At 38.4% G+C, this 239930-nt stretch overlaps 11 protein-coding genes and 2 long non-coding RNA genes across 30 annotated transcripts; 4 read left to right on the top strand and 9 right to left on the bottom strand.

The window, feature by feature from the left end:
* Nucleotides 1–2507: 2507 nt before the first annotated feature.
* Nucleotides 2508–43173, bottom strand: LOC123877349. Its single transcript, XM_045924016.1, has 31 exons — nt 43090–43173; nt 39701–39907; nt 38564–38719; nt 31720–31944; nt 30704–30798; nt 30282–30456; nt 29758–29916; nt 29171–29368; nt 28449–28586; nt 27793–27940; nt 18930–19107; nt 18552–18630; nt 18313–18447; nt 17653–17830; nt 16756–16920; nt 16450–16659; nt 15868–16017; nt 15398–15503; nt 15113–15174; nt 14895–15023; nt 13732–13885; nt 12853–13115; nt 12184–12312; nt 11497–11814; nt 11174–11281; nt 10487–10609; nt 9631–9813; nt 8835–8983; nt 3555–3769; nt 3159–3310; nt 2508–2641 (listed from the first exon to the last, which is right to left on the bottom strand). Exons 2-31 carry the CDS (start codon nt 39890–39892, stop codon nt 2508–2510), a joined length of 4806 nt encoding a protein of 1601 aa, XP_045779972.1. The 5' UTR covers nt 39893–39907; nt 43090–43173.
* Nucleotides 4224–8763, top strand: LOC123877346. Of its 3 annotated transcripts, none has more exons than XM_045924011.1 (2): nt 4224–5014; nt 8381–8763. In XM_045924011.1, the coding sequence occupies exons 1-2, from the start codon at nt 4626–4628 to the stop codon at nt 8562–8564; spliced, it is 573 nt and encodes a 190-aa protein (XP_045779967.1). In that variant the 5' UTR covers nt 4224–4625; the 3' UTR covers nt 8565–8763. The 3 variants fall into 3 exon arrangements, with proteins under 3 accessions (XP_045779967.1, XP_045779965.1, XP_045779966.1); XM_045924009.1 differs by having other exon boundaries at nt 4224–5018; nt 8385–8763; XM_045924010.1 differs by having other exon boundaries at nt 4224–5023; nt 8390–8763.
* Nucleotides 43174–45304: 2131 nt separating the features above from the next.
* On the bottom strand, nt 45305–46309 carry LOC123877347 (protein lethal(2)essential for life-like). The gene has a single exon (XM_045924012.1). The coding sequence runs from the start codon at nt 46049–46051 to the stop codon at nt 45635–45637; it is 417 nt and encodes a 138-aa protein (XP_045779968.1). The 5' UTR covers nt 46052–46309; the 3' UTR covers nt 45305–45634.
* Nucleotides 46310–46517: 208 nt separating this feature from the next.
* Nucleotides 46518–49026, top strand: LOC123877342 (carbonyl reductase [NADPH] 3-like). The gene is made up of 2 exons (XM_045924003.1): nt 46518–47783; nt 48601–49026. Exons 1-2 carry the CDS (start codon nt 47141–47143, stop codon nt 48807–48809), a joined length of 852 nt encoding a protein of 283 aa, XP_045779959.1. The 5' UTR covers nt 46518–47140; the 3' UTR covers nt 48810–49026.
* A 762-nt stretch (nt 49027–49788) lies between these two features.
* LOC123877333 lies at nt 49789–74554 on the bottom strand. Of its 2 annotated transcripts, XM_045923989.1 has the most exons (18): nt 73800–73930; nt 70260–70359; nt 69847–69921; nt 69312–69425; nt 68564–68713; nt 68055–68141; nt 65303–65492; nt 64614–64742; nt 63701–63742; nt 63549–63618; nt 58381–58538; nt 56250–57017; nt 54923–55342; nt 54717–54826; nt 54218–54387; nt 53303–53455; nt 52591–52700; nt 49789–52041 (listed from the first exon to the last, which is right to left on the bottom strand). In XM_045923989.1, the coding sequence occupies exons 1-18, from the start codon at nt 73814–73816 to the stop codon at nt 51785–51787; spliced, it is 3120 nt and encodes a 1039-aa protein (XP_045779945.1). In that variant the 5' UTR covers nt 73817–73930; the 3' UTR covers nt 49789–51784. The 2 variants fall into 2 exon arrangements, with proteins under 2 accessions (XP_045779945.1, XP_045779943.1); XM_045923987.1 differs by lacking the exon at nt 73800–73930 and adding an exon at nt 74287–74554 and having other exon boundaries at nt 54717–55342.
* A 4696-nt stretch (nt 74555–79250) lies between these two features.
* Nucleotides 79251–103053, bottom strand: LOC123877330 (collagen alpha-2(I) chain-like). 11 transcript variants are annotated; one of them, XM_045923974.1, is made up of 20 exons: nt 102987–103053; nt 96859–96954; nt 95917–96096; nt 95133–95263; nt 94303–94467; nt 92503–92628; nt 91867–92256; nt 91181–91301; nt 90090–90709; nt 89669–89789; nt 88736–88866; nt 87954–88110; nt 87503–87601; nt 87036–87152; nt 85846–86004; nt 84749–84863; nt 84241–84383; nt 83059–83261; nt 82382–82715; nt 79251–82087 (listed from the first exon to the last, which is right to left on the bottom strand). In XM_045923974.1, exons 2-20 carry the CDS (start codon nt 96926–96928, stop codon nt 81315–81317), a joined length of 4155 nt encoding a protein of 1384 aa, XP_045779930.1. In that variant the 5' UTR covers nt 96929–96954; nt 102987–103053; the 3' UTR covers nt 79251–81314. The 11 variants fall into 11 exon arrangements, with proteins under 11 accessions (XP_045779930.1, XP_045779926.1, XP_045779933.1 ...); XM_045923970.1 differs by lacking the exon at nt 102987–103053 and adding an exon at nt 102704–102980; XM_045923977.1 differs by lacking the exon at nt 102987–103053 and adding an exon at nt 102704–102980 and having other exon boundaries at nt 87972–88110.
* Nucleotides 103054–104324: 1271 nt separating this feature from the next.
* LOC123877334 (catenin delta-2) lies at nt 104325–185617 on the top strand. Of its 4 annotated transcripts, none has more exons than XM_045923991.1 (20): nt 104325–104517; nt 112066–112237; nt 171240–171360; nt 171787–171909; nt 172485–172640; nt 173135–173223; nt 173947–174085; nt 174558–174654; nt 175123–175314; nt 175898–176079; nt 177213–177372; nt 178018–178207; nt 178716–178807; nt 179465–179640; nt 180162–180303; nt 181445–181638; nt 181968–182133; nt 182471–182599; nt 184134–184261; nt 184724–185617. In XM_045923991.1, the coding sequence occupies exons 2-20, from the start codon at nt 112197–112199 to the stop codon at nt 184844–184846; spliced, it is 2640 nt and encodes an 879-aa protein (XP_045779947.1). In that variant the 5' UTR covers nt 104325–104517; nt 112066–112196; the 3' UTR covers nt 184847–185617. The 4 variants fall into 4 exon arrangements, with proteins under 4 accessions (XP_045779947.1, XP_045779948.1, XP_045779946.1 ...); XM_045923992.1 differs by having other exon boundaries at nt 104325–104776; nt 181466–181638; XM_045923990.1 differs by having other exon boundaries at nt 104325–104776.
* LOC123877344 lies at nt 163965–166170 on the bottom strand. The gene is made up of 4 exons (XM_045924007.1): nt 165542–166170; nt 165257–165354; nt 164734–164901; nt 163965–164464 (listed from the first exon to the last, which is right to left on the bottom strand). The coding sequence occupies exons 1-4, from the start codon at nt 165654–165656 to the stop codon at nt 164066–164068; spliced, it is 780 nt and encodes a 259-aa protein (XP_045779963.1). The 5' UTR covers nt 165657–166170; the 3' UTR covers nt 163965–164065.
* On the bottom strand, nt 181331–201180 carry LOC123877353. Its single transcript, XR_006798567.1, has 3 exons — nt 201171–201180; nt 191829–191839; nt 181331–181376 (listed from the first exon to the last, which is right to left on the bottom strand). It is a non-coding gene; the product is annotated as an uncharacterized LOC123877353 (long non-coding RNA).
* Nucleotides 185648–190888, top strand: LOC123877352. Its single transcript, XR_006798566.1, has 2 exons — nt 185648–187273; nt 190842–190888. It is a non-coding gene; the product is annotated as an uncharacterized LOC123877352 (long non-coding RNA).
* Nucleotides 201181–219644: 18464 nt separating the features above from the next.
* Nucleotides 219645–222741, bottom strand: LOC123877341 (acyl-CoA Delta(11) desaturase-like). 2 transcript variants are annotated; one of them, XM_045924001.1, is made up of 5 exons: nt 222702–222741; nt 221597–221800; nt 221158–221332; nt 220590–220751; nt 219645–220107 (listed from the first exon to the last, which is right to left on the bottom strand). In XM_045924001.1, exons 2-5 carry the CDS (start codon nt 221793–221795, stop codon nt 219645–219647), a joined length of 999 nt encoding a protein of 332 aa, XP_045779957.1. In that variant the 5' UTR covers nt 221796–221800; nt 222702–222741. The 2 variants fall into 2 exon arrangements, with proteins under 2 accessions (XP_045779957.1, XP_045779958.1); XM_045924002.1 differs by lacking the exon at nt 222702–222741 and adding an exon at nt 222425–222433.
* A 3651-nt stretch (nt 222742–226392) lies between these two features.
* LOC123877339 (acyl-CoA Delta(11) desaturase-like) lies at nt 226393–230218 on the bottom strand. The gene is made up of 4 exons (XM_045923999.1): nt 230020–230218; nt 228686–228860; nt 227612–227773; nt 226393–226978 (listed from the first exon to the last, which is right to left on the bottom strand). The coding sequence occupies exons 1-4, from the start codon at nt 230216–230218 to the stop codon at nt 226513–226515; spliced, it is 1002 nt and encodes a 333-aa protein (XP_045779955.1). The 3' UTR covers nt 226393–226512.
* A 6443-nt stretch (nt 230219–236661) lies between these two features.
* Nucleotides 236662–239362, bottom strand: LOC123877338 (acyl-CoA Delta(11) desaturase-like). The gene is made up of 4 exons (XM_045923998.1): nt 239164–239362; nt 238685–238862; nt 237845–238006; nt 236662–237137 (listed from the first exon to the last, which is right to left on the bottom strand). The coding sequence occupies exons 1-4, from the start codon at nt 239360–239362 to the stop codon at nt 236666–236668; spliced, it is 1011 nt and encodes a 336-aa protein (XP_045779954.1). The 3' UTR covers nt 236662–236665.
* Between the last annotated feature and the right edge of the window lie 568 nt (nt 239363–239930).

Below are 239930 nucleotides of genomic sequence, written 5' to 3'. Positions count from 1 at the left end.
AACATTTTAGAAGTACTTAAGGTTTTAAAATAGGTACGCTTTAGTATACGGCCGATAACATTGTGATGTAACAAAACGCTTGTGCTTAATAAAAATTATAAGAAACTATATTGCGATTATTTCAATTGTTTCATTTTGGAGCTCTGCAAGGTAATACCTCTGATCCCAATGTATTCCTCATTCATATTAATGAATAATGACAAAAACAATGAGTATAAGTAAAAATTTATTTCAACTTCACAATAAATATTATATTACATTTGATATAAAGGAATTCTTAAACAACAAGTAACGTAACAATGTTTAAGTTAATTTATACTTAATTAAGTGCATTCACTTAAAATATATCTTAAGAAAGTACTTTGTACATGATTTTCTCTGGTATGGGTAGCTCTCCCATAGCAAATGATAGTTGCTTTGATATACCTAATTTATATTACTTACTACCAAAGTGGATCATTCTACTGCAGAAGTGTTTTGGTCTGGTCTAAAAGCACCTTAATTTTTTGGCATAGTGTTTATTATTTTAGTTCTGATTTTTAGAAATAGCCAACTGTATACTACTAACTACTTTAAGCATACCTTTATTGACATGGTTTCTATTGTCTAGGTCTTTCTTTACAACTATGAGGGTGCCTGTATACTAAAGCGCAGCAGAGCAATGTGGTGCTTAGTTGTCCAATCTGAATTTTGACACGTGCCGTGATAATTATTTTATCAAGACCTAATTTTAGTAATCTGCATGGTCTGCTGGAGCCATTTCTGCTTTAGTGGACAGACAGCATAAAGACATACCTTTGCAGTAGAAACCATGCTAGTTCTGTAGCGACTAACTTGCATTCTTGTATAAAGATATCTATTTTTCGCAAGAATGGAATCTCAAGATGGATTTAGACTAAGAGAGCGAATGCACGCTTTAAATTCGCTCGCTCTGTTAAATTATCTTTGGATAAACATAAACCGAGCGTTGCTCTGTCTCTGATTATCCAAAGAGAATTTTACGAGAGTGGGATAGAGCGAGTGGAGTAGATCTGAGGGTAGATCACTTAAAACTCGTATTCCGACACAATGACCACGAGCCTGGCGACGGCGCTTCCAGCGAACTGCGTGCGCTGGTACAGCGACATGGTTAGCTCCAACTCTGCAACTTGTGGCCCTTCCAGCGAACACTGCAGGGAAACCACGCAGATGTGGCCCGTGGGACGCATGCTGAAAATATAATTATCTCTTACATTCTTATTTGTGCCTACTGTCGGAATTACCTTACACACTGCAAGAAGGCAATTTTGTTATTTTAAGTAGTGATCTAAATCCTACTTATCGTTATGCGTAGTGTGCAGAACAAATTATAATTTTAAAGACATTAAAAAAGTCTTAATTCCCGATGGAACATCGATCAAATAATCAAATTACTTTCAAAACACGAGGCTGTTTCATATTAAAACCTATCTAAAGATTCAACGACGTTGTAAAACTTGCTCAAGTCCTACTCAAGACTATGATGGGCCATTTAGCATTCTTAATATGGGTGTGTGCATCATATTATTACAAAGGCATATTCTAAGCCAAGCTCTAAACCTACCCTACCTACCTACTAAATTAGGGGAAATTAGGGTAGGGTAGGATTTAAGTAAGTAATTAGTAACTACCCAAAGCAGCTGACGTCAGCAGGCTGTACACCGGGTGAGGCCTTCACGCTGAGCATCCTCATCTCGAAGTGCACCACCGAGTCGCGCCACGCCGGCCCTTGCATGGAGAACAGATCCACCTACATTAGACAGCAATGACAGTTATAGATAGTGTAGTTTCTTTTGCAATTCTAGAATTCAGCATCGTTAACATTTTACACCACAGTTGAATACGTTTCACCTGGTCAATAGATTCGTTTCTCGTCATCTCTTGCTCGCTCTCGAGGTCACCTGACCTTTCATAAAGGTCAGGTGCAGAGTTGGCGGAATTAGAGGTGCATTTGAGCAAGTCAGGCAGTAGGTGTTCGCTCTTGTGTGTTCTTGTCATCATATAGGTTCTCGAGCTTCCCATAATTGTGCAAACGGTGAAAATTATGTATAAGAGTATATAATTCGATCTCTCCCCAAGAAGCTGCTATTTATGCCCATATCGTGCTGTTGATTTAACAGAGGCGATCGCAGAAATTTCGCTTGTCGCTCATGTTATAGAAATGGTAGGCACGAATGTCTTCGGTAAGTTCAACGCTCAAAAAATAATATAGACACACATGAATCGCACAAGAATCCGAAATCTAATAAGAATATTACGTAAGTGTAAAAAAAAAATATACTCACACTTCCCGTGGGCAGGAACAGATGTGAGACGAAGGTGATGAAGTTATAGCTATAGGCGCTGGGCTGATGCAGGCACGACCAGTCCGACACCGGGCAGGAGCGCTGGATACGCGTGCACTTGCTACAAAGATCAAAAATATGTTAAGAACTTAGAAAATAGAAATAAGTTTGGTAATATCTACTTAGTACTAAGTATGCCTTAACTTACTGTCTTCCTTCAAGGCGATACCCGATGGGGCAGTCAATTTTGTGGCAGTGGTACCCGCCCTGTGTGTTCTGGCAAACCTGACCCTCTTCTTGGCCGCACTTTGCTTCACCGTTTTCACACTCGTCAATATCTGAAGCAACATTTATTGAATTTAGATTTCTACAGTAAATAAAATATTCTTGACTTTGAGCGCATCGGAATTCATGGAGCTTTCTCTGTAGTTATGGCCTATATGCTGCCAGAGCTAAGTTACAGTGCCCGGCAAAAAAATTGAGCAAAGCGCAGTGTCAATTTTTATGTCAGTGATGGACTGACGAGTGCGCCAGGGATTTATTGCGCAGGAGTATATTGGTTGATCAGTTCCCCCTTTTTCCCGTGATGTGTCCGTTTTCCCTCACTATGTAGCTTTTTGATCCAGTTGTTTGTCGGGTACTGTACCCAAATATCAGCGAGAACCCCACCAATCTATGTTTGGACTTAGCAACTATTCCAACAGTATGTATATCACGCGCTTTTTGGTGAAAAACAAAAAAACGTGAGGTTTCTTCTTGAGAAAAATCAAGCGTAAGTGGGAAAGTCAATCCGCGGACACACAGTAGGGCACGGTGTGTAACGGGGGTGAGTTCATGGGATTTGGGATATCTCACCTATACAAGTCCGCTTATCATCTGCAAGACGATATCCAGAGGGGCACGAACAGCGGTAGGAACCAGCCACGTTTACACACCGACCACCGCACAGCCGGCCGCGGGATCTCGACCGACTGAACTCCTCACATTCGTCGATGTCTACACATGTCCTGTAAACAATGTTAGGTTCACTTTAAAAAGCTGTCTACGTCGTTTATGCAAAGTTCTATACAAGCTTTACTCTTAATTGGAGGGGAAAGGGGAGTATTTGTCATAATTAGGCATGGCTAGTATTCTTTTTTTTAAACAGGTTCTTAACTAGGCATAGCATATTTTAATACAGTGGGGCCACTTAAAATTGTAAAATTAAAAAAAAAAAGCGACCGACGATGAGTTCGGGAGTAAAATACTTGCCTGTTATCCTTGTGTAGTCTGTATCCCTTGTCACAGTAGCACCGGTAGCCGCCCCAGGCGTTGGCGCATTTATGTTCACACAGAGTGGGCGTCTCCGCACATTCGTCCACGTCGACACACACCTTGTCGTTCGAAGGTGCGTTACGGAAACCTTCCGAACATTCGCATTTGAACGACCCAACCGTGTTCACACATCGCGCGTTATATGAGCATGTCTGTAACGATATAAAAAACCTTTTTATGCTGAATTTTGACAGCGTGCCGCCAAGCGATTTAGCGTTCCGGTACGATGCCGTGTAGAAACCAAAAGGATACCTATGATTTTAATGAAAACTGACATACCCCTTCCAAGTTAGCCCGCTTTCATCTTAGACTATACCATCACTTACCACCAAGTGAGATTGCAATCAAGGGCTAATTTGATGAAAAATTACGAGTGATTCCCAAATCCTAACCCAGGTTTCAGATGGTATTGATAAATCTATTTTAAAACAGATTCTATGAAGCAGATTTTCATAACCTTTATCTGTTATTCTAAGCTTTATCTTGTCTATTTCTCGAGATCCAGTCTATAACTCCATAAGTCCATAATTTCTTCATAATATTGTTCAAATCATCGATTTTGGAAGCGTCACCTATTTATATGATTCAAACCTGTGAACAGGACAATATAAATACAAATTGTACAATGGCAACCCAGTGTCTATGGTCTAGTCTATGGTTAAGTCTGTCAAGATGTCCGACCTTGTTATATAATAGTTGTGTGAGGCTACAAGTAATGTTTCTAATAGTCGACAATGTTAGCTCCGTACCTAATTAAACAGTTCAAGCTTCCAGCAGACTTTCATTTGTCCTAACAGGTTATGGGCCCAGCAGGCTCATAATTCTGTTTTAGGTGAAGATCGGAGCTAATAATATTGCGTGACGATGTTACACTAGAGTTAGTGTTGACGGCGAAAAACGGCGGTGTGTTTTGTCGAAAGTGGCGTCTGAAGGAGGTCGTGCGGAGAATAGTACGACATCAGGCACACACGAGGGTTTCGACGAGTGAGCGCGTTGGAGTTTCGCAAAATGGATGTTCACACAATGGCGATGGCGTCGACTTCAAACGTTATAAAACTAGAAGGCCAGAAAAATTGGAATGTGTGGAAATTCCAAGTGGCGGTTACCCTGAGAGGGGCGGATGTGTTCCTTGTAGTGAATGGAACGGAAAAGTCTGATGAAAAAAATATGACAGAGTGGGCGAAGAAGGACGTCAAGGCCCAAACGATAATAGTTTCTAGGCTGAGCGAGGCGGCCATGGTTCATGTCTTAACGTGTGAGACGGCGGCAGAAATGTGGCAAAAATTACATAGTGTTTTTGAAGCAAAATCAGCAACAAGTACCATGATGTTGCAACAACGTTTTCTTCAATGCAAGTTTGAAGATGGAGAGCTGTCAGTGTTCTTAGCTAAAGTTCAAGAGATGGCTTGTCAATTAAAACAGGCAGGTGAAGAGGTGTCAGAGAAATTTTTAATGACTAAAGTTTTATTGTCATTACCTGCCACATATAGTCACTTTATCTCTGCGTGGGAGTCAGTTGAAACTTCTAAGCAAAAGTATGATGATTTGGTGGCACGCCTGCTTGTAGAAGAGGAAAGATTGAAAGCCAGAGACAAAGATAAAGAAGAGAATAACATGGCATTGTTTGCGAAGAAGCGAGGTGGATTTGTCAAAAAGTGCTACAAATGTGGGAATCCAAAGCATTTTGCTAAAGATTGTAAGAGTGAGAAGGAAAATCGCAAATGTTTCCTGTGCGGGTCACTAAATCATCTGAAAGTTAACTGTCCTAAGCGTGAAAATACAGAAAAACACAGTGGAAATTCATCGAAGAAAGGAAACTCAGGAAATGCGTTCACGGTGGCTATGACAACAGAGTTGGAGAGTGAGTTTCTGAATTACATAGACAATAGAGCATACAATCAATGCTGGGTGATTGACAGTGGTGCGAGCAGCCATATGACAGGAGATCGTTCACTGTTTACAAACTATAATTCAGTGTCTATGCCAAATCAATTTGTTGTTGTTGGAGATGGAAGGTGTTTGCCTATTGTTGGGGTTGGTGATGTAAAACTAAATGTGTATAATGGAGAAATGTATGTTGAGTCAACATTGAACAGTGTACTGCATGTTCCGGACATTAAAATTAATCTATTTTCTATACCAAGTGCGACTAAAAGAGGTTATACTGTCACAATGTTGAACGAACAGTGTTTATTTTACAAAGACAAGTTACTGTGTGCTTTAGGAAGTCGTGAGGGAAATTATTATGTACTGAAAGTGTCAAACTATGTTTACGAAGGTGCTGCAGCTGTTGCTTCATTAACCGAGTGGCATGAGAGGCTGTGTCACCAGAGTATGGAGTATGTAAAACAAGTACTCAATAATAATAACATTACATATACAGGAGAAAGTTTTAAATGTGAGTCATGCTTAGAAGGTAAGATGCATAGATTACCTTTTCCTAGAAGGGAGCAGCATACCAAAGAATGCTTAGAGTTGGTCCATGCCGATGTGTGTGGCCCAATGGAGGTAGATAGCATAGGAGGCTCTAGATATTTCTTATTGATAAAGGATGATTATTCGAATTACCGTGTAGTATATTTTCTGAAGAAGAAAAGTGATGTATTTGTTCAGATGAAACTTTTTGTTACATGGGCAGAAAGACAGACAGGGCTCAAAGTCAAAGTGATCCGAACGGACAATGGAGGCGAGTTTATTAATAGGGATATGCAAAAGTTCTTAGAAGAGAGAGGTATACAACATCAGACAACTGTGGCCCACACTCCTCAACAAAATGGTAAAGCGGAGAGAGATATGAGAACAATTGTAGAAGCTGCCAGGTCTATGCTCAAAAGTAGGAGCTTGCCAAAGGATCTATGGGCAGAAGCAGTGAACACCACAGTATACGTATTGAATAGAACGTCAAAGAGTAGAGTAGAAGGACAGACACCCTATGAGACATTTTGTAAGCGTGATTTTGACATTCAGAGCTTATGTGGAGTATTTGGTGATCATGTGTACGTCCACATTCCTAAGGCAAACAGACGAAAGTTGGATGTAAAGGGAGAGAAAGCTATTTTTGTTGGTTATGATGATAGCAAAGGTTATAGGGTATATTATGAAGACAAAAAGGAAGTGCATACTAAGAGGGATGTAGTATTTATTAATCAAGAAAGGCAAAAAGAACAAATACAGACTAAAGAAAAAATAGTTTTACTTGACGTTCCTGTAGAGAATAGTTATGAGGACTCTTCCTCATTAACTAATGAAAGTGAAGAAGAATTCTGTGATCCTCATCTAGGAGAGAATCAAGGAGAAGGAGAACCGGATGTGACACCTGATATAATACCTGAAATAACTCAAGAAGAGAGACGTGAAAATGTAGAAACAGAAGAAAATCCAATACAAGAAAGTAGACTGCGAAGAAGGGTAGAAAAGCCAAAGTATTTAGATGATTATCATTTGTATGTTGCTGAACCCAGAAATTACAAAGAAGCCATTATGTCAGCGGAGGCTGAAAATTGGAAAACGGCTATGAGAAAAGAGCTTGCGCAGCTAAAAGAAAATAATACATGGACAGAAGTAGATCAGATACCAGAAGGAAAGGAAGCGATAAGCTCGAAATGGGTTTTAAAGAAAAAGGCAGATTGCTATAAGGCTAGATTAGTGGCCAGAGGCTTTCAACAAGAATGTGATGAGAACTTGTATGCCCCTGTGGCAAAGTTAAATACATTTAGGATTTTTGTGTCTGTAGCTACTAAGCTAAATTTAGAAATTAATCAAATGGATGTTTGTGGAGCTTTTTTAAATGCAAAACTTGACGAGGAATTGTATTTAATTCTACCAGAGGGAACTGATACTAAATATGTAAAACTTAATAAGTCAATTTATGGTTTAAAAAGGTCTCCTAAGTATTGGAATGAAACATTCAACAATGTAATGATATCTTTAGGGTATAAACGATGTGATAAGGATTTTTGTTTGTATTCAAAATGTGAAGGGGAACAAAAAACATTTTTGCTATTATATGTGGATGATATTTTGTACTTTGGAAGTAATGAGGAATCTTTGTGTGAACTAAGAGATGTATTGTGTAAAACCTTTAAGATGAAAGTTATGGGAGGAATTGGTAAATTTTTAGGGATAGATGTAAAACAGGATATTAAAAAGGGAACCACTATTATTTCACAGAAAGATTATTTAATAAAACTGTTGTCTCAGTATAACATGTTGGATTGTAAAACATTGCAGTTACCTATTGATAAAAATTATAATTTTCATATTTTAAAGCGAGAAGGGTCAGAGAGTGTTGAAGTCGAGAATAAATGTAGAAGGTTAGTGGGAAGCCTGATGTATGCAGCCATGGGCACACGGCCAGATATTTGTGCAGTGGTTAATATTTTAAGCCGCTATCAAAGCTGTGCATCAGAGCTTTTATATAAATTATTATTAAATGTTTTAAGATATGTGAGAGGGACTATAGACTTGTGTTTGACATATAATAGAGACTGTAATAATGATGTTGTAAGCTATGTTGATAGTGACTGGGGTGGTTGTAATGATTGTAAATCAACATCGGGGTGTATTTTTAAAGTATTTGGTTGTTCAGTAATTTGGTTTTCAAAAAAACAGCAGACTGTAGCATTGTCCTCAACAGAAGCAGAGTATATTGCTCTATGTTTAGCAACTAGTGAGGCTTGTTGGCTAAAACATATTATGATGACATTTGGGTTTGATGTGAACATAACTGTTTATGAAGACAATCAGTCCACTATCAAAATGGCACAGATGGCAACTGGTAATTCTAGAGTTAAACATTTGGAAATAAAGCAAGCATTTGTTAAAGAAAAGCTTGAGAATAAAATAATTGAGTTAAGATATATAAATACAAGTGAACAGCTTGCTGACATACTTACAAAAGCGTTAGGGGGTATAGCATTTAAGAGATTAAGGGGAAAATTGTTTTGATATTGAGGGGAGATGTGAACAGGACAATATAAATACAAATTGTACAATGGCAACCCAGTGTCTATGGTCTAGTCTATGGTTAAGTCTGTCAAGATGTCCGACCTTGTTATATAATAGTTGTGTGAGGCTTCAGGCTACAAGTAATGTTTCTAATAGTCGACAATGTTAGCTCCGTACCTAATTAAACAGTTCAAGCTTCCAGCAGACTTTCATTTGTCCTAACAAAACCTAACTACCTCTAAAAACTAAAACCATATTAACTTTCCTTACATTGCCATAGCTACATTCGTCGATGTCTTCACAGTTCTTGCCGATGTTCCTGTGGCCGGGCGGGCACTGGCATGAGAAGCCGCCGTAGAAGTTCTCACAGCGCTGCTGTGGCCCACATTCCGATACGTTGCGTTCGCATTCATCGATATCTGACCCAACCAAAAACAAAAAACGGTGAATAAAGTTGGATTTTATTTACTTCCTATGGGTGAATAATAATATCGTATGTTTCGTGTTATTATTCCTAAGTATTTTTTAAAAGTAAATAACATGGAGCTGCAACCCTTTAGAATAGTGTATTGTAAAATCACCTATCACCTGCTACGTCAGGAACCGTCTCATTACTTAAACGATACCCCCCAAGTACCTAATCAATGAGGTCAAAAATGACGATCTGTCTGGCGCGGTGGTAAGCGCTGCGGTCTTATTAGTGGGAGTCCCGGGTTCGATTCCCGGCATGGGTTTGGAATTTTATTTTCTAAATTTCTGGTCTGGTCTGGTGGGAGGCGTCGGCCGTGGCATACCCTCTCCAGGTTAGCCCGCTTCCATCTTTGACTGCATGAAAACTTTCACTCAAGTCTTGTTAAGGAGCCTATAACATTGGTAGAAAATGTAAATAATTACAGTAGTTCTAATAAGGGCTTATGCGAAAGGATCTGGGGACCCATACCAATTATTATATACGTGACGTACTACTGACTACCATGGTATGAGATCTCGACTATCTGAAATGAGAAATACGGCGCAGAGAAACCTCAAGGCTTACCGCTTTTCTTTCTTTTATCTATGGGCTTACCTAAGCAAATCCTGTCAGGAGTTAGCTTATACCCCCACGGACACGTGGTGACGATCGCTCCGGAGTCGTGAAGTCGTGTGTAAGTGGGTCTCAAGTATCGGGGGCCATTTTGACCGTACTGTGCACCCACCGTGATCACTGTTGAATCTGGGCTTAGCGACGGTGATGAAGGTTCCCGATAAGCTAGAAGGAAACGAGAAAAATGTGTTTGTATCAGTATTTTTCATATTTAAATACCCTGTCGTCTCTTACTTTGGTATTATATATCTTTATGGTTTTGCCAAAGTACAAAAAAAAAAATACTATTGGTCCCTTGTAAAAGTCTGGATTTGTAATCATTTTTAGGAAGGTTCAGAGTCAGAGTTGGATTGAGAGAATTCCTATTATTGTTTTTGGGTATCGGACAAAAAGCAGAAATTGGTTTTCTGCTATTTTTGTCAGAACTATATTTTCTTATTAGTTAGTTATATCTTCTTATATCCAAAGTTGCTCAGCGAGCTATGGAGAGGGCTATGTTAGGAGGTTCCCTGAGGTATAAGATCCGAAATGAGGAGATCCGCAGGAGAACCAAGGTCACTGACATAGCCCAAACTATTAGCAAGCTAGAAGTGGCAGTGGGCCGGCCATGCCTGTCATAGAACTAATGGCCGTTGGAGCCAGAAAGTTCTTGAGTGGAGACTGCGTATAAGCAAGCGTAGTGTGGGACGCCCTCCAGCACGAAGGACTGACGATTTAAAGCGGCTGGCGGGAAGTGGCTGGATGAGGACCGGGTGTGGTGGCGCTCTTTAGGGAACAAGGGCGTCTAACAGTCGACGTCCACAGCCTGATGATGATGATGATGATGATATTTTCTTACTATGCGTAGGCGTAGAAGCTTCACGACACCTCTGGCTACACACACAGCGGTATCCTCCTTCCGTATTGACGCAGTCTTCTGTGGCCGCGCAATTTGCTCTCATTGTAGCGCACTCGTCGATATCTGAAAATATTTCAGTCGATTAGAATTGTATGCATAATAGAATTCTGTCACGCGGAGTTCCGATAAATTCGCAAGTAGCCTTTTAGCTTTTAGTAAAGTAGCTCGATAGCTCAACGGTTGAGGAGCGGACTGACTTCCGAAAGGTCGGCGGTTCAAACCCCACCCGTTGCACTATTGTCGTACCCACTCCTGGCACAAGCTTTACGCTTAATTGGAGGTGAAAGGGGAGTATTAGTCATGATTAGCATGGCTAATATTATTTTTAATAAACAAAGTGTTATAACTGGGAGACACACTCAAGTATACAGTATAATGATAGCAGCTTATCGCTGTCTGCACTGATCTAGAACTTAAGACTAAATTACTAGTATAATTCGTATTCCCACGATTTTTAGCGGTGCAGCGAGTGGAAATCAAATGTATGGGTGAGTACTACTAGTGAGTAGTGAGTACAGTAATGATTAATGAGTAATAGAGCCGACTTGTCTCTGGAGCCAACTGGGGCAACTGGCACTTTGGCTTTTATTTAGGTACCTACACGTGCAAATAAATTTTACTACTCACCGATACACTTTCTGCGGCTGTGGCTGTAAATGTATCCAAGCTCGCAGTTTGGCGGAGGATTGTAGTGGCCACGACTTGGCTGATGCCACCATTCCGGCGTGGTTGACGCTATAAAAGAACATTTTTATTAGACAGAACTTAGATTTAGATAATATTAACCCGTCACACACACAGACACGTCAATCCGTTGCTCCGTTGGAAACAAACCAACAAATAAATATAAATACCTATCTAAACTCTTCTAGAGATTTGATAGAAAGGGATTTTAGAGATTGATTTTGTTTACAATGCAGATAAATGCAAAAAACATTCATGAGACTGACCTGGAGTTGTAACTTCCGTAGAAGTAACTCGTGGAGTGGTAGTTACAGCTGTTGTAATTCTGGGTGTAGTAGACCTAGGTGTTGTAAGCGTCGGAGTTGTAAGCCTGGGTGTAGTGAGTCTAGTTGTAGGCCTAGGCGTTGTAGGCCTAGGCGTTGTGGGCCTAGGTCTCGGAGTAGTAGAGGTAGTGACCACCACGCACCAACCAGACGGGTCCCTGGTAAAGCCGGGCATACAGTCGCATTCGTAACCCGCAACCCTGTTTATACACACTTCTAGTGGACCACAAATGTGCCTGTTCTCATTGCACTCGTTTACATCTGAAAGGAAATTAACACTATATCATAATCATGTGGTGCCAATTGCCATTTTATAAAGATAGTGTATCCACAGTGAGAAGTTAATATAGGGCTCTCTCTGTTACGTGATACCATACAAATGACAAAAAGTGCCTACCAGCAGTCTCAACGAACCTGTTTTTGAATTTCGAATGTTTTTTGAAAACATAAGTTCTCTAAAGTAGTACGGAAAATATAAGTGCGTTTGTAATTGTTTGGTCACTCAAAATGTGCGCTCACTTTGAAAGCCCACTTTTTGATCTGTTTATTTGGAACTACTACTTGGTACATAGTTATTTCCATCAATGTCGTTTTTGTTTACTAAAATTTAAAAATAGTATGAAATCTTACCAACGCACTCCCCGCGTTCATTTCTCTCGTATCCATTCAGACAGTGAAGCTCGTTTGGATTAAAATCAATATCAGTACCGGGTTTCCGTTCTCTATCCACAGTATTTGAATCCGTTGATGTCGTTACTTCTGTAAAAATAAAGTAAAAGGAGTATATTATTGTTATGGCCGGAGGGCCGATCGCAGATGGACTTATTGGAAACGAAAAAAAAAAAATTATTATGGTCGGAAGTGATGGAACAGCTGTGCTATTGCATTTATTTATGCATACCCAGTAATTTGATATCGACTAATACCTACTCTGTAATTATACAAATATTTAACTGATGCCTAGGACAGTAGAACCCAAAGGAGTATGGGTGTAATAAAAACTGCCATACCCCTACCAGGTTAGCGCGTTCCCATCTTAGACTGCATCACCACTTACCACCAGGTAAGATTGCACTTGCAGTCAAGGGCTAATTTGTATTCGAATAAAAAAAATAAAAAACTTTACTCGCGTCGTTTCAAGTTTTTTTTTTAATTTCTTCTTTCCTTTTGTAAAATTTTAAAGTTAATAGGATGAAGATATTTAATTGCCTTTCACAAAAGTTAGTTCAGTGGTTAAACTGTATACGGCAACAGACAGACGGATTCGCATTTATGATATAAGTGTATGGATGAAAGTACCCGTTACTGGTCTTCTTGGATAATATTCTGGAAGTGGTCTTCTAGAAGGCACTGGCGTCGTGGTGGTGGTTGAAGATGGTGGTCTTGCTTGGAAGGTAGGTCTGAAGTAAGGGTATCTTCTAGGAGGCTGGATAGGTCTAGGAGTTGTGCTTGTGCTGGTGGTCGTTGGCCGCGGTGTAGTAGTTGAAGTTGTTGTAGTAGAAGTCGTAGTTGTAGAGGTTGATGTTGTTTGTGGCTCTGGAATGACTGTGTTCTCCTCCTCGCTGATTAAAAAATCTTGGTTTTAAAATGCTATAAGCTTAACTTTAATTCAAAACTGCTTTATATTATACTAATTTAAAACCAAGCAAGTGTCAGTAGTGAGTAGATAGATATTCATAAGTGTTTAGTACCGAATCAACATTAAGAGTAAATTAAACTAACAATATTAAACAGAGAAAAACAAGGAAGAAAGGAAGAGTGATACAAGTATTTACAATAACATCCATATTGTTGTAAACAATTGAGCCTTACAATGAGGATGAGAATGTTTCTCCAATTAGAAGGATAAAAGAGGAAGAAGTGCAAAAAGTAACTTCAATTGTTTTACAGTTAACGTAAGGAGAAACTGTGATCCGAAAAGACATAAGCTTGAATCCCAGTTATTGGACCTAACAAAAGCTTTACACGTTATAGGGCAATGCTATTAATATTTTTAAGGACTCTTATATTCAACGCAAATAATATTCAAATTCTTAAAGACATGGCATGCCACATTCCGTTAACTGCCGTAAGAAGTATAAATAATGTTAATAATATAACGAAATTGTAAGTGAAGTAAGCAGGAAGCGCAAAACTGCATCGCTAAGTATTTGAATAGGGCTGGTGGAATAGGGTTACCCAGAATCATAGTATTCGTATTCATAAGCTGGTATCACAGTTGAGGTAGAAGTGGAAGTAGCTGAGCGTCGAGTGCAGGTGAATGAGCCCAACACGTTGAGACACTGCAGTCCAGCCTGGCAGTTGTCCAGCTTCAAGGCGCATTCATCCACATCTGGAATCAAAACAAAATGATGAAATATGATAATGTAAATACGTTAGCCGCAATAGAAATGGCTGAAACCGCTAAGCGGTGCAAATACGCCTCTTTTATCGAGAGTTACATTTTTGTTCCGTTTGCCATGGAGATTCTGGGGCCATGGAGACTTAGTACTAAACATTTTTTACAAGATGGTTAATAGCCTGATCAGCTGACTTATTTTTTGCGCAGAAGATCAGCTGGCTGTCCAGCGCGGAATGCAGATACTATTCTTTCTGAAATCAGGTGTAAGAACAACATTAAGAGGGCTCTCTCCGTCACTCGTTTCCACTCGTTTCATACAATCGTAGTTCCAGTTTCATTTGAATACTAAGCAATCTAAGTCCATGAAATTTTGCAGACATATTCTAGAAACTAATCCAGATTTCTGTTAAAATATTCGGTTTCAAAGTTACGCGGTCTTAAAATTTTCATACAAATCTTGGAGCCACTGTAATTTTAAAACTACATGTTTTTAGAAAAATCTAAAACACCACAGACACAGATATTAGTTTCTAGAATATGTCTGCAAAATTTCATGGACTTTGGTTGCTTAATATTCAAATGAAATTGGAACTACGATTGTATGAAACGAGTGGAAACGAGTGACGGAGAGAGCCCTGTTAAGCTTTACGCATTCTCTGAGGCGCGGAGTTGTAACACGACTAATTCCCCAACTCCAGGTGGCTTGGGAATTTTTTGAGCGAAAACCCAAAAATCCTCACGGACCCATCCGTGGTCCGATCCATGATCAGCAACTGAATAAGATACCGAGACTTATAGGTACTATACAAATCAGGTGGTAAATTACAATACTTATAATTATAATAATTATAATTTATTTATTAACCGGACAACAAAAATCCATATAGTGTTAGCAACAAAAAACTTAAAAACTATGTAAGTACTTAAACACTAAGTAGTTAGTAACAATAAAAAACTTAAAAACTATGTTAGTACTTATGAGTTTCTAGGAAATACTGACCTACGCAAGATCCCGATGTGGAGTCTAGTTCGAATCCAGTTTTACACCGGCACTCGTGTCCGCCGTATGTGTTGATACAGTTTTGAAACTGATCGCATAAGTGACTACCTTCACGACACTCGTCGATATCTGAAAGATAGGTCGTTGATTTTTACTCCCAAAAATTTTCAGGTTACAGGGATTGTTAATTTTAAGCCTTGCCCAATTTTTTATTTTACCTTCACAAATTGTTCCTCCTGGTCGAACTCTTGTACCTTCTTGACACTTCTTTGTTGGTAATCTACAACATATGAAACATATTGCAGCAATTTTTTGTATCACCTTTTCTGATTCAAAATCCTGCTTGACAAATCTTTTTAGTACATTATACTCAGTTAACCTTACAATATTTGCAGATAATCTTATAGAGGAGTAAGTAAATATTAGCTTACAATTTCCTTACATACGGTAAAAAACTAAGCATTCAAACTAATTAATAAATACAATTAATATTGATACATTACTTTGGTAAAATGCTTATCTTGGATTTGCAATTGTACGCCCCTGGTAAATTGATGCACACCTCGTTCCGTTTGCACACCTCTGAACTTTCTTCACATTCATCGATATCTGGATATACAACAGTTTGCTTAGGTAAAAGTTGCTGAATCGGTAAACATGCATCTATTCCTCTCTCCTCTAGGAGTCTAGAGTTCTATTGGTATCGTTTGACGTGGAGACTCAGGAGACCGCAGGGGTTATGGCACAGAATGCTACTATAAACCTATTTGGAGTTTTATTATTTTGCCTCATATGGTGACAGAAGATCTGGTATATTGCGCAAAAAAATTGCCTGGAAATGTAGCCAGTATTCTTCGCACCATTTAACGCGAGCAGGATTTGTACATTAATTAGATGACGGGTAGCTTAGTTTTATTGTAACAATTTCAGATAAAATCAATGGGGTTGAAAAAATAAGATTTTGATTGAATACCTTCGCAAATTCCAGTAGCAATATTGACCTTGAAGCCAGGAGCGCATCGCTTGGAGACGTGATCCTGGCAAAAATAGTTGCCGTGCGTGTTGATACAGTACTGTGAGAGTCGCTGGCAGTCGTCCAACCGTTCCTCGCACTCGTCGATGTCTGTGGAGGAGATTCAGCGATGATTGATTGTGTCATCGAGAACCTAATTGCCTAATTTGTTAAGTTTTTTTTAATAATACCTATTGGTTCTGTTGATGGCAAAAATAAGCAACTTACAATAAATCTAACTAAATTCCCATGCTTTATCCAGGTCAGCGTAGATTTTCCAATGGAGAATGCATCGACATTTACGATAAGTATTGTTTTGGAGACTCTTGAGATTTTTTAAATCCCACTTTTGCGTGCATGTTTTGAGGTTTTTTGTACTACAGTACTAAATTCACACACCTTTGAAGGCCTTACAAATGATTTTATTCCTTGTAGTCAATTTCAGAGTGGTAGATTTGGATAGCAGTAGCATTGTACTTAAAAGTTTAAAAATGAAAAGTTTCAACAGGTTAATTTGTAAAACTAAAGGTATCTTAAGCTTACCAAGGCATTCATCATCTGGACCAGCTCGGAATCCCGGTGGACAAATATCATTCTTCATAGTAGGTATAGTAACACCAGCCTCCGTGGTAGTTGCTCCAGTGTCTTCAGTATAAGGCTTGCCGGGCTTGCCACCGCATTTATAACCACCTATAGTGTTCTCGCAAAGATATTTTGGACATGGAGGTCTTGATGAACGGCATTCGTTGATATCTGAAAAAAATATAGTCAAAATTAGTTACCTAGTATGTGAACTCCTAGTTATGTTGAATTAATTTTTGGGTAAGTAATTATAGTAAATCTCCTTACCATCACAGACTTGATTGATCACGTTTCGTTTAAATCCAGGTGGGCAGCTCAGACTAACGTCCCTCTTTTTGAGTGGAACACATTTGAATGAACCCTCTGTGTTATGACAAACTGTGTCTTCCTTCGTACAGAGATCATCTAAGGCCTCAGCACATTCATTGATATCTGGAAAAAGTAATTAAACTCTTTAATAATCTCATTCAGACCAATATGGTCTTTACATCACATGCGAACATAAAAAACGGTTTATTAGACTTCGATGGCAATGACGATTTGTGGCGATTAAAACAGATTGTCTTGATTGATAATGGGATTCTGAATAATTCTGATAATCTATTATTTATTGATGTAATCTCGATCAATCCCAAACAATCGATTAATGTTCCCAAACAATCGAATTTCTCCCGATTAATTTTACATTATTGTAAGTATGAGTTTATTCATTACGATAGTGAATGAATGGTTTGTTCAACAGCAGCTCTAAAACCCAGTTGTTAGTACCCAACTTACCTTCATTGTTTCAATTTTTAGCGACAACAAACAACCATCCATAATATTAGTATTATAAATGTGAAAGTGTGTTTGTGCGTCTGTCTGTCTGCTACCTTTTCACGGCCCTACAGTTTAACCGATTCTGACGAAATTTAGTACAGTGTTAGCTTATATCCCGGGGACGGACACATACTTTTTATCCCGGAAAATCAAAGAGTTCCCACGGGATTCCTAAAGACCCATATGCTCAACCGATTTGTATGGGTACCGAGGTTGCTTGCGTCCATGTTATTGACATAGACTACTTTTTATCCCGGAAAACGAAACAGTTCCCACGGGATCTTCAACAACCTAGATCCACGCGTAGAAGGCGCGGGCATCCTCTAGTTGTAATATAAAAGATACCTTTACAAGACTTTCTATCTGCCTGCAGTCTAAAACCTTCCCGGCACTGACATTGCACCTTGCCATCGTCGTCGGTACAAATGTGGTCACAAGAATTAGCCTTACATTTCTCTTTCGGCTTTTCTGTCGTTGTTGTTTCAACTTTCTTTTTTGTAGTCGTCTCTACTTCTACAGCATCCTGAAAAATATAATGAACACATTCATACCGGGTATCTTTACATTTTGGAGTAAGTTTTTTTCTATTTTTAAGGCTATTTTTTCACAACTAGAGCAAGGATTATTTTTTTTATTTTTATCTACTTCAAGTAGCTACGTTTAAACTCGTAATTATTATAAAATTAACAATTTTTTTCTCCTTTCAAGTATGTTTCACAATATTATTTACATAAAAGGACAGTTAGTTTCCTGTGAGTTTATCATTTAGGCCTCATTCGTAAGAGAGCTTTTTTAACGTCCGTTAAAAAAGCCTTCAAATAGAACAAATGCATTCCCAGGTCTGTTCACACGTCAACGTTTTTTTTTCGGGCACTGTTGTATTTCCAGCGCCACGCCGGGTTTTAATGCAACGCTTTTTTAACGCTCGTGTGAATTCGGCCTTAGTGGTCAAGGAAGTTGGTCAGATTATTTCTAAAAAGTGAATTGTACAAATTATCGTCATACCATGCAGCATTTGTAAAAAGCGTTTTGCCTCAACGCACTGGTGGGACTGTAGTAGTCTTCTGATAAGCTTCCACAGCCACCTGCACCTTCAGATTCACCTGTTATTCTTCCGAACGTGCATTCATCGCAACACATCTGCAAATCATACAAAATTATGAAGCACCATTGCTTATTATATAATTTCTTACTAAAAACTAATAGTACAGTAAATACAGTATCTCTCTCTAATGAGACTTTACCTTTCCAATGTCGCTGTTTGGTGACATACATCGTTTGAGGAGTGCCAACTTCATACCCGTAGCGCATTCTTCTTTCTGCCTCAAAAATAAAAACAAGCTTATTGAGATATTTAAGTATAACAAAGAAGAAGAAGAGAAAATTCTGAGTTCACGAATAATAAACGTATTACAACATTAAAATATATCAAGCAACAGAAAAACTATTTTACTCTAATATTATATTTCAGTGTTTACTAAGACGATCGCAGTCGGGTTTTAGTTTTCAACTGTATCTTGTTAAACCATGTGCCCTGACCACTGTTACTTCAACCGCAACATATGCTATGTCGGTTACTCTGGTTCGCCTAAGTTACTTCATAAAGATAAGTAAATACTTACTCCATCTGTTTCTTGCAGCAACTCTTCCCAGCTGACAGACACATTTCAGTCTGTTCTGGCTCGATGTCATCCGGCACATCCATGCTTGCACAGGATGTGGTGGTGGAAATGACTGCGAAACTTTCCCCGTGGCTGCAGCATGACTCTGTTAGATCTGCTACTTCGTCTGACGATAAACCTACGTGAGTAAGGTAAAATTTAAGTGAATGTGATTTCATGGGATTCTTAGCTAGTGATGGGCTGGGCATATTTCGTGAAAGGAGTAGGGAAACGCTGTTCAAATGGCGTTTCAATGGCAGCCTATCGGTCGAAGGAGTCCTGGTCGACCCGCCACCCAGTCCATTGAGACAGATGTTGGGACTTTCGTGCACACCACATCAAAGCAGAACCAAAGATACTGCAGCTCTAAGTTCCACGGGGATATAAAAATACTCAATCATCATCACAGAATTCAAGTGATTAAATTAGTTTGTTCTGAACGACTCGTGGACATCATGCAAGACGTTAGTATTGTAGTACATGTTCACATCCTGGTCAGGAATGTCTAAGTCTTCTGATTTTTATGAACCTGTTTGAAGGAAGACACGGAGAAGGGTTTTTCGGAGGAAAATTCGGAGACAGCATCCGGCACTCAAGCAGCCTGCTGGAATTAATATGTTGTGTTTCTATCTCTTCTATGCCTCGAGGCATTTAAATAAGGTACCTATTGCCTATTCGGTATACCTACCTACCTACTTCGATGATGGAAAACAGCTGTAACCACACTTTGGACATAGTTTTGGATGTTTACAGAAACCATAATATTATTATTGTCGTAAGTAGGTCATGTCATTTACTTATATATAGGTAGATAAGTTAGAACATTGCTATTAATTTTTGTTAAAAGGTCCCATCTTTCCTATACATTCCTACATTCTTGTTACTAAGTGTATGCGGAAAATGTGGATGTAGGAGGGAAGTGACACTCAAGAGTTTAGATCATTATCAGCTGTTCCTCATATAAAGTGTATTCTCGGCACCGTAGGTGAGCCAAGATTATCCAATATACTTTAATGATTCTAGATTCCTAAGTACCTAGTACCTACCTATTACAAACTGTATTTATACGAAAACCGTTATTTAAAAATCAAACGAACTTACCAAGTGAAGTTCGATTGTAATTATGTGAGCAGCTTCTTTCGACGCGATTTGGTTTGAATGTTGTAGTTGCGTCCTACGCTTTAGCCTAGCACACGGATTTTTAGATCTTTTTTATTAACTTTGAAAACTGTTATTACAGAGTTAGGATGCTTTGAGATGTTATGCTGGAGGCGAATGCTGAATATCACGACTGAGCACAGAACCAACGTCTCCATAATGAATTCACTAGGCGTCAGTAAAAACGTCGTTTACTTTACCATCTAATATGGCAGCTTATTGTGGCACAAGGTGCCATTCATGATAACGAGGTATGAGACAGAATATCAGCTGCAATTTTCTCTGGGACGAGTTCAACGGGCGTTGCGCAAGGGGGGCAATGAGGATGTGTTCGTAAGAGATCTCAGTGCCTCCCAAAATTTTGAATAGAATTTTTTGAATTTTAAAATTCTTACATTTTTAGGGTTCCGTAGGTAAGTCAAAAGGAAAAACGGAACTCTTATGGATCACATTGCTGTCTGTCTGTCTGTCATGTCTGTCAAGAAAACCTATAAGTAGCTTCCCGTTGACCTAGAATCATGAAATTTGCCAGGTAGGTAGGTCTTCTAGCACAAGTAAAGGAAACATCCGAAAACGGTGAATTTGTGGTTACATCACAAAAAAAATTAAAGTGTGTGTTAAAATTCAAGGTAAGATAACTATACCAAGTGGGGTATCATATGAAAGGGCTTGAACTGTAAGTTTAAAACAGATTTTTATTTATTTTTATGCGTAATATTTTGATTTATAGTGCAAAATGTCGGAAAAACACCCGAGTACGGAATCCTCGGCGCGCGAGTCTGACTCGCACTTGGCCGGTTTTTTCTTCTACATGCTACATGAGATAAAATATTTCTTATGGACCCAATTAATTAGCAATGTGTTAATAGCTCGTTACTCATTAGAAAACAATCTGTAGGTAAGATATTTATCCCGGTATCGACTCGAGTGCATCATTCCTCATTACCTACTTACATGAAAGGTCATCCAGACTATCTGCTCGCGTAAACAAATTGATAGCTTGGCCTCTATTGGTGAATACCTATCTACCGTCTATTCCGTTTTCCGTTCTGTCAGACTGTTAGTTCGATTGATTATTTAAGATTGAACAATCCGGAAAAATGTCCGTCGACTGCTCGGGCGATATTTTTCCTATGTTTGAATAATATATTATGAGCTTTGAATGAGCCCTTTTGAAAATTCACTAAGTAGATAAGTTTTTCTTGCGACGTCTGCGTGATATAATTTTAATTTATTAGTGAAAGAATTTGCAGAACCGAATTATTAGATCCAGAGATTACCTTTCTACATCCAGACTTACACACTTTACTTATTCATAATACCAAATTAACTAAGTAGTACAAATTCCCAAACATGAACTGGGTGAGCTGAAGCCACCCAGCTTTGCAGTTTCACGTTTTGCGATATAAGATACATGTCACTGTCCGAATCCTTGCTCGTCAACGTAATTCGACACCCAGCTAAACAGAATGTGACTAATGTACTTACTTATTATTGTCTAGGAAATTCAATACACTTCTTGGCGATCACGTGAACCCATACTAAGGTTCGCGGTCGAACCATCGAACAATAGGTACCTATATATCCCGGAAAAATTATTTCCAAGAATGATATTTCAGTTAGTCATAGAGACGAACGAGAGTTGAGTTATTAATTACAAGAAAAGTCAAAAAATGTTCAAGAGAAAGAGAAAAAAATCTCACCGACGGATGAAATTAAGAAAAAATTCATTTCTCCTTAACTACCAAAAACCGCTGAACTTACATGGGGGTGATTTGGATACCCCTTGATATAAGGTATTTAAATTTTTCTTTTAGACGTCACATCCCCGGCCACCCTGTATTATGTGGGTACACAAGAGTTAACGTAGTTCTATAGTAAGATTCTTTGGAGCCGGCGCCAATTAGCCGCATGAACCGTCTACTGTGGGTCTACTCCCATGTCGTTTGTGACTCCACATTGGCAGTTGGCACTTTATTGGCACCGACTCCAAAAAACAAAATACGCCAAAATAGTAAGCTGATTGAGTCTAAGTAGGATACAGACTCTATACATACGGTGTACCTACTTAGACAGGAAATGCACAAGTAGGTAGTAGGTACATTATTACCGCAGACTCCCACATAATTAGATCGCGACATCGTGTTGTTTGAAGGAGGAACTCTTGTTTTTATTTACATTGACGGAAACTAGGGCTTTTTCCTCAGGGTTTACATAATGAGAGAAAGTCAAGAGATCACGATGAATAGGTATGGAAGAATTATCTACTTAGGTAGGTATGTAGGTATTTGCATGAGAATGTGCTAGATGTCGTAGATAAATGTGTAAGTTTGTATGTCCCTAAATCCGGATTATTCTTCAGCTCTGGAGTTGTGGTTTGATGCTCAGTGTTCCAATTCCGGAGTTCCGGGGTTTCGAAGTTTCGAAAAAGTATAGCCCGTGATTGATTACATACGAGTAATGTGTTTGATTTGAATAATTCTTCCACCTATCTTCTCTACTATAGTACCTACTATATCATTATACACTCTGTACTTTACTAATAAATAAAATTGAACAGTCTGTCTGTAATTTCGAAATAACTACCTCATATTATTCTCATATGGTTATTCGAATTATACCTACCATGACAGAATTACACGTTTTTAAAATTTTTGTCTGTCTGTCTCTTTTAACGGGCTAATCTTCGGTACGGCTGGACCTATTTTGATAGGGCTTTCAAAGACAAGTAGACGATTAACCAAGGAGTAACATAGGCTACTTTTTTAACCGACTTTAAAAAATCGAGAAGTTGTGTTTTTCTACCTATGTACACCGATATCTCCGAGATTTCTGAACCGATTTGCGTAAATTTTTGTTAAATCGATAGAAAAATTTGGCAGCGAGGGGCTATTACGGACAGGCTAGTGTTGTCCTGGAAAATCAAAAGTTCCCACGGAATTTTTAAATACCTAAATCCACGCGGGCGAAGCTGCGCGCATCATTTAAGTAGTTCATTTATTAAATTAAATAAAATCTTGAACTTATTTGTTTAGTTGGTCGCGATAATTTCGAAATCATTACTTACCGTTGACGAAATTCCTCATAACAAGACACAACACTAATTTCGTCACAATTAAAAACTTCATTTTTATTTTCTCAATTTAATTTGTTCTCTACTAAAAATGTCCTACAAAGTTAGCACTAGCACAAAATTCCAAGGGTTGTGAAAAAGTACGAAAGTATCGGAACCATTTTACTTAAACTTTGAAACTAAGTTGGTTCAAGACGCGTTGTCTTCTTGGAACCTAAGTCGGTAGTGATGATAGTCGGGTCAAGTCATGTAGTGATAACGTTCTGCGCATGTCATCTAAGTGCGGCTTGGGTCACACTATGGCACTATTCGGTATTTTTAAACTACCTAAGTAATAATAACTACTAAGTATGTACTTGAGACAGCGCGTATTGTGAGGAGGCTCCTCACTCTGGAGGCTGGAGTCATGAAACCTAACCAATGGCAGCTTCAGTCTTACTCTTAGTCCATTTGTAGTGAAATGGGCTAAGATTTCTAAAAATACAAAGGGTGGACGCCTTTGTATTTTTAAAAATCTGCTCCATCCATACAGAACATTATCTTACTTTTCAGAACATAAATTATAACATAGGTTGTTATCTTTTACGTGGTCGATGGTGCACAGAGATCTAATTAGATCCTGGAGATGGTCATTGACCGAGGATTTAGGTTTTTAAAATCCTGAGGGAACTCTGCCTCAGGATTTTAAAAAACCTAAATCCTTGGAGATAAAGTCGAGGGTGTCATAGACTTTAAACTAGCTGATGCCCATTACTTCCTCCGCGTGGATTGGGAACTGTTTCATATGTAGGATAAAATGTAGCCTCCAGGTCTCTGACTAACTAAATTCTTTCAATAAATCTCACCGATCCGTTGCTCCGTGATTGAAGGACAAAACAACAAACAAACACACTTTCGCATAGGTATTTTATAATATGGGTAGTGTAAGTGTGTCTGTCTGTCTGTTAACTTTTACGGTTCAACCGCTGAACCAATATTGACGGGTACAGTGATCATTACACACCGCTATTAGAATGAACACTGTTTAATTTTTTTTTTATTTTTATGGCGGTCATCTTGAAATTTTTATTATTTCTTATTACAGCGGCAATAGAAATACACATTCTGTGAAAATTTCAATTCTATTCTTCTGTTACAGTTTACGAGATACAGCTCGCTGACAGACGGACGGACGGACGGATAGCGGAGGCTTAGTAATAGGGTTCCTTCGCATTAGTTTAGATACATAATATATCTACAGCTTTTCTACCATTTTAATACAGCTATTAAATATAGCTGTATTATTTTCATAACAATCAAAATATTATACCTTTTTACAATAAAACGTGAACATTTACGACGCGTTTGGCATTTCCATGGTAATGCCCATGGGCATTTCCCACTCCAAAGAGACGACATTTGGTATGGAAATGGTATGGAAATACTACCACACTGGATGGTCATTACCATTCTATTGCGATGGTAATGAAGCGTCAGACATACTTCTAGGTTTTTCCGAGGCAAACTGCATCGTATAAGGGTTGATAATGACAATAATAGAACTGATGATATAATTGAAACATGATAATCATATTAATTAAGAATCAGTACCGAATAGAGAAGAATAATTAAAGCAGTTGCCTGTTACTTAAATGGCTACACTTTAAATGTAATGTTTAGATTAAAGTTACTTAAGGGGATGCGTATACTTACCTATATACCACCAAAACCAACCAAAGAAAGCCAGCGCTGAGCATTGCCATCAATGCTCGGCCATGCTGAGTTTGCGGCTTATTGCTAATTGTTAGTTTTTTTTTAATTATTTTTATAGATTTAATGTACTTATTGTTATAAGTACATTACATGTACTTATAACAATAAGTACATTAAATCTATAAAAATTATTATATAGTAAGTACATTACATGTTTGTCACTAGCAATAAGAAAGCAGTAAAGCCTATTTATTATTATTATTTATTATTATTATATTTTGAAGACCTTTCTGACGCCTCGTATGAGCCCCAGCGGAAATTACCTAGATTTTCTTAAAATGGTTCAGATCTACTGGAAACTTCAGTTTAGCATGCCAACACATTGAAAAAGCAATACCTACCTATACTAATCTAAGACGTTTAATCTTCCGATAAGATGCCGCGTAGAAACCAAGGTGTCCCACACTAGGAGGTAGGTCCTCTACCTCAAGACCCTTTAACACTACCTCAGGAATACGACTACGTACGTAGGTACGATGCCTAAACACGTCCTTACCGACCCCCAAATCATGACTAGCAATGAAATTCAAACTCTTTACAGCATCTTCACTGGCAAGGTCCCCAATTTCTAATGTCACCCGGACTAGACTTACGCCATACCCTCGGGGGTGTACGGACTAATCAAGTCCAACCAATCCATTGTCCCAACGTCATTCTAACCGTCGTCCGAGCCTCGTAGTAGATGATTTTAGGAGGATGTTGCCCCCGATCTCCCCAATTAGTACTTGAAGCCCTAGGGCTCTCTCTCAGACAGAGCTCCACGTTCGCCACCCCACTAGGTGACGCTGTAGCAGCAGAAGGGCCTATATAGCATATTCAATCCGAAACTAAATTAGAGCTTCTCGTCATAGCAACTTACTAGACAACTATCATCTAGATCTCATCTAGATGAGATGGCAGAGCTAAATTGTCAAATACAATTTTGGCAAAACAATAAAATCATATTAAATTAATTGGAGATATTCGCGCGGCTCGCTCGAGCAGTTATCAGCGCACTTGACCCACTGGCCTCTCCTACTAGCTACTAGCTAGTGTCTCTACAATATTTCAACACTATTATTAGATTGCTTGAACACTATGATCCGATTTGGCTGGTATCGTGTGGATGATATCTCCATTTCTTGATGTAACTATCGAAAGTAGTTGAAAGGAAACCAAGGAAACAAACAGATTTCAGGTGGATAAACTTTTTATTTTGTATAATAAATATTTTTCGATATGCCCTCCAAGGTCCAACTATCGTACCTACCGAATAGATTGCGCATAGAGTAGGTAATGACAATCGTGCAATATGGTGCATTACATAAGATTGTGATTAACAAATCACAATCACATTGTGATGTGATGTGATGTGATGTGATACATAAAGTGTATGTGATGTATGTGTGGTGCATGATTTCAGTACGGCCTCAATGCAGGACCTCCTTCGCGAGCTTCTCGATTTACAAAAACCGATTACTCGATCGAGAAAACTCGACTTAGTGGTGCTCCGATTTCGTTCTGCGCCATAATATTCGACTTAATCTTGAGTAGGTAGGAAAATTACAGTTTTGATTTGGCCAAACGTTGTTGCACAAATCGACAAACGTTGACAATTAAGCTTACAGGGTCAGTATCTACCTACTACTTAATTGACCATAATATCATGAAATGACACTGCTTAATGAAATAGTTAGGCGCTTTATGAAACAGGCAATTCTACGATATGTTCACGAAATTATCATAAAAATAACATTCCTAAAAATACTTACTTCATACAAAAGTTTAAGAATTTAATAGGATGCATTAAGAAAATACTATTTTATGGCTAGAAATAACTAACTAAGGAATTATTTTACTATTCTAACTTTCTAAGCTAAATTATTATTTCCGAACATAATACTTATTAAAATGTTGTGCCTAGTAGATTCACTTCGATTCGAAAGCACTTTGTAAAAGTTTATCTCAATAAAAAAAAATATCCTACCTATTCTATTCTACTCTTAATATCTCATTCTCAGGAAAGGCATTCTTATAATGTACCTAATCAGCGTGTCCTAAGATAAATTGCAAGTCACACCGCGAGCAAAAATGTGGCTCGCATAAGCTACGCTACGTACGAGCTTAGCTTAGCATATGCGAACTATGAGCCATCTTTTAAATAAATGTGAAGATTCAAAATGAAAGCTAATAAAATGACTTACGTACATAGATATGCTTACGTATAGTGACGAGCTGCTAATTGACTCCTGTCTTTTATATACGAAGCACCAATGCAATTATTCCAATTACAGATATGATCACTTAGATAATTCAAATGATTTTATCAACATGTTAAAAAAGATGTTATCATTAAATCTCAAAAAAAGAGATGGTTAGATTTTGAATTAGATTAGATTAAATTAGATCTAATTACAATTTATAACGATAAAATTTTACTTGTGTATCTAAAATAATGTCAAACGCACTCATAACGCATTCGAATTATTGTGTGCCTTCATTAAAAATTAAACAACTCAACACACATTTGCTACGCACGTTTTATCTGTGATATACTCGGTCGGATCTCTTAGCAAGTAGAAATATTTCTTTTAGGGATATTTCGAGAGTAAAATTCTTGACCCTACATCTGCCTGGTTTTTAGTTTAGATCCTTATTAAATTTTTTATTGTCACCAATTTTTTTTATAATAACTATGCTCTACGTCGTACCTAATGTCTAGCAAACTCACGTGCGAAAAACAATGTTCAATTCTTGTAACTTGCTATTAAGCTATAGATACATTGGTATATAAAAATCTAAATATTTATTTTCTAACATATCTATTAACTTTCCCGTATATCTCCGGGAAAGCTTCCTTGCAGTAAGGCAGCGTGTCCCTCAGTTTATCATAAAGCGTGTGGTCGAACATCTGTCGGAACTCCTCCCTAGTTGTGTAAGTATCCGCGTACAGCATTTGGAAGCCGTGCTTTTCTGTTACGAACTTCTCTATTCTTCGTGTTGAGGATTCCTGAAAATACAAACGAAAATTGAATAGGCAAGTACCTACAGTATAAATTTATAATCCATACTAATTTTATTAAGGCGAATGGTGTTGTCCGTTCGTCTGTTCATCCGTCTGTCCGTCCACTATCAAGACATCCGAAACAGACGTCGGCAACTTTTTATCCCGAAAAATCTAAGAGTTTCCATGGGTTTAAAAAACCCAAAATCCACGCTGACTAAGCCACGGGCATCATCTCACTAAACTTAAAAAAATTAAGTACTTTCATCGATTCCACTTCCAGGGACAACGGCAGGGGTAACATTTTCAATTCGGCAGCATTGTATTTCTCGGAAGGACCACGGGTAAAAAAATAACCGTGGTACCTTCTAGGGACCTCGGGAAGGACTACGGGTAGCAAACTATTCCACCCAAGATGCTGTATTGATCAAGCTAATTCTTTGACGAAAGTAGATCTTAGGAAGATCTCAGGTGGACTAAATCTATCGTTTTTACAAAGACATAATATTCTTACAGTTTCAAATCCTTTAGCTTTAGGAACACCATAAACGCCAATGTCTACAAACATCTGCCATTTTTTGGTCGTGTCAGAAATCTTGAGCTGGCCCGGATTGTTGAATACTTTGAAAGGACATAACCAAATGGGATACACCTGTAAATAAATGGAATACTCATAGAATGAATACGTCAAGAGCAAAGTTTTGCCCACAGACGTTTGCAAACCAACAAAGATTTGCCACATTTTTGGCGTAATACCTGACGCGAAAGTTAGAATATTGAATTAGTATCTTTGCCAGAACACAAAAGTGACGTTTAGGGGTTGGAGTTATGCTTACTCATATTTATTTTATATGTGTAGGTATTATTTGAGGTAATTAGAATTTGTACAAAAATCAATCAGCCTATTTCGTCCACTGCTGGACATAGGCCTTCCCGAGAGCGCGCCTCCACACACGATCCTCCGCCTTCCTCATCCACCCACTTCCCGCTATCCTTTTAAGGTCGTCAGTCCAGAGGGTCGGAGGTCGTCCCACACTGCGCTTGCTGATACGCGCTCTCCACTCCAGAACACGTCTGCCCCAGCGGATTAGTACAGAACTTTGCTAAAATTACATGTCATGGGTCCCTAGGGATATTGTATAGAACTAGTTCTTTAGGATCTAACATCGCAATTACCATCAGGTGACCTAGCTTGCACGTTTGCTCGCGGTTCAAACAAAAATACATCTCACGCACCTCGAACTCTTTATGGAAGGTCTGGATAGCTTCCTCCAAGGTTTCAATCGGCACCAACATGTCCTGTATGACGTGCGCCTTGTTGTACAGATTGGTGACAGCCTGAGGCTGTGTCAGCTTCAGCAGAGAGATCTCGGGCGGCATCAGCCAACCGAACAGGTAACGAAATACTGGATGGTTGCCGAAGGGAATTATATCCTGAAAAGTTTTAAATACTACATGTAATACAGATTCAATCTAACACAGAGTTGTAGACTGGTATGGTCAGCGTGCACAACAAATACATGGGACTTCAATGCAAATTGCCAAAAGGAAAAATTACCAAGAGAATAGGTCCGCTTTTAGCAACCATTCTCATATCGCACTCGATCAGAGGTACCTATCAATTTTTTTTATAATTTAAAAATCGATGTTGTCTAAGAGGAAAGTGCATGATCTTGGATGAGATACTTAGGACAGATTTTGATATCTAAAAACTGCACCTGATTGTTTAATTCATGACATCGCATCAGAACACATGGAAGTAAAAATAGTAACAGTTTTGCTAAAGCCTTCCACCAGCTATGCACGTGAAAAAATTGGTTTACCTGGAGTTCCCAAAAGAAGCTACGCGTGTGTCTGTGGTAGTAATGCCTCAGTGGTATATATTCAACACAAGTCTTCTTGGCTCCATTTTTATATCTGATGAGGTACTTCTCTACTTGTTTGAAAAACCACTCCGAATACCATTTGCCGATAGGATTGAACTAAAAATTCAAAGCTCATCTGTAAATGTTACATAACGATTGGCTAAAATTGCGAAACTAGGTAGGTATATCAACAATTTTTTTGCTGTAAGACATCGTTTTTTGCAATCGACTGTAAAGTATCATCATTCATAGTTATTTTAAGGTCTGAAATGTGTCATGTACCATGGTGCTATGGAATCAATTTATTACTTGAAACTAGCTGATCCAGGATTGCTCGTTTTGGAATTACTTAAAGTTTCCAGACCCAGCAGTTTGAGCTATATACATTGACTTATATATTACTTTAATAATGACTATTATACATACGTTGATATTATGTCAATTATGTAGTCAGATTCTCATTTAATTAATTTAAGACTCACCTTGCCATCATCTCCCTTTTCATCCACCATATCACCAGTCATCACAACCCCGCTGTCTTTAGTGAATAACAACGCTTCGACGAATTGATGTGGTTCTGCCTTTAGTGACTCCTCTCTGAACCGATTGCTTAGGTCTGGTAAACTTGTATAGGGGTGGTATTCCAAACGCACATACCTGAAAAATGCGTAGGTAAACACTTATGTTTATATCAGTCAAACCTAGGCTTGGTTCTGAATATATTTGGAGATATTCAGAGAAGATAGAGACAAATATCACCATTGTGAAATCGGTGACTTCATAAGACTGTATATTGTGAAATAGTTTCAAAGATATTAAAGAATTTAAAGTGTGTTAAATGATGTAAAGAGCTGATTGCTTATGAATTCCTTTTTCAAAATTTACTCAAAATACTCAAACTTACTTTTTCGCAGGCACGACTTTTATCAACACAGATGTCAGGAATCCTAATGTACCATAGGACCACGGTATCGCATAGAATAGACCAGGGTTGAGAATCTGCAAAATAATTACTATTGGAATTTAGCTTATGATATCGTTCCAGGATCTTAATTAGAGCCTCGTATCATTTCCACGATCCAATGTTGTGCCACTTCGGTCAATTCAAAATAATTGCTGTGGTCAAATATCAATCAGGACCGATTGATGTCACGCATAAAAACCAATTTGGGAGCATTAAACTGCGAACTCTAAGATGGAAATGTGGTATATTATATTATGCGATTTATAGTGGGGAGTGCTCTGAAGAGCTGTTTGACCTCATTCCACCCTCCTTGTTCTACAACCACACCGCACGCCATCGCAAGCAATAACCCTCACCACCTGGGTGCCTGGTGCACTTCAACCGCCCGTTGTGCTAGATCCTTTTTTCCACGCACATGCAAACTGTGGAAGCAACTCCCATCGGCGGTGTTCCCACTAGATTACAACGTGGGGTTATTCAAGGGGCGGATCAACAAATTCCTGAAAGGCCGGCAACGCTGCGGTGGTACCTTCGGTTCTGCAAATGTTCATGGGCGGCGTTAATCACTTAACACCAGGTGACCCGCCTGCTCGTTTGCTCGCTATTTTTATTAAAAAAAAGGCTTAAGGTAACTACCCTTCAAGTACTTCTAGGCAATATTACTATCTTATTATTTACCGGCGTCTCCAGTGAAATCATGGTGAAATGAACGCTAACTAAAAATTTACATAGACCTCCGAAGAATTATCCGACAAGCTTTTGGACCTTTTTATACCCTTCTGGGATACCCCCAGGCGGCAGGCAGATTATACGCATACCTCAGAAATTACTTCAGAGATATGGTTCATAATGTTTTTCTGCTCCACGATCATTGGTTCACTTCTCGCAAGATGTTTTAGGTAAAACCGATGGCTATCTTGGTGCGCATAATAATTATGAGGTAGGGTTATGCTTACGTCATTGCAAGTGACAATAGATCCGTCAGCCAGCAGGAGTTCATACTGCAGGCATATGTGCTGGAAGAGACCATGAATGTGCGAGGAGGTTTCCACGCCCGTGCCCATCACCAGCCCGCCCACCGTCAGCTGGTCCAGCTCGGGCACCACTGCTGGCGCCAAGCCGAAAGCTGCCAGGGTTCTGGATAGCTGGCCCATGGTGACTAATGGCTCGCAACGAACTGTCTGAAAGGAATTTTAGGCTAAATATTTTTTAAATACATATCAAAAATTTCGAAACCGGCAGGATTCGAACCTGCGTCTTCTGGGTTTGCACCCGACGCTATGACCGCTAAGCCACGGCTTTATCTACTGCCAGTGACAAAATTTGCTGCTGAAGCGACCGTTTATGCCATCTAAAAGCGACACTTCCAAATTTTATGCTGGTATGAATTTTAGGCTGTCGAAATGCTCCAGAATTTTTAAATAACTACCTACTTGAACCCAGGTTACTCACTGAATACTAAATTAAACGTAACGTATGACGAATGCCCGCAGCGAGACCTCTACCCCCAATTTAGAGTGTGAATGCGTTCATACAGCTCCTTATAGATAAATAAAACTTCTAAGAGTTGGATTGGAGTTGTACACTTTGCTAATGGCCCTTAAGTTTTAGCTTATTGTACAGCATAATTTTTACCAAATAGACTAAGCTAATAAACTTAATAATGGAAGAAGAGGCGTTAAACCCGATTTGCTCGTTTTCATCGCGTCATGCTACCGTTGCATCGTGTACCTGCCTACTTGAATATTACCGTGAATATAAAAACAATGTTAAATTACAGATACATGGGTATTACTAAGTATGTAGTATAGTATGTATTAATAACTATTTTGTTGGTACATATATCGAAATATAGTTTAGGTATAATTAAATAGATAAGATGCATATTTTGTAATTTTCCTGATATGAATAAATTAACTGCAGTGCATTCTGTTGGTATTTTAGTTGACAGGTGTTTATCATTAACTCAAGATTATAATCTCTAGATTATTATCTAACACAATAATAATAATAATTATAGTAGAAGCTGATTGACGCAACGAAAAATACGCCTGTTTATAAGTCTTTATTATGATGAAGCTCGGAGCTAAATTTTGTAAGCAGTGCAGTGCCAGATGAGCTTGGCGATCAATTTGACAGAGATTAAGCTGTTCCAATGATCTTCCATGCTTTCACGGCTGGTTCCACTAAATATGCCAGGAGCGTCCATATTTAGATCTCATTCTCACCTCATCCTATAACTAGTCTCGAGCCAGCACTGCGGGATTTGGCGTTGTTGGAACAACTGAAATGCAAGAAGTTCATGAATTCCGATATCGGTAACAGGTGTGTCAAGATTTCCTGGAGATCTAAATCTCGAGGCTTTCATGAGAGCGCTGGCTAGACGTTGCGTCATGAATGCTGACCTGAGAGGCCTGCTTAAGATTGGGCAAAGTGGTTGAGAAAATTTAGGAAGGCGGAACAACACTAAGTCGAAGAAGAATGAATTGTAACACCGTAAAATGTCACCGAATATTTTGGACTGAATCTCAATTCCCAACGGTTTCCTTCGTGCAGTAGGTAAATTAAAGGATGCCTTCATAATCACATGTGCGTGTTTTCGTTAACTCGGAGGCGTGGTGGCGGGCTCGCTAGCGATATTATCAAAGTGTTTTATAGATATAAATAATTATGATGAGCTGGGGAATAAAACGGTGTAATTCACTTTTAATTTTTGATCTTTCCTGATGTTTTGGACTGGTGAAATCGAGACCAAATGTTCATTATTTCGATCAAAGCCTTCGTGATCAAAACGGTAAGTACTTAAAATAAAGTTTCAACAGCTTTCGTTGAGCTTTTTTTTTCTTTCTGTAAAATATTATTTCGTGCAATTACACCGTTTTGTTCGCTGGTTTTTCTGAATTTTATAATGTACCTACTTATGTAAATATTAGGTATACCTATTCTATATGTGACCACGTACCACTAATACAATTCGTGTTGGAAAGTCTATATACGGCTTTATATCCATGTTAATATTATCATTGAATGTTGTCTATACTGAACTTGTTCTCTTTGGTTTCGCCCTCCAAACATGACGGACGCTCTCTGTATCTTTTTAATTAATATTTAATATAATTTGAGACTGGTCAATAAAAGTGTTTATTTCGAATAACCCGTGCATCCATCACAAGCTCAGTTCCACGCTCTGCTCATCAAATCAACAGGTTATGTGTACCAGAAAAAGAAGTGTAACCGAACGGAAGACATTTTGTTTTGAGCATTGAGATTGTATGCCGGGTCAATGGATTCGTCGGAGTCATGTACGGGTGATTTAACCCGCATGAACAACTTTGAAAAACTCGACGGTTCTTCGAATTTTCACACTTGGAAATTTTGTATTAAAAATGTTCTCATACTGGAAGGATTGTGGGACGCAGTTGAGGGACGAGACGATGACGCGGTGCGTCAAGCACGTGCTCTTGCACGAATATGTTTATCCATCAAAAAGGACTTATATCAATATGTAAGGAATGAGACTTCGGCTGCTGCAGCTTGGAAAAAACTTTCTGAAGTGTTTGAGGATCGAGGCCTATATAGACGTGTCCTATTGCTGAGGAAGTTGCATCGGATTGAGTTTGCTGATTTTAGTTCGATGAGTTTATATATACAAAATGTCACCACATTAGTTCAGCAGCTCCAAGACATTGGAAGGACTATTGAGGATGCTGAGGTGGCGGAGATACTTCTCAGCGGACTTCCGTCTGACTATGATACTCTTGTTTCAAGTTTATCAACAGTTACTGTCACAAATCAGATTTCCAGTGAACTCGTCAAGGCTCGACTACTTCAAGAATACTCAAGAAAAACTTCTGTTAATACCACTGCTTATATAAGCAACAAAAATGGAACTGTCTTTTGTGATTTCTGCCACAGTACTAAACACAGAAAATCCAGATGCTTTAAGCTAAAGCGTATGAAGAAGAATCCGAAAGCTGCTAGTGCCGCGACTAATAACCTAGTGTCTGCATTCATAGCTCAGTTACCATCACAGGACTTTTATTTGGACAGTGGTGCTAGTAATCATATGGTTAATAACCAATGTTATTTTAAAAAATTTATACCATGTAAACTTAGCGTCAAAGTAGCCAATAATACTGAAATTACTTGTGAAGGTCAAGGGCATATTGATTTAGAAGTTAAACAGCAGGTGAGTCCGTTATCATTGTCCAATGTAATGTATGTTCCCCAACTTTCTTGTAATCTAATTTCCGTATCAAAATTAGTTGAGAGTGGCCATGAAGTTATATTTGATAGGAGAGGCTGTCTAATTTATAACCATAAGAGCAAAACCACTGGTGTTGGCAACCTAATTGCATGTGCTGTACGTTGTAATGGTTTATATAAACTAAACGTTTGTGTTAATGTGAAAACTAACAATTTCTCGCCCATGGATCACTCCTTGTTCCTGGAAGGTAGCCAGGAATCACCGAGGGCCATAGTCGCAGCAGGTTCTCCAGCGGAGTTGTGGCACAGACGTCTAGGACACCTTAGTCTCCGAGGTATGAAATGTTTACGGGATGGTGCATGTGGTGTGATGTTTCAGGATGAAGACTTAAACAACTGTGTGGCATGTCTTGAAGGGAAGATGTCGGCCGCATCTTATCCGCAGGGACAGGCGACGCGTGCTAATCGACCACTGGAACTCATACATAGTGACGTCTGCGGCCCGATGCAGGAACCGAGCTGGGGTGGAGCGAGATACCTAGTGACCTTTACAGATGACTACACTAGGAAGACTTTTGGATATCTCATGAAGCACAAATCTGAGGTAATGTCACATTTTATCACTTTTAAAGCACATTCTGAGAAACAGTTAGGGTTGTCAATTAAAGTTCTAAGGTCCGATAGAGGTGGTGAATATTTTAATAAAAACTTCTCTGATTATCTGAAAAGGGAAGGTATTGTACATCAGAGTACTGTCCCTTACTGTCCGCAACAAAACGGGGTCAGCGAGCGCCTTAATCGTGTGCTGCTAGACAGAGTTAGATGTATGCTTAGTGAGTCAGGTCTCTGCAAGCGTTATTGGGGAGAGGCAGTTATGACTGCTATTTACTTAAAAAATAGGGCTCCCACAGTAGCTTTAGAGGGACGTTTACCTGAGGAGGTTTGGAGTGGATCTAAGGTAGATCTCAGTCACCTTCGGGTGTTTGGCTGTGTTGCATACTGTCTAAATCCATCACAGAAACGCCAGAAATTAGATGCTAAGGCAAAATTAGCTATTTTCGTTGGTTATAGTGAGAGTACAAAAGGCTATCGTTTATGCGAGCCATCTAGTCCTAATACTGTGATATTATCCCGTAGTGTAGCTTTTATAGAGAATAAGTTTTATTATGATAATGGACCGAAAATTTCTGATGATAATTATTATTATTCTATTTTAAATGACAATAATTTAATGAATAATAATGTTGAGGCAATTGAACGTCATGATACTATTGTGGAAATTAACAATGAAACTAACAATAATTTAACAAATGTTTCAGATGGAGTCCATGACGATGACCACCAGACATTAAGTGAGAGCGAGCCCATCTCAAGTGGCGAGTCTGCTGATGATGGACGTGATGAGCGTCTGACATCATCTAGCCAGGTGTCATGTGGAGGGGAAGCTGTGCAGCCGAGTAGTGAAGCTACAATTGGTTTGTCCGGTCGTCCTATTCGTGAAAGACGTCCACCACGAAGGTATGAAGACTATTCAATGCTAACTCAGCATACCTTATTAGAGGAACCACAGTCTTATGCGGATGCTATCGCTTCACCACATTGTAACAATTGGATTGATGCGATGCACACTGAGCATGACTCCCTGGTGTCAAATCAGGTATGGAAGTTGGTGAGTAGACCTACTAACGCGAATGTTGTCAAGTGTAAGTGGGTGTATAAACTAAAGCATGATGCTGATGGAAAGTTTGATAGATTTAAGGCGCGGCTTGTAGCCAGAGGTTTTACTCAAAAGCAGGGAATAGATTATAACGAAACTTTTTCTCCTGTAGTTCGCCATTCATCTATGAGAATTTTGTTTTCATTGGCTAATGAAATGGACTTAGAAATAGATCATCTTGATGTAGAAACTGCATTTTTGAATGGTAACTTAAATGAGGTTATATACATGGAACAACCTGAGGGTTTTCGTAGTAAGAATGATAATCGTGTCTGTCTTTTACAAAAGAGCATATATGGTTTAAAACAAGCTAGCAAGATGTGGAATGTAAAAGTAAACAGTGTACTTGTAGATAACGGTTTCAAACAGTCTCTATGTGAACCATGTATTTACACAAAAAGATCTCACAATGACTTTGTTATCATAGCTTTATATGTAGATGATTTCTATGTTTTTTATTCTAAGAACAGCTCAGTTAAGATTGAATTGCTGAATGTTTTAGAGAAAGAGTTTAATGTCAAGAACTTAGGTCCGTTGAAAAATTGCTTAGGCATGAGAGTCACTAGAGATAGGTCAAAGGGAACTTTGTGTTTAGATCAAACTGAGTATATTAAGAAACTGTTAAGGCGATTTAATATGCAAGATTGTAAACCTATTGCGACACCTATGGCTTTAAACTCAAAGTTGACTCTACCTAAAGATGAAAGTGCTTGTATACTTGATGAGACCTATAACTACAGGCAGCTGATAGGTAGTCTTATGTATTTATCTGTATGTACTAGACCTGATATCACTTTTGCATGTAGTCAGTTAAGCCAGTTTAACAACAGCTTTGATAGCTCCCACTGGATTGCGGCGAAGCGTATTCTTAGGTATTTAGCTGGTACAATTAACTACTCTTTATGTTATGTAAAAAAGTGTTAATTTGGATATAAGAGCATATACCGATGCCGACTGGGGTAATGACGAAAATGACAGAAAATCGTTTACTGGTTTCGTCATTAAGCTGGGTAATAATACTATTAACTGGGAATCACGTAAACAACGCTGTATTGCACTTTCGAGTACAGAAGCAGAATACCTAGCTATAGGTGATGTTTGTAAAGATGTTTGTTTTATAAAAACCTTGCTTTCAGAAATAGTACATAAGGAAGTTCCTTGCACTGTATTCAATGACAATCAAAGCGCACATAAGCTTTTAGAATGTAAGGAATTTTGTCATAAAAGAACGAAACATATTGATATCAGATATCATTTTGTTAAAGACTTAATTAAGAATGACTCTATTTCAGTAAAGTACCTTTCTACAGACAAGATGATAGCTGATGTATTGACTAAACCTCTGTGTGTACAGAAACATTGTAGCTTCATTGAGAATATGAGTTTGAAAATGACTGTCTCTACATAGTAGAATGTTGTTTTATATGCATATTTGACATACATTTTTTTCTTAATGTAGAAGTGACAACTACTACCTTTACATAGTAGAATATTGTTTTTGTATACATTTTTTTGGACTTACATTTATTTGTATCAATGATTATTTGTATAGTATTGGACATAATATGTAAGCCGTAAGGGGAAGTGTTGGAAAGTCTATATACGGCTTTATATCCATGTTAATATTATCATTGAATGTTGTCTATACTGAACTTGTTCTCTTTGGTTTCGCCCTCCAAACATGACGGACGCTCTCTGTATCTTTTTAATTAATATTTAATATAATTTGAGACTGGTCAATAAAAGTGTTTATTTCGAATAACCCGTGCATCCATCACAAGCTCAGTTCCACGCTCTGCTCATCAAATCAACAATTCGTACGGTTTTTGAATTGAAAATACACTAAGCAGTCACAAATGACATATTTATAATATTACCATATTCTCTTTATCGATCTCCAGCACATCGACCAAGTTGATGTGGATGTTAGTGAAGTTCTTCTTGTAGATGCCCTGGCGGAACGACATGGTCTGCCACGCGGGGCGGGCGGTGCACAGCTGGGTGCTGCGGTCGCCTGCCAACCATTCCTTTATCTGAAAATGATATCAAGGGAAGATCAGATCCGTAGGGAAATCAGAGTAACTGACACAGATATACGGGTTGCGATTTGCGACGCTGAAGTGGTAATGGGCAGGGCACATAGTTCGAAAAACCGATGGATGTTGGGGTCCCAAGGTGCTAAAGTGGCGACCTCACAACGGAAAGCGGTTAGTTGGTAGACCCCCACTAGATGGATAAATGACATCAAACGAATCGTAGGGAGAGGGAGGGGAATAAGATCGTGGTATGTGGAAGTCCCTACAAGAGACCTATGATATCACGCAATGGACGTCTGTCGGTTGATAATGATAATGATATCAAGTGCAGTGATAAACTCAATCTCTATCTCAAATCTATGATAATCTCAATCTCAAAGTGAAATCTCAATATTTATCACGGCAGGTCGAAATGCAAGAAAATGCTATGGGCCTATGGTGAAACATTAAAGCGAGGCTAGATTTACGCCGAGAACACCCGTTCTAGTTCTCGTTTCTCGACCACCTTCTGTCTCGGACACAAAAGCCGCTTCTACAGTTAACCAGACTTCGAGGCCGCCCCGAACCGAAAATAAGCGAGAATAAGCAAGAATCCCATACATTAACGTTTTTGTCTTCTTGGGTGTTTTGTGTATGGGGCCCTAATTGGAGAGCAGTTGGTGATTTACAAGGAAAAATCAGCAAATTTTGCGGGTATCAACCATCGTCCAGGCTCTACTTGATCATGTGATAATCACAACTTTCATGCCCGTTAGCATGAAAGTTGTGATTATCACATTACGAAAATCTTGAGATAGATACATATTATCTCAACGTTGCATTTGGCTGAGTTTATGGTTAGGTATGCATGTCTGATAATGTTCCAAAACGTGTGTGGCCAATCCACACTTGGCCAGTGTGACCAAACCCTTCTCATTCTGAGAAGAGACCCGCACCAATCATATCAATCTTCTGTCCCCTCATAAAAACGGAACATACCTGTCTCTGGATTTCTTGAACTTTCCTCTCATGGGCCTTGGGAGCGCTGTTCAGCCGGAACACGACATAGTTCCTGAGGGTTGACCAGATCTTCCAGACGAAGGAGAGCGGCATGAGCGTGGTGATCACCACCAGCCACCGGTACTCTATCAGGATGTACTCCACGAGAGATTCTGGCTGAGCCGCGTCCATGGTGAATATGGAAATCTGATAAATAATCAATAAAGCTTATTTATATTATTGCAGCGTATAAATACATACAGAGTTATTGGTTTATTTTATTTTACTTCATTTGGAAAACCTCTCTTCTTAAAATTAAATAACTTAAAGCTAATTTAACAGGTTTTCATTGATAGGTAGGTAAGTACTTACAGAATTAGTAAGTAAACAAGAATATTTGATAAAACACAGTCAGAAGTAAACATGAAGCAAACTATAACTAGATATATTTACGTTTCGCTAGCAAATAATTAAATTTCGGCGTACCTCACACCATCCATATTGCCATAAAATCAGTCTATGCTAGATTCGTCATAAATATTTTATTAATATTGTTACATACTTTACCTATATCTAGTTTTTTTAGTCTTACGCCGGTCCATTTTTACTAAGATTTGGTGGTCTTGAAAATTTGAAAAAATGGTAGGATATATGAAAAATGATAGTGAACTCTTGGTAAGACCTAGTGGCAACAAAGAAAATCAGTTCATCGCGCTTGTTGCCACATTGCAGACTGATCATCAAACTTTTCGCTAAGATCTGATGGTAAGGCCTAAGATATGATGGTGTTAGTAAGGCCCTCTTAGTGGAAACAGAGTAAATCAGTCGATTGCGCTTCTTGCCACATTGCAGATCGGTCACCAAACTTGGGTTAAATCTATACCGAGTACCTAAACACTTTGTCGTTGACCTCGAAGACCCAACTCCGAAATCCTGATGCTGTAACGAATTGTATTCCTAAATCCTGGTGATCCCTCGGGATTTTTAAATTATCATCCGTTAAAATGTTTTACGTGGTACAGAAACAAGTTGCATACCAGGGATGGGCTATTACGGAGTGGCTACTTTTATCCTGGGAAATAAAAAGTTCCCACGGGATTTTTATAAATCTAAATCCACGAGGGCGAAGCTGCGGGCATCAGCTAGTCTGATAAATAAAACTATCATTCTGCGGGTTGCGGATTGTGGATGGCAAATGGCAACCGCCAATTTAAACTTGCAAATAACAAGAATGGAATTTTCCAAAAATTTTAAAATTCAAATTCAAATAAAAAACCGATCTTCGAATATGCTTACGGCGAACGTTTTGAATTATTTATATGTATAAATCTTAAGAGATACCTAGGTACTGCCTAGAGTATATTTTGTTTGCAATGAAAACAGGAGTTTTCGAGATACGTAGATACCTACGTAGTTATAGAATCTAATCTAGCCTAGACAGTCCATGACCATAACCATACTTTGTTTCTAATATTGGACCTGATAGTACTTATATGCATATTGCAATCATATGTGTAGGTTCATGATACTCGTATGCACCCTAAGTATACGTATATAACCCTAAGTATAAGTATTCTGAGTCTAAAGGTGCCCACGCACTTGAACTGCACTGCAGCGGAACTGCGCGTCGCGTCAGCGCCCCGCACGATATTCTCTCCAGCCATTCGTTCTGTGTTCAAGTCGTCCAGTTCAAGTGCGTAGGCACCTTTAAGGGTAAAGTGCTTGATAAAAGGTGACGAGACGCGACGAGACGGTCTGTAGTTGCAACTATAATATAGCTACGCAACTGGATTTTATTGCTTTTTGATTTATCTAAATTATAGGTACAAGATTCTGAGCTACATAAAATCTGTGTGGTCGAGATCTTGAAACTAAGATTTATGTTTCTGTTTGACCTGTTTTTTATTGGGCTCAATAAGGAATGTACAAATTGCAAATTATTCACTCCTTTTTAGGTAGGCAGCTACTTACTAAGCTACACACTAGTTACACTGATTGCCACAATTACCTAAGTAGGTAGAATAAGTACTCTGTTACTTTCCTCCAGTTTCGAAATAAAATTCATCAGATTTTCACTAAAACAAGAATGTACTTGACAGAATCTAGGTACACTGTACAACCTTTGTAAAGAGAAAAGAATAGTTAAAATCGGTTAAGATTTGACGGAGTTATGCAGTAACTTCGACAAAAATAATCACTCCCCATCCCATTATTTCTCAGGATACAACCTATCACACTAATATTATAAAGGCGAAAGTTTGTATGTGTGTGTGTGTGTGTGTGTGTGTGTGTGTGCGTGTGTGTGTGTGTATGTTTGTTACTCCTTCACGCAAAAACTACTGAACGGATTTGGCTGAAATTTAGAATGGAGATAGATAATATCCTGGATTAGCACATAGGCTACTTTTTATCCCGGAAAATCAACGAGTTCCCACGGGATTTCGAAAAACCTAAATCCACGCGGACGAAGTCGCGGGCATCGGCTAGTTCAATATATAACTTGGAGTAACTATTAGCTATAAGTATATAAGCTGCGTTCAAATCCCTTCAGTATAGTTTCAGTATAAATATAATATAAATCAGTATAGTTTCAGCGTGAAGCGTGCGCAGGCAGACAGACAAAAAAATTAAAATTTCTGGTTTGGGCTCTAAATAGGTAAGTATTTCGACCGAAAGCTTCCTCCGACTAAAATTATCAAGAAAATATATTTAATGTACCTTACTCAATGGTCTAATTACAGTTTAATATAAGAATGTAGGTACTATACCTACTTATAGATTATTTCTAAGGTAAGTGCAGTTACTTTTGGCGCAAAAATACCTATCTACTACTTACGGCGAATAGTTAAGCCTGCCTATTAAGTAGTTAGTACTATTAGATAGGCAAACAACGATAACGGTAACGGTGAAGGAAAACATCGTGAAGAAACTGCATGACCGAGAGCCTCAAATAATGTTCTCAAACTGTGTGAAATCTGCCAATCTGCAATGGGCCAGCGTGGTAGACTACGGCCTACACCTTTTTCATTGTGACCCGTGCCCACTAATGGGCTGGCGATGGGTTGATCTTAATAAAGATAATTATACGATAGCTAGGTATTTACGTATTCTGTGCTTGAAAGCAGGACAGAAACGATAGAACGATAGCACGACCGATAGAACTTATACCTAGTTGTTAACTTTTGTTTTGAATCAAAGGACGTTATAGGGCGGGCGGTTCTTGGCCTAGGTTAAGGGAAAAATATTTTTATTTTCATTTACAGCTGTTATCTCTAAATTCTAAGATAAGTTCAATGTACTTTTTCTTTATTCACAATTTTTTTTTAATAAAGGTTAATTGCAAAGCTTGAATGTAGTTATTTTAGCACGCATACAGGGAGCTCGCTTACCTATAAGCTGTTGACGTCCTGGTCCGTCGGCCGCCGGCCAACAACTGCTGCTTAGCAATTTTATCGAGCTCGACTCCACGGCCACTTATCAATTCGTTATGATAATTCGAATATGAACAAAGGTTTCGTGCCTTTGGAATTGATTTTTATCGGCTATACTACTTCTTACCCCTTTTTTTAGAAAAAAATTTGAAAATCATTTTAAATTGAAAATGTGTTGCAATAAAACTTAAAGCCTTATCTCATTACTGTGCCTACAAGTCATGCTCGGCTGGAACGGTGCCAAGAATATCAGCTGCATTTCCGCGCTGGACAGCCAGTCTGGTTGGTCCTTTGCGCAAAAAATGAGCTAGCCTTTCTGTAACTAGATGAAGCCACTAAAATAGCGGTGAAAATATGAGCCTCCATTTCCAAGATATTATTATACCAACCTACCTTACATATGAGATTTAATGTGAAAGTGTCCGTTGCATTTCAAGTCTTAATATACCGATTTTGATGAAATTAGGCACTATAGATATGGCTGCAGCCTGCAACCTGGTCTTGATATCCCGGAATATCAAAGAGAACAACCATGGCATTTTTAACAAGTGTACCTAAATTAAAAATTTATAACACCCCCGACAAGTGACGGTTACAGTAACTAGAAAAGAGCTGATAACTTTCAAACGGCTGAACCGATTTTCTTGGATTATAGCTAAGAACACTCTCGATCCAGCTACTTTTCAGACAAAAAAAAACTAAATTAAAATCGGTTCATTAATTTAGGAGCTCCGATGCCACAGATAGATACACAGATACACACGTCAAACTTATAACACCCCTCTTTTGGGTCGGGGGTTGAAAACGTATATTCATGCGACTGAATTCGCGGGCATGAACTAGTAACATAGGTTAGGTTAGATTAATGGCTGCCTGAATTTCAGTCTTATCTGAAAGTTCGAAAATCAAAGCGTAGGGAAATAAACAACGCGGCAGCAGCTTTACAGCTGCAGCGCTTCGCCATGTATTTAAAATCTTATAAGAACTTTTGTTTTGCCGGAAAACTATTTAACTGCACTATCTTTCCATGCGTGTCTGTTACCTGCCCGGCAAAACAGTTTGAAAGATTAGCCCACACAAACCGACAGATAAAATCAAAATATAAATCAGACACTTAAATTTTTATTAATTACATAATTCGCCAATACAGATGATAGGTATAGATAACTAGCCGAAGCCCGCGACTTCGCCCGCGTGGATTAAGGTTTTTTGAAATCCCGTGGGAACTCCTCGATTTTCCGGGATATAAAGGCGAAAGTTTGTATGTGTGTGTGTGTGTATGTTTACTCTTTCACGCAATAACTACTGAATGGATTTAGCTGAAATTTGGAATGGAGATAGATAATATCCTGGATTAGCACATAGGCTACTTCTTATCCCGGAAAATCAACGAGTTCCCACGGGATTTAAAAAACCGAAATCCACGCGGGCGAAGCCGCGGGCATCTTCTAGTATTGTAATATTATCTCCTCCTTGCTGGATAAAGGATAGAACCTACTCGTACCCTCTTAGGGCTTAGATTTCTCTTTTCTAAGGAAAAGAGTTTAGGTTCACGGTTATAATCAGTAGGTAGGTAACTACTTGTGTAAATAACAATAAAAAAGCCGACCAAGTGCGAGTTAGACTCGCGCACCGAGGGTTCCGTACTCGGGTATTTTTCTCGACATTTTGCACGATAAATCAAAAACTATTATGCTTAAAAATACATGTACATACAAATCTGTTTAAGAAAGTACAGGTATTAAGCTCTTTCATTATGATACTCCACTTGTTATAGTTTTCTTACTTTGAAAATACTAATTATGTATTCATGAACACATTTTTTTTTGTGATGTAACTAACAACAAATTCACGATTTTCGGATTTTTTTCTTGGCTTGTGGTACAAGACCTACCTACCTGTCAAATTTCATGATTTGAAGTCAACGGGAAGTACCTACCCTATAGGTTTTTTTGGCAGACACGACAGGCGGACAGAGAACGAAGTGATCCTTTTCCCTTTTAAAGTACGGAACCCTAAAAAGCTTTCTTTGTTTTATTTTTCGTTTAACATAGACATCATAGATTTTATAATCATAGACAAAATTATTTTAAGCACTGATATCCTCATCCTCACTGGTATAGCATCTATGAAGCATGCTAAACTCAAAGGGAAAAAAGAAAAACTAAGCAGGTAGATAAGTAACATTTTATTCTCAAAATCTTATTTTTAACCCCTGTAGTACATTAACTATTACCTAATGTATACCTAACCGTACCTACAAGGTTGTAGCTACCCAATTACACATCTAATTATAAAAAAAATAGCAGAGGGATATCCATAACCGATAAGTTCTGCGTTTTACATAGAAAGCATTTAATTATTAAAATAATATACCTATCCTACCTAACTGTTTGTTTATTGTTATACAAAATCATTCGAATTTTTTAAAGTTTACTTATAAGTGTAGGTATAAAAATAGAAACAGGCTAAACTGATGAACTAGGTACCGAAATTAGTAATTTTACAATTTGGATTTAGCATTAGACTCATGTGAAACAGGTATGACGGTGTCCCGACGGGAGACCGGTTTTCTAGGGGCCGTTATAGAAAGAATCCCATCCGACGACAGTCTGGATTCCACCGACTCCGGTCGACAACCCTCCGGCAAAGCGTACCTCCTCACAAAATGCCGAGAAATATACCCATCCTCATCCTTTTTCTCCTCATGTTTCCCCTCCACTATAATAAACCCATCCACAGTTTTCACAGTAATCTCTTCCGGCGAGAAATCTTTCGCTTGCAAACATATCCGGTATTTATCCTTTTCTTTTTTTATTATTGTTTCGTTCCTCCAAGGAAAATTTTCCAGCCAATCGATAGAACGTAAAACAACTTCGTCTCCGAACAGGGGTTTTGTGGTTGGCCACAACGACGTCATTTTTGTTTGTATTTTACACTTAGTTGCTAGAGGCCTAGGTTAGGTAGGCAAGTAATAATTAACAGCACTACGTGATTAGAAAAAATAAAGTTCGTAATAGTTAGTAGCAATATGTGAATAAGACAATATTAAATTCGTTCCGTGCAATTTCCGTGTTTCGATTTTATGGTCAGAACTTAGAAATCTATTCGTCTAGAAAGTTCTCGCAATGTAAATAAACAAACTACAGACCACACTCAACATACACTCAGCTGATAAAATTGATATGAAACTGAATGAATCATGAAGCGGAATGAATGAATTTTACTGACCAGCTGCTAGTTCTAGCTGTTTACAAATGGTAACCATATTATAACCAATAGTGTGCCTTCGGCCTTAATCAAACCAGAGATAATGTAGACTGTTATCAACGTGATCAACTAGAGCTCACGTAAACCTTACTTGGGTAGTTCGTCTGTGGTAATTTTTTTTTTATTGTTAGTTTTTTTAAATTATTAATTTATATTTTATAAAATAGTAGGTATTCAAGTTATTAATTTGGTAGGTACAATTCCTATCTACATGGGTATAATAAAGTGTTTTGGTCAAATGTATATAAATTGCAGTAGGTCATCATGCAGGAAGCCATCTGTGCCTCAGAACTATATACTATCTGTGCAAACTTGTAAAACAGCCAATAGACCACGACTTCCGCGCGAAGATTGTTAGCCCCGTGGAACGAGTATTTCTCGGGATCAAGAGCATATAGATCACTCATAGTCCTCTCTATCTATCTGCCTGTAAAAATCTATTAGATATTTAAAGTCATCGAACATCGATCACTTAGCGGTTTCGGAGATAAGCTCGGCAAACAGACAGACAAAAATTAAAAAGTGTAAATTATCGAATTCGAAGCCTACGTATGCAGACAAGAACGCATTTATTATACCTAGTCCGCACAGAACACCAACCAATAAAAGATACTGTCTTGTAGTACCTACAGAGTAGGTAGCTGTGTGCATAAGATAAACGTTGACCTCGTCGTCTGCTACTGTACAATATTAGTTTTAAGTACCTATACTTAACTAAGTACAACGAGATAACTTTGAAATGATTGAAACTGAGAGAGTAGCAGTGGTTACTGGAGCTAATAAAGGTCTCGGTTTTGCCATAGTCAAAGGCTTATGTGAAAAATTCCAAGGGACAGTGTATTTGACATCTCGAGACGAAAAACGGGGCAAGGCAGCTTGTGAAGAACTACAGAAATTAGGTTACAATCCTGAATACTACCAGCTTGATGTAACTGATGATAGCAGCATCTCAGTATTCTGTTCTTATTTTCGTTCACAAAACAAAAAGATAGACTTGTTGATAAACAATGCAGGTATATTATTCCTAAAAGATTCAAAGGAACCGAAGACCTATCAAGCTGAACAAACTTTACACGTAAACTTTTTAGCTTTAGTTAATTTTACTGAAGCGATTCTACCTTTGATAAATAACAACGGGACTATTCTCAATATAACGAGTTCTTCAGGACATCTATCGAGAATACCTTCAGAGGAATTGAGAAAAAAAATCAGTGATCCTAATTTGAATTTGGAAGAATTGAGGGTATTCATGAAAAGTTACATAGAGGCGGTAAAATTGAATAGAGAAGTCGATGACGGTTGGGGGGATTCCCCGTACGTGGTGTCGAAAGTTGGAGTGAATGCATACACCTTCATATTAAATCGAAGATTAGCTGATAAGGGTTAGTATGTATAAAATAAGTAAAAAGTATTGGATAAGAGGAACGACTAAACTACTCAGTTGGTTCATGGTCTGAGTTTCTAAGGTTGAAATCTATAGAGCGCACTTTGACTTTGCTTAGACTTAAGTTTCAGGTAAAATGAGATAGATTTATGCCAGCAGCATAACGCGGTCTCCTTTTATTAGTGTCTTAGTCTGAGCAAAGTCGAAGTGTGCTCTAGAGATCTCAGCCTAACTCTAGCCCCTCATGCCGCGAAATAATTATTGTGTGGATGATGTCGCAGTTCAAGTTCGCACTCTGGGACGTCCAGCATCCAGTTTGTAGAATATCGACCAAGGGATTGTCGCGGTACCCTCGTATATATATTACATTGCTTTGCGAGTGAAGAGCGGGCGTCTTGAATTATAATTCGATATAATTTTCGAATCCCGGCAGATTGATTTAGTTACAATGTTCAAAAAGCCATCTCTGAGTTATCTTTTTTTAGGGTTCCGTAGCCAAATGGCAAAAAACGGAATCCTTATGGATTCGTCATGTCTGTTTGTCCGTCCGTATGTCACAGCCACTTTTTTCCGAAACTATAAGAAATTTACTGTTGAAACTTGGTAAATATAGATGTATTCTGTGAACCGCATTAACATTTTAACATCTCCCAGGCGTTAGCTATACCTATCACTAAGGGAGTAATTCTAACTCCCGGCTTATGGCATTTCGCTGCGATATACTTTACTGCATCACAAATGACAGGTTACAGAAAAGAAAACTTAAAATTATATAAGTATGGCCAGCGTTACGTAACTTGAGTAATATTTTCCAGGTGTTCTCGTAAACTGCTTCCATCCCGGTTACGTGATGTCCGACATGACTCGCGGCGCTGGCTCCGTGACTCCTGAGCAGGCTGCTCGAGTGGCTCTCAAGGTCGCTCTGCAGCCGGCGGGCGGAGGGCTGTATGTCTGGCATAATGGTGCAGCTGTACCATGGGATGGACCGGATCCGAGAGGATATATCGATGGAAAGAGTGGTTAAATGCTGGTCAACTTTGGTCAGATGTTATGTCGGGCTGAGATCTATAGCACACTTCACGACAGTTAACTTTAAAAAAAAACGCCGAGGCTTTACTTTACAGGTATCAACTAAAAATGACAAATACTACATATGCTGCGAGAGAATGAGAAAGAATACATTATACAGCGTTTCCTATTATTTCATACTTTAGTTACCTCTTGTCTCATTTGTTGAAATTGAAAACTTTTTAACAATATATGATAATAAACTGGCTGATGCCCGCGACTTCGTCCGCGTGGATTTAAATTTTCAAAAATCCCGTGGGAACTCCATGATTTTCCGGAATAAAAAGTTGCCTATGTCACTCGCCAGGTCTTCAATTAAATCCGACCTCCTCCGTCCTTGAAGACTTTCCCGGCGCAGTGGTAAGCGCTCTGGGCTTATTAGTGAGAAGTCCCGGGTTCGATTTCCAGAGTTTGGTATAATTTCTAAATCACAGATCTGGTCTAGTGGGAAGCTTCGGCCGTGGCTAGTTACCACCCTACCGACAAAGGCGTGCCATTAAGCGCTTTAGCATTCCGGTATGATGCCCTGTAGAAACCAAAGGGGTATGGGTTTAATAAAAACTGCCATCCCTTCCAGGTTAGCCCGCTTCCATCTTAGGCTGCATCATCACTTATTAACAGGTGAGATTGCAGTCAAGGGCTGACTTGTACCTGAGTAAGAAAAATAGATCCATGGAAAGGTCACTCCATTGCTTCGTTGCGAAGGACTAACCAACAAACACTTTCGCATATTTATAATATGGGTAGTGTTAGACTTCATTCTCTACTTCGCCTCATTCTCTCGAAGTTTAGTTTTCTGAAAGTTTTATTTCTACCTCGTGTGAACTGCACACATGTTGTTTTGTATGTTTTTATTAAAGTGTAAATAATTTAAAATGTTTCTTTTAATTTAGATTAGCAGCTATAATTGTAGGTGTGTGTATTAAAAGAATCAATAATAATACTTCAATTTAATTCTCTCATCAATGGATAGCTCAATGAGGTACAAAACTTAATCGTGGAATTGGCATCTTGTTTTAATAATATAGAAAAAATAATTCGATGTAAGCGCCCTAACACACTGGGACGCCGTGGCGACGTCGCTGGCTACGTAGCCATGGCTACCACCTACCGTAACCAAATGAGGTTGCCAAATAAGTAACCACAATAACACAAAGAATAGCAAACAAACACGCAGACGTCCGTCCTCCAACGATCAGTTCGCCACTGAGTGAGGAGGCGTAGCTTGTATAAAAAAAAATACTGGAAACTTGACTACACGTCGCCAAAGTATCCACTCTCCACGTAGGGGCCGATTAGTCGTGGCTACGATTCCAAATTGGCGACGTCGCCAGACCGTAGCCAAGTGAGTTAGCTGTCGAACATTTTAATAAGAATTGTTCCCATACGTAGCCAACGACGTCGCCATGGCGTCCCAGTGTGTTAGCGCTCATATAGAAAAAAATAGTTTGATTTAACAGTTTTACGACTCTAAGTATATAAATATATAACGAATATACATATATCTTCAGTCGAGAAAACAAATAATAGAAACGAAATTATTGTGAAATATGATACAGTGAGTGACTGTGAACCAAATATGAAAATAATGAAATCAATGAGAAATAAGGCGCCTACAGTGTAACTGCTAGCTTGGTAAGACTGCATGAACATTTTGTGCGAGCATGCTTGAACTAGAAATATTATCATCATCATCATGCTCAACCCATTGCCGGCCCACTACTGAGCACTAACTTCCTCTCCGAAGAAGAACTCAGGGCATAATCTGGCAAGCTGGCCGAGTGCAGATTGGCAGACTTCAAACATCTTTGAAAACATTATGAACAACTCTCAGGCATGCTTCACGATGTTTTCCTTCACCGTTATAGCGAGTGATACTTAATTCCTTAAAACTCACAAATCACCGAAAAGTTCGAGGTGCATGCCCAGGATCGAACCTCAGACCTCCCGAAAGGCACACGTCCTAACCACTAGGCTATCATCGCTAAAAATATGTTTGTGAGAAAACTTGATACAAACATGCAGCATGTATGCGAAAGTACTATGTATAGTTTTTTGAAACAAAAAAAGTTTTCTTTTGGCCATGCAGGCTTGTCAAGTTTGCAGTTACCTATGTAGCCAGCTAAATATAATTATAATAATAAAGCTTCATTTACGCCAGAGCAACATAGTGCGACAATGCGGCATGCCACAGGGCCGCATGGTTCAATAATTTTAAATGTAGCAAGAATCGTCGTACTGTAATATTTCAATTCTACAGACAGATAATATACATTAAATATTTAGGATTATATAGACGCTTTAGGGCGTAAAATTAATGTATCTATTTATATAAGTATACCTTTCACTGACGGCTCGTCAGATAGGGCGCGGGTTGCAGAAGGGTGACGTATGCGTCAACTCGTTAGTGAAAAATCATGGAAATTGATTCATTACTTTTTGAGATAATCGCGAACAAACATACATTCGGGTCCAACCTCACCAAAATCGGTCCAAAATCCACAACCTCCAGCGTCAGTTTTCCCCTCCAATTTCAATATCCTTTCAGCCATGTTAGGCTGCGTCATCATTTGTGCTAATCTATAAATTAAAACCAAATCCATAAAATTTAAGTTGTTGAAAAATCAAGCAATTTCTCTAGCTGTCTCTCTCTCTTGCAATCCACACCATATCCTAAGCCGTCTTAGTGAAGCGATACACCTACAGCATGCTGCATTGTCGCATGTTGCCCCGGCGTAAAACGGCCTTTACTAAACTTTTTCTTTTAAATAAAACAAATAGGTTAATTTATTTTACAAATCCTTTGTTATCATATTTCTCTCGTTAAAATATGCTCTCTTAATACAAAGATTTTTCGATCACATCACCAACGGAAAGAGACAATAATAGAAAATATAGTATCCGCTGAGTTTGGGGATTGCACGAGTTTGTTTACTTGGCGTCGATGCACTCGGCCGGGTTGTTGGCGGGGGAGAAGCCGGGCGGGAGCGGGATGGCGTTGTAGGCGGCGTTGTGCTGCAGGGGCCACTGCAGCTGCCACTGGGGCATCTTGACGCCGTTGGGAGCCACCTGCAGCTGGTTGAAGCGCGCGAACAGCTCCTGCTGCTGGGCGCTGAGCTCGGGGCGCGGCGGGCTCTTGGTCGCGTTCACCGACGTGGACATGATGGCGGGGTCCATCTGGGTCCAATCTGAGAACATTGCGGTGTTGTTGTAGCCTGAAATGTTGCCGCGCCTGTGTTAGTCGGACGACATTACGCTTCTATGTTAGTGCAATAGGGACATCACATTCCATAATATACAAGTGAAGAGAGAAAGAGGGAGGATGATGAAAAAGATTTGTTGAATGAGAATGCCAATGACTGATTGTGACTCAATGACTGATGACATGATGAATGACTCTTTTAAGGTTCCGTACATAATTATGAACATAATATTTTGGGTGTATGACATCTTTTCCGAGCTAGAACATCACAATAAACCGTGAAAGGAAAACCCAAAAAATGTTCCTTTGTTGTTTTGATCACAGCTTACAAACTATTTTATAAATCGTTTTTTCACAATTTGTTACTTAAATACAGTAAATTATATACCGAAAGTCAATATTCCTAACTAGTTTAGTTTTTTAAATAGCCCTCGTCACGAAACGTCACAAGACAGACAGACAGATAACAGAGTGGCATTAATAGGGCTCCGTTTTTACCCTTTGGGAACAGAACCCTAAAAATGAGTGTCAGTACCTTGGTGGTGTGGCTGGAGACGCGCTTGCGGTGCGCCCATCCCGAATGTGTTCATGGGGCTGAAGCCGGGCGGGGGCAGCCGCGACCTACGCAGGCGCTCCATGTTGTCGCTGTTGACCGAAACAACACTGTTAAGAGTGCTGTCAGTATTGCCAGTCACGGACTGACAGATATCATACCGTCTATAGTCAATTTTTTAATCCTAGAGACCAAAATGACAGCTAGAAATGTCAAATTTAAAATACTTAATGGTTCTGGGTCAGATCAATAAATCGTTAATAAAATAACATTTCATTCATAATGAGTAAAATAAAGCTACGAAATAACCTCTTTTGAGCTCTCTGGCGCAGTAGTAAGCGCTGTGGTCCTATTAGTGGGAGGTTCCGGGTTCGTCTCGGCATGGGTTTGGCATTTTATAATTTCTAAATTTCTGGTCTAGGCTTCGGCCGTGCCTAGTTACCACCCTACCAGCAAGGCCGTGCCGCCAAGCGATTTAGCGTTCCAGTACGATGCCGTATAGAAACCAAAGGATTGTGGGTTTAAAGAAAACTGCCATACTCCTTCCAGGTTAGCCCGCTTCCATTTTAGACTGCATCATCAGTTACCACCAGGTGAGATTGCAGTCAAGGGCTAACTTGTATCTGAATTTAGAAAAAAATTTAGACAATGTGTTTGATCCATGGATGGATTCTCTATTCTATAATCGTCTTACCCGCTAGAGATGTTGTGAACGTTGAGCATGACTTCGGACTCCATCATCTCAGCCAGAGCTTTCTGTGTTTCGCTGAAGGGGTCAAAGTCGAGGTCATCGTCCGCGTCACCGGCCGCGCGACCCCCGACCTCTGCAGCTCGTAAGTTGCTCATTCTGTCAAAAAAAAACGAAAATGATAAAATTTTTCTTTGTGACAGAAGATTTGGGTGGTAAATCCACCGATTTTAGGTCATCATCAAAAATCAAATAGGCTTTTTTTTCATGGTACAAAAATTATTTGAATTTTGTCGTGATTCCCATGACCCACAACAACGCGACCTACATCAGTGTAGAATACGATCAGAGTCGTATTGGAATACATACTGTTATCGCTTGCGTCCGCCGCCGCGGGTATGGTTTCCATATGAAAGTGACCGTTTACCTTTTTATTAAACTGGTTTAATAAAAAGGTATCTTGTTCGATGCGACAGTCGCATCTGTTGCGCCTTGTGGAAGTCTGTGAAGAACTTGTCCATATTCTCCGTCTCGCGATAGCAGTGTGGCATCACCTCACCTCTGTTTGTGCTCCATTTCGAGCCGCTCCGCGCTCAGCATGCTGTGTGTGTGCGGCATGTGCTCCAGTCGCCGCTCCTCGCCGCGCGACAGCAGCAATCGCATCTGTTGCGCCTTGTGGAAGTCTGTGAAGAACTTGTCCATATTCTCCGTCTCGCGATAGCAGTGTGGCATCACCTCACCTCTGTTTGTGCTCCATTTCGAGCCGCTCCGCGCTCAGCATGCTGTGTGTGTGCGGCATGTGCTCCAGTCGCCGCTCCTCGCCGCGCGACAGCAGCAGTCGCATCTGTTGCGCCTTGTGGAAGTCTGTGAAGAACTTGTCCATATTCTCCGTCTCGCGATAGCAGTGTGGCATCACCTCACCTCTGTTTGTGCTCCATTTCGAGCCGCTCCGCGCTCAGCATGCTGTGTGTGTGCGGCATGTGCTCCAGTCGCCGCTCCTCGCCGCGCGACAGCAGCAGTCGCATCTGTTGCGCCTTGTGGAAGTCTGTGAAGAACTTGTCCATATTCTCCGCCTGGTAGCGACCTTCGTTCTATACAAAAAGTGTCTTCCAATAAAAACTGTTAACTTAAAAAAACTTAGCGCTATTATTATTTCACCTAAACACAATTCAATACCAATAACTAAATTACCAGAAATGAAACATATGTGATTACGTTATATTACTTTGGGTCTCTACATCTAGAAAAAAATATTTTTAAAAATCATCAGTTTTTGAAAAATTTACTAAGAATTTTTTTACAACAAGATAAAGTTGAAAACTAAAAAGGCTACTACTTATTTCAAACATATCCCAAAGATTTTAAAAACCTAAAACCACGCGGACGAAGTTGAAGGCATTTCACCAAAAATTAAACTTACAGCAGATTGTGTGTCGTAGCCATTGACGAGCCCGCTGTGCATCTGTGCTTGATTCCGCATCGCCATTTGCTGGTTGTGCATCAAGTATCCCATCGCATTTGCCATAGAACTTCCCATCGCATTTGCCATAGAACTTCCCATTGAGTTTGCCATAGAACTTCCCACTGAGTTTGCCATAGAATTCCCCATTGAGTTTGCCATAGAATTTCCCATTGAGTTTGCCATAGAATTTCCCATTGAATTTGCCATAGAACTTCCCATCGAGTTTGCCATTGCACTTCCCATAGAATTTGCCATTGAACTGCCCATGGAATTTGCTATTGAACTGCCCATGGAATTTGCCATTGGACCACCCATAGAATTTACCATCGAATTGCCCATGGAATTTGCCATCGACGGTCCCATTGAATTTGACATTGGATTTCCCATAGAGTTACCCATGGAATTGGCCGATAAACTGTTGGAACCCATGGGATTTGCCATTGTGTTTGCGGAAAGGGAGTTTGCGGTCATATTGGACATTGAATTTGCTGACATTGTGTTGCCTAAAGAGCTTGCGCCCATTGAATTGTCTACCCTCATACCGAACGGTGGAAGCATATTGTGATTTGGATGATAATTAGCACCTGAAAACACACAGGTAACATGTACTATTGCCTTCAACAAGATATAACTTGAGCCACTATGAACGTGCGCAATGAGTCATAAATTATTACGATGATAGGGTTGTAAGAACGCCACAAAAGTCGTTGCCGTAGCTAATTTTGTATTGTGACCTTCGATCTTTATAACCTGTTCTTCTTCTCTCTGGGCTGGTTTCCGCACTTAAACGTTTCCGTCTGTTGTGCGTTTTATAACCTGTTATCGACTATCAATAAATCCTTTTTAAACAACACCAGAGCATCATGGTACAGTTCCAAAGACCTGTGCGAGCGACAGGGCTGATAAAAACGATTTATGACCCAGTTCGGACGTTCGTAATGGCTCAACTATAAAATTATTCCCCAATAGCTCACTAAGGAATAAAAGTGTTGTCAAAAGCTGCCGATTTATAGGAAGATGATTTAGATTGTCCAAATCAGTAATCAAAATATTCTCAAAATCGGGGATTATTCACATTGATGGAAAACAGAACTAACACCAAACTGGTGTATGTTGCCAATTCGTTCTGATGAGGCTCCAGTCTGTTAAGTTTTAACTGAAGAGATTTTTTTTTGAAATATCGTTTTCATTAAAATTGAGACAATTTTAAAGATTTTGAAGGATGTATGTGTTTTTCATTTGTTTCTGCAAGAACAAAACACTCAAATAATCTCCCGATTTCTGCTGATTTTAAGACGCCAATTCTTTTGCAATACTGAGGATAAATAAAATATTTCCTTAACCCCAATTTGGTCAGTTTTAATAGTAATTATCACATAGCTAGTAGCATATAGAATGTAAAAGTAAAGAAAACAAAGACAGTCGCTATGAAAATAGGTGTTCTAAAGGCTTTTAGGTTAAATAGCAAGCGATTCTGGTAAAGTCCCTTACCTAATAATTCACTAGCAGCTTCAAGTCCTATACTAGAGGTGGGCATATTGTAGTGTTTGGGCTCCACCATGGCGTTGTGTTGGCGGGCCAGCATTTCGTTCTGTCGGAGCAGCATGTTGCTTCGGCTGCGTTCTCGGAGTAACATTTCCTTCTGCTCCATGAGATTGTGGTTAATTTGACTAATCTGCCTATCGTTACCTAGATACATTGAATCCCTGTCTAACAACCCGTATCCGTTAACCAGTGGGCTCTTCATTTGAGGCATGAGATGGTTGTTATCCACGAGCCCTGCCAGCATTTCTCTATGCCTCTGCATCATCATTACTTCGTTATTTGCATCGTTCAATAGATTGTGAGTGTTGTCGTCTTCGAGTAAACTGTGATCACTGTTGTCTAACAAATCGTGGTTTTCTAACAAACTGTGTCTATCTGATTCTAATTCGTCCAGTTCGTTGGATAGGTAGTTCTGTGTGTCGTTTTCGAAAACTGAGTTTTGTGATTTATTAATGTTGCTTTGTTCCTGTTGTGTTTTGCTTTCGTATGTCTGTGATTCCCTGATTTCATTTGTGATGCTATTGCTATTCTTCTGTTTGGATTTGCTGTCTGATTTGCTTTTCTTGCTGGTCTGTCCGTTTGTGTTGCTAGTGTCCTTATTACTTTTGCTGGGTTTGCTGTCCATGTGATTCTCTTTGCTGTTTTTCGTTTGAGACTGTGATCGGAGCTGTGTTGGACTGGATGATTCTGATGTTCCGTTTTCTTGTGACTTAACTGGAAGGATATTTTATTAATACTTTATCACTGCGATTCAATAGAGTACAGAGCATTGGGAATGCTCTGTTCTGAAGTTAATTGACGTCTATAAACACAGGTAAATAAATAATTTCAAAGTACGTTTGTGTAACAGAATTATAATAGTATATCTCGACGGTCCCTACGTACATAAAGACATGTCAAAAACCGAGGTTTACAGGAGAGCGTTATTTATGTTCAAACCGCTCTAGAAATAATTCTATGTACAATTATAATTATTATTTTTCTATAATGTTTTATTAGCTTTAGGAACTTTATAATGGTATTTCTACATATTTTCTTTTTTTATATTTTCTTGGAAAAACTGATAGATGACTGTTTCTACGCTGATATTAAAATAAAAGCATGTCAGACATGTCTATGATACCTTTTTATACGCAGGAGAGAAGAAAACAGTTAATAAAATGTACAAACATGTAGGACATGACTTCATATACTTCGATAACAATAAAATCTTTGTTTTCTTTGTAATAATTATTTAGGAAATCATATTTTAAACAAGCATGTAACATTATAATTATTTGTGAAATAATTATATTTTCATGACTATATCATAGTATAAGCGGATATGTCTGATATGACCGCTTTTACACTGATATTCTACTGGTCTAGGTTAGAAAAACAATAAAAATTTTGATTTATATCGGTTTTGTATTTCATTGAGCTAGTAATGGGGACCCGTCTTATTGGGGAACTCCCGCCGTGAATGACGTTATGTCAGACAAGGCCGCGTCCGCACCGAGTGGCGCGCATTTTAAAACACCGTACAAAACGATACGTATAGATATCCGCATCTACGGCACTTATTCGTTGTAAATATAATACTTGTTCTCATATACGATTTGTAAATGACGTTAAATACGTAATATTAAAAAAAAAAAATATATACAGGTATGTGCATAAGGAAAATCTAAAGCCAATTGTGCAATAAAAAAAAAATGCCATTTTCGACATGTCTTTATGTACGTAGGGACCGTCGATCTATCAAAAACGTATAAAAACCTTCATCAAAATATAGCCTATTTTTTATATTTTCTTTGGAATAGTATTAGAAATCACATCATGCATTGCCAGTCGTTTGGTACCGTGGCAACCCCCTGCCAGCCACCCAAGACATATTAAAGTTTATAAAATAGCGAAGGTTTGGCCCTCACAGGCTCTTTTCTATTAATAATGGTAACTACCCCTGCTTGCAGATAATAAGTAATTAAGAACAATAAAATTGTTGAATAGTTTATTGGACAGATTTTTATATGATTTAGAATAGTTATTATTTTCATATGACCTAGGGTTTTTTCTAACTGGGCTGGTCTATACTCACCCAACTGCTGTGGCTTGGGGCTGGACTGTTTTCTGGCGGGGCTGTCTGAGGGGGGTGAGGAGCCAAGGCTGGGCCACGCCTCCTTTCCATTGCTATTGCTGACTCCGTTACTACTGTTACCATTACTATTGCTGCCATTGCCCGAATCTTTCTTTGATCTGCAAAAATTTTTTGAGACAAGGCTCATTTTCATTGGTCTTTCATGGACTACTTTACTAATGAAATAAGCCCATCTAAAACATGTGTTTCACGTGTTTGTTCGGTGTGTGTGTTTGACAACAAGTCATTTGTATGGCATAGGTAGATTTTTTTTTGTGTTTTGTTTGGGACTCCAATCCTAACACAAAAAAAATCTACCTATGCCCGTTAGACTTTGAAACCCATCCAACCTATGTGCTCCAAACCAGTTTCATTAGAAAGGTAATAATACAAAAATGGGTTTAGACCAATAAAAAAATACATTAGGCAATTTTTTCCGTAGAAGCACACGTCCACCTAGTTGTGAATTAAAATTTAGACACCCGGCGGCGTATCAGCCAAGTTCTATATTTTCTCTTTCTTTTATTCCTTGTCAGTCAGTGCCTAGTTTTCATTCGAACCGACCGTGTTTTACCGCAATAACAGCGAAAACTGCTGACGCCGCGATCCGACCGCGCCCGCGCCGCCCGCGCCGGTCGTACGTGAGGCACAATGACCTAGTTCCGCGTTTCGTCGCGTCAGGTTTATTGTAATAGCAAATAATATAATCAACGCTATACTACTCGGTTCCTCCAACTATGGCCGATACAAAAATAGAATTAAGAACGGAAACTGAGCATTTGCTTTTTAAAGCATTTTCAGAAAAAAAAAGCAGAAAATGAGAAACTTCAAATTACAATTAAAAAAATGGAGCAGCAAATTTTGGAGCTTCAAAAACAAATAAAGCTTTTATCTAATAAGAATAACGACCCGATGGATACTACCGAAAACAAGGAAAGTTCTGATCCATCCGTTCAATATCATACGGACGAAGAAGAACTTGCGCAAGAAACAGAATGGATAAGAGTAAAGAGTAGGAAAAAGAGGAAACTAAGCACGTCACCCATTCTGTCGCAGAGTAGAGAATTCGAAACATCAAATACAGAAACGCGTAAAAATGAAAAGAAGAAAACTAAGAAAGTACCACTACCCCCACCTATAATGGTGTCCGGCGTGGAAAACTATCAAACCTTTTTTGATTTACTCTCTGGAAATCTTCCCGAAGCCTCATCAGATTTTACATTAAAAATGATGAACGCAAAGAATGTCAAAATAAACGCTAAAAATGAGGATGCCTACCGAAACTTGACAAAAGTTTTATCTCAAAATCAGTTTTTGTGGCATTCCTATGAGAATAAACAAGAAAGACCTATTCGTGTCATGGCTAAAAAATTGCCTGCCTCATGCCAGCCCAAAAGAATAATTGAAGACCTCCAAAGCAAAGGGTACAAAATAGAAAATGCAGTTAACAAACTAAGATGGCAGAATAAAGAGCCGCTTAATATGTTTACTCTAACATTTAATAATGTAGAAGATATAAATAAAATTTACGACATCAAATACATCCTAGGGTGTAAAGTTGAAATTCATCCTATAAAAACATCAAAACTGGTACCACAGTGCAAAAAATGTCAAGCCTATGGCCACACGCAGAAATACTGCGCCAGGGAGGCTAGGTGTGTAAAATGTACAGGAAAACATCTGACACGAGACTGCTCCAAGCCAGCAGAAGAAAAACCAAAATGCTTACACTGCGGTGAAGCGCACCCCGCTAACTATCGAGGTTGTATGGTTGCCAAAGAAATGCAGATTCTAAAAAATAAGAATCTTAAAAAATCATCTACATCTTATCCTCAGCGTTCATCGAAACCTGAGAAATCTACTGATACTCATGTAAATAAGACTAAGGAAGACACGAACAAAAGTGAACACCAAACTTATGCCCAAAAAGTTTCTAAAAATTTGCCAAGCAATCAACTGCCCCAAATAAAAGTTGAAAGCAAACTGGATGAAATTCTTAAATACATGTCCTCATTCGACGAGCGATTGAAAAAACTTGAGGGTGGTGCTAATAAGGCTACCAATAAGCTGAAAAAATGAATAATATGCTTAAAATATTTGCATGGAACTCAAACGGACTACTACAACATCAACAAGAGCTACAAGTAGTCCTAGATACACAAAAGATTGATATCTGTCTAATATCTGAGACACATTTTACCAAGCAATCATTTATTAAATTTAACGGTTATAAAGTGTACCATGCCATACACCCAAATAACACAGCAAGAGGCGGCAGTGCCGTCATAATTAAAGAAAATTTGTTTCATTATCAAGAATACAAATTTGAGGAGCAAGAAATTCAGGCAGTAACTGTAAAGGTCAAAACTGCAAGATACGAATTTTCTGTAGTAGCCATATATAGCCCTCCAAGGCATTCAATATCAAAAGAATATTATGTCAGCTTCCTCGAGAAAATTGGAAATAGATTTATTATTGGAGGCGACTTTAATGCGAAAAATACTTATTGGGGTTCTAGATTGACTACTACAAAAGGTAGAGAACTCTTAAGTGCTATTAAAGATCAAAAATGCGATGTAATAAGTACAGGTAAGCCTACTTACTGGCCAACAGATGCGATGAAAATTCCAGACCTAATTGATTTCTTTATTTATAAAAACATATCATCAAAATACCTAGACATTGATGAAATGTTCGACATGAATTCAGACCATTCTCCTATCCTCTTAACGCTAAGTGATATAATCATATATAAAGAACCTTATCCTGTACTTGTAAACAAAAATACAGACTGGGACAGCCTCAAAATAGATCTGACTAATAATATTAACTTAAATGTGCCGCTCGGCAACTCGGAACAACTAAACGAAGAAGTAAGAAAGTTTGTGTTAGATATTCAGCTGGCTGCCTGGAATAATACACCAAAGCTTAGAAAAAAGCCCCAAGGACTGGTTGCTTATCCCAAAAATATCCTTGAACTCATCATTGAAAAGAGAAAACAGAGAAAAAAGTGGCACCATTCGAGATCTCCACTTGATAAAAGGGTGTTGAATAACTTGACTAAGGCTCTAAAGAAACAAATAAAAAACTTTAACAATTCGTCAACCTACAGTTATCTTCAAAGCCTTACAAGCGAACGGAGCACTGACTATTCACTTTGGAAAGCCACTAGGAATTTAAAAAGACCATGTTTGCATATTCCTCCAATCAAGGAAGAAAATGGAATGTGGGCAAGAAATAGTGAGCAAAAAGCTAAAAGATTTGCAGAATATCTAGAAAAAATATTTCAACCAAACGAAGGAGAACACACTGACTTTACTACAATCGAAACAAGTCAAGAAAACACTCCCATTAAACTAGTCACACCTAAAGAAATACTTAATATAATTAATAAACTGAACCTGAAAAAAGCTCCAGGATATGATCTAATTACTACAGAAATCTTGCGAAACCTTCCAAAAAAAGGAATCGTTAAATTAACGACGCTGATTAATGCAGCGTTTAGAATGAAGCACGTCCCTGACTTGTGGAAAGTTGCAGAAATAATTATGATCGCCAAACCAGGAAAACCACCAAATGAGGTTACATCATACAGACCAATTTCTCTGCTACCAATTATCTCTAAACTTTTTGAAAAGCTACTACTCAGCAGATTAAAACCTATATTAGATGAAAAAAATCTGATTCCCGACCACCAGTTCGGATTCAGGGAAAAGCACTCGACAATCGATCAAGTTCACAGAATAACGAATATAATTGAAAGAACACTAGAAGAAAAGAAAGTTTGTTCATCCGTATTTCTCGATGTAGCACAAGCCTTTGATAAAGTCTGGCATGAAGGTCTTGTTCACAAACTTAAAGTATTACTCCCTCAACCATTCGCAAACATACTTGAATCTTATATATCTGATAGAGTATTTAGAGTGAGGCAAGAGGAAGCCTACTCCAAACTCAAGGAGATCAAAGCTGGAGTACCTCAAGGAAGCGTTCTAGGACCTGTCCTGTATCTCCTGTATACCTGTGATCTTCCACAACCTGATCATAATACCATCGCTACTTTTGCCGATGACACTGCCATCATAGCTGTGGGTAATACTCACCAGGAGGCGGCGGGAAAAGTACAATCAGCATTAAATGAACTCCACAAATGGACGAAAAAATGGCGAATAAAATTGAACGATTCCAAGTCTACCCATATTGATTTTACAAATAAAAAATCGAACTATCACCCTATCTATATTGACCAACAAAAGATACCTTATGCTAATACGGCAAAATATCTTGGAATGACTCTTGACAGCAAGCTACGCTGGAAAGCTCATGTCAAGAAGAAAAAAGAAGACCTAGAGATAAGGTACAAAAAATTGTACTGGCTCATAGGTAGAAACTCTTCACTATCAACACAAAATAAGAAACTCTTGTATAAACAGGTCCTAATGCCAGTGTGGACTTATGGTATCCAGTTGTGGGGTTGTACCAGAAAAAGCAACATTCAAATAATACAGCGATTCCAAAATAAAGTACTCAGGGGTATCATCAATGCACCCTGGTACGTCAGAAATGAAGACATTCATCGCGATCTTCAAATGGACCTCGTGGACTCGGTTATTAGCAAACATGCTAAATCGCACGAACGCAGGCTCCATCAACATGTGAACGTCGAGGCTATCCAGCTCCTCGACAACACAGGCCTAAAGCGTAGACTTAAAAGGACTAAGCCTTTTGAGCTAGTGCAGTTACAGTGTTAGTGCAGTGTAAAGAACACAAGAAAGAACAAAGTGAAAATTTAGTGCTAGTGCAATATAATGAACACAAGAACAAAGTGTCATAAAATAATAACTAACGATAAACTAAGAAATATGTCAATGGACTGACTCTTAGATATAAGTACTTTTATAAGTTTAGGTTAACATAATATTACTTATTAGCTTTACTCGTAGGCTAGATTGTAATTCTAATAAAGTACTGCTGTCAGTACTTTATGGTTATATAAAAAAAAAAAAAAAAAATTCCTTGTTACGCGAACCAAAATATCTTTCAATTGTGTGACAGTGAGAATTCATGACGCTTTTTAAGATAACCTTTTGTAAAAAAAAAAAAATTCCTAGGCAGAACTTTTGAATACTAACTTAGATGTGCTGACTACATTTCCTTGAGACGATGTGACCACTGTTGTCGGTATAAAGTTCGACTGATTACCTGAAATAGACAGAAAGCAAGTTATTACAGATATTAACATAATTTAGTTGAATAGTAGAAGAGAATCAAAATATTTACTTACCATCTTTAGAACTACCCTTTTCTGCATTCGTACTAGAATTACCTGCAAAACAAAAATGCCACCTTAAATCACTTCACATTGTCTGGTTTGACAGTATTTTTTGAACTTTAGGATGCGTTTCCACAGAAACGAAGAGGAGCGGCGGAAAGCGCAGAGCAATCTGATTTGATGTAGGTATGCCGTGATCTTACAGATGCCCTTAAAAACCTTTCAATTGAAACGAACTAAATGCACAATTTAAGAAATCAACGTTTTTCTTTTTCTTTCTTCCGTAGGGTATAGTGTAGCATAGCGTTCTTTCTATTATGTAATTACATAGAAAGAGCGTTATATATTCAAATTCTAAATATTTAAGACTTTTACAAGTACTTTTGAATCGTCAAAAGCATCTAACATTGCTTCGTAATGCCTTTCCTACCAAGAAGAACCAGCAAGAAAATTGGCAGTATACTACCCTCTATACCCTACCCTATACCCTGCGCTCTCTCCCTGTTTGTTTCTTCCATAGGGTATAGAGTGAAGTATATAGCGCTCATTTGATAGATTTGTATGGATGGATTACGTAATAGAAAGAGCGCTATATACTACACTCTAGGACTTCGTCTGTGTTGGTGTTAGCTGGCGGGCGTGCTCTGCCTTTTTGGAGTGTTTTTTTGTTAAAACTGACTGGAAAGCGCTTTAAGAGGGTGCCGTGCGTATGTCGGCGAGCACCGGCACAGACAGGGTCCATACTTGTATAGTTTAACTAACTTGTTACTAATAACTACAAACTTGACATTGGCCAATCTTTGTAAAGCCAGACGAGAGAGAAAAAAAAACTACACTCTATGGACTCTATACTTTATGGGGGAAACAAACAGAGAGAGCGCTATACTAAGTTCATTCCGCGGATAGGGTATAGCGTGTGACGTACCGTCGGTGGCGTGCTTGTCGTCGGGGCGGTCGCGCTGCGCCTGCAGCAGCTGCTGGTGCAGGCGACGTTCGTACACTTGGTGCAGCCCGGCATGCATTTCTTCCTTAGTGAACGACGCCTTCGGATCACCTGCAAAACATTTTTTGGCTGAATTTCAACCTTTATATAATATTTATGTGTTATGTTTATGTTAATATGTATTTGGAGAAGTTGAATATTTGATTAAGGCAAAATTAAGGTAAATATTTGGCAGATTTGGATCGAATATTTAGTAGAATTAAGACAAATATTTAGCTAATTTTGACCCAAATATGTGCCTCAATTGAACCAGAATATTTGGCTAATTTAAAAATACTTAGCTGAATTTAAGTAGAATATTTGGCTGCACTTGAGCCGAATATTCGACAGGATTTGAGACGATTATTTAGCGCAATAAAACCTGAATGATATGAGTCAGTTATTTAGCTGAATTTGACTGAAATTAAACCAAATATTCTGGTAAATATACGCCAATGTTTGATCGAATTTGAACCAATTTTTAATTGAATTTTAGTTGAATATTTAACTAAACTTGAGCTGAATATTCAACTGAACTTGGAAACAATATTTAATTGAAATTGAGTTGATAATTTAACTGAATTTAAGACGAATATTTAGACACAACTGAGCCAAATGTTGGTCTGAATTACCTAGCTCGTGCAGGTACATGCAGTCGGGCTTGGGGCAGGGCTGGTTCTTCATGAAGTTGGCGCAGTACTTGGTGGTGCCCAACGAGCCCTTGAGCACGCGGCCATCCAGCGTCACGTTGTTGACGCCCTGTATGGCGCGCAGGGCGTCCGCTGGCGACACGTACGTTACGTACGCTGATGCTGACGGACCCTGGCCGATCACAACCAATATCACCAATCAAAATCACTCATTATAACCAATCTAAGGCTGATTTTAGTCTCACGCTGACCGCACGCGCACCGTCGGCGCTGATGGCCGAGATATTTACTTCTAGGAAGCGTTTTTGAAAGACGCGTAGCTATCAGCGCGCACGGTGGTCAGCGCTGATAGCTACGCGGCCGCACGCGACGCGCGTCGGCGCCGCGTAGCTGTCGGCGCTGACCATTGCACGAGCGCCTCTGCCTTCAGTGAGCGTTCTAGTGTCGAGCGGAGCGGATGTAGTCAGCGAGTACAGTCATGGCGAATCGCCGGTTTCATTTCTTTGGGATAGGTAGTACAAAGCAGCAATAATTAATACACTCGGCATTTTGGTAGTCGTCTGTACATTAAGGCGGTCAGTACGATACTGAAACGAGCCACGCTGAGCCTCAGCGCAGACGAACTACGCGCTGAGCTATGAGCGCTGATGGTGAGCGTGAAACTAAAATCAGCCTAAAGGAGAAACTGATTAACTGACATGTTAACGTACAGCTCAATGCTTTGGGTTTTGAGATATTGAGGGATTCCCCTCAATAGACTACAGGCCCATGTTCAAAATGGATGGGTCATATGAACCACCAGGTGACGTATACAGGACGATATAAGAGCATAAAATAATAAGATTCAGCACTATGCCGTCACTTGTAAGCTGTCCAACAGAGTGCTGGTGAGAATTCAAAAGTGCAGGTAGAGTGAGTACATTTTGGTCATATATTTTTGTACGGCATTTTTACCATCGATAGATCCATGAAAAATAATAAGAAAGCGCGCAGTGCCGTAAAAAAATGGTGCGCCACAAAGTCAGTAAATTTTTTGATTTTCTGACAATTTCCAGGATAAATTTGGTCATTTAACTCTGTACGGCATTAGTTTCATACTGTTTCAATGCAGCCTCTAATCCATTATTCCGCAACGCCGTACAAAAATCATGCGACAAGGGGAAAAAATTGAGGGTAGCAACCCCCTCTCTTTCCGTGGTCCGGGGGGTGATTTGAAAAAGTACGGCTTTGGTTCCAAAACATTATCTAGCACTCAAAAGTACTATTAAAAATAATGCCGTCAAAAAATTAGTGTTCATTTGAATGTGTATCAATAATTATCTTAATTTCATGGTATACTTGATTTTTAAAGCTGTAAAATCATTTGACTCTGTACGGCACCTTTTTTTTTAACATAATAGTGTAAAATACTATTGTTATATAGTATTGCCGTTCAAAAGAAACTGTTCTAAAAAAAATTATAGAGAAATACAAAAACTGAAATTTTTCAAATTATTGCAAAAGTTTAAATATTCATAGATTAATAAAATATAGCAATTATCTACGCTTTTTCCTTGTTTTAAATAGTATTAAGATACATAAATTAGGAAAAAATTATGCCGTACATTTTAATGCAGACCATATCTTTTAGGCTGATGAAAATGACGCTACCATTTTAAGGGTGTAGTACTTTATGGCCATCTGATACTGTACGGCATTAACATATTTTTGAAGAGAACAATTGGTAATATGATAAAATCACTATGCCGTCTAACTGAAGTGAACGGGTGTGTATATAATATCCACATCCCCTACAAACCTTTGGACCAACGAAAATGTACGGCATGTAAAAAAATATTATCTATGCATAAAACACTTTCAAAATAAATTAATTTTATGTTGTTTCAAATCATCCCCCGGACCACGGAAAGAGAGGGGGTTGCTACCCTCAATTTTTTCCCCTTGTCGCATGATTTTTGTACGGCGTTGCGGAATAATGGATTAGAGGCTGTATTGAAACAGTATGAAACTAATGCCGTACAGAATTAAATGACCAAATTTATCCTGAAAATTGTCAGAAAATCAAAAAATTTACTGACTTTGTGGCGCACCATTTTTTTACGGCACTGCGCGCTTTCTTATTATTTTTCATGGATCTATCGATGGTAAAAACGCCGTACAAAAATATATGACCAAAATGTACTCACTCTACCTGCACTTTTGAATTCTCACCAGCACTCTGTTGGACAGCTTACAAGTGACGGCATAGTGCTGAATCTTATTATTTTATGCTCTTATATCGTCCTGTATACGTCACCTGGTGGTTCATATGACCCATCCATTTTTGAACATGGGCCTGTAGTCTACAAGTGAAGGTGGAGTGGGTTAGTCTATCAATATATTCAAAATATATCAATATATTCACATTATATTCAATTAAAACTAACTATTTAAAAACTTCAAAAGTGCAACAGTTTAGGAGATGGACTAATAGTCAAAACTTCGTTCAAATCTCAACAGTTGTGCGGTTGTCGTTGGCACTTTTAGCACAAGTTTTAGGCCCTCTATTGGAGTGAAGATTACTGAAAGACGATGTGATACAAATATTATCACGTCATCTGTCAAAAATATTGGTTTGGTGTGCTGGTCGCTCCACCCCACTTTAGTGGGCAAGCGCCTTTACATTTAGTTGGAGGGAATAAGGGATATTAGACATGTTTAACATGGTTAGAATTTATATAAATGATTGTCTTACCTGTGTTCCTGCATATGACGTACTTTGGTTTATAACTACTTTGTGAATTTTGCCATATTTCCCAAAGTACTCTTGCCGTTTTAGGATCTGTAAAACAAACACAAAATGAGAATTTAATCTTGAAAGTATTTTAATTAATTACTTACTAAAACTGGAATGTAATACAAACTCAATATCATATATTTTTGGACCCAGTGGTCCAGTACTATGACAGAGTAAAATATTGATGCTGTTTGATGCCCAAGACTTCGTCCCTGTGGATTTACGTTTTTAAAAATCTTTCATTTCCCAAGACCAAAAGGAACCTATGTTTTTTCCCCGGCATGCAAGCTAACTCTGTACCTTTCAACAAAAGCAGTTAAGATGGTCCGAGAAAACCCAGCTGACAGACAACATTTGCATTTATAATATTATTTTAGTATGGATAACATATCCCATTTTGCGTAGCGTCTTGTAATACTTGTTAAATACAAAGAGCAACGCGTAGGGAGAGCCGACATAGGACTTACCTCTGGGTCGGCTAGACGAACAGGCAGCCCTACGACGAACACAAGGTTGTTTTGCACGACACGAACGTTCGCGAGCGCTCGCCGCGACTCTAAGGTCTTGTTGCGACGCTTCTGCTCGCGTGCCTTCTTCTCCGTCTTTATTGCAGCAACCTACGAAAAAGTAAAAACATCTATCGACTGCAGTGCTGTTTTTCAGGCATGACCCCTATTGGAAAATATCGGGTCGGTGCAAAAGATCGGGTGCAAATATAAGTGATGTTGCGAAGAATAGCCCGTTTACTTCGCTTGAGGGGCACCTCTCGTGAATTCGCTCGGTTAACGAGTAAAAAGTAGTTTTAGAAAGGGTTTATTAGAATAAAAAAACACAACTTTGTCGTAAATACAAAAATATTTAATTTAAAAAGTGAGCGCAGTGAGTGACGCATGCCCTGTGGAGGCGTTTGACGCGCCCTAACTTTGAAATCTATAGAGCGCACTTTGACTTTGCTTAGACTTAGGTACCAGTTAAAACGAGACAGATTTATGCCAACGGTATAACGCTGTCTCGTTTTAACAGTCTTAAGTCTATGAAAAGTCAAAGTGTGTTCTATAGATCTCAGCCTAAAACCCTGTGTGCTCTGCACCGTGCACATACTGCACCATGGTGAAGCCGGTACTGCCTAAGAATGCCTCAAAGGTCTAAGAATATCTCAAAGGCCGCACTATACTGAAAGGTGATGGGTTCTTTGTAAAATTCAATGTAAATTACCTGCTCTTGACTGAGAGGAGTGAAGTCTGCCGGGTTCTCGGGGTAGGCCTTCCGACACGCTGGGCAAAGCCCATTCTCGCCCTCCCGAATACGATTCCAGCAAAACCTGCATATCTGGACAACGGATTTACTGATCAAAAAAGATAACATACATACTATATTCAATCATACTATATTAATATTATTGAATATCATCATTATAATCATCATCTGCAGTAGCAAAAACGAAATTTTAGCTTATCTATGGACATCTCATTAAACAGCTGTTCATAAAACAGCTGTTTTTATTTATTTTTTTATAAACTAGCGCTTGGCTGCCATCAGACCTAGTGGTATGTGGTTATGCAGCCTTAAATGGAGCACGCTTACTTGCCTTTGACCTTAATCTAAGGATAAACTGTACTTTTGACATAACAGCTGACACCAAGCAAATATTGCAAGTTTTCAAAATTTATACATTATATTCTCACAAATTGATGTTGATATGAAACAGTACAAAAACATGGAATTTACATGATAGTATCTAATATCTCACTTGATAGCCACATGTGCACGGGTAGAAATGGAGATCGTCCACTTCCAAGGGTTCCATACACAGGGGACATTCCACCTGAAACCAATCACCACATGTTATCCAGCTACTTCAGTCTTAAAGGTGTTAAATTGTTTGCGATCCATACTAATCTACGCTATTTACACTTCTACACTAATATCATAAAGAGGTTTGTAAGTTTGTTAGTAGAAAATAATCTCTGGAACTACTGAACCAATTTCAAATTCTTTCAGCAATAGAAAAATGCAAGGCTGGTAAAGATTTTTTTTTAATTTGTAGACTAGCGCTTGGACTCAGACCTACTAGCAAGTGATGATGCAGCCTAAGCTAATTTTATGATCAGCTAGAAATTTATATTATGTTCTATTCTAAAAAGAAGTTAGAAGCTTGTTCACCTGCTCTTCTCCACTCTGGTTCAGCACTGACATCCTAGCCCCTAGAGCTATTTGTTCTGTACCTTTCAGGGAAACCGAACAAGTACCTCCACACCCTGCAAACAAATAAGCATAAAGCTGCTTTAAAACTCTTATCACATTTCACACTAATATTATAAAGGCGAAAGTCTGTATGCGTGTACTGGACAGATTTGGCTGAACTTTGGAACGGCTATAGCTTATAATCTTGACTTACACATAGGCTACTTTTTATCCCAAAATATCAAAGAACTCCCGCGGGATTAAAAACTTATATACGAGGACGAGGTCACAGGTAGGTCATATAATCTTTTGTACAAGTAGTATACTGATTTTGAATAAGGGGTTTTGGGCAGGATTAGTAACTTCGAAAATATGTGTTAGTAAATTAAATATCATCATTTCTTTTAAAGGTGAAAGAAAACGTCGCAAGAAAACTTTTTTTGTCCATGATATTCTCAACCGTGTGTGAAGTCTGCCAATATGCACTAAATCAGCATGCAGACTATGCTAGACTAAACCCTTATCATTCTGAGAGGAGACCCGTGCTCAGTAGTAGGCCAGCGATGGTTAAACATGCTGATGATGATGTTCACAGAATTTGACAGTTTTGTACTCGGACCTCAGGCCTCAGTATAAGGCGTAACGCATACCAGCAGAGCCGAGCTGCTGCGTTTTAATATTAACGGCGGAGTCCTATGGCAAGTCCAGTATACCAATTTGGCAAAAGATGTCAAAATAAGGCCAGAGTTCAGTTTTTTAAGAACTTAAATCTACTGGACAAAGTCACGACATTAACTAGTGTTTTAAATCCTTAACATATTAAGTACAATAAACGAAAAATTATAAATAGGTCGTTAACATTATATAGCATACTATTGAAACCCAAACATAAGCAATAGAACCTTCCTAACAAGCTTGTAGTATTAGGTATTTGATAAGATGAGCGCAATCATCTCCAGGAATTATGTAATGTGATATTAGAAAGGCATCTGCAACATAGTAGGGGTCAACACTTGCCATTTTTAACTCATATTACTATGTTTGATCAAGCATGTGTTATAAAACTAGCTGATTTATGCAACTTTGCTTGTAAATCAATATTATATTTCTCTCCTGTTTATATATCCTGGTTATAAATAAATAAATAAATAAATAAATAAATAAATATCTGCCACTGATTGCTACCTAGCTTACATCTATACAAATATTATATAGAAGAAAGATTTGTCTGTTTGTAATTGTTAAACTCTGAAATTACTGCACCAATTTTAATAATTCTTTAATGATTCAACAGCTTTATCGAGAAGTAACATAGGCTATAAATTTACATATGTATAATGTACATGTACCGCGGAAGAAGTCGCGTGCAAACGCTAGTTAATTATATACAAAACTCAAGTTCTTTATTTCTGTGTTAAACAGTGCTTGTGTTCAAACTTCAACCAAATAATAATTAATCAAAAAATCTAATAAGATAATTGGGTAATAACAAAAAGTATACTGAGTTTGTTGTTAACTTTTCAGACCAGGGCAAGTCTAGAACCCTCATGGCTTTAGTTTTAAATTAAAAAATTATAAATATACATACCCTGGTCCAGGGAGGGAATAAATTATAATATAAAAACAAAACTGGTTATAAGTTACAATAACACATAGATGTAGATCATCATAGTCAAAATGTTAATTTCTCTTAATCGAGTTGTATAAAGAAAGAATCTTGACACCCACCAAATGATTTACCCAAGAACATTCCTACTATTATGTGATTAATAGAAAGGGGTCAGCAATGAAGCATATCACACAAAGAGAGAGATGTAGTCATAATAACTTAAAATTTAAAAAACCCTGACACAAAAATCTCTATAAGAAAACTAGAAAAGAGCTGATAACTTTCAAACGGCTGAACCGATTTTCTTCAATTATAGCTAAGAACACTCTCAATCAAGCCACCTTTCAAACAAAAAAAAAAACTAAATTCAAATCTGTCCATTCGTTTAGGAGCTACGATGACACAGACAGATACATACATCAAACTTATAACACCCCTCTTTTTGGGTCAGGGGTTAAAAAGACACGGTCATACTTGACAGCTAGTATTATTTTTTGTCATCATATTCAGCTGGTCAATAAAATCAATATGTTATTGTAATTTTAATTTTTTTGATGTCGGTTTAAGTGTAAGCATTTAGTAATATTAAGAAAGAAAAATTAAGTTTAGTACTGGTTTCAGTGAAATGAGAAAAACGTGAATTTATATTCAATCATCTTGACAGGAAATAAACAAAATATGAGGGGTGAGTTAATGAAAAGCTAAGATGGAGTTAATTTTGAATTATACTTATAGCTGCAGTCTGCTAGAAGACACAAGACCACATGGAAGATCACATGATCTTGAGATGGACAGACCTACAGGCCATGATGAATATTCCCTTACTTGAGTATCAAGGAAGGCAACTGTTAGGGAGGAGTGGAAAGGTATAGTCAAGTATACCATAACACTTAAGTGATGACCACAATCAAACTACTGAGAAGTTACTAGTTTTGGGTATATAATATTAAGTCAAAAGTGCATGATAAGATTAAAAGAAAAGAGATTGTAACACAATCAAGACAATATAAATAAAGTAAAACAATTGATTTTTTATTTGGAAAGGCTAGGTAAAGGTAGTTGAAAATTACTTACATAACATAATTAATAATTATTTATATTTTTATTGTATCATGTATGTAAGGATTAGCCAGTTACTTTTTGCCTCATTTGAGAACATTTAAATGATTGCATATGCATGTATTTCATTTCACTTACTTTTATGTTAAACTCATTCATTAACATAAAAGTGATTATCCTAATCATGTCTATAATGATATATGGTTTGCATAACTTGTTGTAATTTGTTATTAGTGAGCAAGTTGTTAAGGATAGAAAAATTGCCTTTACTAGTGTTTATTAAATTTATTTTTAGTATTCAAATGAGTCTTTTTTTTGTTTGACAATTCATGAAAAACTTTATTTATCTCTTACTAAGTTAGTATTTTAATGTGTCAAAATATTGGGTAAATAATCATATTAGAATTTTTACAACAATAACTGTGACTGATGTTTTTAGTCATCAAAACATTTTTCTTTAAATTAAATTGCTTTAGTTAAATGTTTCTGAGAAAAATGTTCTAATATTTGCTAACATTTTAAACAAGTTAAAAGTTGTTTTTAGTTTAATTACACAGTCATATTACGTTTTGGTACAATGTTTATATTATTTTAATCATTAATCAATCTTAATTAGTTTAGTTTATGTGAAAGTTATAAGTTGTGAGTCTTATTTTTATTGTTTCTAGTTTGAATGATAATGGTTTTAGAAGAAAATCATGCAAACATTAGGATAATAATTTTATGGCATTCCTTTTGTTTGTTCATGAATCACTAGTTTCTTTAGACAATAACTTTTACCACACAGTAGGTACATAGGACAATAACTATATCAAGTAAGTAGGTATTGAACAAACATAAGATACACAATACCTTTCAAAAATTGCATACAATAAAGAATTTATTCAGAAACCTGCCTGGAGCTCTGTACAAAGTAAACAAGAGTTTATACGATTCAACTTAAAACTTAGAGATAAAGTGATTGCAACAGTGACTCAACCAAGGTTTGACAAGTTCACAATTTGACATTTTATTGTGGAAAAAACAAGTCAATCCACCTATTCTATGAGGGTCTGCAAATAATCTAAAAACATTCAATCACTCATAGAAACATCAAAATAACAAAGTAGAACACTCGTACACCGTTTACGTAGCGTTTTACATACCTACTATTACGCTAAAGGTACGTCGGCCAGCTGCCATCCAAAGAATATGTGGCATTAGTCAAACTTTCATTTCGTACAAGGATGCACTAAAAATAATTATAAACACTCGAGGCATAACATATTACATCTAGAAACCTTTACGTTACTATAACGTTGACCGATTCCATTTTTGGAGAAAATAAATCGATGTTTACCTTACGTCTTCTCTCAATGGAAATCTTTTTTCTTGCAGAATCAAGACTGCTAACCCTTCCGCTAGAGATGACGATGAATCCTCTAGAATGGGCCTACAATGCGGATCACGATTCAATTTAAATTAAAATGCAAAGCTGAAATAAATACAACTGTCCCGAAGATATTTTCTGCGAGTTACTATACATTTGTTTTATGAAATGGCCTAATCTTTTTACAAGATTCCGTTCTGTGATGCCATAGACAAGTCCACTTTACTTTTTAATTTCGAAAAGTGAATGATTTTGTTTTCCGTTATGATTTTGAGACAAGAAGAAGTAAATAATTAGACCTTAAAATTAGGCATAATTTTTCAATTTTATTACATTACTATCAGGTACATTTCATTTTATTTAATTTTTTATCCAATATTGGAAAAAATCTATCATCTGTAGAAAATATTAGAATTTTTATAATGGCAGCACTGGCAAACGATAGACAAGTTATGAAATAAAGCTTAAAATGCACTAGCAATTTTCTGACGGTCAACAAACAAACCTACTATAACCAATAGAGACCAATGTCGATACAGAGTATAAATTTGCTTTTATGATGACGTCACGAATGTATGATGACGTAAATGTATGTAGAGTGACAACGATTTTTCAATTTGTACAAAGGACATTCCATTTCATATTCATTTCGTTAGAATATTCAATATACTGTGATTATTGTAATTTGAATACGGATCTTACTAAGTATGTATATAACTAGTTACATTAATAGGCCGATGGCATAAGAAAATAATTTAGTTCAAAAATTTTGCGTAGGTACCTACTTATCCGAATTTGACGAAACCAGGATGAAACACATATTATATTATAACAATGTGGATTCGGATACTAAATTACAACTTTCTATTAGTTACTAATTACGAAATAAAAAAAAATAAATTGATAAAATTACCCATTCATCTGCTCCTTGATCATGTCATCGTAGTTTTGATATTTCCATAATAGGCATGAGTTAGGTATAGTTAGATCGCTAGTTAAATTAGGACGTCATTCGTAGGTTTAATTTTGGTAAAATAAAACATGAGTTTACAAGCATATTATATATTTTTTTTATAATAATTAAGAATAAATTCTTACATCACGAGTTATAAAATAAATACATTTATTGCCTTAAATTAAGTCCAAAAGTACTCTGTACAATTATTGTTAGCGATGTACAAACGAGAACGACAAGTAAAAAAAAACGTCCAAAAAAATAAAAATAAAAAAGGGCCTTATCATGAAGTAAGTTAAGTTCCCACATGTGACAAATCTACGAACAACTTAACAAATTGTGTCAGAATCACAACCAATAGTTTGCATCTTAATTTCATCTCTTATTTTATTATTAATATTACACAAACTATTTTATATCATTGCTCTTCACTTAATCCTAAAACAAGAACCATTCTTTACCTTACAATTATTATAATTACAATTAAATTAAGACTATCTAATTTCTAGCGGGTGTTTTTACTGGACTGTTGTGCTGTTTCACAAGATTGCCACGCCATTATTTCTTAAGGTGAATTCTCACAGTAGTTGTATTTTCATACAAAAATTCCCAGCGTTTGCAGCATGTTAGGAATTTTTACTTTACCCAAACCTTTCTTTTATTTAAGCCAAGTAGTCCCAGTTATCCATATAAATAAATATTTAGTAGTAAAATTAATATTCTTTGTAGGCCTACTTATCCCTCAATAATAACAATAAGCTCCCTTGGCTTCCCTTTATTAGAATAGAATATATATATTTTTATTCAAATACCTATTTCATTTATTCAAATATTATTAGCTAAGACTCTCAAGAAATGTGAAATTTTCTGATTTAATAAGTTTTTATAACTTTGAAAACAAAATATCTTTACTTCATAAAACAACCACCAGCGTTAACTTTTTGAAATGAAAATAAGTACTCAGTAGCATAAAATGTTATCGAAACTCACGAAAACCAACGAAGTCTTCGATAAGTGCAAATTTTTTCTAGGGGTAGGCAATAATCTGGTGATGAAATTATGAAGTAACTAACGACTATGTATGTAAGTATTCACCTTAAGTCAAAACAATATAATAGACACACCATACCATCCTGCTATGTGCGTTCGGTGTTAAAAAAAGTTCTGTTGTATTTTCAAGTCAAATTGCAAATCCAGGTAGCTAGTCCTCGAGCAGAGCAGAGCCGAGCTTCACGCGGCAAATTTTTAATACTGACTTCGAAATATGCGGATTTCCAAAAAATGCGGATGCGGAAAGTGCGTTACTTGTCGCTCATTTCGCATTCGCTCAATTTAGCGGAATTCCGCTGCAATGTGACACTTTTAAACGTTTAGGTTATTGGAATATTTGCGCGGACCAAACGCCTAGGGATTTTCCGCGCGCGATTTTAATTCTTGATTTGACCCTAGCCTTAAGCAAAAAGGGAGTCCATAAATTATAGTAAGATATCGCAGGACAGGGAGGGGAAATGTTGATTACAGAACATTTTATATTACAAAAATGAATGAAGGAAGTAGGGTCGGGTCACACGTATCTGGAAATGTATAACTAACTAGTTTATCATTGGGCTTTTCGAAATAGTTATCTAGCTAGTTCTTATAAAGCTCAAACCGATGGGGCTATAAACTTAAGATATTACATTTTAGGTTTTCTCTGTAAAGGTACCCTACTCGATCTTAACGGGCCGCCATTTTTTTTGAAACACGCTCGAAGATGTCAAATGGTGCATTTTGCGGCAATATCTAAATAGTCAGTGTCGCTTCGTGTAGGTATGTTACACACAGCGGTTTTTTCGCTTTTGTTATTGCTACCTGCACTAAGCTGTATGCATTGTGATCGTTGCCTATTCCGAAAGGGGAAACTTCTTGACACACAAACGCAGAAAGTCTTCACTTTTTAAAATACAATTGAATGAGGATTCAAAATGATTTTGAATTTTTTTACCTGAAAAAAGCAGTTGTCATATCAGGACGACTCTTATGTCTGTCTATATTTATGCTAAAAAGTCGCTATATACTTCGGGAGCGAAATACTTGTCAGTATGGCCGTGTCAGAGCAAGATAATTTTTATGCTGAAATTGACCCAATCATAAACTTGCAGTCTGAAATAAATATTTGTTGTAATATTTTAACTAGAAACATTATTTTTCTGCGACAGTATTCAATGCCAATGTCGTGGTATTGAAATTGACATTTTAAAAGCATGGTGTGTCTATAATATAATGTTCTTTACATTTTAATCTCATAAGGATTTCAGATTCGGTGAGCAAACTATACGCGTGTGCCCGGGGTTCTTCGCTTCGTAAAAAAAGGCATTAAAAAGGCCACTGTGACAAACACAATGTGCTAACTAGCCTAGCGTTATTTATCATATTCTGCTGTCCTATATCGAAAAAGCCGTTAGTTGCATAATATAGTTTTTGAATTATCGCCCAAAAACGTGATGATTTATTAAATTAAAATAATTAAAAACACGACTCCAAATCTGTCCAGACATTTGGAAGTTATGGTGGAATAAAGAAGCTTACATACCACACACCCCGAAAACATCACACTCTTTCTTTGGGCAATCGTGTAAACAGAATACTACATAGACTAAAGATTTTAAGTCACGAAGCGAACATTTTTAGAAACAGCGGTTTTTTATTTTAAATTTCCCTATTCATTGGCGATAGCTCAATTATATTTTGCAGTTAACGGTTTTTTAGATTTAGTATGGCAGTATTGCCTTACCTACTATAAAAAGATGTAGCGTTAAAAAATAATTGGCATTGTTCAGAGACATAAATAATAAATTAAATAAGACAGTTCAAAATATCACGAAAACTAAATTCATGTGGCAAATAATATGGCATCAGATTTTAAGTACTTTCGTCTAAAAGGCTAACTCGAATACATTGCCCTCGTTCGCACGGACGCTTTTCTACCGCGCATTTAAAAGAAACAAAAGAGTTTACAATAGATGTTTTTTTTCTCTCTCGTCTGGCTTTACAAAGATTAGCCAATGTCAAGTTTGTAGTTATTTGTAACAAGTTAGGGAAACTATACAAGTATGGACCCCGCCTGTGCCGGCGCTCGCCAACATACGCACGGCACCCCCTTAGAGCGCTTTCCAGTCAGTTTTAACAAAAAAAAACACTCCAAAAAGGCAGAGCACGCCCGCCAGCTAACACCAACACAGACGAAGTCCACAATAGATGTTATAATATAACTTATTAGACCAGAATGCCAGATCATAGTATATAGAATCCTACGAACGAAAGGTACGAAAAACGTAAAAAGGTCTTACATTAAAAAAAAAACAACGATTTTGTGAGGTGTCAAAAAATGTAACAAATAATATAGTCCTAATTAAGTCTCTTTGAAAAAGGTACGAAAATAGACTGACGATTAGACGATACGAACATGATCACGATTAAAAAAGTACGAATTTGGTAAATTTTTTTTCGACCCTGCTGGCAGCACTGATGCTAAGTTTTCATTTTTTTTTTTAAATAAAAATAGCTGGCAAACGACCGGGCGGGTCACCAGATGTTAAGTGATCAGTGATTACCGCCGCCCATGAACATTTGCAGAAAGTCTTTCTGTATCGTTTTTCAACTCGTTAAATAGAATTCGGTTTGTGTGTTCCATTCGACGCTCTTTTACAGCGCGGTTTATAAGCATTCATGCGTAAGAGGGTCAGCCATTTTCAGTTTTGTGTCATGCTTTGTATTAGACCTGTGACTCTTATATTACACTTGAGTTTAAAGGTATGGAAGACAGAAAAACATTGCTATATCAGATCAAAACGAATAAAATATTCATTGCAATTTACAATACAGTACTACTACAGTACAGTAATTCCAGGATCTATACTGGCCATGGAGCCAACATAATTAAATTAAACCAATTTCCCTAAAAAAAAGAATAATTAATCTAAACCTAAGATGGACAAAAATAGTTTAAGATCGTTTGCGCACATGTCCGATCCTAATCTGAGAAAATACTGACCGAGAGAATTTTTATTAAGTCGTTAGTCTTGTAGCCAATTCTAATGTACATAATCTGTAAATTGACAGGTACTAACTATCCTTGTAGCTAGTGCTATCCTTGTCCATAGGAACCCATATGAAAGTGATAGCAATATATTTAGACTTAGAGAGTGTGTAGAACAGAATGATAATAATACCTAATTATGTAATTATTCCATCGTACACACTGACAGGTCTAAATCTAGTGATGTCCCTTTCCAAAGAGAGTATTATTAAAAGGATAGCAATCTATCATTTTAGTTTACAACACAGCGATATTGTAAAAAAAAAACTTGATTCGTATTCTCTCAAATTCTGATTGGACTAGTTCACAAGACGCCATACACATAAGATATTATGTACTTCTGTTGCATTCCTGGTACCAAACTGTGGACACAAAATAGAAAGTTCACAGAAGGTCCTCTCAATGCAACGAACGATAACAGGCGCACTCACACCTGACCCGTGTGACGACGAGGTCAACCTAAACACTGACCTGTGCTTAGTATGAGATTTTACATCTCACCCAACGTTGGTAGAATTCGAGATCAAAACGCAACAACGTCAGAGTAAAATAAACCTAAAGCTTCTTGGTTTCAAATCAAAAATTCAGTAACACCGATTTTAATTTCGCAACGTGTACGCTTGGAGAACCTTCTGTTATTTTCTACTCTGTGCTGTTGATTCGACTGTTTCACTCGCTCTAACACAGGATCGGATATTAATTTCAAAATTGACTAGATATCTGTGTGCATAGGAATCATATATAAAAAAAACCATAGCTAAGTAAAGGAACCGATACGCTGAAACCTGACATGTTTGCATTAAAAAAAAAGATAAAAACTACATTTATTGCCATAGCAAAAATACGCTTACGACTGTACTTTTAAATTATGTAGACTACACGATAACACATCTAAATTTGTACAATTTGTACAAACTCACGCATTCGCTAAAATATAATAAAGTTCCGCCCAGCCAGAGAGCAGTCTAACTGAGCGATATAATCGGCGCGTACGACCTAACGCAAAACTGTTAATTGTAAGGCCAAACGAACGTAAAGGAGGATCCACATCTGCGTATGTGCACGAACCATGCACATAACAAGCGTCGAAGACATATGGACGCGTCAATGTCTCTGTGCGCATGTATGTCGCGAGCGCATCTATCACGTTTGTACTTGCTCCTAAACTCACGAACATGTGCACGCCGTGACTTGTACAATATGCACGCAAACCACTCGTAAACACATCCAGTCCACATCATGTTCTTATTGTGTGCATGGTTCGTGCACGTGCGCAAATGCGGATCCACCTTAATAGCTTCATTCTGTTTCATATTAAGGCCGGTTTGGAGCATATGCCACAAAGAGTTTTTGCTTTTTTTGTTAATATTACGCGATTTAGAACTCACAAAGTTACGCTCGTCTGGCCTTTAAGTCACGTCCACAACAAAAAATTGCGTCGTGTCAAGAAAGCTGTATTCGTCGGAAATTCAATTTTTTTTTCTCGTAGACATAATAATATAAATCATTGACGATTTGTAATAAATATTTGAAACGCGACGCAAATTTTTGTTGATATGGACGCCGCTTTACGCAAAACTCGACGCCGCCGGTCGACAGAATCTCATTTAATACAAACGGGCTAACTAAAAACATTAACAAAAATATTTTGATCTCTCGATTCTTTTTTCACTGGTGTATAATTAATACATTAAGTACGTTCGCGAATACGCTTCCAGTCCCGGGGTTTTATAAAAGCCTCGAGTCGAGCGGCCGGTGTGAGAGGAACGCGGGTGTAACTCGTTCTAATAAACAAACTAATCGAAACGCAACCGCGCTAATCATGCCATCCCACTCACACAGTATACCCAAGCGTACTGTTTAAGTGAGAGGAAAAGATTAAAGTCATAATTTTCGATTCTTTTTTTTATTGGCATGAGTTATATAGACGTGGAGAGTCCGCAAGCCACGGCAGCGTGCTGTCATCACTTGGACGGCTGATAGGGAGGGTAACCTGCGTGAGGTTGCGCCCCACGGCTTCCCGTTGCGTACAATTGTTGTTGGAAATTGTGAAACTGCGCCGCGTAGTTGGGATCAGCAGTCGAAGGCATAGCGAAACCCTGCCCTTTGAAACCCGGTCCTGGGCCTCCCATAGATGGCGGTAGAGGCTGCGCCGCGCCCATTCTGACTCCTCCAGGCCCCATACCACCTTTGACTCCTCGGAAGTTAGGCCCGCACATCGGATTAGGCCCGGGTCCACCGAATGGGTCACCCGCCATTTTAGGTGGGGAGTTAAACCCTGCGGGGTAATGTGGCATTCTCAACATCCCTCCAGGCGCTCTCATAACACCTCGCATGCTTCCTTCCATATCCATCCCTCTCGCGCCAGGGAAGTATTGAACACCTTTACTGCTGTCCATTTGCATTGGATTCGTGACTCGTTGTAAGAAGTCCAAACTGGGGGGGCCTCTGGGGCCTGTGTTACAGGGCATTTGAGGCCTCGTGGGTAAATACTGTATCGTGTTAGGCGCGCTTGCTTTGACTTGAACGTTCGCTCCGTTGAATGGGGGCATTTTTCCAGGTCCGCCCATTCTTGGGCCCATCATAGATGCGTCGGGTCCCATAGGCCCCATGGGCCCGCCCATAGGGCCGCCGCTCATTTTGGGACTGAGGTTCATGTCTGGTGGAAAGTCGCCTCCGCTCATCATTCCTTCCATAGGTCCGCCCATGCCAGGTCCCATATTGTCCATGTGGCAACCTGTGTAGTTCAAAACATTAAATAAACAAAAGTATAATTTGATTTTAAACCTACCCGTTCTTAAAATGCGATTTCAAAAGTGTTTCTGTATGTTTTCTTCCTTTTTCCTGCAGAGTTACTTCATCATGGTTAAATCGGTAAACCATTTTAAGAGAACAGAGAGAGAGAGAAGAGAGAGAGGAAGTACCATGATTTGTGAATGGCAAAATTGAAATTGTTCAATACAAGAACAATCAAACAAAACAAACATTAACGAAACGCTTGATTAATCAACAGAAAAAACCTACGACCTACCTAAGTCATTCATCATCATGTGCGGATGTCCGTGCGGGTGCATGGAGTGGTGGTGCTGCATGTGGTGGGGCCCCGAGCCGAAGGGCCCCATGCCACCGCCGTTGGGCCCCATGGGACCGCCCGGGCCGGGGCCCCCGCCGCCCACTGTGTTGGTGAGCTGCTGCGACATCTGCGCTAGCGAGGAGATGGGGTCGAAGGAGGAAGTGGAAGGGCCCATGGGGCCATTGGGGCCCTGGTTGGGGTTGATGGGGATGTTGTCCGGCCGGCTCATACTGCACGGCCCGGGGAAGGGGCCCGGCAAGCTCGTGCTGTTCGGACCGCCCGATAACGTCGTCTGAAAATGGAATCAAATATTATAACAGTCCTGACTCACTGACTCATCAATGCCCAGCCCAAACCCTTGGACATAGAAAGCTGTAATTTTGCACAGGTTAAATAGGGCCTTTGAAAATCCTGAGGAAACTCTTTGATTTTCCAGGACAAACAGTAGTCTATGCCCATCCCCAGGATGCCTAACTTTGTACCCATCAAGATACTAAGCTATAGAAATTTTCATCGCTTTTACCTAACTTTTCAGTTTCTAAATCCTTTATCAAGTTTTACTGAACTTTTTGTTGCCTATTAAATCGAGGGGGTTTTTTACTAATTGTGACTCCTTTTGTGGTGTACCAACTTACCTCAGTGTTAGATGCCATGGTGTCGTCAGGGTGGGATGGGGTGGACACGACACTGCAGCTGCTTTTGGCCGTGGAGGAGGGTGCGTAGGGCCCTTGGCTGAGTGAGGGTCCTTCTCGCCCCTCTCTACCCTCTCGTTGTGGTGTTTTTGATGCACTGTCTTGACTCGATCTGTTTGATGAAGGACTCGGCCGGGATTTCTCGTCTGTAATTCAATTTGGAATGCAATATTTGAGAATTAAAATCAAAACTATTCATGGCTCATATGACAGGCCAAAACTGTATCATTGGTTCGTAATACATATATGGAAAGGATCCATATATGTATTACGGCAAAAACTTAAACATATGTTAAAAAAAAGTACAGACGCAATGGCGTATCTGGCATCATGCTGGTAACGTTTGCCTGATGTCTAACAAGTGTAAATTAAAAATTTATAACACCCCCGACGATCCAAAGTATTTGAGTTTTCCAAACCATCATTTTCAAATAAATAATTATGTATTTAGGCAACGTCCATCTTGACAGCTTGACATTTGTCTATTGACATAATATTATGAACCTAACGGTTATCTAACCTACTTTTTTACAAGAAAACTAGAAAAGAGCTGATAACTCTTAAACGGCTGAACCGATTTTTTTAGATTATAGCTAAGAACACTCTCGATCAAGCCACCTTTCAAACAAAAAAAACTAAATTAAAATTGGTTCATTCGTTTAGGCGCTACGATGCCACAGACAGATACACAGATACACAGATACAAAGACACAGATACACAGATACACACGTCAAACTTATAACACCCCTCTTTTTGGGTCGGGGGTTAAAAACTGGTGACTCTCCTTGGTTAGAACTGGAGGTGTTGGTAGCGGAGGTGGGTGTCTGTGGGTTGTTGAAGCCAGGGTCGGGACTCTACTCCATGGAGAACCGCCCCGACCGCTGCCTTGACAGCAACGAGTGCGGCTCTGGCGTTTCTGGCATCATGCTGGTAATACTTGCCTGAAGACTGATGACTCACTTGGAACTGGAGGTATTGGCAGCAGAGGTGGGTGTCTGTTGGTTGTTGAAGCCAGGGCCGGGACTCTGCTTCCGACCCCTGCCCCGATAGCCACGAGTGCGGCTCTGGCGTTCCTGGCATCAGGCTGGCAACACTTGCCTGGTGTCTAAAGGCTGGTGACTGACCTTGCTTGGAACTGGAGGTGTTTGCAGCGGAGGTGGGTGTCTGTGGGTTGTTGAAGCCAGGGCCGGGACTCTGCTCCATGGAGAACCGCCCCGACCTCTGCTCCGACAGCGACGAGTGTGGCTCTGGCGTTCCTGGCATCATGCTGGCACAAAAAAAAATACTTAGAGACAAGAGAGAACAAATTCTTAGAGACTATTTATATTCCAAAGAAGACTAATTTCTGTGTGATATTAAAGACTCCAAAAAGCTGTTTATATGTAAAGGACGACTAAATTCCGTATTGTTACTTTAGCTTGAAATTAAAATACTTTCAAGTTAAAAATTCTTTCGAGAACTCCAAGTTTTTTAAAATGACCCAGATTTAATAGGAAGATTTTGTTAAAAATTTAAAACTTTCGGGAAAACATGTGATGTATATAAAAGAATTAACTGCTAATCTGCAGTTTAGGGAGCATTGAAAAAACATATTTTAACATTTCTACAATTATAATATGATAGGCTTCTTACCCTGCAGGTGATTTCTGATTAGAACTAGATTGTGGCGTCTGTCCTCCACTGTTTGAAGGCGGTCCGTTGTCCTTTAACGATGTGTTTGGTTGTTTTTGTATCGTTAATTCTTGACCTGATTAAACAAAACAAGTGTCAATGAAATATAGACCTTACCACGTCGTCACAACGTTGAAATTCCAATGGATATTTATAGCGTTGATAGAGGGTGTACGTACAAACAGAGAGAACAAATTAGCCATAGAGTATGAAAGTATGTTAGCACATTTTCACCAACCACCACCAAAATGAAACGAAAGTTACGAATACAATGCATAAAAAAACAAAACAGAATATTGTAAGAAGCGACCTCTTAAACGTCTAGTTCTTAAAAATCTTAGTTTGAGAAGTCGAATAACAAAATCTTGAATTTAAAAGATGGCCAAAGATAATTTTGAAAGCATCACATTTTTTTTAAAGTTTGTGTTTTTCCAAACATGTTCTATAAATTTTTTCATTATCTATGAATTGGGCGGATGGTATAGTTCAAAATACCATATTTGACCATCTTTCTTTATAAACACACACACACGCACATACACACAAAAAAGCGTTTTTACATCGCACAAATTTTTTGTCCTGAACGGAAATAATTCTTCAAAAATATGTTCCAAAACATGTTTCTTAGGATTCTGTGCTGAAAGAATCCGTATAATTAATGTTTCGTTGTTGAAAAATACATACTTTTATATTGCTAATTTAGGCCCAGCCACTGACATCTACTGATACAAGTACGCTGGACTTGCGATTGCAGACCTGTCTTTGAAGCTTGAGTTTAGCCATTTTGGCGCTAATAGCAGCAGTGAGCGTCATGTAAGCGTACTCGAAACTAAATGTTGGTGATGGGACATCTTCAACATAGTGTCGACACGAAGATCGTTTGATATATAGTGCGATTTTAACTCTCTGTACGCTCGGTGGGGCGCTTCGAAACGGCACAAAAAGTAACTGTCATTTTGTATGGCACACCTTTCCAGCGTACTTGTATTTGTCCATTTCAGTGTTCTCAGTCAACCGATATTAAAAATTATTTCCGTCATCGACAAAAGCTAGATTACCTTCGAACTGGTTGAGATACGATATTTGTTGCGGGGACGGCACGGGCATCAAACTAGGTTCCTTTGAGTGATTCCCGCCTTGTTGGTTCTTCTGTTGCTGCGCCGCCAAGCATTGGAGCGTGCGGACAAACACGCCATCGTCCAACTTCTCTAGTATCTCTTTATTTGGCCAACGTTTGATCCAACATTTCCATCAAAGCCATTTATATTGGCGTGTTTGATTCCAATTTGAATGTTTTTAATGATTTGTCGTTGTTATTTCATCACGCGGTGGGATTTCAAGCGGTCAAGCGTTTTGCGAGGGAGGGGGGAAAACAAAAAAATACGCATTACAACTACAGAAAAAAATTAAAGAAAATCAAGTGTGCAAACTTCAAACCAAACTAAATAAAATTAATCCAGTCAAATTTAGAAATAAAAATTAAATTGTTCATAAAAATTGTGGTTGGGAAAATGTCTAACACAGATAAAATAACAACATGCATTTCTACTTCTATGGCTTCTACGTTTTTGTTTATTAGACCGAGCGCACATTAAGATAAGTCACATCGCTACGTCAATTTGTTTCGTACTCATCAATGAATTAAAACGAGACAGCACTAAATCATACGACTTAATGCTGTCTCGTTTTGTTTTTTTCTCGTTTACGAATTAATATTGCATTTTGCGATGCGTTAATTCGTTTCGATGCAACTTAGCTAAATATGCACTAGCATTTTTAGTGTGTGTTTGGATTGTGGGCCACATAATACATGTACAAACATTATTATATTATTTCGTCGACTACCTTATGTATTAATGTGAGTAATGTGACAGATCAATTTTTAAGCAAAGATTTTGTTTACAATTTTAAATTCATCTTATTATCATTAACAAAAAGCTCGATTGACAGTTCATGTCTCTAAATTCGATAACTTAGCTCAATGATCTATTTGACTCTTATAATTATATCACACAGCCTAAAATGATTGAACAATGGCGTTAATAAATAAACATAATTTGAGTAGCAAAGTGTACACGCTGGTGCGTGTTTGCGTGCGTGCGCTCGTGCGTATACGTCCGTATGTGTCCGCACATTTGTGCATTTATGTGTACGACTGATTTTCGTACATGTGTATTTACACTGTATGTCTAAATGAACGAGTGTTCTGTATATGTCTGAGATATAAATAATATAATGATATACAGACCTGGAGGGTCGGATTTCTGTTTGCAGTGCGCGGGGCTACTGAGCGCGGAGCCCGCTCTTGAAGCCTCCGCTGACATGGGCATTTGTACACCGCTGCCTTGTGAGGGCGATTGTGTCGCTGTGAAGATTTAAAATGTTAGGGGCAATTCTAATTAACAGATAATAGGGGCAATTCTAATTAACAGAGAGTAGGGGCAATTCTAATTAACAGAGAATAGGGGCAATTCTAATTAACAGAGAGTAGGGGCAATTGTAATTAACAGAGAATAGGGGAATTCTTTCACCATTAGAAAACGACTTTATAGACAAGTAACATACACTATACATATAATATTATGTATAAAATTTCATCCAAGCGTAGCCACTTTTAGCTAGTCTCAACACGTAAAAATACTAGTTTTAGAGGAATGAAAAAGTAAACCAAAAACAGAAAATTGGTTTTTTTTTTGCTTTAGAAAGCAATTTTACCGATAGGCACGGAGGCGGATCTGTGTAGTGGCGAAGCTCCGTAGGGCGGCGGCGGCAGGCACCCGCCCCGCTCCGAACAAGGGGACTTTACTTGCGTACCTGGGACAACAAAATTAACGAATTACTGTGCATAAAAATAAATAGAAATCTGTTTTAAAATGTACACGTGATATAGTTATCTTACTTTGTGATTTCAAACCTCCTATTTCCCACCTTTGTTAATCACACAATAAACGTTTTTCGGTTTTTTTTATTTCAATGATGTTGGGCCACTATTGTTTCCGCCTATTCTAAATTTAATGTTGATATCTTTAATAGTTACTGAGATAATCGACTGTGACAGACAGACGGACGGAAGGACGGACGGGGAAAGTAGCACCATATTAAGGGTTCCATTTTTTCCGTTTTGGGACGGAACCCTAAAAACTAGCAAGTTTAAAAAAGTTCTTACTCAGATCAGTGTCCATACTTTTGCTCTCGTCAAAGAAGTGGTGGTGCAACTTCTGCCAGTCGATGTCTGAGGGTGGTGATTTTGGGCTACGAGATGACTTGTGGCCCATACCGGGCCCAAGCCCTGGACCTAACCCGCCTGGGTCACCCGGCCCCATCTGCAAGAACAGAAAAATTTAGGATACTGTCCTTCTTTGTGATTTTACTAGTCAAAAAGCAACGCAGCTTCTCCCTGCAAGATTTTTTGAAGGTACGTTTGGGCTAAAGTAAATACGGTCTTGAAACCTCAAAAAAAACGGTGTACATACTATCTCTTAAAACGTCGCTTATATTTTTTTATTTGGAACAAGAGCCAGTCCCCACTACCGAAGGTTAACTGGAAGAGAATACCTCTAGGTGTTATGTTCGCTTTTGTACATTTTATTTTTTATGTGCAATAAAGAGTTTAAACCAAAAACAAAACAAAGCAGATAAAAGAGCACTTTTTAACCGACTTCCAAAAAAGGAGGAGGTTCTCAATTCGTCGGTTTTTTTTTACTAAACATATGATCAAAATTGCTGAAAAAGTGAGTTACGATATTTTTCCTTTCAAAATATAACGATTGGACTAGCTGGGCCCCTAACGGACCAGCTGGGCTCCGGGCGGACCAGCTGGGCCCCGAGCATGAGACTCGCTCGAAGGAAGATCTTTCTATTGTTACAGTCGACACACAACACACTGCTTCCGTACAATGTTATGATAAATTCAATATAGCGGAGGTTTTGACATAAAAAAATACTTACGCTCCTCCCGCGCCCGTATTCATCGCACATGGGTCCGTTCATGGGCATTCCATGGTGCTGATGCTGATGCTCCGGCCCACAGTCTCCGTGAACCATGGCGCCCATCATACCACCCTCCATCATTATACCACCTGTATAGAATACATAAGTGTTTGCAATTTTTTGATAATGACTAAAAATATAAGGCGAATTAGTTCAAAGCTAATCACTACTAATATTATAAATGCGAAAATGTAATGTTATAAACCAAGGAAACTCTTTGATTTTCTGGTATAAAAAATACCCATATCACTCTCCAGGTCTTTAAATATATCCGTGCAAAAAAATCAGGTCAATCCTTTGCTCCGTTGCGACCACGATTGAAGGACCAACCAACAAAGCAATAAAGAAACACACTTTAGCATTTATAATATGGGTAGTGATGGGTGGTGATGTGAAAGTTTGAATATTTGTTACTCCTTTATGCCCAATGGTTGAACCGATTTCACTGAAAGGAATGGAGATAGCTTATACCCTGAATTAACACACAGACTATATTTTCTCGCAGAAAATCTAAGAGTTTCGACGGGATTTTTAATAATCTAAATCCATCGGGTACAAAGTTACAGGTGAGTGTCCGGGCGTCAATCCCGGACACACCTGTAACTTACACCTGTAAGTTGTATGTATTAAGCAATTATATCACTTGCTTTGCTGAAGCTTTAACGGAAAACATCGTGAGGATGGCTGAAAGTTCTAGAAAGAAATAATGTTCAAGACACTCATTCATGCTCAAAGTTGTGTGAAGTAGTGTGGTGGACTATAGTCAAACTCTTATCATTTTGAGAGGAGATCTGTACTCAGTAGTGAGCCAAGTGGCGTGGTGGACTATAGCGCTCAGCAGTGAGCCGGCAATGGATTGATGATGATGATGATGAATATTTCAGGACTCACCATTCATTGCATTGAGATTTGGTCCTGGCATCATCCTTGGTCCCATCCCGTGTGGACCCATCATACAAGGTTTAGGCCCTCCCATACCACCCATTGGATTGGGCATGCGCTGAAAATATTTCTAATGTTTAATTTAGTAAATAGTTTTAAAAATATTATTCAACATTTCATTGTAAAGGTACTTATAGATTGATTCACATTCGCAGGAAATTGAGAAGAATTTCTATAACTTTATATAGCATATTGACCTCGATCTCCACCACATAAAGTACATTTCTACGCGCGAGAAATTCGTGCTTGATATAGTACAGAGCGAGGTAAATATGTAATGTAAAACTTTAGAAACCCGCTTTAAACCACTGCCAATGCGAATCGACCTTAAGATTTTCATTTCTATGTACATAAAAAATATTATACTCACTCCCATAGGTCCACCGCATCCTCTACCCATATGCATATCTGTACACATTCCTGACTTCATATCCGGCCCTCCGCACGGCCCTCTGATCCCCTTCATTCCACACGGCCCCATTGGCCCCATGGGTCCATTAGGTCCCATTCCCGACATCATTGGCCCATTCGGCCCCATCATTCCATTAGGCCCCATAGATCCGTGCCCTCCCATGCCCATGCCTGGTCCCATATTACCCATCGGACCGCCCATGGGGCCATTTGGTCCCATCGGGCCGCCTGGACCCATCGGTCCCCCCATTGGTCCGTTCGGGCCCATTGGACCAGACATAGTACAACTTGGTCCACTGCTCATGCTGCTTGGCATTGAAACCATAGGTCCATTTGGTCCAGGTCCCATCGGTCCGTGCGCTGACATAGGAGGGTACGACATATTCATGTTCGCGCTTGATATAGGGGGGTTGATGTCTGAGGGGGGTTGCGACCCATCTCCGGGTTGGTTAGGGTTGGACCCACTCTCGGGAAAGAGGATTTGTTGCATTTTCCGTATAGTGGCCAGTTGTTCTTCCCTGTGAGCCCTTTGTTGCGGCGTTAGGTTCTCGTCGGGTATTTTGACACCTGCGGAGGAGACTGAAGCCAAACATGATAAAATCATTCTCTAACACCAAGATCGATTGAAGCCCAACCCTGATTCAGGGCTGTCAAAAATCTATCTAAATTTCGCAGTCTACAAGTTTTTCATATCAAGAGATGTTTGATTGAAGTTATTTTCAATTCATGAGATGGGCAGACCAAGTGAGGGCAGCAATGGACGTCCCCTTACATGAGTGCACAAGGAAGGCAAGCATCAGAGAAGAATGGAGACGTTTCATTGCTACTAAGTTAATTTCAGTCAAGTGCAAAATAGGACTAAAAATAATTGTTTAAAAAGCTACTTTTTCCAACCAATGGTCTTGAATATAGGATAGATATTTGGGTAAAATACACAATCAATAGGCATATTAATTAATTAACCACCCCTTCAAATATGTTGAAGTTTGCTGCTGAAAAAATAAATATTTCACATTATAAGGAGGTTAAACAAGTAAAACTGATAGTCACCTTTAGGTCCAGGCTGGCAGGGCATATTGTTGTCGCCAGAGTTATTATCTCCCGCTTCAGAACAGGGCGGCATTTGAGAAGGACCGTTTGCCATGCCGTTAGACATTACGGAGGAGTTTTTCTGTGGTCAAATTACAGTTTTATGAATCATGATCTAGATTTCTAGATAGTGGTACTATTTGATTGTACGCAAATCCTAAACTAAACTATTGCTAGCCTTTTAAACAGGAAATTTGTCAAAAAGTTTGTCAAACTAAGAGACGGGCATGTCCGTAAGCCGCGGCTAACAGCTGTGACAGTGCACAGTCGTTTGGGACGCGGGTTGCGACATATCTCTCGGAGGTCCGAGCGCTCAAGGTTACGTCCGCAACTTACGTTACGTTGCACAGTTCAGTGTACTATGTATTTTCCAAATACCTATAAGTCGCGACTGTGAGCCGCGTACGTCAACCACGTCCGATAGTTTGTTTCCCTATAGATGTCATGTTACTTTAATTTGGTTGAGGATTTTTGCACAACTGAATTTAAAATAAATATATGTTACATAAATCAAGATCAAATATTTTCTATCTGCGATGCAATGAATTGATTCCAATTAATTATAGATTCAGTACAAAAAAACTTTGTTAAAATACATAATCTAATATTCAAGTATAAAATCGAAAAGCCTATGCATATGTACTCACGGTGTCCCAGGGCATTTCACCATCAGCACCGAGGCCGTCCATGACACCACAGGACGGGGTGCCCCCTGGAAACCCATCCATCGGACCCATGCCGGGACCCATCTGACCCATCTGCCCCGGCCCGCCTTTCATCATCATCATCTGATTCCCCGGCCCGCCCATGCGGCTGTGACCCATCATGCTGGGTCCCATATGACCCATGGGGCCGCCGTGACCCATCGGCCCCATGTTGGGTCCCATCGGCCCCCCCATCATGTGCCCCATCTGGTTAGGACCACCCATCATGTTAGGCCCGCCGCGCATTCCTGCTCGGCTTTTTGCCATGGCTAAGTTGTTGAGCCATTGGGCGGGGTTTTGTTTATTAAACTGGCCTATTTTTAAGGGATGTTTCTGCAAGAAAATTGTTTAAGATTTAACACAAATATCATCATATCTAATATTGTCCTATTCTACAAATTAAACATCTGTCTTATAATGTATTGATTAAAATGAACTCTTACACTATATTGAGGCTATTATTTTATACTGCGCTGTTTGGCTGACCAAATCATAAAGGCATGGATGGAACTCATATCTGTTCTAGGAATAACAAAGACAATATTTTTTTATATAATAGTGTTTAGGATAAAATCTTACCTCAAGATACTTTTTAGTAGCAGGCTGAGCGCAGTGATAGGCGATGATGGAGTGGTGCTGTCCAGAGATCACAGACTCTGCGCCTTTGTTAGCCAGCATTGTGGAAAACACGAAGATCTGACTCTGCTGTAGGAACAAAAACGGGAAAGTCTATTAAAAACATCAATGAAACATTATTCTAGATTCACACAAACACAATTAAGTGTTAATAAAAAAACAAAAGAGAAAGAAGAAAACAAAACACACAAGAGTAGAAGAGATAGCAATCTGCGAGTTTCAGTCAAATCCAGTTATTCCGGTCTTCATTTTAGACGCGTATGTAACATAACTATTTTTTTTAAAATATGTATATACAAATTTTTTTTACTTTCTTATCCTTTGACTTCAATCAAAAAATATTTTACCTCTTCAGTATGATTATTCAGCATTTTCGTCACATTATTTAAAAAAAATCCAAAACAAAACCGAAAACTTGTACACCACTGGATAAAACTTAAACAAGAGAAAATAATGAAGCTTTTGTTTCAAGAAATCATTGCCTACGCGCTTACGAGTGATCTCATTTACTCAACAGAACAATTGAAACATGTGTTTATTACCACAGTTCGATTATACGACTTTATATGTAGAATCGGGGGTGGTAAAGGGCCATTTGCAGCTTATTCATCGTGAAATTGTACTTAATTGCAACATTGTGGCTAAGTCTGTTTATACACAATCTCTAAATCAAACTATTTACATTATCTTCCTTCCCTGATGACAGGTCTAAATGTATTTAGACCTGTCATTTTAGTTTAGAGTTTGCGTATAACAGAATTAGGCACAATATCCTCAAAAGGTAACTTGAACAATTTGATATTTCAGATTTCAGGCTGATTTTTTTTACCGAAATTAATATAATGCAGAGAATATATCAGAGAAGATATGCAATAACTTCTTGTTAATATTTTTTTTTTAATCAAAGAATATTAGCTATGCTAATCATGACTAATACTCCCCCTTTCACCTCCAATCAAGCGTAAAGCTTGTGCCAGGAGTGGTTAGTGGTGTGAGGGTGGACAGAGTGGTTGGATAGTGCAACGGATGGGGTCTGAACCGCCGACCTTTCGGAATTCAGTCTGCTCCTCAACCGTTGAGCTATCGAGGCTCAGTTTGTACTATAGTTACACTCAAATTGATATGATACATTCTTTCGCATATAATAAGAGTAGCATGAAACAAACAGCTTAATTAATTTTTATAAAATATACTCTAATTCCATGTTAAAAAAAATAGATATGCGAATGATACATGTAACGCGAAACGGAATGTCGTTGCGTCACTTCACCGCTCTCGTTCTGACAGGTCGATGACCGTCAACGACTATCTATGGCTAAGTTAACACTCAACGTAAATTGTTTTTCCTAATTTTTGTGTATCAGTCTCTCTGTGTGTCTGTGCGTTCTTTACAAAGGTGTTTGAAAGGCGCATTTGGAACCCTAATATCTTTAAGTTTACGAAATCAACTTACACACATCGTTTGCATCTCATTGGATATTAGACCCAAAATCCTACCGGGTCAAATATGACTCAACAACATGCTGTCTTCTATATTAGCCATACAGCTTGCTAAATTCAGAGCAGGATTTGCGCTTTGCCGGACATACTGCCCATACTCACACTGGGATCAATTGAACCCATGTTGCAAAATGCCTGCACATCCCCAGATTGTGTGCTGATCGACCCAAGCTGCCTATACAACATGAATTAAGAAGGTTCGTTAATTAAATATTTTCATCAATTTAACTAAGTATACTTTACCTCCATGCTCCCAGATTGCTTGCTGATAACATTGGAAGGCAAGGTTTGCGCTTCGCTGGACATGGGTCCCATAGAAACGCCGGGTCCCATCGGACCCGAATTGCCCATACGACACGAACCCATGTTCTCTGGTCCATTCGGGTTACGGCAGTTTGGATTACCATCCTATGGACAAAAAGTGGAATCGTAAAATTAAGATATAAAGCGAAATTAATACCTCTAAATGTTTACATTTATAAATAAATGTAAATGAATAAACTGTTTATTTTACTGAGGACCCCTCGCCACTTTGATCGACCTCTCGCGGCGAAAATATAAATCCTATTTATCCCCAATATCCTTGTAATTTCAAAAAAATCTGGCCTTATTCTTTTTCTACTTTATAAAGAGTATCACTGTGCATCAACTATATTAAGTCCAAGGGTTCTGCACCATCATAAGCAAAAAAATTTGTTTTTGTTATGTAACCACAAATTCATGGTTTTCATTCCCTTTATTTATGCTATGAGAAATTGCTAACTGCCAAATTTCATGATTCTAGGTCAACGGGAAGTATCCTATACGTTTTGAATCACATGACAGGTCTTGACAGAGACGAAAGACAGACAGACAATGAAGCCATATTAAGGGTTCCTTTTCTTCTCTGGAGATACAGAACATTAAAAAAGCAAATGATTTTTTTTAAATAATAAAATAGCCAGCAAACGGACAGGCGGGTCACCTGATGTTAAGTGATTACCGTCGCCCATGAACATTTGCAGCACCAGAGGTACCGCCGATGCGTTTCCGGCCTTTCAGGAACACATCCGATAGGAGTTGCTTGGCATTACCTGGAGATTTCCAGTAGAGCCTCTAAGTCCAGTTTGCGGGTCTATAATGTCGTTGGAGTCTGAGGAAAGTCGCTCTGACTTCAGAGACCCAGGCCCGCCAAGTTCGCACTGGGGAGATTTAGTAGGGTCACCTGAAACAAAACAAATGCATACATTTTTCAAAAGCAGCGATAGTATATTGTATAGTGTTTAAGAATTTGGGGTCTGAGGTTTTTGACGACCTTCCTGGTGCAGTGGCGTTGCAGTCTTATTAGTGGGAGATAATGGGTTCGATTTCCGGTAGGGAGAAATTTCCTCCTCTGGTCTGGTCTGGTGGGAGGCTTCGGTTGTGGCTAGTTACCACCCTACTGGAAAAGTCGTGCCAAAAAGCGTGGAGTATTGAAATTGTGCGTGGCGGGTTCAGCCGCATCGGGCGAATCGAAGACATGCTGATGAAGTCAACAGACATCTTAAGCTCTCTACTCATTAGCACAGGATCTAAGCAAAACAAAGCGTCTTTTCTAATGAATGGGATGAGGTAAGGGAGAAGCGTTATTGTCAATTTGCTACAAGACACAAAATAGAAGGTTTCATAGCGTCACTGTCCATGAGGCTATCAATTTCAGTCTTAATGCCGTCGACGCTAAGGTCGGCGTTGAAGTCCTCGCTCCCTTGGTTTTCGGGCTCCATCTTGACTCTGTGCGTCGGCTGGTCTGATTCATTCTTTAACGCCGCCAGGGTCGGAAAAGAAGCCGATGGTGGACGTGACCGGCCATGTTACACCACGAAATAGATGTGTTCTTACCGTCGCTGTCCATGAGGCCGTCAATTTCAGTCTTAATCCCGTCGACGCCGAGGTCGGCGTTGGAGTCCTCGCCCCCTTGGCTGTGGGGCTCCATCTTGACTCTGTGCGCCGGCTCGTCTGGTTCCTTCTTTAACGCCGCCGGGGTCGGTAAAGAGGCCGATGGTGGACGTGAACCATGCCCTGTAGAGTATCAATAGTGTTACATCACTAAATACTTGAAGGAACATGTGAACAAAGCGTCTTTTTAATCAAGAAAGACTAAGATGCGTGAATGGACAACTTCTTAGTATCTAAATAAGGAAAAGTTGAATGACTGATTGATCTATCAAGGCACAGCTCAAACTATGGGCATGTAGAAGCTATATGACATAGACTTTTTGAAAATGAAATCCTTAGGAAAAAAATAGAAGTTTGAAATTTGTGTAGTCCATGCGGACGAAGTTACGGTTATAAGCTAGTATAAGATAAAAACAAGTTTAGGCTAAAGTAAAATAACTAATTAGTAGCTCTTAGGCACTCAAGGAGATATTACAAAGTACTTTGAGGTGTAATATTCTAGACTTTTTGATAGAAAGGAGGACAAGAAAATAGTTACATTTATTTTATAGCTCGTTCACACAGGCTGCGTAAGCGTAGACGTAGCGCGTACCATTCTCTCTGGGCTGGTTGTGCGCGTACCATTGTGTCGTAATGTATAAAACTGTATGAAACATGGCACACCGCTTGCGTAAAGCGTGGACGTATGCGTAACCCGGTGTGTTAGAGTTTTCACGCGGCACCACGCACGTGTCACGTGTACGTGCTTGGTGTGAATCGGCCTTAAGACTGTTAATTCAATAGGCAATGGGGAGTACATTAAGACCATTTAATGATACTAAATGACAAACAGCAGGTTTACAATAGACTTGTTTTTAGTGTAAATAAGTAGAATAATAATGTTACCTGGTTCAGCGGGGTCATTGGGTTCATCTTTGAGCCGGGCACCCCCGCCCTTCTCCTTCTCCTTGATCATTCCCCTACGTGCCTTCGCCAACTTGACTGTGCACATCAAAACATATATCTATAATACTAACATCAAAAAGAGTAAAGATTTGTTAAGAAGAATAAGAAGAGACAATTTGCTTATTATATGTACAATCAAAACAACATTGAAGGGATCATGATTTTTTGGTCACAAAAGCCGCTACTTGTAATAAACAGTGTTAAATCTTTATAAATTATGTCATTTCAAGTGGTTTTGACTGTATTTCTAAAAAACCAGCCAAGTGTGAGTCAGAATCACAGACAGACGGTTCCATACTCTGCTATTTTTTCAGACATTTTGCACGATAACTCATAAACTGCTGTGCATAAAAGTCTGTTTTAAAATGTACAGGTAAAGCCCTTTCATATGATAGTTATCTTACTTTAAAAATTAAAAATACTAATTATTTGTTCATGAACACATTTTAATTTTTTTTGTGTGATTTAACCACAAATTCACGGTTTTCGGATTTATTCCTTCACTTGTGCTATAAGATCTACCTGATTGCCAAATTTATGATTCTAGGTCAACGGGAAGTACCCTATAGGTTTTCTTGACTAACACAACAGACGGACAGACAAACAACAAAGTGAGGGTATATCCTATAAGGGTTCCTATTTTCCTTTTGAGCTCCTTAGTTCATGAAGACAGACATGTTCGACATTGATACTTGACTGACATCATCCAGAGATGTTGGATGAATAACAACTAACAATACAACTAAGAAGTTACATGAGAAAGAGAATTTATAAAATGTTTATCTAAGGAAACTCTATTTGGTTTTGTTCTCTTTACTATGATTTCTGAACCAGTAGTAGTCTATACTAATATTATAAAGAGGAAACCTTTGTATTTTTGTATGTTTGTATTGAATAGGCTCAAAAACTACTGGACCGATTTCAAAATTTCTTTTACCATTACTTAGAGGGATTCTTCCGAATCCGTATAGGCTATATTTTATCCCGGAAAATAGAAAAAATAAATGTCCACCCGTGTGAAGCCGGGGCGGGTCGCTAGTCTTGACATAAGGAGCCATAAACTGACTTATACCTTTGTAATTGATAAACTCTAAAACTACTGAACCGATTTTAATAATTCTTTCAACATTAGAAAACTACTTTATCCAGAACTAACATACTGTACATATTATGAATATAGAACATCAAATTCCACCCAAGCAGCCAGGCGGATCATCAAGTTTGTGACATATCTATACTAATATTATAAAGAGAAAAGTTAGATTGTGGGTTTGTATATAGGGGGTAATCTTGAGAGAAATGATCCAATTCTGATTTTTTTTTCATTCTACAAGATACCTATGTCCAGCCAGGTCATCCATTGGTTGAGACAATGATGATATAATTTCATCGCATATTTTTCACTCATTTGAAAGAAGTTTTAAATACTTAGATAAATTTAACTTTATTTTTTGCATAACTTTAAATAAATTAGTAGTAAAAACTTATTACGACAAATAGATATTGAACAGTACTGGGATGGATTGATTGTTGAATTTTCATATAACAACATTTGTTTGTATTTTTTTTTTAAAAAGGTTGGGAACCATTACATTAAATTCAGTGTTATAATCTGTAGTTATATTATGAAGAGGAAAGACTTGTTTTTTTGTCTATAATCGATAAACTCTGAAACTATGGAATCTTCTAACATTAGGAAGTTCCTTCATCCAAAAGTAACATAACATAGGCTATCAATTATTGTATATATTGCAGATGAATTTGCAGGCAAAAGCTATTAATTAACTAATTAAGTGTTTATGAACTATATTAACATAATTTTTGTTTGGATAAACAGTTTGTTACAATTAATTTACTGACAACTGTTTATTGCTATGCACTTTATAGTCAGAATAACAACAGAATATTGCAAAGTTAAATGTAAAGATAAGATGTTACAATGGTAGTTTACTTACATTTTTCAGACTAAAGTCTCAGTCAATTTTTATAAGCTGTTTTAACCTTGCCTGTTCCTGAGTGAATATATAATAAGTGATTGGCAATATGTGCAATCTAGATCCGATGTAGTTCATACTTTTGTTGATATTACACTATGCAGTCAGTCTCAGTTCATGCAACTTAGGTTAAATAACAACCAGTGCTCAGTTCTAAGCACAAGTAAACACTGTATTTTGTATACATACAAATACGTAATGATTCTATTCTTTCGTCACGGGCGCAATAATTGGCACCTGTCCCATGAATTCACTGCACGGCACTTTATTACGAAAATGTCACTATGCTGCAGTAAACTATCGGAATTCGTATAAATAGAGATCCAAAAGAACCTTGGCGCCCGAAGACGCGCCACCTTCTTCTACACACCGGCCCTCGCCTACGATTCTAGCCAGATATACAATTAAAACTAAATTCCACCGCGAAACGCTATAAAAATTCCAGGTTCAGTCTCCATACATAAACAATAAGATAGATCTGTGGGTCGATCGCGTAAAACATATATCAATCATTAAAGAACAGCATCAATGTCAAAACATGGTTTTGGCTCCACGTATCATTGAGACTGTCCGTAATGGACCGTCGAGGACTAAAAAATTTCTGACATTGATGCAGTACACTATCGATAAAAATTTTGTATGAACACGACTGAAAATTGGTTCCACGTAAGACTTTTGAAGTAAGATATCCGTAAAGGACTGCGACAAATGTTACGTCAAACTAGGCTTTCATTGAAACAAGGCATGAGGTGTTATTTACGGTGACATATGTGGTATCCAAAGTCGTTTTACTACTCATATTTTTGTAAAAATATTTTAAAAAGCTTTTTTAAAATAATTTATCAAATAACAAAGCAATTAGGATTATTATATGAAGTAAGATAATGTTAAAATCATTGAAGAATAATTTTTAGATTTAAAGTTACCTTTTGACACTTTCGTATGTTTGCACTTTGCCGCCAAAGGTTTGGTGTATTCAAGTTCAACTGCGAATTTTGTAGTAAAAACGTGGTAAAAACACCAAACTATTGTAGTTTTTGGATTAATTAGCCGCATAGGGTATGTATTACATAAGATTTGTGTACCTACCTACTCAATAATAATTTGCGCCTGGGTAAATTCTGTTTATGATAATGGCGATAAGCATGTGGGAACATAGTACATAATTATCTACTATTTTAGGTAGTTTAGTTTTCATAACTAAGTTTTGTGTGTTTATGTGTAAGAAGTACCTACATACATTTTATTTTATTTATTGTATTTACATTATTCTTACAACTATTTACATTGTATTCTTAGCGCCCTGAAGTATATAACATAAATATTGCCTATACCAATTATTTGCAGATATTATAATTATGGCATCAAGGGCAATTATGTACGCTGAACTCAAGAGAAAAAAGCGTGCCCTTATACAGATCAGAAGATAAAATAGAGAAAACTTATATAGAGGATGCCCGCGACTTGGTCCGCGTGGATTTGGGTATTTAAATATCCTGTAGGAACTGTACCGGGATAAAAAGTTGCCTGTGTCAATTTTATAGGGACGCAAGCTACCTCAGTACCAAATTTCATACAAATCGGTTAAGCGGATGGGTCTTTAGGAATTCCGTGGGAACGTTTTGATTTTCCGGGTCAAAAAGTATCCATCATCCATCCCCCAGATATAAGCTAACTGTACCAAATTTCGTCAAAATTGGTTAAACTTTTGGGTCGTGAAAAGGTAGCAGACGGACAGTCTGACCCTTTCGCATTTATAATATTATAGTATGTAAGTATGGATTATTTACTCTGTATTACTAAATAAGTTTTTTTTAGATCCTAGCAGAAAAAAGGAAAACAAATAAAACACCAGTCAAAAACTAAAATATTATTTATTTATTTGAAATATATTATGTACATAGCATTAATGTAATTCAATTCAGTTAATAAAGGCTTATCTTAATATCTTGTTATTAATGGAATTTAAAAAAAATGTTAGTTGTTAGGTGAACAATGGCTATGAAAAGGTTTCAAATATATTTGGATAAGTTTATTACTTCTTAAAGGCTGATGGTGTTGTGTGCTGGTTGGTGTGCTAACTTCTGGTATCTCAGTATCAACATGATAGACAGACTGAGAAACTTCTAATGCTAGTGAAATATGTAGCGGTTATGTGTAGCTTCTATTTGTGAAGGCTCCTCTGTTTGTTGTATAGTTGTCACTAAGCTGCTCATCAATAATGATTTCTCATATTGGTGATGTACAGTAGATGTACTTGGTTGAGTAGGCAGGTCAGGAATCTACAAATAAAATAAAAGTATTTTATACATAAATTCATAATACCTAATATTAAATATTTCTTTGAAAATTTAATATGCCTTTGTGTAACAGTAACCACTTAAAAACAGCTCTTGCAGTATAATTATAAAACTTACAGTGGAATTTTAAAATAACTGTGATATACAGACTCAGACTGAACAAAAGTAAGTGTAATTGCCATAATACCTATGATTCATTTATTGGAATCTGGATTTTGGGTTCTCCCTCTACTGCCACGTTCCCAATTATACTTATATTGTTCTTCGATAGGGGTCAAAGAAGTGTTGAAATTTGGTTCACCTCCAGTGCCAGTGGCTGCTCGTCGCAAGTCTCCAGCCTTGCCTTTTGTGGGGCTCTTAAGCAGTATTCGATACTTCAAAAAGTAATAAACATACTTATTTTCTTAATGGTTATAATACAATATATGACAATAGAATAGAACCTACTGCTATTATTCATAGTCTTATAGTGGCAGTTTATACTTTAAATTATTATCATAATTGCAGCATACGTTCTTTGAATCAAAATTAGACGGTTAACATGCAGCTAAAACTAAAAAATCTGCCACAAAGCGCAATAGAGCTTGTGGCCGATATGTTTTGAATACTTACTCGCTTCCACTCCACGAAGGTTTAATACACCCTGCCCCCACAGAATTGAGCTTTCTGGAAAGCTCTTCCCATTATTAAGAGCTACCTGGCGGCCGAGAGGTCCTCCACCGAGCCCACCGAGTGCAATATTTGAGTTGCTTTCAGCAACTTCTAACAGAATCTCAAGCTGCCTCACAGAGGCGGCCCTGTAGGGTGCCAGTTTCCTTTTTAGTTTCGACTTTTAAATTACTTTATTAGGTTTCGTCACAAAGTCAACTCAACGTAAAAGTGTAAATAAACAATACTCTATGAACCTAGAAGAACCACAAATTCACATATTCCGCGGCACGGGGCACAGACTCGTAATACTTTATTTCAATAGCTACAACGCAGTCAAGTTTGGAAGACTACTATGGCCGTATAGATTGCTAGGTTACCATAGATATTCAAATTAGTCGGATTATAAGTATGACCCACCACTAAAGTATCGATAGTCACGTGATTGCGACCTATTGCTACATGATTGCGACCGATTGCTACAATCCTGAAAAAGCTTACGCGGTACCGGTTATAAGGACTGTAACGATAACGATCCTTAAGGATATTTTTGGATGTGAGATTGAGACAATTTTTACGCGATCGACCTGCGGGTGTAGACAGGCGCGAAGCACACTGAACGCACGTTTATTATGGCCGATTTATTACCAAACGCACGCCGTTTCACCTAAACGACACCTCCAGAGAAAGCGTCTATCATTAATTGATATCATTCGTGTGATCTAATTAAGGTATAACGAGGAGTATGCAGTGAGAAACAAAAAAATCGGGATCGCTGACATTTTTGTTTATGGTACATCGACGAGACGAGATCCAGAATCCACAAATAGCGAATAAACGTACATGATTACCGCCTCCTGACGGATTCTAGCACTTGATAACACAAAACACAGTGATTCTTCACATTTAGGTAAACATCATCAGATTGTACACATTTAATTAATTTCTTTCTATCAGCTTGGATCACAAATCACCACGCACACACAACATACATAATATATATGTATGTACATACACCAATACACATGGGATGGATACTTCTCACTCACAAAATTTCCTTTTCTACACAAAAACAACAAAAGTCCAACGAGGAATGGTGGTAAGATATACGTTTGGTAACACGCACCATAATATATTTAGATTGTCGATGTTTTGAATCGATTATTTTTGTATTCGATAGTTGACTTTCTTTGTCTGTCTGGCGGCTGGCTCTCATTCGATCTGAGACATATCTATGGATCTGAGTGTACAGAGTGCATTTAAAAAGGTTGTCCGTTCATCATTCATCGTAACTTGACGCGTGAGTAGTAAGTTGGCATCATTGCTTTGTTGCTTTATTCTTTACTAATTAGGGTTTATTATTGCGTGATTTGCAACGGTACCAACTTTCACTCACGCGTCAAGTTACGATGATACGATGAACGGACAATACAAGCTAGGTTAGACCCTCTCGTATTGAGTTTGGTTTGGTTTGGTTTGGTTTCGATTGGCAAGGACGAAGGCAAAGTGAATGACGAAGGTAAACCCTTTGATTAGGGGTAAACCATGGGTAAACCTCAGTTGAACCTAGGTAAACCATGCGTAAACTATTAATTCAATTTTGTTTTGACACGCTGAGTGAACCATGGGTGAACTTTGACAAAAGATAGTTCATTTCACTAAGGAATGTTCTTTTTTTACTTTCAAAGCTAGTGTAAAAAAAATCATAAGTATAGTGTTTTCTTACAATCTTTTCCTTATTAAAATAGTTATAAGGAAAAGATTTGAATAATGATTTCTAAATTCTAACAAACACTTACTAATTCTAGGTACTAATTTTAAATCAGATAATGTGATATTTTTTGTTATATTATAAAATAATAGAATTCGAATATTTTTTACATTTTTATACATATTGCATTGTGACGTGGCAATATTATCAATATTATCAATAGCCCAAAACAACTGACAATACCATCAATCCTGAATAGTTTTCGAGGTCAACTATCGATATTCAAACTATCGATAGTTTTGCAACTCTAGCCTGTGGTCTACGTTATGGTTTTACTAAAATATTAGGCAATGATTTGTGCTGAGAAAGGAACATAGAGATATAAGTATAATATGTCAATGGAAAGGAAAGACTGAAATACTTGGATGCTGAAATAAAAACCAAAAAAAAAATGAAATGTATGCTGAAAAAAGCTTTTGAAATACTGTGTTTTTTAATAATGGTAAATCTGCACTATCAACTTAAGTTATAAACATTTTTTATGATATACAAATGAATTATTAGGTAGAATATTGCTCTTATTTTAATGCACTTTATCTGAGATAACCTTTTAAACATGTTTTAAACGTACAGTAATCTACTGATTTATTATGAAGAATTCTAAGCATAATGATTTTAGTAGGCTAGAGTAGGCTTTCCCAAAATGTCAGACGCCATCACAGAAAAAGAATATTGTCTATGATTAACTCGGTGAAGGGAGGAGGGGCAACGATAGATAGATTTCGCTTCGTTGTCGTGTAATAAATTTTTAAAGTGAATTGTGATAAAATCTTCATAAATGGATTGAATCAAGTGACATTGTTGTACGCTATATGAGTGCATTGGACGGTTCAATAGCTGTTTGTGAAGACCAGTGATCGCATTCCGACCGCTCCCTGTGCGTAGAGTACGTACGTCAGTCGCTAAGTATTTTTCATGCCGTTTGTACTACTTGCGTATAGTAGGGGCCGTGTGATAGTAAAAGCTGTTGGAAAGTGCATTCATACGGGAAACTGTTGCCGTAAAAACTAATCCCACGTTCCGTTCAATTTAGAGCGCAAAGTGTTGTGTGGTGGAGTCTGTGGGAATTCGATGTTTGAAGCCATTTTTGGTCGGTTCTAATCAGTGTTATTTACGTGCAAAGTATCGTTTATATCGTGTCCTACGTGAGTATTGACCCCTATAGATTAACTAAGCTTATCACACATAGACGTCCTTATGATACTCTGCCCTTTGTAACATGTTATTCTTATGTTCATTTAGTATTATCTACCTACTTACTAGTTGTTTTAGTGGAAATGACTTGTCTTACGTCTTTTGTGTGTTAAAAAATGTAAGATAAACAATGAATGCTAACACCTTAAATGCAATTTCTATGTGCTGAATTGGAAGGTATTGCAATATGCATCATGCTGGTGTCTCAGTAGCCCTTCCTCTTAACCACCCAGAAGTATTTGGAAACCAAATGTCTCGAAAAGTTCTACTTAACATCAGTTATCTAATGATAGACATTAGTTAGTAGAATAGTCACTTTGTTGCACACTGGATTGGTCGATAACAGTCTCTACAGTCAACAGCTGAACTACATAAGTTAAGAATATGCAACTATTTTATAAATGTTTCATTTATAACATTAGGTAGTATAGATAGTAAATATACTATATGTTGATACATAACTAAAATACCTACAACAGGCATAAGTCATTAGAGATAGATTAGCACAAAATAGGTCGATTGACTAAAAAGTATGATACTATTTCCTTGAACATCACATAAACAGCATTCTGAACCATTAGTATATTATATTGATGATTCAAAGCACTTTTTAAAGTTTATCATTCTTTTTTATGTATCTGTTTGTTGTTGTTTGCGTATTGTTTACGTGATTGTGTTGAATTTTGTACAGTTCTTAACACTTATGGGGAGGTTTCTGATATAGTGCCATCAATGTACAATAGGTGGCATACAAGTCACTTTGCAATGCAAGCCTGGCAGTAGCTTAGTAATAAATGTATACAGTTTTTTTCTTTTAATCACCTGTCTCTAAAAGATATACTTTGGAGAGTATGCTCAGGAACTTCACAATCTTGTTCCACCCCCACCATTAAACCACACAGAGCAAAACCATAAGGATTGGATCCTTATGTGGTCATCATCCAATCTACTTACACAAAACATTTTTGTTCAATGTTTCAGAAACAACCTAAGATTTGGAATGCCCTTTGGGTCATGTTTAAGTATGTACTTTCAAGACATAAATTTTAAACTCGCACTTACCCAAAGTCTGATTATGGCTAGAAAGCCAATGGCAGATAGATAGTAGATGTAGAGAACAAAAAAAAATGACATGACGGACGGACAGACAGATAGACAGACAGACAAACTGACAGACAAACAGACAGACAACAAAGTGATCCTATAAGTCCCTTATTCCTTTTGAGGTACGGAACTCTAAAAACCTATAAATTACACATTGTGTATCATTAAGTACTATCAGAGTGGCATACTTTACAATGTATTATGTTGCCCTTGTTGTTACAAAAACTGGCAACAAAATCATAATAATTATTCATCAAAATGTGCTTTATCTATTTTTCTGCCTTGCCTCTGTGGAGTTCAGGACTAATAAACAAAGATGAATTTATATAATAAATGTATGATAACTACTTAACTGACTACTGCATATAATAAGTCTCAAAGCTCAGTGGTGTAGAAAGTGGACAGAAGGGTAGGATAAGTCTTGTTTGTTAGACTATTGTGGTATTTGTCACAATCATCGTAGTCGTCGTAGTCGTTAAAGGTCCACTGCTGGACATCTCTTGTAGGGACTTCCACATGCCATGGTCTTATGTTGCCTGAATTTACTGTCTCCCTATGACTCATTTGATGTCTATCCACCTAGTGGGGAGTCTACAAATGCTAGAATGGAGACCTCACACCGGAAAGTTCAGCATTGGGAGACCCTCCAATAGGTGGATGGACCAACATCAAAGCGAGTCAAAGGGAGCCTGGATTCAGGCGGCGCAAGACCGTGGCGTGCGGAAGTCCCTACAAGAGACCTATGTCCAGCTGTGGACGGATATTGGTTGATGATGATGATGAACTTCATTTGGCCGCACCACGCTACGCACGGCGCAACGCCCTGCGTCTTCCTTAAGGTGCCCACGCACTCGAACTGAACTGCAGCGGAACTGCGCGTCGCGGCAGCGCCTTGCACTATATTCTCTCCAGCCGCGACGCGCGTACGTCACTGCCGCGAGTAAGACACACCTTTAACGAGTCCTATCTCTAATTCGCGCTTTCATACGTTCTGTTAAATTTAGGGCTTAAAAATAGCCTTTCCTACCTATTTCTAAAAATATTGCCCTCTAACTCTTGTGGCATTCACCAGTTTCTTTTTTTCCGCCCAGCGCGCATCCGTCCAATCATTTTTGCAGTGTGATTCATAATTTAGGCATTCACGTCTTTTTCGTTTTATTAATTTTATTTCTTTTACCTGTGCCCTGAGTGTGTTTTCATGTTAAAAATCGTATCCGAGTTACTTAGGTTACTATATGGAGGTATCAAAATTCAAATCACATCATTTGTCTGTCCATAGTCCATACTAATGATTTATTTTTCCCTCGCCTACTACCTAACGCTCACGAACCTAAGGGGCTGTTGAGACTTTGAGTTAACGTCAAAGTTCGTTTACTCATCATCATCATCGTCATGATCAACCCATTGCCGGCTCACTACAGAGCACGGGACTCCTCTCAGAATGAGAAGGGTTTTGGCCATAGTCTACCACATGTGGATTAGCAGACTTCACACACCTTTAACAACATTATGGAGAACTCTCAGGCATGCAGGTTTCCTTACGATGTTTTCCTTCACTGAAGTCTAAGATGAAAGAGGGCTAACCTAGAAGGGGTATGGCCGTTTTTTATAAAACCCATTCCCCAATGATTGGTTTCTACACGGCATTGTACTGCAACGTAAAATCGGTGGCACGGTTTTACCGGTAGGGTGGTGACTAGCTAAGGCCGAAGCCAGATTAGACTAGAGGAAATTTAGAAATTATAAAATTTCCCCAGTCGTAAATCGAACCCGGGACCTACCATTGATAAGACCACAACGGTAAAAATTTAAAACATATTTCAAAGAAATAAATCTGCTAGTAATATTCTGCCGTGGCTAGTGAAAAACCTACCGGTTTCGCTCACTAGGTCTCAGCTGTTGAACAGCTGTTGGAATTTCAGCAGTTAAGGCTTAGACACATACAAACCATGTCGGTAGCGATGGGCGATAGGACAGTTGGCGATAGGAAAAAACCGGCCAAGTGCGAGTCAGACTCGAACACGAAGTGTTTCGATGGTTTCGTGCAAGAAATAACACTTTTGAATTTTTCTCGATTTTCGTGGCGGCCATTTTGAAATTTTTATTATTTGTTGTTTTACCTCTACCTATTACGGTTCACGAGATACAGCCCGCAAACGGACGGCAGAGGATTAGTAATTAGGGTCCCGTGGGTAGTGGATAATTTGTCGCCTTTTTGTGGTATGAATTGAGTCGCAATAGTGGTTGTCTGTCGTGCATTATCGGGTCGTCAGTAAACCTTTCCTAGTAGCATAAAAGTGGAGTGCCACTATGGACAGTCGCAAGCTCTCTAGTTTCTACCTCTTGTTGACTTGACGCCAAGTTTTTAAAAACCTAAATCCACGCGGAAAAGTCTCCGGTCTAGTTCCATAAAGCATTACATATTATTAATTTTGGCTGTCTGAAAGAGATCGCTAGTTAGCGATAAGGCCGCCAAATTGTACCTGCCTGCCTATATCTTTGTTTTGCTTTGTATGTGTTTTTTAACCCCCGACCCAAAAAGAGGGGTGTTATAAGTTTGTTGTGTGTATCTGTATATCTGTCTGTGGCACCGTAGCTCCTAAACTAATGAACCGATTTTAATTCGTTTTTTTTTTTTGTTTGAAAGGTGGCTTGATCGAGAGTGTTCTTAGCTATAATCTAAGTAAATCGGTTCAGCCGTTTGAAAGTTATCAGCTCTTTTCTAGTTACTGTAACCTTCACTTGTCGGGGGTGTTATACATTTTTAGTTTACACTTGTCTGTAATAATTTGCTGATGTACAATAAAAGTAAATTCATTCATTCATTCCTTCTAGGAGTCGTGTAAAAAACGTTGCTATTGCACGTTATATGTGTCCAAGTCTTTACGATACTGGTTTTGCTATCAGCGCGATCTCTGCGATCTGCATGCGAGCGGTCAAAATGCATGCAATTATTGTGCTCATTTCATATATGCCACTTTATTAATTTCACTGGATTTCACACTGTATTTACATCTCCATTTAATTATTAAAATTCGACGCCTCCTGACATAAGTACATGTGTTTTAAGTTTAAACATTTAATTTCCTCTCGGTCTCGTAACAAAAATTGACCTACTTTATTCTCCAAATGTACTCTTTTGCTTATTTTGAAGCTTTTTAAAATAGTCTTACATTTTTGTCACATCTGCTTTCAGGCTAGTTACCTACTTAACTCGTTTTCAAAACAAACATCTCTATTACAAAGAAAAATACTTGGTAGGTAGGTAGCTAATAAACATGTACCTTCTAAGTACTACCAGTTTATACTTTGATCTATGGTACAAAAGCTCAAGGAACATTGTTACTCTATGACTGTTTGGTGGGAGGCTTCGGCTGTGGCTAGTTACCACCCTACCGGCAAAGCCGTGCCGCCAAGCGATTTAGCGTTCCGGTACGATGCCGTGTAGAAATCAAAGGAGTGTGGGTTTAAATAAAACTGCCATACTCCTTCCAAGTTAGCCCGCTTCTATCTTAGACTGCATCAATATGCCGCTGCTACGCGGAATCGTACCGAAACGCTAAATCCTTTGGCGGCACAGCTTTACCGGTAGGGTGTTGACTAGCCACGGCCGAAGCCTCTCATCAGACCAGAGACAATTTAGGCGTTATGAAGTCCCGAATTGTCTCTACCGGTAATCGAAGCAGGAACTTCCCACTTACAAGACCACAGGACACTGCGCACACGACTACGTCACGTGTGTGTTTTATTTAACAATTTTGTGGTGTGTTATAAAACTATATTCATTCATTCATTCATGCGTCAGCGAGGTTGCTTAGACATAATGCAAGTAAAACCTTATGTAAGTTGCATATAATATAAAAAATATAATGAATGTTTGTCGCCAAAGCTGCCGTGGACATTAGGTGCATTCACACAGCATTCGGAGCGGGCTTAATTACCCTCGCAATTAACAGTAGAAATATGAAGTCAGGACTAAATTAACTGTGTTACGTCGACGTTGTGGACTTTAATCAACTTATTAGCTAACCTACATAGGATATTATATAACAACAAGATGACTTCGTCCACGTAGATTTAAGTATAAAAATCCTGTGGGAACTCTTTGATTTTTCGGAATACAAACGTAGCCTTTGTCATGTCTCAACTCTAGATAGATAGGATTGATGTAAATGTAAATCCATGTCTTTGATACTAAGTATTTTATATCGATGGTATAGATACGTATGAAAAAAATGGGCTAGCTTGTACAGTTATAGAAAAATCAATCTCAAGATATTTTTGGTTAGAAGTCGGTTAAAAATTATATTTTTTGCTACAGGACGGTCGAAAAAATAAACTTTCAAATACTTAATGTAGGTACCTACTCGGTATCCTATTGGGAAATCATCTGTGATGCTTTATTATTCATTTTATGCCACAAAGTGATTGTCCCATGTACTTTTATTAAGTAAACTAGCTTATGACAACGACTTCGTCCGCATACAAAAACCCTACTTTCTACTTTAACGCCTTAGGGGTTGAATTTTCAAAGATTCTTAGCGGATGTCTACGTTATTTAATAGCTATGTGCATGCCATAGCCCGATCCGTCCAGTAGTTTGAGCTCTGCGATGTCAGTCAAGCAGTCAGCCACTAAGTGTTAAATTAAAACTCTCATGACATCATGACCATAACCTACAATAGTTGTTGAAAGCATCGAACTCATACGTCAATTTATCTCGCCGCGACACTGAACCATCAAAGCATTAGGGATGACAATTGACAAACTGCGAGCATTACCTGCAAGAAGCCGAGCTTAACCGATTACCTGTAGTATGCAGCTGTACAGGATTCCTAGTTCCGATTACATTGAATTTGTGTTAATCTACACTAATAAATAAAATTGGAGTGTCTGTCTGTAATTTCGAAATAACTACCTTATATTAAGCTCATATGGTTATTTGAACGATACCATAACTGAATCACACGTTTTTAAAATTTTTGTCTGTCTGGCTGTCTGTCTGTCTGTCTGTTTGAAAAGGCTAATCTTCGGAACGGCTGAACCGATTTTGACGGGATTTTCATAGACAAGTAGAGAATTGACCAGGGAGTAACATAGGCTACTTTTTTTACCGACTTTCAAAAAGGGAGTTGTGTTTTTCTACCTATGTACACCAAAATCTCCGAGATTTCTGAACCGATTTGCGTCATTTCTTTTTTAATCGATAGAGGAACTTTGCGATATTGTTTTATAAAAAATTTGGATTCCAACTCCTCAATCCTGATGCTGCAGGGGATCTGACCAATCCACGCGGGCGAAGCTGCGGGCATCACCTAGTGGTAAATAATGGTTGAGTTCCTATCTCACATAGCATGTTGTGGCTTTGCGATCTCAGCTATCTTCTTCTTCGTCGTATCACTCTTGGCAGAGCGGTCGTGGTCATCACGAAGCAACGTCTTTGAGTGCAGATGTTATACGCCTCACGAGCATTCGTCACTTCTCCCTTCTGGCTGACAGCCTGGTCCAATCGTGCAAGGGACCACCCACAGCAGACTTAATTTGGTCGGTCCATCGCATGGGCGACCTTCCTCGCCCTCTGGTGCCCTCCACCTTGCCCTGCACGACAAGATGCTCGATGGAGTTACTCTCACGCCGGGAGACGTGTCCAAAGAATTTCAATATGCGACTCTGTACTAACGCCGAAAGCCGTTGTTTTATTCCGAGTTCTTGGAGTATAGAGACGTTGGTGCGAATTTCGGTCCATAAGACCATCTATTAAAGCTTTTATTACTAATCAGCACCATCACCATCAACCCATCGTCGGCTAACTACTGTGAACGGGCCTCTCAGAATGTGAGAAAAGTATAATGTTTTCAAAGGTGTGTGAAGTCTGCCCATCCTCACTTTTCCAGCGTAGTAGAGCCCAAACCCTTTCTCATTCTGTGAAGAGACCTCTGTCTTTACTATTTTGTATTTTGAGCCCATTCTCAGTAGTAGGCCGGCGATGGGTTGCTAACTACTTGTTGGTAAAAGTAAACATACGCTTGGAATGTTAAAAACACAGTTTTCTTGTCACAGATACTATAAAAACCCCATTTGTTTGTTAACGAGTCCGAAAATAAATAATTAACGTAATTTATTTTTATTGTTCCAGGTGTCGCACTCAATTTGACCACAGTGTAGTTAACCAACAGAACATAATGACTTTGCCTATTTAATACCCACCCATTTAGCTGTTGAGCTATAAACTAGAGTCAGTTTAGACATGATCACAAGGCTACAGACATGGACGGCGTGAAGAAAATCCACTCGGGAACACTGTATCGGTAAGTTTACAAGACAAATAAAAAAAAAGTTCAATAATCCAATCCTCTTAATATACGCTGAAATATAGTAGCAAAAATATGTTTTTGTCACTTGGTATATTTTAATATTGTATTGTATATATGTATGAACTCAAAACTTTCTCTTCTTTCATATGACATCCCACTCGATACATTAGCTAGGAGACAGACAGACAGACAGACAGCAACACTTTCTGTTTAATATGGTATAGATTCAGTCCCATTACTCATTAAAGTACAATCAAATTTAAAAAAAATGCTTACAACAGAAATGAAACATAGCAATTCGGTTGAATTAAAAAAAATCTGTACTTAATTGTTTTTTTTAACTTTTTTTAAAATGGATAAATATTAACATATTTTATTTAAAGGGAATAACTAAATAAAGGAGAGAAAAGAGAAAAATATTATGATAGACAAATAATTCACACCATTGCTCAAGATGGTGTGATACCTAATCTGCTTCTTGCCTTAAAAACTTTTTTCAGGCATGTTTATTGTCTTTTCATTTTCCTTAGTCTGTGACCTAAAGTGGCACAAGAACTACCGTTGACCTGCCTGGCTCTTGCCGTAGACAGATGTGAGCTAAAAATAGTTTGCAGTGTTTGTTGTTTTTTTCGATTTTTCATTTTCGGTCAAGGATGCGTCTAGATTGTTTTAATGTTAATCATAATCACTGAATACTGATCAAGTGATCAGATCATACATAATGACGTGTCTACCAAGTGTCTACACTCTACTACATATACTATGCTAGCGACCCGCTCCGGCTTCGCACGGGTAGCTTATTAAAATTTTCGCAAGGATCTCTAATTTAAAATAAAATATTTACTCAGGAATAATGTAGCTCTCTACTGGTGAAAGAATTTTCAAAATCGGTTCAGTATTATTATAGAGATTACTCCCTAAAAACAAACTTACAAACTTTACCTCTTTACAATATTAAAATAGAAGTATAGATGTATGTACATATAAATAAACACGATTCGTCCCACTTCCAATCAATTTAGGTTAAAATCCCATGAGACCTCTTTGATTTTCTGGGGTATACGAGTAAAGTAGCCTATGTCAATTTTCAGGTCTTTAACATTCATGCTAGAAATCACGGCGATCCGTTGTTCCATTGCGACGTGATTGAAGGACAAACCAACAAACAATATAGCATCACTACCCATATTATAAATGCGAAAGTGTGTTTGTTTGTTGCGTTGTTATTCAATCCCATCACAACGGATCGACGTGACAATTTGCATGTGTATATCTAGGTAAAGTGGAGACAGAATGAAATAGGTTACTTTTTGGAATTACGAGTATCTTGGAAAGTCAAAAAGTTCCCACGAGATTTTTAAAAACCTAAATCCACGCGGAAATCGCGGGTATCAGGCAGTTTATAATATTAGTAATGAAGTAGTGATGCGTTGAAAATAGTTGAAAGATTTGTCACGAAAAATGAATCATCATCATCATCATCATCATGATCAACCCTTTGTTGGCCCACTACTGAGAATTGGGTTTCCTCTCAGAATGCATGAGGAGGGTTTAACTTTAGGCCATAGTCTGCCATGCTGGCCCAGTGCGGATTGGCAGACTTCACACACTTTTGAGACTATTATCGAGAACTCTCAAGCATGCAGGTTTCCTCACGATGTTTTCCTTCACCGTTGAAGCAAGTGATATTTAATTGCTTAAAACGCACATAACTTCGAAAAGTTAGATGTGCGTGCCCAGGATCGAACCCCCGACCTCCCGAAAAGAAGGGGGACATCTTAACCACTGGGCTATCACCGCTTTTTTGACCGAAAAATTAATATGAAATGGGAATCCTATATAGAAAATATTTCTAAAGCTTGATACATGATACTTTAATATCATTACTCGATTTTCCCACAATGAAGTGTGAATCCAGGCCCGTAGCGGTATTGAATGGGGCGCGGTGTATTCATTCTGTCTGATCTACGAATTACCTATCGCCTGAATTCAGATGTTACACGAATATCTTTGGAATTATCCTTTGTTGAGCTAGATACCCTATTCACTTGAATAGATAATAATATGATTTTCAGATTTCTATTTGATTTACTATTTGACTTGACTAACCTTAGAAAACATTATAGATAGTATAGATATACGCCAAATATTCAAACTTTTGTCTTCAAGCAGATTCACATAGAGTCAGCACAGTTCACGACAGTTAGGGAACTTCTAACAAAACGTCGAGGTATCGGCGTCCCTGGTAGGCGTCAAAATATGGTGCTCAAATGTTAGTACATTTGACGCAGATAGGCACATTATAGCTCTATTTTTCTATGATTTCACATCACCATAGCCTAATATTTGACATATCGTCGACTCAGGTTCAAACCGAGAGTTCCCTCACTCTAGAGTCAGTAACTGTCGGTTTTATCGTCAGTCGGTTAAAGTTAACTATTCAGCAATCGACTCAATGTTAGAATGCTGTACTGACTTGATACATAACATAAGTGCTAATTTATCAGTTTTGAGTCCGTAACTTACCCAATGTAAATGTGGCGATCAATTCAGAATTAATTTATTCACCATTCAACCCATCACCGGTCCACTAAGCTAACCCGGGTCTCCTCACAGAATGAGCTACTCAATGAACTACTCAACTATCAAACTACTGGACGGATCGGGCTGAAAGGCATGCAGATAGCTATTATGGCGTAGACATCCGCTATGAAAAGATTTTTGAAAAAATCCCTAAGGCCTCATTCGCACGAGAGCTTTTTAACGTCCGTAAAACGCGTTCAAATAGAACAAAATAAATGCATTCCCAAGTATCTGTTCACACGTCAACGCTTTTTTAACGCGCACTTTGTATTTTCTGCGCAACGCCGGGTTTTAATGCAATGCTTTTTAACGCTCGTGCGAATTAGGGCTCAGAGGGTAAAATAGGGGGTTGAAAGTGTAGGTCACGTGGGCGAAGTCGCAGGCATGAGCTAGCTAATAATAAAAAACAAAGCCTCATATAAATGCAAGATAGTTAATCCTAGTGTACACGAACAATGAGTCTGTGCAGGGGCCTACTCCGTCCCCTGTTAACACTACCTTAACTAGGATCAGGCTGCGTACCGCGCGAACAATGCTAGGCTAAGTACACATTATTGCTTCGTGAAAAGATTTCTAATTACCTGTAAGGTATCTTCTTTTGCAGTAACTTTATAGTTTAGGAGCTTATAAACAATAACACTTTTGATTAAAATACTTTTTGGGGTTCTGTACACGAAAATCGTTTAAAAAAATAAATGAATAGTGAGCAAATGAGCAAGCAGGTCACCTGACGTGAAGAGATTACCGCCGCCCATGAACATAAACAGCACCAGAGGAACCGTCAGTACATTGCCGGCTTTTAAGAAAATTGTTGATCCGCCTCTTGAATAACTTTAATAATCCCGTGGGAACTCTTTGATTTTCAGGGATAAAAGCAGCCTATATCCCTGCTCGATATGCAATACATAGGTATATCTCTGTACCTTTTGCCAAAATCGATTATAGTTACGGATGGTCCGCGAAAAGCTAGCAGACAGACACACAGACATACTTTCGAATTTATAGTGTTAGTATGGATTTTATCATCATGATCAACCCATCAAAGGGCCACTAAACTGAGCACAGGTGTCCTGAGAAGAGATTGGCCATTATCTGCCACGCTGACTCAGTGCGAATTGGCAGACTTCAAACACCTTTGAGAATATTATGGAGAACTTACAGCAAGTTTCCTCACGATGTTTTCCTTCACCGTTAAAGCAAGTGATACATAATTTTAATTACTTAAAACGCACATAACTACGAAAAGTTAGAGGTGCGTACTCAAAATCGAACCCGCGACCTCCCGAGTAGGAGGCGGATGTCTTATCCACTAGGCTATCACGACTCTTGGATGAATTTAAATACAGAATACGAAATTTTAATCCTCTAATAAATTATAGTTTAACATTTCGGTCGCTGTCAAAACTCCCCTTTACTATTTGTTTCTTCCATTCTAACTACTTTGCCAGTAAACCACAAGCGAGTCCGACAACAATGAATCAACTGTACACACACATACACTAGCTACCTATTTACCATTTACCACAAGTATACACAATAACTGAGGCGTAGATAGCCGGTGTTCCATTGACCTATCACCTATTTGAGCACACCTATATCACAGTGCATGCTACGCTACACCTATGCTATGATAATAATATGATGTATTGCTCATACATCAGACAGACCACAGAATCTGAGTGAACTATAGAGAGAGGGAACTCTCGGTTTGATCCTCAACCGATTGTTATCCATACTTAATATTATAAATGCGAAAGTGTGTCTGTCTGTCTGTCTGCTGAGGTCACCCGCGTTCACCCGCAGCGGGTTAGCGCGGGGGATGTGCGGTTGTGCGGGGCGACCACACCCCGTTTGCCATTTCACAACCTGTCAGGCACTATAATTACTGTCGTGAACTGTTATGCTAAGCTACATCTTTGCTATGATACTATGATGTATTTATTACTCGTAGATCATTACAGACTAAGAAGTATGGAAATTGAAAAAAAAAACATGATTTTAACTGGTTCTAATTCAAAAGTTGTGATTTTCCGTTCTAAGATGTTCCTCGTGCAATCGTTAGCCGATTTCCATTTAAGTCTCGAACTATTGAATTAGCAGCGAAATGCAGTTTACCTTCCTACCGCTGATGGTCGGTATATTTTGTTGATTCGAAGAACTTAATACAAAAACCGTTTTTATGGACTATTACCGAGTGCCACGTAATAAAAAATAGAATTAATGCTACAATAGTGCTACACAATACAACGATAAACTTGTATGTCGTAATTAAAGTATGAATTTCATTATTCTGGTGACAGTGGAAAAGATATATGAAAAATAATTGAATAAACTATTCATGCACTCAAAAACAAACTGTAAGCGATGACACAGCAAAAGTGGAAACTGTGTCGTGGCAGTAGCATTCGTACGAAACGCTCTATGATGTTCAAAACTGCGAAATTTCACAAACTTCCCTCAATTATTCGCGAAAATTTTACGCTTAATGTTTAAATATCATCATTTAAACTGAGCTTTATCGCAGTAAGAGGTTTTAATCCATTAAGAAATGGGCGTCCTCTGTTAGTTAACTGTGTTAACGTTAACCGAGACGACTCATCTGGGCAAAGAAAGCGATGTTATTTTAAACGGCGATATAAAAATTGACATTATTCTTCTACTCCACACAAAGCAGAAACAGAGGCATCTACTAGCCTCTAAAAACTAAAATATGTATGGAGGTTTTTCATATATTTTGTAATAACTAATATTAACTACAAAAGTGGTGATACCTTCATGGTTAAGATGTCGGATACCTGTTCGAGGTGTACGGGGTTCGATCCCGGTGCGCATCTCTAACTGTTCATTAAAGGAATACATCGTCAGGAAACTTCATGCTTACTGGATGCGCGCCACTTCGTTCCCGTGGATATAGGTTTTTAAAATCCAGTGGGAACTCATTGATTTTCCGGGATAAAAAGTAGCCTATGTGTTAATCCAGGGTATAATCTATCTCCATTCCAAACAGCCAATCCGTCCAGTAGTTTTTGCTTGAAATAATAACATACATCCATACATACTTACAAACTTTCGCGTTTATAATATTAGTAGGATATACTCCTCTGTACTGAAACAAGTGGACGTGGTTTGCATGGACGCTGCCTCAACTTAAAGACAGGTTGAGGAAGCGTGTCTATTTGTGCTTCTGGAATTTGGCTCACGGCTGTGTATGGAGTAGGATGGAGACACTACCTAGAATAACAGCTGCAACTGCTATTTTTGCTGCTGCGATTTTTTACTTTCTTGAAACGAGACTTGAGTACATAAGGTAGGTATGTAATAATGAGATGTTGCGCCCGTCTCTTCCATAATGTAGTGCAGAAATACACAAAAATGCTCAGTGCAAGATGTCATAAGCATGAGCCAGCCTTCCTTTTGCTTTAGCCGTGTCTGGGTTGTTGCCTTCATATTCTTTCTTGCACTAGACAATTTTCCTTACGTAACTGTCGACTTAATTGCTCACTTCTTAATATTTTTTAACCCCCGACCCAAAAAGAGGGGTGTTATAAGTTTGACGTGTGTATCTGTGTATCTGTGTGTCTGTGTATCTGTGTATCTGTCTGTGGCATCGTAGCGACTAAACGAATGAACCGATTTTAATTTACTTTTTTTTGTTTGAAAGGTGGCTTGATCGAGAGTGTTCTTAGCTATAATCCAAAAAAATTGGTTCAGCTGTTTAAGAGTTATCAGCTCTTTTCTAGTTTTCTTGTAGAAAAGAAGGTTAGATAACCGTTAGGTTCATAATATGACAATTGACAAATGTCAAGCTGTCAAGATGGACGTTGCCTAAATACATAATTATTTATTTGAAAATGATGTTTTGGAAAACTCAGATACTTTGGATCGTCGGGGGTGTTATAAATTTTTAATTTACACTTGTTGTGTATGATGTGTGCAAACAGCTTATATTTTGGTTAAAATAGCTAGTACCCGGTCAATACATTGAAAAAATTATGTGCTTAAAAGGGTAGTTGGTCTATTCTTATGCATCGAATTACCCATAGACGATGGTAAATCGATCCCACTACTTACGTAGAAGCCTAGAAGGCCACTGCGCCAAACAGAACAAACTATATTTAAACTTAAATAAACTATTTTAGGTACTTCTTACGGATAAAATTTTAATATCCTCAGTAAAAATTTGGAAAAAGTAAAAATTTCTGTTAAAATCCCGACTTTTTGCACGATAAATCTATCATGCAAAACCAATTTTCGGTGGAAGTTTGCATGGTAATATCTTACTGTATGGGATTCATGAAAAAAAAATTTTGAGTTTCAGTTCTAAGTATAGGGAACCCCCAAAATTTATTGTTTTTTCTGTATTTTTGTGTGAAAATCTTAATGCGGTTCACAGAATATACCTATCTACTTACCAAATTTCAACAGTATAGTTCTTATAGTTTCGGAAAAAAGTGGCTGTGACATACGGACGGACAGACAGACATAAAGAATCCATAAGGGTTCCGTTTTTCGCCAATTGGCTACGGAACCCTAAAAACAGAATCAACAGTTTAGTTGTAAAAGTCGAGTGCCTGTTACAAAATAATATGATGGTAATGATGATAACGCAGTATTAAGATAGAGACGCGTTAACATGGAAGGGGTTTGGCCAGAGAGATTGTTGATATTATTTTAATGACAGTTTTACATAATCAAGGCACCCTAATTGCGAGTACTTAGATGCATGATTAACTTCCATTTTCCAACCATCCTTTTTATGATTTCTCTCGTAATTGATATTTACGATAGAGTTTTTAATTTATCGTCTAGAATAGAATTAGATGTATTTGCTGATCCAACACATATTAAACACAATGAACATTCACAAAAATAACGCCTTAAAATCTAACTTAAACAGTGTGTATATGTGCCAACGAAGAGGCCTGACTCAGCTAAATGTTGTGCTTTTCAACAAGATAAAGTTGAAAACTAAAACCCGACTGCGATCGTCTTAACAGGGCTCTCTCCGTCACTTACTCCATACAATCGTAGTTCCCATTTCATTTGAATATTAAGCAACCAAAGTCCATGAAATTTTGCAGACATAGTCTAGAAACTAATATCTGTGTCTGTGGTGTTTTAGATTTTTCTAAAAATATGTAGTTTTAAAATTACAGGGGCTCAAAGATTTGTATTTTTCTTTAAAAAAAGGCCCAACTTTGTGCTCGTTTTTCTAGACAACGGAGCAATTTAATGAAATTTGGAAAAACCACAGACCTAGAAAATTTAATGAATATCATGCAGTAAACAAATTATCGTTATATATTTTATATTGTTATAATTATGTTGGAACTACGAAAACCAGAAATTACACCCAGAAATCTTGAAAATTTCGTGCTGTCTCGATTTCTGCAAGAGGGGTGGTGAGGTGCGGGGGACGACCAACCCCCGACGGTGACGGGGGGCGGAAACTGACAGTCTAAACTGGTCTAAACACACGGGCCACATTTAAACTACACCCGACTCTAAACTTGTCGATAGGTCTAACTAAATACACTGGTCCATTTCAACTTGCGTTAGACGTATGCGTTACCTACTCAGACGTTGCCTGTAGATAAAAATATGTCTCATGTTTGCTGGCAATAGCGCATGCATCAAACCCTGCAAGTTGCACCTATTCCTCACGCAATACGCAATTCCTCACGCAATACGCACAGCTTTAATATTATAATTTTTGACAATGTATACTACACCTGTCTACACCTGTCAATCAGAGAGTGACCTGTGATATGTATACATATCACAGGTCACTCTCTGATTTATTGCTAACAATTTACTTCCAAATCAATTCCAAATGCAAAGAAATCTAAGTGTGTTCAATTCACACTGCCCAATACCAGGACCTTAAATGACATAAATTCATTGATTAATAATCATATGTTGAAAATAAAGGAGAACCCCGTGTTTCTCGGTATAACGTTAGATGCAAAGCTTCTATGGAACACCCACATATCAACACTTGATGGTAAACTCAACTCTGCTGCTTACACTGTTAGAAAAATTCGACAGGTACTGACGTGGAAACTGCAAAAATTGTATATTTTGCCTATATTCACTGTATTATGTCTTACGGACTCTTGCTATGAGATAAAGCGATAGATATTGAGAAAAAAATGTATTACAGAAAAGGACAGGACGTGCAATTTATAATTTAAAACCGTGCGCTGCCATACAATAAAAATATAAGGAAATAAGTACCTTATTTATTATCTTATAGTAGCTTTTAAATATATTTACAACTAGCTAATGCCCACAGCTTTGCTCGCGTGGATTTAGGTTTTTAAAAATCCCGATCCTTTCATTTCCCAGAACAAAAGTTGCCTCTCCGTAATAGCCCGTCCCCGGGATGCAACTTGTTTCTGTATCACGTAAGAACATTTAAACGGATGATGCTTTTCAAATCCCGAGGGATCACCAGGATTTAGGAATGCAATTTCTTACAGCATCAGGGTTGAGGTCAACGACAAAGTATTTACTTGGTATAGATACCTTCAATATCAATTAATAATCGACACTTTTTAAATCCCATTAGCTTTAGTAGTCAGGTCCCCTGCAACATCAGGATTGAGGAGTTGGAATCCAAATTTTTTATTGAACAATGTCGCAAACTTTCTTTATCGATTAAAAAAACTAGCCAAAATTACGCAGTTAGGTTACCTGCCAAATTTCATGGTTTTGAGTCAACGGGAAGTACCCTAGAGGTTTTCTTGACACACTCGACAGACAGAGAGATAGACAACAAAGTGATCCTATAAGAGTTCTGTTTTTCGTTTTGAGTTACGAAACCCTAGAAACGTAGGAACGGCATTCCGAACCAGTGGTAAATTTTTCTGACCATTCAAAAACACTTTGAAGTTTACCTAAAAGTTTACAGGAATAAAAATTTATCATTGTATTCCATTCCATTTCATTCTATTCCATTCTGTTCAAAGATAAATAGATTATAAAAATATTTGTCACCGAAACAATAATTTACGATACATCAACCAATATCAATTTTACTGATGACAATCTGACTATTACCAAAGTGAATGACTACTATAATATCTATTATATACGACTAACATAATATGTATTATAAATTGTGTGCCGTTTGCATTCTCACTAAGTTCTCATTGAGTTTGTTTTATTTGGTTAAACTTTCTGGCATTTATATTGTTATGACGTTTAATTGGCAAACAGTCTGTTTATTGGCTGAAACTCAAAAATTCAGCCAATCACAACAAATAAAATATTTTAATAATGATTGATGCAGCTTTCTGTAATCGAAAACAAAATACTTGACATTAACTTGAATTTGACAGTGATTTCCGAGTAGGGTTGCCAGAGGCCCCGTATTTTACTGGTTACTGGTTGGTATTTCAGGATACAGAAACCCGTAATTATGAAAATAAAATATGGGGCAAATAAAACTAAATATTTTTAGGGTTCCGTACCTCAAAAGCAAAAAGGAAATAGGATCAATTCGCTGTCTGTCTGTCTGTCCGTCTGTCTGTCTTTCCGTCTGTTCGTCTGTCTGTCTGTCCATCTGTCCGTCTGTCCGTCTCTTCGTCTGTCATGTGTTCATGAACAAATATTAGTATTTTCAATTTTCAAAGTAACTAAATATTAAATCAAGTGGGTTATTATATGAAAGGACTTTACCAGTACATTCTAAGACAGATTTTTATTTATTTTTATGCATATTTTTTTTAATGCATAACAGTTTTGATTTCTTGTGTAAAATGTCGAAAAAAAATACCCGAATACGGAACCCTCGGTGCGTGAGTCTGACTCGCACTTGGCCGGTTTTTTACAAATTCAGCCGGGCTGGCTTGCGAAACCAAACGCTGACGTTATGTCCAGTAGAAAGAATACATATTTTCCTTGTGCGACAATGCGTAGAATAATACCTGCGTAGCCGAAACCCACTCGATTTTGATCATGGCCGTAGCCAAAGAGGCGGAGGTTGGTTTTAGGATCTAAGCCTTTTTTTATACAAGTTAGCCCTTGACTTTAATCTCTCCTAGTGGTAATAGTGCAGTCTAATTTCTTGGCCGGTAGGGCCATACTAACCATATAACTAGCCATGACCCCAAGCCTCCCACCAGACCAGAAATTTAGAAATGGCCACTGCGCCTGGGAGACCGTCAAAAACCTAAACCTAAAATAATACTTACACTATTTCTTGCATTTGCTTACCAATTTTTTTTGGAAATACATCAAACATTTCGCGCTCGCTTCACTCGCGTTTTGAATTTGTATTACTTGGTGTATGCCCCGCAATTTCGTCTGCATGAATTTAGGTTTTTAAAAATTCCGTGGGGGATTTTCCGGGATAAAAAGCTTATGTTCGTTTCTGGGGTGCAAGTTACCTCTGAATAGTAAGTATCAAAATTTTGGTACAGAAATATCTTGCTATGGCTAAACTCGTTTCCCTTTCACTTATTTTTTTCTGTATTGAACCAAAAACACTTACGCTCACTGCGCTGCGCTTTTTCATTGTTGTATTTTATTCCACTATCAAATTGAAAGGCGAAATTCAACTAACCAGGTAATTAGCCCATAAAGTTGAGCGAACGTATTTTTCCTCATGACAGGATTCAGTTCCGGCCCTGATAAAACCTCTCCCGAAATCAATTCCTGGCTACGGCCATGGTATTGATACTTTGAAGGTGGAATTACAAGTTAAATGTAATTTTAAGTTAACATGCAAAGATTGTATGCATGAAATGTATAACATTTTGTTTTACAAAATGAAGAGTTTTTAAAAGCTATTGAAATAAATAAATAATCTTTTATTTAAAACCACATTGCAAACACAGTTCACCGATCAAGACCCGGCAACATACAGAGAAAAAATACAAAACATACAAATAAACTGAAATATCTAAATAAGCTTTCAGAGAGAACCACCGCCTATTTCTTCAAATACAATAATAAACAATACAATAATACAACAATATATAAGAAACAATGTCTCCCGTAAACAAATCTAAACCCCGTATTTTTGATGGTGGTAGCCTGTAAATCTAAAAGAGGCAGGTGGCAACCCTACACCTACCCTACACCTAGACAGAATGAAAAATTTGTTTTCATTACTCGGCAGGCCTACTGCCAAAGTTTGACAGAAAGTGTGGCGGTAGTTGTGACCTCTGATTGGCCGACTCTCTTTCACTATTTGCTAAAATTGATGATTGCAACAACAATTTTTGCTTTTTTGTAATCGAAAACAGAACACGGACGTCAAACAGGTTGACTAATTGCAATCATTTCTGACCGGCTAACATTGTTCCGCTAGTGGCTCAAACTCACTGTCGCAGCAAGAACATGGTAAATTCAGCCAATCACAGCAATTTGATTTGGTTATCACAATCTACACTACTTATCTACACGATCTAGGAACCGATAATGCACGAACCAGGGCAAATAGAGATAAGAACAATAATATCATACGTAGGAAATCGACGGGGGCTCGTTGACAAGTATTCTCTTAATAAACGCTGAAATGTAAAATTGTTTTTCTGTCGCTTGCTATATTTTAATGTTGTAGTACATTTATATTTATGAACACAGAATTTTCTCCTTTTTCATTTGACATACTCGATACAAAAGTAAAAAAAAATTTTGGAGACCCCACTTTTTTCATGTAACATCCGTTAGGCCAATTTATAGGTATAAAATATAGCCTATGTCACCCGGACTTTTACGACGAATCGATTGACACCTCATTCATAAAAATTGGCCCAGTAGTTTAGGCGCTACGACGGTGGAACACACAGAATCTGGATACAAACATATACACATACATACATACATAGACTGCTATAATCATAACCCTTCCTTTTGGCTTTGCCGCAGTCGGGTAATTATAAGTTTAGGACAATGATGTTCTATCACTGTTTTCGGTGGGTAGCCGGTGCGACATCCAATAATAGTCTTGTCTAGTTGTCATTCCCATTGTTTGAACTCTGACGGTTTTGTCGCCTTCTATTGGCAACCTAGAAATGATTTGCACTTTAGTGAGAACACCGCTTGAATTTAGTTTTGGTGGGAATTTAATTTTCGTAACCAAATTAGGTCGATTTATGATGACAATCAAACGTTGTGACATTGGATTTGGCAGTGCATTGTGATTATCCGATATTGTGATGCTGACACTCCTAAAAGCCATAGAAGTATAGAATTGAATTAGGTACAATGACAAATTTTTGGGTGTTATTAGAAACTGGCTGATGCCAGCGACTTCGTCCGCAAGTAGAAATAAAAAGAAATATTTTCACATGAAATGAAATAGATATTCAGAATCTTGTTGTAACGTATCAAGATTTATTTTCAACAATAAGGCACGTCTTCAAGAGATCAAGACATCTCAGCCAGCAAGATGTCTATAAAGTTGTGGAGTTCAATATTACTTTCCGACGGAGGGGCGTTATCTAATAAGTAATAATGGCGGATCTACTCATAGTGAATTCTAATGATAAGGTTTGCTCAGTGTCTTCTCACTTAAAATTAATTGGTTTTTCATCGGCGTTTTAATTAAATTCAATTTTGTTTCTTTTTGATTCTTTACTTTACTTTCAATTAGGTGATGCCCGCGATTTAGTCCGCGTGTGTAATGTTTTTTCAAATCCCTTAAGAATCTTTTATTTTCCGAGATAAAAGTAGCCTATATCTGTCTCCGGGATGCAAGTTATCTCTGACAGACGGACAGACAACAAAGTGATCCTATAAGAGTTCCTTTTCTCCGTTTGAGGTACGGAACCCTAAAATGAGCGGTTTTTGCCGGCTCTTCTCAGTAAAAGTTGCTTTCGGGAAAGGTGGTAGAGTAGTGGGTGGTGGTGGACCTATCATAATTTATATAATATTATGCTGTCCTACATGAAACAAAAAAAAATCATTTCATTTCCAATTCAATTCATTTCATTTCAATGCCACATCTACCATTTACTAGTATCTACATAGTTTTCCGCTACCAACTGTGGCCGTGGTTATCCACAGCTTGAATTTAACCATTACGTTTGCTGGATGCCTGTGCTAACTTGAAATCAATTGGCTTGCGTGAATTCACTTTACTTAGTTCAATATTTGGCTACGTTAAGTAATAAGTACCTACCGACTTCAACTTTCTAATTTTCTTTTTACATAGATTCAAACTTATAAAAGTTAGCCCTTGACTGCAATTTCACCTGCTGGTAAGTCATGATGCAGTCTAAGATGGAAGCGGGCTAACTTGGAAGGGGTATGGCATTTTTTACTAAACCGTACCCGTTTGGTTTCTACACGGCACCGCACCGGAACGCTAAATCGCTTGGCGGCACGGCTTTGCCTATAGAGTGGTAACTAGCCACGGCCGAAGCCTCCCACCAGTCCAGACCAGATATATTTTGAAATGATAAAATTCCAGATTGATAAAAACAGACAGATTTACCTATGCGACTGATACATATCTTGTCTTAGTCAAAGTGCTAGGTATATAGATCAAAAGCTCTATAGTTCGGAACGTTAGTCTCAGTGGCAATATTTCTAGCGTACAGCTAAAACTTTCGAATTATAATATCTAAACTTTTCCTTATCATATTTTCTTAAACATTTGGATAAACGTTAACAACGGGGTTATTTTAATCAGCAAATTCTTTTGTAAATAAATGGCTTCTTATTTCGTTCTTATACACAATAAAAAAATATTCATCCATTCATTCAATATAAGAAAGAAAGCCGGAACGTTACTTGAAAGAAATTCATAATAAGCTATAAAAGAACATAAGTACAACATAAGGATTTTCTTATTGTTTTTGTATTAGAAACAGATGAAATCGAATGCTTCCGATCATATAATTTCGGCAAAATTGATATTAATAGGCAATGACTTTCTGAAAGTCATTGTTAATAGGGATTTTGTTTGGTTTTTATTTATCAGTTTCGTCTGTATATCGACAGTGAAGTCGATTCTGTTTTTCTCTAAACTAAATTTAGAGTATCTAGGGAAACAGTTTTAAATTTACGACTGTTAAATTGTGTCTATCCTTTTCATACTACATTAGTAAGAAGAGCATGTGAATACTCTAAAATTTTGTTGTGATCAGAATCAGTAGGTACCGGTGTGGATAAATTCTGCTGTACAAATCTCTTAAACAAAATTGACAAGTTTAAAATCTAGACTAGATTCTTTTCCGCAGGGAGCTGCATTGTGAAAGCTATAGCAATAATGTCATTTTAAATTAGAGAATTAGCAACAGGATTAGTCACACGTGGCTAAATTCAGTTGTACAATCTCTAAACTTCTTTCAAACCAATATTTTTTAATTGCTATCACTTTCACTGCAAAAAAAGTCCTGCAAAAAAGGATAGGTAGTACTAGATTTAGCATTAGTTTAGTGTAGAGACTGTGCAACTCGTAAATCACACTTTTACTACGATTTATTTATCGTAATCCGCATCCACGCCATAAGATTTGCATTCTACGCGAAAATTATTGTGTCAAAATACAAAATTTCGTCAGTGTGTAAGTCTCTACGTGGAAAACGTTTCGAATTTCCGGCGAAATATTTCGCTGCATGCAAGTTGCAACGTTCAACAGACGACGCGTTTCATTGATGTTGACACGGCTTTAAAATTTAAATACCTGCAAAATTACATTGGTGTAAAATTTTGATAACAAATTAAAGGAATTACTTACTTAAAATAGATTGTTTATTACTTTATTATTTATCAAATACCACTCCCACGTTCATAACTCCTAATCTTTAAATAGATAACATAAAAATTGTAAAATATCGTACAGGTATTAAACGCTACGGGGCAACGGTTTGACGTGATTTTCATCCCGGAAAAGATTTCATCGAAAACTTTCCAAGATATTTTTAAGAATCCATATCCACTCGAACGAAGTCGCGGACATCAGTTAGTCGGTTAAAGATATCTTATTTCAAAATAAAACCATGAACCATAGTTGAAAATAATATACAAGTGTAAATTAAAAATTTATAACACTCCCGACAAGTGAAGGTTACAGTAATAACTAGAAAAGAGCTGATAATTTTTTAAAATCGGTTCATTAGTTTAGGAGCTACGATTCCACAGACTGATACACAGATACACAGATACACACGTCAAACTTATAACACCCCTCTTTTTTGGTCGGGGGTTAAAAATGCAATATAAACAACAAATCTATAGGAGTAGCAATTTAAAACGCTATAGTCAATTTATCACCTGTATTGGAGGGAATAGGCAATTTGGCAATGGTGCCAGTAGTCGGAGACATTAGCGATAAAGCTAAATTGTGACCGCTTATCGCAAGCCTCGACTCAGTTGCTCTGATACAGTATCACAAAAAATATATTTATATAGGTACGTTAACTACTTGAGATACATACAACTAGTGAATAAGCTTAACGAATTATAAGATAAAGACGTTCAAACCTAAAATTACGGACCTATAAAATACTGCGTAAAATCTGATTTTTGTTCTCAGAACTAAAACGAAGGAACTGTTCACTTTGTAGCGCAAATTAATGTTTGTTAGTTATTGTTTGGTACCTATGCGTTTGCGCATCCGATTCAGTTGATACCTACTTTGCACAATTTTTATTGTACAATTTAAGTAGGCATGTCTCTTGAAGTGCTAAAACAGGAAATGAAAAACAAACCTTCTTTAAAGCAATAAAGCTGCTGAAGTTGAAGTGAATGCATACAATAGAACTCAAAAAACTATCCTTTTGTATAAATTAAACACAATTTGATAAATGAGAAAACGTAGCAAAAAGTGGAATAGAGAAACTTCTCACTAAGGATGATCGCAAGACAACCCTTTGCAGAAAGAGCTTAAAACACAAAGATAAAAGTGGTCAAAAAAGACCGAGGTTTATAAAGTGTATATTTTGTGCTGCGTGCAGAAATATAAATTATTTTGTACGATAAAATACTGACTGTATTGGAGCGTAGCGCTCTCGATAATTTTCATCAATCGTGGACGAATAAATCGAAAATCGAAAAATTGTTAATGAAATGTTGTGTTCGGTTCGGTCCATCTTTGACTTTTAAATGATCAAGTATATTTTGGTAGCACTAACAAACGAACTACCTCCAGTTTTATTTAAAAATACTATCTTTTAAACAAAAAAGAAAAAAGAAAATGGTCTTGGACCAATTTTAAAGCAATTAATTAATATCACATGCTTTAATGGGGAAGGAAAACATCGTTAGAGTTGTTCATTAATGTTCTCAAAGGTGTGTGAAATCTGCCAATCTGCACTGGGCCAGAGTTTGGCCAAAACCCTTCTCATTCTGACAGGGGATCCGTGCTCACTAGTGAAATGACAATATAGTGATCATGATGACTTACAAAGGCAATCAATACAATCGAAAGATCTAATGAAAAGAAAATGATGCTCATTCAAAGCTCAAAACCAGAGAAAGTGTAGAGCTATCTACTTTCAAAAGAGCAAGTGCTGTTACGTAAATAATGCCAAATACCACAGTCCGTATTGGATATTGCTTACGTCACTACTGCTAAAGATCGCATTTCATTTTGAAATAGTCCGTACAAGAAATTCGGACGGATACCTATTGAAATTGTACTTGAAGCGACTGCTATTCGACCTTCGGTATACATATTTACATTCGTGCGATTTCACAATCAATTGTAACTGAAGATTAACTGAAGATAGCGTAAAAGATTTACAGTCTTATTCAAAAAAATCCCTTAATATAGGTTTAAAACGTTCATTAGCTAAAATGCTCATTAGGCCTATTAAACGTTTCATAACTTTCTTTATTCATAAAGGTTCAATAAACCTCTCACAACTAAATTCTCGCTATAGGCTAGTTTCGCTTTGTTATGTTGTCGTTCTGATGAATTCATAGACAAAATTGCAAAAAAACTGGGCTCTACACAGAAAAGTGACGCAGGTGTGACATTTGTTTTCGAATTTCGGTCAATTGTCTGAGTTCTGGAGGATAGTTAGGTATTATCGTTCGGAGTTTTGTTCCGATTTATTTAATTATAAAAATGGAATCAGGAAGGAATTTAGAAATTAGCGTTAGATTTTATTATACTATTTAAAAAAAAAAGATGTATTAGGTAAAAGTATGTATTAGAATTTAGATACAGTACCTGGACAGTCATGGAATAAAATCCTTTTTTTTTAAATTGAAAATATTACAATAAAACTTAAAGCTAGCTTTATCTAATTACTATACAAATCATGCCCGTGTGGAATGGTGCCAAGAATACTGGCTGCATTTCCACGCTTGACAGCCACGCTGATCCGTTGCGCAAAAAATGAGCCAGCCCTTTTTTTACCCAAATCCTTCTCGGTTTATGTAGTTAGGTACTGAGCTGCATCACCGCCATATTTCTTACGTTAGAAGAAATCACATACCTATGTAAAAGAATGATTACATGAAAAGAAACTTCGAAATTAGGTAGAAACTTTTAGGTACCTACTTCACGACGTCCGTCCCTAGCATCTTATGGCAGTTAAAACTTGCAACTCTAGTTAATTACCACAGCCTCTCGAATCCAGAATAAATAACGTACAAATAATAATTACAATGCAATGACACTAGAATCAACCAAAACAAAATAACCTCACTTCCAAACAAATTATCAGCTGTTAAGACAAGACGGCGGCCATCTTGTTCTTTAATAAGGGTTTATAGTAGGGTTCAGCCTGTTATAAGTTATGGAGCCGTTATTGAACACTTTTAGCACTATTGAACGTTTATGAATCATGTTTTTGAGAACTTTGCTTATAACAAGCTAATAAAGCTTCTACAAATTTTTATGAATAAGACTGTTAGACTATATATGTATTGTAAGGGATTTCTTTCGCCAAATACTCGTATGAAAATCTTACGCGGTTAGTAATAATTCAGAAATAATTATAACGCCTCCTTGTATAATTTTTTTTAAAGATGTGTTACTCAGTTTAGGGAAATTAATTAAAAACTAGAGTAATATTAACATTAAAAATACAATTAATGATAACAATGAATTAATATATTCATCTGAGATGTTTGTTTTTTGTGGGTTTGTGTACATAGGGGGTGATTATCTCCGGAACTAATGGTCCGAATTAAAAAAAATCATTGATTTATAGCTGTTATCCTCGAGTCATCGATGTCAAAAGTGCTATAAGCTATTGTCTATTAAGTCACACGGACGTAGTTGCGAGGAAAAGCTGGATCGGGCTGTTTGTCATGCAAATAGGTATTATGACGTAGACATCCGCTAAAAAAGGATTTTTGAAAATTCAATCTCTAAGGTGGTAAAATAGGGAATAAGCTAGTAAAAGTATAAAATGCCCATTCTCTTTGGTTACATGATCTCCATTCAGATATCGAAGTATACGGAAAACCCCGGGATTCGAAGAATCGTCCGAGCTTAGCACTCGGCGGCCTTGTAATTTGCGATGAGCTATGACACTGAATCCGAAGGGGAAGGGGTGGTTACCCCTAGCTCCTCTGTGATTAGTCTGAGCGCACATTACGGACTTTTTACTTAGCTTCTGTAGTATGCTATTTTGCAAGTATGAAAAGTACCTATTTTCCAATCGCCAAATAAACGTCAACTGAGGAATATGTTTGACGAATTTCATAATAGGCAAGGCCGTAAGAGTCAATTTTTAAAAACTGCCCACACAATAGGTTTAATTAAAAATTATGATTGAGCGATAATACCGCCTTTTTGTACCTACATTTTAAGTTTTCTTTTTGTAACCGTTCATTTGTGGTGCAATAAAGTATAAACTATATACATTATACATACATACATTATTATGTTTATTATATAACATAATATGTAGTAGATTTTTAAGTTATTCTCATAGTATACCTATCTTAAAATAACAATGATATGTAGCCTAGCAATTTGCATATCTATTCCCTTCGGCTTCGGCTTCGGTAGGTTGGTAAAGGCAGGTAGGTATTTTATTCAAGACTTCAGTTAAATGTCAAAACTATTTGCATTGTAAATTGGGTTTTACTTTATTCATCGCAGGCAGGCCTTTACACGTTCAAAGCAAATACTAGTTTTTACGAGTTTGCTTAGATACCCGTTTTGTAGAACTACAGAAGTCTAGACTAAAATTGTACATTATTACATTGTACTGAACTTTGATGATGCTTTGATATTGATACTTAAATATTATTATGACTGAACTTTGCTTACCTTTATTGCCCAAATCTTATTCTGTTTAATTTTTCTGTATGAAATATTTTATTTGATCTAATAAGTTACGATTGTCTCTAATTACGTAGGTATACATAGTCAGAAACTCTTGTATGACTTTTCATATTTAAATGATTAAGTTTTGTTATCGCGATGAAAAACTTTACAGTGCGCGCCAGTCCTTACAGATATTCCCCTTTCTTATTTTTGAAAACGTGATGGTTGTGTTAAAAGGCAGCTTTGGATGTGTCTGCGGAATAATAGCTTTATCCCTTAACTATATATTTTTCAAGTTTTCGAGTCGTTTCGCCCGCTATTCCGTTAATCCAATACACATTGGCATTTTTATTGTAAAGAATTTCAGAGGGGTGTTAAGTTTAACTTCAAATGAGTACTTTTGTTTTGAGAATTGTCTAATTAAATTAGACAACGAGATTCTTTACATACTCTATACCCAACCGTATACCTATAGATATTATAATTTATATACTGTACCGTGATGTGTCCGAAACATGGCCGCTAACTATGGACACAGTGGACCTCATAAGAATGCTAGAGTAAGTCAGTGGGCGATGGAGAGAGCTATAATTATTATTATTGAAGTTTCACGAGATACAGCCCACTGACAAACAGACGGACGAACGTACGGACGGATAGCGGAGACTTAATAAATAATTAAATGAATGTCTCTGTTGCGGTAAAAGTTTTCTTCTATAATGAAAAAAAAACCGGCCAAGTGCGAGTCAGACTCGCGCACTGAGGGTTCCGCACTCGGGTATTTTTTCCAACATTTTGCACGATAAATCAAAAACTATTATGCATGTCGGCGCGAAGGCGTTAATAGTTACTAATAATCAAACTATTCAAATCAAAAGTTAAACATTTCTTTGTTCATCAAGTACTAAAATACCCTCAGAGTTGATTTAGACATGACTAATTGTTGTTGTTATTGTAAGTTTTGGTATGTCGGCGGTACCGACTTTTAGCTGTCAACACTTTGCTCACTGAGCATTACGTCATCTCCCCACTGTCGTCGTTGGACTATAAAATCAGACACGCTGTGCGTAGCAGGGCATTATTCGTCCGGTTGTTGCCGAGGACACTTCTCAGTAGGCATAGTCTGTCGTACTGTTGAATTGTGGTTACCTAAAGTGGTACTGTTGGTTAGACGAGTTGATATTGTGGTGATTAGGTTAGATGGTCGGTTTGGGACCGGTGTAGGTAGGTTAGGTTTACCTAGTTACGCTGGTAGTTGTGACATGCAGTAAGTGAGAGTTATCATGGTTGTAGTCGAAGGTAGTTCAATATCACTTGATAGTCCAAGAATATCGTTAGTACGCCCACGAAAGCTCGGTTAATCTAAAGGTTGCTATCCTGACGTATCCGCTTGGTTATTATCCAGGTTTACTAGTGGTTAGATCATGCTTCAATCTTAATAATCATTAGAAGCAATAAAAAAGTGAAAATATGCCCACGATAACCTGATAACACCCTCTCACTCCGTCATCAGAAGTGGGATCGACCGCTGATCCACCAGGTCGATCATCAGATATGCCGCCGCAAAACCACCTTGTCATCGAACCTCGAAATGAAGTAAACCTGGTAGTCAAGAAACCGTGTCGGCGCCAGAAGACGTATACACGGATCCCAGATCATCCACTTCTCGAGAAGAGTCGCTGGAACAACTCACTCAAGAAGCAACCATGGAAAATGAGACGGAATAAAAACGCCGAGTTACCATATTCTAAAACCCAATTATCCAAAACCTTGCGCATAGTTATCGTCACCCGATTTAGGTGTTAGTAACGACAAGTTTATCGTACCTCGATTTAGGTAGCATTACTTACTATTGCTCGATTTAGGTGACAGTAACGACTAGTTTATCGTCATTCGTCACTTGGTTTAGGTGGTATGAGTTACTATTGCTCGATATAGGTGATAGTAACGACACTTTTGCTGACTAAGACACGTGATACTATTCACTATTGGGATGGTCTTCACTAATGAGATAGAGTTGATTTCTTATCCAACCATGCTGTATAGAATTAAAGAAAATTTCGTATTGTAGCTGTAGCAGTACGATGTCAACAATGAACTTGTTGTTTAGCACTAGCGTTGTACTTTGTTACGTAATGAACTCTTTTACTAAAAGTTAATCAGGAAAAGCCGAGCCTTTGATTATAGCAAGTTTTCTCTTTTACACGAGCCACACACACACAGACGCACACACACACACACACACGCACACACAGACACACACACAAGTTCTATCCACGAGTTTATCTACGAGACAATCCACGAGTTTATCTGCGAGAAATCCACGAGTTTATCTACGAGACAATCCACGAGAAATCCACGAGTTTATCTACGAGAAATCCACGAGTTTATCTACGAGACAATCCACGAGAAATCCACGAGTTTATCTACGAGAAATCCACGAGTTTATCTACGAGACAATCCACGAGAAATCCACGAGTTTATCTACGAGACAATCCACGAGTTTATCTACGAGAAATCCACGAGTTTATCTACGAGACAATCCACGAGAAATCCACGAGTTTATCTACGAGACTCTTTTACACGAGCCACACACACACAGACACACGCACACACACACACACACACACACACACACACACACGCACACACACACAAGTTATATCCACGAGTTTATCTACGAGACAATCCACGAGAAATCCACGAGTTTATCTACGAGAAATCCACGAGTTTATCTACGAGACAATCCACGAGAAATCCACGAGTTTATCTACGAGAAATCCACGAGTTTATCTACGAGAAATCCACAAGTTTATCTACGAGAAATCCACGAGTTCTATCCACGAGTTATCCACGAAACACACACACACACGCACTCACACACGCACGCACACACACACGCACACGCACACACACACACACACACAAATACTAACGAGATTTTACTTGTTACTAAATAAGCTCAAAAACCAGAAACATTGAAGATGTGCTGGTTTACTACAAATATAACTAAGCATCATTTGATGCTCACAGATACCAAACTCAGAAGAGAATGTATTTTAGTTTCAGAATCAACATCAATCGTTAGGCAGGTGCAGAGCGCGCACCGCCTGTCAGTATGGCCGTGTCGGCGCGAAGGCGTTAATAGTTACTAATAATCAAACTATTCAAATCAAAAGTTAAACATTTCTTTGTTCATCAAGTACTAAAATACCCTCAGAGTTGATTTAGACATGACTAATTGTTGTTGTTATTGTAAGTTTTGGTATGTCGGCGGTACCGACTTTTAGCTGTCAACACTTTGCTCACTGAGCATTACGTCATCTCCCCACTGTCGTCGTTGGACTATAAAATCAGACACGCTGTGCGTAGCAGGGCATTATTCGTCCGGTTGTTGCCGAGGACACTTCTCAGACGAGCCCGTCTGCCGTCGAGTGCGCTCGAATCGTTTGCGCACCGGCGTTCGGAGCCCGCCTACAGTCTTTCGGACCACTTTCGCGACTTGCCTGTCCGAAACTCACTGCGTCCAGCGGGGGTGGTTCGGACTCACGCGTTCGTGCTTCCCGGTCTAGTCTCCCGGTCTGCCACAAGCGGCAAGCCCCGGGAGCTGGGCCGGTGGGGTCGACGTGCCGACACCCTTGTCTCGGGCTCACGCCAGGCAAGGACCGCCACCGTTTCGTCCGCCAGCGCTCCGATAGCGCTCTCGCGTCCGCGACTCGCGCTGTGCGCATGCGTTCAAGAAGCCGGTGGTAACGCGCGGAAAGTGCATTATGCCACCACCGCCGCTTCCGCAGCGCCGCGCGACGCGCCCGCGCCCCATCCGCCGCAGGGTGTTCGTCCGATCGTCGGACACCCTGGAGGCCATCATTGCATCGGGCCAGGCAACCCTCGCCGCCCGCGCTGCAGCAGCCATGAACAGTCCAGCAGTCGGCGCCGGCGAAGAATCCTTCGCCGCGAGCCCACTCGCACTTTCGCCGGCTCCATCCTCCCCGGCCTCATCGCTGCCGGCCATCGCCTGGCCGGCTAGCCCAGCCGACCCACGCGCCGCCGACCCGCGCGCCCCCGCGCCCCGCACCGATTTTCGCGCTGTGGCGCCTCGCCACGACCCGCGCGCGGCCGCGCCGCCTGTCGCCGTGCCGTCCCGCGCCGACCCGAGAGCGGCCGCGTCTCGCGCTGACGTGAGCGCCGCCCCGCGCGCCGTACCCGCGCCCGCGTCCGCGGCCACACCGACCGCCGCGCCGCGCGCATCTCTCCAACCCGCCGCGCCGGCGACTCTCTCTCCGTCGCCGCACGCGCCGCGCTTCCCGGCCCCACAGGACAACATTGCTGTGGGCCGTTTTCCCTCTCCGCCGCAAAGGAGAGGAGAGAAAACACCGGCCTTCACTCCACCAAATATGCCGGCCCTGTCTCCGGAACCCATGGAGACCGCGCCGGCGAGTGAGCCCGGCCCCTCCTACGCAGCTGCCGCGGCCGCTGCAAAGAGGCCCAAGACGACCCCGTCGGGCACCGCTCCAGTGCGCGCTCCTGCGCCCGCGCCCGCCGCCGCCGCCACCGTCGACCCCAGCAAGACGCCGAAGCCGAAGGCCGCCCGCTACCCTCCGCTGATCGTGGAGGTGCTGCCGGACTGGCCCACTCACTTCCGCGAGCTGAAGAGGCTCCTCGGCCATGCTCCCAACGGACGCCCATTTGGCAAGGGTGTCCGCTTTATACCCAAGTCGGACCAGGAGTTCCGCGCCATCCAGCGCTACCTTACGCAGCTGGAGAGCGCCAGCGGAATCTCCTGGTTCTGCTACTCGCTGCCGGCTGAAAGGAGCCTCAAAGTCGCGATCCGCGGTCTGCCGGCGAACACAGAGCCGGAGCTCGTCGAGGCAGAGCTGCGCGAGCTCGGATACGTCCCCGAGCACGTGAGGACGATCCCCGCGCGTCCAGGCAGGCCTGGATGCCTCATGTTCGCGCAGCTGCAGCGGGCACCAGACATCACACCGGGCATATACGAGGTGCACGAGCTCCTCTGTATGCCCGGCATCACTATTGAGGCCTGGCGTGGCAGGAAGGGGCCCGCCCAATGCCACAGGTGCCAGCAGTGGCGGCACAGCTCGGTGAATTGTCACCGACCCATAGTCTGCGTGGCCTGTGCGGGGAACCACGCAGCCAGGGACTGTCCGCGCCCCAAGGAGGAGCCACCGACGTGCGCCAATTGTGGCGACGCGCACACGGCGAACAACGCCAACTGCCCCGTGTTCCGCAAGGAGCTGCGGAACCGTAGGGCGGGCACTGTCGCGCGCACCGCACCGGCGCGCGCCGCCGCCGCCGCCTCGACAACCGAGGCCAACGCACCCGGCTCGCTCATGGCTGCCGCCAACCAGCCACAGCAGCAACCGGGCCGCAAGCGCCGCCGCAGACGTGGCAAGCGCGCGCAGCCGCGCCATGACACGGCGCCGGCCGCGCCACAGCCCTCTGCCAAGCGCCCGACGGCGGCCGCATCCGCGGCTCCCGCCGCGCCACAGCCTCCTACCAAGCGCCCGACGGCGGCTGCACCCGCGCCGCCAGCCGCCCAGTCCAAGCCCACCGTGGTCGCCGCTCCCGCGAGGGAGACGAAGGCGAAGCGGAAGGGCGCGCCGCGCCCGGCACCTCAGCCGGCCCCCGGCCACTTGGACTCCAGACTTACCAAAGTCATCGGCACCCTACACCAGGTTCTGTTGGCAATCCAGGAGCAGCGTGATCCAGCCCCGCTGATCCTCGCCTGCATCATGGAGCTCTGCAGCTCTGAGTGAGCTCCGTGTGGCATTCTGGAATGCCGACGGGCTTTCGTCACAAAAAGCCCGTCTTTTCAAGAACCTGATGTCTCAGCGTCGAGTGGACATCGGCCTGATCAACGAGACTCACCTCAGACCAGTAGACCGGTTGAACTTTTCGGGATACCACGTCTACCGGGAGGACCACGCCTCGCCGATCGGGACTGCTTACCGGGGATTAGCAGTTTTGGTCCGTCGGAATGTCATCCACCAAGTGCTGCCAGTACCTCAGCTGCAGACGACCTACGCACTGGGCGTGGAGGTCTGCATTGACCGCCAACCCACCCGTGTGTTCGCCTTTTACAAGCCGCCGACGAATCGCCTCGCAGTGACTGACGTCCACACCTTGCTGGACTCGCCACTGCCCACGATTATCGCCGGGGACTTCAACGCGAAACACACGGCGTGGAATTCCAACCACGTGTGTCCGGACGGCAGACGCCTCCTGGACGATGCAGACCGCCACGGGTACGTGGTGCTGGGGCCAGAGGTCCCGACGCACTACCCGTACGCCGCAGCATATACGCCTGACGTCATCGACATAGCCGTCACCTGTGGCTTGTCCGCCACGCCGACGTTAGACGTACTGGATGACCACCTCATCTCCGACCACCAACCAGTCCTCTTGACGCTGAAGACAACGCCGATGACTTCTCTTCTCCCTCCGCCAAAGCATCGCCAGGACTGGCGAATCTTCGCCGAACACATGGCCAAGCATTCGCCGTCCTTCAGAGTGGAGAGCCCTGCAGACGTCGACCGACTCGCCGAGGACCTCAGCGCGACTATGTCCACCGCGCTTCGAGAGTCCAGACTCGACGCTGCAGCCATGCGAAAACCACGCCAGCTCCCATCCTACATCCAAGCGATGCTGGAGGAGAAGAGGAAACTGCGCCGGACATGGCAAAACCAGCGGTGCCCGACCATGAAGACGCGGCTCAACGCTCTGGCCGCCAAGATCTCGGAAGCGTTACAAACTATCGCTGACGAGTCTTGGCATATGACCATCGAGCGAGCCGGCGATGACTGGTCCGGCATCCACCGCCTTTGCCGCCGACTCTCCGGGAAACCGCCTCCGATTAGGCCCCTCCTGGCCGGTGACGGAACCCCGCGTTACCGTGCCGAGGACCGAGCGGAGATCTTTGCGGACCACCTGGAGACGCAGTTCACCCCGAACCCGACCACAGATGTGCAGCACGAAGAAGCCATCGAGCGACACTTGGAGGCATACTTCGAGTCGCCGATAGCGCCGACGGAAGACCCCGTCGTATTTTCCCCTGGACAAGTCCTTCGGATGATTCGACGAACTAAACTGCGCAAAGCGCCCGGCCCCGATCGAGTCACCAACGAAGCCCTGCGTCACCTACCCCCGCGAGCAATCGCGACGTTGACGCGGCTATTCAACGGGATACTCCGCACCGGGCACTTCCCATCGTCGTGGAAGCTCGGCCGAGTCATCATGATTCCGAAGCAGGGGAAAAACATCATGCAGCCTGGGAGCTACCGTCCCATCACGCTGCTGTCGACGATCTCGAAAGTCTTCGAGAAGTTGCTGTTGCTGCACATCACGCCTCATATTCAGCCACGCGACGAACAGTTCGGTTTCCGTGCCGAACACTCTACCACGCTCCAAGTCTCGAGGGTACTGCACCACCTCGCTGCCGCCATGAACAAGCGAGAGCGGTGCATTGCAGTATTCCTCGACATGGAGAAGGCGTTCGATCGCGTCTGGCACACCGGGCTCATCTACAAGCTGTCCACGTCTACTATTCCTCGTCGAGTAGTCAAGACTGTGGCCACCTTTTTGCAAGACAGGCGATTTCAAGTGGCGGTTGAAGACGCCCTGTCCACGGAGCGCCCCATCCGAGCCGGTGTGCCTCAGGGAAGCTGCCTGTCGCCCGTCTGCTATGGCAGATACACGGACGACATCCCAGTGGTCGGCGACGCCATGCTGGCGTTGTACGCCGACGACGCTGCATTCATAACAAAGTCGATCAATGGACCGCACGCGGCGATCAAAATGCAGCGTGCACTGGATGCACTTCCCGCTTGGCTGAATGACTGGAGGCTGAAGGTCAACGTGGCGAAGACTCAGGCGGTATCCTTCGGGCGGACTGCCCCGCCGCCACGGGTATCGCTCTTAGGAGAGACCATCGAGTGGACGCCCTCGGCCAAATACCTGGGGGTAACCATCGATAGGGGACTCAAGATGCGATCCCACGTGAAGAACGTGGTCACGCAGACGCGCGCCGCACGGGCTCTCTTGCGCCCAGTGCTGGCGTCCCACCTGCATCTCCGTACGAGGCTGTGCGTCTACAAGACGTACGTCCGCACGCGACTCACTTACGCGGCCCCAGCTTATTTATTTTTTTTTTATTTATTTATTTAGTAATAGACTTAATTTAAAGAGAAACATTTTTCACCATTTTTTATAGACCAAAGCACTAGATAAAAAACAGACTGGTGTTTGGAATTATGCAGCCCAAATAGACCGTAGTCTGTGCTAGGGCTGACAAAAAAGAAAAAAAAGATTAATTTATTTTATGATTTTACTCCTATATTTCCATTTTTTACAAACAAAAGAATATAAAAAAAAGAAAAGAATAAAAAAAAAAAAAAAAAAAAAAAAAAAAAAAAAAAAAAAAAAAAAAAAAATAATTTTTTGTGCAACAGTGTTTATATAATAATATTTCAAAAAATATATAAAGATAGGATAGGATAAAGTTTAGATTATAGCATTGAGTTTCAACAGATCTTGTCATAAAGGCATTTAAAACTTTCAAAACCGGATTCTAGCAAAAATTTCTTTATATAGATTTTTAGTTTTCTCTTTAAGGAATTACGCTGGGCATATAAAAGCAGTTTGGATATCTCCAAAGGAAGATTATTAAACAGTTTTGGCGCCGCAGCTGTAAAATGTCTACTCGTAAATCCAGATGTTCGTCGGGGAACTGAACATCTTTGTTGCCTTTGCCTGAGGTGACTGGGAGTTTGCTCAAACGTAAAGTCGTCTATATATTTTGCCATATACATTGTTAGTTGCCATATGTATATTTTTCTTGGTGTTAGTACTTTACTCAGCTTAAATAGTTCTTCTGTAGGGAATCGTCGATTTTTTCTTAAAATAATTTTGAGATTGAGTTTTTGAGCCTTATTGAGTTTGTCTAATAAAGTTGATCCACATGAACCCCATGCTATGATGCCATACAATATTAACGACTGAGTTAAAGAGCAATACACTGTTAAGAGTAGTTTGACACTCATAATATTTCTTAGATCATTGTATATATAGCTCAAACTTCGGACTTTATTAGTCAGCATGTCTACGTGCGCGTCCCATCTTAGATGTTGATCAACAATAATACCGAGATAAGTTGTGCTATTGGTACATGATAATGTTTTGCAGTTTACACAGTCAGACTTAGTCAAGCAAGAGTGCACTTTAATTTTCGGAGTCTCGGTCGGAAGACCGGCACTTGTCGGAGAGAAACACATGCATACAGTTTTTTCATCATTTAACGTTAGCAGATTATTGTCATACCACCCTTTAGCCAGGCGAAGGCCATATTCGGCTTTTTGGATGGTACTATCCCACGTGGAGGCTGTAAATAATAAAACAGTGTCATCTGCAAAACATAGCGACTTAGAGTCCGTCTGTCTGTCTGTCAGTAGTGAACAAAAGTCATTAAGATATATATTAAATAGAATAGGGCCTAATACGCTTCCCTGAGGGACACCAAATGCTATTTCTGAACTGTTTTCAGCGCTAATGTGATTTTCAACTCGCACAAATTGTTTCCGGTTCTTAAGATAGCTACTGAACCAGTTAAGAGCATTTCGAGTAAAACCGTATCTCTCTAATTTTTTTAGTAATAATTGATGTGAAATGGTGTCAAAAGCTTTGGCTAGATCTATAAAAACAGCAATTGTTTTATTTTTACTTGGTACGCGCTACTAAGCGAAACGGACCGCAAGTCGCTGCGGGCGCAGCAGTCGCTAGCGCTCCGCACCATCGCCGGAGCTCCACGCTTCGTACGGAACGCGGTCATCTCCAGGGACCTGCGCATGGAGAGCCTCGACGACCACGTTCGCCGCCTGAGCACCTCGATGTTCGCGCGCGCTGATGGAGCGCAAGCCCAGCACCTGCGGGGCATCGCGCCATACCATCGGCGTCCGCCGGACAAGTTAGGTCTACCACGTGACCTGACCACCTGAATAGTCACCACTGCTTCCCCGCCGCTGGCTGACGGGCGCTCGCCGGAACATCGCCGGCGGGCTCGACCTCGCCGAGCCGCGGGCGCTAGCCTCAAGGACATCCCACGCCGCCGCAGTAGCCGATCGCTCGCGAACATCCGCGGGCTCGATCGCACTGCCGTGCGGCCACTACCGGACATGACAATCCGGAATTGACACCCAGACCAGTGGTCCAACCCCGTGCCCCGCCCGCAGTCGCAGGCGGCGTAGCCACCACTGAAGAGGGCCATCGCCCTGACCAGTCACCCCGGGACCCGAAAGGGTCCGCGTGGACGACCCTGAGATGATGGACACTTCTCAGTAGGCATAGTCTGTCGTACTGTTGAATTGTGGTTACCTAAAGTGGTACTGTTGGTTAGACGAGTTGATATTGTGGTGATTAGGTTAGATGGTCGGTTTGGGACCGGTGTAGGGGTGGAGGAGCCGGTCTAGGTAGGCTAGGTTAGGTTTACCTAGTTACGCTGGTAGTTGTGACATGCAGTAAGTGAGAGTTATCATGGTTGTAGTCGAAGGTAGTTCAATATCACTTGATAGTCCAAGAATATCGTTAGTACGCCCACGAAAGCTCGGTTAATCTAAAGGTTGCTATCCTGACGTATCCGCTTGGTTATTATCCAGGTTTACTAGTGGTTAGATCATGCTTCAATCTTAATAATCATTAGAAGCAATAAAAAAGTGAAAATATGCCCACGATAACCTGATAACACCCTCTCACTCCGTCATGCATAAAAATAAATAAAAATCTGTTTTAGAATGTAATGGTAAAGCCCTTTCATATGATACCCCACTTGGTATAGTTATCTTACTTTGGAAATTGAAACACATTTTTTTTACATGATATAACCACAAATTTGTACTATAAGACCTACGTACCTGCCAAATTTCATGATTCTAGGTCAACGGGAAGTACCCTATAAGTTTCTTGACAGACACGACGGACAGACAGACAGACAGACAGACAACAAAGTGATCCTATAAGGATTCCGTTTTTCCTTTTGAGGTACGGAACCCTAAAAATTGTGCTAAAAACTTAAAAGCTCATACGTAGTTTATTTTTGAAATGGCTGTGACACACAGACAGACGTACAGATAGACTGGACGAAACTGTAAAGACTTGTTTTACTGCGGAACCCTAAAAAGAAAAAACTCACCTGTCATTTGCCAATGAAATATAAAAACCGGGGGAACTTAAGTGCCCTCAAGTGCAAGGTGAGTAAGGAGAAGCATATTCGACTTTTGGCCCGAAACTCAAATCCCCTAACAAGCTCCTTGACACCTCTGAGTAGTTAACAAGATGGAAGAGGAAGCAAATATTTTAAATACGGGATGAGGTTTGAGTATCGGATGTCTCAAATCCCGTATTTCTTTTAATCTTTTTTGGGTCAACGGCCAAACCCTTCTGAGAGGAGCCCCGTGCTCAGTAGTGAGCCAGGATGACTGGATTATGATGATGACGTATTAATCGCGACAAAGGGGTAAAATAAAATCTTAAAATGTTAAAGATATGATTGACTTCTCAATTTGAGCAGACCCTAGTTCAATAGCGAAAAAAGCGCTGGAAGCAAGGATTTAATAAACAATATCAATCTTCGTTTACCAATGATTTGCATCTTTCATCACAATTATATTTTAGGTTTCTCTGGGTTAGGTTCATCAATTGTAGATAAACAGATGACAGAGCAGAGAGATGAGAGATGATGGATTTAGCAGAGATAGACATTATTGCTAGTGTTTTTTTCTTTACATCTATTTCACAAGCGATTTTCGCACTTAAAATCGTTTACTTAATTACTGTTACTAGGAATTATGATCAAGATCTTGGTAAATGATATTTCAGGGGTGGTTTTTCAAGGAAAGTAACTTTTCGCATACACAGGCGTTTGCTACATTAATTTAATTAGAAGTTTTTCTCTATTAAAAATGAAGCGATGCGAGTGTTCTGGCTCACATATTTAGCATCTTAGATCCGGTCGATGACCTTGTACTCGCGAGTGGGATTAGTGTAATATAATTTTCAAACTTTGTGAGATTTTGCTTCGTGATTTATCACAGGCTACTTTTTACGTACATTTAAAAAGTCTTTTCACGTAATTTTTCACTGCTACCTGTGAAATATACGACTTTGCATATGAGCCGCATCACGTATGGCATTCGATAGACATGCCCTATCATAATCAAATCGTGGAAGCCTGCCTATCGTCTAATCTTTCACTCAGTTACCCTTACCACTTGCCAGTAATTCACTTACGTCCGTCAGCGGATCAATTAACCTAAAGTGAGCATGGTTTTCCTAATACGCTACGAAGGTTAAGAGCTACCAAAACTGTGCCAATCTTCCAAAAGTTTCAAGGGCCATATTAGTAGGTAGACTTTAGATATTATTATTTACATTATAGCAAGAAAAAATTGATAAAATATGATATTGAATTGATTAATCTATACTAATAAATAAAATTAGAGTGTCTGTCTGTAATTTCGAAATAACTACCTCATATTAAGCTCATATGGTTATTTGAACGATACCAACACCGAATCACACGTTTTTAAAACTTTTGTCTGTCTGTCTGTCTGTCTGTCTGTCTGTTTGAAAAGGGTAATCTTCGGAACGGCTGAACCGATTTTGACGGGATTTTCACAGACAAGTAGAGAATTGACCAGGGAGTAACATAGGCTACTTTTTTAACCGACTTTCAAAAAGGGAGTTGTGTTTTTCTACCTATGTACACCGAAATCTCCGAGATTTCTGAACCGATTTGCGTCATTTCTTTTTTAATCGATAGAGGAACTTTGTGACATTGAATTAAAATTCATAAAAAATTTGGAGTCCAACTCCTCAATCCTGATGCTGCAGGGGATCCACGCGGGCGAAGCTGCGGGCATCAGCTAGTTAATAAATATGAATCAACAAATATAACAAGTAAATTAAGTATAATAAGGTAACGCAATATTTATTGATTGTCTGACCCACAGATCACTTAATAAGCCTCCTATTTTTTATCTGAGGTCTGACCCATACCATTTAGTGTTATAAACTTTTATTATACTAGCAAACCAGCACATTGCTGCTGGTTTGCCAGAATTTTTGTAAGTCGAGCAATAATTACATACAAGTATTAACGAGTAGTTCTGTTGCCTTGTATGACGTAGATATCAAACGTTTTCAGGTTGTAATTAATATGCTTATGTTAATCACCGGATCAATCAACCTAAGCATGTGGGTTAGTTGAACTGACTAATATTGTACGAAGGTCAAATGTGCGCTATTTTAGCATGCAATTCATTAATCCGCTACTGTTCCGTTCCGTACCTTAAAAGGAAAAACGGAACCCTTATAGGATCACTTTGTTGTCTGTCTGTCCGTCTGTCGTGTCTGTCAAGAAAACCTATAGGGTAAATCCCGTTGACCTAGAATCATGGGCAGAAAGGTATCTGTTATAGCACAAGTAAAGGGAAAAATCCGAAAACCGTAAATTTTTGGTTGCATCACAGAAAAAAAAATTTAAATGTTTCAGTTTTTAAAGTAAGATAACTACATATACCAATTGAGGTATCATATGAAAGGGCTTTACCTGCACATTCTAAAACTGATTTTTATTTATTTTTATACATAATAGTTTTTGATTTATCGTGCAAAATGTCGGAAATGTACCCGAGTACGGAACCCTCGGTGCGCAAATCTGACTTGCACTTGGCCGGTTTTTTGAACCTAGCCTGGGTTTCTTCTCACGCGGTTTAGCAACTTGCAGCAGAATTCCTTACGCGATTCAGCGGGGCGATTCGCTAACTCAATAATCAACACATCATGAAAGCTATCAACTCTTTTGACATTGGTTGATTCTACATTGCTGCTTCTCTGAGCAATAAAAAAACAATATTTCGTAGTAAACCTTCAATAAATCAAAAAAAGTCAAGATAAGTTTGGTGGCTTCGAGTGAGTGATGATCACTGAGTTTGCGAGTTAAACTTTAAATGATAAATAGGTTCCGTCGGATTTTCGTATATCCTCCCCGAGGTACCTAGGTGCAAGAGACAAGAGCGCGGCTCAATATAATTATCAAAAAATATTAATAATAACGTCACTATGAAAATACGATGGGCAAAAATAATTTCCATATTTTCTGCGACCTTGTTATTCTAATGACATCTCCAGTTCGAGTCAATATTGCGGTTATTGGTTAGCCGCACTGTTAAAATAGGCCAATCCAATTTGAATTTAAATAGAGGAAATTCATGAGCTAATAATAAATGTGGAAGGTGTCTGTCTGTCTCTCTGTATGTCGGCTTGCTTTTCACGGCCAATTTGTCCAATCGATTTTGAAGTTTGGTACAGATTTCGCTTATATTATATCTGGGACGGACATAGGCTAATTTTTGTCCATGAAAATCGGCGTTATCCCACGGGATTTTATTAAAAACTTTAATCTATGTGGATTGTGAACGAAGTCGTTGGTATCACCTATTTGGTACAGAGATAGATGGCATCCTGGAGACGGCAAAGGTTTATTTTAATCACTGTGCTACTTTAAAATTTTGCTAGGAAGTTTTCCTAGCCTAATTATTACTTTAAGGGTTGTGTGCACACGTACTACTACCCATTCAGCAATCGTAGTAAAACTTAAAAAGTAACAAAAGTTACTTTTGAATTAAGATAGAATCCCTATTATTCAGTAAAACAAGTGTAAATTAAAAATTTATAACACCCCCGACAAGTGAAGGTTACAGTAATTAGAAAAGAGCTGATAACTTTCAAACGGATGAACCGATTTTATTGGATTATAGCTAAGAACACTCTCGATCAAGCCATCTTTCAGACAAAAAAAAAACTAAATTAAAATCGGTTTAGTTTAGGAGCTACGATGTAGACTACAGGCCCATGTTTAAAAATGGGTGGGTCATATGAACCACCAGGTGACGTATACAGGACGATATAAGAGCATAAAATAATAAGTTTCAGCACTATGCCGTCACTTGTAAGCTGTCCAACAGAGTGCTGGTGAGAATTGAAAAGTGCAGGTAGAGTGAGTACATTTTGGTCATATATTTTTGTACGGCATTTTTACCATCGATAGATCCATGAAAAATAATAAGAAAGCGCGCAGTGCCGTAAAAAAATGGTGCGCCACAAAGTCAGTAAATGTTTTGATTTTCTGACAATTTCCGGGGTAAATTTGGTCATTTAATTCTGTACGGCACTAGTTTCATACTGTTTCAATACAGCCTCTAATCCATTATTCCGCAACGCCGTACAAAAATCATGCGACAAGGGGAAAAAATTGAGGGTAGCAACCCCCTCTCTTTCCGTGGTCCGGGGGGTGATTTGACAAAGTACGGCTTTGGTTCCAAAACATTATCTAGCACTCAAAAGTACTATTAAAAATAATGCCGTAAAAAAATTAGTGTTCATTTGAATGTGTATCAATAATTATCTTAATTTCATGGTATACTTAATTTTTAAAGCTGTAAAATCATTTGACTCTGTACGGCAACTTTTTTTTTAACATGATAGTGTAAAATACTATTGTTATATAGTATTGCCGTTCAAAAGAAACTGTTCTAAAAAAAATTATAGATAAATACAAAAACTGAAATTTTTCAAATTATTGCAAAAGTTTAAATATTCATAGATTAATAAAATATAGCAATTTTCTACGCTTTTCCCTTGTTTTAAATAGTATTAAGATAAATAAATTAGGAAAAAATTATGCCGTACATTTTAATGCAGACCATATCTTTTAGGCTGATGAAAATGACGCTACCATTTTAAGGGTGTAGTACTTTATGGCCATCTGATACTGTACGGCATTAACATATTTTTGAAGAGAACAATTGATAATATGATAAAATCACTATGCCGTCTAACTGAAGTGAACTGGTGTGTATATAATATCCACATCCCCTACAAACCTTTGGACCAACGAAAATGTACGGCATGTAAAAAAATATTATCTATGCATAAAACACTTTCAAAATAAATTAATTTTATGTTGTTTCAAATCACCCCCCGGACCACGGAAAGAGAGGGGGTTGCTACCCTCAATTTTTTCCCCTTGTCGCATGATTTTTGTACGGCGTTGCGGAATAATGGATTAGAGGCTGTATTGAAACAGTATGAAACTAGTGCCGTACAGAATTAAATGACCAAATTTACCCCGGAAATTGTCAGAAAATCAAAACATTTACTGACTTTGTGGCGCACCATTTTTTTACGGCACTGCGCGCTTTCTTATTATTTTTCATGGATCTATCGATGGTAAAAATGCCGTACAAAAATATATGACCAAAATGTACTCACTCTACCTGCACTTTTCAATTCTCACCAGCACTCTGTTGGACAGCTTACAAGTGACGGCATAGTGCTGAAACTTATTATTTTATGCTCTTATATCGTCCTGTATACGTCACCTGGTGGTTCATATGACCCACCCATTTTTAAACATGGGCCTGTAGTCTAATGCCACAGACAGACACAGATACACAGCGATACACACGTCAAACGAACACCCCTCTATTTGGGTCGGGGGTTAAAAACAGTAACAAAAGTTAGTTTTCAAATAAGATAGAAACCCTATTATTCAGTAATAAAACTTGTTACCTGTCAGAAGTTAAGATGTACACATCATCCAACTTGGCAGCTCACTTGTTGATTCCAGCGGAAATGCAACTTAAATTGTACTCCGCGATTTATTCGTATATACTTGAATATTAGGAGTAGGTAGTAGGTACATACGTAGCTTTGTCCTATATATGTATGATACTGTAGTTGGTTTCAGGCAAGCTAGGTGAATTTTAATGTTCAGGACTCGGGTGGTCATGTTTATTAAGAAAGCGGGACTTGTCCGGCTTGCCTTTAATTTATAAAATAATTTTCCCAATTTTTTTCAATTCCAGTTGTCTAATTTTTTGTGCAATTGTGTTTTGGATATAGGCTATTTTTTATCCTGGAAAATCAACGAGTTCCCACGGGATTCCCAAAAACCCATCCGCTTGACAGATTTGTATGAAATTTGGTACCGAGGTAGCTTGCGTACATAGACAACTTTTTATCCCGGAAAATCAAACAGTTTCCACGGGATCTTTAAAAACCTAAATCCACGCGGACGAAGTCGCGGGCATTCTGTAGTTTGAAATAAAAATAAAATTTCAATGAAATCACTAGTCAGAGAACTGACAGTTTAACAATTTTATGTAGCTGGTGTACTACGCATATAACTGCATGTCTAGAAAGTCTACATATGAAATTCTTTACTTAACCAGGTAAGATTGCGTAATGACTTGCAGAAATGCAATTTTCATGAAACGTATTGCTATAGTCTAAACTAAAGTACTCCAAAGTGAATTCCGTGTCACTTATTTATGTTACAACATCAAAAAACTGCTCTCCAAGAAGTAGGTAATCATGTTTTAGGAATCTCTTTGCTAAACGATAGTAATATGGTGTCACTAGCCCAGACTCACTCGGTTCGCTGCATTACGGTCTGGACTGAAAATTTGATTTAGTTTTCTCAAGTAATTTACATACTTATATGTATAGGTACCTGCCTATTTAGGCGACAAAGAGGTTTCGGTGCCTTTCATAAAGAAAAATCGATATTATATTCTGAAATTTTTAGTAGGAGCCTAGCACGGATGGTAGATGCGCCTATTTATTGTATAACTAATTCAGTCAACCTGTATCTTTTCATGGCTCATCCGCTTAACCGATTTTGACGAAATTTAGTATAAAATTTGGTATTTGGTTAACTGTGTATAAAGTTGATAGGTACCTAATCCCTGCAGCGGTCATGCCTCCTCCTGGTTATGAAAACCCGCATCATCCGCCGACTCCTTCCGCAATATAACCTTCTTCCTCGCAGAAGGACTCTACCGCCTTCCATGACCTATCGCTGTTCGCTATGGCTTTGACCACGGCTGGCAGGGAGAGGTCTTGCCAACCGCCGCCACGAGCGTCTCTCGCGACTCCAGCCATGCTTGGTACTCTTCCAGAGTGTGTTGCGGCCTGACCATGGCCCTGCCATACTCATGGCACTTTCCGAGACATATCGCCTTCCACCATGGCTTTGACCACGGCTGGCAGGGAGAGGTCTTGCCCCACCGCCGCGCCGCGCCGCCACGAGCGTCTCTCGCGCCTCCACTATGCTTGGGACTCCGCCAGAGTGAGCTGCGGCGTGACCATGGCCCTGCCACACTCATGGTACTCCTCCGTAGACACCCTTACCGCACTCATGCACAGGTACCTTCCAAAACATTAACATAACCAACAGTTGGTTATGTTCGTTGGTATAAAGTGGTTGATAATAATAATCGGCTTAAAATAACTTCCACATTAAAATTGACCATAAACAATGTTCCTAAAATTCGCATCCAGTACTGCACGTACTTATTGTTGTATGGCGTGTAATCCGAGGCTCTATAATATTTATGCAGGAATGTTACGAGTATATCTCTCGAGCTGTTGTCAGTCTGCCTTGGGCGTAGGGTTACCAGTTAAAAACTTAAAACTGAAAAGTCCTGTAAGGTGATTCCGAAGAACCTGCATCAATCATTATTACACTCGAAGTTGTTGTTATTGGCTGAATTTATGCTATTGTTGCAACAATGCATTGTAGCCAATAGTGAGCGAGCGTCAACCATTCAGAGTTGATTGCGATCGTAACACTGTAGCTGACAACTAGGCGGTAGGCCCCTTGATTACTAATGATTATTTCATAATGTTATGATAGTAATCAATAATTAGATTAGAATAGTAAGTATTTATTTTGACTGTTAGATAACCATCTATATATTGTTATGATAATAATCACACTAATATTATAAAGTCGAAAGTTTGTATAAGAGTGTGAGTGTGTGTGTGTGTGTGTGTGAGTGTGTGTGTGTGTGTGTGTGTGTGTGTGTGTGTGTGTGTGTGTGTGTGTGTGTGAGTGTGTGTGAGTGTGTGTGAGTGTGTGTGAGTGTGAGTGTGTGTGTGTGTGTGTGTGTGAGTGTGAGTGTGAGTGTGTGTGTGTGTGTGTGCGTGCGTGCGTGCGTGCGTGCGTGCGTGCGTGCGTGCGTGCGTGCGTGCGTGCGTGCGTGCGTGCGTGCGTGCGTGCGTGCGTGCGTGCGTGCGTGCGTGCGTGCGTGCGTGCGTGCGTGCGTGCGTGCGTGCGTGCGTGCGTGCGTGCGTGCGTGCGTGCGTGCGTGCGTGCGTGCGTGCGTGCGAGCGAGCGAGCGAGCGAGCGAGCGTGCGTGCGTGCGTGCGTGCGTGCGTGCGTGCGTGCGTGCGTGCGTGCGTGCGTGCGTGCGTGCGTGTGTGTGTGTGTGTTTGTTACTCTTTCACGCAATAACTAATGAATGGATTTGGCTGAAATTTAGAATGGAGATAGATAGTATCCTGGATTAGCACATAGGCTACTTTTTATCCCGGAAAATCAAAGAGTTCCCACGGGAATTTTAAAAAACCTACATCCACGCGAACGAAGTCGCGGGTATCAGCTAGTAATTAATTAATAGTTAGATAAGGTTTTTTTAAGACGTATGTTACTTACTCTAGCGAATAAGGAGTTGTCCTGTAAGGTCCTGTAGGTTTTGAAAATAAAGATAAATTAAAAGATAAAAATAATAATTCAGTTTTTTATTGAATTCAAAAAACCTTCTCCAAGTTCAGTCAGAATACTGACAAGTGCTTAAAATTCCGATATCTGGTAACCCTAGCCTCGGGGGGCTTATTTGAATGCTCGCTGCGCACGCGCTTGCATAACGCACACCATAAAAAAACCTTAACCGACATACCACAGTTGGCGCAAAACGCTGTGGTTGGGAACTGTATCCATTTTAATTAAATTGACGTCTGATTTTACTAGTGTTAAAAGTAGATTAGCTATGTCTTTTAAGATCCTATGCTATTTTGGCTCATTTAATTAATTATTTTAAGTAATTTGATTTTTGTAATTTTAATTTGTATTTTGTTGGTTTTCCCTCTACGCTCTTACATAAAGTGTTGTCATGAATAATAAATAGTTACATACGTTCTTAACTTTCACACTCTTCACTCACTTTACACTCAGTCAAGATTCCAAACTCAAAGATATACCTATTTAATAGCCAATTCATGTTAGCTTTGATACACATTCAGTGATTAGTCCCCAAAAAAGAAAATTTTTAATGCTTTGTTAATAGCTAGTTAATTCATGTTAGCTTTGATATATTTTCAGTGATTAGTCCCAAAAAAAATATATTTAAAATCCTTTGTTTTTCTTTCTTGCTGATTAATGAATTTTCTTATTGGACCGATATCTAATTGAATGCTAACGAATAATCGGTGTTTTTGTTTATAAAAATATTAACTGGGGTGATGGGGATCATTGTTTAAATCTGCCAGTTAGTCGTCCGGCCACAGTATAAGAGAGTACTCCAACGCCTTTGGTCTCGTGGTAAATGACGACCACACGGATTCTACTATCACTCTGCCATATAGGTCCCGGAATTACTGGGGCCGTCTCTGGTCGCTCTCTTATCGCACGATTTCTCTGTCTAGATGGCATATATGTACCTACCTCCGGTAAGCAATAACATACTATCTTTACACTGGGCGTCCGGCATAACAATGTGAACGAACCCGCTTGTAATTTAATTGCACACCGAAGCTTAATTGCGTTAAGTTGACAATTATCCGGCTACGTATGCGGCCCATTTGACCGGCTTACGGTATACATCCAGCTTATAAATGTCCACTTTCCAACGCGATCGCTGTGCAGAGTGTGACTTCTAAAGAAAAAAAGCAATACTTCCCGCCTCTCGAAGGAACATAACAATGTCGTTTCAGTTTCCGTTGTCCCCGCTAGCTATAATATTTGTACCCTTAAAAGAAGAATGAATAGGCACCTTCTAGGCATGGTGTAACAGTCGAGCCGTAAAAAGGTAACAGACAGACACTTTCGCACTGTTATATTAAATATTAGTAAAAAAGATATTATGAGCTGTAATATGGAAGTGGAATATTGTGGTGTTGCTTCCTAACGATATAATTTATTGTGAGCCTCCTGCATGCTACAAGGTATGGGCCAGACCTTTGGAAAAATCTCTACGTAGCAATTTTGAATAAAGATCATGTATTGTAAAAAGTACCAACAGTTCAGTAAAAGTGTCGTCGCAATATAACCTCTATGTCCAAAGACATAACGACACGTTACGGATATGTCACTGTGAAGTTTTCAGGGCGTAGGCACTAGGCGGTTCAGAAATAGAGCAAAACCAATTACGTACGTTTTTCTATTTACAACACAAACACGGCGAGACCGCACTCGTTTCCATGTTTTAGCAAAATGTTCCCGATAGCGTTAAATACTGTACCAGTATCGTCAAACAGAACATCCTTTTTATGAAGTTGGTTAAAAATTGATAATTTTTATAAAGTGTTTTTATCAACATTTCAAAGAAATTTCTAAATCATTTCAATCAATGCTCAATCTGCACCCGTACGTAGGTGAAATTCCTCGGATACGTACCTACGAAGCGATTTGCTTCCGCGTTTCTAATCCGAACCGCTAGGATATGGAACGCCCTTCCGGCATCAGTTTCCCCCTCCACATTTCAAGCCAAGAGTGAATAAGCATATTCTATGTAAGCGCGCTCCATCTTAGGCTGCATCATCACTTGCTTGTAGATCTGATTGCAGCCAAGCGCTAGTCTATAAATTAAAAAATAATAATTAAATACTTTCAAAAATTGCGGAACCGGCACGATTTGAACCTGAGTATCGCGCCCGGAGTGCCATCGACCGACGACTAGGCCACGGTTCACTTACCGCCCGGTGACGAAAAAGATAATATGAATTTCAATTCAGTACTGAAACGACTGGTAGGTAATACCTCTCCAGTTATCAATACAGGTCTAAAGCACCTACTTTTGTAATACCCTTTCGTGTTTATGTCGTCCGCTTTATGCGTCCAATGAGTGACGTCCACTGACATGATGATAGTGACCTCTAAATAGCCTGAAGGTCTGTTCTTTGTTAATGTACCTACCTATGTCCCTAGTCTCTACTCTTCATTAATAGCAGTTTCCCTGCGCGCTCCATAGCGCTCTGTACAAAATGTAGTTTGATTCTCATTTGAATATTAATAACCCATCCTGTGAACCAATCAAACTCATTGTTTCTAGGCACGTTCTAGAAACTAATAATACTTATCTGTGTCTGTGTTTGCTAGATTTTCGTAAAAATGTGTAGTTTCAAAGTTACACGTACTCAATTTGTATGTAGAATCCGTCACAAAATTTTTAATTAAACATTTTTACAGAAATCTGGCAAATCACAGATACAGATAAACGTGTCTACAAAAATTTTTCGCGTTTTTTCTTCTTCTTGACCTTATCCCACGTGGGGTAAGTACAACATTCTTCCACTCTCTTCTGTCATCCGTCAACGTATCATCCACCCCTTCTATACGCATATCCTCTTTCACGCAATCCATCCTCCTTTTCTTTGGTCGTCTTCCCCTCTTTTTTCCTTTTACATGCTTGAGGCCAGTTAGGTAAACCAGTTTTGCCAAGGTAAAGTACATTCGAGGGATGGTTATAATAATTTAAAAGACTTAAATGCGCGGAAGAAGTCGCAGGCGTCAATTGACCTCAAGAGCAATCAAGTAAACAAAACATCAATAAATTATGGTTGGGTATTTATAAAATCGTGTCAATATAATAAATAAGGGATCAAAAGTTTTCGCAAAGTGATCAACGAACGTCGAATTGAAGGGAAATCTAAATATAGAAGGCGTGCCTAATCCACTTAATGGAATTTTAAGACGCAGCTGCCTTTTTATTGAGGATGCGTTTATTAAAATGTTTACGCCGAACAATTAGGCCGGGGATTCAATTTTAATCAAAATTTAACCGAGTGACCGTAATCAACAAAACCCAAATAAAGCATTTTTTCATTATTTTATATTAGATGATGCCCGCGACTTGGTCCGCGAAGTTTCAGTGTTTCGGAAACCCCGGGGGAACTCTTTGATTTTCCGGGATAAAAGTAGTAAGTATTCGTCTCGTTGGCATGGGTTTAGGTTTTAAAATTCCCGTGGGTATATCCCTCTTAGATTTTACTTTTCATCAAAAAAGAAAAAATCAAAGATTATAACCACTGTATACTGGGTAAGTTTAATCAATAAGTAATCAGTTTTTATTCTGAACTCCAGTGTGTTTCATTCCTCACTTCGAACTTCATCCCATTCCCAACATCATAAAGCGTGGCGACGGGATTTTGGAAAAACTTAAATCTACGCCGATGAAGTCGCGAGCATCGTGTTAGTGATTCTCTTAAATTGTTGTAGTTTTAGGTTTAACTTATTTGATTTTAATTTAGTTTGTACCGATGGGGCTAGCATATAGTTCACCTATAAAAGCCCCTATTAATATATAATTAAAAATAAATAAATAAGCCAGTCACCAGTGAGTGATAAAAGCCTACAGAACCACTTTGCGTGATTATATTTGCCGCTGAAGTTTAAACTACTCATGTAGAAGAATACTTTCAAAGTGTAGTTTAACGCAACAACTAAGAAAATTAGTCCCAAGTCTTAGTAAGTAGTTAAGTACAAGAAAGTGCTGTAAATTCGATACAGCAACTCTTCGAACAATCCTGAAGCCTGTAGCGTCTCGTACATTGATTAAGTAGCAGGTGTATCCTACGGTTTTCCCAGTTGTTTCTAACTTAATTATCTCCTGAGATAAATATCTTGTCGTTTACACTTGCTCAGCGGGCGATGGAGAGAGCTATGCTTAGTTTCTCTACGTGATTTAATCAGAAATGAGGAGATCCGTAGGAGAACAGGAGTAACTGACGTAGCACAGCGGGTTGTGAAGCTGAAGTGGCAATGGGCAGGGCAGATAGTTCGGAAAACCAAGGTGCTGGAATAGCGGTCTCGTATCGCAAAGCGTAGCGTTGGAAGATACATGCCACTAGGTGGGCAGACGGCATCAAACGAGTCGCAGGGAGCCGCTGGATTCGGGCGGCTCAAGACCGTGGCGTGTGAAAGTCCTTCCAAGAGACCTATGCCGAGCAGTGTACGTCTATCGGTTGATGATGACGATACACTTGCTTTTTGCCCAGTAAAAGCTTTGCGTAGGTACACCGAAGTTTTTATTTACAAGTCCGATTCGAGACAGCTATATCGGTCTCTAGTGTACAATTCAGTTCATAGTTTGTCTCAAATGCGCTTGTCCTGTATTTTTGGAACTATGTATTACTAATAGTTACTTACTTCTTTTAAACGAACTGTGTTTGTTTATTTTTTTTCAAAAATGTTTGTCGATTGACTCTATTTTTGTTTTGTAAAAAAATCTAAATCGAGACTTTATTACTTGCTTTTTTTTTTAATTTTGTCGAATGCTTCAAACGAAAAGTTTCCTTTGTTGCTACGGGTTTTATATGGGAACGTGGAAACCATTCAGTAGGCAGGCAGGTACATCAAAAGGGATATCGAACTGCTGATCCCGGACCAAACGTAAACTGAATGTACGTTAGGATTACACGCTTGCTTTTATCCCTTGTTGCCATTCCAATGTCCACCCCATTAGTATTATAATACAGTTGATAATCCTGTAGCATGTAGTAAATTAAATTACATTAAACAGCTGTAGAAAAATTGGACTTACCTCGATGAAACACAGGGTGTTAGTTCCCAGAATCCTGTGAGGAAGATTGCGATCAAAAAATGAAGTAATACTTCAGTTCAAAAATGTTTATCTCACGTAGGCTAATGTGTAGCTTTTATTATCAAGCCACTTTAACATTCGGTAAGCGCTTCTACTGAAAAGAGCCGGCAAAAACGCAGTAGTTTCTCTTGAGTCTTGTGTGATGTTAAGCGAAAGCTGCTTTTTCACCAGGCATTCGATGGCAGGCACGAGGATACTCAAAGGATTTGTGTGCTAACTAAAACATCAGTATTTAAGGCTATCCTTGCCAACGATCCCCCGTCAATTTCCTACGTATGATATTATTGTTCTTATCTCTATCTGCCCTGGTTCGTGCATTCTCGGTTCCTAGATCGGTACATTTGTGATAACCAAATTTCAAATTGCTGTGATTGGCTGAATTTACCATGTTCTTGCTGCGACAGTGAGTTTGAGCCACTAGCGGAACAATGTTAGCCGGTCAGAAATGATTGCAATTAGTCAACCTGTTTGACGTCCGTGTTCTGTTTTCGATTACAAAAAAGAAAAAATTGTTGTTGCAATCATCAATTTTAGCAAATAGTGAAAGAGAGTCGGCCAATCAGAGGTCACAACTACCGTCACACTTTCTGTCACACTATGGCAGTAGGCATACCGAGTAATGAAAACAATTTTTCATTCTGTCTAGGTCGAAGTAGGGTTGCCACCTGGCTCTTTTTGATTTACAGGCTACCACCATCAAAAATACGGGGTTTAGATTTGAAGAAATTTGAAATTTTGAAGTATTTGAAGAATATATATATAGGCGGTGTTTCTCTCTGAAATGCATGGAAAGCCTATTTAGATATTTCAGTTTATTTATAAGTTTTGTATTTTTTCTCTGTATGTTGCCGTATCTTGATTGGTGTACTGTGTTTGCAATGTGGTTTTAAATAAAAGATTTATTTATTTAAATAGCTTTTAAAAACTCTTAGTGTTGTAAAGCAAAATGTTATACATTTCATGCATACAATCTTCTCATTTCAACTTAAAATTACATTTAATTTGTAATTCCACCTTCACAGTATCAATACTATGGCCGTGGCCAGGAATCGATTGCGGGAGAGGTTTTATTAGGGCCGGGACTGAATCCTGTCATGAGGAAAAAAACATTCGCTCAACTTTATGGGCTAATTACCTGGTTAGTGGAATTTCGCCTTTCAATTTGACAGTGAGATAAAATACAACAATAAAAAAGCGCGAGCGCAGTGAGCGTAAGTGTTTTTGGTTCAATACAGAAAAAATTAAAATGAAAGGGAAACGAGTGTAGCCATAGCAAGATTTTATTTTTAAATCTTCCTATCCATACTAATATTACGAATACGACAGTATATCTATTTGCCTATCTATTTGTTACCCTTTCACGGCCCATCTTCTTTACCAAAATTTTGGTACTTACTATTCAGAGGTAACTTGCATCCCAGACATTTTTTTTAGGCGGCTTTTTAGCCCGGAAAATCCCCCACGGAATTTTTAAAAATCTAAATTCATGCAAACGAAATTGCGGGGTTTACACCAAGTAATAGAAATTCAAAGCGCGAGTGAAGTGAGCGCGAAATGTTTGATATATTTCTAAAAAAAAATTGGTAAGCAAATGCAAGAAATAGTGTAAGTATTATTTTAGGCTTAGGTTTTTGACGGCTTCCCAGGCGCAGTCGCCATTTCGAAATTTCTGGTCTGGTGGGAGGCTTCGGTCATGGCTAGTTATATGGTTAGTATGGCCCTAACGGCCAAGAAATTAGACTGCATCATCACTTACCACTAGAAAAGATTAAAGTCACGGGCTAACTTGTATAAAAAAAGGCTTACATCCTCAAACCAAGCCCCGCCGCCTTGGCTACGACCATGATCAATATCGAGTGGGTTTCGGCTACGCATTGCCGCAAAAGGAAAATATTCTTTCTACTGGACATAACGTCAGTGTTTGATTTCGCCAGTCAGCTCCTGCTGAATTTGTAAAAAACCGGCCAAGTGCGAGTCAGACCCACGCACCGAGGGTTCCGTATTCGGGTATTTTTTCCGACATTTTACTCGAGAAATCAAAAACTGTTATGCATTAAAAAAATATGCATAAAAATAAATAAAAATCTGTTTTAGAATGAACAGGTAAAGCCCTTTCATATGATAACCCACTTGATATATGTAGTTATCTTACTTTGAAAATTGAAAATACTAATATTTGTTCATGAACACATGACAGACGGATAGAAGGACAGATGGACAGACGGACAGACGGAAAGACTGATAGACTGACAGACAACGAAGTGATCCTATAAGAGTTCTTTTTTGCTTTTGAGTTACGGAACCCTAAAAATATTTAGTTTTATTTTCCCCGTATTTTATTTTCATAATTACAGGTTTCTGTATCCTGAAATACGGGGTAACCAGTAAAATACGGGGCCTCTGGCAACCCTATTCGGAAAACACTGTCACATTCAAGTTAATGTCAAATATTTTGTTTTCAATTACAGAAAGCTGCATCAATCATTATTACAATATTTTCTTTGTTGTGATTGGCTGAATTTTTGAGTTTCAGCCAATAAACAGACTGTTTGCCAATTAAACGTCATAACAATATAAATGCCAGAAAGTTTAACCAAATAAAACAAACTTAATGAGAACCTAGTGAGAATGCAAACGGCACACAATTTATAATACATATTATGTTAGTCGTATATAATAGATATTATAGTAGTCGTTCACTTTGGTAATTGTCAGATTGTCATCAGTAAAATTGATATTGGTCGATGTATCGTAAATTATTGTTTCGGTGACAAATATTTTTATTATCTATTTATCTTTGAACAGAATGGAATAGAATGAAATGGAATGGAATACAATGATAAATTTTTATTCCTGTAAACTTTTAGGTAAACTTCAAAGTGTTTTTGGATGGTCAGAAAAATTTACCACTGGTTCGGAATGCCGATCCTACGTTTTCTAGGGTTTCGTACCTCAAAATTAAAAACGGAACTCTTATAGGATCACTTTGTTGTCTATCTCTCTGTCGTGTGTGTCAAGAAAACCTCTAGGGTACTTCCCGTTGACTCAAAACCATGAAATTTGGCAGGTAACCTAACTGCGTAATTTTGGGTAGTTTTTTTAATCGATAAAGAAAGTTTGCGACATTGTTCAATAAAAAATTTGGATTCCAACTCCTCAACCCTGATGTTGCAGGGGACCTGACTACTAAAGCTAATGGGATTTAAAAAGTGTCGATTATTAATTGATATTGAAGGTATCTATACCAAGTAAACACTTTGTCGTTGACCTCAACCCTGATGCTGTAAGAAATTGCATTCCTAAATCCTGGTGATCCCTCGGGATTTGAAAAGGATCATCCGTTTAAATATTCTTACGTGATACAGAAACAAGTTGCATCCCGGGGACGGGCTATTACGGAGAGGCAACTTTTGTTCTGGGAAATGAAAGGATCGGGATTTTTAAAAACCTAAATCCACGCGAGCGAAGCTGCGGGCATTAGCTAGTTGTAAATATATTTAGAAGCTACTATAAGATAATAGATAAGGTACTTATTTCCTTATATTTTTATTGTATGGCAGCGCGCGGTTTTAAATTATAAATTGCACGTCCTGTCCTTTTCTGTAATACATTTTTTTCTCAATATCTACCGCTTTATCTCATAGCAAGAGTCCGTAAGACATAATACAGTGAAAATAAGCAAAATATACAATTTTTGCAGTTTCCACGTCAGTACCTGTCGAATTTTTCTAACAGTGTAAGCAGCAGAGCTGAGTTTACCATCAAGTGTTGATATGTGGGTGTTCCATAGAAGCTTTGCATCTAACATTATACCGAGAAACACGGGGTTCTCCTTTATTTTCAACAAATGATTATTTATCAATGAATTTATGTCATTTAAGGTCCTGGTATTGGGCAGTGTGAATTCAACACACTTAGATTTCTTTGCATTTGGAAGTAAATTGTTAGCAATAAATCAGAGAGTGACCTGTGATATGGCATTACATATAGTATACATTGTCAAAAATTATAATATTAAAGCTGTGCGTATTGCGTGAGGAATAGGTTGCAAGAGAGTTGCAACTTGCAGGGTTTGATGCATGCGCTATTGCCAGCAAACATGAGACATATTTTTATCTACAGGCAACGTCTACGCATAACGGTAGGTAACGCATACGTCTAACGCAAGTTGAAATGTACCAGTGTATTTAGTTAAACCTATCGACAAGTTTGGAGTTGGGTGCAGTCTAAATGTGGCCCGTGTGTTTAGACTGTCAGTTTCTGTCAGTTTCACGTGTCGTCCCCCGCACTTCACCACCCCGCTTGCACAAATCGAGACAGCACGAAATTTTCAAGATTTCTGGGTGTAATTTCTGGTTTTCGTAGTTCCCACATAATTATAACAATATAAAATATATAACGATAATTTTTTTACTACATAATATTCATTAAATTTTCTAGGTCTGTGGTTTTTCCAAATTTCATTAAATTGCTTCGTTGTCTAGAAAAACGAGCACAAAGTTGGGCCTTTTTTTAAAGAAAAATACAAATCTTTGAGCCCCTGTAATTTTAAAACTACATATTTTTAGAAAAATCTAAAACACCACAGACACAGATATTAGTTTCTAGACTATGTCTGCAAAATTTCATGGACCTTGGTTGCTTAATATTCAAATGAAATGGGAACTACGATTGTATGGAGTAAGTGACGGAGAGAGCTCTGTTAATGACTTAATCAGACAGAGTAGAATGTGACAGATATATAATACCGATATCTCTAGGAACTTTAGATATCTGTCTCATTCGTTTTTTAAGTCTGAGTAAAGGCAAAGTCGTAGGCTCTATAGATCTAAGCCTCTCTACGTTTCCACTAGCCTAACAATGTTAAAATGTCTCAATAAATACTCGTTTAGCGACTAGTAGAAACTCGAGGCAAGAAAAACAAGCGATTCTTTTAGTTGTTTTCACAATGTCAATTAGCAACATTATATCAGTTAATTTCCTTCTATCGAAAATATCAAAGGAAAATATAACAATGGTAGCAATTCTCTTGGCGTTTTTCTAAATTTAAAATCACTAATATTAGACTTAGAGCGATGTGCTATTCTAAAAACACACTTAAATGACAGGTCTAACTTAAAATTGACTTTGACAGCGCTAAACTATTCAATTTAGATTTTAGAGCACAAAAGCTATTCCGTTGTACAAACTAAATGTCAAAATTAAGAAACGTCAACCTAAAATTGTTTAAAATTAGAGCGGACCTCGGGAGGTGCCGACTAAAATTTAAGTTGTCTAAAGCTAACGGAAAGACAACTGTTGTGTGAGAAAAACTTGGTAAGTAATGTTTTTAAGTAGTGTAAATTATTTTTTAAGTATTATTTCGTATTGATTTAAGTGAGAAAACCTTAATAATTATCTATTTACTTATTTAGTGTTTTTATTTCTATTTTACCTTGACCAGTAGGTGCCCGTGATTTAAACATGGAAGAATACGTTGTTGCAGCTCTGATAGATTCCAGAGACAGGTAATTTTGTAAAATTCTTAATATAACTAGTTATTCTAAAGGGGAAAGAAAGGTCTGTAGTCTCCTTTAGGCACTAGGAGACAGGAAGGAATGATATAGATACCTACCTACTAACCCAATTAGCAAAGTATACATTTAACTGTGTTTACCTACCTATTTACTTAATGAGTTCCACGCCAGAGCCAGAAATATTGTTGAAATGTGTAACGGGCGCCTTAAAAACAAGTTTAGGTGCCTCCATAGACACCGAACTTTGCATTATGCGCCACCAAAAGCAGCAAAGATTATTCTGGCCTGCTGCACATTATATAATATTTTTCTCGATGTACTTACTGGTAAGCAAAGATATTATTTGATGAACACAAACAAGTAGGAAATTATCATTTATTGCATATAAAAAATATTTACATAAATATGCATTAAGATCATTGAATTGAATTGATAACAGTTGTTGAAGTTTTTCCAAATTGTTAACCTTTGACTTTCATAAAAATACCAGATTAATAAAATCAATGTATTTTGCAGATGATGAATATGATAACACTTCAGATACAGATGAGCTGATGATAAATGAAGTCGACACTGATTTTTTAAATGAAGCCAGAATAATTAGGCGAAATTTTATTAATAATTATTTTAATTAAACTGTTTCACATAAAAAAATATTTGTTTTTGTGTAAACCTATTATTTTTTTACAATAAACATGTTTCTTATAAAAAATCAACTCAAAATTATTAACAACTAGCGACCCGCCCCGGCTTCGCACGGGTGGACATTTATTTTTTAAGCTCTCTGAACCCCTGCGGTTTCGCCGTGCAGTCGTGCGACACCATCATTCATTTTAATACCAATTACAATTTTAAATTCGTAATATTTTTTGAATGGATTGTCCGATTGGAATAAAATAAAAAGTAATTTATAGCTATTGAAACAATTTTGCTCAATAAATAGTTTATTTGGATAAGGATTAGTATTTGACGATAATATGATCAATAAACATAGGCTAATAATTTTAATTACTTTTATTCTATGGAAAAGTGGTTATAATGGCTAAAATATAAATGTTTGGTTTATACTATTGCGGACTTTTTTGTAGGCATTATTGAGTTCTACAACTTTTCTATAGAAGTCAACCATACATCTCTAACCATTTAGGCAGCGTTCGCGAGAATCGTTAACGTACGGCAGTTTTTTCGACGCCTTACTCTACAATTTTCACTACCACGAAAAATCCTATCTATTTTCCGGGATAAAATATAGCCTATACGAATTCGGAAGAATCCCTCTAAGTAATGGTAAAAGAAATTTTGAAATCGGTCCAGTAGTTTTTGAGCCTATTCATTACAAACATACAAAAATACAAAGGTTTCCTCTTTATAATATTAGTATAGAAAGGTACATTACAATCAACTATAAATATAGTTCTTTAAGTTTAAAAACAACTTATTTATTGAGATTTGAGCAACATTGAACACTGAGCTGGGAAAACATGGAAGCCTTAATGAGAACAAAAGGTTTAAATAGTAATATACTACTAGTTGCTGAAGCCCGCGACTTCGTCCGCGTGGATTTACGTTTTTCAAAATCCCACGGGAACTTTGATTTTCCGGGATAAAAAGTAGCCTATGTGTTAATCCAGGGTAATAATATAATAATCTATCTCCATTCTAAATTTCAACCAAATCGGTCCAGTAGTTTTTGCGTGATTGAGGACAAACATCCACACTTTCACATTTATAATATTATTAGATTAAATAGGTGCATTTCATTCAACAGAATGAAAATAATACTATGTAATAAATTAATTTATTAATTAGTATTATTTTCATTCTGTTGAATGAAAACTGGTACTCCAGCTGACTGTATTGCTGCTGCTATGATCTCAGATGCACGCACCATGGCTGCACTGCTGTCTCTCATAGCAGCTGCAATACTTTCTGCTGCAGTACCTATTGTTTCTCTTAACAATCTATTGTTCTCATTAAGGCTAGCCACTAAGCTGCCATGAACTGGTGGGCGGGGACGTCGATGGGGCCTTGTTCGATGTCGTTGTTGTCGATGGGGGCTATGTACCCGGGAAGAATTTTGAATTCTTGGAGTAGATTGTACTTCAGCTTCATTGTAGACTGGTGATTCTGGGTGCACAGGGGGCAGCACTTCATGTAAAGGCTCTCCAGGTGGCACTACACCAGGACTTGGTGGCAAGGCCTGAAAAAGAGAGTTATATCTACACTATAAAGTGGTAAGATTTATATGTTTGTTTGTAATCGATGAATTCTGAAAGTAATGAAATTGTTTTGATAATTCTTTCACCATTGGACAGCTACTTTATCCAGTAATAGCATATACTATTATGTATATGTCAAATTTCACCTCAGCAAAACTGGGTGGTTCCACTAGTTAGGTATAATTTTTCTGAAAATGATATTTTGAATCTAAAATCCTATATCTTAAATTAAGTAAATATAATGTATTACCGCTTCTAGATTGACGAATCCATCTACAGAAGCAGACCCCACAATATCAAGGATTTTCTCCTCAATATCTGTAAGGCCTGCTCCTGCTGGCCCACCACCAGTCGCCCTGATGGTGTCTCGCACCTTTCGAGCCTTAATTTTTACTTTGGAGACCCACAAATTCCAAATCTATAGACCAAAGAAAAAAGTTTGTGGTTAACATCCTATTAGGAGGGTCTGGGGATCAACTCCAAGTATACACCTCTAACTGTCCGAAGTTATGCACATTTTAAGCAATTAAGTATCACTTGCTTTTATAGTGAAGGAAAACATCTGAAGGAAACGCACATGCCCAAGAGTTCTCCATAGTATTTTTAAAGGTGTGAAGTCTTGCCAATCTGTGCTAGACCAGCAGTGTGGTGATCTAAGCTCTTTTCATTATGTGAGGAGATCTGTACTCCATAGTGGGTTGGCATTGGGAAAATTATGATATTGACGATAAGATGTTTTGAAAGAACAAACAAAACTAGAAGTCCCAACTTACATGCTGCCACTCCTGTACTGTCCTGCAGCATCCCAGCTGGTTAAGCTCATTGCTTAGCTCTGCCCAAAAATCAACCACTTCTCGAAGTGCTGTGTTTTCTGCGGGGAAGAAATTATTAATACATTATGTACATGGCAATGGATAGATTGTACTCAATATAATACATAAATACGTATTAAACGCAGGCACTTGAGTTAAAGTAGGTTAAGCTCCACTTATTTAACAGACGTTATCATTCAAAAGTAAATAAGTAGCTATGTAAAAACGTAAAATACACGGACTTACCCCTCGCGATTTCTATATTAGCATGGAGCTTCTCTACTAAGTACTCCCGCTGTTTCTTATTTGCCCGTTTACGGGCTTGGCGCTCCGGGCGCTCCACAATATTATTATTATTCATGATTGCGGAAAAAATTGTTAGACTACCTATACGATGGCTCAGTGGTCACTGGTGCTGGTCACTACAGTGAACATAGAGTATAGACATAACAGAACATTACAGAGTATAGACAAATAATCAAAGATTTAACGATTACTTCACACTATAAAATGAACAAAATTATCAATTTTCGGCACTTCATCTGTGCATTCATATCGTGATTGGAGAAAAATAAATGAAATAAATTATTATTTTTGTATTTCAAGAAACATCGTTCGATATTTTTCGCTAAAAATATTTTTAAGAGTAATGGGGAAAATCAAACAACATTTGTGCAGTTCTTGTTATCTGAAATGGCAACACTTACTATTCAACTCAAACGTCATTTTAGAGGGCCATTTAGGGTATTTAAATTTAGTTGAAGCCGAAAATGGAATGCGACTTAGAGATAGAGAAACTAAAATTAAAGAATCTAAAATTTAGTTTAGGTTTAGGCTATAGTGCAACGGAATCGGTACCAATGTGGTACTAATAATATGAACTTTTTAATTCAAGACAGGAAGAAACCCTAGAGACAGAAGCTGGTAATATTAATATGAGGCTACTACCCGTATACGGATACAATTTTATTTACTCAGAATAGAATAACTTACTGTACTCGAGCATAGAATAAATGCAATTTTTATACAGTAGCTCCTACACCCAGTGAAACAGATGCGGGGACGTGTTATCTTGTGCTACAAAAATATTGGTGCCGATTCGATGTCTTTCTCTAAACTAAATTTAGTGTATCTGCATCTTTTTCTTTTAATTATTGATAAAAGAGGATGGAAAATGAAATTTAAATCAAAGACTCTAAATTTTAATGCTACCTACTCTACAAAAAACACTTATGGCTCGAGTTGAGACTGGGACCAGTCACGACAGTTAGGGAACTTCTAACAAAACGTTCGAGGTCACTGGCAGGCGTCATATTTAGTTCATTTGACGCGAGTAGCCCTATTTTTCTTTGATTTTACGTCGCTATAACCTGGATATTTGACGTATCGCCGCTTCAGGATCAAACCGACAGTTCCCTCGCTCTAGTTCTCTCTGTCTAAAGTCACTAAGTTTGACAGTTCAACATGAAATTATGGGTATTACACTACGGGGAAGAATGTCCCCACCCCCACACAGTAAAAGTTATTTGACGATTGAAAAATCGGCCCTAAATCAACTAAATTATGTAGTGGGGCGCGTCATTTCAGCTTAGACAAGCTATATATTTTTATTTACTCGCAAAGCCACATGCACTCGAGCACAAAACAAATGCAATTTGATACAGTCCACCCAGTGAAGCAGTCGCGGGGGACGTGTTGTTATATCATCTCGCTACAAAGACATTCGCGTCTCAAAAACACTAGTCTTTGATCTCAAAGTGTGGTCTAGATGCGTCTTTCACTTTTGAGTCGGCCGTTTTTGTAGGAGACTAGCATGTTGTTGGTTTGTCTACGAGTATTTACGAGTAAATGAGAAAAAGAACTGACTGATATCAATGTTCAGAATCAATTTCTGGCTTTAGAAACAAGACTTTTTATCAATTTTCATTCTGTAACGTGGGTCTCTATATATACTTTATAGGGTGAATTTTTAAGCACTTCCACTAAGAAAGGATTTTCAGAAATTTCACCCAGCCGAAGCCGAGATGGTTCAGAAAGGATCTTCTGCTATATAAATTAAAAAAAAGATAAAATTGAACGACTTATAAACCGCACTAAGAATGGATAGGGGTTTTTAAAAAATCCTAAAACCACGCAGACATGAAAGTCATGGGTAGAGTTTAGTCTTAGTAAACTCTCTATCTCTAGTAAACTCTATTAGTTAATAGTTTACTTATGCTTATAGTGGTGAAACCACGAATTTTAGCCCTGATCGAGCCGAAATATTTCTTGTACCTACTGGACCTATTACAGGCCTTCATATCCATTTGAGAGCTGCCTCAGGGCGATCTGCCTCAATTTGAGGCAAACTGAAACCACAGCACGCTTCTAGTGGATTAGCTAAACTTTACAGCAGAGGCCAAAAACTACATTTATGAAGTACGTTATCTCCCAAAAAACCTCATTTTTTCTTCGAACTCGATATAAACAGTCCTAATCCCCACTAAGCGGTTTGTTGCGGTCTAAAAAACCCCAGCACTGATTTTCAGTGGATTAACGATGTTAAGCTTTAAGCATTTGTCACGTTATAAAATTTGTACTCGTTTAATATGAAGGGTATTTTATATTGTACGTATATTAATGACTAACATTCGTCCACGACTTCGTCCGCGTGATTTATTTTAAGCCTAAAGCACCTGAGGATATTAGCTGCTATCAATTAGTCAAAGAATTTTCTGAATCAATTTATTAGTTCCGGAGATTATCTCCGACAGACAAACTCACAAATTTTACTTCTTTATCGTAAAGAAGAACATACCGGAATTTTATCCACTCAATTAAAATAAGCCAAAAAATGACTAATAAGCGTCAATCTAGGTCAGAGATTTTAAGTTGCAACTTGCACAGAAGTTTGTAGAGAATACAGATCCAGATAAATTCCAAAAAAAAACACGACTGCCCTGCTGTATTGAATTCTTTTCAAAAAAATATAACCAGTGTTACCTACTTGGGATTATCTAAGGATTCTAACATACATCCAAATCTGTTCAGGCATTTAGAAGTTATAGTGGAATAAAGAACATTTACATAATATATGAACCCTAAAAACATTACACTCTTTTTGGATAGTCGTGTAAAAATTCCTTGCTAACTAGTCCCTAGCCTTCCTAGTCCCGTAATGTGCGATCACCGTAATAGGATTCTTTAAACCGAGCCCTCGTGAGTAGATCGATTAAAATCAATTTAACTTAAAGGTTTCAAGAGTCAATTACGCAGACCAAGTGGAGCGTTCAGGTCCACAGTGCAAATAATGAAACCAGTATCCCCAAATGACTCGTGTAATTGAGATACGAATTGTTTATCAGAAATGCGAAGACAATACAATTTGGAACAATAAATGGGTAAATACGAGTACATTTAAAAAATTTTATGTGCAAGGTACATGATTTATTTCCAAAAGTGTGTACAGGATCTCTTTGATCTGGTAGGATGGTAGAAAGGTGATGGAGAGGTCTCCCACCTTTCTTTACCGTCAATCGACAAGGTCTGCATACGAAAACGCAAAATTTTAAGCACACGTGTACCTATGAAGCGATTTACTTCCTCGTTTCTAATTATTCGAATAGCTGTAGGACATGGAATGCCCTTCCGGCGATCACTACACAATAGCCACAATGAGGGATCAATTAAGATCAATCCCACTCGTTTTCATCGATGTTCCGATACCATAACTATTTTTAAACTACCATATGCTTTGATGATACAAAAATAAATAGATTGGAACGATTGTTTAGCATAGATGTCGGACACGCTCATGCACATGAAATTGAAATACAATTGACGGCTGCTTTCATTTCAATAACAGCGTAACAACTCGTAATAATGACTGGTGCTGCTCTTAACACATTCAACTCGATAAATGAATATGCAAACATGTTTAGCATGTGTGGAATAGGGTCCAATTTTATGTCAATATGAAATGTGTGCCAGTTGAACAGCTGCTATTTTTTAGGCTATGACAAATTTATTTTCCCTACAACTACCGTTTTTTGTTTTTAAAGCCTTCAGTCCCCGTTGGCTCGAAAAATTCGGCGAGTGCCGGCTAACGTGTAAACGCTGTGTGAATAGAGACGTTGCCACTTAAACAGATGAGCAACTCTATCAAATCGCGCGCGCGGTCACTATAAATATTATAAATGTGAAAGTGTGCTTATTTGTTTGTTTGGAAAGAGACATAGACGTTTAACCAGAAAAGTTAAACAGTACTCACGGGATTTTTGAAACCTAAATCCACGCGGTCGAAGTCGTGGGCGTCAGCTAGTTAAGAAATATTTGTTTTTGACATATCCACCATACCTATAGCAGCATGATCCTAAGACCTTTGTATGAAAATTTAGCCCGCGCTGGCCGCGCGCGGCAATTATACGCCAATTAGTCCTGTATTGACCGATCGCATTTGTCGAATGCGTTGGGTTAACGTATACACGCTGACAAAAATCAAGTCCTGACTCTGTATTGGTAAATTATTTTTTATATTAATAGCGAGAAAAGGAGCAGGTCGAGTCACCTAATGTTAAATGTAATCATTTACCCCTTACGCGCTATGATCATTTGCAGCATCATAGCAGCCGCCAATCCGTTGCCGGCTTTTCAGAAATTTGTTGATCCGCCCCTTGAATAACCCCATCATAAAATGTAGTTTTAAGAGGGGTCTCTCCGTCACTCGCTTCATACAAACGTAGTTCCAATTTCATTTGAATATTAAGTAACCAAATTCCATGAAATTTTGCAGACATATTCTAGAAACTAATATCTATGTCTGCGGTTTTCCAGATTTCTGTTAATATGTTCGGTTTCAAAGTTACGCGGTCTTAAAAATTTACATACAAATCTTTGAGCCCCTGTAATTTTAAAACTACATATTTTTAGAAAAAATCTTAAACACCACAGACACAGATATTAGTTTCTAGAATATGTCTGCACATGGACTTTTGACGATTCAATAGAACTTGTAAAAGTCTAATTGAATAAAAAAGTGGGTAAATGTCGCCGAAGGGAATCGGTTCCACAATTTGCACATATTATTAGCAAATACAAATTCTAGATTATAATAAGTAAATGTCAATAAGGGAAAATCGACTAGATTTATCCAAGTAGGCACTAAGAGGAAAACTTAGCTTAGGGTATTTCTCAGACGCCCGCGGCAGAATCAATATCGTGTCAAACTTCGAAAAGTTATCCTGATAACGAAATCTACGCGAGATATTTTGCTTGGAGGAAAAAGGGGAGAAATCTAAATTCTAATACATACATTATCATCGTAAATTTAAAATTAGTAATAAGTAATGACTAACTTTTCTCGAGACTTCGTTTGCATTAATTTAAAGATCCTGTTACTCCAAATCTTTTCATATTAGTGATAGGTACATGTAAAATAAACTTAAAAATAGATTTTTTAAATTCAAATAAACTTTTACAAAACGTATTTATAGACAAGTTTTTATACTGCTGCTGTTATAAGTTATGTGATTAGTTAATAAGTTTCTCATCAATCAAAATCTATTTTTTGGCTAAATAAGTATTTTACTATACGTAGAGCCTGTCTTGGTTTGGGGCCCTGTGAGTATAGAAAGTTCGAAGTTCTCCACACTGCGGGTGATAGTTCGCCGTCGCACGTTGAGATGATGGTGTGGTAGTCTCCTAAAAAGAGCTAAGTACTGCGGGTCTTCTCCGTTTTGCCGTAACGTCCAAGCGGGGGTACGGGCCTCGAGGCGTAGCCTCCTTACCCGGGTAGGGCGCGGGTATTTGTCCGGTGTTACCCCGGTGTTGATCTTCTAGCTGGAATTTCGCCGGCTAGGGCCCGCCTTCTTGGCTTGGGGCCCCGTGGCTAGGCGATAGGTTCGCCATCACTCGCCGGGTTGATTGAGATGACAAAGAGCTATAAAGATGTTCTCTATTGTTGTAGCAACGGTCCGGTAGAGGGCGCGTATGGTCCGCAGCACAGCCCCGTGTCGCGGTCGGACGCCTCCACCGAGGACGCGGAGCTTTCGGCTGCGCTCGCGCACCAGCACCATCTCGCTATGCAGGTAATTATCTATTGGTACCATAAAACCGTAATCGATACTGCTACAAAGCCGTTATCTGCAAAAAACGTTTTTGAGCTATCGCCAAAAAACATGGTGATTTTCGAAAATTAATGTTTTAATAAAAATATGTTACAGGCTTAACGCATAACTGAGTAGGTTTATACGGTAGTGGAGCGGTGCGGTAGGGGTGTGATGACCTCACGCGAGAGCTCATTGATTCGTCAACTTGTGACAACTGTTACCGTTCCGCAACCCTCCACTACCGCAGAAGCCTCCTCAGTTATGCCCTATAGTAAACATAATACATACCTATAGTTCATTTTTAGTTTGGTCGGTAGCAAACTTTTTTGGAAATATCTGTTTAGTTACGCAAGCAATGCAGTAAAAGAATTTTTTTGATGTGTTCATTTCTGTCCGTTCCATAAGGCGGGCGAATATCCCGTGGGGAGCGGCGTGGAGCCCGACTACGGGCAGTACGTGTCGTCCCCCGCCGCCCACTACAACCACATGGGCCACCTCACCATGGCACCCTCGCAGAAATACCCTCATGTGAGTAGACAGACCTAGAGCTGCTGTCAACGCAAAGTAACGGTTCGGAGAAACTGCACTTTTCCTTAGCACAGCTAAAATTTTATGCATGTACTGCCAAACTCCTTAGCAAAAAACATACTTCCAGTGAAAATTCAGGTTGCGAGGGTTATCTGGATGTAATTCACACGTTTGATTTGCAACCCAGCCTGCAGCCGTGAAACACCAGAGACTTGGATGAGCATGGATATACCCACCTCAGCCTTAACCTACCACTTGTTTTCCCCGTTCAACTTCCTTCACCGTTCTACCACAGAACAGCGAGAAACCGTGAACGCTGGCACCCTTATAATGGTCGATATCCAATGTACTCGTACAAAGCGTTTCTGCTCAACGTTTCTAATACGAACTGCTAAGGTGTGGAATGCGACGTCCCTATTTTCTGCTAAGTATAATTTGAATATCTTCTTGGCAAGCACGCTTATCATTACTCTGTTTTTCAGGCATGATTGTCGTCAAGCGCAAGCCTATCTCCTCCCAATAAGGAAAATAAAACACCTTATAAATTATATCATTAGTATCTACTACCTCTTCAGGTGATGGAAGCGGTGTCCGTGGGCAGCGGATACGCGGGCGGAGTGGGCGCCGGAACAGGCGGCGGGCATTATGGTACATACGCGCACTACGGAGCCGCGTACCCTGCACAACCTGCTTACCTCGTTGAACCCCAGGTGCCGGCTTACATGGCACAGGTAACTATTGCACTCTCTTCTGTTTTGCATATGCAAACATCAGAATATCTCATGACCAATGCTTCCCGGAGTGCGTCAGAGGACTAATACTACAATGCTGCGCATTCCCAAGCGGTGTTGAAATACAGGTCATTTCTTTCTTCGTGACTTTGTGACCAAACTATCTATTTCCTTGCGGGTTCGTGAATATAGTATTAATCTTGCTTGGTTATTTCTTTCGGAGTGTTCGACCAATAACACCATTTATGATGAGAAATGAAAAAATATTCAGTAACCAAATACAACTCATTTTAACTTGCAATTTTTCCCCGATCCGATCCGTCTGCGGGACCGATGGTACCCACATTAGGTAATCCTGTGTCTTGGGTAACATATACCGATAGTGTTTACATCTATTATTTCCATGATATTATTGGTGATTCCTTGCAAAGCACACAGCCAGTCTCTGATATATTTAAAGAGATATTAAATAGTGTATTTGTTCTTGTTTCCAGGAGTATGTGGAGGGTGGCGGCAGTGCATCCCCCAGAAGCGCTTCACCGGGAGCCATGCCACCTCAACACAATTTACATCTGCAACAGAGGTTAGTTTGCTCCTAATAATACTCTAATACCATGTTTATGAGCTAACTCCAGTGATCTAATAATCTAAACTGGATTCTCTATAACTGGATAAACGGAACCCTTATAGGATCACTTTGTTGTCTGTCTGTCTGTCCGTCTGTCGTGTCTGTCAAAAAAACCTATAGCGTTTATTCGTGTTGACCTAGAATCATGAAAGGCAGGTAGGTAGGTCTTATAGCACAAGTAAAGGAAAAAATCCGAAAACCGTGAATTTATGGTTATAACACAAAAAAAATACTAAAATGTCTTTCAGTTTTCAAAATAAAATAACTATACCAAGTGGGGTATCATTTTTATTTATTTTTAGGCATAATAGTTTTTGATTTATCGTGCAAAATGTCGAAGAAATACCCGAGTACGGAACCCTCGGTGCGCGAGTCTGACCCGCCCTTGGCCGGTTTTTCTTTCATTAATGACTAGCCGATGCCCGCGACTTCGCCCGCGTGGATTTAGGTTTTTTGAAATCCCGCGGGAACTCTTTAATTTTCCGGGATAAAAAGTAGCCTATGTGCTAATCCAGGATATTATCTATCTCCATTCTCAATTTCAGCCAAATCCGTCTAGTAGTTTTTGCGTGAAGGAGTAACAAACATACACACACACACACACACACACACACACATACAAACTTTCGCCTTTATAATATTAGTGTGATGTGATGATGCTTATTTTATTATTTGCAGGTATGACTCGGCGTCACTAGAGCAACTGGGACGGCACTATTGCGTGACGTCTCCGCGCGGCGAATACGCGGGGGATGCGTACGCGTACCAACACTATCCCACTGCGTACGAGCCCCCACACCAACCACCACCTTTCAAGGTCAGTCTTGTAGATGTTGCCACTTTCAATGATATTCTGGGAAAGAGACCTGCAGGGTGATCTGCTAGCTCAGTGTCTAACACTGAATGATAGCCACCGAGCTCATTTTTACAATGGTTGCTTCTAAATTGCTGCTTCACTGAGTGATAATAAAGTTTTTCGTAGGAAACGTTCAATGAATTAAAAATATTTCTTCAATCAATTGAAAATATATGTCAAATGAGCTTGGTGGCTATCATTTAGTGTTAGACAATAAATTGAATTAGCGAATCAATAGGCTCTTTAACTTACTTTGTCCAGGTTACTGCAAAAATACCAGTAAATCGCATTTGCTTTAAATTCAATCGAAAACCAATTTCACGCTCTCCTTGTGAGCGTCCAATTAGAACAATTTTTTTTTTGTATATCGATTGAATTGCAAAAATCCGCAATATTTTTTAGTAACATCAACAAACTTCTTACTTGTTTATAGGATTCACAAAACGGCCTAAGTTTAGGAAGCACAGGTGGGCAGTCGATGTACGGCGATGAAGAGGAATTACAGAAACAAATGGCTAATATGGCGCTAGGTGAGCTTTATACATCCCTATATACTCAATGTATATAAAGTTGAAAACTAAAACCCGACTGCGATCATCTTAATAAACACTGAAATATGAGAGTAAAATTGTTTTTCTGTCGCTTGATATATTTTCATGTTGTTGTACATTTATACTCATGAGCTCTGAATTTTCTCCTCTTTCGATACAATAGCAAAAAAAAAGTTTTTGGCGACCTCCACTTTTTTTTTATTTAAAATTCGTTAGGTCAACTTTTTTCGTATAAAATATAGCCTATGCCAACCGGATCTTTACGGCGAATCAATTGACACCTCATTCATCAAAATCAGCCCAGTATTTTAGACACTACAATGGAACACCCAGAATTTGGATACAAACATACACAATGTCAGAATTTCTATCCCCAGCGGTAAAGGCTTTGTGTTGATAGATCAGTCAGTCAGTCAGTCAGTGTAAGTCTTTTTATATATCTTACAGTTCACGGAGGAGTGGGCGTCGGCGTAGGGGGTCGTGAAGATGGCGGCGGTCTACAGTGGAGGGATCCAAATTTACCCGAAGTGATTGGTTTCCTCAACTCTCCCTCAGACGTCGTGAAGGCAAACGCGGCGGCATACTTACAACACCTCACTTATATGGACGACCCCAACAAACAAAAGACTAGGAGCTTAGGTGAGAAAAAATTCATGGCACCAATTTTTTGGCCCTCAGAAGACATGTGCGCCATAAAAACACCATAAATCATTACATAAAAAAACAGTAAGCTGTACCAAAATATTAATCGTTTGACCTTAAAATAAGGCGCAATCCCTACAGATGTAAACACAAAAACCTCGCGTCAGGTCCATGTAAATGCTTGCTTCGCATGCCCTTCTTATTTTACATGTTTTATAAAATGAATAAAATATCTCGCGCTTGCTCTGTTCAAAAATGTTGAGTTTTCAGTTTTCGCCATATTTTTCATCATTGTCATCATCTTTAATCAACGTGCATTCACTCATCTCTATCTTCAGTTTATCGCGTCGAATTCTACTACAGTATTTTGTTGGCGTATTAGATGAGATTCAGGCGCAATACTTCGGTAATCATTCAAGATTTAGGCACTCTGGTTATTCGCATACCCAGAGTGCCTGGGTAAATCTTGAATGATTATTTATTATTGATGAATGGTACTTCGTTACTAGTGTATTTAAATTAGATACTGTTTCTTGTATTTTAAGTAAGTAAAAATATCTATGTACGACTTTATTTTCAGGTGGTATCCCCCCTCTAGTGCGGCTGATATCACATGAAAATCCAGAAGTGTGTCGCAATGCGTGCGGAGCGCTTCGGAACCTATCGTACGGACGACAGAACGACGAGAACAAACGTGCCATACGGGATGCGGGCGGCATTCCCGCGCTTATGGCGCTACTGTGCCGAGCTACTGATATGGAGGTATGTAATGTCGCAATATTGAATTTACTATGACGTCACATGCCCTATGTCCTGATTGGGGACTTCGCATCGCAATCGCCTCTGATTGGCTTCGGAACCTCGTACAAATGATATAACGACGAGAACAAACGTGCCATACGGAACGCGGGCGGCATGCCCACGCTTATGGCGCTACTGTGCCGAGCTACTGATATGGAGGGATGTGATGTCGCAATATTGAATTTTTGATGACGCTATACTCATATGGAGGTCTGTAGTCTACTGATGTATGTGATATAGAGATTGTGTACTGGATAAGAAAAATTATCTATTACCAGGATGCATAGTCTACGATCTTTGCCTGCCTTATCTGTGTAACGGTCGTGAACATGCTGTCAGGAGGCTTTTAGGTAAAAAATATTTTTGGCAGTGTCACCCACTGCCTGGAACTGGACTGGCAGTCCAATACTGGACAACAGAAGCAAAAATTTAAAACTCTGAAAACACTTGATACTTCCATTAAAATTTGAATCTCAAGCTGCGGCAGCGGCAGGTTGCGTTATAAAAAAAAAGCAAATAAAACTGGCATGTCGATGACGCGGCCTGGGTTTTTAACCCCCGACCCAAAAAGAGGGGTGTTATAAGTTTGACGTGTGTATCTGTGTATCTGTGTGTCTGTGTATCTGTGTATCTGTGTGTCTGTGTATCTGTGTATCTGTCTGTGGCATCGTAGCGCCTAAACGAATGAACCGATTTTAATTTAGTTTTTTTTGTTTGAAAGGTGGCTTGATCGAGAGTGTTCTTAGCTATAATCTAAAAAAATTGGTTCAGCCGTTTAAGAGTTATCAGCTCTTTTCTAGTTTTCTTGTAGAAAAGAAGGTTATATAACCGTTAGGTTCATAATATAATGTCAATAGACAAATGTCAAGCTGTCAAGATGGACGTTGCCTAAATACATAATTATTTATTTGAAAATGATGTTTTGGAAAACTCAAATACTTTGGATCGTCGGGGGTGTTATAAATTTTTAATTTACACTTGTTACCCATCTTAAAATCGCCCAATGTGCCTAAAGAAGTGTTCACTTCAAAAACTAATCCAATTGTTGTATAATAATCTTTCCAATTTGGTTTTTATACTGTTTTTTGTTATAGGTCAAAGAACTGGTAACGGGCGTAATATGGAACATGTCGTCATGCGAAGATTTGAAACAGTCCATCATAGACGACGCGGCGCAAGTGATTGTCAACAAAGTCATCATACCACATTCCGGATGGCACCCAACTAACCCTGGCGATACTTACTGGTCTACTGGTAGGTAACTTCTCCAAAATAATTTTTTTAGTACATAATATTAAAAATTGAGCAAGTGCGAGTCGGACTTGCACACGAAGGGTTCCATACCAACTACCATGGTACAAGAAATAACGCTTTTAATTTTTTAATTTTCGTGTCGGGGATTTTGAAATTTTTATTCTTTGTTGTTATAGCAGCAATAGAAATACGCATTCTGTGGAAATTTCAACTCTACCTATTACTTCACCTAGTAATTCTCGAGATACAGCCCGCTGACGGGACGGATGGACGGACGGACAACGACGGTTTAGTAATAGGGTCTCCTTGGGTATGGAACCTTAAAAATTGCGGAACCAGCGACGATTGAATATGCATGCTTCTGACTATCGTGGTCGTGGAGTGCCTGTATTCCAGCTTATGTCCTTATGTATGACTACACAAATTTCAAACCCCTATTTTACCCCTTAGTGGTTGAATTATCAAAAATCCTTTCTTAGCGAATGTCTACGTCATAATAGCTATCTGTATGCCTTTCAACCTGAACGGTCCAGTAGTGAGTTGTGTGTTGATACATCAGTGAGTCAATCACTTTTTCTTATCGATATAATTGAGCATGATATTTTCAATAAATATATATAATGTTAGGTTGTATCATTGTTCCAGTATTCCGCAACGCATCGGGTGTACTTCGCAACGCATCGTCGGCCGGCGAGTACGCGCGGCGTCGGTTACGGTCGCTCGCCGGTCTGGCCGAGGCTTTACTGCACGCCGTGCGCGCCGCGCTCAGCGCTAACGCCATTGGAACCAAGATTGTGGAGAACTGCGTCTGTGTACTACGGAATTTATCCTACAGGTAAAAATACTGAAATGGACTTATCGTCAATGAAGTTCTAACAGTGCGTAAGTCAAAAAGTCTAAAGGAGAGTAATAAAACTGTTTAAAGTATTCGTTAGCAACCCTTGACCCTACTATACATATTTTGAAAAAGGATTTAAAATGAAGTTATTGACGAAATAAAAAGACGTTAATATGATTTTGTTTCGTCGAATGAAAGCAGGTGAACCAGCTTCATCAAATGGCTAATGTTTAAACCCGCCAAAAATGACTTACGCGCCTGACGTTGTACAAATACGCTGCAAGATGTACATACGAAGTTATTTTTGTGCTAATTCGAAGCACCCCACCGAGCGTACCGCAATTAAAATTGACACTGTGTCAAATGGTCTTTATTCATTTATTTTTAGGCCATTTTATGCCCATTTATTTTTTGAACCGTAGCATGTACGAGTATGTGAAGATCTTTTGACAATTGATTTATTTAAAAATAAAATTTTGTTAGTTAGAAATGTTATTTTTCACAGATGTCAAGAAATAGAAGATCCGTTATATGACACAAGAGCACCACCTACACAGTCTTCAGGGCAAGCAAGGATACAAGCCAGCGCATCCAAAGGTAACTGACTGACATATTCACATAGACATAGGTAAGTATAGAGATATAGAGATATAGAGGTATAGAGATTTTGCTTGTGGGTGCTCTCCATAACGCTAGACCCACACAGCGAAAAGATACCTTCAAAGCAAGAGTGGATAGGCATCTTTTAGACCTTATTGTTTATTATTAGGCAAGATTGTCGTCAAGCGAAAGTCTTATCACGCCATAAAAAAGATTTTCAGTAATTCCATCCAAGATAAGTTGGAACCCACTAAGAATGGATTTTTGAAAATTTCATCCCCAAGGGGGTTAAATAGAGGATGAAAGTCCGCCATTTTTCTTATTTTTCAAGTTATAATTTTGGAAGAAATACATATTTCACGATTTTCGGAAATTCCATACCTGAAGCTGGAATTTCGAATTAAGAGTCACTGACGTCATAGACGCTCGACTCGAAAGTCTAGCTTTAAGGAATTTAATAGGGGATGAAGGTTTGCATGAAAGCCCGACATTTTTCAAGTTATATCCACGAAAATTGGTGTTTCGGTTTTGACTCAAAGATGGAAAAGTACTTACATGTCTCTAGAATTTTGAAAATTCCACCCTCGATTTTTAAAAATTCTATTTGAACGAAGGCAGGGTGAGTCAGCATGCCATAGAATATGTCTGTTGCAGGTGAAAATCTGGGCTGCTTTGGTGGAAGTAAAAAGAAGAAGGAAGGTTCCACGTCATCAAACTCCACAAGTCCGCTGGGCAAGAGCGATCCTGAACCACAACAACTAGACAACAATACTAACACACAATTAGGGTACAGCGTGCCCAAAGGCACTGAGATGCTGTGGTCACCTGAGGTATGTATTTCAGAAACCTCGTCATACAAAGTTGTAAAAATCGTCGAAAGTTTTTGGGAAATCCGCAAACATATTTAACTACATACACATTGGCCGAATATAGAACCTCTTTTTTTAGTCTTTTGAAAAACAGTAATCTGATAGACGCCCACTTCTAGACAATAGGTCTCTTTTTTAAGGACCTCTATGGCTGAGATCATTTTTAAATGCATATGGGTGGGGTGTCATGTCCGAGGTTTTTTCGTGGCGATACGAAATTGATATCCATTTTCAACTTCAAAATAGATACATTAAAAAAAATGTGGATGTCATTCCGAAGGGTTTTTGATTTGTGGATTACGATATCCATTTTCAAATATGAGATAGTGGAATTATTAAAATGATAGTGAAAAAATTAAAAGGTTTTCTTGTCTGTGCACCACCAGATACCAGAACATTTTTTTTTTGTTTTACCATCTCTAATATAAACAAGGAAGCGAGTTAATATAAATCTAACTATGAATATGTTCGTGTTGTAACAGGTGGTGCCTCTATACATGGCTCTACTGCAGACGTGTTCCAACCCAGAGACCTTAGAAGCGGCGGCCGGCGCGTTGCAGAACCTCGCCGCTTGCTACTGGCAACCTTCTATAGACATACGCGCCGCTGTCAGGAAAGAGAAAGGTATTTACTGACATATATCACATTATCTTCTTGCCAGTATTCCGAACTGGTGTGGTAGAGTAACAGACGTAGTTCTCCTACATAAAACAAATAAATAATTTGATAGGAAAAAGGACTGGCCACACGGTATGGCAACAATTTTCATGTTATACGCCTCAACAGTATGACAATGAAAGTTTAATATCAATGATGATCATCGTAGTACAAAAACAAAGCTCTGGCATGCTTCGGCATTATCTGGAATATTTTATTTTGGCACGAACAGATGTCGTGACGGCACGCTTCGGTGTGTCTATGAATCGTGGATTGCCTAAAGACGTCGCGACATACCATGGCATAGTTGCATGTAGTGATGCCAAAGGATCCCTTCCCGTGCTGTACCTCCAATGGGCGGAATCTTTCAAAAATCTAGATTCACTCGGATGAAGTCGTAGAATTATACTAATAGTCATATACGATAATGTATGAATAGTGGCAATAACATTGTACACAAACCCTAAATTAAATTGATTTGAAATAATACTCCCAAACTAAATGCTTACAACAATGATATAATTTTAAGTTTGGATGGTTAATTAATTAAGAATTACTTTTGAATAAGGCTATTTAGTGGCGAAGTTGGTTAGGTATATAAAATTCAAACTTCCAAGTTAATCGAACCAAAACCAGTGCCTTGAAAAAGACGTTTCTCAATTTGTGCATCATCAAATGAGCACCAATATTTTACTCAAAATAGCAATACTTAAAGTAAAATATTCATGCATTAACAGTCATATGACTACTACCACTTTTATAAGTTATGCCGATGTACCTGCGCAGAAATCTTATTTTTGAATGGCGTGAAAATATCTCATATAATCATAACCCGCGTCTGTCCGCTATTGGTCGTTACCTATGCGCCATGTTTTGTACGCATGAATTATGAGCACGAGTCTCTGTAATTGTTCTTGTGTTTGAAATCTTAACTTAAAGCAACAATGTCTGTATTTTAATGGTGTACATTCGGTTTAGCCGGCGTTATGTTGTGTTTTTTGCGAAAAATTTTGCCGATGTGACGTATAAAAGTGGTAGTACTATATACGAGTGATTAAAACTCGTGGACGAGAATATTGTGACGGGTGAGACGCACCCTTATAACAAGATTGTCTTACCTTGTCTTCAGGGCTACCAATTTTAGTAGAGCTGTTACGAATGGAGGTCGACAGGGTTGTTTGCGCGGTAGCCACAGCTCTCAGAAACCTGGCCATAGACCAACGGAATAAGGAGCTGATAGGCAAATACGCTATGCGGGACCTGGTACAGAAACTGCCGAGTGGGAACCAACAACATGACCAGGTATTTGGCCAACTTTTAAGGCATTTTATCCCTATTTTCCATAGCAGTAACGTCTGAAGACAGCACCATTTTTGCTTCTGTCAACCAATCTTTGTAGAGATGTAAGGAATGGAGGATGACAAGGTGAGCTGTGTTGTTGCCACAGCATATTTAGCGTTCCGGTACGAGGCCGTGTAGAAACCAAAAGGGTATGGGTTTAATAAAAACTGTGATACCCCTTACAGGTTAGCCCGCTTCCATCTTAGACTGCATCATCACTTAACACCAGGTGAGATTGCATTCAAGGGCTAACTTGTATCTGAATAAAGCAAAAAATTTGGTTTATCCAGGGTACGTCAGATGACACGATAGCGGCAGTGCTAGCAACACTGAACGAAGTAATAAAGAAGAGCGCGGAGTTCTCGCGGTCCCTCCTCGAAGCGGGCGGAGTGGAGAGGCTGCTCAACCTCACCAAACAGCGTCATCGTCATACGCCCAGAGTGCTCAAGTTTGCAGGTAACTACTCTTTTGTACTTTCCTAACTTCGAGCAATCCCTAAGTTAGGAATTGCTTGAAGCGGCACTTGGTATAGTTATTTTACTTTGAAAATTGAAACGCATTACAATTTTTTGTGATGTAACCACAAATTCACGGTTTTCGGTTTTTTTCCTTTACTTGTGCTATAAAAAAACCTACCTTCGACATTTGGTCACAAGAAAGTACCCTATGGGTTTTCTTTACAGACACGACAGACGACAGACAGACAACAGACAGACAACAAAGTAATCCTATAAGGGTTCCGGTTTTCCTTTTGAGGTACGGAACCCTTAAAAACATCTGTTTTGACCCGCAGGTCAAGTGCTAATGACGATGTGGTCTCACGCGGAGCTGCGCGAGGTGTACCGCAAGCACGGCTGGCGCGAGGCGGACTTCCTCACGCCCGCGCGCGCCGCGCAGCCGCGCGCCTCCTCCAACACCAGCGGTGGGTCACCCGGGGTTATATACCTCTTTATATAGCGTCAAGTTTTATTGGTTGTTTTCACGCAGCGAAATGATTTTGACTGAGGAGTACAATCAATTTATCAAAAAAAAAAAAACTAGAATCAAAAAATGGCATCATAATGCGAAAGTGTTTGTCTGTCTGTTTGATTTTTCACGACTCAACAGTTCGAACCGATTTTGATGAAATTTTCTTCAGAGTTAGCTTACATCCCACTTTTTATCCTGTGAAATCAAAGAGTTCCCACGGGTTCTTAATAGCGGGAAAACAACCATTAAAATTTCACGCTATATAGGTTACTGGATGGATGTGTTTGTGTATATGTGAGGGCTGTTCATATGATCCATCGACATTTAACAGCTGTCGTATTTCATTCATAGTTCATAATAATATCTTATGTCATGTTACTAAATTTAACATCTAATTTCACTTTGCACGTCTTCACAGACAGACACTGCCTAATACTCAAATCAATAATGGTGTCTTACCACCTGAGATGTGCAAGGATGCGTTGCGTGGAATGTGTGACTTGGGAGATCCATTGTTCCCCAGCTGGTCAAGTGAAGGCTCAGCAGTAGAATAACAACCTGTCAGTCGTTGTTATATATTTGTTCGAAAGACAAATGTTTTGTAAATTGTTTTGGTTTCGCGAATTATCTGTAAAGTTTTTCGGTTGTCTTGGTTTAATGTTCTAATCTTGTACATTTTGCATTGTAATGAATTTGCATTGTGGAGCTGTCTATAAAAGTGTCTGTGAATAAAATAAAATTGTGTAGGTGTACATAGCTGATTGTGGTGGTTTGGGATATATGGGTACCGGTAGGGTATTTTGGGGAGCTTCTCAATAGTTGTTGTCCGTCAACAGCATGTTGAGTAGCCCTATGGTCTTTACTAGTGTTTAGGTCAGTAAACATTCAAGTCGAGTCAATATCATTATCAGACACACAGATCCGCGGGCTTTTTCAAAATTATATTTTGACAGTAATTCTCATTCATTCTGAATCTAAACAGCGAACATTATTTGCCATTTTCATGTCCAATATACCCACATCTCTAAGTAAAATGGTACCTTACGTAATCATAGCCGCGGGTCAATATCAGACACACGAACCGCGAACTAAATGTTCAGTCAGTGCGAACGTATAGTGTGCGCAAAACAAGAAGCCCAATTTGAAGTTGCAACATGGTGGTTTGCGCTGGTCATAGAGTATAGGCTAAGGAACGGGAGGCGTTTAACTGCGCATTGTACATGTACAAAAACAGATTTCAACAGGGCTTTTGTATTTAATCTTTAATCTACGGTCTGTGCAACCCGCCATGTCGCGACTTTAGATTGGATTACTTATTTTGTGCGCATTATGCCGTGGAATTTTTTGGCTGAGTGTCTCGCCTGAACAATACATGTGGAAGTCCGTGCTGTCCGAACACGTGACTCGCGATCTCATACTCGCGCTTGTGTGTAAATTATGTGAAATGTATGAGTGTAAATAGCTGATTGTGGTGGCTTGGGGTGTAGGTCAGGGCACGCCCATGTCGGGGGGTGCGCCTCACTCGCCGTCGGCCGCCAACAGCACGCTGAGTCGCCCCATGGCGTCTACGGGTGGCACGCGTTATGAAGACCGCACCATACGACGCCATCGCGAGGTAAGTAGCATAGAGAATGAGAGAGAAAGAGAGAGAAGTTCACCATTTCGTACGGATAGTTAAATATCGCCCTTATCCAATTCAAATACAGCTGTAAATGGAATGTTTAAAATAAAACTTGGTCATAACTTCCATTGCTTCTTCCACCTTGGATACTGTACATAATATTATGAATGATATTTAATTATTCATTATTAGGTATATCAGAATAATGCTTATTACAATACAATTAATCGCATGAAGACAGATCATTTGAATTCATTTATGACATCAAACAGATTTGAGGATCACAAAGTATTTATTATAACCTGTACGACATCCGGTGTTTGCGTGTTTGTACTTTCGTATATATCGTTTGTTTCATGATTCATATGAGTAAGCGAGTCAAAGATATTATACAAAAGTTTTGGACTTTTTTTTAACCATTTTCCTAAAGATTCTTAAACAAAATGTTATTTCCAGAACGATGACATGCCAGCGATGGACGTTAACTACGCCGATGGTTTAGGCATGGGCAACCCCAACGGCCGCCCCATGAACCTGCAGGGCGTACAAGCTCAGATGCCGCCGCCTGCCAGCCGCTAAACCGACCTCACATCTACCACGTTACTACTCAGTACTCATGTTATCACAGAGGGCCTAGACTACGCAGAAGCTACTGGAATTATATCTCTATTCGGGCAACTGAGTGAGCCGAATTCGGACAACCAAACTCGTAATTTCAGGGGTTCCTTGGTGGCAGTGGCGCAAAATATAGAAAAACAAAGGCATACAAAGCTCTGCAGCTCACACTAGATGAAGCCCAATGATTAAGGCGGAATGAAATTATCGGACGCGGTTGACCGCTGTCAAAAAAAAAACAAAATTCGTTTTTTTTTTTATTCAATTAAACTTTTACAAGTACTTTTGAATCCTCAGGTGCATCTACCACTGTTTTGGAATGCCTGTGTTTTACCTATAAAATACCTATATCTGGATAGTAAATAAATGACTGTGCTAACTATCGGACGTAAGTAGCGGACGTAACATTGAGCGCTCGGACGACCGATAGATATCTCGCAAGCCGTGTCCCAAACGACTGTGCACAATTATCTGAGGCGGCTTACGGACATGTCCGATAATTTATGTCCGCTTTTAGTTTTCTTTGTCCTATCTGAAAATAGGTACATACCCGGTAAGAAATGTTGGCACATCTTTGAACTTTAAAGAGATAATGGTTTTGTAGAGCGTTCTCTGTTGAGCCAGAAATCTCTTTCTAAAGTTCCATGTGCAATATTTCCTGCCGCTTACCTCCTCCTTTTCTTTTTAATATTGCTAAAAAAGAACAGAAAATAAATTTTAAATTCAAAGACTCTCTACAAAACAATAGGCTCGCGACTGGCACTAATCACGAGGTTTGACAGTTCTAAATTAAATTAGGTTTGTCGGTCCTTTTCTTTTTACATTGGTAAGAAAAAGATGCGAATACTCTAGAATTTAGTTGCGCTCAGAATCAGTACCATTGCCATACAAATTCAGGTTTTGATAACGCCAACGCTTGCAGACAACCTCGTGTTTGAATGGTGTCTAGGCCCGCAGGACTGACTTAGGAAATATAATCGGTATTTTTTACAGTTCGTGTCTATGGACCAAACGTTGCTTTTTTTTTAAGTTACTATCTATGGATGTTTTTTTTTAATTTTGATTTTACATAGTACCCAATGAACATGTATTGTGATTTGTCCGTGATATTATAACAAGGTTTTGATTTTGCTTTTTATTGTGATTTTTTTGAAGTACATATTTGTAAGGAATCGACAAAGGGCTTATTAAATCATCTATTTTCATGGTTTTTGTGACTTATGTTGTTTATTCCCATTATGAGCAGACTTGCATTTTAAATGATTACTTTGTTTTATACCACGTTATTTCCATTATTTAAACATTTAGTTCGTAAACGTGGTCATTATAGGTATTTATTAAAACATATTTGGACTGTGTATGGCATTTTGTACTTTATTATAAAGCAGTAAACGTCGAAAGTTACAAAAATCGTTATATATTTGAATTATCCATGAACAGTATAAATATTAAGATTTACATTAAAACGTTTAATCATTATTAAATTATCATGATGATTATGTTACGGATTGAGATTTTTAGAATACGGTTATTTCACGTTTTCCATTTTGAATTAAAAGTGATAGTACAAGGAATCAGAGTCGTTTTTGGTTGCTATAATTTTTTTTTAAATGCTACTTGAACTCGTTTGATTTGGATTTGTTATTAAACATTATTTATTGCCATAAAATTTATTCGATGAATTAAATTGTTTGTTGTGAAAGATATAATATGGCGAAATATTTATCAAAAATTGCCTCTAGATTTTTTTCAATCTGGATTAAGAGACCAGAGTCAATACAGTACCCAGCAGCATAGATTTCACATCGAATTTTAGAAAGAAACTTTGGCTTCGTAGAGCTTCGTCTCTGTCACGCATATCTATGTGCCATTTTGTCGGTATCAACGACAGAGACAATGCGCAACGAAACTATTACTTTCTAAACTTCAATGTGCAATCCTTCCTGCCAAGTACTGTCATTCTTATTGCTGATAGGTACCCCAGCAATGTTTTTTGGTAAGGAACAGATTCAGGTCTTCGCAATTTTTCATATGATTCCGCCCCTAAATTATGAGTTTATGTTCAAACACGATCGAGTCAATTCCCCCTGTACATAGTTGTGCCATTTTACTATTAAACTATTTGGAAAAGGGGATACCCGTAGGTGTTGTGTATTGAATTTTTCTATATACTAAATTGAGGCTCACTGTCAATCTGTCATTGACATAATTATGACATTTTGACGTTCGTTTTCTCTATGAGGTACAGTCAGCGACAAATTTCTACGGACACAATTGTAATACTTATTGTATTTGTAATACGTATTCTATCGTTAGGTATTTTGAACGCACAATTGTTTTTACATACACTATAATTTATGTAAAATGGGTTATTCGGGCTTGAATGACTATGTCATTATAATGTCTAACTCTGTGAACCAATGAATATAATATTGTCTTGTTTGAGTCCTTGTTTAGACCACATACAAGCGATTTAGTATACGAATCGATTAAAGGGAAAATGTTATTTAAATTATGTTTGTTGCTGACTCCACCTTGTCAAAATTTGCTATAAATATGGCATAAGTAAAATGAACGGTAAACGTATTATCTTAACCATAATGTACTTTATAATATTCAGGATTTGAATATTGTTATTATTTATATTGTATGCAGTAGACACTTAGCCCAAATATTATCTAAGAGTCGTAAATATTGCGATCGGTGGGGGCTGATAGATGATAATGCGATATGAAGTTTTTGTAATATTTTGTATTCATTCCAGAACCTTTGAATAATGTAATATAGGTGTCTATTGTCCTCTTATATACTTAAGGAATATCCGTCTTTTATATAGCGTTAAGAGCATTATTGGATTGTACGTGTAAGCTTTAACATTTCCGTTTGTAGATACGCACTGTCATTTGTTGAACATTTCACTGCATTGCGTGTGCTCGGTTAGTAAATAAAACTAATAAGGAAAAGCCATCTTTTCCTTCGGCTATGTTGAATTAAATTTTACTCGTAGGTCGATTGTCAAAATATTTGACAGAATATTGACAGTTTGACAGTTAATAATTTGTTGTGGTCGACTGTACTTTGAAATAAAATTATTTTATTGTAACTTTGAGATGGTATTACGAAAAGTTGATCAAAATAATTTTCATTTAAAAGTGCATTTACCAACTAACACTAAAAGGTATACTAAAATGCGATTTTTGATTCAAAACCAAAAGTATTATCGAAAATCGAATCATTTTAGAATCCCCGTTTTTGAAACGCATATAACATTACGCAAACGCATTATAATACGCATTTGTAAAGACATAAACTTTAATTAAGTGAAATAGAACTATTTATCCTTTCGTGAACAGATTTTTCACATTTTCAATAAGGGACTTGAAATAAGTGGGCTTGGGCGCGCGGACAGTACTCGAGTGCAGACAAAATGTATGGCGTTCTATGGAACAAAACGGACCCGCGGCGCGGCGAGCGCTTGTTGTATTTCGTTCTATTGAGCAACATAGTTACTCCTTCATTTTGTTTTCACAGCGTCCGGTCTTCGCGCTCAGGGTGCTTCTTATAATAATCAAATCTCTTAATCGAAATCATGTCATGTTAGTGAGGACCTCTAGAAAATTGAGTCACGAATGGACAAAATGCTCGTATGAATCAGACAATCTGTGTACTTATTAAAAAGTACAGTATAGTATAAAAACTCCCCCACGGAGCGGCTTTGATCTCTCAAACAAAGAATTATGAAAATATAACGCGATTGTGAAGTTGGCAGCTTTAGTTTAGAACTTCGATAGGCGGTCTCCCTCCGTTTTTTTTTTTTTTATTATTTTAGTTTTAGTGTTGTAGCTATTTATTTCACATAATCGAACCTATTCGCCGGAGAGCTGGCGGGATATTTTGAGGGGTATTTATGTATGAATATAGTTTATTGCACCACAAAACACAAATGACAGGTTACAGAAAAGAAAACTTAAAACTAAGAAACAGTAGAACTAGACCAATTGAGCGCGAAGCTTGCAACAAAAAAAAGTGAAAAATCGCACCTGCTGATAGGTCTTTGCTTACTACTCAGCGAAGTCAGGTATTACAAGCTCTCAGCGTACTTATTAAATACCCTCTCAAAACTTCCCGCCGTCTCTAGGGCCATAATAATATAATGTATTTAAAGATAAGGCGGTTAACGTAAGGGTTTTTGTGATGTTCTATTTCGATGTATTTTATGCACAACAATGCATTTCCAAACGTCCGCGAAGAAGGTGTTCGACTGAGTAACCTGGTACAAAACTACCCTCATCCAGTGCATTATATGATTTAAGTGACGTCAGACTCATATAGCATGGTTTGCGCGTGAGTATAAATAGATATACTGACACATTTTTATGAATAAGGCCACGGTATCACCAGGAGACTACTGCCATAACTTTTTTGATACTAAGCGATACTTGTCCAAGAATCGCGAGATATCATCCTTGCAGCTCGTTCACACAGGCTGCGTAAGCGTAGACGTAGCGCATACCATTGCGTTGTAATGTATGGAACTGTATGAAACATGGCATACCGCTTGCGTGGCGTGAACGTTCACGTAGACGTAATGCGTGCAGTTAAAGCCGATTCACACGCGCGCACGTACACGTGACGCTTGTGACGCCCGTGAATCCGTAGACATAACTGCACGCATTACGTCTACGCGATCGTTCACGCCACGCAAGCGGTATGCCATGTAGCGTATTGTACGCTAAGTGTGACCGCACCATTGAAAAAAATCTTTGCCACATACTCGAGTGAACAGCCTTAAGAAAATAATTTGCCTGGTGAGACCAGAAACTGTGTGGTATAGTCGGTTATTTTTATTTATTTGGTTTAATTGCGATCGACCAATCCATGTTGTATGATTATGACGACTCGTATGTAAGTTTTGTATGATATTTTAATTATAAACAATTTAGCGATTGTGAAAACAGTTTTTTCAATACAATATTGCTTGCCAGGGCGACGTCGCTTCTATGAAGCGAACCTTTTTTGTTGTTGAAAATAAATTTAAAAGTAATTATTTCCACACATTACGAATATTTTGGTTTAGGTGTAAGAAAGTTCAATTTTTTTTTAAATATTATTTAATCATTATGATATTTTTCTATTTATGGTTTCCATTTGTGAGTATATTAGACAATTGTAGGCATTATTAGGGGTATCAATTAACTTGGTATTATACCGTTCGATGGTATTGTAATGTAATGTAACATCAAATTTGATAAGTACCTAACACTCTCTAAGTATTATTGTATAGAAAATTACTTATTACTTTGATATTACTGTGTATATCGAATATCGGTTGTCTAATTTCCAACGACAGCACTAGACTTTTTGAAGTATAATGAGGAAACTAATCGAAACGAATGGCCTCATAATTCCGTCTTACTCGCACATTATTCACAGCTATAGTGTGTAAGTGAGAGGGAATTATTAATACCGCCATTCTTACCATCATTTCGTTTTCTTAGTGGCACGAGTTATATGAGGAACAGATTTAAAGCCCAACCTTATATTATTATTTCAAACCAATTTTCCATTATTTTATGTACCACTAATATTTTACATATTTATTCATGAAATACATCAAAACCTAGTGCTGCCGTGATATCCACAAGATCTCTTGAAGGTTTATACTTTATAGTAGTTTTTAAGTTATTAACTTCACGATCTTAGTGTTACACCACAATTTAAATAATTACTATATTGTTGTCTATGGTCACACCATAGACTATTATAGAGTTGTTGGAACAGTAATACTCGATTTATTTATATTTTATTTAAAAGTTTTATTAATAAAATTTTATTTAACAAAATAATTACTATTCATTCTTCATTTTGTCGTTGCGACATTATTTAGCTGTATTGAATAGTTTGTCTTATGTCATGTTGTAATTAGATATTAATAGAAAATATTCATTCTAACATAAAGAAAATTATATTATACACACCGAAAATTAAAGAATGATTTTTATTTGATTTTGTTTTTTTTTTGTTTCCCTTGTTTTCCGCAAAATTTTCGATTTTGAACTTTGTTTTTAGATTTTCAGTTTTGCATTGAATTTTATTACAAAAGGCCTATTGTTGATAGGTATGTTTAAATTATAGGATATACCTAATATTATAACTTGATTGACTGCTAATTCAAATGTAAGGATTTGTTTGAAAAGACTTGAAAATTCAATCTTGTATCGTCTTTTTAGGGTCGTTACAAACAAAATACGGCTTTAGAAAGAGCGATCTTTGTCCGTATCAATATTATAGGCTTCCATTGTTTTTTTATACATTATTTACGATAATTTTTTCATATTTTTTACGCAATTGGGTATTAGACATTGTTAGTAACTTTTTATAGTATATAATAATTGAATAGTTAAAATTATTTAGCGATAATATTGCAGGTTTGTATCAAGTGATTCTGAACGTTTGAATGAATATGGAATAAGTATGGAAAGTTGATGTTTGAAATAATTTAAAAAATCTTGTACTAGTCGAATATCTAATTAAATAAAAATCCTACCTGTATGAATGCTCACATTTTATATATTTACCAGTAGTGTCCTAAATGATTAAATTACTAGGGTTTGAAACTAATAAATAAATTATTATTATCGATACAAAATATTATCACGAATAATCGTCAAGATTGCGTTTTTATAATCGTGATATAATTTCATCTGCTAATAGTTGACTACTTGATAAAGAATTATTTGAACAATATTAAAATCACATTACATTATACAGATAATAAGTACCTTCATAGTACTTTACATGTACTTACTAACTTTAGCATAATAATTTCAAAGTTCTACCTATTAAGTATAGAAAATAATAAATTTTATCGATATGATTTTATTTTATTCATATTATGATTAATAATAGTGTCAATTCATGTGTATCAAAGCAAAATTAAATAAACCTGTACTGTATCTTTTTCTTTCTAATACTTACTAATTATCTAATTCAATGCTGACCAAATGAATAGAAGATCAATTTAATATAGTCCTATCAAGTGTAAAATGTTCATTATAAATATCCATACTTTATCCGAAATCAATACCTAGGCTACCAAACTTATCGATACTTACATGTTAATTATTATTCATGTCATGTGTTGTAAAAAAATTATTCGGTAATAAAGTTTTACCGAATAATTTTCAAAGTTAACGTTACTTCTTACTACTTACGATACCTACATGTTAATTATTATTCATGTCATGTGTTGTAAAAAAATTATTCGGTAATAAAGTTTTACCGAATAATTTTCAAAGTTAACGTTACTTCGGAGTCTGTTCTGTTCATTTCTTCTCTAATAGAAAGAAATAGACATACTGCTAGTTGGTTTTGCTGCCTGGATTGACACTTGGGTTGAAATCTATAGAGTGCACTTTGACTTGGCTTATACTTAAGTTTCAGTTAAGACAGATTTATGCCAGCGTGGCTGTCTCGTTTAAACAGTGTCTTAAGTTTGAGCCAAGTCAAACCCGTGCGCCTTCAACCTCAATATTTTCAAACCCTGGAAATTACTCAGTTAATGAATTTATAGATGTAATAGGACGCGTAAATGGGAGTTGTATTGAGTATTGAAGTATTGAATATTGTATTGTAAGCATTTAGGGCGAGCACGTTTTTATTGACGACTATACGTTTTGTACTTGTTCGGACACTCGATTGTTATGTGGACGGATTGGTCTCAGTAATCCACGACAGTATTATCCAGTAATCTCATGTACCAACGTTGCTAATACACTTAAATACATTTAAATAGATGTGACTTTTATTTCATTTTCTTCGAGGTTAATGCAAGAACCACAAGCCTAAATAGCTCCATGGTTAAAGGAGTGGACTGAATGAAAGACCGGCAGTTCAAATCCGTTGCACTAATTGTCGTCCTCCTAGCACAAGCTTTACGCTTAGTTGGAGGGGAAAGGGGAATGTTAGTCATGATTAGCATGCTTCTCTTGCTACTCTCCGTAAGTATATCTTCCTACATAATATATAGGAACATCAATTTGAGGAGTGGAGTTATAAAAGCGCGTAGAGATTCAACCTCCCGACAGTGGCGTAGCTACGTAACCAAGGACCCTGGGGCAAATCAAAAAATAGGACCCACTGCTATCTAAACTGGTTAGGTTTTATCAAGTAAGAACATTAAATATACAAATACTTTAAAAATGCTAAGTTACTTTACGAGTATCAAGCAACAACCCACAGAAAGAATTTAGGGGAAATTCCCTAGGCTTTTTTTTCTCGTCTGGCAATTCCCTAGGTATAACTTTCGGGTATCTCCAACTGATTTGTCATAATTAAAGCCGGGTTGCAACGGTATATTTGGTAAGGATTCGAGGGCCCCCTGAGCTTGAAGGCCCCGGGGCACTGCCCCGCCTAGCCCCTAGGTAGCTACGCCACTGCCTCCCGACCTCCCTAATAGGGGCGACGTCTATCTATTACCTGCTGTGCTATCACTGCTACACACGCAGTAGGTCTGGTGAAAACTATTTTTTTTTACCCGACTACGGCAAAGCTAAAAGGAAGGGTTATGATTTTAGCCGTCTATGTATGTTTGTATAATGTAGGTAAGTATTATAGGTTTTATAATTATGTGTGTTTCACCGTAGCGCCTAAACTACTGAGCCGATTTTGATGAATGAGGAGTCAATCGATTCGTTATTATGCTGTGAGATGGCTACATTATAAACGAAAAAAATCGACGTGATGGATGTAACATCCAAAATAATGGGGGTCTCAAATATTTTTTTGCTATTGTATCGAGAGGGATATCAAATGAAAGAGGGGAAATTCTGAATTCATAAAAATATAAATACCTTTGGTATAATCACAGCCCACAGGTATAACGTTAAAAACACCGAGCGACAGAAAGACGATTTTAGTATATCTATCGGCAGTTCGCTGGTAGTAGTCGGGTTTTAGTGCTATTTAACTTTATCTTGTGATAAATAATTAAAAGCTATGACATGACACAAAAATGGGAGATTCAGAGATGACGACATCACAAAAGAACAACGCGCCAACAGTGTGACCCATATACTTACATACGAGTACGATGGATGTGACATGGAAAAACAAAATGGCACAAGTTTCGGTATCAGTGAGGGCCTCGGGTAACGCTTTGACACAATTCGTCACTGATTACAGCCTTTTGTTGTCACACGATAGCTGTTTTTGTAGAATAGGTATATGGTATCTTGTTGTTTTTATCAGTGAGGCATCCAGCCTTCTAAAATGGTACACCAGACCTATAGAGTACGTACAGATACGTCATCTCATTATATCAACCCATTGTCGGGCCACTACTGAGAACGGGTCTCGTCTCAGAATGAGGAAGGTTTAGGCCTTAGTCTGCCACACTGGCCTAGTGTTAATTTTCAGTTACTACTTAGTTTAAGGGCTAACTTGTGTCTGAATAAAAACGGCGCGCTAACTCCTGACTGTTTATATATCGGTTGATGAACGCCCCTTACGCCCGTCAACCGCTGCAGGTCGGCAACTCATGGAGGCCGGAGGTCGTCATTTGCCCTTCGGAGCCTGCTGGGTCTCCTGCGAATTGCCTGAAAAGGTCCGAGGATCAGAGACTGGAAAAGCCAACTTTTACCTTAGTTGAAATACATAATTTTCGGTTTTCATTATGATTTATGAGTGGCCTACCTATACCTACCCTGGTCTTAAACTCTGTGCACGCCATAAAACTAAGTTCCTAGGTTCATATTATAGGCAGGGAAACAGAGTTAATCTTTTGACTCAGCACGGCGCGGTTCCGTATAGTTTACCATCAGAAAAAATCTGCCACAATTTCCAGATTAGCACATGCTTCTCTTCTTAAGTAGTTACATCATCACTTGTCATTACGTGTGCTGCAATCATTTTTGATGACATTACTCACTACTACCTACTTAAAACAACTTTTTCATTTAACACCGTAACTTTAAACTGCACGAAACCTGTAGGCATCAAGGTACCTAGACTAGATAGGATACCAACTGTACCTAAGTTTAACCGTTCTCCCCTACAGCGTGATTCCTATTTCCTAGGACAAATTGATATCTTATTAGTACAACGCCCTAATACTACGTCAACCAGTATTTACAATGTACAGGTTTAGCTCATAGTTTATCTATAACTGCATCCTGGACACCTATTATATCAGGTACGTAAGTATTAGTAGGGTTGTCAACTTTCAGTTCTTAATAATAATTAATTTTGCAACTTTTCCCAATGATTGGCAAAAGTTATATTTACATTGATTGGTTGAATTTAAAATAAAAAAAATATTTTCTTTGTTTATTGTGTGATTTATTTAATATATCAGAAATATTACGTTTAATGCATTAGAGAAACCTAATTTTTTTTCTAATAGCTAATTTTTAAAATATTTTTTGTTCCGAGGGATGTCAAAGAACCAAGAAGCAACTGAGTAATGTACCTATTCAGTTATAGGTGTCCCTACAGCGTAAAAAATAGGTAAAATCTGAGCAGCTTGTGGAGCTTACCCACCCAGTGCTAGTCACTCGTATAAGTTGTCTAGCGAAACGTTGCTTAATCCATTAAAGGCTGCGTATGCGCAGAGTAGAATTAGTCACTTACTCTTTTTTAGACTAGATAGATACCCTACATTGCACCGCTCAAGGTTCCCTCCAAGTTGTTGGCCGTCACCGCACATTTTGCAATATCTTCTTGTAAATTTTATTTTCGAGTTGTGACAACCCTAATAAGTAGGTGCTGGTACTACGTAAATGCAGCCCTGAAGGCAGCAACACCCGAAACGTGCACTTATCAATAATGAACACCAATATCTGAGTAGCTTGTGCAGCTTACCCACCCAGTGCCAGTCACTCGTACAAGTTGTATTGCGAAATGCTGTTTAATCTGCTTAGGGGTTGCGCACACTATACATATACGTACATAGATTAACGTGTTTTCGAATTCAATATTGAATAGCAAATTGCAGGAAATCATTTAGACGTGCGAGAGTAACTAGTAATTAATTTATAATATTCAGGCTGGGAGCTTACATCAGGTTGCCACATTTATATAGGTGGGTACATTGCGCATATACTACACATAATGCTGAGAGCGACATAGTGAGACATTGCGGCATGCAACAATGTCACATAATGCAATAATTTAAATTGCAGCAAGGCGAAAAAAATTGATAGCCGATACTCGGAAAACGCAAAAGCTGTGATAGCCTAGTGGTTATTACGTCCACCTCCTAATCGGAAGTTGGGGGTTCGATGCCGGACACGCACCTTTAACTTTTCGCAATTATGTGCGTTTTAAGTAATATGAATTACTTTAACGGTGAAGGAAAACATCGTGAAGAAACCTGCATGCCTGAGAGTTCTCCATATTGTTCTCAAAGGTGTGTAAAGTTTACACATCCGTACATGACAAGCGTGGTAGAATATGGCCAAACGCTTCTTATTCCGATTTAACCGCTATAACTAAACCAACAATTAAATAATTGCACGAAAAATCTGAAAAAGTATGGATGTCCAATTTTATAGGGATATGTCAAAGTTAACTAAAGATCGCGAGTTTAAAGTTAAACCAGAGTTACAGAAAACACTCTCTGGCTACTAGCTTAAAAAACTTTCAAGTTAAATCTTAACTTAATTAAGTCCGTAAAGTATAAACGATACAATCGCGATAGATTAGTCCGTACGTGGGCGATTGAACGTGTAGGTATGAAATGAAATATCGCTATTTTATACGAAACCCCACATCTTACTCGTAATTAGCCACTCTAGACAATGGCCGATTTAGAATCGATTCGTTTTGCTAATGCTAGGTTTTGTGAACGTTATTTCGGATTAGATATGTTGCGAAATAGACACAGTACCTATAAGGAAATCTGTGAGTTGTGAATTTATCCTAATCCTAATTATCCTACTAATATTATAAATGTGAAATTATGAATGATTGTTACTCAATCACGCAAAACCGCTGAACGAATTTCAATGAAATTTATAATGGAGATAGATTATACCCTGGATTAACACACAGGCTACTTTTTATCCTAAAAAATCAAAGAGTTCCCGCGGGATTTTGAAAAACGTAAATCCACGCGGACGAAATCGCGGACATTAGCTAGTAGTTCCATAAAGATTAAAGAAAAGTGGTGATAGCCCAGTGGTTAAGACGTTGGCCACCTAGTTCGGGAGAGTTGATAATATTATTATATCAGCGTTTATTAAAAGGCGTATCTTATATCTACATAGTCAGGGGTTAGTTTTCTTGGTGGCAGGTACGTAGTAACATACGAGTAAGTCGTAGAAATAATAATTCTTAATAGTATTCAGATACACACGTCAGATATAGTTTTAAGTATTTAAATAATAATAAAGTTACAATAATACCTAGGTATATGACCTAGACCTACGAGAGGCACGTGGGCGCTTTAGTGACCCGAGCTGGGTAAGTAATAGTAATAGTAAGTAGTATTAGTAGTAAGTAACTAAATGAGAGTAAAAATTTACAAAAATAGGCTTTACATTAAAAATTTGGTGTTTGCCTATAATGAAACTGTTACTAGTGACTTCGTTACAATCCAATTATTTTTGCTTTATAAAATATTTTATTAAAAATTATATTTAAAAACGTACAAATAAAACCATTTATCACCGCCCAAGGCGGAATTTTTGAACGGAATAACATATCTAATATATCATAATTATGCTGATCTTATAATGGACCATTTTAATAAACGCCCGTGCGAATTTATTGCTAACCGATTGTCATAAACTGTCTGGAATGGATACAAATTGCACCGGTTCTTGCTTGATCTAGCCGCGTCTATGCTCTATGCAAGGATTGTCAGGGATGTCGAACCTTTATTCACGTAGCACCATGTAATTTCTTGGCAAAATATATAGGTAAGTATACTCAATAGAATCCTTTTTATTTAGACCAGGTTAGATTAGTATGCAATTAATGATTTCTTTACCTGCATGGAAGCAATCGGGCCTTGTACTCAGCAGCCCACACGATATTGTCATAAATAATAGGTAAGTTGTTACCTACATTGATATAACTACTTAGCGTAACATTGACAAACAATAGGTTCCTAATACCTACTTACCTATCTTTTAAGTTACTGCCGGCTCTTGCCAGCCCGTTTTTGAATCGATGATTGCAGCGATGGTAGGTGAAGCCTTGACGTAGCATGAGTAGCTAAGTGGTATAAAATAGTTATTTGAATTTGAATTCAAAATATTATTAAGTACCTACCTAAAAATATGTACCTACTACTAATTAATATAAAAATAAAGTCAGCGCGAAATTTTAGCTATAGGTAGATATTCCTACAGAATTTCCTAGATTGTACATGATGGTTGGAAAACTAGTAAGAATACGCGAGCAGAGAAAGTTCTAAATTTTCCTTTATTTATACAAGAAGTTATTTAGGTTTCAAAACTGCTAAATTATTCTTAAGATTTAAAAGCAGTTGTAAAAGTTTATTTGAATAAAAATATATTATAATATTTCTATTAAAATTATAATTACATATTATGTAACTGGGTATGTACCTACCTATATTCTAAATTCTTTGAAATACTGTGTACAAACTTCAATCGCACGCCTTAGGTTCATCATCCCTGCTATCAGCTATGTAGTAATAATCTAAGCATGGTAGGTAATCATTTTTTTTGTGTAGTGCTGTTCTTGTCTTTTTGTCATTTGTCATTTGACCAATTTATGGACCTTATAGTTATTAAAGAGATTTAAAACGTCCATATGAATAAGTAGGTTTATTATAACTATCAGAATATTCTATTAACCTTTTAACTAGATAAGATAGCACCTAACTCTATTTAATTTCAAAGTGTAATTACAAGTAAGAGATCTTAGAACAGACGTAAGTCCTAGGTATCATTTAAAGATCTTAGTACTTGCACAAAGTTCCTAATGATACCCTAATATTTTAACAACTTAATACTTTTTGTAATTAAAACTTTGCAACATAAACCTTCTGCAATATAAATTTCCGAACAGAAGACGTGTTCGTATTCGCGATTCCACTAATGGCGACTGAGAAAACTTCAAATTTGAATGTGGAACGCTAAACTTTAGAAATGGCGGGACCAGACGACGAAGTCTTTTCTATGTACTCGCGGTAATGTTAGCTGTTTCGCTCTTACAAAACTATCAAGCAAAATTTTTTAAATAAAAAAATTGATTTTTTTTCCTGTTGTTTTAGCTGCAATCAGTCGACAGACTATAAGCAGATTAGTTCTGTTGACGGTGACTTTACCAGACTGGAGGGCCACTGCCCTCAAGTCTGTATAGTGTCGAGCACATTTGCCCGCTTCAGTCGCTTTAGTTTTTTAGCAGTTAATAGGCTGTTTGCCAGAAAATTGGGGTGTCTTTGTAGTCGCTCTCGATGTTTGTCATTATATTGATTGATTTCTTCGATCACAGTTGGCATCTCCAGATATTGGTGTATTTCCGCGTTGCGAGCAAACCACGGAGCGTTGGCAATGTTCCTGAGCATACTATTCTGGGCTCGTTGTATGACCTGTATGTTTGATTTGCACGCCGTGCCCCAGATCTGGATACCATACAACCAAATGGGTTTTAGAATAGAACAGTAAATCAAAATTTTGTTGTTCAGGGATAGCGAAGACTGTCTTCCCAAGAGCCAGAGTAGGTTTCTAAAGCGATTGTTAAGCTCATCGCGCTTGTGCTTGATATGAACCTTCCAAGTTCCAAAAAATTTGATAAATAAATTTATCGACTTAAAATATAGTAGCTGTAATATGTATTAAACTGAGTATGTGAAAAAAGGCAAATACTCAGTTTAATATTTTTTGTTACTCTATAGTTGACTATCTTTATATGACACAAACACTTTACTCCAGATATAGCACATAACTCGGCAAATACAACGATTTGTAAATCAGTCTGATTTTATTTTCTAGTTTAGACGATTTTTAGCCTAGCCAATTATTTAATCTAGGTGTTTAACTTTAGCTTGGATATCTCTACAATAGACCTGTACTAGCAAATATGCCCAACAATGTACAAAGAGACAATCGGTAGAGACAATCAAAGATGCAATAAGCTGTCAGCAATGCAAGCTGCAGCGTATGGTGACAATTTAGCGGGAATCAGGGAAGTAGGGCAGCGCAGAACACGTACCAACCACAATGCCCTTCCACTTTTATACCAACTACAACTACGCGAGTAGGTACCTACGAATGGAACTAGCACCTTTTTGTCTACGAACAGTCTTAACGCTATGCGAGACTTTGTTTTAAATTTTCTTGAAGGTTTCTATTTTGGTCTCTTTGTATGTATTGTAAGAGTTATTTGTTTGCATTCAGCTGTTTTGGAACCATAGATGAAGGTATTATAATATGCTATCTCTATGTCTGTAACGTTTTTACGTTTGAACTTTAAAGATTTTTCTTTTTTTAGTAACCAAGTAGGTACTTATTTGAAAGATTGTGGTTTTGTCAAGTAGCGAGACAAAATCTGTGACACGAACCAATGGGTACTCAAAGTACTCATTTGTCGTGTTACATGTTATAAAACACGCTGTAAAAGGAATTTTCAGAAATCATCAAAGCAACGCCATAATGGGTCATCTACTCGTAGTTAACTTATTACCACACTATTTATTGGTGTAATGTGTAGTTAGCAACGGGAGAGCAGGACGATAATTTAACGTGAATTAGGAAAGTAGGTCAGCGATGCGAGTGTGTTGGTGGCGTGTAATGCAAACACAACACCTTTTTACCCTGGGATAATGATCGTGTGCCTGAAGGAGTTGCATTTACCCACCGCAATTTTGGTATGGGGTCCCTAAATTATAGAATGACGATTTACACAGGATTTTTTAAAACCAAGTTGAAAAGCACTATCCTTGTTTAGGTAGTGATTAAGCTACGTGCGTTATTTACTTACTTTAGTACATATCTATGGTATAAATTGATTGAGTGGTTAAGGCATAAAGTAGTAGGTAAGTAATAAAAAAAATTGCATATACTTTCCGCTGAAGTTTATTGTATTCTACTAGCAACCCGCCCCGGCTTCGCACGGGTAGCTTGAAAGGAACTATTCTACTATACATTGTTACCGTGTAACTATAACTATTTTACGTAGTGCACGCCACGAAAACTGTCAGATAGGACGATTTTTCCCACTTAATTCACAATAATTATCATTATACTGGTACCACTTTTGGAAAATGTTCATAAATTACAGCGTTTTTAGATAATATCTAGGTACTTCTTTCTACTGGTGAAAACTGTATGAAAATCCGTACAGTAGTTTCAGAGATTAGCCCGAACAAACACAATTCATAATATGGATTATACTGTAGGTAATATGAACATTTTAGGTCAAACAATTTATTACGCAGATAATTAAATTATGGTCATATCTGGATTTAAATTATTTCTAAGTACAGAGTAGTTACGGAGCAAAAGCGGCGGCCGTTCAAATAGTAATTAATGTTAATGTACATACCTACAACATCGGTGTAACTTAGTTGTTACTTAGTTGGAGTTGTACAGAGAGCTTTGCTAGCGTAAATCATAGGTGCTTGGGTCAGAGGTGTTAGGTACGCTTTACATTTTATTCACTAGAATGTTAGTATTTAAGTAGCGAATAAGGTCTTGGACTGTACCTAGTAATAAAATGATGTGACGTTTTTTATAGCGGTAGTTTATGTAGCTAGAATTCATTATTAAAGAGAATAATAAAAATCATGAATTTTATTTATTTATAACATCCTTAATCAATAATTATATTAACGTCACGCTGTATGGAAGGTACGGAATGACGTCACGACGTAAAAGACAATTTTTTTTATATTTTTTAACATAAAAATAGAGTAGGTAATATTTTGTGCGTAATAGGTAGTATTTTGTAACCACAAATTCGCGGTTTTCGGATTTATTCCTTTACTTGTGCTATAAGACCTACCTACCTGCTAAATTTCATGATTCTAGGTAAACGGGAAGACCCTATAGGTTTTCTTGACAGACACGACGGACGGACGGACAGACAGACAACAAAGTGATCCTATAAGGGTTCCGTTTTTCTTTTTGAGGTACGGAACCCTAAAAAATGATTTAGACCTCCAAAAAGAGATAGGTAAGACACAGTGTCTAGAGCAATTAGAAGCCTAGGAGCGGCGATCGTTAAGCGATCATCGTAAAGCCGAACATTGTAGGAACCAATTAAGAGCCCCCTAGAAGCTGTTGAAACTTTATAGCACAATAACACTAAATAGTCTACCTGTTTTAACCGCGCTTTACCTTGGTGATTCCTTAACGCGGTAGTGTTGGCAATAAGCTTGTAAATAACTAGCATGTAACTTAGAATTGAAATAGGCACTAGATTAATCTAGATTTTATGTATGGGTTAAATGGATAACCTCCTTTTTGAAGTCATTACAAAAGGGGAAGTAGAAGCAGACCATCTGTTCAGCCGTAGTCAATTGAAACCTTGACAAGCGGATCTTGAAAAATCCCGTGAGAACTCTTTGATTTTCCGGGATAAAAAGTAGCCTATGTCACTCTCTACGTTTTTAACTATACCCATGCAAAATATCACGTCGATCCGTTGCTCCGTTGCGTCGTAATTAACGGACAAACCATAAATAAAAACACTTTCACATTTATAATATGGATATCTAATCACTAACGGGTAAGGATAATAATATGGGACTTAGTGATGGGATCATTCTATGGATGGGATCTACGATATTATAAAGAAAACCTTCTTGCGAAATTGTATCCTAGCGGTTTGAGCTGTGTTGGTACGTTGATAGTTAATCAGTTTATTCTTATCCATACTATCCATACTAATATTATAAAGGCGAAAGTGTGTCTGTCTGTCTGTCTGTCTGTCTGCTACGTTTTCACGGCCCAATCGCTGAACCGATTTTAATGAAATTTGGTACAGACTTGGGATACATCCCGGGGAAGGACATAGGCTACTTTTTATCGCGGAAAATCAAAGAGTTCCTACGGGATTTAAAAAAAATCGAAATCCACGCGGGCGAAGCCGCGGGCATCCCCTAGTAAGTCTATATTTATGTAAAGTCTATACCTATAATATAGAAAGCAAGTACCTGCATAAGAATAAATGTAGAACATAAGTTAATAAGATGGCAGGTGCTCTTCGAACTCGTGTGAGTATATTCGAGCGCGCTTTGGATAATCCCAGTTATTTCGTGCAAGTTAGCAAGTCACTGTCGCGCGAACCAGGTAATAGCTTTTGTTGCAGGTCTTGTGGGGTGACCATGGACTGAGACAAGGAAGGCCAAGTCCGACTTTGACCTCAGCATTTCACCAATGCACCAGAGAGTACATTAAGCCGTAAGTTTTGCCTATGATACAACTAGCACCCGTCCGCGACTTTATTCGGCGAAAAAATAAATCCTCTTTATTTCCTATTATGTGAGAACAAAACCGTCCTCATTCTTGGTTTACATTATAAACGCAGCCTATGTACAAAATTTCAGCTTCCTAGGTCCAATGGTTTGGACTAGTACCGCCCTGTCTGCTCTAGCCTCTACTAAAGCTACGTCATAAAGGAAAGTGAAAATCATTGAACAATCTTATAGATTCGGCTTTCTGAACCGGAAGGAGATTGACATTGACAGGAGCAGAAACGTGTGGACTATTTAGGTTATTGATGACGTGATAATTTTATCACACTGCCTCTCAATAACCTGATTGATCAAAAACGTTTCCGTGCAGCTCCGCTTCTAGTGAACACTATTGACTTGTCAAGTCACATTTTGAGTTCATGCCATAAATTGGCCTTCATAAAATAAACACCCCGTTCTGACTCACACTGAGGCACCGGTGGCGACGACTAGTGGCCACCAAAAGTCTCTAACGAGGGTTTTCCTACATTTTTTGGCATTTCAGCAAACTGAGCGTGCGAGTGGCCGCGTCCAAAGCTGCGGAAACGGTCAACGCTCGCTACTTGATAGACTCTGGAGCCCTGGAAATGGATGAAGGACTCTAGCCAATAGTGGCTGCAACTGGTGGCTGCGAGTGGCTTTACTTAACTACTATAGTGCGTTTCATCGAATAGTACCTATGGCGTTATGTTGGCTCCCCTGTTTGTCCAAGTCATTGGCACCATATTTACATAAGAAGACGCAGATTTTGTTTACTTTCATTTGATTTTCCTGAATGAATGAAATGAAAATCAAATGAAAATTAACAAAATCTGCGTCTTCTCATGCCAAAATGGTGCCAATGACCACCCAACAGACAGGGGAGCCATAGGTACTATTCGATGAAACGCACTATAGTAGCCCAGCGGCAGCAATGTTCGTTGTTCATGTCCACAAATCGAGTTTATTATGTCGTTCCTACAAACAGCGGGTGTCGAAGCAGTTAAGTTCGGAATGGCCGATTTGAACGCTAACTTTGAGGCAGTTTTTAACCACCGCATATTACTTATGCATAGAAGCCCCTACAAGCAGATTTTCCTTGAAAGTTCTGGAGTAGTTTTTTAACTTCGTTGCATTGTTGCGACACAGTACGAACTGTAAATGGCAGCGAACAAATGGATAGTTGGAAGTTTTTATAAGTTTTCAAGTAAAAGGCGCGCGTTGACTTTTGGTTGAGTTTGCTTTGTTTCGTGAACAATATAAACTGGAGACGGAACTTGTGATAGCGTTTATCAAATGATTATGTTAAGTTTTCCTTTCCTTTTTTCTACAGGTGAACTAATTAGCTAGAGTTAGATACAACTTGGTGAGGTAATCACCAAGTTGTATCTGTCCTATTCAGGAAGTCGGGGATGCAATTACATGCGAAAAAATCTAACTTTTCGGTATTATGTACGTTTTAAGCATTGAATATCACTTGCGTGCCTGAAAGTGCCAATAGGCAATAACTTTCTCAAAGGAGACCCGTGCTTAGTAGAGGGCTGACAATGGGTGGTGGGTTGATGACGATGAGATACAACTTAAATAGCCCTTGACAGTTGATAGCGATCTCACCTAGTGATGAGTGATGGTGGAGTCTAAGATAGCAAGTTGACATGAATTCTGAAAAAGGCATGGCAGCTTTTATTGAATTTGTTTCTACACGGTATGCCTAATAGGTACCAAACTGCTTAATCACTTGTCGGGATGGCTTTGCCTATAGGGTGGTAACTAACCACGGCTTAAGCCTATCAAGACCCAATAGAAGACCAGATCCGATTAAGAAAGTACCTTTACATTGCCCTGGCGAAATACGTGTCAGTCTGCAATGTTAATAATAAGTACGAGACCGCCTAAAGACCGTACACAGTTGATTTATAAGTAGGTACCTACCTAAGAATATTTTTCTTAAGGTGGAAGCGACGGGCCTGCCCGCGAAATTCAAATTTAATTTGGTTTTTCACATTTTTCACCAATTCTGACACATTAGTCGATACTACAGCTAATTTCTTAACCTGGACCTTTCAAGTAAAGATTTTTATACAAACCTGTCAGGATTATACTGCCATTGTCGCAATTGAAAATGCCATAAGCCTACGTTGTCGTATTAGTTTAAAAAATGCGAAAAACCAAATTAAATTTGAATTTCGCGGGCAGGCCCGTCTCATGCCCCTTAATATTTAAGGTGGAGATTTCAAATAAACTTAGCTGTTACAACCAAAAATACGTATTTTACAACGAATAATAAATTGACATCAGAAATTTATGTAAACGCAAATGACAAATTTGAAATGGCATTTTATTTACGAATCCACGACGAATCCAATAAATTCGTGATTTCCATTTGATGGTGGGATTTGCTGAATTTTCCAGAAACAAAATAATATTTTAACATAAAACAATACTTTAATGATGATCGCAGATTACCGCAAAGGCGTTACTTACGGCTTTTTTGGTGCGTAGGAGCCGCATGCAACTCTGCTGTTCACAAACGGCATACCTAATAAGACTGCAGAGTATGGGTTGCCCTTCAAGAGATCTTTACCTGTACTGGGCATCGATCGGTTGAGAAAATGTACGGTTCTTTTGGCTCTTGCTACACTTTCCGTAGTATATAATAATAATTAGCCAGTCTTTCTTTATACTGTGATAGTAAACTGCCAAATTAAGACGCATATTATCATAATACATAATATATTTAACTAGCGACCACATCCAGTTTATCTCAGCGAAAATGTAAATCCTCTTTTTTCCTATCCCGATGGAATTTTGCAGCTTTCTAGGCCGAAGAGTTTGTGCTGGACATTTATCATTTCATTCACTGATTAACTCAGTGAATCACGACTTTTTGATTTTATATTATTAAATTGTTTAGATTAATTTTACATCGGCGTCATCGCATTTGACGTAAAAGTGATGACCTTTTCACTACCAAGCGAAATGCATTCTTGTGTTAATAGTGTTACGGGCTATGCCGAATCAGCTGTACAACGAAGAAATGCGTATGACATCAAAAGAGCTTAGCCCCCTTGCTGAGGCCGTTTCGTTCTATATGTTACTGATAGGTACGCTACGGCTCTTGCGGCTATTCTCGTAATATGCGATGAGCCTAACTTACCTAGTCTTCACGTTTTAAATCCGGCGTGATGGATTGCCGCCAAACAAGGCGCTTATTACCATAATATATCGATATCTGATTATTTATTGTGCTCGCGAGCGGTTGTTATAGTAGAACTTGTAAATCATTGCATACCTACTTATTACCAGTGGCAGTATTCAATTTTTATAGCTCATGTAGGTAGACGAACAGATGTGTTACGTTTATAGGTAATAAAAAACCGCAATGGTAAGTCAGAAGCGAAAAAATCGCGGACACAGGTAGATATAGGCATATATACCTAAGTACATCCTACAAGTCGAAGTGATTTCTGAAGTCCCTAGTCGGTGAAATACGTATTTTTGTACATGTTTTCCAGTATTACTTTCTACCAGTTGTGGTTGAAGGCAGTCAAGTGTTTTTATAAAAACAAAAATAGATATAATATTATTATTACTTTATTCAGTTATTGTATTTTTGAAAAGAACAACCGCTCAGTTTCTTGCTGGTTCTCCTCGATATGTAAGGCATTCCGAACCAGTCAATCGTATTCGTAGGTAATTTAATTACTTGACGAAAATATTTCTATTTCTTTTCCTTGATACCTACCTACGCAAAATACTTTTAAGTATATTTTTTTTCTTTTCAAAGCCGTTCGTCGATTTCGCGTACACTTCGAGAATACAAGCACGGATTAATGTCACGCAAGATTAGAGTTGCGCATGATTTATACTAGCTAGGTAGTTGTCGTTCGTCGACCGGTCCGTCTGTGCGTCCAGATTTTGTATTTTTGTATTGCGAACATCGATTTTATTACAATCCATTTTAAACTTGACTGCTGATGAAATTGTAGCTTTTTAAAGTTTTTTAGGGTTCCGTAAGTTCTCCAGAGAAGAAAAGGAAGCTGTATAGGATCATATTCGTTGTCTGTCTATCGACGTATCTGTCCAAGACCCACCAAAGGCATAAAAACCTACAAGTTAAGTAGGTAGGTACATTCCGTTGACCTAGAATTATGAATTTGGGCAGGTGGTATGCACAAGTAAAGGGAAAAATTTGGAAACTATGAATTTGTGGTTACATCACAAAAACAATATTAAAAAGTATTTTTTCTTGTACGATGGCATAAAGAAGTATTGGGTGACAGGGACGTGGCACGGACGTTGGACGTAATATGCTTCTGCAAGTTGGTACCTAAGTATAGCGCTTAAAGAGAACAAGTACAGTGACCACGTCAAAAGTTTACAAAGAATCACAGAAGGTAGTCACCTACTACTTTATAAAAATAAACCCTTTCCAAAAGAGTTAGTTAGAGATTAAAGTTTAAAAAAGGGTTGTAAACGTAAAAGTATAAATTAATTTAAATATGTATACTATATGCCATAATCATAACAAAATATCTTTTAATACAAAATCTACTAGCAATTGGAATAGATAACAACCGAAAGAAAAAGAACTGTACATTGAAAAATGATGTAGGTAGCACTTTTCTAAAAAAATTGCACCTAAGTTAAAAATTCGTCGAATACAAACGAAGCCGCAGGCGAAGGCTAGTCCTCAGTGCAGTAAGCTCTAATACTCGCCGAAGTGAATTACACATTTTAATAGCTTTCAGGTAAATACACGGTTAAATAGAGTAATTTATGAAGCTTTTGATCTAAGCCGACGCAGACCTGTTATTACTCTAAGGCTATGCTATTTTGCCATTAATTTAGTAGACTCTAATGCCGTGGTAGCCTAGTTAACACAACCGCCTCCTATTTGAGAGGTCAGGGGTTCGATTCCCGGCACGCACCTCACTTCTATCAACTAAATATCGTGGGGAAACCAGTATACCTGAGAGTTCTCCAAAATGTGCTTTGGGTGTGTGAAAGCCACACTTGGCCAGCATAGCGGACTATGACCTAAACCCTTCTCATTCTGAAAGGAGGCCCGTACTCAGTAGTGAAGCAGTGATGGGTTGATCGGGATGATGATGATGAAAGCGTCACTGCATAGGTAGGAAATAGGTAGGTATCTACCTGTACCAAAAACTTAACTCGTATTTACAGATATTGGTACCTACCTAAACCTAATATGTTTTGCCTAATAAATGTCAAATACCAACCATTCACTGACTGATCACGAAATCACGAGTAGGTACATATATTAGCTATATTACTAAGGGCCTATAAATATAAGTATGATACAATAGTTCATCAGCTTTTTTCCTGTATATCACAAAATGATCACACAGAAAATGATGATAAGATGAGACGCGTTTTGTATCGATGATGGCTCATTGCTATTATTTAAAGATACCTGGTAAAATAGGTACTTACCAACTTAATTTTACCTGTCGTTATTTCTGCTCTAAGAATATAGCTAAATAAACACTTGTACTTAATTAAGTTCCCATATGTAGTTAGCTACTTATATTCTCTAGGCGAAGCTATGATTGAAAAATGATGTGGACCAGGGCTACATTAAAGATGTTTTGGTTGCTAAATAAATAAGGACTTTAGAAAATCTGAAATGCTGCTATATCTCTATCTAGATTTTAGAACTTCAAGGAGACAAAGGAATGGTAAAGGCTTCTGGAAGGTAAAGGTATTAGATATTATAAAATAGCTCTATCTAATGAAGTTGAGTCTATTACTTAGTATAGATTTAAATAATTTTTATAAAAAAAATAGGTAAAACCATGCATAACGGCTTGTTTCAAATAGATAATATGAATAATCATAATAGATACATTTCACAACTAGATTTACCGAAAAATCTATAATGCAATAAATTAGAACTTGACCGGTTACTAATTTTGCTAATAATTGCAATTTTGATAAGGAGGCCCTGGGAAAAGGTTAGAATGGGTGCAGTTATTGGTATCTACTAAACCACAAAACCTAAATTCATTGTAACAACTGGAAAGTATAGAATAATGAACCTTATTCCCGAGAATTAAGATATTGTTATGTTATTTTGGAAAGTAGTATTTATCGTGGTAAAATGTAAGCTGTCAGTACAATCAAGCGCATAAGTTTAGGAGATAATCTATAGGTATGCAATCGTATACGACTAGGCTTACCACGATTATGGATATAAAACCGGGATAAAGCAATTTTTCATTACAATATGCCTATTAGGTTTCTTTACTAGGTATTTAGGTAAGCACCACCATACGCTACCTCACTACTACCCTCAGCATTCCCTATCAGTGTATGTCGACTTCATGCACTTTTCCTCGTATCTTCCGGGTGCTCTTTTTCTCCTCTAGGATCGACGTTTGAACTTCGGAGAGATCCTTTTTGTAGAAGTCCGAGAAATACAAACTCTCTTCTTATGCTGGGTTCTTCATCGAAATTGACTCTTTTAGGCACTTCACCATTTGGAACGAAGTTATTCCAGGATATGTCTAACATTGTTCTTAGTGCTCACAGTCGACTATTTTCTTTCTTCAAAACCAATGCTTTACTCAAGGCCAGATCTGTACCATAAACCAAACGGAGCGACCGCTCGATATCTGCAATTCTGGGGCTTTGAGGCCCCAGAATTGCAGATATCGAGTCGTACAAAAACAAAGACTTTGAATTTTCTTTTTTCGCTTTTCTACTATATATTAGAAATTTTCTATAAAAAGCAATATCTCGCATCGTTCTTAAAATAAAATACATGTTGTCTATTCTTTTTAGAAATTGGTAAACATTTATTTACATTTGGAAGAAATCGTGATCCCCTCGCTCGCGATATTATGCCTACAGTATCAGGATTCTGGATGCTGATTTCTTGTACTGAGTCTAATCTAACTATCTAACTATGGGACAGACACTATAGTTAGGTAGATTTTGGAACGGCTTTGGCTGTGCGTAGCCTATCGCTTAGGTACCTAGGCATTTCTGCTATTTTCCGATCAAACCAAAACACATGGTCACCATAATAACATTAACGAGTATATTGGTTAAGTAATCTCTAGCTCATTGCTATAATTCACACCTATCTTCACACCTATCTGCACGGAAGCGTATTTTATAATTTAACTAGTTCCTGCCGCCGACTCCTCCCACGTTATTACGAACCAATTAAAGCTATTTAGATAAATGAAACAAGTTACTCTACATCCAACTTCTTTACGGAAAAATTGTAATTATTGCAATAACTATGATTATTATGATAAAGTTAACAAGCAGTCCGTTTCGTTTTTGGATCGTAAAGATTTCTTTTGGATTATAAATGGGTAATTTTCATCATCGTCTCACTATCATTATAGGTAGGTAAAGTTATTGGTCAATAAAAATTGTAATTTTTATGGCCCCGAACGAAAAAGAGGGGTGTTATAAGTTTGACGTGTGTATCTATGTATCTGTCTGTGGCATCGTAGCTCCTAAACTGATGAACCGATTTTAATTTAGTTTTTTTTTTGTTTGAAAAGTGGCTTGATCGAGAGTGTTCTTAGCTATGATCCAAGAAAATCGGTTCAGCCGTTTGAAGGTAATCAGCTCTTTTCTAGTTACTATAACCTTCACTTGTCGGAGGTGTTATAAATTTTTAATTTACACTTGTTAAGAGGGCTCTCTCCGTCACTCGTTTCATACAATCGTAGTTCCAATTTCATTTGAATATTAAGCAACCAAAGTCCATGAAATTTTGCAGACATGTTCTAGAAACAAATATCTATGTCTGTGGTTTTCCAGATTTCTGTTAAAATATTCGGTTTCAAAGTTACGCGGTCTTAAAATTTTCATACAAATCTTTGAGCCCCTGTAATTTTAAAACTACATATTTTTAGAAAAATCTAAAACACCACAGACACAGATATTAGTTTCTAGAATATGTCTGCAAAATTTCATGGACTTTGGTTGCTTAATATTCAAATGAAATTGGAACTACGATTGTATGAAACGAGTGACGGAGAGAGCCCTGTTAACTTGTCAATAAATAATTCTATAATTTTAACAGGGCTCTCTCCGTCACTCGTTTCATACAATCGTAGTTCCAATTTCATTTGAATATTAAGCAACCAAAGTCTATGAAATTTTGCAGACATATTCTAGAAACTAATATCTGTGTCTGTGGTGTTTTAGATTTTTCTAAAAATATGTAGTTTTAAAATTACAGGGGCTCGAAGATTTGTATGAAAATTTTTAAGACCGCGTAACTTTGAAACCGAATATTTTAACAGAAACCACAGACATAGATATTAGTTTCTAGAATATGTCTGCAAAATTTCATGGACTTTGGTTGCTTAATATTCAAATGAAATTGGAACTACGATTGTATGAAACAAGTGACGGAGAGAGCCCTCTTAAGAATATTAATGCAAGTATTTAGATTCCTATAATATAGTTTCGTATGTATGTAGGTACTACATAGGAAAACTCAGGATTACGCGCGAATTAATTATTATTATTATTATTATTAACTAGCTGATGCCCGCGACTTCGTTCGCGTGGATGTAGGTTTTTTAAAATTCCCGTGGGAACTCTTTGATTTTCCGGGATAAAAAGTAGCTTATGTGCTAATCCAAGGTATAATCTATCTCCATTTTAAATTTCAGCCCAATCCGTCCAGTAGTTTTTGCGTGAAAAAGTAACAAACATACACACACACACACACTCACACACACACACACACACACACACACACATACAAACTTTCTCCTTTATAATATTAGTGTGATCATAAATGTAGGTACCTTAGTGAGTAGGAACTTTATTAAGGTCATTATATACCTAGTACCTAAGTATAATTAAGTGAAAATTATTAAAGTACCGGTAAGCGTCCATTAATGAGGAATGCCCATTGAATTGACTCCTCATTACCCAGATGTCAGGCTGACATAATAATGGCGCTCGGGCCGCGCATTCAATGCCAAATTGACCGATTAAGATTACCGACTTTAAAAATAATCATTACTGGAGATGGGATGCGGCACGGATATAGACACATACAAGTACGCTGGATAAGATGTGAACTATACGACTACAAACAATAAATTTTCATGTCAATTCGCAGCGCCCGGTCCACCAAACGGTAACGGTAATTAAAATTAACATTTTATGTCAAATGTTTCTTAGTCAATGTTGACAGATCACTAACATTTGGTTTCGTTTATGACACACTGCTGCTATCAGCGCCAAAATAACAATAATCAAGTTGCTTTAAAAACAGGTTAGTTATAACAAGTCCAGTGTACTGACTAGCTACTTGTATTAATAGAGGTCAGTGGGATGCGGCATTTTTAATAAAACTCGATGATTATTTATTAATTAGGTATAACTATTTAATTACGAAAAAACCTACTTTCACAAGGTGGCAAATTAAAAAAGTGTTATTTATAAAATTAGCAAAAAGCAGCTTTGTGTAATGACAAAATTACATGGAAATAAATGGAGTTCAGTAAGTATAGTAAAAAAATATTGTAATCATATATTTATAATAATATTTTATTGTAATTGGCTGAATTTACCGATCACGCGTGAACTCAGTATGGATGGCAGCCCGTCAGCCTGGCCGACGCGTGGAAGAAATGGAAAACGCAGTTTCATTTGTTTATGCTGCAGGCGTGCTCAAGGAAGATCCTGATCCAGCATTATAGGATACGTCATCATAATCGTCAACCCTTCGCTGGCCCACTACCGAGGACGGATCTCCTCTTAAGGAAACGAGAAGGGTATTATAGAGTATATATAGCCTATGGGACCTAACCACGCTGGCTAAGTGCGGATTGGCAAACACACATCGTCGGAGAACTCTCAGACATGCTGGTTTCCTCACAGTGTTTTCCTTTACGGTTAAAGCAAGTGATATTTACCTAATTGCTTAAAATTCACATAACTCCAAAAAGTTAGAAGTCCATGTCTGGGATCGATGATCGAACAACCCAAATTTTTATAGGATTAGTAGATTCTTATTAAAGTTAAAATTGATCGAATACCTAAGTACTTCAGTAAACTTAGAGCCGTAATTGCTTAGTGGTTAAGGCGGCCGCCTCCGATTCAGGAGGTCAAGGGTTCGATCCGAGCACGCACCTCTAACTTTTCGGAGTAAATATGACTTACTTTAACGGTGAAGGAAAACAACGTGAGGAAACCTGCATGCTTGAGAGTTCTACATAATATAGGTACCTATATTCTCAAAGGTGTGTGAAGCCTGCCAATCTGCACTGGGCCAGCGCGTGGCGGATTATAGCCCGTGCTCGTTAGTGGCCTGGCGATGGGGTGATCATGATGTGATGATGATGATGAGTAATCTTCGAATTCATAATATTAGGAGACACGGATATTAAAGCTTGATGAATCGCTTAGGCTTTAGTGGAAATGATGTCACAACATGGCGGCCAATCTCCGGTCAATTTATATTGACTGACCCCAGTAAATCTATTACTTACCATTATGATATTAGTTGCTTGTCCCGTTGACCTAATAATATTTATCAACTAACTAGAGGATGCCCGCGACTTCGTCCACGTGGATGTAGGTTTTTGATGATCCCGTGGGAACTGTTTGGTTTTCCGGGATAAAAAGTTGTCTATGTCAATAACATGGACCCAAGCTACCTCGGTACCAAATTTCATACAAATCGGTTGAGCGGATGGGTCTTAAGGAATCCCGTCGCAACTCTTTGATTTTCCGGGATAAAAAGTAGCCTATGTCCGTCCCCGGGGTATATAAGCTAACTCTGTACCAAACGTCAGAATCGGTTAAACTGTTGGGCCGTGAAAAGTTAGCAGACGACAGACAGACACACTTTCGCATTTATAATATTAGTATGGATTGGGTGGTGATAGTCTATTGGTTAAGAAGTTGGCCTTCTATTTGGGAGGTCAAATAAGTTTAAAAAAAACCATAGAAATGAGAATACTTTGAATCGTCACTTTGAATTTACCACTGGTTTGGAATGTCCTTTGTACCGAGAAGAACTATCAAGAAACTCGGCGGTTGTTCTTCCTCAATTCACAATATTATCATGTCATGCCATTAATTTAAGTAGTTGCAGTCCCAATCATTGCTGGAGCGAGCTATACGTGCTATTTCTATAAAGCTGCGAGTCATATAAATTGTTAATGATATAAATTGTTTTTCACATAATATAAACTTCAATTGTTTAATATTATTTTTAGGAGCATACTTTAATTTTTTTTAACTTACTTATATAATGTCAAAAATTGATTGTGTTAAAAAATGAAATCTAAAAATAAATCTAAATTCTTATTTCTTGAAACTAAAATTCCGATGGCACACAAAATTGTACATATATTAGCTCTACATCTCACGGACGCTGGGTAATTGATTAATTTCCTTCAATCCTCATTGCTATGACTATTTCAGCTTGTATTCGACGATATTATACCTACTGATATGCAATCTTCCTGTTTACTGAATACATAGCTCATTACCTACTAATATTTGAAATGCGAAAGTGTGTTTGCTTGTTGGATTTGCCTTCAATCACGCTGCAACGGATTGACGTGACATTTCAAACCAATTACGCACGGTCGACTAGTAGCCCGGCGACTTAGTCGACGGCGACCGTTAGAATCTGTAATTGTATGGAACTCGTAGGGTCTATGCCATAAAAAAAACTAAATCCACATGAATGAAGTCGCGGGTGTCATTTACTTAGTTGTTTTTAAAAACAAATGGGGTAAAATCACATATCTATGGTAAAATCTAAACATTCGTCAGTCAGTCAGTAACGCAACAGTTTTATAAATTTACCTACCTAGATAGATATTTAGATAAAATAAAATTAAGTGAGCAGCGTTGACCCGAGCGCGGTGCCGAGCCTACATTTTCAGAATTCCGCTGAATTTATGGATATTGCATTAGGCCTCAAACCTACTGCACACGGCCCATACAACTTCTAAATCAAGAGTTCTGGTTCTACTGTCAAAACTAACCAATGAAAGAGTAAATTAGTTAGTTACTTTTTTTTTTTTTTTATTCACTATAGGTAAGCGCTTGACCACAATCACACCTGATGGAAAGTGATGATGTGGTCTAAGATGGGACGCGTTTACCTAGAAGGTGCCTATTCACTCTTGTTTACTTACACATATTTTTCATGATAAAGTCTTGCAGGCAAAGATTGAGCGAGTTTTTACCTGACTATTCAAAAAAAGGAATGTAATGTTTTATGAGTTTGTTTATTCTACCATAACTTCTAAATGCCTGAACAGATTTGGGCGGGTATCGTTAGAATCATTACCTTATTCCTCGTAGTTCGCTATTCAGTCACAGCTTGAAGCGATCAGTCATGAGTACGAGTACCTATTTGCTTTTATGAGTGGGCGCAATATGTAGAACTCTGAATCTAGAACTCTAGACCTCTGGCAGTGCGTTGAGAGCCTCATCCTGGTAGTATACGCAACAGTCCCTTTCACTGGTGCATGTGGCCATGTAGTCTGACCTGCAGGCCATCCCACTTCGTTACATCATGGATTTGTGCGATAGATAAGGCAGATAAGGTCTATTCTAGCGTATTAGCATTTTGTTTTATGGGTAGAAAACTGACTCCCGTATTACTTGAATACATACAGCCGCTTGCATCTACAATCTACACTGATATTATAAAGAGGCAAAGATTGGTAAAGATGTAGGGGGAAATCTCCAGAACTAATGACCCGAATCTGCAACAGCAGCAAAAAATCCTAGCAGCAGATTGCATGACATCGAATGAGCCAAATATCGATTTCATCAAACTACCTTCATCAGATAATTTAATAATTTTATATTATTTTTGACAATTCAAATCAAATTTTAAAAGTAACCTTACACACAGATACCACCCTAGTAGTAGTTCGTCCTTGAACTTTTTGTGCGAAGTTCAAGGACGAACTAGGTACCAAGGCATAAATAACTACTTAATTGTTATTTGAATTTTACAATGGTCTGTTAATTAAAATATTTAAATTAAACTGGATTAACCCCTCGAGGAGACTTCGGTGACCTATTGATTTTAAAATTAAAATAATCATGAAGAACATTTTTTTAGGGTTTCGTACCTCAAAAGGAAAATAGAACTCTTATAGGATCACTTTGTTGTCTGTCCGTTTGTCCGTCCGTCGTCGTGGCTGTCAAGAAAACCTGGTACTTCCCGTGGATCTAGAATCATGAAATTTGGTAGGTAGGTCTTATAGCACAAGTATAGGAATAAATCTGAAAACCGCGTTTGTGGTTACATGATTAAAAAAAAATTAAAATGTGTTTCAATTTTCAAAGTAAGGTAAGTATACCAAGTGGGGTATCATATCGAGCCTCGATAGCTCAACGGTTGAGGAGCGGACTGAATTCCGAAAGGTCAGCGGTTCAAATCCCACCCGTTGCACTATTGTCGTACCCACTCCTGGCACAAGCTTTACGCTTAATTGGAGGGGAAAGGGGAGTATTAGTCATGATTAGCATGGATAATATTCTTTATTAAAAAATATATATATATGAAAGTGCCTTTACCTGTAGGTACATTCTAATACTTACAGATTTATTTTTATTTTTATAATAGTTTTCAATTTATCGTGCAAAATGTCCGAAAAAATACCCAACTACGGAACCCTCGGTGCGCGAGTCTGTTTTTTGAAAAAAAAAAAATATACCGTTTACGAAATATTGTAATAAGATTCAAAGCGGCTGTTTAACATAAATGTTCTACTATGTAACTTCTAAAACTGTATTGAAAATTCTGAAAACATACCTACCTACTATTTTGTCCGATACATGGAACTTTGAAGCTTGCTCTATCTACTATTAATTACTTGCTCATAATATACTTAGTAATCTGATTTATAAAAATAGTTAATTTACTCACAATACGAGTTTACTGTAAATCATGTACTATTAAATAATTCAATAACATTTAATCCAACATTGGTTATTTATTTATTAACATTGAATCATACCAAGATATCGCTGAATTCAATGGTAGCTGTATATACAATCGAAATCATATTGTATTCATTAAATTAAAATTAATTATTATTTTATTTTTACAGGAGCCTCTGTCAACTGTCGGTATTCTTCAGAGCTCGAGGAATTCCAGAGGTCTTCACCCTTAAGGCCTGGACACATATAAAACGTAATAGTAGCGACGCGCAATATCGACCACATGGCAGTAGCCCAAGCATAATTAGTGCGACAAAACTTTCTCGTAGGCTCATCGAAAAACTGTTACAAAAGCTGCAATAGAAAACTTTCGTAGTACTGAGTACAGGACGATACCCATATGGCAAACCAATGATTTGTAACAGAAAGAACAGTGTGCTGTGTGCTTACTTGAGATACATCTCACAAAATTTAATAGAATTCTAGCATCGAATACTATAACACCACAGTAAAATGGACCTGAAAGTTCTTAATTTTGTTTAAGTAACAAATTCAATACCACCTGTACTGTTAGCTGTAGAAATATACGGACGAACTTGAGCTTTGTAATAAAAGTTTTAGGGTTTATTTAACTTTAACACTGAAGTGTTTCATCGCTCGAATATTGTCAACGTCGGTGAATATTAAATCTCATACTAAACTCACTGTACCCTTAATGCAAGTTTCAAGTAGGTACATATAAATACTAGGTATAGCGTCAAAGTAAAATCGACCTAAGTAGTCTTTTTGGTTTAAACGCTTCATTCATATATCTACAGCAAATGCTAATGGAAACTTGAAAAAATCACCGTAGTAGGTACTAAATTCACGACTTAAAAACAACGGGTTTTAAAAACAATTGTTGCTCTGTCTGGTAGTGGTGTAGACTGCACCATGCAAACCCTTGTAAGTTGTATGATGCTGTAGCAATAACAAATTCTAGTAGCCGCGTTCGCTTTACCCAAGCCTTTAGTGTAATACTATTATAAATGCAAAAGTGAACTTGTCTGTCTGTTGCTTTTTCACTGCCAATCTCTTGAGCCGATTTGTCCAAAAATATCCGATAAAAAATGTATTTTTTATGAAAGTTAATTTACAAGTTGCATTGTTTGTAAACGTGTTAAAATTTTGGATTATGGTTTTGGATTGGAGTCCGTTATTTTACCTTTGAGTTTTTGAACATATCTACCTATCCAATATCATTATAATATTGTGTTTTCATGTGAGATTGACTGTAACTTACAGGTGGAAGGGAAAACTGACGCCGTATAATTACGATGATCATTATTTTATTTTATTTTTTAATTATCATGGTGATGATTAAATGTATTTTCCAAGTAAGTATACTGCAGGCTGATAAGGAACAAGGTATACAAATGTCTATTCAATTAATAAGATGAAGACAAAACAGTAGTTCGTTTTCAGTAAAACGGCAAAACCACTTCAAAAGATGCCGACATCCAAAACAGAAATAACATAAATCAACTGTCAATTTTAATTGAACGGAACAATAACTTAATTATTTCATTTCCATCTATGATCAACTTGCCGGACTCTGTATGAAAATGGAAACGCCGAATAGAGTTCGATCAATCGCCATTACAATCTAATCTACGTGTTTTATGTAGGTAAAACAACGTGCATTTGAATCGTACAATTTAATAGCTGGGGCTTTAAGTCCGCCCATTGAATCTACATTATAGTGCAATAAAGTATGCATACTTATTATGGAAAATAATGAAATATCTAAATCCTTTTGACTTTGTCTAGTTTTTGCCCTCGGTGCTGTCTGAGTGGATTTTAAAGTTTTCCAGCCCCAGCCAGCCACGAAAGTTGTGATTACTTACCATTTACCAGACCTCGCATTAGAAAACACAATGTTGACAGATACCCCACTAAGAGGACAGCTAACGACATAAACGAGTCCCAGAGAGCTGTTGGATTTAGGCAGTGCAAGATCGTAGAGGTCAAAGACCCTACAAAAGAAACGACGTTGCTGCTGCAATTGTTTTGAATGGCTGGAATTTTAACGAGGAGGTCGTTGTTGAGGTGTTGCCGACTTTTAAGGAATTTTCATAGATGGGAATTTTTTGATGCGCCCCTTGAATCATCGTCGATGGGACTTCTTTCCACAATTTTACACATTGCACAACCTGTGGTCGATTTGCGCCAGGCACCCAGGTGGTGATGACGGTTTTGGTGGCGTATATAGTGGTTGTAAAAAATACATGGTCAAATAACTCCTCAGAACACTTCCCGTTATAAAGGCGATACAAATTACAACACGCAAAGAGAACTTACGTCTCTGCGGTACTTTAGGCTTTCTACTACTTTTCTAGAACTATCAAATAAAAATCACCTCCAAATAAATATCCACACAATTTATTCAATCTTAAAATTTTTATCACGTTTGAATCCCCACAAGTCACTGCCATCACCAGTCCTGTTTGCCCTCGCGTGTACTACATCTTCTGGAACCCCTTTAAGGTCATACGCCCAACCAATCCAAGCGAAGAAATCTATGAACTTCGTGGTAAAGTTCAGCCAATTATTTCCCAACTCAGCTGCCCGGTAGTCCCATGGAAATGCGTGATGGTAATTGTGAAAACCTTCTCCATGCGTCACGAAAGACACTGTGTAGTTTTGAACTGGTTTAATTTGTTTATCGTAAGGCTTATTGCCCCATAAATGAGCAGCGCTGTTGACGGAAAACATCCCGTTGAGACGGTAAGTGTAAAAGAGTATCGTGAGATGCCACGCCGTGTTGAGGGTTGCTCCAAAGAAGACCATTGGGATGATTGTTGGTAGCACAAAGCAGAGAGCCCCTATTAATGGGATGGCATACCTGCAAGCATACAGAGCGAGATGGCAATGAGCGAGCCAAAAATCAAATTAGCGAGGTAAGCATATTATTGTTGCAAAACTAAAGCCACATACCTAGATATTATTTTTAAAAGGATATAATTTGATTTTTCCTTAATGTAGATCAAAGACCGAAATCAAATATGAAAATCATATAAATTCTAGTCATTATAGTTTCTAACTTACGGATTAACAAAAGTTACATAAAGTCTTAATATAATTAAAGTCTGCATTAATTAAGTTTTTACACTGGTTATTTTTACAACTATCATCAATACATTGAATATATTACATACTAAAGTCATCAGCGCTAAGATTACTCCATCGATCTCTTTTTCAGCCCTCTTTTTAAATCTACCGACTGATGTTTTGGCTGACCAATTTTTTTTCTTTGTCTCAATGTTTCTACGTCCAACCTTTAGCTAGCAAGATAATTTAAAAATATTTGTATCATTGAATGCTCACTTCTTCTGGAACCTCAGAACAGGATTGGCGTGTATGTCCGTCATATCGATGAGTTTCCCTCTTCGCAACACCTCTGGATGCTTCTTGACCATAAGCCATCCAATGTGCGAGTAGAAGAAGCCACGCGTTGCGTTGTGAGGATCGGCATCAGTATCGCTGTACCTACAACAAACCCTGTATGAACGCGTAGTACAAACCGTTGGGTTTGGTACATCAGATTTTACATGTAGGTTTTGTCTTTATCATAGATCCGCATTTAAAAATTATTTTTAGAAACTCCATCGAAGCGAAGCCGATGTGGGTCAGCTAGTTACGAGTAGTTTCTACAAGGCATCGTAGTGGAACGCTAAATTTCTTGGAGGCACGGCTTTGCCGGTAGGGTGGTAACTTGCCACGGCCGAAGCCTCCCACCAGACCCAGACCAGAGAAGAAATTATAAAATTCCAAATTTCCCCTGCCGGGAATCGAACCCGGGACCTGCCGCTAAAAAAACCACAGCGCTTACCACTACTCCACGGAGGTCATCAAGCCTCTAGAGTCCAAAACAACGACGCAATCAAACTCAAACCTATGATGCAGCCGATGGTCCCGCACGAAATCCGTAGTCGTTTTCACGAAAGTTAGTGAGTTCATCAGCATGAGTAAGATTTGTAAGGGCATTTTTGCCTTGTAAGAGCGGTGGCTCCACAACCGATGCGCGCCGGCGGTCACACCCACGGATGCCAGTAATAGCAACGTATGGTCTGTAACAAACAAGTTAAGTATCCTTTATGTAACCATCTCGACTCCCGCACCTGTTCCATCTCTGACAATGCACATTTTCACTGATGATATTGAACATTTTCAAATACTTACATAAATTAAAAAAATTACGTGCCTCCTAGAATGGTATTTGTGTCAAGGGATCCAATACCCTTTCCCTTAACACTTCTGAACCCTCGATGGAGGTAGCAACAAGATTTAAAACTTTCCCTACCGAAATTTTAGCCGCTAGATCCAATACTTACAAAAAATCAATGACCTCCATGTAGCGGTGGTAAAGTATACATAAATTCCATACAGTGATGCTATATGCAGGTAGGTAAATTTAAGCACATTAAGGTACAATATTTCGTATTTTCTCGGGGCTGCTTGTGGGGCTACAAGCTTCGGAAACGGATCTTCGAATTCTTTGTATGGAGGTGATTCTGTTGCAAAAGAAGCCATTTTATCTGTAATAAGACAAATATAGTATTATTAATATTTACTGTTTTGAATAAACATCACAACACCTAAAAGTTTTTGGTTACTATTAGGTTGACTTGCTCGTATGCACAGAAATTGTTGACAGATTTTTAGGCTAGTTCCAATGGAGTCGGTCGATGGCGATGGGTGGTTACTGGTTACTGTGTGCGCCCTACATTTTTCGTTTACTCATAGCTATAATTCTGCGGCTGATGTGACCTGCCCACTGCCACGTCAGCTGGCTAATTCGTTGAGCTATGTCGGTCACTCTGGTTCTACTACGGAGTTCCTCATCAGGAATTTTGTCTCTCTGAGAGATCCCTCAACATAGCCCGCTCCATAGCACGCTGAGCGACTTTGAACTAGTGGACAAGGCCAACTGTCAGTGTCCGCTGGGGCACACGTGTTGTGGATTGGAGACCGCGTATCAGCAAGCGCAGTGTGGGACGACCTCCGACCCGCTGAATTGAGGACCTTAAGAGGATAGCGGGAAGTGGGTGGATGCAGAAGGTTTAAATTTCTTAGTCTGTTTTAAGAACGTGGTACTTAAGTATTTTAATTCTTTTTTACTTAAAAAAATATTTTATTCTAGATTAAAAATACATTCTCACCGGGTGAAATTTCTGAGATCCTTCCTTATTGGGGGTTTATATTACAGAGAGAAGCTATGTACGTCCAAAATCTCAAGTTTTTAGATCTAGCGGTGTGACGTGTACCTACTTGTATGACGACAGTCCTTTTTTAGATAGAACTTAGAAGGTGAACATTTTGGAAGAGACTATATACAAATGAAGTTTTGGTCAGTTTAAGTACTCATGATACTTTAAAATGCGTCAGCACTCAGCAACATTCAAATTATCGTTATTCTAAAGCCAGAAACATACTCACCGGTGAGTTAAAGCCACCTACAACTCAAATGCACTTTGGATGCAGATAGCTATTAAATAACATACACAGCCGCTAAGAAAGGATGTTTGAAAATTCAACCCCTAGGAAGGTAAAACAGAGGTTTGAAAGTGTAGTCCACGCGGATGAAGTCGCGGGCATAAGCTAGTTTTATTATAAACTAGAGGATGTCCGCGACTTCGCCGGCGTGGCTTTCGGTTTCTTTTCGGATTTCCCGGGATAAAAACTAGCCTATGTCCTTCTCCGGGATGTATCTCAAGTCTACTACCAAATTTCATTAACATCGGTTCAGCGGTTGGGCCGTGAAAACGTAGCAGACAGACAGACACACTTTCGCATTTATAATATTGGTATGGAGTATGGACATGGATGCACAGCTTTTTGTGTGTAACATCGACTCTAAAATTACTTTATTACCAGCCTTCGGTTGAATGCGTTTGCACATCATATTCATCTTTAGCTCTATTTTCGCTTAAAAGAAGAGTAGAAACCTTGTTCCCTTAGTCGATTTATTAGCCCAAGTAACCCATCTCATTATTATCCCAAGAGAACTCCTTCCATTATGTGATGGGTCAAGACTCTCAGCAACGAGGAATAGATGGATTCCCAACGAGTCACACTCAAACGGTTCACAGTGTGACTCTTTGGGAATTCACTGAAAATTTTCTCTTCATTCTTTCACCGAAAAAAGAACTTGTTGAAACCTTTTTATACGTTTGAATTTCCAACGAGTCACACCCAAAGTGACAGTGTGACTCGTTGGGAAGACAACAAAGCTAAAAAATCACATTTATTTATTTGAGTAGTGAAGAAATCGTTGGAAAAATCGGTTGAAAATATCTATAATTTTATTATTTTACACATTGAAATACCAAGCGTCGCGGTGTGGCGTGTGATAAGCATGTTTCTGGCTTAATATAGCTATCTACTTTTGATAGATTTTTTATTGGCTATTTCTTGGACTATGGAGTGAACTCATTCAGTTTACACAGAATTTGAAATTAGATAATAGAAATAGTATCGGCTGTCCAGCGGCGGATTAAGCTAGACGGAGTCCCGGGGCGGTATTACTAAATGAGGTTTCGTTTTGTAATATTTTTTTTGCAAATTTGACTTTTTTTCTTTTCTAAAGAAAAAAAGAATATCCTTAATTCAAAGTAGTACACTGTATACTTTTTGAATGCCAATAGAAGGAAGAAAACAAATTACTTAATAATTTTAATACTAAAATGTAATCAACTATTCCACATGATGATAGATAGCCTAGTGAAAGCAGATAAGGAAAAAGTATCGAAGTACCGATCGAATTAGACCTGGCTCACGAGATTATCGACATGTGGAGTGTTGACTCCTAGTAGTTGACTATAGATATGCTATAAAATAAAAGTCTCTTATAAATATACACACTAAATAAAACTTAGCCCCACTTAGGCTACTGCGCTTGTCTTCAATACCGAGCCAGCACCCGCTACATTAGCAATGATTATTATTCTTTAGCATATTATGGAAATAATGGGAAGGTACATAGCTTATAGCATCCTAAGCAATGATAAACTATGACGCTGTGCACACGTCTGTTTTGCAATAATGCGTAGGCAGGTACCTACTTATAATATAACTAGACATTTGGAGCGGCTAAGTTTTACCATTTCTATTCTCCACCTATTATAAATTCAGTGACTGTCAGCATTGCATCATTATTTTTTTTATTGTAAGTTTTTGACTTAACAGGACTCTCTCCGTCACTTACTCCATACAATCGTAGTTCCAATTTCATTTGAATACTAAGCAACCAAAGTCCATGAAGTTTTGCAGACATATTCTAGAAACTAATATCTGTGCCTGTAATATTTTAGATTTTTCTAAAAATATGTAGTTTTAAAATTACAGGGGCTCAAAGATTTGTATGTGAATTTTTAAGACCGCGTAACTTTGAAACCGAATATTTTGACAGAAATCTGGAAAACCACAGGCAACCACAAATCTAAAATATTACAGGCACAGATATTGGTTTCTAGAATATGTCTGCAAAATTTCATGGACTTTGGTTGCTTAATATTCAAATGAAATTGGAACTACGTTTGTATGGAGCGAGTGACGGAGAGAACCTTCTTGATTAATTAATATACGAACCCTGCCCTCTCTAGTTTACAAAGCATCAAGCTTTGCAAAACTATACCATTTATGTTTAATATATTCCTATGCATTTTTCAGTTTTGCCTATTATAATATAGTACCTACGCGACAGGTCGAAATGGCAATTTTCTAGTGAGGTGACATCACATACCGGGTAATCGATATCGATAACTTTTTGAAATCAACAAAATGAGAGTAAAATAATTATCACCACCTTTTTCTAAACTAATATTTTATTAATCACTACTGATTTCGAGTCGGATTTTATTCTGGTCATAGAATTCTCTTTTCGACGTATTGTATAAAACTATTGTAAAATAGCCCTGTCCAGTGTATTTATAACAATCATAAAAACACACGGACGGACGGCGGACGGACAGACAGACCAACAGACAGATAACAAAGTGAAAGTTTCCTATAAACGTTCCGATTTTCCTTTTGAGGCACGGAAACCTAAAATCCGTTCATTCGTTTAGGAGATACGGTTTGTTTTAGGAGCCACAGGCAGATACTCAAACATACAGATACACAGCTGATACACACGTCAAACTTACAAAACTCTTCTTTTTCGGTGAAGGGTTAAAACATAGCTTCGTTGAACCCGTTTCCACCCATACTAAGGCTATGTGGAACAATGTTAATTAATTATATTGGTGGATATCATACAAATCCATAGTTCCACAGTCTGGTGGAAAAGCAGCCTTACACTCCTTTGAGCTTGATGAAAATGCAGCTTTACAATAGTTAATAATTGACTAATAACAGTGATAATTGACTATATATGTAATTAATTAACATCAACGCAAGCTAAATAATTGCCTTTTATCGCTGGGTGCGGTAGATTTTATTAATTCCTTCTAACCTATGGGGCAGGCGAAGTTTTGGTCGACAGCGAGGGCTTTCTACAAAAAGAACGAAATATACTTTCAATCATTTATTTAGTCCTAAATTGATTGTATCACTTTAATATAAAAATAATAATAAAATATCGTCACTTCAAAATTGTTACCTAAAATTTTTATTAGCATAGTGTGTATTCATTGAGAAAAGTCATACAATATTAAAATAAACAATTAAGTATAAACAATGTCAACTCTTAAAAACTACCTACTAATTATACTTAAATTAAATTAAAATTATAAATCGTCAAACAGTTCGCCCCTAGTTGCCTCTGGGCCAAAGTTACCGGTCAAGCTGGCAGCATTGCCACGTTGTGTGCCCATGGACAACCTTTGGACAGGGTATGCCATAGAGCGCGATAGCAGCCTCTTTCTCTTAGGCGAAGGCCGATGACGAAGCCCTTCGCCTACTCAACCCAGCAGCCTCATCTCCGCCGCCAGTAGGACAAAAAGGACTTTACCCAGGAGTGAGGTGTAAGAATAATATCTAATAAATGGGGTTCTAATATAATATCTAATAAATTAATATTCACCATCTCTTAAATAAAGGTATACAATATACATTTATGAGTGGGAAAACTAAGTAATCATTGCCTTCTTGCCTAAAGGCACTAGAAGTTAGAATGCTGTAGTGATAGAAGCCTGGCTTGAGGACGACACAGTTCCATCCTCGGCGCGTCCTCGTTCCTGATATTGTTAGCACCGTGCCGAGTTCATAATCTTAGCCAGCAAATTAAAAAAACCTCACAATACACAATTTATTCAATCTTACAATAATTATTATCACGTTTGAATCCCCACAAGTTGCAGCCATCACCAGTTCTGATGGCCTTCAAGTGTGCAATATCTTCTGGAACAGCTTTAAGGTCGTACGCCCAACCGATCCACGCGAAGAAATCTATGAATTTAGTGGTAAGGTTCAGCCAATTATTGCCCAACTCAGCCGCCCGGTAGTCCCATGGAAATGAGTGATGGTAGTTGTGGTAGCCTTCTCCACCCGCAAAATAAGATACCACGTAGTTCTGAACTGGTTTGATCTTCTTATCGTAAGGTTTGTTGCCCCATAAATGAGCAACGCTGTTGACGGAAAACACCACATTGAGACGGAAAGTGTAACAGAGTATCGTGAGATGCCACGCCGTGTTGAGGGATTCTTCAAAGAAATGCATGGTGATGATCGTTGGTAGCACGAAGCAGAGGGTCCCTATTAATGGGATGGCATACCTGCAAGTAAATACAGAGAGTGAGATGGGAACAGGCCACCGATGTGAGGAAAAAAAAACACATTATATCTTTCAAAACTAAAGACACGTTGACTTTATTTTTAAAATGATATATGTGAAGATATTTCTTTCTTATCGAATTTAGATTAAAGAACGAAAAATGGTATACAATTAGTACACGACCGCTTCAACAACTCAGTTACCACGTCTCGAGCTTCCCCGTAGCGCCAGCCACACCCGGCTAGTAGCGTTAGAATGCAACGCTGCCAAGGCTAACATTCTTGAAATGGTCATGTAATATTTAATGTTATCTTCATAGTTATTAACTTGGTGACTTCCAAAGGTCACATAAATTCTTATTAAAGGTCTGCTTATGAGGTATAATATGTGCCAAACCAATCCGGTTACTTACCAGTGTCATCAATATCAACGTTATAGGCGCTACAGCTCGAACTTCCTGCAGAAGATTCCTCTGTCCATACTTTGTCCTCAGCGCTAGTTTTTCATTTACTTACCCGGTAGGCGTCTCGGTTATCGCCATCTACCACCAACATTTTGACCGACCAATATTTCTACATCCAACCTTTTACTAGCAATATTATATTATCAATATTTTGTATAACTGGATGCTTACTTCTTCTGGAACCTCAGAACACGATTGGCGTATATGTCCGACATGTCAATCAGTTTTCCTCTTCGCAAAACCTCTGGGTGCTTCTTGACCATAAGCCATCCAATGTGCGAGTAGAAGAAGCCACGTGTTGCGTTGTGAGGATCGGCGTCAGTATCGCTGTACCTATAATTAATTAATCTCTTTAATAACGTGGACCCTCATTAAGACGAGCTTTCCAGAAATTCCTTTCAGACACACGATAAATGTTGACAAATTGAAATTTTGATTAGAAATTGATGGATGTCATATAGGTTAAACTTATGAGTACAAAGTACAACTATCTAGTTATTTTTCTCATGATTTATTGTTTTTGTTATTTTTTGCAAAAAAGTAAACAGTCCGGCGCTACAACCGTATTTCGACAGAGTATATCAGGTAGGATCCGGTTTGAAGGGCCATTTGTAACGGAAACTTTAATAAAAATCACACATTTTCCCGTAGCTGGCATATGAAATACGTTCCATTCTAGTGCAGGCCTCTTTATTGTTTTAATAAATAATAAGAACAATAAATAACGAGAAAAATAACTAAGTACATTTTAATTCAGGTTGTAATTATATTAATTTTATTATGAGTGAGATGATTTGCGTCGCTCAAAGACTGAATACTTATACTCTACAAGAGGAATGAATTAGTTAGTCACTCGAAATAGTTATTTGTTCAACAAGATAACAAAATTCATTTTTGCTGCGAGTGCCTAGTTTGAACCCCGAGCGGGCGGAGGATTCTAAGTTAGAATCCTGAGTTTAGCGAGGGGTTCAAAGGCACAAGAAACAAAAATTTTGCTATCGTGTGATACATACAACTTTTCACCTCGATAGCGAAAACACAAGATCTAAGAAAATAATTATTATATGAATACTTTTTCTCACTCCAGTGAGCAAAATTGAGTTTTTCTCACTGGTTTTAGGCAGCAAAGGCGCCCTGTTTGAGCTAGAGAGGTGAAAAGAATATATTATAATTATGTGTTTTTATTAAAACAAGTCAGTCTTCGGCCGGAGTCTAGCTAGAACAACGAGGTTATCAAAACGTTACCTGTGATGCAGTCGATGGTCTCGAACGAAATGTGGTACCGTGTTCAAGAAAGTTAGTGAGTTCAACAGCATGAGTATGATTTGTAAGGGCATTTTCGCCTTGTATGAGCGGTGGCTCCACAACCGATGCGCGCCAGCGGTCACGCCCATACATGCCAGTACTTGCAATAGGTTGTCTGTAAGAAAGAAGTTATTATTAATATTACGCTTTGATTGTATCATTAGGTTTGTATCCGATCCATTTGAAGATTGGAAAGCACAAAGAGTGATTTGGCATCTTCTCTTGGCAAGCGTGCTCTATCTTTGGCTGCATCATATCTTGCCAGCAAGTCTGATTGCAATCAAGCGCTAGTCTATAATTTTAAAAAAATTGTGCAAGTTAATTTGAAATCTATCTATTTCTATTAGGGTTACTGCAGTTCTTTTATCAATTGTTTACTCTTGGCAGCACTACACTATTATTATGTAGACTGACATCAACTGATTTATAGTTTTAGGTTCATTATTTTAATAATATAGTTATTAAAATAATGAACCTAAAACTAAAAGCCTTAAAAAATATAATATAAGAACTAAAATAAATTATTAAAAGAAGTCCCTTTAGGCAAGGTTCCGAAGATACTGGCAGCGTTCCCCCTTTGAATGGCTATACTAATTCTTTGCCCGAGGTAGCTGCCAGCTCTTCGGTCTCCTGTGATGTCGACTAACCTTTTTGATATTTCCCTAAAAAGGCTTAAAGTGCTAGGACCGCACGGACCAAGGGTCTCGACACCGAATGGGACAAAGTCATATTCGGAGCCTAGACCCCTGTATTTGCACACTTTCGCTTTTTCAGCCACTTCACAAGCCGCACCAACTCTGTTGTTGGTTCCATGAAGATGGGAAGGGGCCACCGTGTCTGAACAGGTTGCATCCCATACCAGCACCCGGCCCATCTTCCATGGAATCAAACTCATACCGTCCAGTCTCTTGCCATCGTCTCTTGCAATCCCAGTCGGCTCAAGCAGACTGGGCACGTTGACGGTTTTAAAATTACAGGGGCTCATAGATTTGTATGAAAATTTTTAAGACCGCGTAACTTTGAAATCGAATATTTTAACAGAAATCTGGAAAACCACAGACATAGATATTAGTTTCTAGAATATGACCATCATGATTCTCAGCCCTTTTCTGTCTCAGATAATCAAAAATATCAAAACTACCATCTCCGGCAAGTGGGGTTTGTGGGATGGGGCTCTTATACCCTCAATCCTCAACCCTCAACCCTCGTTGCAGGTAACGCGATTCAAAGCTTTTACTAACTGAATTTTTTTTGAGCCGTTAGATCATACTTACAAAAAATCAATGACTTCCATGTAGCGATGGTAAAGTATAGGTAACTCCCATACAGTGATGCTATATGGAGGTAGGAAAACATAAGCACGTTAAAGTATAATATTTCGTATTTTCTCGGAGCAGCTTGCGGGGCAACAAGTTTCGGAAACGGGTCTTCTACTTCTGTGTTTGGAGTTGTTTCTATTGCAAAAGGAGCCATTCTATCTGTAATAAGACAGATATTTGTAACTACATATGTTATGATGTCTAAATACTTGCATGTGTGATGTGTACGTATATGATGATGAGGACATAAATATTTTACATTAGGTGATGCCCGCAACTTAGTGCGCATGGATTTAGGTTTTTTAAAAGTCTTGTGGCAACTGCTTGATTTTTTTGATGAATTTATCTTAAAACTGAGGGGTCAGCAGTCCAAGAATGCCCATGTTTGACGGAGGGCAGGAATGTCAATAATAATTTGGATTTGACTTAGGGCAAGGAGCACCCGTGATTGACATTACATGATTGATTGGAAACACGAGGACGTGTTAAATTCAGGACGGCCGAACTGTTAGGCTATTTAAAAAAAAAAATTGAGTTTGTTAGAAATAATTGTTGTTGTTTCTTGATTTAGTGCCTTTTTGTAGTGCCACCATGGCACAATTTTGTTAATTTGAATTAATTATGAAGGTAGTTTAATAAAATCGATAATGGACTCATTCGATGTAATACGATCGATTGAATTTGTATAAATACGACTGTTTGGCTTTGGATGGTTTTTTTTATTGGAGTCTTCTGAGATTCCTAACGATACTATCTGTGATCCATACTGTCGATTTTTAGATCTTGAACTGGATAATTAGATGTAGCAGCGCTCTGCTCAAATAACTTATATTGGCATTAATCTCATTGGAGAACTCTCGAATAATCTACGCGTTGTGATTTATGGCCTTGGCGTAAGTTTTGGGAGGTCATATCACAAATTTATTAAAAATATTTGAATAATAACAGATTTTTCTGAGTGAAGCTTCTATTTTCGCAAAATGGGTAAGCGGATAGGTCGTGAAAAGATAGATAGACAGGCTACTGTCGCATTTAAAATATGATCTAGTAATTTGAAAAAAAAAAAACAATCCATTTTTAGTCCATTAAAAATGTTAAATTTTAAAAAAAATACTCAAATAATTATTATTTTCAGTTTTTTAGTGTTATTATTTATTTATTACTTTATCTATCTTTCTATTACCTATGCTTAAAATTTCAAGTTCCTAGCTGCTCTGGAAGTTAATTTAAAATCGATTGCAAAATTTGTTCAGGATAGACAAGTAAACACACAAACACAGATACCAGAAAACGTGTAAATTTTGCATTGCCATCCAGTTAAAAACTATGTTCAAATTTCATGTTTCTAGCTAATCAGGAAGTTTAAAATCGATAATCGTTAAGTTTAAAATCGATTGCAAACTTCTTGAGGACAAACAGACTGACAAAAAAACTAACAAACAGACAGAGAAGAAAGCTAGTTAATGTTGCATTAAATGTCCTACGCTCATGCAGAATTTCTGAAAATCCTTTTTTAGTTGGAGTCTAAGTAAGTTAAGTAGAGAGAATCTACGTGCAATATCTAAAGTTCCTATATTATTTACACCTACTAATAAATACAATTGAAAAAATAACTTTAAATCCTTAAAAAAAATTCCAGCAATGTAAAATTTACATTATATTATATTTTTATTTTTATATTGTGACAGGTAGTCAGGTCCCCTTTTATATGAAACTAGCGACCCGCCCCGGCTTTGCACGGGTGGACACTACCACGAAAAATCCTATCCATTTTCCGGGATAAAATATAGCCTATACGGATTCGGAAGAATCCCTCTTAGTAATGGTAAAAGAAATTTTGAAATCGGTCCAGTAGTTTTTGAGCCTATTCAATACAAACATACAAAAATACAAATAATAATAAAATAGTATAGATAAAAGATGAATATGGAAGCGACTGTACTTACGTAAAGTTTTTGTCAGTGTATCACTCATGATACTTTATGCATTACTATAAATGTTACTGATACTGATATAATGACTTACAAAGTTATTATAGCTAACTTGTTACTTAAAAAAAACACTAAAGGCAGAAACATACTCAGCCGCGAGCCGCGTCTTGAGTACAGACTAGAGAGGTACAAGACAAATTATATTATTTACTAGCGACCCGCCCCGGCTTCGCACGGGTGGACACTACCACGAAAAATCCTATCTATTTTCCTGGATAAAATATAGCCTATACGGATTCGGAAGAATCTCTCTAAGTAATGGTAAAAGAAATTTTGAAATCGGTCCAGTAGTTTTTGAGCCTATTCAATACAAACATACAAAAATACAAAAATACAAAGGTTTCCTCTTTATAATATTAGTATAGATGAAAAATGAAAATGACAATTAACTTATCTTATTTAAGCAGGTACATGCGTTTGGTGGAGTCCTGACCCAGGTAAACTAGGACAGGCCGTATTATAGGGGTCAGTCTTCCCATACAGTTTATAATAATTAAGATTGATCAAAATCTAATACTTTAATTAAATACATACTTACCATTTTTTATAGAATAATCTGCAATCGGCCGAAAAAGCTTGTTTAGTTCAAATGGACTCGGCTGGCCGAGGTGCCAGGTTCCTTTTAAAATCACTTCGAAAGTACTCGGCTTTACTAATTTTTCGGCTGTTACTCGGCCGTAAATTGTTTTATTTCAGACCTGGACAGTAATAAACTCTTACCAGCCGGCACCAGCTTCAGGTTGAATGTGGTTAGCACATCACACAAGTAACTATTAGGTAGGTATAATTTCGCATACAAGAACCATATGAAATTTTGATTTATGGCAAGTCGTTATCAAAAATGGTAAAGCAATTTTATGGTCGACCACTTACACTTAAAAATTTTAAGAAAATAGAACAGGATCTTGAAAAAACCCTTAATTGCGAGAATTGAAATTTCGTTCTCTTAGTCGAGTTATTATACCAAGAGAATTTCTAATATTATGTGATTAATGGAAAAGGGTCAATACCTTCAGCAATGAGGAATACGAATACAAAGAAATCGCACGAACAAGTGTAAATTAAAAATTTATAACACCCCCGACAAGTAAAGATTACAGTAACTAGAAAAGAGCTGATAACTTTCAAACGGCTGAACAGATTTTCTTGGATTATAGCTAAGAACACTCTCGATCATTACCTTTCAAACAAAAAAAAAAAAAAAAAATTAAAATAGGTTCATTAGTTTAGGAGCTACGATGCCACAGGCAGATACACAAATACACAGGTACACACGTCAAACTTATAACACCCCTCTTTTTGGGTCGGGGGTTAAAAAGCGGTAAAAAAATAAATATACCTGTCTAATAACGATTTCGCTCGACTTAACAAACATGTCTAATAAGTATGTTTCTGGCTTAACATACCTTCTTACTTGTAATAATTTTTTTGGTTATTGCTTGGACTTTGGAATTAGTTCATCCAGTTTACACAGAATTGTATATAATTTAATAGAAGTGGTATAAGCTTGCCAGCAAGCCCGTCGGATGCCCGGGGCGGCAATACTAAATGGTCCCCTGTCATATATTTTCGCTTTGACTCCTAGAGAAAAAAGTCAAAGAAAAATCTTTTGTTCAAAGTGGGTACACTATGCACTTTTTTAATGTCCTTGGTTAATTAACAGGTACAGGGAATTCAAAACATTTTACGAGGAGTGTTCATAATTAAGTAGATTCTAATAGGCGTAACACATTCATTCCCATATTTTATCCATGGAATAGGTAGGCTCATTGTGCGAAGCCGGGGCGGGTCAACTAGTATGGAAATAATGCGACAATTTGAGCAGCTTAGCTTTATCTGGGTCATGAATGGCCTGAATTAAAGTTTTTTTAATTTTTTTAATTTACAACTTCATTTCTATATCTATTTTGAATTCTGTGACTGTCTAGCATTGCAATTTATTTCATTTTTTGCATATTTTTTAATTTAATTAAATATACGAACCCTGCCCTCTTTTGTCTACAAAGATTCAAGTATTGCAAAAATAAGCCATTTGCAATTCTATTTAGTATGCAGTAATCCTACGCATTTGCTGCTTAGAACTTTCAGTGTTGCCTACTTAGTTGTACATACGACACAGCCATACTAAATTGCAAGATAAAAAGTCCTGCAAGTAAAAGCAAGTCCTTGATCAATTGACTGATGCTGTGGTGGAGATGAAGTGCGCCTTGTTGCTTTGTGCGGTGTGTGAGAGTTTCTCTATGGTTATGGAATTTTAGGGTCTTTTTTAGGGTTCCGTACCTCAAAAGGAAATAAGGAACCCATATAGGATCACTTTGTTGTCTGTCTGTCTGTCTGTCGGATGGTCGTGTCTGTCAAGAAAACCTATAGGGTACTTCCCGTTGACCTATACTACTTACTACTAGGTAAGATTGCAGTCAAGGGCTAGCTTGTAAAGAAATAAAAAAACCAGCCAAGTGAGAGTCGGACTCGCGCACCGAGGGTTCCGTACCTACTTGGGTATTTTTTTCGACATTTTGCATGATAAATCAGAAACTATTATGCATAAAAATAAATAAAAATCTGTTTTAGAATGGCCTTTAGCCTTTCATATGATACCCCACTTGGTATAGTTATCTAACTTTGATTTAAACATATTTCATTTATTTTTTTAAATGATGTAACCACAAATTTACGGTTTTCGGATTTATTCCTTTACTTGTGCTATAAGACCTACCTACCTGCCTTTCATGATTCTAGGTCAACGGGAAGCTTGTACCCTATGGGTTTTCTTGACAGACACGACGCGACGGACGGACGGACGGACGGACAGACAGACAGACAGAAAACAAAGTGATCCTATAAGGGTCCCGTTTTTCCTTTTGAGGTACGGAACCCTGATTATAAATTCCTAAATTACAGGAAAAGGCAGGGAATCGAACCTGGCACCTTTCACTCATAAGACCACAACGCTCACTCACCACTGCAACAGGGAGGTCATCTTTGGGACAAACCGCAGGTCAGTGTTGCCAACTCGAATTTTTAAAAAGACGTATACCACATTACATATAGAAAAAGACGTAGATTTAGTAAAAATTTCGGATGAAAAGTTCGTAGATCTACGTACTTTTTTCTGAGTAAAATGAAGGGAGTAGGGTAGTTATCTTATAGTAAAAATATATTAAAATATAAATAAGTATACATATATGATAAAATGACGTACGCGCTTAAGCGCCAAAAAACTAGTAACTAAATAAACGAATGTTTTGTTAAGGTGGAAGCGACGGGCCTGCCCGCAAAATTCAAATTAAATTAAATTATAGGTTATACTAATTTATAGACTAATTTATAGGTTATAGTCGATACTAGAGCTAATTTCTTAAACTGGACTCTTTAAAGTAAAGATTTTTATGTAAACCTGTGAGGATAATACTGCCATTATCGCAATTAAAATGCCATAAGCCTACGTTGTCGTATTAGTTTATAAATTGCGAAAAACCAAATTAAATTTGAATTTCGCGGGCAGACCCGTCGCTTGCCACTTAATAAATTTTTGTGCAAATTGGGCCAGTAATGGAAATATTTGAGATGAATCGCCTTTTTTTTCGAAATATGACGCCTACAAAACAGTGACACTAGTGACAGTTTCTGCAAAAATGAACGTTCCGTTTTACACCATTTACACATTTACACAGTCACACCCATGTCACACCTTTATTGCTGTGACTGTGTAAAACAGAACTTTTTTTAGTAACTTTTTTCACCAATGAAAAAGAAATCGAAATTATGCCCACTAGCCTCAAAAGTTATATTCATTTACTTTGTCCAATTTGATAAAAATACGTAGATTCTGGGACTGAAGTTCGTAGGTTTGCAGGAAAGGCCAAAAGTTAGTAGATCTACGTAAAAAGACGTAGATGTGGCAACGCTGCCGCAGGTTATCTTGACACACGCGGATCTTCTAACACAGTTTACCTTTTGGCTACGGAAATAGTCCGGATTTTGACGGTATCCAAAAACGTTGGCTGGACGCTCTGCCATCTTTTTAAGGACGATTCCTAGCCGATCAGCCTTTAGTGACCTTTAGTGATAGCCCTTATAGGGTTTCGTTTTTCCTTTTGAGGTACGGAACCATAAAAATGAAAATAATCTGATAATGTTAGTATGTTTTACAGAAGTAACACACTTACTAACTTGGTTAAAAGCCAGCTTCCTGACAATCTACATAATTATTATGAAAACACATGCTAAATTGCACTTTATCGCTGCGCGCGACAGTTCTTATTAGTTTCCCGTAGTCCGATATCTATAAAGTGAACTTTTGTCGACAGCTAAGGTTTTCAATAAAAATAAAGAATTAGACTTTCAATAATTTATTTAGTCGTAATTGTGTCACTTTAACATAAAAATAAAATACCGTTAGTTTAACGTAATATTAACCTAAAAAAATATTTACCGTCTCTGAAATAAATTACACTTATGCAGTTTTGTCTGAATTGGAAAGCCCTGGTTCGAGGACCACATCACACACGAGACAGTCCATCCCCGGCGCGTCCTCATTCCTGGCATTGCTTGAACCGTGCCGTATTCGTAATCTCAGCCAGTAAATTAAAAAAAAAAACCTCAGAATATCAACACAATTTATTCAATCTTAAATTATTATCACGTTTGAATCCCCACAAGTCACTGCCATCACCAGTTTTGTTTGCTCTTGAGCGCGCAAAATCTTCTGGAACCGCTTTAAGGTCGTACGCCCAACCGATCCACGCGAAGAAATCTATGAACTTAGCGCTGACATTCAACCAATTGTTGCCCGGCTCAGCCGTCCTGTAGTCCCAAGGAAACGAATGATGATAGTTGTGAAATCCTTCTCCAAACGTTAAGAAAGACACTGCGTAGTTCTGTACTGGTTTAATTTGTTTATTGTAAGGTTTTTTGCCCCACAAATGAGCAGCGCTGTTGACGAGGAACACCACGTTGAGAAAGACAGTGTAACGGAATATCGCGAGGTGGAATGCCGTGTTGAGGGTTTCTCCGAAGAAGTACATGGGTATGAGTGTTGGTAGCACGAAGCAGAGGGTGCCTGCTAATGGGAAAAAATACCTGAAAATATACAGATAGTGAGATGACAATGGAGTGAGTTGGCTGAAACTTGAGCGAAAAATCAAAAATGGTTTGGAACTAATCACATGATATAATTTGATAACCAAAAGTCTCATTTTCCAAGGATCTGCTATACCAAACCATTTTAACAGATTCGTTGTCATGTTTACCAACACGATCGGTATCAATATGATCTGCGCTTTGGGCCCGGGCATACTTCCATCTCTTTCCAATCTTGGTTTTCCATCTCTAAACCAGTCCACTTGGAGTTTTGTTTATCTCTGTCATGAGGTTAAAAGAAATAAGTGGAGGTTTTACGTCCAATACCTACTTGAAACAAATAACAAAAATAAGAGCTATTGGAGTCCGATCTCCTGCTCTCGCTCGGCAGTCAAAGTGTTAGTAAAGCCAATAGCGACAAATAAGTTTTGCTCCAATTAGGTATTACGAGTGCCTAATCCAGGTATACTCAGGTACTTATAGATTGATGATCTCCAGCTAACAACCTTAGTTTAGGCAGACCAATGTCCGCTAGACTGACGTCCTTAATAACGTGGCGGGAAATGTGTAGATGAGGAAGGAGGTCGACCGTGTGTTGGAGGCGCGCTCTCCAAAAAGCCTATGTTCAGCAGAAGACGCATACAAGCTGATAGAATACTTCTAAGTTCGACCTTTTGACAGCATGTAACGTTGTATTGGATGCTCACTTTTCCTGGAACCTCAGCACAGGATTGGCGTATAAATCCGACGTGTCGATGAGTTTCCCTCTTCGCAACACCTCTGGATGTTTTTTGACCATAATCCATCCAATGTGCGAGTAGAAGAAGCCTCGCGTTGCATTGTGAGGATCGGCGTCAGTATCGCTATACCTATAATAAATCTGTATATCAATGTGCAGCTCAAAATACTAGATCTAGAAGCTTGAGATTTTAGAACATGCAGTTTCTCTCTAATCTATACATATAATAAAATTGTAGAAAAGTGGTGTCTGTACAATGGAAATATATAAAAATAAAGTAGCAGGGGTTGTTATTATATCGATGCCGAACCCGAAATTGTAATTAATTTTTATTGTCTGTTTGTCTGTGTGTTTGTGCACGCTAATATCAGAAACGGCTTATTCGATTTAGATACGGTTTTCACTAATATATTGTAGTAAGTTTCACTTAACATTTAGTGTTTATTTCATGTCAATCGGTTTATAAATAAAAAAGTTATGTCAATTTAAAGAATCACGGCGAACATTTTTAACGTACAGAGTACGTACTACACGCATCGCGCCTGAGCGTCCGTGGCTATATAAAGCGCGCTGAGAGCTATTCCACGCGAACGAAGTCGCGGGCACAGCTAGTACTAAATATATAGCGTGAAACTAACTCCACAAAGCAAGGATTCACATAATTCGATCGAGTGAGTTTTATAGTAGACACAACAGGTTTTAACAAATTGAATATTAGTAAAACTTGTGTGTGACTTTATGTATAACTTATCTAGTCTCTAGGAAATAAAACTTGTGCACACATGCAGCTAATAAGCTAGCGTCTAACCTATGATGCAGCCGATGGTCCCGCGCGAAATGTATAATCGTGTTCCCAAAAGCTAGTGAGTTCAACAGCATAAGTAAGATTTGTAAGGGCATTTTTGCTTTATAAGATCGGTGGCTCCACAGTCGATGCGCGCCAGCGGTCATACCCATGCCGGCTACTAATTGCGTGACAAAGTTGTCTGTAACAGAGATATATTAATTGACTGTCAGTGAAAACAGCCGATAGAGGAACAGAATTGTGTTATATTTTGGTTCAAGTTATAAAAGGGTCCTCTCAGATTAGGCTTGCGCAACCTACAACACAATTAATAGAGGCTTGAGGTCTGTGCCACATTAAAATCAATTCAGCGGTTGGGCCGTGAAGACGTAGCAGACAGACATACAGATAGACACACTTTCGCTTTTATAATATTAATAAATTAATATGTAATGAAAGTATGGTGGATAGGCTATCTAAACTTCTAACCTAGACATACTTACGAAAAATGAAGGTCTTCCATGTAGCAATGGTACAGTATAGATAAATTCCGTATAGTGATACTATATGCATGTAGGAAAATACAAGGATGTTACGGTATAATAATTCGTATTTTCTCGGAGCAGCTTGTGGTGCCACAAGCTTCGGAAACGGGTCTTCAATTTCTTTGTAAAGAGGTGATTCTGTTGCAAAAGGGGCCATTTTACCTGTAATAAGACAAAATATTTATAATTTTGTATACCTTTTTAAAGCATAATAAGGCAAATAAATATTTATAATTATTTATGATTTAGCGTTCGTATCGTATCGATGCTGAGAAACCAAAGAAATATTGGTTTAATAAAAACTGGCATAGCCCTTCCAGGTTAGCCTGCTTCCATCTTAGACTGCATCATCAATTACCACCAGGTGGTAAAACCACCAAAAAAAACTAAATCAAAATCGGTTCATTCGTTTAGGAGCTACGATGCCCCAGACAGATACAACAAACACAAAGATACACAGATACACAGATAAACACGGGGGTCGGGGTTTAAAAATAAACTCTCACCTTCTTAATGGGGGTTTAATATCTCAAGTTTTAAGATCCTGCCGTAAGAATTGTACTTTGTATTATGTTAGACAAGTCAGTTATTCCTTTTTTTTATTTGAACTTAGAAGGTGAATATTATGGAAGAGACTATACTCAAATGAAGTTTTGGTCAGTTTAAGTACTCATGATACTTTATGCATTATTTTAAATGCGTCAGCACTCAGCAACATGCAAATT

The sequence above is a fragment of the Maniola jurtina genome, chromosome 23, assembly GCF_905333055.1.
Source record: "Maniola jurtina chromosome 23, ilManJurt1.1, whole genome shotgun sequence".
Lineage (NCBI taxonomy): Eukaryota > Metazoa > Arthropoda > Insecta > Lepidoptera > Nymphalidae > Maniola > Maniola jurtina.
Note: the sequence above shows the minus strand (reverse complement) of the source record. Positions and strands in the feature narration are given on the sequence as shown.

Excerpts from the sequence above, each read along its gene's own strand:
- LOC123877346 (XM_045924011.1), top strand. The coding sequence starts at position 4,626 with ATGGATGTTCACACAATGGCGATGGCGTCGACTTCAAACGTTATAAAA. Across the intron at positions 5,015-8,380 it reads GTGTTCTTAGCTAAAGTTCA|ACAGATGGCAACTGGTAATT; the intron begins AGAGATGGCTTG and ends TATCAAAATGGC.
- LOC123877349 (XM_045924016.1), bottom strand. The coding sequence starts at position 39,892 with ATGGACGCGGCTCAGCCAGAATCTCTCGTGGAGTACATCCTGATAGAG. Across the intron at positions 28,587-29,170 it reads CCTTCCATAAAGAGTTCGAG|GTGTATCCCATTTGGTTATG; the intron begins GTGCGTGAGATG and ends ATTTATTTACAG. Across the intron at positions 18,448-18,551 it reads CAAACAGCGACATTGGAAAG|ATGTGTTGCGATGAATGCAC; the intron begins GTAAAGTCTCAT and ends TATGATTTGCAG.
- LOC123877347 (XM_045924012.1), bottom strand. The coding sequence starts at position 46,051 with ATGACGTCGTTGTGGCCAACCACAAAACCCCTGTTCGGAGACGAAGTT.
- LOC123877342 (XM_045924003.1), top strand. The coding sequence starts at position 47,141 with ATGATTGAAACTGAGAGAGTAGCAGTGGTTACTGGAGCTAATAAAGGT. Across the intron at positions 47,784-48,600 it reads TCGAAGATTAGCTGATAAGG|GTGTTCTCGTAAACTGCTTC; the intron begins GTTAGTATGTAT and ends AATATTTTCCAG.
- LOC123877333 (XM_045923987.1), bottom strand. The coding sequence starts at position 70,292 with ATGTCAGTGCTGAACCAGAGTGGAGAAGAGCAG. Across the intron at positions 63,743-64,613 it reads CGACAAGCACGCCACCGACG|GTAATTCTAGTACGAATGCA; the intron begins GTACGTCACACG and ends TTTGTTTTGCAG. Across the intron at positions 63,619-63,700 it reads AAAGGGTAGTTCTAAAGATG|GTAATCAGTCGAACTTTATA; the intron begins GTAAGTAAATAT and ends TGTCTATTTCAG.
- LOC123877330 (XM_045923974.1), bottom strand. The coding sequence starts at position 96,928 with ATGATCAAGGAGAAGGAGAAGGGCGGGGGTGCCCGGCTCAAAGATGAA. Across the intron at positions 92,257-92,502 it reads CTACTAAAAAGTATCTTGAG|AAACATCCCTTAAAAATAGG; the intron begins GTAAGATTTTAT and ends ATTTTCTTGCAG. Across the intron at positions 84,384-84,748 it reads AATCAGAAATCACCTGCAGG|CATGATGCCAGGAACGCCAG; the intron begins GTAAGAAGCCTA and ends TTTTTGTGCCAG.
- LOC123877334 (XM_045923991.1), top strand. The coding sequence starts at position 112,197 with ATGGACGGCGTGAAGAAAATCCACTCGGGAACACTGTATCG. Across the intron at positions 171,361-171,786 it reads AGCACCATCTCGCTATGCAG|GCGGGCGAATATCCCGTGGG; the intron begins GTAATTATCTAT and ends CCGTTCCATAAG. Across the intron at positions 174,655-175,122 it reads AATGGCTAATATGGCGCTAG|TTCACGGAGGAGTGGGCGTC; the intron begins GTGAGCTTTATA and ends TATATCTTACAG.
- LOC123877344 (XM_045924007.1), bottom strand. The coding sequence starts at position 165,656 with ATGAATAATAATAATATTGTGGAGCGCCCGGAGCGCCAAGCCCGTAAA. Across the intron at positions 164,902-165,256 it reads CAGTACAGGAGTGGCAGCAT|ATTTGGAATTTGTGGGTCTC; the intron begins GTAAGTTGGGAC and ends TTTGGTCTATAG. Across the intron at positions 164,465-164,733 it reads GATTCGTCAATCTAGAAGCG|GCCTTGCCACCAAGTCCTGG; the intron begins GTAATACATTAT and ends TCTCTTTTTCAG.
- LOC123877341 (XM_045924001.1), bottom strand. The coding sequence starts at position 221,795 with ATGGCTTCTTTTGCAACAGAATCACCTCCATACAAAGAATTCGAAGAT. Across the intron at positions 221,333-221,596 it reads ATGGAGGTCATTGATTTTTT|ACCATACGTTGCTATTACTG; the intron begins GTAAGTATTGGA and ends TGTTTGTTACAG. Across the intron at positions 220,752-221,157 it reads GACCATCGGCTGCATCATAG|GTACAGCGATACTGATGCCG; the intron begins GTTTGAGTTTGA and ends GGTTTGTTGTAG.
- LOC123877339 (XM_045923999.1), bottom strand. The coding sequence starts at position 230,218 with ATGGCTCCTTTTGCAATAGAAACAACTCCAAACACAGAAGTAGAAGAC. Across the intron at positions 228,861-230,019 it reads ATGGAAGTCATTGATTTTTT|ACAACCTATTGCAAGTACTG; the intron begins GTAAGTATGATC and ends TCTTTCTTACAG. Across the intron at positions 226,979-227,611 it reads GTTCTGAGGTTCCAGAAGAA|GTATGCCATCCCATTAATAG; the intron begins GTAAGCATCCAG and ends ATTTACTTGCAG.
- LOC123877338 (XM_045923998.1), bottom strand. The coding sequence starts at position 239,362 with ATGGCCCCTTTTGCAACAGAATCACCTCTTTACAAAGAAATTGAAGAC. Across the intron at positions 238,007-238,684 it reads GACCATCGGCTGCATCATAG|GTATAGCGATACTGACGCCG; the intron begins GTTAGACGCTAG and ends GATTTATTATAG. Across the intron at positions 237,138-237,844 it reads GTGCTGAGGTTCCAGGAAAA|GTATTTTTTCCCATTAGCAG; the intron begins GTGAGCATCCAA and ends GTATATTTTCAG.